At 49.2% G+C, this 267,201-nt stretch overlaps 87 protein-coding genes across 87 annotated transcripts; 45 read left to right on the top strand and 42 right to left on the bottom strand.

The window, feature by feature from the left end:
- Nucleotides 1-477: 477 nt before the first annotated feature.
- On the bottom strand, nucleotides 478-1,395 carry FIESC28_08283 (uncharacterized protein; the record flags this gene model as incomplete). The annotated part of the gene is made up of 2 exons (XM_031162421.1): nucleotides 478-1,165; nucleotides 1,217-1,395. The coding sequence occupies 2 exons, from the start codon at nucleotides 1,393-1,395 to the stop codon at nucleotides 478-480; spliced, it is 867 nt and encodes a 288-aa protein (XP_031013434.1).
- A 1,482-nt stretch (nucleotides 1,396-2,877) lies between these two features.
- Nucleotides 2,878-3,545, bottom strand: FIESC28_08284 (uncharacterized protein; the record flags this gene model as incomplete). The annotated part of the gene is made up of 3 exons (XM_031162422.1): nucleotides 2,878-2,923; nucleotides 2,982-3,394; nucleotides 3,507-3,545. The coding sequence occupies 3 exons, from the start codon at nucleotides 3,543-3,545 to the stop codon at nucleotides 2,878-2,880; spliced, it is 498 nt and encodes a 165-aa protein (XP_031013435.1).
- Nucleotides 3,546-3,893: 348 nt separating this feature from the next.
- Nucleotides 3,894-4,736, top strand: FIESC28_08285 (uncharacterized protein; the record flags this gene model as incomplete). Its single annotated transcript, XM_031162423.1, has 1 exon — nucleotides 3,894-4,736. One exon carries the CDS (start codon nucleotides 3,894-3,896, stop codon nucleotides 4,734-4,736), a length of 843 nt encoding a protein of 280 aa, XP_031013436.1.
- A 357-nt stretch (nucleotides 4,737-5,093) lies between these two features.
- FIESC28_08286 (uncharacterized protein) lies at nucleotides 5,094-5,698 on the bottom strand (the record flags this gene model as incomplete). Its single annotated transcript, XM_031162424.1, has 5 exons — nucleotides 5,094-5,128; nucleotides 5,187-5,250; nucleotides 5,312-5,424; nucleotides 5,553-5,555; nucleotides 5,647-5,698. The coding sequence occupies 5 exons, from the start codon at nucleotides 5,696-5,698 to the stop codon at nucleotides 5,094-5,096; spliced, it is 267 nt and encodes an 88-aa protein (XP_031013437.1).
- Nucleotides 5,699-6,055: 357 nt separating this feature from the next.
- On the top strand, nucleotides 6,056-6,582 carry FIESC28_08287 (uncharacterized protein; the record flags this gene model as incomplete). Its single annotated transcript, XM_031162425.1, has 4 exons — nucleotides 6,056-6,118; nucleotides 6,210-6,225; nucleotides 6,329-6,391; nucleotides 6,446-6,582. The coding sequence occupies 4 exons, from the start codon at nucleotides 6,056-6,058 to the stop codon at nucleotides 6,580-6,582; spliced, it is 279 nt and encodes a 92-aa protein (XP_031013438.1).
- A 237-nt stretch (nucleotides 6,583-6,819) lies between these two features.
- FIESC28_08288 (uncharacterized protein) lies at nucleotides 6,820-7,301 on the bottom strand (the record flags this gene model as incomplete). Its single annotated transcript, XM_031162426.1, has 2 exons — nucleotides 6,820-6,933; nucleotides 6,981-7,301. The coding sequence occupies 2 exons, from the start codon at nucleotides 7,299-7,301 to the stop codon at nucleotides 6,820-6,822; spliced, it is 435 nt and encodes a 144-aa protein (XP_031013439.1).
- Nucleotides 7,302-8,331: 1,030 nt separating this feature from the next.
- FIESC28_08289 (uncharacterized protein) lies at nucleotides 8,332-12,302 on the top strand (the record flags this gene model as incomplete). The annotated part of the gene is made up of 3 exons (XM_031162427.1): nucleotides 8,332-8,540; nucleotides 8,594-12,206; nucleotides 12,258-12,302. 3 exons carry the CDS (start codon nucleotides 8,332-8,334, stop codon nucleotides 12,300-12,302), a joined length of 3,867 nt encoding a protein of 1,288 aa, XP_031013440.1.
- Nucleotides 12,303-13,076: 774 nt separating this feature from the next.
- Nucleotides 13,077-14,139, top strand: FIESC28_08290 (uncharacterized protein; the record flags this gene model as incomplete). The annotated part of the gene is made up of 2 exons (XM_031162428.1): nucleotides 13,077-13,230; nucleotides 13,286-14,139. The coding sequence occupies 2 exons, from the start codon at nucleotides 13,077-13,079 to the stop codon at nucleotides 14,137-14,139; spliced, it is 1,008 nt and encodes a 335-aa protein (XP_031013441.1).
- A 203-nt stretch (nucleotides 14,140-14,342) lies between these two features.
- FIESC28_08291 (uncharacterized protein) lies at nucleotides 14,343-15,637 on the bottom strand (the record flags this gene model as incomplete). Its single annotated transcript, XM_031162429.1, has 3 exons — nucleotides 14,343-15,191; nucleotides 15,246-15,504; nucleotides 15,591-15,637. 3 exons carry the CDS (start codon nucleotides 15,635-15,637, stop codon nucleotides 14,343-14,345), a joined length of 1,155 nt encoding a protein of 384 aa, XP_031013442.1.
- A 4,030-nt stretch (nucleotides 15,638-19,667) lies between these two features.
- FIESC28_08292 (uncharacterized protein) lies at nucleotides 19,668-21,109 on the top strand (the record flags this gene model as incomplete). The annotated part of the gene is made up of 2 exons (XM_031162430.1): nucleotides 19,668-19,740; nucleotides 19,827-21,109. The coding sequence occupies 2 exons, from the start codon at nucleotides 19,668-19,670 to the stop codon at nucleotides 21,107-21,109; spliced, it is 1,356 nt and encodes a 451-aa protein (XP_031013443.1).
- Nucleotides 21,110-22,137: 1,028 nt separating this feature from the next.
- Nucleotides 22,138-23,035, top strand: FIESC28_08293 (uncharacterized protein; the record flags this gene model as incomplete). The annotated part of the gene is made up of 2 exons (XM_031162431.1): nucleotides 22,138-22,797; nucleotides 22,862-23,035. 2 exons carry the CDS (start codon nucleotides 22,138-22,140, stop codon nucleotides 23,033-23,035), a joined length of 834 nt encoding a protein of 277 aa, XP_031013444.1.
- A 395-nt stretch (nucleotides 23,036-23,430) lies between these two features.
- Nucleotides 23,431-24,970, bottom strand: FIESC28_08294 (uncharacterized protein; the record flags this gene model as incomplete). The annotated part of the gene is made up of 3 exons (XM_031162432.1): nucleotides 23,431-24,616; nucleotides 24,675-24,901; nucleotides 24,962-24,970. 3 exons carry the CDS (start codon nucleotides 24,968-24,970, stop codon nucleotides 23,431-23,433), a joined length of 1,422 nt encoding a protein of 473 aa, XP_031013445.1.
- Nucleotides 24,971-26,549: 1,579 nt separating this feature from the next.
- Nucleotides 26,550-29,074, top strand: FIESC28_08295 (uncharacterized protein; the record flags this gene model as incomplete). The annotated part of the gene is made up of 2 exons (XM_031162433.1): nucleotides 26,550-26,712; nucleotides 26,904-29,074. The coding sequence occupies 2 exons, from the start codon at nucleotides 26,550-26,552 to the stop codon at nucleotides 29,072-29,074; spliced, it is 2,334 nt and encodes a 777-aa protein (XP_031013446.1).
- Nucleotides 29,075-30,639: 1,565 nt separating this feature from the next.
- Nucleotides 30,640-33,035, top strand: FIESC28_08296 (uncharacterized protein; the record flags this gene model as incomplete). Its single annotated transcript, XM_031162434.1, has 2 exons — nucleotides 30,640-31,145; nucleotides 31,208-33,035. The coding sequence occupies 2 exons, from the start codon at nucleotides 30,640-30,642 to the stop codon at nucleotides 33,033-33,035; spliced, it is 2,334 nt and encodes a 777-aa protein (XP_031013447.1).
- A 1,084-nt stretch (nucleotides 33,036-34,119) lies between these two features.
- FIESC28_08297 (uncharacterized protein) lies at nucleotides 34,120-35,451 on the bottom strand (the record flags this gene model as incomplete). Its single annotated transcript, XM_031162435.1, has 2 exons — nucleotides 34,120-35,007; nucleotides 35,323-35,451. The coding sequence occupies 2 exons, from the start codon at nucleotides 35,449-35,451 to the stop codon at nucleotides 34,120-34,122; spliced, it is 1,017 nt and encodes a 338-aa protein (XP_031013448.1).
- A 3,978-nt stretch (nucleotides 35,452-39,429) lies between these two features.
- On the bottom strand, nucleotides 39,430-40,806 carry FIESC28_08298 (uncharacterized protein; the record flags this gene model as incomplete). Its single annotated transcript, XM_031162436.1, has 1 exon — nucleotides 39,430-40,806. The coding sequence occupies one exon, from the start codon at nucleotides 40,804-40,806 to the stop codon at nucleotides 39,430-39,432; it is 1,377 nt and encodes a 458-aa protein (XP_031013449.1).
- Nucleotides 40,807-41,805: 999 nt separating this feature from the next.
- FIESC28_08299 (uncharacterized protein) lies at nucleotides 41,806-43,048 on the top strand (the record flags this gene model as incomplete). The annotated part of the gene is made up of 3 exons (XM_031162437.1): nucleotides 41,806-41,808; nucleotides 41,864-42,187; nucleotides 42,233-43,048. The coding sequence occupies 3 exons, from the start codon at nucleotides 41,806-41,808 to the stop codon at nucleotides 43,046-43,048; spliced, it is 1,143 nt and encodes a 380-aa protein (XP_031013450.1).
- Nucleotides 43,049-43,943: 895 nt separating this feature from the next.
- FIESC28_08300 (uncharacterized protein) lies at nucleotides 43,944-44,754 on the bottom strand (the record flags this gene model as incomplete). Its single annotated transcript, XM_031162438.1, has 3 exons — nucleotides 43,944-44,010; nucleotides 44,061-44,339; nucleotides 44,594-44,754. 3 exons carry the CDS (start codon nucleotides 44,752-44,754, stop codon nucleotides 43,944-43,946), a joined length of 507 nt encoding a protein of 168 aa, XP_031013451.1.
- Nucleotides 44,755-45,472: 718 nt separating this feature from the next.
- FIESC28_08301 (uncharacterized protein) lies at nucleotides 45,473-46,046 on the bottom strand (the record flags this gene model as incomplete). The annotated part of the gene is made up of 3 exons (XM_031162439.1): nucleotides 45,473-45,518; nucleotides 45,567-45,827; nucleotides 45,892-46,046. 3 exons carry the CDS (start codon nucleotides 46,044-46,046, stop codon nucleotides 45,473-45,475), a joined length of 462 nt encoding a protein of 153 aa, XP_031013452.1.
- A 237-nt stretch (nucleotides 46,047-46,283) lies between these two features.
- On the bottom strand, nucleotides 46,284-46,493 carry FIESC28_08302 (uncharacterized protein; the record flags this gene model as incomplete). Its single annotated transcript, XM_031162440.1, has 1 exon — nucleotides 46,284-46,493. One exon carries the CDS (start codon nucleotides 46,491-46,493, stop codon nucleotides 46,284-46,286), a length of 210 nt encoding a protein of 69 aa, XP_031013453.1.
- A 208-nt stretch (nucleotides 46,494-46,701) lies between these two features.
- FIESC28_08303 (uncharacterized protein) lies at nucleotides 46,702-46,872 on the bottom strand (the record flags this gene model as incomplete). Its single annotated transcript, XM_031162441.1, has 1 exon — nucleotides 46,702-46,872. One exon carries the CDS (start codon nucleotides 46,870-46,872, stop codon nucleotides 46,702-46,704), a length of 171 nt encoding a protein of 56 aa, XP_031013454.1.
- A 636-nt stretch (nucleotides 46,873-47,508) lies between these two features.
- Nucleotides 47,509-48,958, bottom strand: FIESC28_08304 (uncharacterized protein; the record flags this gene model as incomplete). The annotated part of the gene is made up of 3 exons (XM_031162442.1): nucleotides 47,509-47,533; nucleotides 47,582-48,538; nucleotides 48,804-48,958. 3 exons carry the CDS (start codon nucleotides 48,956-48,958, stop codon nucleotides 47,509-47,511), a joined length of 1,137 nt encoding a protein of 378 aa, XP_031013455.1.
- Nucleotides 48,959-51,992: 3,034 nt separating this feature from the next.
- FIESC28_08305 (uncharacterized protein) lies at nucleotides 51,993-52,789 on the top strand (the record flags this gene model as incomplete). Its single annotated transcript, XM_031162443.1, has 2 exons — nucleotides 51,993-52,064; nucleotides 52,121-52,789. The coding sequence occupies 2 exons, from the start codon at nucleotides 51,993-51,995 to the stop codon at nucleotides 52,787-52,789; spliced, it is 741 nt and encodes a 246-aa protein (XP_031013456.1).
- Nucleotides 52,790-53,681: 892 nt separating this feature from the next.
- On the top strand, nucleotides 53,682-54,237 carry FIESC28_08306 (uncharacterized protein; the record flags this gene model as incomplete). Its single annotated transcript, XM_031162444.1, has 2 exons — nucleotides 53,682-53,819; nucleotides 53,923-54,237. 2 exons carry the CDS (start codon nucleotides 53,682-53,684, stop codon nucleotides 54,235-54,237), a joined length of 453 nt encoding a protein of 150 aa, XP_031013457.1.
- Nucleotides 54,238-55,079: 842 nt separating this feature from the next.
- Nucleotides 55,080-55,502, top strand: FIESC28_08307 (uncharacterized protein; the record flags this gene model as incomplete). Its single annotated transcript, XM_031162445.1, has 1 exon — nucleotides 55,080-55,502. The coding sequence occupies one exon, from the start codon at nucleotides 55,080-55,082 to the stop codon at nucleotides 55,500-55,502; it is 423 nt and encodes a 140-aa protein (XP_031013458.1).
- Nucleotides 55,503-56,551: 1,049 nt separating this feature from the next.
- FIESC28_08308 (uncharacterized protein) lies at nucleotides 56,552-57,167 on the top strand (the record flags this gene model as incomplete). Its single annotated transcript, XM_031162446.1, has 4 exons — nucleotides 56,552-56,623; nucleotides 56,673-56,725; nucleotides 56,780-57,087; nucleotides 57,142-57,167. 4 exons carry the CDS (start codon nucleotides 56,552-56,554, stop codon nucleotides 57,165-57,167), a joined length of 459 nt encoding a protein of 152 aa, XP_031013459.1.
- Nucleotides 57,168-58,160: 993 nt separating this feature from the next.
- Nucleotides 58,161-59,930, top strand: FIESC28_08309 (uncharacterized protein; the record flags this gene model as incomplete). The annotated part of the gene is made up of 1 exon (XM_031162447.1): nucleotides 58,161-59,930. The coding sequence occupies one exon, from the start codon at nucleotides 58,161-58,163 to the stop codon at nucleotides 59,928-59,930; it is 1,770 nt and encodes a 589-aa protein (XP_031013460.1).
- Nucleotides 59,931-60,949: 1,019 nt separating this feature from the next.
- FIESC28_08310 (uncharacterized protein) lies at nucleotides 60,950-63,784 on the top strand (the record flags this gene model as incomplete). The annotated part of the gene is made up of 4 exons (XM_031162448.1): nucleotides 60,950-61,054; nucleotides 61,111-61,252; nucleotides 61,305-62,817; nucleotides 63,484-63,784. The coding sequence occupies 4 exons, from the start codon at nucleotides 60,950-60,952 to the stop codon at nucleotides 63,782-63,784; spliced, it is 2,061 nt and encodes a 686-aa protein (XP_031013461.1).
- Nucleotides 63,785-63,953: 169 nt separating this feature from the next.
- FIESC28_08311 (uncharacterized protein) lies at nucleotides 63,954-64,863 on the top strand (the record flags this gene model as incomplete). The annotated part of the gene is made up of 6 exons (XM_031162449.1): nucleotides 63,954-63,956; nucleotides 64,011-64,021; nucleotides 64,227-64,410; nucleotides 64,482-64,555; nucleotides 64,612-64,660; nucleotides 64,723-64,863. The coding sequence occupies 6 exons, from the start codon at nucleotides 63,954-63,956 to the stop codon at nucleotides 64,861-64,863; spliced, it is 462 nt and encodes a 153-aa protein (XP_031013462.1).
- A 370-nt stretch (nucleotides 64,864-65,233) lies between these two features.
- On the bottom strand, nucleotides 65,234-65,896 carry FIESC28_08312 (uncharacterized protein; the record flags this gene model as incomplete). Its single annotated transcript, XM_031162450.1, has 2 exons — nucleotides 65,234-65,734; nucleotides 65,786-65,896. 2 exons carry the CDS (start codon nucleotides 65,894-65,896, stop codon nucleotides 65,234-65,236), a joined length of 612 nt encoding a protein of 203 aa, XP_031013463.1.
- A 473-nt stretch (nucleotides 65,897-66,369) lies between these two features.
- On the top strand, nucleotides 66,370-68,415 carry FIESC28_08313 (uncharacterized protein; the record flags this gene model as incomplete). Its single annotated transcript, XM_031162451.1, has 1 exon — nucleotides 66,370-68,415. The coding sequence occupies one exon, from the start codon at nucleotides 66,370-66,372 to the stop codon at nucleotides 68,413-68,415; it is 2,046 nt and encodes a 681-aa protein (XP_031013464.1).
- Nucleotides 68,416-69,250: 835 nt separating this feature from the next.
- On the bottom strand, nucleotides 69,251-72,346 carry FIESC28_08314 (uncharacterized protein; the record flags this gene model as incomplete). The annotated part of the gene is made up of 1 exon (XM_031162452.1): nucleotides 69,251-72,346. The coding sequence occupies one exon, from the start codon at nucleotides 72,344-72,346 to the stop codon at nucleotides 69,251-69,253; it is 3,096 nt and encodes a 1,031-aa protein (XP_031013465.1).
- Nucleotides 72,347-74,973: 2,627 nt separating this feature from the next.
- Nucleotides 74,974-76,229, top strand: FIESC28_08315 (uncharacterized protein; the record flags this gene model as incomplete). Its single annotated transcript, XM_031162453.1, has 3 exons — nucleotides 74,974-75,115; nucleotides 75,228-75,409; nucleotides 75,459-76,229. 3 exons carry the CDS (start codon nucleotides 74,974-74,976, stop codon nucleotides 76,227-76,229), a joined length of 1,095 nt encoding a protein of 364 aa, XP_031013466.1.
- A 155-nt stretch (nucleotides 76,230-76,384) lies between these two features.
- Nucleotides 76,385-77,419, bottom strand: FIESC28_08316 (uncharacterized protein; the record flags this gene model as incomplete). The annotated part of the gene is made up of 3 exons (XM_031162454.1): nucleotides 76,385-77,094; nucleotides 77,147-77,270; nucleotides 77,351-77,419. 3 exons carry the CDS (start codon nucleotides 77,417-77,419, stop codon nucleotides 76,385-76,387), a joined length of 903 nt encoding a protein of 300 aa, XP_031013467.1.
- A 1,411-nt stretch (nucleotides 77,420-78,830) lies between these two features.
- FIESC28_08317 (uncharacterized protein) lies at nucleotides 78,831-80,811 on the top strand (the record flags this gene model as incomplete). Its single annotated transcript, XM_031162455.1, has 2 exons — nucleotides 78,831-79,835; nucleotides 79,885-80,811. 2 exons carry the CDS (start codon nucleotides 78,831-78,833, stop codon nucleotides 80,809-80,811), a joined length of 1,932 nt encoding a protein of 643 aa, XP_031013468.1.
- A 523-nt stretch (nucleotides 80,812-81,334) lies between these two features.
- On the top strand, nucleotides 81,335-83,833 carry FIESC28_08318 (uncharacterized protein; the record flags this gene model as incomplete). The annotated part of the gene is made up of 6 exons (XM_031162456.1): nucleotides 81,335-81,449; nucleotides 81,509-81,532; nucleotides 81,585-81,636; nucleotides 81,689-81,703; nucleotides 81,757-83,661; nucleotides 83,716-83,833. 6 exons carry the CDS (start codon nucleotides 81,335-81,337, stop codon nucleotides 83,831-83,833), a joined length of 2,229 nt encoding a protein of 742 aa, XP_031013469.1.
- A 281-nt stretch (nucleotides 83,834-84,114) lies between these two features.
- Nucleotides 84,115-84,720, bottom strand: FIESC28_08319 (uncharacterized protein; the record flags this gene model as incomplete). Its single annotated transcript, XM_031162457.1, has 1 exon — nucleotides 84,115-84,720. One exon carries the CDS (start codon nucleotides 84,718-84,720, stop codon nucleotides 84,115-84,117), a length of 606 nt encoding a protein of 201 aa, XP_031013470.1.
- Nucleotides 84,721-85,628: 908 nt separating this feature from the next.
- On the bottom strand, nucleotides 85,629-86,639 carry FIESC28_08320 (uncharacterized protein; the record flags this gene model as incomplete). The annotated part of the gene is made up of 3 exons (XM_031162458.1): nucleotides 85,629-86,202; nucleotides 86,260-86,557; nucleotides 86,624-86,639. The coding sequence occupies 3 exons, from the start codon at nucleotides 86,637-86,639 to the stop codon at nucleotides 85,629-85,631; spliced, it is 888 nt and encodes a 295-aa protein (XP_031013471.1).
- A 1,212-nt stretch (nucleotides 86,640-87,851) lies between these two features.
- Nucleotides 87,852-88,889, bottom strand: FIESC28_08321 (uncharacterized protein; the record flags this gene model as incomplete). Its single annotated transcript, XM_031162459.1, has 1 exon — nucleotides 87,852-88,889. The coding sequence occupies one exon, from the start codon at nucleotides 88,887-88,889 to the stop codon at nucleotides 87,852-87,854; it is 1,038 nt and encodes a 345-aa protein (XP_031013472.1).
- A 498-nt stretch (nucleotides 88,890-89,387) lies between these two features.
- On the top strand, nucleotides 89,388-89,861 carry FIESC28_08322 (uncharacterized protein; the record flags this gene model as incomplete). Its single annotated transcript, XM_031162460.1, has 4 exons — nucleotides 89,388-89,426; nucleotides 89,476-89,681; nucleotides 89,739-89,788; nucleotides 89,839-89,861. 4 exons carry the CDS (start codon nucleotides 89,388-89,390, stop codon nucleotides 89,859-89,861), a joined length of 318 nt encoding a protein of 105 aa, XP_031013473.1.
- Nucleotides 89,862-91,051: 1,190 nt separating this feature from the next.
- Nucleotides 91,052-93,587, top strand: FIESC28_08323 (uncharacterized protein; the record flags this gene model as incomplete). The annotated part of the gene is made up of 4 exons (XM_031162461.1): nucleotides 91,052-91,159; nucleotides 91,264-91,347; nucleotides 91,398-93,005; nucleotides 93,057-93,587. The coding sequence occupies 4 exons, from the start codon at nucleotides 91,052-91,054 to the stop codon at nucleotides 93,585-93,587; spliced, it is 2,331 nt and encodes a 776-aa protein (XP_031013474.1).
- A 756-nt stretch (nucleotides 93,588-94,343) lies between these two features.
- FIESC28_08324 (uncharacterized protein) lies at nucleotides 94,344-95,160 on the bottom strand (the record flags this gene model as incomplete). Its single annotated transcript, XM_031162462.1, has 3 exons — nucleotides 94,344-94,505; nucleotides 94,571-94,987; nucleotides 95,038-95,160. 3 exons carry the CDS (start codon nucleotides 95,158-95,160, stop codon nucleotides 94,344-94,346), a joined length of 702 nt encoding a protein of 233 aa, XP_031013475.1.
- A 792-nt stretch (nucleotides 95,161-95,952) lies between these two features.
- On the top strand, nucleotides 95,953-97,833 carry FIESC28_08325 (uncharacterized protein; the record flags this gene model as incomplete). The annotated part of the gene is made up of 3 exons (XM_031162463.1): nucleotides 95,953-96,596; nucleotides 96,666-97,673; nucleotides 97,725-97,833. 3 exons carry the CDS (start codon nucleotides 95,953-95,955, stop codon nucleotides 97,831-97,833), a joined length of 1,761 nt encoding a protein of 586 aa, XP_031013476.1.
- A 511-nt stretch (nucleotides 97,834-98,344) lies between these two features.
- On the bottom strand, nucleotides 98,345-100,402 carry FIESC28_08326 (uncharacterized protein; the record flags this gene model as incomplete). Its single annotated transcript, XM_031162464.1, has 10 exons — nucleotides 98,345-98,509; nucleotides 98,565-98,794; nucleotides 98,853-98,895; nucleotides 98,944-99,202; nucleotides 99,263-99,412; nucleotides 99,464-99,471; nucleotides 99,523-99,554; nucleotides 99,603-99,692; nucleotides 99,742-99,781; nucleotides 100,217-100,402. The coding sequence occupies 10 exons, from the start codon at nucleotides 100,400-100,402 to the stop codon at nucleotides 98,345-98,347; spliced, it is 1,203 nt and encodes a 400-aa protein (XP_031013477.1).
- Nucleotides 100,403-101,625: 1,223 nt separating this feature from the next.
- On the top strand, nucleotides 101,626-102,498 carry FIESC28_08327 (uncharacterized protein; the record flags this gene model as incomplete). The annotated part of the gene is made up of 2 exons (XM_031162465.1): nucleotides 101,626-101,880; nucleotides 101,935-102,498. 2 exons carry the CDS (start codon nucleotides 101,626-101,628, stop codon nucleotides 102,496-102,498), a joined length of 819 nt encoding a protein of 272 aa, XP_031013478.1.
- Nucleotides 102,499-103,706: 1,208 nt separating this feature from the next.
- FIESC28_08328 (uncharacterized protein) lies at nucleotides 103,707-107,102 on the top strand (the record flags this gene model as incomplete). The annotated part of the gene is made up of 3 exons (XM_031162466.1): nucleotides 103,707-103,859; nucleotides 103,918-106,950; nucleotides 107,010-107,102. The coding sequence occupies 3 exons, from the start codon at nucleotides 103,707-103,709 to the stop codon at nucleotides 107,100-107,102; spliced, it is 3,279 nt and encodes a 1,092-aa protein (XP_031013479.1).
- A 2,277-nt stretch (nucleotides 107,103-109,379) lies between these two features.
- FIESC28_08329 (uncharacterized protein) lies at nucleotides 109,380-111,308 on the bottom strand (the record flags this gene model as incomplete). Its single annotated transcript, XM_031162467.1, has 1 exon — nucleotides 109,380-111,308. One exon carries the CDS (start codon nucleotides 111,306-111,308, stop codon nucleotides 109,380-109,382), a length of 1,929 nt encoding a protein of 642 aa, XP_031013480.1.
- Nucleotides 111,309-119,188: 7,880 nt separating this feature from the next.
- On the top strand, nucleotides 119,189-119,756 carry FIESC28_08330 (uncharacterized protein; the record flags this gene model as incomplete). The annotated part of the gene is made up of 2 exons (XM_031162468.1): nucleotides 119,189-119,249; nucleotides 119,302-119,756. 2 exons carry the CDS (start codon nucleotides 119,189-119,191, stop codon nucleotides 119,754-119,756), a joined length of 516 nt encoding a protein of 171 aa, XP_031013481.1.
- A 1,733-nt stretch (nucleotides 119,757-121,489) lies between these two features.
- Nucleotides 121,490-122,869, top strand: FIESC28_08331 (uncharacterized protein; the record flags this gene model as incomplete). The annotated part of the gene is made up of 1 exon (XM_031162469.1): nucleotides 121,490-122,869. One exon carries the CDS (start codon nucleotides 121,490-121,492, stop codon nucleotides 122,867-122,869), a length of 1,380 nt encoding a protein of 459 aa, XP_031013482.1.
- A 239-nt stretch (nucleotides 122,870-123,108) lies between these two features.
- On the bottom strand, nucleotides 123,109-125,922 carry FIESC28_08332 (uncharacterized protein; the record flags this gene model as incomplete). The annotated part of the gene is made up of 6 exons (XM_031162470.1): nucleotides 123,109-123,616; nucleotides 123,669-123,919; nucleotides 123,973-124,410; nucleotides 124,464-124,759; nucleotides 124,821-125,293; nucleotides 125,714-125,922. 6 exons carry the CDS (start codon nucleotides 125,920-125,922, stop codon nucleotides 123,109-123,111), a joined length of 2,175 nt encoding a protein of 724 aa, XP_031013483.1.
- A 1,090-nt stretch (nucleotides 125,923-127,012) lies between these two features.
- On the top strand, nucleotides 127,013-131,002 carry FIESC28_08333 (uncharacterized protein; the record flags this gene model as incomplete). Its single annotated transcript, XM_031162471.1, has 3 exons — nucleotides 127,013-127,168; nucleotides 127,218-127,405; nucleotides 127,459-131,002. The coding sequence occupies 3 exons, from the start codon at nucleotides 127,013-127,015 to the stop codon at nucleotides 131,000-131,002; spliced, it is 3,888 nt and encodes a 1,295-aa protein (XP_031013484.1).
- Nucleotides 131,003-132,112: 1,110 nt separating this feature from the next.
- On the top strand, nucleotides 132,113-137,949 carry FIESC28_08334 (uncharacterized protein; the record flags this gene model as incomplete). The annotated part of the gene is made up of 2 exons (XM_031162472.1): nucleotides 132,113-137,306; nucleotides 137,357-137,949. The coding sequence occupies 2 exons, from the start codon at nucleotides 132,113-132,115 to the stop codon at nucleotides 137,947-137,949; spliced, it is 5,787 nt and encodes a 1,928-aa protein (XP_031013485.1).
- Nucleotides 137,950-138,401: 452 nt separating this feature from the next.
- FIESC28_08335 (uncharacterized protein) lies at nucleotides 138,402-139,607 on the bottom strand (the record flags this gene model as incomplete). The annotated part of the gene is made up of 4 exons (XM_031162473.1): nucleotides 138,402-138,428; nucleotides 138,481-139,330; nucleotides 139,379-139,484; nucleotides 139,565-139,607. The coding sequence occupies 4 exons, from the start codon at nucleotides 139,605-139,607 to the stop codon at nucleotides 138,402-138,404; spliced, it is 1,026 nt and encodes a 341-aa protein (XP_031013486.1).
- Nucleotides 139,608-140,818: 1,211 nt separating this feature from the next.
- FIESC28_08336 (uncharacterized protein) lies at nucleotides 140,819-141,406 on the top strand (the record flags this gene model as incomplete). The annotated part of the gene is made up of 1 exon (XM_031162474.1): nucleotides 140,819-141,406. One exon carries the CDS (start codon nucleotides 140,819-140,821, stop codon nucleotides 141,404-141,406), a length of 588 nt encoding a protein of 195 aa, XP_031013487.1.
- An 803-nt stretch (nucleotides 141,407-142,209) lies between these two features.
- On the bottom strand, nucleotides 142,210-142,669 carry FIESC28_08337 (uncharacterized protein; the record flags this gene model as incomplete). Its single annotated transcript, XM_031162475.1, has 2 exons — nucleotides 142,210-142,548; nucleotides 142,643-142,669. 2 exons carry the CDS (start codon nucleotides 142,667-142,669, stop codon nucleotides 142,210-142,212), a joined length of 366 nt encoding a protein of 121 aa, XP_031013488.1.
- Nucleotides 142,670-145,512: 2,843 nt separating this feature from the next.
- Nucleotides 145,513-150,817, top strand: FIESC28_08338 (uncharacterized protein; the record flags this gene model as incomplete). Its single annotated transcript, XM_031162476.1, has 2 exons — nucleotides 145,513-149,107; nucleotides 149,157-150,817. 2 exons carry the CDS (start codon nucleotides 145,513-145,515, stop codon nucleotides 150,815-150,817), a joined length of 5,256 nt encoding a protein of 1,751 aa, XP_031013489.1.
- Nucleotides 150,818-151,321: 504 nt separating this feature from the next.
- FIESC28_08339 (uncharacterized protein) lies at nucleotides 151,322-152,120 on the bottom strand (the record flags this gene model as incomplete). Its single annotated transcript, XM_031162477.1, has 2 exons — nucleotides 151,322-151,737; nucleotides 151,787-152,120. 2 exons carry the CDS (start codon nucleotides 152,118-152,120, stop codon nucleotides 151,322-151,324), a joined length of 750 nt encoding a protein of 249 aa, XP_031013490.1.
- A 403-nt stretch (nucleotides 152,121-152,523) lies between these two features.
- On the top strand, nucleotides 152,524-155,080 carry FIESC28_08340 (uncharacterized protein; the record flags this gene model as incomplete). The annotated part of the gene is made up of 3 exons (XM_031162478.1): nucleotides 152,524-152,755; nucleotides 152,807-154,773; nucleotides 154,835-155,080. 3 exons carry the CDS (start codon nucleotides 152,524-152,526, stop codon nucleotides 155,078-155,080), a joined length of 2,445 nt encoding a protein of 814 aa, XP_031013491.1.
- Nucleotides 155,081-158,655: 3,575 nt separating this feature from the next.
- Nucleotides 158,656-158,895, top strand: FIESC28_08341 (uncharacterized protein; the record flags this gene model as incomplete). The annotated part of the gene is made up of 1 exon (XM_031162479.1): nucleotides 158,656-158,895. One exon carries the CDS (start codon nucleotides 158,656-158,658, stop codon nucleotides 158,893-158,895), a length of 240 nt encoding a protein of 79 aa, XP_031013492.1.
- A 523-nt stretch (nucleotides 158,896-159,418) lies between these two features.
- On the bottom strand, nucleotides 159,419-161,075 carry FIESC28_08342 (uncharacterized protein; the record flags this gene model as incomplete). Its single annotated transcript, XM_031162480.1, has 4 exons — nucleotides 159,419-160,755; nucleotides 160,808-160,861; nucleotides 160,945-160,967; nucleotides 161,071-161,075. The coding sequence occupies 4 exons, from the start codon at nucleotides 161,073-161,075 to the stop codon at nucleotides 159,419-159,421; spliced, it is 1,419 nt and encodes a 472-aa protein (XP_031013493.1).
- A 563-nt stretch (nucleotides 161,076-161,638) lies between these two features.
- Nucleotides 161,639-162,963, bottom strand: FIESC28_08343 (uncharacterized protein; the record flags this gene model as incomplete). The annotated part of the gene is made up of 2 exons (XM_031162481.1): nucleotides 161,639-162,005; nucleotides 162,053-162,963. 2 exons carry the CDS (start codon nucleotides 162,961-162,963, stop codon nucleotides 161,639-161,641), a joined length of 1,278 nt encoding a protein of 425 aa, XP_031013494.1.
- Nucleotides 162,964-164,341: 1,378 nt separating this feature from the next.
- FIESC28_08344 (uncharacterized protein) lies at nucleotides 164,342-165,287 on the top strand (the record flags this gene model as incomplete). The annotated part of the gene is made up of 3 exons (XM_031162482.1): nucleotides 164,342-164,379; nucleotides 164,443-164,554; nucleotides 164,646-165,287. The coding sequence occupies 3 exons, from the start codon at nucleotides 164,342-164,344 to the stop codon at nucleotides 165,285-165,287; spliced, it is 792 nt and encodes a 263-aa protein (XP_031013495.1).
- A 170-nt stretch (nucleotides 165,288-165,457) lies between these two features.
- Nucleotides 165,458-166,414, bottom strand: FIESC28_08345 (uncharacterized protein; the record flags this gene model as incomplete). The annotated part of the gene is made up of 3 exons (XM_031162483.1): nucleotides 165,458-165,531; nucleotides 165,577-166,110; nucleotides 166,234-166,414. The coding sequence occupies 3 exons, from the start codon at nucleotides 166,412-166,414 to the stop codon at nucleotides 165,458-165,460; spliced, it is 789 nt and encodes a 262-aa protein (XP_031013496.1).
- A 1,161-nt stretch (nucleotides 166,415-167,575) lies between these two features.
- FIESC28_08346 (uncharacterized protein) lies at nucleotides 167,576-169,662 on the top strand (the record flags this gene model as incomplete). The annotated part of the gene is made up of 3 exons (XM_031162484.1): nucleotides 167,576-167,635; nucleotides 167,710-168,484; nucleotides 168,533-169,662. The coding sequence occupies 3 exons, from the start codon at nucleotides 167,576-167,578 to the stop codon at nucleotides 169,660-169,662; spliced, it is 1,965 nt and encodes a 654-aa protein (XP_031013497.1).
- A 1,160-nt stretch (nucleotides 169,663-170,822) lies between these two features.
- Nucleotides 170,823-171,907, top strand: FIESC28_08347 (uncharacterized protein; the record flags this gene model as incomplete). The annotated part of the gene is made up of 2 exons (XM_031162485.1): nucleotides 170,823-171,042; nucleotides 171,123-171,907. The coding sequence occupies 2 exons, from the start codon at nucleotides 170,823-170,825 to the stop codon at nucleotides 171,905-171,907; spliced, it is 1,005 nt and encodes a 334-aa protein (XP_031013498.1).
- A 389-nt stretch (nucleotides 171,908-172,296) lies between these two features.
- On the bottom strand, nucleotides 172,297-173,058 carry FIESC28_08348 (uncharacterized protein; the record flags this gene model as incomplete). The annotated part of the gene is made up of 3 exons (XM_031162486.1): nucleotides 172,297-172,875; nucleotides 172,938-172,972; nucleotides 173,025-173,058. 3 exons carry the CDS (start codon nucleotides 173,056-173,058, stop codon nucleotides 172,297-172,299), a joined length of 648 nt encoding a protein of 215 aa, XP_031013499.1.
- Nucleotides 173,059-173,892: 834 nt separating this feature from the next.
- Nucleotides 173,893-175,030, bottom strand: FIESC28_08349 (uncharacterized protein; the record flags this gene model as incomplete). Its single annotated transcript, XM_031162487.1, has 3 exons — nucleotides 173,893-174,596; nucleotides 174,651-174,819; nucleotides 174,872-175,030. The coding sequence occupies 3 exons, from the start codon at nucleotides 175,028-175,030 to the stop codon at nucleotides 173,893-173,895; spliced, it is 1,032 nt and encodes a 343-aa protein (XP_031013500.1).
- A 595-nt stretch (nucleotides 175,031-175,625) lies between these two features.
- Nucleotides 175,626-176,697, bottom strand: FIESC28_08350 (uncharacterized protein; the record flags this gene model as incomplete). The annotated part of the gene is made up of 2 exons (XM_031162488.1): nucleotides 175,626-176,240; nucleotides 176,293-176,697. The coding sequence occupies 2 exons, from the start codon at nucleotides 176,695-176,697 to the stop codon at nucleotides 175,626-175,628; spliced, it is 1,020 nt and encodes a 339-aa protein (XP_031013501.1).
- A 633-nt stretch (nucleotides 176,698-177,330) lies between these two features.
- FIESC28_08351 (uncharacterized protein) lies at nucleotides 177,331-179,637 on the top strand (the record flags this gene model as incomplete). The annotated part of the gene is made up of 7 exons (XM_031162489.1): nucleotides 177,331-177,706; nucleotides 177,761-177,860; nucleotides 177,910-178,073; nucleotides 178,121-178,491; nucleotides 178,545-178,577; nucleotides 178,639-178,769; nucleotides 178,824-179,637. 7 exons carry the CDS (start codon nucleotides 177,331-177,333, stop codon nucleotides 179,635-179,637), a joined length of 1,989 nt encoding a protein of 662 aa, XP_031013502.1.
- Nucleotides 179,638-181,062: 1,425 nt separating this feature from the next.
- On the top strand, nucleotides 181,063-183,097 carry FIESC28_08352 (uncharacterized protein; the record flags this gene model as incomplete). The annotated part of the gene is made up of 8 exons (XM_031162490.1): nucleotides 181,063-181,558; nucleotides 181,608-181,653; nucleotides 181,705-181,785; nucleotides 181,835-181,870; nucleotides 181,926-181,991; nucleotides 182,047-182,231; nucleotides 182,354-182,826; nucleotides 182,885-183,097. 8 exons carry the CDS (start codon nucleotides 181,063-181,065, stop codon nucleotides 183,095-183,097), a joined length of 1,596 nt encoding a protein of 531 aa, XP_031013503.1.
- A 4,250-nt stretch (nucleotides 183,098-187,347) lies between these two features.
- Nucleotides 187,348-193,541, top strand: FIESC28_08353 (uncharacterized protein; the record flags this gene model as incomplete). The annotated part of the gene is made up of 4 exons (XM_031162491.1): nucleotides 187,348-187,702; nucleotides 187,762-188,493; nucleotides 189,319-189,360; nucleotides 189,424-193,541. The coding sequence occupies 4 exons, from the start codon at nucleotides 187,348-187,350 to the stop codon at nucleotides 193,539-193,541; spliced, it is 5,247 nt and encodes a 1,748-aa protein (XP_031013504.1).
- Nucleotides 193,542-194,148: 607 nt separating this feature from the next.
- On the top strand, nucleotides 194,149-196,647 carry FIESC28_08354 (uncharacterized protein; the record flags this gene model as incomplete). Its single annotated transcript, XM_031162492.1, has 1 exon — nucleotides 194,149-196,647. The coding sequence occupies one exon, from the start codon at nucleotides 194,149-194,151 to the stop codon at nucleotides 196,645-196,647; it is 2,499 nt and encodes an 832-aa protein (XP_031013505.1).
- A 445-nt stretch (nucleotides 196,648-197,092) lies between these two features.
- On the bottom strand, nucleotides 197,093-197,556 carry FIESC28_08355 (uncharacterized protein; the record flags this gene model as incomplete). The annotated part of the gene is made up of 2 exons (XM_031162493.1): nucleotides 197,093-197,226; nucleotides 197,304-197,556. 2 exons carry the CDS (start codon nucleotides 197,554-197,556, stop codon nucleotides 197,093-197,095), a joined length of 387 nt encoding a protein of 128 aa, XP_031013506.1.
- A 623-nt stretch (nucleotides 197,557-198,179) lies between these two features.
- On the top strand, nucleotides 198,180-199,273 carry FIESC28_08356 (uncharacterized protein; the record flags this gene model as incomplete). Its single annotated transcript, XM_031162494.1, has 2 exons — nucleotides 198,180-198,253; nucleotides 198,391-199,273. 2 exons carry the CDS (start codon nucleotides 198,180-198,182, stop codon nucleotides 199,271-199,273), a joined length of 957 nt encoding a protein of 318 aa, XP_031013507.1.
- An 803-nt stretch (nucleotides 199,274-200,076) lies between these two features.
- FIESC28_08357 (uncharacterized protein) lies at nucleotides 200,077-200,811 on the top strand (the record flags this gene model as incomplete). Its single annotated transcript, XM_031162495.1, has 1 exon — nucleotides 200,077-200,811. The coding sequence occupies one exon, from the start codon at nucleotides 200,077-200,079 to the stop codon at nucleotides 200,809-200,811; it is 735 nt and encodes a 244-aa protein (XP_031013508.1).
- Nucleotides 200,812-201,164: 353 nt separating this feature from the next.
- Nucleotides 201,165-203,836, bottom strand: FIESC28_08358 (uncharacterized protein; the record flags this gene model as incomplete). The annotated part of the gene is made up of 3 exons (XM_031162496.1): nucleotides 201,165-201,505; nucleotides 201,557-203,588; nucleotides 203,663-203,836. The coding sequence occupies 3 exons, from the start codon at nucleotides 203,834-203,836 to the stop codon at nucleotides 201,165-201,167; spliced, it is 2,547 nt and encodes an 848-aa protein (XP_031013509.1).
- A 908-nt stretch (nucleotides 203,837-204,744) lies between these two features.
- FIESC28_08359 (uncharacterized protein) lies at nucleotides 204,745-206,390 on the bottom strand (the record flags this gene model as incomplete). Its single annotated transcript, XM_031162497.1, has 3 exons — nucleotides 204,745-205,109; nucleotides 205,160-206,067; nucleotides 206,299-206,390. 3 exons carry the CDS (start codon nucleotides 206,388-206,390, stop codon nucleotides 204,745-204,747), a joined length of 1,365 nt encoding a protein of 454 aa, XP_031013510.1.
- Nucleotides 206,391-208,382: 1,992 nt separating this feature from the next.
- FIESC28_08360 (uncharacterized protein) lies at nucleotides 208,383-212,453 on the bottom strand (the record flags this gene model as incomplete). The annotated part of the gene is made up of 5 exons (XM_031162498.1): nucleotides 208,383-208,470; nucleotides 208,516-208,550; nucleotides 208,621-209,290; nucleotides 209,342-212,311; nucleotides 212,395-212,453. 5 exons carry the CDS (start codon nucleotides 212,451-212,453, stop codon nucleotides 208,383-208,385), a joined length of 3,822 nt encoding a protein of 1,273 aa, XP_031013511.1.
- Nucleotides 212,454-213,882: 1,429 nt separating this feature from the next.
- On the bottom strand, nucleotides 213,883-217,475 carry FIESC28_08361 (uncharacterized protein; the record flags this gene model as incomplete). Its single annotated transcript, XM_031162499.1, has 2 exons — nucleotides 213,883-217,290; nucleotides 217,380-217,475. 2 exons carry the CDS (start codon nucleotides 217,473-217,475, stop codon nucleotides 213,883-213,885), a joined length of 3,504 nt encoding a protein of 1,167 aa, XP_031013512.1.
- Nucleotides 217,476-218,711: 1,236 nt separating this feature from the next.
- FIESC28_08362 (uncharacterized protein) lies at nucleotides 218,712-220,835 on the top strand (the record flags this gene model as incomplete). Its single annotated transcript, XM_031162500.1, has 12 exons — nucleotides 218,712-218,745; nucleotides 218,870-218,880; nucleotides 218,972-219,041; nucleotides 219,095-219,110; nucleotides 219,173-219,193; nucleotides 219,246-219,284; nucleotides 219,335-219,370; nucleotides 219,436-219,578; nucleotides 219,807-219,838; nucleotides 219,892-220,653; nucleotides 220,701-220,727; nucleotides 220,782-220,835. 12 exons carry the CDS (start codon nucleotides 218,712-218,714, stop codon nucleotides 220,833-220,835), a joined length of 1,245 nt encoding a protein of 414 aa, XP_031013513.1.
- Nucleotides 220,836-236,516: 15,681 nt separating this feature from the next.
- FIESC28_08363 (uncharacterized protein) lies at nucleotides 236,517-236,978 on the top strand (the record flags this gene model as incomplete). The annotated part of the gene is made up of 1 exon (XM_031162501.1): nucleotides 236,517-236,978. The coding sequence occupies one exon, from the start codon at nucleotides 236,517-236,519 to the stop codon at nucleotides 236,976-236,978; it is 462 nt and encodes a 153-aa protein (XP_031013514.1).
- Nucleotides 236,979-247,932: 10,954 nt separating this feature from the next.
- FIESC28_08364 (uncharacterized protein) lies at nucleotides 247,933-249,213 on the bottom strand (the record flags this gene model as incomplete). The annotated part of the gene is made up of 1 exon (XM_031162502.1): nucleotides 247,933-249,213. The coding sequence occupies one exon, from the start codon at nucleotides 249,211-249,213 to the stop codon at nucleotides 247,933-247,935; it is 1,281 nt and encodes a 426-aa protein (XP_031013515.1).
- Nucleotides 249,214-250,144: 931 nt separating this feature from the next.
- On the bottom strand, nucleotides 250,145-251,606 carry FIESC28_08365 (uncharacterized protein; the record flags this gene model as incomplete). Its single annotated transcript, XM_031162503.1, has 2 exons — nucleotides 250,145-251,405; nucleotides 251,458-251,606. 2 exons carry the CDS (start codon nucleotides 251,604-251,606, stop codon nucleotides 250,145-250,147), a joined length of 1,410 nt encoding a protein of 469 aa, XP_031013516.1.
- Nucleotides 251,607-253,098: 1,492 nt separating this feature from the next.
- Nucleotides 253,099-257,332, top strand: FIESC28_08366 (uncharacterized protein; the record flags this gene model as incomplete). The annotated part of the gene is made up of 5 exons (XM_031162504.1): nucleotides 253,099-253,195; nucleotides 253,455-253,603; nucleotides 253,658-256,563; nucleotides 256,617-257,265; nucleotides 257,303-257,332. The coding sequence occupies 5 exons, from the start codon at nucleotides 253,099-253,101 to the stop codon at nucleotides 257,330-257,332; spliced, it is 3,831 nt and encodes a 1,276-aa protein (XP_031013517.1).
- A 489-nt stretch (nucleotides 257,333-257,821) lies between these two features.
- FIESC28_08367 (uncharacterized protein) lies at nucleotides 257,822-260,080 on the bottom strand (the record flags this gene model as incomplete). The annotated part of the gene is made up of 1 exon (XM_031162505.1): nucleotides 257,822-260,080. The coding sequence occupies one exon, from the start codon at nucleotides 260,078-260,080 to the stop codon at nucleotides 257,822-257,824; it is 2,259 nt and encodes a 752-aa protein (XP_031013518.1).
- Nucleotides 260,081-260,647: 567 nt separating this feature from the next.
- FIESC28_08368 (uncharacterized protein) lies at nucleotides 260,648-261,922 on the bottom strand (the record flags this gene model as incomplete). The annotated part of the gene is made up of 1 exon (XM_031162506.1): nucleotides 260,648-261,922. The coding sequence occupies one exon, from the start codon at nucleotides 261,920-261,922 to the stop codon at nucleotides 260,648-260,650; it is 1,275 nt and encodes a 424-aa protein (XP_031013519.1).
- Nucleotides 261,923-262,641: 719 nt separating this feature from the next.
- On the bottom strand, nucleotides 262,642-265,424 carry FIESC28_08369 (uncharacterized protein; the record flags this gene model as incomplete). Its single annotated transcript, XM_031162507.1, has 2 exons — nucleotides 262,642-264,975; nucleotides 265,032-265,424. The coding sequence occupies 2 exons, from the start codon at nucleotides 265,422-265,424 to the stop codon at nucleotides 262,642-262,644; spliced, it is 2,727 nt and encodes a 908-aa protein (XP_031013520.1).
- Nucleotides 265,425-267,201: the final 1,777 nt, after the last annotated feature.

Genomic DNA, 267,201 nt, shown 5'->3' on the forward strand with positions numbered 1-267,201 from the left:
AAAAAAAAAAAAAAAAAGTCGTGTAAATCTAAGAGACCGTTGACTCAAGTCGAAAGCAGTTGTGACTTCAAGTCCAACCCAGAGACAGGCAAGGATCAGTGCTTAGTTCCCGCGAACGGTCCCTGTCTTGAAGAGCAGATGTCAGCCGTCGCTTAAACGCTAGTTCAGTTGGACGGTAGCATGAATACAAGGCACATGAACTTAATTCGTATTGCTTGATGCGACTTGCCCTATGCACTACCTCATTCGTCGTCTCTACGAATAAGAAAGATGAACAAGAGCTTGGATAACCGGGCAACGTTACTTGTTAACCTTCAAGCCATCCTCGTAAATGATTGCCAATCAACAAGAACCCAAATGCTCGCTGACCTCGAAATTACAAACCGATAATCATTACTCCATGCTATGCAGCAGCAATGGATCGCTGAGATCTCCAGACACCATCGGCCTGGGCCTCATCGACGATCCAGCCAGATGTCAAAGCCACAATATCTCTGCGTGCTCAGGCTCCAGGTCTAATACAACATCGAAATCGCTGATGGTCTTGCTAAGCCATGACTCCTCGTCCTCCTCCACCGCAACTCCTATCACTCTGACTATCTGTGATGGTATCACCCCGTACTTTATTATGCCGTGCAGCACCAGTTCCTTTTGGCTTTTAGAGATGTTCAGCTCTCCCTTCAGCTCCGCCAATATCTCTCCAGGGCCGTTGCGAAGCACAAAGAGGCAGGAACCGTAATTCATCTCTACTTGGCCCGAGTAGCTCAAGCTGAGTACCATTCTAACATCCTTGCCCGAGCGACTCACTTTCTTTAGAGTTAGATATGGCCCGCTCAGAGCCTGTAGTGGCATATCGAGATGTATGCTACATGTCGGCGAAGCTCTTAGTGCTCGTATAGTACACTCTTTGCTCTCGAGTTGAAGACAAGTTTCTTCGTCAACAACGAGGCTGCGAACAAAAGCACAATATGTAGCGTGATTTGTGATATCGATACGCTGTTCCAGGATTGCGAAATTTGTGCCCCAATAACTCGTCTGAATCTGCGGCAATCTGACCTTTCCAAATCTGAAGCCGTTGAAAGATAGATTGGCCTCAGTGGCGTCGATGGTGCTAGAAATAGTTCCTGTTCCAACAAGGCGTCCCTGGATAGTAAGACAGAAAGAGCTACAGCATGATTAGCTATGTGGCATGTTGAGATGTCATTTGCTGTCTTACTCTTTAGTAGCATTGCTGATTTTGAATCGGGTGCTTTGAAGCTTCGCAGTATCCAGGAGATGTCTCACAAAGGTATCCACGAGACCAAAAGGTGAATAGAAAGCTCTCTCCTGGCTTGGTTCAGGGACAAGAATTGGCCGAGCGAATTCCTTGAACAAAGGCGAGTTGGAAATGCTCATGATGGTTGAATGAGAACTTGCCCACGATGGCTACTGCCCTGGTTGATTTAAGATACTGTCGCGAGTCGACCGAATATGATGCGTATGAGTAACAATTTGTTCCCCAAAGCAACCATTACAACCGCTTGAATATGTTTCGGCGAGTCAGTTGGAATATTCCTGTTATTATTTATACTGACACTTCTTTAAAAAGAGCTGGCGTTCATTGGTAAAGGCCCAATGCATAGCTGTTCCCGAGTGTCAGCTGCAGGCGCCAGATGTAAGCACTGCACCCCAATCAAGACCGATATTGTGAGCAAGATCGACCAAAACCCGTTATGGCCTTGATCAAAAGGCTGATCTAATTTTGTTTCTCGTGCTATGTGCCTGTCACATTCATGCTACTCACTCAGTACTGTCATGGCCGTTGTATGTAAGGGAAATGCCAGCAACGAGAAATCTACTACCATTAGGTCGGGGTACCACTTCACGATGTTGCGATGCTTACAGCTGACATAGAGCACTAAGAGGAACGTTTTATAATCCCTCTTCCCATATTACGCATATCATGGAGGCTTAGACTATGCTACATGCAAAACCAGTGGTTCGTGATGAGATCTGATTCTATATGTGATGGTCGCTGCTGACCACAACATTTAGCTTGATGACAGCGATGAGGCCCAACTTGCCAATCATTCGCAAACTTAAGCAGGACAGCAACTGATTATTCTTACTCAAAATAGACGTTAGAGCTGAAGATTACTCTCCTACTTCTTGTCTAGAGGTACGGCTACTCCGCCCAAGAGTTAGCATCCATCATACCAGACATGGGCTCCTACGTCTCAGGTTATCAAAGGCAGCTACCAGAGCCAACCAAAGCAATGATAGCCGTCGTTTTCGATGTACAGAGCTGCTTTGCACCAAACACCTATGTGCCTGTGCTCAATTGCAATGGCTTACCCCAGAGCACCCCGCCTCCTGAATCGAAACATTCAACTACGTCAGAACTGTTTTCCTAGATGGAACATAACCTAGAGACCCAATGTTACTGAAGGACCCAGAAGCCTAGTCCAGCTATGATTGCAGTATGCCGCATATAACCCAGATTTCCACTTAACCCCAGGCCTACGCACATCAATCCAATAGGCCACAATCACTCAGGCAGCATGACAGGTATGAGTTGGGGTAACGGCACGATTCATTCAGACATGCCTTGGTGGGCGTTTGGCATAAACATATGGTCTCGTCTCACATCACTTAAAAGATTGACGTCTTCACGTATCTCCCGAGTAATTATCTCGTTTTGACGGCGGCAAACATTGACCCTGATGCAAATGATTCCGAGGTTCTAAAGAAAACCCTCAAACTCCCACGGTATCCCCCACGCAACCCCTGTCACACGAGCGAAACCCATGGTAGAAATTGCCCTCCATTTTTTATGAGTACATGCCGATACCCTTCGCCATTGTTCTCATTTGTGACCACCCAAGGAAATGGGTTCGCTTAAGAGGGGGGAGCAGCGCCACGGCCACGGCCATATCCACCACGGCTAGTAATATGTTAGCAATCGATTCGTCCCAACAATCCAGAAAGTAAAGGCAACTCACAACTGAGGAGCGAACTCGCCGGGAGCACCACCCTCCTTGCCCTCGCCAGCATCCCTTCGTCGGTATCCACCCTCACGGTCACCTCGGTCACCACCACGGCCACGGCCGAAAGGTCGTCGCTCGCGCTCACCCTCACCGAGCATGCCACGGGGAGGAGCGTGCGATCGTTGTTGCTTAATGTGGGTAGCGGGAACGATCTCAGCGGGGAGGTGAAGCCATTCGCGGAGGTAGTCGAGACCCTCGGGGGTCAGGGTGTAGTAGTAGTATTGCCAAGAGAACTGGGTCTTAACATAGCCGCGAGAGTTGAGCGACTGCAGAGCCTTGATAACGAACAGGTTCTTGGTGTCGATATCGGGGTGCTTGGGAAGGTTGAAGTCCTTCTGGGCGACGAGGACACCCTCACGGAAGAGGTACTGGCGGCAAATTGTTAGTTATGTGCGCTCTTGATATGAATTGCAATTGTTTCTGTGCAGCTTGCAATTCGCCGTCATCGTCGCTGCATTGCTCGAAAGTATTGGTTATTACCTCGTGGATCTTCTTGCGGTCGGCCTTGGGAATCAACATCGTGGCGGTATTTGCTGCTCGTCGGAAGGGTCGATGTTGGAAGGTGCAGTTTTCGGTCGGAAGGCGATCGCAAAGTGTGATTAACTCTTTTGTGGGCGAAAATGAGGGCAGGAGCGAGGGGTGGGTACTTCCCGAACTTTTGGTGGTTGCACGTGATGAGGAGCGTGAGCATTTCGTGGCTGGTGCTGTGGCAGTTCCAAAGGTCCACTTCTCATTTGGAGACTTGCCTAGGCGCATGTGCATGACAACCAAACAAACCCGCCAGCGGCGAATCTTTGCGACAGGCTTTCCCCGTCCTCACTCATCCATCTCTCGCCTTGTGTCGATAGACTCCATAGGATTTATATCATGTCTCCACGAAACTTGAACGTGCTGGTCACCAGCTTTGCTGGTTTGGGTCTGCCGCCGACCCTCGTCCTTCCATTATCTCCATCAACAAGCGTTACAGAATTGCGCGAACGCCTTGATGATCGACTACCAACAACTCAGTCACGATTCATCCTTACCACTCTCTCAAATAAGCAACTCCCAAACTCATCAGACTCACCTATCTCCGACTATCTATCCACAATCAACGATGAATTCCTTTCCTTGCGACTCGCCGTTCCCCTATGCGGTGGTAAGGGTGGTTTCGGATCACAGCTTCGAGCTGCAGGTGGCCGCATGTCCTCGCGCAAGAAGAAGAGTCAAGAAGACCACGGTTCAAGCCGAAACTTGGATGGGCGAAGACTACGCACAGTAAATGAGGCCAAGGCTCTGGCCGAATATCTGGCTATTAAGCCTGAGATGGAAAAGAAGGAGAAGGAGAAGCGCCGTGAGCGATGGGAGCAGATTGTCCAGATCTCTGAACAGAAGGAGGCCGAGATCAAGACAGGCAGCAAAAGTCGACTGGACGGCCAGTGGGTTGAGGATAAGGAAGAGAGCAGTGAGAGGACTCGTGAGGCAGTCCTGGCAGCTATGAAGGCCGGCAATTACAGAGACAACTTACTGGGCACCTCTCACGACTCCGGTTCTACACAGCCGAGTAATGAGCAGTCTGGCTCTGACGAGGAGAAGGGCGCTTCATCGGGAGAATCAACGCCACCACCCGCTGAAGATTCTAAGAACGATAAGGGCAAAGCGAGGTCATTCTTTGGCTTTGATGAGGACGATGAATTCATGAGTTCAGATGAAGAAGATGAGGAAAAATGAGGGAATTGCACCGGATATAAGACTTCATCATGTCTTGGATTTGGACATTGCAATTGTATTGTCATGGCCAATCGCGACAAGCATTTATATGATTACGGAGTATGGACTTGGAATTTACTGGAAATTTGAATTAACAGCGCTGTCGCATGAAGCCTTCCATAGTCAGAATGATACCAATAATTTTCATTCGACGATCTATGACTCAAGAGACGTCATCACAAACTGGCCAGCCCAGTACTCAAAACAGAACAGTCAATATTTGGGATTAGCTTTTAAAGCAACTTCACAAATGATACAATTGCAGTGTGTCTGCTCTGAATCTTCTAACATCCACTAATCCGTATTTACAGGTAGAGCTTAAGCGTCGAGCTTGACGGGGAAGTTTCCGGCCTCTGCGCAATGCGTTAGTCTGGGTTCAAGATCAATTGCCACCATTGGAGTTCAACATACCGCGCTGCTCGTCCCAACGCTGGTACCAGCCGGAAGGGCAGAGGGATCGGTAAGACAGCCAGAACTAAATGCTGGTTAGTACGAGGCGCCGCGGGCAGTTTTGTTCTTCGCTCGATAAGTCGTACCTGACGGCAGGGCGCAAAGTCCTCGCCCTTGGCGATAATGCACTTGTGGTAATCGACGTAGTTTTGCCAGCAGTGCTTGGTCTGGTTCATGTTGGGGAAACGAGCATCAGTGCCTAAGAGATGTCAGATCGGTTCGTAGCGATTGAGATAAGTGCGATTGAGCATCATTGTTCGGCGTCGCGTTGCTCTTCGTCATCGTCGTCGTCGAGGTTTCGATGTTGTTCGTAGGGATCGTGCTTACCAGCTGCGTGGGATTGTTAGCCTCGGGATCAAATCAGGTCATTTTTTCGAGCCCGCAAGCGTGCAGCGGGATTATCAGGGACAATTGGACGTACCAGTGACAAACTTGAAGGGCTTGGTAACAAGCTCCTGACCGTCGTCCGACATTTTGAATAGTTTGAAGAGGAATTGACTTGAAGGAGGGGAGATTTCTCTGGGGTCAATGACGGCGAGTATGGAGCTCGGTGCGTTTTGGATGGAGAGGTTGAATGCGTCGACGTTGTCCGACAAGGCTCGAATCAGGTGGTTCGATTTGACGGGAGAGCTTGCTCAGTGTGTGCCTCAGGCCTGTACCACTCCCGGGCCAATGGCGTAAGGCACCCATCACTGCTGGTGGGGCCCGGTGTTCGCAATTGCACATCAGATGTTCGTTCGGCCATCTCCAAACATTGGACTCAATTTCCAATTGAATCATCACCTCTGGACCTCTCTTCCTTAGACCCTCCCCACTCACTCATACCAAAGATGCGTTCTACCGCTGCTCTCCGCATGTTCAGGCAGACGCCTCGCATGCTGCGACCCGTCCCCGTAAGTATCTCCATCTCAATGGCTGAGAGAACGAGCTCTTTAGCCCTCGGCTCAGTATGACATCAATCGCTGACCAAGTTTCGTGTTACAGAAGGAGGACCAGGCTGGTGCGTAATGACAAGAGGCTTCCGTCGAGCTTCATCGACCCTATCGATACTTCGAACGAGGATGCGCAAATGTTTCAATTGGACAATACTGACAGGATCCAAGGCCACACTATCTCTCAGCGACTCCGAAAGCTCAAGCAGATCCCTCCTGAGCTGTACCCTCTCGGTAAATCAACAAACTTCCAATTACGGCTATATCTCTTCTAATACATATGTCTAGCTGTCGTCGTTGGCTTCGCTCTCGGTGCTGCCGGTTACTCCATTTCCCGCAAGTTCATCGTCGACAAGAACCTTCGTCTCGCTCGACAGGGTCCTGCCGCGCGCCAGGAGAACAGTGGTCACGGCGAGGGTCACTAAACTGATGCCAAATAATAGAGTGACTTTTGGGGAATGGAATTGGTTGAATATCCTGGGAAGGGCAGTACTGTACGTTTCAGAACAGCACGGTAGCAGAGAAATCCGTCAGGCATAAAATATGAATTTCGGTGATTGATATTTATCTCACCCATGCCCACTAGTAACCGTGAATCTAATGCCTCAAACGCCTTCGCTATGACAGTAATAAACCCAATAATCAATCTCCAACTTCTCTCACTACTCGGGCTTTGGTCCTGCAACATCGAGCTGTTCCAACCCTTGCATAGGGTCGGGTCCAGCATCTGGCACTGCTCCCTCATCATCTGCTGCATGTTCAGCCAGCCAGCCTTCCTGTATCTAGTTAGCCATGTCATCGATAGATTTGGCATAAGACATACCTTTTCCCAGATAGCTGTTTTGCTGCCCAGTCCATCCTCTGCACTCTTGGGTGCCTTAGCCTGTGAAACTTTGAGAACCTTTCCGAAAAACTCCGACTGGTCCATGTTGTCTATAGCTTCCTTTGCATCTGCGGCATCCTCGTACTCGACGTATGCGAAGCCTCTGTGGGCTTCTGTAGAGTTTGGTGTGTCAGGTTTAGGCACCTTGACCTCGACAATCTCGCCAAATGGGATAAAAGCGTCCAGAACGTGACTCTGAGTTGCCATCTGAGAGAGACCACCAACATAGACTGTGGCCTTCCATCGAGCTGCGTCTGACATTTTAGATCTGTGGTGTGATTTTAAGAGATTGAAAAGATATATGGGTGGTGGTAAGTGAACTTGCAAGTCGTTCGCCTTGAACTCACATTATCCGATAGCATGGGCCTTGCTTGGCTGGGTGAAAGTGAGAGGTTCTAGACTGTCACGTGACGTTACAGCAAAAGCTTGACTTACACGGAACACCTCCAGAGCTAAGTGTTTGAAGTTGTAAAGTAGAACTGATATTATCACTTATATATCTTGTTTTCTATCCTTGGAAATCGATCAAGTCCTTCTATCGCATTTTCCTGTATGTCAACACCTCTCAGATTTCAGCTTCGTTGGGTACTATTTGGGTCAACCCTTGTTTGTCGTGTATGTAGACTGACAATCTGATAGTTGAAATCGTTACGTATTAATATCCATATCAGTGCCCGGTCGTATGAATACTTATCAGGTAATCACGTAGGTAGTTGACAAAACCGTGTCTAGAATGCATCAGTTTCCATTGAGGATTGTCAGTAAGTGTCATACATGAATGGGTAGTATCCATCGATTGTGCTACTGTCACTCTCCTGTTTACAACTATCACCAATTGATCGCATTCAAAACATTTTTTAATTCTTTCAGCCCTTATCGTTTGCTCAAAATGGAAGACGAAATGGCTGCTGTTCAATATAGATCCATACCTAGGTAGGCTTTAAGCTCTCTTTCCCTGCACGTGATATCTAGCTTGCCCCACCTCCTCGACAACTCAGGAGGCACGGACGTGGCCATAGGGAGCTCAGGAGCAAGTAACGGGGGGCAGCCTGCAATCTGGCATCATACCTCCCACTACAAGACACACCTCCACCGATCTGGCCTCGCCTTGCTTCGTTCTCTTTTGAAGCATTACTGCGGGCAGAGGTGACAAACTCATTGTGAATTGTATGGCTTTTCCTTGGTCATAATCGCCCATTTTCTGTCTTTATAAGCCTTTCTATTGTATCAAAACGTTATTCTGAGCTGGTCCCTTGGTCGCATAGTCCATTAACTCCCCACCATCACCATCATGGTGCGCCTTCGAGAGATCCCCCGAACGGCCGCCTTTGCCTGGTCTCCAGGTGCTGGCAAGCCCATTTTAGTTACTGGCACTCGTGCTGGAGCTGTTGACGTCGATTTCTCCGACGAGAGCAAGCTTGAACTCTGGGATCTTGCTCTAGATGACCAACAGCAGGGCCTTGAGCTACAGCCTGTCGCTAGCATCAGCACCGACGCCAGGTAGATACCCAAGCTTGCGCATGTAAAACACCACGTTCTGATAAACTTCCCAGATTCTACGATGTCGCATGGGGTCCCCCCAATGAGGACCATCCCCGAGGTATCATTGCCGGTGCCCTCGAGAATGGATCCCTGGACCTTTGGGATGCCGAGAAGCTCATCGCTGGAGAATCAGATGCACTTATCTCCCAGACATCAAAACACAGCGGTCCAATTAAGACATTAGAGTTCAATCCATTGAAGCCCCAGATTCTTGCTACAGCTGGCGCTAAAGGAGAGCTCTTCATCTACGATGTCAACGACATTGCCAACCCCTTCCGACTGGGAAACGCTGCTGCCCGATCCGACGATATCGAATGCCTCGCATGGAACCAAAAGGTTTCGCATATTCTTGCCACTGGTGGAAACGGTGGATTTGTCACAGTCTGGGACTTGAAGACTAAGAAGGCTTCTCTGACTCTCAACAATAATCGAAAGGCTGTTAGCTCAATTGCTTGGGATCCCAACAACTCGACAAAGCTCTTGACAGCGACTCCAGATGACAACACACCTGTCATTCTGCTATGGAACCTTCGAAACTCCAATGCCCCTGAGAAGACACTGCAAGGTCACGAGTCTGGCATCCTCTCCCTGTCTTGGTGCCAGCAAGATGCCGATCTCCTGCTTTCATCCGGCAAGGACAACCGAACTATTGTGTGGAACCCTAGCACTGGAGAGCGATACGGCGAATTACCCGAGGTGACCAACTGGACTTTCCTCACCCGATTCAACCCCCACAACCCCAACCTCTCAGCGACGGCCAGCTTCGACGGCAAGATCACTGTGCAGACTCTCCAGAACACCAACCCAGATACTTCCAAGGCCGCAGCTGAGAAGAATCTTGATGATGAGGACTTCTTCCGTGCTGCCCAGGACCAGCCCCAAGACGCTTCATGGTCATTGGCAAAGGCTCCCAACTGGTTCGAGAGGCCCGTTGGTGCTTCTTTCGGTTTTGGTGGAAAGATTGTCGTGTTCAAACCCAATACTACTCAGCCTGGGCAGAAGCGTTCTTCCAAGATTATGATCACTAACTTCTCCGTTGACTCTGATGTTTCCACTGCCACCCAGAAGTTCCAGGAAGATATTGCTTCTGGCAACATCAGCGAAATTTGTGCCAACCACGTTGAGAACGCCAAGACTGACGAGGAAAAGGCTGACTGGGAGGTGATGGAGACCCTGGTTGGTGAAAACCCTCGTGAGAAGATTGTCGAATATCTTGGTTTTAAGAAGGACGATCTCACAAATGGCAATGTGGAGGAGACCACTGAGGAGACCCAAGAGGATGAGGAAACCAAGGACTCGACCGAAGATGCCGAGGAAAAGAAGAACAAGCGTGTTTCGAGCTTCTTCGACGGTGCTGAGGGCGACGGCGATGACTTCCTATCCAACCTTGCCGCTACCAAGGGTGCTAAGACCGATAACCCTTTCCATCTTTTCAGCGATTCCGATAGTTCCGTTGAGAAGAACATCACCACTGCCTTGATGCTCGGTAACTTTGCCAAGGCAACTGAACTGTGTCTCAAGGAAGACCGATTTGCCGATGCATTCCTGATTGCCAACTGTGGTGGTCAAGAACTTGTTGACAAGGTCCAGGCTGCTTACCTGTCGCGCAAGAGTGATATGCCAAGCTACATGCGTCTGCTCGGCTCTGTCATTACCAAGAACCTTTGGGATGTCGTCTACAATGCTGATCTGGAGAACTGGAAGGAGACAATGGCTATTATCTGCACTTTCTCTGACCCCACCGAGTTCTCTGATCTCTGTGAGGCTCTAGGTGACCGGGTCAATGAGGAGGGTGACCGAAAGGATGCTTCGTTCTGCTACCTTGTCGGATCCAAGCTTGAGAAGGTTGTATCCATCTGGGCTGAAGAGCTTGACGAAGCTGAGCAGGCTGGTCTGAAAGAGGAGTCTGGTGATTCTACTTTCTCTGTCCATGCTAGATCACTGCAGAACTTCATCGAAAAGGTCACTGTCTTCCGCCACGCTACCAAGTTCCAGGACAGCGAGACGAACCTGGACTCTGACTGGAAGCTTTCCACTCTGTACGACAAGTACACCGAGTACGCTGATATCCTGGCCAGCCATGGCCAACTGGAGACGGCTCAGAAGTATCTCGACCTTCTTCCATCGAACTATCCCGCTGCTGAACTGGCGAGGAACCGTGTGCGCCTGGCTACTAAGAAGCCCGCCGCTCAGCCCGCTGCCCGAGTGCCTGCGTCGTCAAGCCGAACATCGTCCAGACCTCAGCCTACTGTCGGGTACCAGCCTCCTCAGCCGGCGCTTGTCCCTGGAACATTGACTGGCTCTGTCCCTGCCAACCCTTACAGCAATATCGCTCCAAGCCCGGCCGTTCCACAATCCACTGGGTCCCCTGCACAGCAATATCAGCCCCCGACAAACCCTTATCAACCACAAAATAGTTATGCACCTCCCGCGCAAACTGGCTATGGTGCCCCAAGTGGTTATCAACCTCCAGTTCAGCCCGGATACGGCGCTCCTCAGCCAGGTTACGGCGCTCCCCCACAGCCTGGGTATGGTGCTCCCGCTCCTCTTGCACCTCCACCAATGGGTGGCCCTCCTCGAAACACCACTCCTTCGTCGGTAACACCTGCGGCCAAGGTGAAGAACATGGACAACTGGAACGACGTGCCTCTTGTCACTAAGGCACCTCCAGCACGCAGAACCACCCCCAGCGTCCAGCCTATTACTTCCCCTTTCCCTGGTCAGCAAGGTACGAGTGCTCCTCCACCCCCTAGTGGTTCTCCTTATGGGCAGCGAACTGGGGCGACTCCTCCTCCCCCTCCCCCTAAGGGATCCGCGCCGCCTCGAGTTCAGTCTCCCCTAGCAGCTCCCCCTCAAAACTTCCAGGCCCCTCCACCTCCTGCTGCCAGTAGCCACAACCCTTACGCGCCCCCTCCTCCTGCTGCTGGCGCAATCCCATCGCCTATGCCCAACGTTGCTCCACGAACTGCGTCTCCGTATAATGTCCCTCCTGCTGCAGCACCTCCCTCCAACCGATATGCCCCTACTCCTTCAGCTCAGCCGCAGCAACAATTCAGCCAACCTCCTGGAGCTGCAAACCGTCCTCCAGCCGGTTCATTCGGAGCCCCGCCTCAGCAGTCAACTCCCAGCCAGTATGCTCCTTCTCCATACGGTGCTCCTCCTAGCCAACAATCTGCGCCACCAACGGGACCACCTCCCACAGGACCTCCTCCTATGAACCGACCTGGCCCTCCCACGGGGCCTCCTCCTGGGGGACCTGCAGCTACTTCTTCTCCCAGACCAACACCTCCTCCTCAAGCATCGGCACCTCCCAAGGCCAGGCACCCTGCCGGCGACCGATCGCATATCCCTGCCAACGCTCAGCGCTTGGTAGATGTTCTAGAGCAGGATATGCAGCGGGTTGCCTCCAAGGCTCCTGCGACATTTGCGCCCCAGGTCAAGGATACGCAAAAACGACTTGGCTTGCTCTTTGACCACCTTAACAATGAGGAACTGGTTAAGCCTGACACAATTGAGCAACTGTCCCAGCTCGCCAGTGCTCTTGAGGCCAAGAACTACGAAGGTGCACACAAGCTTCAGGTTGAGATTCAGCGGGACAAGACCGAGGAGTGTGGAAACTGGATGGTAAGTTACCCGATTTCCAATTACTCTAGTATATAACTAATTCAATTACAGGTCGGTGTCAAGCGACTGATTAGCATGAGCAAGGCTACACCATGAGCAGAGTTTTTATAATACAGCATGTTTTTGTACCTTGCCTATGGAATATGTACGACCAACTGAGGTTGTTGAATAGCTTAGCGGATGGTGCATGATTGGGAATGAAGATCACGATGACACCCATGCTGAACATTTAGTAGATTAGAAAAAGTAAATGCCAAAGTTATCGTGTGTTTGTTGAACAAATTTATCTCGGTGTGAAGTTGTAAAAATCGTACTCAGAAATGATGGCAAAATCTACGTCTATTCGGCATGAATTGGTTCATACATTACTCATCTTTTTCAGGCTACTTCCCGTAGGTGCTTTGACTCTTGATCATTGCAGACGATAACTTCTTATCACGGCTGGGATGGCTCTTTCTATGAATATTGAGAATCCATTGAATGTGAATTATACGCTTCTCCGATGGGTTGCTGGCACCAGATGATGCCACCATCTCTTCGTTATGAGCGATGCGGTTAGATTTAAAGGTGAACTGATATTGTTAGAAACGGTTGAAATCGAGCAATAATTAAAATAAAAGCCCATAAAGGTATGACTGGAGGGATATATTATGGTAATCATTTCAGCCATTTCCATCTAGACAGATGGTGATAGTACAGGGTAGGTTCCAAAGGCCTGCCTGCCCTATATCATGGCCAGTTGTCATATCCGTCCCGCCAACTCAAAGCTCCCACCACACTCCACTTTGGGTGAAAGCACCACATCATCGTCACTCGAAGCAACTCAACTTGCATCCTTTGATATATACCACCACAAAACAGTATCAAGTCATGACAGAGACAACACAAAGTCCAGAGGATGCTGCTGCTCAGCGAGCTGCCGAGCAGGCACGTCTTCGAAAGGAACGTCGCGAAGCAAAGCTCAAGGCTGGAGGTTCTGCAAGACTCAACAAGATTACCGGTCTAGGGGGCCGTGTTCCAGGAGGTAATATTCATGATGTTGTATTATTGGACTGCGAAATGTTAACCGGAATACACAGAGCCTGAACCTACCACAGCGACTACCACAGCGACGGATGCTCCCACACCAGCTCCCGCTGCCTCTGCACCAACAGTATCTTCCACCGCCGATCACGCCGACCCCGACGAAGTCGACATCTCAGAGCACTACTACGAAACCAAGCGCACGGCAACTTCACGTACAAATGCCCCCGAAGTCCCGGAACCGGCCATCTCGGAAGATCAGCTGCGACAGATGATGCTTGGCTTCGAGCGTGGCAATGGTAGCGGGAACGCCAGTCCTACACCCGGCGGTGTCGACGAAGATCCCATGATGAAAATGATGTCCCAGCTCATGGCCGGTGCAGGTCTTCCTGCAGGCTCCATGCCCCCTTTCCCTGGTATGCCCGGTGCAGCGCCCGGTCAAGGCCCCCCCGTACCGCAAACTGCTGTACGCAACAGTGCCTCTACGAACCTTTGGCGCCTTCTTCACGCTATCGTTGCCCTGGGTCTTGGCTTCTACATTGTTCTTCTTACACCTTTCAGCGGTAGCAAGATCGAGCGTGAGCGTGCCGCTCTCGCTGGCACAACACCTGCGGATCCCCTTATTGCAGCTTCTGAGCCTGAGATGGAGACGGAACTCGAGCATCGTAAAAAGCTATTCTTCTGGACGTTTGCGACTGCCGAGACCCTGCTTCTTACCACTCGTTTCTTCCTCGATAGGAGGGGCAGCCCACCTACTGGCATTGTGGGCACAGTGTTGCAATTCTTGCCACAACCTGCCAAGGGCTATATCGAAATCGTAATGCGTTATGGTCAAATCTTCACGACAGTGCGAAGTGATATGCTGGCGTGTATCTTTGTGTTGGGGGCGGTTGCTTGGTTCAAGGGATAGCAGACATGTGTATCAATGCATAGCAATTGAGTTGCAGTTTTACGTTAAACACAGTTTTGTGAAATCAATTATACATTATCAATTTGCACAATATTCTACTGAGCTCTGCATGGCCATACATTCAGTGTATGTAGCAGAAAGGGAAGAATGATCCAAACAATGGTCTAAACATCCTGTAGGGCTTCTGCTCGCTACCCATTCGTCTATTTGCTGAGGACCATCTTCAGCATTTTCCCAAAAACACCTCTTACTCGGTCAGGATTTTCTGAAACGCATGTAAATACGATCGCCGTACTGACGGCGAACACAAGCCTCTCTCGCCACTCCTTGTCAAGCGAATACCGTCGAGGTAGAACTGTAGCTAGGGCACGTGGGGCCACGAACAACGCAATATCTTTCCTTCGGCCTTCAGTCTCAATCAAGATACTCCAACCACATAGCAAACAGCCTGTGCCGACACAAACTCCACTGTCCATGTGTTGACGACGCTCGATTGTTGTGCCTCCCGGGAGCTGGGGTCCTATGCGTGTTCGGCTGAGACAGACCCCATAGTAGAAGAGGGTGATGAATGTTGCGAGAAAACTAGATGAGCGGCAGGATGAGACAATGGCTCGACGCAGGGCTTTACGAGACGGGTTACGGAGAGCGAGGGCAAGTGTCAGGGGCAAGTATGTAGCCATTGACCACTTAAATGCGCGAAAGAAACGACTGATGGCATGGTACTCGCATGAAGGTCCGCTTGACATGTGAACCATTTGACATGGAATGGGTACAACGACAGCAGGATCTCCCCAAGCAAGAGGCCATTCGTAGTCAACGCACATGCCTTGAAGAAGATGTGCCTGTCCAGTCTCCTTACCATACTGGAATTCACCGGAATGGCAACGGCGAAGAGCTTCGATGAGACGCAGATCCACAGAAGCAGCCGAAGTGATCCATTTGTTGTAGCTCCGGGGAAGACGTTTGGGATGGTAGAACCAAGCCCACATGACAAGGCCTGAGGAGGCAGCAAAAACCAGGGGGTCAACGAATTTGGAAACGAATCGCTCGGCCTGGTGAGAATGTTAGCAAACATGCCATGCAATCAGGAGAAGTGTGTGCACTACCTTTGTCCACTTGTTTTGAGCCAAGCGTCGTGCTTTGTGTCTTGCCCAAATGTCACCAACAACAACGTCGAGGGCTCGAGTGACAGCAAACAGGGTCAGATCCATTGTTCGACCAGCGAACTTGACTGTCTGTGGTTCGGCATCAGACGGCGAGCCCTCCTTCGGCGGCACCGTTTCTGTATATGCCCTGCCCTCGTATGAGTGAAGCAAACGCAGGCCAAACCAGGCAGCCAGGAATGTGGCCAACCATCTCGCCAACCTGAGAAGAGGGAGTTAGTAATGGATATCATGCTTTTGCCAGGGTGTGGAAGTAAGCTTGCCTTAGACGTCCTGCCTCACTGAGACCTTGAACAGTTTTCTCTAGGACACTCTTCAAAGGTTCCTTGTAGCATGTTAGCTTCAGTCTAATGACCATGGTGTAAGATCCACCAGCAAGCTTGGACAGGAGAATCGGAGGTTGTAAGCGTACTTACTTTCAAGAGAGTAGTACCACCAGCTAATATGGCACAAAAAGTTGGAAACCGCTGTGGCTTGAACCCAGTCTTTATTATGTATACCGCGGACTTGAAGAATGAACCATCATCAATGTCTGAAGGCAGTTGCTTGTCTGCTTTTCGTCTCCTCTTGGCAACATGCTGCAGCACTAAAGTCAAGAGCCGGGGCGCCACGGCAGATGCATAGCCTAACAGATAGGCCCGAATCAACGGGCGGAGGATCTCGGGGACAGAGTCGAGCCTCAGAGGCCCTTTACGGACAGGCCGCAGATCAAGAGCTGGCATAATAGTCCGGCATAAACGAAGATCCTACGCAGGGCTACGGCACCTGCTGCCGGCGAGACGAGGGCGGCTGGCACTCAGAGGTGGATATCCGAGAGGATTTTCGCGGGGATATTGTATGTACTCTGTATCTAACCGGTCAACAGCTGGTTTATCCCTGTCAAGTTCAATGAGAAAACAGTAAAGATGGTGTCAGGGAAATCGAAAAGGGGAGGTCAAAAGGTTAGAGCCGACAGCATCCGCCACCTGAGGCACCGACAGTTCGTCCCGTAGATTGTATGTCAAAAGGTAATGACAAGGACGATAAAGGACAGTTGAGGCTGTTCTAATAAGATGAACCATAAAGAGTTGATATGATAACTTCCTCTTTCAACTTGGGTGGAGACGTAGGATTGCATCGCCGAGCTCTCACTTGAGCCTCGGCTTGATATCCAAGATGTCGCGTGAAAGCGCACCTTTGTTAGTACTCCCGTAGGACAAAGGCCGAGAAGTACTCAACGGCTCTGCCTTGACAGGTGGTAGATCGCAAGACCCCTGGCAGGGCTGTAGGGAACGTAGCGTGTGCATTTACTTTATTTGGTGACAGAGCTGCAAATCATAACAGATGTGAGAGGGTGTAACTAGAGAACTACACTAACCCAGGGAGCAATGTTCTTTGAGTAACAACTCCGGGGTGGGCTGGAGTATGAAACAGTCTAGCAAGTGCAGGACGAGGAAATAAGCTCTGGTAGATTATGCGGATAACGTCCGAGTTTGAGGAGTTGGTGATGCTGATGCTGATGTTGATGATGTTAGTGCTGGTGTTGGCGATGACGATGACGGTAGTTCAGGGGCTCCGCTGAAGTCAAAGGAAGGAGTCGTTTAGCTTGTGCCTGTCTAGGCAGGTACGGGACTTGGACGTTTTAACATGCAACGTTCCAGACCGTTAGTGGCAGAAGATTTGTCAAAGAAGGATATTCGTGTGTAAAATTAAGTAACAGATTGAGTTAAGCTGTGTGAGTGAGGTTATCACTAATGTTTTCAGGTACGTGTACAGCAATTTGCATGTGGTCTGTCGGCAGGTCCCGCTACCTGAAGTCCAGGGGAGCTGTATGTAATTCTGGGGTACAGGGATATCCTGTGCGGCTTCCTCATTTGGAAGGAAACAGGTACGCGATTATGGGCCTGGTACGTAAATTTTATTGTTAAGCCGAACACCTGAAATCCTACATACGATAAAAAGTGACGAATCCATTGACAAATTTCATCTTCTTGCAGGACAGTAGGCATGAAGACAGAAAAATAGGACAGAGAATGGATATTATATCTTTAGTTTAACATTTCGAATGGCAAGAGACCATGATATTATTCGACTTAGGCACAGCTCGTTTTTCTTCTTGCGGATCTGTCTGTATCAGGCTAGAAAAAAGCCAAGATATTCGCACATGGAAATGAAATGTTCTCGAAAACAGCCAGCGACGACAGGGAAGACCCACGTCAAATTTCGGACCTCGAACAGGTTTCGGCTCTTCTTCCTGACCTGATCTCCCCTTGAAGCATGATTTCAGTCGACATCATTCCTTTCTCAGAAGGTCTTTCTCTTGGGCGGTCTTGACCCCTGGTTGATTTTGATCCTGGTTCTCATATTGTACTATACCTCCTGGTACGGGTCGGTCGTGGTCACGAGTCAAAGGAAAAAAGGCAGTGGAAGTAAGGTCAAGCAAACAAGGTCGCGTTTGTCACCCTTTCTGACGGAAAAGGCGGTTTGGGCGCATGTGCTTGACGCTATGCTGATTCAGATAACAGAATTCCGTTGGCTCAGCCTCATGATATCGCTGACTAGAAGTAAGTTAATGAGTCAAGTGACCAGCAACATATCTGCAGTCAGTCTGCTGGGTACTACGCCAAGATGACTAGAACCTCGACCCTCTCAGCAGGCGAAAAATGCACAAGGAGACCAATAAGGAATCGGGTAACTGTCTGTCCCTTGAGGCTTGGCCGGTCGAATGAATGACAGCTGGAGCTGAGGCGTCGTCAACAGGGTCGCAAAATTGAGATGTTGGGAGATGTGAAGTTGAAATCAAAGCATGTGATAGTCCCATAAATGCATATGCTGCAGTTGGGTGGCAGATTATGGATATAGGGATACGTCATGACATGGTGACCCCGTACCGGGAGGCTCGGGGCATGTAGCGACGAATGTGTTGAAGAGTCTTGGTTGATTGATTGTTGAACAAGACGAGGGAACCCGAATGTCTTTTATCCTTTCGTTCGGGCTCGACATCTCGCGACCTTGCTCTATATTATCCGAAATGCCCTATGAGCCAAGCTTTCCGAAAGCTAAAAACTCTGGTCGACGTCGATGAAAGTCGCAGGTGACACGGTGATCCAGGAGGGAAGCATGGGGACTCAGCGCACTTGGTTGAGGTATAAGATACTTGAAGAATAGGCGCGTGTAAAGTTCCGAGGCAACCCCACATGGCTGGGATGATTTGGAACTTGCTCAGACCAGGTCAACGGGTCCAATAGCCGTCCAAATCTAGTTCTCGAATGCGTTTCCCCAAAAACTTAGCTACCTTCTGCACAAGTAGTTGCTACACACATGCACCTTCTGCACCGTTACTCTCCATGCACGCAGGGCAGTTATAGTGGACTCCTGCCATCTCCAACTTGCTTGCACCTGCACCGCACGTATACATACGGGCAACTACCTAAACCACTTTACCTACCGTGCCGTGCCTACCTTACCTTACCTACCTGGGCAGGGTAGTTAAACACCACCACCACCTCCTCCACCCTCCTTCCCAACCATCCCATCCTTTTCTCGGCCGCTACTTAACCATTTGACCTTTTTACAAGGTATTCTCTATTTCTCTAACCTTTCCAGGCCAAAACCACAGCTCTTGTCCTATGAAGGTCCGAGCAGAACAACTCGGGCCCTAGTCGCTCCTTCTTTGTCTTCGCCTGGGACGCGGAGGTGATGTGACGCATCTATGCACGTCTTTAGCACATGCACTTCCGTCTCCATTCGAACTCCCTGACTGTCTCGGTCCCCTGTCGCTCTTATTCTCTTCCTTCTGAGTAAAAGCAGACAGCTCTGTCATTATACAGTCCGACGACTTCTACTCAGCTTCAACCTCGCCATGCCGTGAACGACAGCATTTTCTCCTACCTATCTGCCTTACCTATCTGATCAACGCAACCGACTATATAGTTGCCTGATGTTGATATAAAAACAGATGCAACGATAGAGTATATTTGATATACGCATTCAGCAAAACTTACAAAATCGTCGCGAAACATTGATTCATTAACGCCGACACTTCGAACTGCATATCACGAAGATCTAGTCTCCGATACTCCCGTTGTCCGCGTCGCGAGTGGCTCCATTGCACTTTACTTGCTCTGTATCGAAATACTAGCAATATTCCTGGATTCTCGTGCCATATACCAGACGGTCTATTGATCCGGCCTCTACTTCAACCTACACTTGGCGACGAAAGAAAGAAAGTGGACGGCTTTGTCACCCTTGGAAAACCCCAGAACCTAAACTACGCCAATCGCAACACGATTAGCTGGTTCGATATCCCAAACGCCATTGTTGACTGCGACTGTTCCGTGGCGCAGTGTATTCTCTCAACAGGAATCCCTTCATAAGGACGCACCCATGCTCGTCGTACAGCACGCTCCGAGGATGGGTTCGTCGCAGCCGCCCTCGGGCCATTTTCAACCTTTTGGTTGTACGTAAAATACTTGCCCAAACCTCCTCTCATGGCTGTTCAAACATGGATTTGGAGACCAAGATGCTGACTCGAATTCTTAATAGACCAAGTACCTTCTAATCAAGACCCTCCTATTACCGATCCGCCTGAGCCTGCGCCTGGTGCTCCCCTCTTATCAGACAACGATAGCAGACTTCTCTCATCGTTCTTCGACGACATAAACGCCGATCAATTCAATGTACCCTCTTTCGGCGAGGTCGGCCTACAATTCAGTGAGAGTTGGTTCGATCTTCCTCCACAGTTTATGGGATCCAGTACTTCGTTTGGCCAACAGCCAGGATCTTCGTTAGGCGAGCCTTCATCACAAGGACCGTCTCATGGCATTCATGAATTCCATGGTATAGCATCCATGGGGTCCAATATGATGCCTCCTCCACCCCCGCCCCCAGTGCATTCCCATCACCAGGGCGAGCATCGCCACGCCTCTGATGATGTGCTACATGCAGCTGCTACTCTTGTTCAGAATGGTTCAAACCAACGACAGTCTTCCAATGGAGTTGATAGCTCGGTGCAAAGGTCAATAGGCCCTCCAGTGGGTCATCTCCGTCACCAGCCATTGGAAGAGTTTCGCGAGGAACATCGACGCAGCGTGGCGGCTAGTGAACAAGAGCACTACCCAGATTGGATGGTAGGGACACATGAACTACGCCAACATCGAGCACCTCCTACCGAATATCAATGGGGTTCTGATGCCAACTTCAACCAAGTTACATATACCCCGAGTTCGGAAAAAGAAACAACGGAGTCTCTATCAAAAGACCAACTAGGGATGCTCGACTGTCTAGCCCAAAGTCAAAGTGCTGGCAATACGCGACCCAGCAGTCCACTTCAAACCAAGGCACAACTCCCACACAGCAAACTATCTGAATTCACGAAAGTGCAAGAGATTGACACGCCCCCAAGGAAAAGGAGAAAGAGCAGGAATAGCAAGGATGCCCCGAATGAGGAGATACAAGAAGAAACAGGTGCCTCAAAGCCTATACGAAGACGCAAGCCCAAGGCGGAGCGTGCAGGGTCGATCGCCTCAGCTGTTGCCAGCGAGGCTCCCGGTGGAAAACGTCGCAAATCAGCTGCCAATAATGCTAAGTTGTCGAGAGAAAATCTTTCGGAAGAACAGAAACGCGAAAATCATATAAAGAGCGAGCAGAAACGGCGCACCCTTATCAAAGAGGGCTTCGACGATCTATGCGAGCTCGTTCCCGGGCTTCGCGGCGGTGGTTTTAGTAAAAGCACAATGCTTGCGATGGCGGCGGAATGGCTGGATGATTTGATCAAGGGTAACAAAGCTTTGGAGGCTCAGGCTGCTGCTCTAGAGGAGCGCCCGTAGGCTTTTGTGGCCGATTGTGGTTGATTGTGTTGTATAAATCGATAGACATGGGTTGGGATGGTAACTTTCCAAAACAGGAACAAAAGAGATAGGCGGTCATCTCTCGGTGTGTACCGGCGTTGGTGGAAGGAAAGCTCTCCCTTTTGGCAATGAGTTGGCTTCAACAAGAAGCTAGGCGCTATATGTTGGCGTGGTAGGATACCCAAGATGAGTCGTAATAACGATGTACGAATTTAAGCTAGATATACTGGCTTTCGAAAGCCACAAGACGATGAGAGGATGTTTCGCTAATGCAATGAATGCAAGAATGGCAGGAGCAATCAAGTCTAGCAGTTGCCAACGAATTATATATAACAGATACCAATTTGAACTTTGACCATCTATACCTCAAAGTCTCCTGGAACGCAGATGCGAAAACACTGAAAATGGATATTGCTTATGCGTCCAATGGCTATTCCAGGGTTTAGGAGCCCAAAGTCAAATAGGAGCCTTACTCTGAGAGACAACACGTACATGGCTCGGAGCATATGATTTACTTCTTCCCATGGTCTATGCGCATCAAACGCCGCCAAAAAGATGTTGTAGAATGATATTGTCGTTGGAGACTGCGGTGGACATTGTTTGACCAACCCCACGAAGGATCTGTGGTTGTTTAAGCTCATAATGAAACCTTGGCGGTGATTGGGCGTAGAGCGAATTCATCCTATTGCCGACGGCGTCGGGGAACTGCAGGATGCCATACAGTATCACATAGGATACGGATTAAGAGCGCGTTTGAGAAGGTTATTGTCTTTGCAGGAAGGATTGAGGATTTGTCGGAAGTTGATTGAAGGATGAATTGCCGTGTCTGAAGGATTTGATGCATGGATCCCGTAGGCAAGTATATATAAGAGGACTAATTAATGCTCAAGAGTTGTTACGAAACAATTCACTCGTTCTTATTCTTTCCTCAAATTGTCGTTAGTGTCTTGTCCAAGCACTGTTTACTATCAAATTGATACTGTTTGCCAAGTGTACTCCCATTGATCATGAAATTCTCAACCTCTCTTCTTACCGGCGCCTTTGCCTTCTTCACTTCAGCCTCTGCATCAGCGATTGTTAGACACGACAACTACTATCCAAATTACATTCGCGAGTCCGAGCCATCATGTATCACTCCTGGTGTCATTCCCAACATTACCGGCTCCCAGATCCGCAATGTTGGAGTCGTCCTCTTCCAGGCATTCGACATGATCGATGTCTTTGGCCCTCTGGATCCTCTCCAGCTGCTCTCACTCAGCGCACAGCAGCTCAATCTTCACTTCATAGCTGAAACACTTGACCCAGTCACCACAGCTCCTGTGGCTATGAACAAGTTCAACTCGAGCTTTTTCCCAGCGGTCACACCAACTAACACTTTTGACGACGATCTTGACCTTGATCTTCTCATTGTCCCTGGCGGTGGTGGCGCCAGAAACCCAAATCTTCAGGCCGTCACTGGTTATATCGCAAAGATGTACCCCAAGGTCAAAGTCCTGATGACCATCTGCACTGGTGCTGGTGTTGCTGCCAGAGCGGGCGTTTTGGATGGACATATGGCAACGACTAACAAGAATGCCTGGGCGACCATGAAGGAAATGGGACCCAAAGTAAACTGGGTGTCCCCCGCGCGTTATGTCATTGACGGAAAAATCTGGTCCTCTTCAGGTGTAAGTTCTTCATCCTTCTCGAAAGCTGCTTGGGCTAGGTTGTCTAATCCGAACATTGTCTTAGGTCACTTCTGGCCTAGATCTCATCTTTGCTTTCATCAGCACATTCTGGGGAAACGAGCGGTCAGAACTCATTGCTAGTATCGTCGAGCATGTCCCGCGTAATTCGACTGATGACCCCTTCTCCAAGCACTTTGATATCGCGCCTACCAAGGCACAACCCTGCTCCCAGTCGTGAGCGATATCTCTGGAATATTAATCCATAAATCTGATATATAGGTCGCTATCCAAATCATGTATCTTGTTATGTGATCTAGTCAGCCACATACCATTCATCATTCTGTCCCAGTTGCTAGTTTCGTTAAATTCAGATCGTTAGAAAAAGTATACATATCTAGATCGTTTTTAGTCAGTCAAGCAACTCCCGAGGTAAACTCGAGAGTAAACTTAAACAAGTGGAACATATAAGTGCCAATGTGAAGTAGACATTTTGAAACTCTTTGCGAGTTTTGTTTTATCGATCCCATTCTACGCCAAATCAGTATGGTACAAATATTCCTTCTCTCTTCAGGTCTACCAGCCTTCGCATTCCAATACCCTTTAAACGCCAGGCTCTACTCGCCATGATAATTATTAACTAAGGTCCATCTTCTCGTCGCCGTTGCTTACAGTGGCGCCTGCTGCAAAATCCACTGCGCCAGAGTTGCCAATCAGGCGCTTCTCCGATTCGGTCACGAACTTGACGCTGCGTGCAGGATCATAAAAGAGCTGGAAGCTGCGTTGCACATCGCCAACTTCAACCTGCTTAGCCTTTCGCTTGGCGGAAACCAATTGCGAAGTGGTGATGAGGTTACTGGCGTACCTGAGACCTGCCTCCTGGCCGATCTTGGTAAGGAGGGCGAGGGCGTCAGGGTGTACGTCGATCTCTTCTTCTTGCGCTCGAATAGAAAGAATTTGCTTGATCTCCTCGGGGTTGTAGGAGTGTGTGTTGATGATGACAACTCTGTCCAAGAAGTCGAGGGGCAGTCCGTGAGGGCTGCGGTAGTCGGTGCCACGAATACGTGAGTTGCCTCTGTTGCTGGCCATGATAACCACGGGGGCCAGATCGTCCTCGAGAGCTCGATTAACATATGAGAAGCACTCAATGTCAAGCATGTGAACTTCATCGATGAACAACACACCGGGAACAATCTCTGCCTTGCCCTCTTCCTTCCACTCGCCGACCTTTGTGTTGATTTGGTCTCGGATCTCGCTGCGAATCTCTCCTGTGTCGCCTGAAAAGAGAGCCAGGAAACCCTGCGTCCTGGAGTTGATGACATCGATTTCGTGAAGAGTAACAGTGTGGACAACTTCCTTACGCTTCTGAAGCTCTCCGTCGGGGCATTGGAGGAACTTGGTGTCGACACCCATAGCATCGTAATCGCGGGATCGGGCGTAGGATCGGCCGAGTTTTGTAATCTTGCCAGATGACTTATCAATCGAGATAATGTCGCCCGCCATGACGCGCTCCTTGGTCATGGCATCGATCATCTTGCTACCCATATCGTAGACAGCCTCCATGTCTGTTGTCTTGATGGTTAGTTTTCCCTGCTTCGCGCTGCCAGTGACGCTGCGGTCAATCTGGATCTCAACAACCTCTCCCTCCATAATTTCGCTCTCTTCCTTTATTCGCACGCCGATGGATTTTCGGAAAGCTTGTGTGAGGGCTTCGGTCTTGGACATCTCGAGTGAGAAGATTTCTGAAGAGGCAAGGGTTGTGAAAGGAACGTCAGGGCCAAGAGACTGTGCCATACCCATGGCAATGGCCGTCTTTCCGGTGCTTAAGAAAGTTAGTTCAATACTCGCGGGCTCGTGTTTGCGAGATCCAATTAGCATACCTGGGCGGTCCTGCGATAAGAACAGCTCGACCTGCAATCTTTCCGTCCTTGATCATTTGTAGAATGACAGCAGCAGCTTTGCGCGCCTTCTCCTGTCCCACAAGGCCCTGGGAAGCAGCTCTTGGTTCCAAAGTTGTCGCATCAACGCCGAGGCCACGAATATGAGAATGAGCTGCGATGAGGTTGAGACCTCGAAGGTCCTTAGACTCTGACACGGTCATCACAGGCTATCGTTGCATTCCAATGTGAGCTACAAGTCGCGTAGACAAAAAGACGATTCAACTTACAGCAGCCATGTTTTCGCGTGTTATGCGCAAACGGCGTCGGGATATATGAAGAATTGAGGTGTACGGCGCCGGTGTGGTGATGGAAGAAAGCCTGGATGAACAAGGCTGGAAGCTACTAGGTAGGTAAGGTTGCGCGAGAGCTGCACGGAGTCCTTCGCATAAAATGCCCATCGAAAAAAATGTTAGTACGCGGTCAATGCATCGCGCCACAGATTCGATGTGCACCGCCACTAATGGCCAAGGGAAACGACCCGAACAGCTTCGAAAGTGTGGCTAGGTACTTCCCTACCTTACCGAGAAGATCCAAGAGAGTTGACCCCTGCCCGATATTGACCCAATAGGCACCTAAGTTAATTACAGAGTAGACCAAAACATTTTAGTGAGACAACAGAGATCCCGCAATAGCTTCTTTTGGATATCTACCTAAGTAGATGGAAAGAGTCGCTTTCTCTTCAGAATTACTTCCTCATAGTCTTTTAAGAGGTTCTACTTCCCTCATACAAGATACTTAAGTTGAGGGCAAGTCTAGGTTGCGTCTGAAGTTTCAAAATCCAGACCCGTTGACATCTGACCTGCCTACCCCCACTTGCCATGGATCGCTAGGTACCAGGTGCAGTAGCGGCAGTCAGGACCAGGACCCCGACCCGTCCTTTAATGTACAACCTAGCACGGGCTACCTAATAAACCTAGTATCTACCGTATCTATAGTGGCTCGTCGCGCTCTTGACGCGAACCTGGAGCTGCAATGGTGAAGAGCTGGGAAATTGACATGGATATCCGTACTTTGTTATACAACGTAGATCTTGCCTCTTGGTCTCATTTGCTGTCCTGGAGAAGCTCAAGTACATACCTACTAAGATACTGTGAAGTTTGGCATGTCCCGAATTATGCGAGCCTCTTTCTCTTCAGCATCAATGAGCTTGTGATTCACTGTCAAGATTTCATCTGATAGTTATGTGATTTAGACAAGCGAGCTTATGGGCTCTCTCGACTCCATAGTACCAAGGTAATTACCTACTGTACGCACATAATTCCGATTGCCAAACGGTCAGTGCAACGCAGTGCAATGATTGCTTCTTTCCTTCCATTCTTTTCTCCTCTCCTGACTCCTCTCACTCCTCTCCTGTAACCAACTACCTGACCAACCCAGACTTGATTCGTGGTTGCATCAGCTTTCCACTTTCCGTGTCACTTCTTTGTTGCTTTTTACCCTTTCTACAGCACTGTACTTTCCCAGTACACGCTTGACTCATTGCACTTCGTTTTCCCTCTTTCATCGTTCGTCGAAGCCTATGATACGGAGACTCCTTTCTGCTTAATTTCAAGTCGTTGCCCTCCACTTAGTCCGCCACACTCTTACTCGAATTGCCTTGCTCTACCTTCGGAGCTCTATTCTGTTATTGGGCACCTACGCCAAGTGCTTTCGCCAGCGCTGCCTCCTTCCATCCTTGATCGTTTAACTTTTCCGCGTTTCCCATCGAGCCAGTGCCCATATTAGGCAAACGGCACACGGCATTCGTCCTGTCTCAGGTCATTACAATATCACATCGCCGAATGCTTGCGACTTTAGGTTGCTACCAGAGCCGCGATGGCTGGTAGGGAGGACCATAATCAACCTCACAGTCACGATCCTCCATGTGGACCTCGCGACTCTATCTCCAGAGACCGAAGTGACGACAAGGAAGCACTCGCGCGCCGCGACTCGAACGGCAAACCTCACTGGAAGCCCGCCCCCGCCGCTGAAAGCCATGGTAAGCTAAGAAGCATTAATAAGATGGGAGCATGGCTGATTAGCGGCAAACAGAATCGAAAACGCCGCTTTCAACGTCAAGCGGGAGGCGTGTACCAAGATTGGAAAACCAGAAGTCAAGATGCGAAAATCAGGACTTCATGGAACTCCTGGGCGAAATGGCACATGTTCGCACGCAGCTAATCGGTATAGAGGACCGTTACAATAAAATCAAGCACGAGCTCCAGGTGTCAGGCACGAAACCAGTTGAGTTCTCTTCAGTAGAGAAACTCAAGAGAAATCAGCTGGTTATAAACGAAAAGAAGAAGATTCGTCTCGAAACAAAACTCGACCGGCTCTACGTCAAAGTGCAGGCGCAGCTTGATTCAGTATTAAAACAGCCACCGTCCACAGATCCGTCGTCCGCGCCAGCACAAAACACAGTATCCCAAACAGACCTCGAGCCACGATTGGCACAGCTGCAGGCGCGGTTCGAAAACACAGTATCGCAAACAAAGTTCGAGCCACGTTTGGCGAAGCTACACGAATCGATAACTAAGTGGACGGAGATTCATGTTCAACGCGAGATCGAGGCGCTCAGGCAATTTGTTCTCGAACGGAGGGAGCCCAACAATGCTGAGATACAGGCGCTACGGGATAGCCTTGGCAAAGAAAGGCAAAAGTCACAGGCTTTACAAAATAAAATAGAGGAAGGACAGCGCAAGAGTCAGTCCTTGGAAGAGAGACTCAGCCAGCTTGAGCGGATGTACCAAACCATTAAGCCAACAGAACTGCAAATATCTTCAGAGGTCAACAAGACAGTCACTGCTAAAGTGTCAGGCCTGGAGGAGAAACTCAACCAGTGCATGACGAGCACTGCCGAGACGACGGAGCAGCTGCAAAGTCTCGAGAAACAACAGTCAGCACGCCCTCAAACAGTGGTCCCGGTGGTCCCCAACCTCACAGCTGAAGTTCGTCACCTGCAAGAAACCATTGAGATGCACAAATCGACTGTTGAAATTTATGGACGTAATGTGAATTCTCTGAAACAACAGACAATTGGGGACCTTGAAAAGGCTACGGCACATTCATCAAACGATATCCAGGATTTGCGGGCACTTGTCGAGGAGCAATCTTCTACCATTGAGGATCAAGGCAAGAAACAGAAGGACTTGAAGAAAATTGTCTCGTATTTGCAAAAGACTGCTCGGGACCTGGCCGAGAAACACAATGTCTTAGATTCCACGGTCGATCGCTTGTGTTCCGACCAGGCTGACGAGCACCGTGTACTGGATACTGCCGTTGCCAGATTGCGTTCTAGCACAGAAAATTGCACGACAGAACAGCAGACACTAAGTTCAAACATGACTTCTCTGAATTCATCAGTGAAAGACAAACTGCAGGCCCTGGACATCCAGGCTTCGGAGTTGGCTTCCTTGCAAGTGTTGGTAAAACATCAGCAGGAAAAGACCGACGATTTGGGAAGAAAGCTTATTTCTATTTCTGCTTCTTCAGAAGAGGCGCCGAAATTGTCTTCCCTGCAGTTGTCCGTCAAGAAACAGCAGAAGAAGAGCCATGAGTTGGAAGAGACTGTTGCTTCTCTAGAAAGAAAGATTTCAGAGCAGCCTCTCCAGGATTTCAAGAAACTTGCTGGAAAGATTCAAGAGTACCCGCCTGCTACGGATCTCAATCGCCTTCTGGCAGACTATCCGTCTGGTAAAGAGTTGAAGATACTCATTACTGATATACCAAGATTAAAAGAATCTATATCGAGTTTGAGAGCACGGCAGACTCCGCCTCCACCCGCGCCGGCTCCGGATTCTTTAATGAACAGAGAGACAATGATGCAGACTCTACAACCTAGTTTCTCGCAGTTGGAAACTGGTATCAAGGGTGAGATGAACGGGAAGATGACAGACTTGTTCGAAAAGTTGTTGGTGTTCGTCAAGAATGAGGTCGCGGACCTTGAGTCAAAATTTGAAGATAAGTTGGGTAATAGCAATCGCCAAACGAAGATGGTCAAAGAGCTGTGCGACAACCTGACAACACGGAACACTGAACAAACCACCAAGTTCGATGAGGCGATCTCAGTACTGGGCGAAAACGTCGATAAAGTCCGCAACGAATCAAAGGCTTGTACTGATGATCTTCAGTACCAGATAACATGGCTTCATGATGGGTTAAAGAACCTCAGCTCTAAGCAGTGGTATGACAATGTGGCCAAACAAATCATGAGCTATATACCTGCTCATTTCAACGTGCAGTTGAATGGTCTCGTTACCCGGGTTAGTTACCTCGAAGACCGAGTTAATGACTCGGAAAACGGTAACAAGAGACGCAGGGCAGCTAATGGCAGTCCGTTGGTGACGAGTGGTGCTCGTTAGGTGCTGTACGGATATGTCACGATTCATAGAGCCGTCATACGGGCGTTGATATGGGCTCTGGGTTAGGTTTTGCTTTGGTATGGTTGAGCTAGGGCATAGGACAAGGGACGGTTGTGACAACTTGAGGCAGCAGCATTATACCCTTGTGGATACGGCGTTAGAATACAATCTGATTTTATGGGGAAACGGGAGTGCACCGTTGTTGTGTCGAGATGATATATATTTTCCAACCTCCATAAGACTCTTTACGTGAAACCTTGCCCCTATGCAGAACAAAGTGTACAGCAGCACAAGCTCACGATTTCAACTCAACCGCCATAAGAACCGCTTTTGGTTGACTATAGTAAACATGGAAATGGTTCTGTTTCTGATGGAAGACAAGCATCCAACAGGGATCGATAGTTATATCGTATAGGGTAGGTTCGTGGGTCAGTAAGGTAGTTTACAGATCGTGGTGCGGATGGGAGCAGCTAATGTTGGTAGCTGGTTGGTTTAGTGATGAAAAGGAACGGGCCACTGCAGGGGCCCATTCTAATTGAGGTAGCCACAAAGCCCCCCCAAAAAACTTAAAACGACAGCAGCCACAGGCAAACGAGACGATGGGACGGACATGCCCGATGACATTCCCATTTCCATTTCCATTCTCATTCCCATTCCCCAATAGCCCAGGTCCCTTCAAGAAAGAGAAATGGAAATCTAAGTCCACAGTCTACCTACAGCTACTATAGCATCTCCCTCCTATCAAATAAATCTACACATGATGGTCTCTAGCACTTCACGCTTGTTCTTTCCGATGTACTGGTACCTAGCTAAAAACATGCTCTGACCGTTGTCACTGTCGTTGTCACTGATAATCACTGTCATTGATAACCTTAGTAAACCTGTTCGCCTGAGGTCCATAGTACCTGGGTACCTACTAAGGCACAGGTGTGCCTGCCAACTTCTAGGTACTACCTTACATAGGGCTTTCTTTAACAACAAAGAAGGAAGGAAAGACATACAGAATCAAGAGAAGGCACCTTTTCTTCTCCTTTATTTTTTTTCCTGCAACAACCAAAGAAAAATAAACGAACAAACAAACAATTCTCCGTCTTTTTTGTTCAATCAATTGCTGAATCAATCAACTGAGCGGATCTCTGGGGCCTCGATCTCCCGCGCTCGTTTGCTGTTGTATTGTGCCCAAAGCGCGCTAATCATCTAACTTAACTTATCTGCTATCGTATGCCACTGGGTCACCTCCATGCCTTGTCACTCGGCATCAACCACTACCACTATCAGCCACCATCACCATCGCGACGACCCTGCGAGTCAGCAGTGAATAACATCGATCTCGAAACCCGCTACCCTCCACTGATTCGCATCTCCATTAGTGTCTGACCTCATCTAACTTTCGCTTAAACGCCTCTTTTGTCGCGTTCTCGGCCTCCCTGCGTACCCCTCGCGCGCGTCACCCTCGATCGCCAAACCTCGTACCGTACCGTACCGTACTGCACCGCACCGCAACCTGCACGGCATCGCACCACACCCCCGTCTTCGTCCTTCCGGCATGCCAACATCCATGAACAATGGAAGCCGCGGCGAAGACGGTACAGCAGCTAACCCAGCGCATCTTACCAGAGAAACCTCATCACCTATCTTACTCCGCAGACTGGCGATATAACATCCCTGCGAACGAGTCCCGGCACAAGCATTTTGAGGAATGGGACAATACCCGCCTCCAATACTCGACACTTGTGTCGGAAGCTGATCGCGGTGTACTCCTTACCAGATCATACTACGACATGCGTGTCGAGCCCCCCAAACCCGTCCCTCGCGACGTAGGTGTCCTCGCTAAGGGCGGCGAGAAGAAGAAGTTGTCGCTGAGCGACTACAAGAATAAAAAGACTTCTGGCGTTGCCTCAGACACATCCACGCCAGAACCACCCAGCGCCAGGAAGCGCGAACCTGAGCGCGCATCCGCAGAGCCAAAGTCGGTACCAGAAAGCAGGAAACATGATTCACAGCGCCAAAGAGATCACCACCTTGATACTAAACCACAAAAAGCCCGAGAACACCCTGTTGTTGATATGAGGTAGGCTGCGCCGTCCAACTCAAATCGTAATTGCCTGTGTGTTATCGTACTGATCCTACTAGACTCCCCCCAAAACCGCCCGCCTCTCTCCCACCTCGACCCGTATCGCCTGACAGTAGAAAACGTGCATCCAATGCCGACGACGACCATCGGTCTCAGAAACGACCCAGGCCGGACATCCCCCGCTCAGTCGACGATCGTTCGCGCCCAAGCCGAGACGAACCTGCGCGCCGAAAAGACAGAGAGTCTTTAGGGCCTTCTGACATTCCTTCTAGGGACAAACCGACTGCCTCGTCGCTTTCTAATGGACGTAGTATTCTCAAAGGCACCAATAGCTCTGCTGTTCGTAATCCCTCCCCAGCTGGACGCGCACGTGGTGATTCAGTCAACGGTGGTCGGCCAAACGCATCAGGGAGCACCAAGGGTACACCAGTCAAGCTCGACAATGCTTCGCGATCATCCGTGCCTCCACTGCTATCACCTCTTCACTTGAACTTGGACAGTCAGAACTCGACAGAGAAGGCCGATAGGAGAAAGATTCGCGAGGACGCTGCAGACTCGACGAGATCAACAAAGCCTAAGAAATCCGAACCGCCACCACCTAAAGCAAAGAATGAGCTGGCCAGAGACAAGTCACCTGTAAGATTGCCCACACTCTTGTCGCCGACATTGCCGAGCGCCCTGGAGGCAGAGCTGTCGCGAAGGAAGGTTCCCTCCAAGACAGCCGAATCCAAGCCACATGATGATAGGGACGAACCAAGCGAGAGACGGAGCGAAGAACGGCACAAATCAACCACGGCAAGAAAGGCGCCAATTGAACACGAAGACGAAGATGAGGTTGAAGATGAGGACCCCAGAGAAAAGAGGCGACTGGTTGTGACGTTGCGAATATCTAAGAGAATGCGACAAACGTTGAAGCGCATCTTAGCTTTGCCCCCCAAGCGCAGAGAGCGTTCAGAAAGCACGGAGGCCCCGCCAGTCAGCCAGGCAAAGAAGCGTCCTGCATCTACAGAGAATACCGGAGACACAATAGCTGTCAAGCGCCCTCGGCTGCCCTCTGTTTCTTCGACTCTACCGCCCCCTCCATCAACGCCATCAAAGAAAGGTGCTGCCATGTCCCGCGTTAGTTCCAGTAACTCACACGCCCATACGCCCGGCGAGGCCTCTACAGTGACCCCTGTGCCGCCAGGTTCCTCAGATCGTCCTGCCACTAACGGCACAGAGGTCGGCCGAAGCGACAAGGCTGATATCAAGGCCGTCATCGAAAAACACAGTCGCTTCTCTGGCCTAGGTCGGCGACTCAAGCATGAGGGCGACGTTGCGAACCAAAGATACAACAAGCTTGCAAGTGATGGTGATACCCGCGGAAGCGATATAAGTCGCAAGAAGTATTATGCGCTTGCGGTTGAGAGCACTGTCGCCTTTATGGCCAGCTTCCACCTTCTAAATGTGAGCCGCAACATGCAACACAAGTCATCCGATCCAGGTCCTTGGGCCAGCTTGATCAAGATGGTGGACTACTTGCAAAAGGAAACTCGACGCGACACCCGTGACATGCGCCGATATCAGCCCATGTACGCTCTTGTATTAATTCTACAGGCCATTACTGTGGAGGAGTTTCTCAAGTCCTTTTCCAATTACGAACACATTTCTAAAGAGGATCTCTTCGCGCACCAAGCAATTTGTTACCGCAATTGGGCCACAGTTCGTGACGTCTACGAAGGAATTAGCAACGCACGTCTCCGGGCCGACATTGCGCCCTGGTCAACCGTCGAGGATGTTTGCCAGGCGTCGATGCGTGTTATTCGACAATGGTGTCATGATGAGAATGTCGATTGGTCGGCTGAGTTCGACCCCAAAGAGGCCAGCATACGAGTTGCTCGGCCATGAGATGTGTCCACTATACACTTGCGAAAGCCTACTGAGCACAATTGAACAAAAACCCGCTCGGATCTATTCCATAACTGAATATTCGATTCCGGCATTTAACCAGGCGTTCCGGAGTCGCTTTCCACGTCGATATGTTTTTAAACCAAACTTTGCGAATATTGTCCATCAGCTTATTCTAGTCCACCGCGCCACTGAAGCGCCCAGTCAGGACAAAAGTATTCTACCGTCGTTTGCACTATGATATCCCCTTGATCACAACGGAAAGCGATCTGTTTCATCTATTGCGCCTCATACACAGGCCGCGATTGCATTATGTGTTTTTATTGTTGTTCTATCTTGCCGGACAAGGGTTGCTTTAACAGGAAGGGAAAAGGTTAATGAGAGGAGGGAGTAAAGGAGCTTTTTGGCGAAACTGGAGTGAGGAGAGCATGGTTACAGGAGAATACCACTGGTATATGCATTCATACAACTGCATGGAACGAAAATAGGGGCTTAAACTTGTTGTCACACTGGCCTAGTGAGGGCCAAGGAGTAGTAGTTGACTTCAAGGCTTTCGAGCCAATATCATGAATTATCAAGGTCCTGGTAAATTCCCGTATGACCCGCGTGAAGACTGCTAATCAACTGACTACATTGGTAGCAAGTAATAGTGAGATGACAAAGTCATGCGAGATATCGTGAGCCCTGAGCTAGGTCTTTGACACAGCTATCGTTGGATGTCATTTCAACGGACGGATGGAGGTATTAATACGTATGTTGGCGAGAGCATGAGTCAGATTGAAACCTTCCTCTCTATGTTTAGGCATATTACAATTCACGACTGAGATTTGAAACGTCTTTTTCAAGAGGGATGGATCTATTTTTGTTTTTCTGTCCACGGCTATACTAAGATCAATTGTCTAGTAGGGAACTCGAGCCGATGATAACAAACTCGTTGTCATCCCCTCCGACAATCTCCCCAGTTTTGGTATTTTTACTTGCTTTCATTTCTTTGCTTCATTAAAACACGCGACACCTTGAATTCGTCATCATATCGCGTCTGATTAGGTTTGGTTTTGCTTCCAGCCCCTTGAGCGCTCTACGCTTACTTGGAGGCATCGACCTTGGCAACGTGGGCCAGGAGGTCGAGGACACGGCGGGAGTAACCCCACTCGTTGTCGTACCAAGAGACCAGCTTGACGAAGTTGTCGTTGAGGGAGATACCGGCCTTGGCATCGAAGATGGAGGAGTTGGTGTTGCCGTTAAGATCGGAGGAGACGACGTCGTCCTCAGTGTAGGCCAGGACACCCTTGAGGTCACCCTCAGAGGCCTCCTTGATGACCCGCTTGATCTCGTCGTAAGAAGCACCCTTCTCGAGGCGGACAGTCAGATCGACAACGGAAACGTTGGCGGTAGGGACACGCATGGACATGCCAGTGAGCTTGCCGTTGAGCTCAGGGATGACCTTGCCGACAGCCTTGGCGGCACCAGTGCTGGAGGGGATGATGTTCTGGGCAGCGCCACGGCCACCTCGCCAGTCCTTGGCGGAGGGACCATCGACGGTCTTCTGGGTGGCAGTGTAGGAGTGGACGGTGGTCATGAGACCCTCAACGATACCGAACTTGTCGTTGATGACCTTGGCGAGGGGAGCAAGGCAGTTGGTAGTGCAAGAGGCGTTGGAGATGATGTCGGCAGAGCCGTCGTACTTGTTCTCGTTGACACCGACGACGTACATGGGAGCGTCGGCAGAAGGAGCAGAGATGATGACCTTCTTGGCACCGCCCTTAAGATGGGCATTGGCCTTGTCGATGGTGGTGAAGACACCGGTGGACTCAACGACGTAGTCGGCGCCGGTCTCGGACCACTTGATGTTGGCGGGGTCACGCTCAGAGTAGAACTTGACGGTCTTGCCGTTGACGACGAGGTCGTTGCCCTGGTTGGCGACCTCACCCTTGAAGAGACCGTGGGAAGAGTCGTACTTGAGCATGTAGACCTATAGAGGGATCGAGGTTAGCTTGCGGCTGATGATGACAGGAACGTGGGGCAATGAGGGGTAGCTTGGCGGGAATGCAAGAAGCTGCTACTGCTTGTTCGTGATATGCCACATTCATTAAGCTGTATAACCTGGAGATTGGGTTGCCATTCTTGATACCACTTTATTGTCGAAAATGGCACAATGGCGGACTAGTTCCAGCTTCATATGATGCAGTATCTCAGAGCCATAGCATGATCAAGCAAGCAGCTTCTTGGAGGATATGATATAGAATCGTACGAACGAACAAGCGGGATCGTCGGGAGATCAACTTACGGCGTAGTGAGGCTCAATGAAGGGGTCGTTGACAGCGACAACCTCGATGTCGGGGTGCTCGACGGCGTTGCGGAAGACGATACGGCCGATACGACCGAAACCGTTGATGCCAACCTTGATGGGAGCCATTTTGATTTAAGGAAGTAGTTTCTGTAGGAGAAAGATTGTTAGATGATGTTGTTGAGATATCCTTGAGGATGGATGTTTGATGAAGAGAAGAAGAAGAAAAAAAAGCAGAGGAAGAGCTGAGATAAAGGATGATGGGGTGGGGTATTTTATACGTCTTATCTGTATGACGGAGGTGGGACAGGACAGAAGAGAACAGAATAACGGAGAGAGGTAAGGTAGAGCTTTTTTTGCTGAGGCGGGTTGCGCGTTGCCACAGTAAGGAAAGGGTACCTATGAGAGAATGGAAGAGGAAAGTGGAGGGGGGGTCAAACATAGGTCGGCGCAAAGGAGGGGCAGGAAACTAAAAAAAGAATGAGCTCTGAAGCTCAACCTTTTTTCTCGAGTCTCCTTGTTGGTATCCCCTCAATGGATGCCAATGCTTGACGTGTCGTCGTATCGAGATGCAACAAGGTGAAGATCAAGAGTAGACATGATATGACATGATATAGTAGATAACACAAATATCATGTTATGGATGTTATGATGGTGATGTATGTATGTATGTCGTCGCAATGGAGGGGCAAAGCAGAGAATGGAGGGGTAGTTGGGGGATGGATCCATAGAGGTACATACCAAAGGGGTTTGTAGTAAATGTTGTTGTGTTGTTGAGGATGATGAGAGAGAAGAGAAGAAAAAAGGTCGAGGAGAATGAGCGGGAGTACAAATACTTAATACTCTTAGTCTCAGCCTCATGGATTATTCACTCAATGCTTGGGCAGGTACAGTAGGTTCCCATCAAGCTCATGGTTTAGTTAAGATTGTTAGTAACCCACCCACCACATCATTCATCATCCCACGACCACACACCCCAGACCTGGACCCAGACTTCCATGGATGTCTTAACAGGGGAGGTATCCATCCTTAGGAAATCGTAGTTCTGCAGGGGACCAATGGAACATTGAATATCGGATGAGAGGGTGGGAGACTTTTTTTTTACTGTCTCTATTTAGTAGACACTACTAACCTAGGCTCTGTATTTCTGTCAATATCATAGCCAATTCAGCCTTGTAATATTCCATTACAACAGACAAGTCTTACAAATCATTCTCATTAGACAGGTAGGTACAGTAGGTACCTCCCTCTGTGTTCATTGAGGCAAGGTCCCCACTACTGACAAGAAGCTACGTGGTGGGGTGATATTTGATGCCCTGAAAAAGATACTTTTCTCCATTATGCACGCCTCACTATATCCCCAAGTACCCTTTCTACCCCTCCATCACCCATGTATGCCATGCCACCTCAGTTGATTCCATTCCTCCTCGTCGAAAGGATGGATGGATATTCTTTGAAGGTGCCGCCGAACAAGACACCGCATTCTACCGTGCAACTCTCCGTGAATATCTTCAATTGTCCCAGGAAATGCGTCACAGATAAAATCAGATGTTTTCTTCTTCTATCCCGGAAGCTCCGGTAGGTGGACATACATCATCATCATAATCATCATGGTACCTTAGTTGGTTAGTCAGTCTATCGTATTGTGTAGGTTTGACGATGAGATCTGTCTACGCCGCAAGAGTTTCATGCTCTTTCTTCAGCCTATTGGCTCTTTTCATCTTAGAACTACCCATCATGTCTCTCCTGTTTCTATCCTCAACCCAACATCCATCCATATCATCAACATAATGGCATTATGCACGTCCCTAATCTCAAAGCTCGGTTCGCCCTGATCACCAACCACAGAGGTCATACGGTTCAAACAGCCTTCCTCGTTGATACTATCAAGTCTTTCGGTGTGCTTCTATTGCCTCAGAAAATCTCTTTATAATTCCCTGTTTACGTTGCTTTTATATCGGAGTCACCTTAATCGAGCACTAGAAGCTTCACCATCACGACGGTAACACTAAAAGAGGCTTAGTACCTGATCTTCGCTCGACGTTAGCTGCGGGCTTTTACAGCTGCTGTTGCGTCTTTTTACGCAATGAGGCGGGGCTGGCGGGGGGTATCATTTTCCCAATATTTGTTTGACTCGATTCCATAACATATCCTATTCTGAGATATCGTATAATACACATACTCTCTACTATGTAGATAGATGATCACAGAAATATCTCAGTACAACAGATACAAATCAAATCATCCTTGATTAGAACCATATAGTATTGCTAATGCTTTCAAGACATAACCAATAGCATGGTTAATTATCCTCAACCTCCAACCCTTCCTGTTTCATACTACCTTGCTGTCCAGTGTCCCTCCTCTTACGGTGAGAGAACATTAATTGTTGAGCCATCATCATGCTATCAACTCTGCTCAACTCACCGAAAGCAGGGCCTCTGTCGGCCCGTCGATAGACCACGGTGCTCTACGGTCCGACTGTATTCGTCTATTTGAATTGCTCTCAAACACCTCATTATATCAGATCAGATCAGTCCATCTGTCAATTCCATCGCCAAAAAAAACAACTCGACAGTCCGCTTATCTGACATCGGCCCTTTGTCTAGACCCCATCGGCGTGTACGTTGGAGAACCTATTAGTTGAACGCTGACTGTTCAAAGATGGGGGACCCTGAATCAGAAACCCATAGAGTTACTACTGTACCTACATACATACTTACATACATCCATTGTAAATGCAAACACGGACCCTTATGGTCTTATTTTCCATTTCAATTCTCCTATCTCACCGAGATTCCTCACCTGAGATCATGGTCTGAGCCCACCTCGGACTGGCTAACTGGGCTGACTGAACCCCTGCTTCCTGTAGCTAACCCAGCTCCTACTGTAGCAGCTCGATCCTCCTCCACCATGATCCCTGGGCGAATCCGACGTCAATCTGGGCCTTCAACATCAGTTCATGATATCGATCCTTCCAGCATCAACATTACTCGAAACACGAGAATCATTGGCGATAATTACTGCAATTCATGTTCCGGAACGCCTTGATCGACACTCAACCAAGGCAGCACGAGCCCACATGAACCTTCATCATGTTACGTACAGAGACTCGCCGTCGTCGAATCAATTCCGAACCGTTGCAACTCACTTACACAGAGTTGTTCCCGAATAATCCCTGCTCCCCCGATACAGCCCGTTTGTCGTCGCGAGGCTGTCTCTCCCTCGGTGCTTGACCGTTCGGCTACGCCTGCCGCCCCGGCTTCCGCTCCACGTACCGGAGCATCACGGGATCACGGGCTTGGATCGGCTCAAGCTTCGCCTGTCAAAGACAACCTCTTCCAGTCCACCCGTATAACCCCATACAACCCCAGACAGGATCCAAGGCCCCATCGTCTTGACTCCATACTGAACTCGCTGCCCCGGCTTCTCAGCCTCTTTTTCGAGATCCCACTTGCCCGGCCTCACCCGTCCCCGGCGCGCATCGGGATCCCCAGGAACCAGATGCCACACTAAGACCCATCATGTCCATCTAATCCCAGATTTTCCAACCTCTAGATGTCCTTTTTGGTCTCTAGTTTCCTTGTTCCGTCGTGTTCCCGCGGCACCATCATGCACTATCATGTTTTCTTGACCATTGCCGTCATGAAACCCCAGCTCAATCAGGCCCGCATGATCATCGCACCCCTTCAAAGGTGCCTGGCCATCTATACTGCGTCCTTAGCCTTCAACCTTGTTCTCCAGATCCGGAGTCGCAATGCCGAAGCTATCTGTGTCATGCATTCATTCTCATGCGGCCTTCCGAGTTCTCGACGTGAAACGGTATCCACTCACCATCATGTTTGCAAGCTTCAATCATCCACTTATACGCCTCGTCATGTTGTTGTCCCACGTACATACACATGCAAACTGGTTGACCGAGCATTCATACACAGCAAGACCGGACGGATTTCCATCTCCGTAACAAGGTAAAAGTCATGTAACCCTTTTAACTTGGGGTCCTTATGTCGCCAATTATTTTGCGATAGACCAGATACACGCTGAGCCACACCCACATTACCTTGAACCTTTGCCCCTCGGCTGATCTTTTATATTGTTGAAATCTCTTCACTCGAAGGCATCAACCTGTAAAGTCCAATCCTGACCATCCGTAGTCCGGAATTCTACCACACCGTCTGGAAAGTACCCAGCATCCTTCCACGCTTTCATCGTGGCTCCGTCATACGGCCCTTGTTTGGAATCCCCGTCACGTCCATCCGCCCATCTAAACTCCCACATCGTCCCTGGCTTCACCGCTGCCCTTTGTCCCTCGTCGTCTTCATCCTGCTTTGCTGGTTCCACCCAATCCTCCCCTGTCTCCTTGCGATATTCTCGGACTAGCAGCTCCCTCTCTTGTTCGTAGATCTCCTCATGATCCCGGCTCAAAAGCTTGTCTGCTGCCTCCGTGATGGCATCGATGGATGCCTTTATCCTCTTTTGCTCCGGATCCTCAGCTTCCTCTCCGCCGTCGACATCCATTCCCTCGGCGCCCTTGTTCATCTTCTTAAGCTTCCACTTGGGAATCTTCTTAGGTTTGGTTTGCTTTTTACCGAGCCGGGCCAGAGCCTCGAGCGGCGTCTCAGCACGTTCCAGGTTGAGTATTAGAGTCTTGAGCAGTTCGGATACGAGAATTTCGTCATCCTCCAGACGCTGCTTGCGCGCCTCAGCCTCACGCTTCTCATGCGCCGCTGCCGCCTTTCTCATCTCTTTCTTACTGAGACCCTCTAACCAGTTGTCGTGCACTGCATCGGGATCGCCGCCTTTGCGAACGTAGTTGCCATCTTGGTCAAATTGACCTTCCTCCATCTCTTGCTTTAGATTGAAAGCCTCGACTTTGGGGGCGTTTTTCTTGAGTCCTCCCATACCGACCTCATCGTCGACACCCTCTTCTTGTCTGGCAAGCTCAACATCGGCTTCGTCGTCGCTGCTGCCTGCATCATCGAGTCGAATGCCTTCCTTGTCTCTGCTGGTATTGTCTACACCATCAATTTGATCTGCATCAAGGAAGCGAACCTTGTTCTTCTTGCCAGTGCTGTCGGGATCGTCTTCCTCGGGGACCTCCCCTCCCTCTCCACCGGCTTCATCGCCATCATCCGCAGCAAACATGTCGTCGTCATCATCGTCGCCCGCTGTAGTAGCCGTGGCTTTAGCTCCAGTATTCGTAGCCTCGTCTCGTTTTCGTTTCTCGGCGCGTATGTTGGAGTTGTCGTTATCTGAATCACTATCATAACCGTCTAGGTTGACAGCTCCGCGTTTGGTTGTCGACCCTCCAATAACATCGGCATCAAGGATATCATCTTCTTCGCGAGCGTCAGGTGCAAGAGTAGAAGGGTTGCGCAAATCGAACTTGACTCTTTTTGAGTCGGGATCGGACTCGTCGTGATGATGGGTGCGCGCAAAGTTCTCGCCGTCACGTTTAGGACGAACTGACGATCGTGACGCCATTTTTAATTGGCAGATTGTCCTCTCAGGTTTGAAGCGCCAGGATTAGGTCAGTTAAGAGCTGGTCTTAGATCGTGTGAAGTGATGAAATGAATAAAATGTTTGGTCTTGTATGGGTGGTTAATCGCAAAGTTGAGGATGGAGGATGGAAGCTTGATGGAGCCTACCTTTAAGTGTAGTAGTGGGTATCCGTTATAGGCCCGTATTAACGTCAACTTGCAGCAGCAGCGCATGTAGGTATCTGCCGCTGTCGGAGCCGTGTCGAAAAGTTTATCCTCTGGCAGGTACCTAGAGAAAGGAATAGTATGGCCTGAATTGACTAAACTATTTATTCTTTTATGGTCTCGGCAGTCAAGTTGTCTGACACCTTGACAGAAGCTTACCTAGATGTTCTACATTTATTTCTAGGCATGATGGAAACGCTATTCCAGATTGGGAAATGATCATCGTCGCCCAAGCTGCAGCTAAGCTTGCCCATGTACGTGAACTTCGCTTGTACGAGGATATTATTTGAGATGTCTCTTCATAAACAAATGACTCGATCTCAAATATGGCTCACAATGACCGTAAAGGGAAATGATTGCCGAGTAATCATAGAGAAAATCATCTACATTACCAAATATCCAGTGCATTGAGATATTGAAGCTTGTGAATCACTTGCCAGCTGTAGGCTATAGGGTGGCTTACACTTCGTTAGTTCGCTTTGAGTGGCTGCCAGCTAAACTGCGTCATCAAGAGCTGCCTCTGTAGCCTCCACAGGCCCCCACGTTACCTGTGGCTTTGAACCTTCAAACGTGCATCGACACGCTCAATCTTTCAACTACCAGACCGCAACAGTGACCATATCTTCATTTTGCCGGACCCTTTAGAGTTTGGAAGCCAAAGCACCGCACTTTCGAGTCAAGACAATCTTGTTCAGCGCTGACCGCCTAAAACCTTGACATCTCCAACCTGCGACATCACCAAGCAGACCACATATTATACGAACAAACCACCGCTACCATGGTTTGTACTCCAGCCGTTCCTCAACACCTCATTTTTGACAACTAACCCATCTTAGTACTCAAGCTTTGGAGGCGGGTATGATCCCGCTAACCCGGAGCACCTCTACAACATGGCTCGCCATGGACGACGACCAATCGTGCAGCGCTTCGACGAATACTACCGATGCTATCCTCTTATCATGGCCCCCGGCGCCGAACGACCAGAGCTCAACTACGGTTCCAAAATAATTCTACCACCTTCGGCCCTTGACAAAGTCTCTAAGCTCCACGTGCAGTGGCCTCTGCTCATGGAGCTAATCAACGGGGAGAAAGGACGACACTCGCACGCTGGTGTACTAGAATTTATTGCCGAGGAGGGACGAGCATATATTCCTCAATGGGTATGATACAATGGTCTTTCCCAAGATGTTGCTAACCTTGAGTAGATGATGGAAACACTAGGAATGGATGTTGGAGATATGATCCAGATCCGAACTACATCCTTGGAGCTGGCCAAGATGGTCAAACTACAGCCTCAGTCCGTCAACTTCCTTGAGATTAGTGATCCCAAGGCTGTCTTGGAGAAGGCATTCCGAAACTTCGCCACCCTGACCAAGGGCGATGTTTTTAACTTTGCCTATAACGATGAAGTCTACGATGTAGCTGTGCTCGATGTCAAGCCCGAGACCGACAAGATGGGAGTCAGTATGATTGAAACCGATGTATCAGTAGAGTTTGCTCCACCAGTCGGATACGTTGAGCCCGAACGCAAGAGCGGAACAAGCACACCCAGAAGCACACGAGGCGGTGCTCCTGCTGGAGGTCTGCTGCACAACCAAGGAACCATGGCCCAGGCCATCAACTACAATGCTATTGCTCCGTCAGTAACAAGCAATGTGACAAACTTCCTTGGAGAGGGCCAGAAGCTTGCCAAGAAGGGTAGCAAGGCATCAACACCCAAGCCAGCAACTCCAGTTCCCACAGTGGAGATTCCAGGCATGCCTAAGCGGCGTGATGGTGCCCCTGCAGCTCTCCGTCTGCCCCCTAACAAGCTTTTCTTCGGTTACGAGATCAAGCCTGTCAAGACGGATGCTGACAAGGAGAAGGAGAAGGAGAGTGCCAACGGGCCTCATTTCGCCGGTCAAGGTCAAACACTCCGGGGCGCTGTTAAGAGAAAGGGCGAAGGAGATGACAAGACCAAGGCTCCCGAGAAGAAGGGCACCGGTGAAGGGAACAGATTGGACGGACGACGGCCGAGATAGGTGACGTTATTCTGATGATTTGAAGCGGCGTTTGGGCGGCAATGTATATATATATGTCCTAGAACTTGATTGAACTTTTGCTAGGTAGTCTGATATCCGATGCCTGCGGTAGTGCGGCTCTAAACAAGAGTTCAGTACTTGAATCCTATGTGCGGTTGCGGCTGAGCCCTGGAGACTGGTCGATGATTTATTTATATACGTCTCAATTCTCTGTTCGTGACACAGTAACCAACCACTACGGCTCTTGTACAAAAGACAGTTGGTTATTGCGGCAATGAGATTACGTGAATGTAATTATGTTCAATATCCAAGAGATCAACGGAAGACTGACAAGAGAGCAGCCCGTATCAGTCTGTAAGGCAGTGTCCAGGCACGATAGCATTAGAGACGGTGACACTGGGATGCCATAGAACCCTCCATTTGTTGCTACGCCGTTACCTCACTTGGACCTACCGGCTGATATGTCTGATAGACAACAGGAAGGACGGCAAGCGGGCTGGGTGAATGAAGCACAAATAATGCATCAAAGGAGGTTACTTAGACCAATGATAAACCAGATCATCTCTAGTATAACACCCATCAATCACTATTTGGGAACTCAGTATCAGCTTTGAATGGATCTTTAGACATGATGTGAAAAACACCTTGATCAAGGTAGTTCTGCGAGACCGCCAGAAAAAGCAGACGATTGAATGGATGGATTTTCCCTATCTCTGGTGTAAACTGCTATGACTTGAGATTATCTGAGGGCGATGCTAGAATGACTACCAATCCAGTTCATCATAGCCACGAGTCTTTCCTCTTCTTTTCTTTCATCTCTCACCAAAGGGCCACCAAGATTTGGTCCAGTAAATATCACCTTTCAACACCATGCATTGCGGCAGTGAAGACCAATTCACGCCTTTGCAGCAGCGTCACTCGCGAGCCACTTGCCGAACTTGTCATCTCCTTCAGGGGTGGCACTAAACAACAGTCAATAAGACATCCTTAAACCAAGACAGTAACGACGTACCTGCTATCGCGTCCGCCTTCGGTAGAATTGATGTTGCCCATCTTGACATCCTCATCTTCTTCCTCCTTCTTGCGCTTCATCTTCTTGGCAAGGGGGGACTCGACAGCGGCCTCTTCGTCCTCGTCATCAGACTCGACCTTCTTCTTGCGCCCCTTGGCAGGCGTGGCGCGCTTGCGGGGAGTCTTCTTGGGGGTGGGAGTAGGAGCTGGAGAGTTGTTGGCCGAGGGCTCTCCGTGGCGGTTCTTGAACTCGCGCATGATAGTCTTGCTGAAGTGCTGACTAGAAGGTAGTCAGTATCCAGTGAACGGTTTGAGGTGAGGAGGCGTGGGAAGGAAAAGCAGGCGGGTAACAGAAGAATTGTCCTCTAAGGCTTAGGCTACCATAATAAGGTAGCTAACTGCTGGTCTAAACTAGCATAAAGTAACTAGATTATTTCGTCTCTTATGCCTCCAGGGGGCCAATTCTTCTGATGCCCTGGGGCAAAGGTGACGTGAAGGATATGAAGGAGGGGGGGTAACGTTGGGGATACATACGAGATAGCGTCCTTGGTGAAGCCATACCCAAGAGCTTCCATGGAGCTGTGAACCTTGGGCCAGTTGTAGCGCATACGCTCACCATCCTGAGCGCCCATGATAATAGCAACACAAAGGTCGCGCTCGGCGTTGGCATCCCACTTCTTCTCAGCAGGAGGCATGATGATTGTTGATAGGATGTTTTGATGTTGAAAGGAAGATGTTGTGGAAGGGATGAGTAGTGTTAAATGGCAGATGGAAGAATAGAAGTAGAGATGTAATGAGAGAGTAAGAGAGAGCAGAAGAGAATACCCAAGGAGGGGTTGGTGTTCAGTGGAGGTAGTGATGTGATAAAAAGGGGAGGGAGTGTGGGCTGTTTTCTAGCATAGGTGTTTGATTGCACTGCCTAGCAAAGGTTACCGACAGGTGCACAAACCGACCTACACTGGAGATTGATTCAAGATTACCTAGGTAGGTACTTAGGTAGATTAAAATCCCTGAATGCTTGTCTACGTTACTGAACCGAAATATTATAGTGGCAGTTGACGGTCAGTGTCAAGTTTTGATCACACCTCACTCATTGATAACATAACGTCACAAAATTAAGGGTCAAAAGTACGGGTGGCATTGTTCAATTCATCGCAGAGACATGCTCATAATATCGTCCTCAGATGGGATCATTCGCCGTTACATCAAGGCATATGCAAATGATCATAGCCTAATTCCATCCCTTATTTCTCTGCGATGGTCCTCATAGCCAATATGTCCACCCTTCTTCATGATGCTTCATTTGCTGGAGAACTTGCCGAAACTGTAGTTCAATGTAGACAAACTGCCACAGAGTGTTAGCAAAAGAAAGGAATGAATTGAGTAGGAGTGTCGACTTACCGATGCCAAGATTTAGGCTTCGCCGCTGTTGAGCTCATCCTCATCGTCGTGCTCAACCCTGGAGAATCTTAGTATAGATACTATCGAAATCCTGCTTTAAACTTACTTGGCACGCTTGAGACTCTTGGGGGACAGGATGTCGTCGTCGGCAGTTTCCATCTTGAGCTGCAACTTCATATCCTCAAGATCGTCTTCATCATCGGCGATGTCAGCAGACTTGGGAGCCTTTCGCTTAGGGGTACGCTTGGCAGGAGTCTTGGTACCAGAAGCATCGGCGCCGCGGGGCTTTCGAGGGGTGGAAGGCTCAGCACCGGAGTTCTGGATAGCAGAGGTGTCGCGGTTCTTGCGAAGCTTCTGGACATGCTGGCTGAGAGAAGAGTTAGCTCCATCCTCGACAGGAGATATACAAGAAGCAAAAGAAACAAAAGTACTTGATGGCATCATAGGAATAAGAGTAACCCTTTTCGCGCATCTTGTCGGCGACACTGGTGAGAATGGCCTTGCTGGGCTTGATCTCCTCCAGAATAGCAAGAAGGAGGTCCTCGTGGGAAGCGGCATCCCAACCGCGAGTAGGCTTGGAAGACATAATGAAATAAAGGAAAACAGGCGAAGATGACTGCTGATGGATGTGTGTGGTATGTGGTGGCCAGTGTATGAAGGTGGATGGAAAGATATGCACAAGAATGAAAAGATATGAAAGCGGAGTGAGGAAGGATGAAGAATGTATGAGTGGGAGACACCGAGACAGGAGGAAGATGTGGGGAAGTGAAGAGAGAGGAGGTGAAGAGTTGGGAAACAATGCGAACAAAAGAGTAAAAAACCACTAGGTAGACAGGCAGAAAGCAAAAACAAGCCGACCACCGCACTGAGAATCATACCGAAGAGCACCCTCAGTGAACGTGTACCCCTTGCCTTGAAGATCTTGCATGACATTGGCCCAGTCATCAGAACTGGGCTTGATGTGCTGGAAAAGGCTGATGAGGATATCTTCGTGGACGTTGGCGTCCCAAACCATCACTTGACGCTTGGCCATGTTGTCGAATATGCAGATGAAAGAACAAGTTGTAGAAAGGGAGAGGATATAAGAGAGGTTGAAGATGAGAAGTTGTTGAGAGGAGAGAAGATGTCAGGGAAGGGAAATTTATACTCAACCCTCTCCTTAGGCTTAGACTTGCTTAGGATAAAAAGAGAAAAACATTGTAGAACAAAGAAAAACACTGCAGAACAGAAGAAAACATTGCCTACCGCACAGCATCAAAGGAAGTCGAGTATCCGCGAGACTTGAGGTACTCCTCGATCGAGTCCTTGATAGCAGGAGTCAAGCCCTTGTTGGTCTGGGCACCAGTGTAGAGACCGACCACGAGATCCAAAAGGAAGTCGGCGTTGTCCCAGTCGCTTGATTTTCCGGGCATGATGATGGTGATGTTGTTGTGTTATGGTGTTGAAAGGGGTGGATTGTCGATGTTGATGATGATGATGTTGGATTGAAGAAGAGGAAATATGAAGGATTGAAAGGCTACCACGAAAGAACCTTAGGAACAGTGAATCATGCCCTCACAGGCGAACAGGTAGGTAAGTACCTAGGCGGGGAGCTATCTAGTGCCGGTCACTGCAAGGCAGCGAGCCACGGAAAACTGTTTACAGTGCAAGGGACTTGTGCCTAGGAGCCTTGGGGTGAGAATGAGGACTGAGGGGAATTAGAAGAATTGTCGTCTGAGGCTTAGCCCAAGTTCTGATCTAACCTGGCTTACACGGTCTAGTATTTTTGTCTCTCAAGTTCTCGACGGGCAATTTGCTTTCAATTGCCCTCTGTCTACTTGCATGATCCAACAGTTGAAATGTATCTTTGACCAATTGTTTATCCTACAACGATATCTGAACCCCTTTTATACACACATGTCGCCATAGGACACTGTACGAAAGACAAAATTCCACGCTGATTCGTATCTATTCTGTGAAATGAAACATTTGAAACATTTGAGCAACTCCAGGTTTCCAACGCCCATGCCCGTGGTATCAAGTTTATCTATATATATTTGTTTGGATTCTTATGCTTCACCATAAGTAGCGAAACTGGGAAGGGTTAGCTGGAGTTCAGTATCAGTAACTGATGGCACTTACTCAGAAGCAAAATCTGCGGAACCGTTATGTGCAGCGAGGGCTAATACGGCTTCATCGTCCATATCATCACCCTTGGGAGGGTCCGGTGAGCCCAGACGTTGTCGTTTAGCGCTGGGCTCGTCGTTATCCATATCTGCTTCGCCGTCGGCATCACCATCGGCATCTATATCGTCGTTTACCCGTCCCATTTGCTCTTGAGACATTAGACTATCGGGCTCCTGGTGTTCTACTGGTCGAGGTTCAGGTTGAGGTTGGGACGTGGCGCTTGCGTCAGTAGCTTCGCGAACATCTCGTGAAGGCTCTTGTGGGAGCTCCTGAGGTTGGTAGTCAGGTTGAATTTCTTGACTAGGCTGAGACTGCGCGGCTGGCTGTAGTTGCTGGTTGGATTGAGATTGTTGCTCTAGTTGGACCTGAGTTGGCTGAGGCTGTTGTCCAAGTTGGGATTGCTGCTCAGGTTGAGGCTGCTGACTAGACTGACCAGGTTGTTCATGTTGAAGGGGATGCAGATGAGGAGTCTCCTGAAGAGGTTCAGACGCAAGGGGAGGGCTTGGGTAGGTAATTGAGCCCGTACTGGGGGGCGCGTCCCCAGGAGTCTGTGTCTCCGGCGCAGCTGGTGCAGAGGATATGCTTCCCGGTCTAATGGCAGTTTGAACTGGTTGAGGAGGTGCAGATTGATGGTTAGCATGAGCAGCGTCAAATGGTTGGACACCCTGTTGATAAGGAGGCGCTGAGCTGGGAGGCCCAGGAGCTGCACCAGGTGCCGGGAGTGGATGAGGAGCACCCTCTCCTGGAGCTCCAGGTACCGGAGCAGGAGGCTGTTTTCTTGGACGACCCCGTCCAGGCCCAGGACGACGTGTGATGGGATTCATAGTCGGATCATTCCGTCGTACTGCGTCCCCATTAGGTCCTGTGGGCTCTGTCTTGTTCTGAGCCCGACGTAGACCTTGGAAATGTTGACTGACATGATGTTAGTATTATGTTTGATGGAGCTTGAGACATTTCATGCAAGGTTAATTCAATGTTTGGGATGGTTTGTATATGTTTGGTGGATGAAAAGATACAAGTGATATAAAAGCCGGTATAAGTCAACTTTGACGCGTACAATGATAGGACGATACTGATTGTTAAGACGTGATAGGCAGCTTATAGTTTATTGGGGGAGGATCACATTGTAATTGAACGAAGGAGAAAGCTTTGGAGAACAAAAGTATAAAGGACTTACCGACAGCCTTCATTGGTGAAGCCATAGCCCAGACTTCTCATGTGGTTACCAATAGTGGTCCATTCCGAGCCGCTTATGATGCCAATGTTCTTAACAGAGAGAATAGTAAAGAACAAGTCTTTGTCTGCTCTGTCATTCCAGTTTTTATTATTCATTCTGAATGAGAGGAATTACAGATGAGGTCGGCTTGACTGAAATTGACAAGTGTTGAGGCGATAACGCGACGTTAGATAGTTGGAAGCTGTTAAGGCAACGGCTGGATCAATGGGAAAATTGATAGTGTAGTTGGGTGAGAAATTGCTAAGGCAAGGCAAGGCAAGGTTAGGTAGGGAGAGTCTAACGTTAAGAGAAAGACTGGGCTGAACAGAATTGGTCCAAGCTCCTTTGCACCTTCTTGGCATGGGGAAGGCAGCTTGTCGGATCCGGATGAATCATTGCTCCGATGTGATTGGAAGAGCTTATCATTCAGAGATCGAGATGCAATTGGGTAGGACATCATGTCGTGTTTGCTTTTCGAGTCTTTGCTTCTTCATTTCTCGTTTATAAGATTGCTTTGTTTGATGATGATACTTTGGGAAGGTAACTATGATCATGGAGAAGCTGTTGAATCTTTAGGCAACATTATAGCTTGGCGTTATTATCTTGTTCTAATCCATCGTGGATAAGAGTAAGAGGATTAACTAGGAGAAAGGCGTAGAGTTAGATATAGATCTTCAGCCGGTGATAGGCAGATTGATTGAATGTAGTAATCATCACAACACAGAAACAAAAGTTAACAGATCAACAATGCAAGCCGAGTTATGCAACTGGCAAATCAGATCTTGGAAACGGTGCAGCTACTCAGCGAAACGGTAGTTAAAACGGAACTAATTAAAGTGATCGTCTGGGCTAACGGAGTGGCGAACACTTTCAGTCGCGCCACACTTTGAAGCAAGGGGTTTCGCTTGGATGAGGAAAGAGAAAGAGGGGGGACAAGAAAAGAGGACTTGGAAAGTGGGTCTGCGTCTCACGTGCTTTCGTTCCCATTTCCTGATGAGCAAGGTCTGCAAGGTCCCACCAGCTGCGCGCCCGTCGCGTCTCCCACCCACTTCATCTCATGCCCTCCATAACGACCAACAATTGAATAGAGGGCCATGCGCGACCTTGGAAGCAATTAATTCTATCATAAATGGCTCATTTTCTTCAAAATAATATACACATGAACTTTCCAGACTTCTCCAGCTCTTCTGGCTGTTGAATTGCTGCTTTTCGTCTTCGTCGTCTCGGCTTGTATCCATCAACTTTTTCTAGGCTACACCCCTCAGCTGAGCGTCGACAGCCAAAAGGGCAAAGCAAACCTCGGAGGATCGGCTGCATGCTGCAATTTCTTTCATTCTTTGAGTGTCAGGGCGTAATGTGGCTATTTGTCTGGATCCTAACCCAGTCCATGCTGTCTCTTGTCTCTTGTCTCGTATCCTCAACATATCCATCACTGTGAACTTTTCTACGCACCAGAACCAAACTTGAGCCCAATTCAAAGGCTCAATCAATTGAAGATGCATCTATAAAATGCCACGAGGCAAATGTAAACAACTATAGCTATCTCCATGGATCGTCAAGTTGTCCAACCGGGTCAGCTTCAGGTTTTATCCCCCTGCGTTGGTTGCATGTCGTATGCCTCAAGTGCCGTTGATAATTCGTCGGTGACCCGCGGAATGAGTCACACTTTGTGGTTTCACTCCATTCCTGGGCTTGCCACCCCTGTGCAAAGCCTGCTTTAGCTTAATGTGTCCCCAATGGATCTATTTAGAAATCTTGTCTTTGGTTAATTGAATCGTCCTTGGCTGTTCCGAGCTTACGAGAGCTGTTTGCCTTCAATAGTTATTTAGGAACAAATTGAGCATGGTTGTCACCTGGAATGCGACAGAGATTCGAACAAGACTCAATTCAATTAACCCACCGTGAATCAACTGTCTCAATGGATCCATTTCGTGTCTTCTTCAGTCTGGAAACAATATCAATCCGTTAATTGATCAATCGTTTGGGACGTGCCAGACGGTAACCCACTGAAGCGTAGTGGCTGCAGCGCCCCCTAGCTCCGGCGACAGGGGGGTCTCGGGGGCCATGGGGCGCTGTCTTGGACTCAAAATTAGTGGGCTTAGCAACCACTTTACGCGGTGTTCGCGCCGACGGTAGCCCCTCGTCGCGCCCCATTTTCCATCAACGGGAGGGATCGTCTCTGATTCCGACAGGAGGAGATTTTAATTCAGGCAACTATGGAGCATCGTCGCCATCATTGACCAATATTCCTAGACATTTTTCTGTTCATGGCTTGCGGTACTGTGCATCGTAATGCGCTACAGGATCCATGCTGTGCCTGGACTGGGATAGAATCCCCCTGTATCTGCCTGGTGGTTCCCCCAGGATCTATTAGGTCGGGATGGGATGGGTGTATGTGTACTCAAAAAGGTGTGTGTGGCATCACTTTTAGGTTAGATCTTAGCAAACAGCCCAGCTGCAGCAGACTCGTAATGTACAGTACGCTGGTACATATAATACAGATCCCCTCTCCTCCTCTTTTCCCTCTTTCTTAGTGCTTCTTCCCTTTTCTCTTCCTGCCTCATCTCACCTCTGGTCTCATCAATCCTCTTCCTCAACCATCCATAACTGTTGATCCAAACGCTTCACATGCACATATAAATCGATTACGTTGGCTCAGCTGACCCTGATCCTCCCCCTCTTTAACGACGGGTTTCCTCCCGATACGCCTTCTCCCGGCCCGTTCCCCTTCCGCCTCGTCCATCTTGTTGGCCTGAGAGAACCGTCAACTCCTGCAAGATTCCTATACAGGACTCAGCTTTAGCCGTTTTCATCCACTCAATTTATCATCGGGTGTGATCAAGCCTCGCCGAATCATTCCTTTGAGTTCACGGAGTCAGTATTTGCCGTGACGGTGACTCAGAGTCAAATCAACGACAACCTCAACCACGGGCCGCCAATCTCTTCCGTTTCCATATCTTCACGCTTCCTAAGGCAACCATAAGCTATAGTTGCCTAGCCTCACATACTCTAATCTATATATCCATCTAACTTTCTTTCTATTCTGCCTGCATTTGCAGCCTCGTTCTCGCCGCAGCTCATTATCATTATCATTATCTACTTTTATTCTTCTCTCATTTCTTTTCTTATACACGACAACTACTGTTCATAATGACTCTTAACAGCGAGAACGCTATGGCTCGGTTCCTTCTGGCCATCCTAAAACAGAAGAACCTCAAAGACGTGAGTTGACTCAACCATGAAAGCCATGGCGAGACTTTGCCTAACACTCTTGCCAGATCGACTGGAATCTAGTCGCCTCAGACCCTGTCCTCCTCCAGCCCATTACGAATGGCCATGCTGCAAGGATGCGCTTCGCTCGGTTCAAGGCCACTGTCACTGGCCATGAACCACAGAAGAGAACTCGTCCTGCAGACAAGTGCCGGGTAACAAAGTCGAAAAAGACTCAACAGCCCAAGAGAGAAAGTGTGGGCAAGTCAGACTCGGCAGCGAGCCTGCAGTCCTATGCCCAAGTTCGTCAAAGTCCTATCATCAAGCAGGAACAAAACCAACATGGCTATCTGGCGCAGTTCTCTCCCGCCTCGACTTGTTCTCCTTACCTGACCGACAACCGAGACGACTTCAACAACCATCGCTTCCTCACTCCTTGCAGTGATGACATGGCTCAAGGGCTTATCAACCCAGCCTCACTCGAGGACGTGAGGTTGCGTAATGGGTTTGGTCCCTCGATGGACTCTGCTCCTGACTTCATGGCTCAGCCTATGCCTGATCCCATCATCGTGGAACAGTCGCCCTTCCATACGTTTGACGCCGCTTACGATTTGACATCCTACAAATCTGCCATCGGCGACGCCCAGAGCCCCAACGCTCTCGACATTAGTGGTGCTCCATCTCTTCCTGATTGCAACACTGAATGGATGAGCCACTTCAACGACACACCTTTTTAATACCCACACAGAAAAAGAAGAACGAAATGATACGGATAGAGGATTGTTGATGTACAAAACTGGTGCTTTGGTAGACTGCGTTTGCTTTGATGACTTAATGACAATGACTTTTTTATTTCATATGGCTACTTTCCTTATCTCCTTTGTCAACATATCTCTCAGCTCTGGCTTCTACTATTGTCTACCCACTGGTGACAACCATCGTGGTTGAATATGGGCGGACGATGAATTTCTCGATATAAAAAAGGACATTGGGTACGGGAGTTCGTCTTGTTGAAACTCCTACGTCGCTCTGAGAGCTGTACACTAGCGTTTCTACTTGCAATCTAATATGAGAAATATCTTCAAACCATGCCTACGTTCCTGTTGAAAGTGTATTCAAGTCCTGGTTTAACATATATGCCAGGGAGATGACTTTGTTATAATGGCTTATACATGTCTGTGTCTATGGAAATAGAAAGGTAATATTAATTCTGGCAGTTAGCAGTGCTATTGCACTTTAGAACTGCAGCTAAAGTGGGAAAGAACATTATCAACAGAGCCAAATATTGCAAACGGGCTCAGGTTATTTGCAGGGATGCCTAAAAGCTCACTCGCCCAGTGAATAACCTGCCCCCTTCAACCTCCCCCTCTGACGAAACACTGACTCTACAGTTTTCTTAGCTCTGGTAGTTCTTCTGCTATTGTGGTTTTCTTCTGGTCTAAGATCTAACACTAAATCTTCTACACTGCCTACTGCATCCATCCATCCCCTTCACCCAAACACAGCACTTCTCTTCTTCAAATAACCACATACCAGACAATCCCCAACTTGCAAGACAAACGTAACTAATTGATACTTCCCTTTATTATTCTTCTTCGTCAAGCTCACACTTTACAGAACATCGCTACTATGGCCGACAAGCGAGAACCGACCGCCGCTGAGGCTATGCTCTTCTTCAGCATCGTCAAGCACACTCGCAACAAGGCCGACGTTGACTGGAACGCTGTCGCCACTGAGGCTGGATTCAAGAATGCCGATGTCGCCAAGGTGAGTCTCATCCTTTCCGTCCCCTGCGCTACCGTGTCATCGCATCTCATCATCCACCCCCATCGTATCATCCCAGTCTTTGTGCTAACTCAAACATTTTTAGGTCCGCTTCGGCCAGGTCAAGCGAAAGCTGGGAATCACTACTGAGACCACGGCTCCCGCTCGTACCCCTGCCACGCCCAAGAAGCCCTCTCGCGTCTCAAAGACCACCACCCCTCGCAGTGTCAAGGCCAAGGGAAAGAACAACAAGGTCAAGAAGGAAGAAGAATCTTTCGATATCTTCGACGATGAGGATGAGGAGATGGCCAAGCCCACTATCAAGGATGAAGGCCATGACTCGGAGAAGACTCCCGAGAAAGAGGACAATGAGGGCGACAGTGATGATGCCGCCTTTGACTACCCCTTCTTCAAGCAGTAATCTGGCGACTCAATTCGATGGAGTACAGCTATGAAGCTGGAGACTACGATCTATAATGGTTGTGGAAAGTCTTGAGGAAAGTCTGGAATGATTGATGATATTGAATGGCATATCATCTGAGGATGTGACGGCTAGGTAGCGACATGATACCATGCAGAATACAGTCACGATACTGAATTAACAAGTCCATCACGTTTATAAGATCCCAGTAAGCCATTAAAACTCTGTAACTACTTCATTCCATGAAGAATGAAGAGAATGAGTTGTGAGTGAGGAGTGTCACTTGTCATAATACTGGGACCGAGTGATTGCTGGAAGCGACTGGGAGCAAACTGGAAGCCCATCACACTCATCATGCAACTGGATATTATTTCACACAATAGAGGCAAAGCAATGACCTAGGTTTATATGTGTTTGGGCCGGTTAATTTTGTTTTGTGTTCCTCTGCTTTGCTGTCACTGCCTGTGCAGCTGCTCGCAAGTGACTGACACTGCAAATTATTATTGCTGTGACTGCGCATAACAATGGTTACTCTGGCAGCCTGCTCGCTAATTTTCCATTCAAGCTAGCTGGTAATTCATCCTCCGGCTCTGGCACTTCTCCTGCCTGGAGCCAGCCATAAAACCCCTCTGCCCATCCTCCTCCCTCTCAATATTTCCATCCTCCCAACCACACTGCCACACTTCTCTGCCTCCACACAACCGCCGGTTCTGAATAACGAAAGAAACCATACTCTTTATCCCATTACCATCCTTCAAATATTCAAAAACACCAGTATGTGTCCTATCTGAAAGAGTGACACTCATTATCGAACACTGACACAAAAGCAGTCTACCATCATCATGCCTCCCAAGAAGAGCTCTGGCGAGGATGGTTCTCCCACTGGCCTCACCGATGGTGAGCTTCGATTCATCAAGGCCATCTTCGACAACATGACCCAGAAGCCTGACGCCGACTGGGATGCTGTTGCCCAGACCCTCAGTCTCAAGGACGCCAAATGCGCCAAGGAACGCTTCCGCCAGATGTCCGTCCGCCACGGCTGGCGTGGCGATGCCGCTGCTGCTTCCAGCCCTCGCAAGGCTGCTTCTACCGCCGCTGGAGACAAGGTCACCAAGAAGCCTCGCACTCCTCGCAAGCCCGCCGCCAAGAAGTCTGCCAAGAAGGCTGAAGTTGAGGATGATGAAGATGACGAGGATGTCAAGGATGAGGTCAAGACCGAGGGCAAGAAGGTTAAGAATGAGGATGAAGACTTGGACATGGAGTAAGCTATGTGCACATGGAGAAATTAAGGACATGGTACTGCTGGTTATGTATTGTGCCATAAGTTGCACTGCACCATGATATCACGAACAGAGCTGGGACCCAAGGGATCTGGCTAGGATATCCCAGAGCTATCACGATGATGAACTCGAGACTTTGAACGAGAACCTGAATCTCCAAATGTGACTATAATCATATCCAGTGATAATTGCAAGTGGTGGCTCGCATGCAGTAGTCTTGTTTCCGCATCCACCTCAAGTCAGAATTAGCCACACTCCATGCTTCACTAGGTGAGATTCAGGAATATTATGTCAAATGACTACGAGCAAGTACTGTTGAGATATTCATAATTAAACTACAAGACATAGTCACTTCAAACCGAGTCAATATTGCTCAGTTTCAACATGTCAAAATCAAAGGCCTTGCCCCTGAATCGTCGCCTTCGGTGCCACCAGGGAGTCAGCTGAAGACAACAACGAAGAGAAAGAAGCAGAGGATAAGAATGGGGTTTAATTTTAGCCCTAGAAGCCCGAAGAAGACGTTAGTTACGAAACAGACAATCATTCCGTGTCAAGACCTGACGATGCGCCGTAGATGAAGGGCCACAGAGATGAAATACTTTGGCCATCTTATGCTTCTAGACTAACATTTAGATAAATTTATGTTGACGTCCTTAGCCTTAGGAGACAGGTTTTCTAAACGCTCACGGTATCCAAGCTGACAGCTGTCTCCAGTTGGCAGCAGGCTAGGCAGATCAGATTCGTTTGCTGTAACTGTCTAGCACATTCCATGCTACGTTGTATGGCTGCTCCCTCTTCGTCCCGTCTTTTGAAGTCACTGGCAGTGAAGTGCTGCCTCCCCGCTTTCACTAGTACAGTTTGTTTACTCGTCCTCTGTTTCCTCCCGTCGCCCAGTCTCTGTTTGTTTACTCATCCTCTGTTTACCCAAAAACATCTGGACTTCTCGTCTCTTTTTTCAACCTTCCATCGCACTCATCATCTGTCTGTCTACATTTTTCCACTCAACAAAAAAACTCGATCTATCATCCGTCATCATGTCTAAGCAAGAACCCCTCGACCAGATCAAGTTCCTTGTGTCATGCATCGGACATTCTAGCAACGGAAGAGTAAGTCGCGAATATCCGTATCCTCGCCTGCCTGTTCTGACTGTTACAGCCCGACTTCCAGGCCGTCGCGGATGAGCTGGACATCGTCAGTAAGGCCGCTGCGTAAGAGCTTTGTGCCCTTCCCTAAGTTTAGGAAATGTTGACCCGTGACCCTAGCCAGAAGCGATACGAACGTATGCTCAAGGCCCACGGCATCTCTCGTCCTGGTGCCCTCGCCGTCAACAACGGCGATGCTAGTGCCGAGACTCCTCCTGCCACCCCTACCAAGCGCAAGGCCAAGGGCGAGGCCGCCGGCAGCGCCAAAAAGCGAACTCCTCGTGCCAAGGCCAAGGCCAAGAAGGAGTCTTCTGATGACGAAGAGCCTAAGCCTAAGGCCTCTGCCACTAAGCGCAAGGTCAAGAAGGAAGAGGAACACGAGGAAGAGAAGAAAGAAACTTCTGTCGAGGCCCCTGACTCTGTCTCTGGTATGTATTGTCAATATAGCATCTGTCTACCATGCACTGACTTTCAAACAATAGACGCTCCCGCCTCTGATGAGTCTTAAATCATCCAACTGGGACATGAATGAGTTTTGGAATGGATGGAATACTGCGGTACCGATCTCATGACAAGACAGATATCTGATTAAGATGTGACAGCGTATGCAAAGCTGGGTAGCAGTACAACAGATTGAGGATAGTCTGAAGACATCCCTAGGTAGTCACAACACGATGGACTATTAATGTGAAAGCATATGCTTGATGATAAATTCTGCCCTTCACCTATGTATACATGTTGTGATAATCTCTTGAGAACTCCAGATGACTTTTAACCCTGAATCCTTGATGATAAAACAAAAAAAGCCTAAGAGACGACCTAAGGCGTCTAAATTATTTCGTCTCTTATGCTCTCCGTGGTCACTTTCCGACACCGGGACGCTGCATTTACGCACAAAACCCCTTTTCGTTGGACGCAGAACTATAGATGTCAGAACTACTGAGATCAAATCAAACGAGCTAGAGAGCAGACTTTTGTCAGCTGCCTTGCACTGCCAGTGCCAGTGCCAGTGCCAGCGCCGTCACGACCAGCGCAGCTCCACAGTGCATATGCAACGTATTGTATTGTTGCACTTAAACATGAATAGAACAATACAGATTTCGTTAATTGATCCAAATGAGGGGGTTTAATGGTTTGCAAGCTATGTTTGAATCTGCTTCCACTAAGCTCTCCTCCCATTGAGCTTTGAGATTTTCTTTTCTCCCTCTTCCACACTCATAGTTGGCTCTCTATCAACATCATCGAGCTTCATCGCCATCGTCTCTTCTTTTACAAGTGCTGAACTTCGTTGCTAAAGTCTTCCTCTCTCGCTGATCGAAAGCTTCTTTGAACATCTTCGACTTGAACTTGCTTCTCGTGAGTGTTCATTGCATCCCCCGCAGCCTCCCTGACCTCGAGCTAATACTCTCAAGACACTCTCACATATCACTGCAACCGTGCTGAAGAGAGCAATCTTTCTTCTATATTCTTGAGCTTCATTTCTGCTCAACAATCTTTCAAGATGTGGACTTCTTCTCCTCCTCGTACTCCTTTGGAGGTCACCTTTGAGGACAACAACTCCGAGCCTGGCACTATCACGCCCGAATACGATGCCATGTCTCCTGTCGTCGCCCATCTTGAGAAGCTTGCTGTCACTCATAAGGATGAACAAATTGAGGACTCTGCCACCACTGAGTATGAGCCTTCCCTCGAGACCAACACCTTTGGTGGGAACAGCTCTCCTCCTGAGTCACCCATCGAAGCTTTCCTCCTCCGTCCTGAGACTCCTCAACAACCATACAGCCGTTGGAACACTGGCACTAATACCACTGTTCACAATGGACAAGTCTTCACAGACCCGGAGATCCATGCTATGTCTCTAGCACTTGCCGAAGCCCGCCACAACGGTGAATTTCCTGGCACCTCGGAGACCGCTCTCGATGCCCATGCTGTTGCTGAGGACTTTAGCTCTCTCGTATATCTACGACGTATTCGCGGTGACATTCTGAAGCCTGCTCCACCATCTTGGGTTCACCTTCGTGAGCAGATTGCACTTGGTATTCAACAGCGCTCTGCATCTCGTCGTCGGTGTGAAAGCCAGAATGAAGCCGCTCGTCGTGTCAACCACTACCTTCAAGCTGTTGAGGATGAGCAGCGCTACTATCATGCTACCAACGCAGTGGTCCGACGTCCCACTCAGCAAGGCTTCAGCAATTTCGATGATGATATGTGCTCTATGGTCGAGCACACTATTGAGCAGAGCATTGCCGATGCTACTGGGCCTCTGCGCATGAACCTCAAACAACAAGGTGAAATATTCCAGCATCAAAACGGTATTCTCCAACAGCATGATCATTTCATCAAGTGTCAGGATCATGTTCTCCAGCAACAGAACGGACTCACTCTGCAACAAGAGCGCGCTGTTCAGAAACACAAGGACCTCGTTACGCGGCAAACGGGAACTCTTCAGCACTATAGTGATCTTCTCCAGCAACATCACAACCTTGCTCAGCGACAAGACTGCGCCATTCAGCAACAGAACAGTCTAGCTCAACAGCATGCTGGCTTCCTCCAGCAGCAGAACGACCTCACCCAACAGCAAGCCGGAGTTGTTCAGACGCAGAGCAACCTTGTTGAGCGACAAGACCATGCTCTTCAACAGCAGAATAGTCTAGCTCAACAGCACGCTGGCTTCCTCCAACAGCAAGACTATGCTCTCCAGCGCCAGTACGATCTTCTACAAAACCAGTCATACTCTCTTCGCACGGAGAGCCGTTTCTTCAAGAAGCAGAACGATGCTCTCGAGAAACAGAACCAAGCCGTCCGAGAACAGCTTGACGTCCAGTCTGCTCACCTCGCTCGTATGCAAGGCCTTCTGGAGCCTCATGCCTACAATAATCATGCAACAGCCCAGAACCTCGCCAGCGCTAACCAGCTTGTCAACAACCTCTCAAACGAGCTCCCTCAAGTCATCAAGAAGGCTGTCGAGGTTACTATTGAGGAGACTGCCCGACTCCACGCTCGTCAGGCTCTCGAGTCTGCTGTTGAGATTTGGCAGCAAGGAGTTCGCAGAAACATGTCTGTGACCCAAAGCGAGTCTACAAGCGATGTGTCTATGGACACTCTGGACAAGCACGAACTTGACACCGAGGCCTCTACCACTGCGGCTAAGAAGCCCGGGAAGAAGCAGAAGAAGACAACTACTCATTCTGAAGTCATTGAGCGAAGTGAACGATCTTCTCTTTACCGCATGGTGAGCAAGTTCAAGCGCCGCCGTATTGCGCGGAATTAGATGGGGGACGGGATTGAATATTGGGGATTATCATGCAGATCGAGTGCAGACGGAGTGCAGACTTGATCAACGTGATGTACATAGCGAGAAGATCATGGCTCTCGAGTTTTCTGTACTTCTACATAGTTGGAATTGATTTGTGCTATTACTTGGACTAACTTACATTTGACGGCCGGTAACTATATCTTGCGTGACACTCGTCGATATAGCAACCGGATTCATCTCCTGCTTATGGAACCATCTTTACCTTGTCAGCCACGATGTTTCTCAGGTTTTAGACCATGAGGTTCTCATGTCCTTGACGTCTTGTCATGACATCTGAGCATATGAAAGATTTTTCAGTAGCAAACATGATCAAGAACAATCATAGCTATATGATGCTTTGAGTATGGCATTCGTGCTGTAAAACACCAAAGATGTGGCATCTTGAGGCCAAGATACATGTCCACCTGGATAGTCTGTCTACTGGCCAGACAACTTACACCGTTGAGCCCCATGGAAAATCGGCGAACCCCAGACGATTCATTTGTCATGCAACATCGGGCAGTGGAGACTCTTTCGCCGTGGAGAGAATTGGTCTGGACATTGAAAGCCGCGCGTGACCCGTCAAAACCCAGTCAGAGGCGACCTTTGCACTGTTGCCCTCGGCTATGGCTCCGGTATTATCAGTTCCAGGCCTTGGACTGCCCCATTTACTGGTCTTCCAGGGCGTTTAGCAGCGAGCTTCACGGATGTCGTTGGAAAGGTGTAGAAATCGATGGCGGGCGGGGCTAGTACTTCTTAGGCTTAGCGTCGCTTCTGGGTTTTACCGAATCCGACGCTCCGAGCGACGGGACGATTCCATTTTTTTGGGAGCTGCTCAGTCGTTCGCCATCATATGAACTCAACCTTTCGTCTCCCTCACCTCTCCCAACCTCTTTCTCCTCGTCCGTCCTCTCCCACAAGGTCGAATTCCTCACGAGCGTTTCTCTTTTCTCCTTTTCTTGTAGTTCTACCATATACCCCATAATTCCACAATCATGCAGCGCGCATTGAGCACCCGGGCCCGAGCCTCTGTCCTGTCCTCGGCCGCCACCAAGTACCGAGCTGGCAGCCTCAGCCAGCAGGTCCGATTTGCTCACAAGGTATGATGATACTCGGACGTCATGGGCATCGAATTGTTTACTAACAGACAATCTAGGAGCTCAAGTTCGGTGTTGAGGGTCGTGCCTCTCTCCTCGCTGGTGTCGACACCCTCGCTAAGGCGGTCGCTACCACACTCGGTCCCAAGGGCCGAAATGTCCTCATTGAGTCCAGCTTCGGCTCTCCCAAGATCACCAAGGGTTCGTACAAGCTACATAAACCGTAAGCAAACTTCAAACTAACTCATTGTAGATGGTGTTACCGTTGCCCGCGCTGTGAGCCTTAAGGACAAGTTCGAGAACCTCGGTGCCAAGCTCCTCCAGGATGTTGCCTCCAAGACCAACGAGGTCGCCGGTGACGGTACCACCACCGCTACCGTTCTCGCCCGTGCCATCTTCTCCGAGACCGTCAAGAACGTTGCCGCTGGCTGCAACCCCATGGACCTCCGCCGCGGTATCCAGGCTGCTGTTGAGGCCGTCGTCGAGTTCCTCCAGAAGAACAAGCGAGACATCACCACCAGCGCTGAGATTGCTCAGGTCGCTACCATCTCTGCCAACGGCGATGTCCACATTGGTCAGATGATTGCCAACGCAATGGAGAAGGTTGGCAAGGAGGGTGTCATCACCTGCAAGGAGGGCAAGACCGTTACCGATGAGCTCGAGGTCACCGAGGGTATGCGATTCGACCGTGGATTCGTCTCCCCCTACTTCATCACCGACACCAAGTCCCAGAAGGTTGAGTTTGAGAACCCCCTCATTCTCCTCTCCGAGAAGAAGATCTCTGCTGTCCAGGACATCATCCCCGCTCTTGAGGTCTCCACCCAGCAGCGCCGACCTCTCGTCATCATTGCTGAGGACATTGAGGGTGAGGCTCTCGCTGTCTGCATTCTCAACAAGCTCCGTGGCCAGCTCCAGGTCGCTGCTGTCAAGGCCCCTGGCTTCGGTGACAACCGCAAGTCTATCCTCGGCGATCTTGCCATCCTCACCGACGGTACCGTCTTCACCGATGAGCTTGACATCAAGCTTGACAAGGCCACCCCCGATATGCTCGGATCCACCGGTTCCATCACCATCACCAAGGAGGATACCATTGTCCTGAACGGTAACGGTAGCAAGGACGCCATTGCTCAGCGATGTGAGCAGATCCGTGGTGTCATCGCTGACCCCACCACCTCTGAGTACGAGAAGGAGAAGCTCCAGGAGCGTCTTGCTAAGCTCTCTGGCGGTGTTGCTGTCATCAAGGTTGGTGGCTCTTCCGAGGTTGAGGTCGGTGAGAAGAAGGATCGATTCGTTGACGCCTTGAACGCCACTCGTGCCGCCGTTGAGGAGGGTATCCTGCCCGGTGGTGGTACCGCCCTTATCAAGGCCTCCGCTCAAGCCCTTAACGAGGTCCCCACTGCCAACTTCGACCAGCAGCTCGGTGTCAGCATCGTTAAGAACGCCATCACTCGCCCTGCCCGAACCATCATCGAGAATGCCGGTCTTGAGAGCTCCGTCGTTGTCGGTAAGCTCACCGATGAGCACGCCGCTGACTTCAACAAGGGCTTCGACAGCTCCAAGGGCGAGTACGTTGACATGATCAACGCTGGTATCCTCGATCCCTTCAAGGTCGTCCGAACTGGTCTCATTGATGCCAGTGGTGTTGCCTCTCTTTTGGGTACCACTGAGGTCGCCATCGTCGACGCCCCTGAGGAGAAGGGCCCTGCCGGTCCTCCTATGGGCGGCATGGGAGGTATGGGCGGAATGGGTGGTATGGGAGGTATGATGTAAGAAACGGAATGATATGACTTTACGTTGTGTTGTATAACAAAAAAGCAAAAGTTGGACGGATGAACGGCGCACAATGGTTTGCGTGTTATGACGGGACGGGTGTAGTGGTCTTGCAAACTCATCTCCTCTCTATCGGTTGTCGGACCACGACATTTGTCTTCATACCCCTTACGGAATTTCTGGCTACCATTTGAGGGCCATGTATAATAGCATTGATTGTAGCACTAGCATGAAAAGATATGAGATACAAAAGAGAGGAAAATGTAAAACATTAAATCTACTTGCCCTGTTCAAAGTGAAGGTTCCTGTCTGCTCTACCCACTTTCTATCATCCGGAAGTGACTATCTATATGAGATTGGGCTTTCATCTCTAGTCTGTTCAAGAAGTAAATGTTTACTTTCGGTAGCTGATGTGGGTTGAAAACAGGTTCCGAGTCGCCGAAATACAGAGCAGGGGTTCGTTGCATGAACAGGATGACGAATTACGAGCAAGGGTTCAGTTTGTTTTAGTCGACAGTTTAGATAGAGAATTCTACATCAAACGTGAAGGAATAGACAGTGATCATTTGAATCGAGATGATATCTATTAAAGCTGCAGTATGTGATTATTTCTTAAAAGAAGGCCAGCTATGCATAAAGCAATGCCTTATTGATGCACACAGTTGGTCAGTCACGTGGAGGATTAATCTCACGGCAACCCCCACCAAGACAAGAGGTGAGGAGGAGGAGGAGGAGCAGGAAGAGAAGGAGAGGAGACGACCAGAGCCAGCCTCGACTCGACTCAAGTTTCTCCCGCAACGGCCCCGCCTTTCTATGGGACAGGACAATTCTCTCGCTCTACCGCCTAAACTAAGATACTACCCACTTCTCACTCTCTCGTCTCTTACTTACTCTCGAGCGCCCATTTCCAACGACTTTGTCCTTTCGCATCGTGAGACTGTCGATTTCTTTCCTCCTCCTTAACTCTACTTTCGGTACGTCAATACCCTCTTATTGTATCCATCACTATACATAATACCCAATATTCCTTCTTTTTCCTATTCCCTGTTGCGTTTGATAGCTAATTCTAAGCTCCCACCAGCCCGACCACCCCTCATCCTAAAGATCCCGTCTCCTGACGTAGACCGCAATCATGGTAAGCTTCTCTCCAAAGCCACCAAAAGACCCTGAATCTAACAATTACTTACAGTCTCAATCCGGGTTCGTACTCTCGCTCCTCTCCTTAATTATTTATCCGCGCGCGCCCGCAGAGATTCGTTTTCCCCGCGGCTTGACCTCGCTTCGCTTCTCATCTCCCCTCCCCCTCGATCATGATTATGACGCCCGCCGCGGGGCAGCACGCAGCAGCCTGACAGCCAATTCTGAGACAACCGCGCTAACCTCATAATTTGCTTTTTTGGAACAGAGCCACCGTTTCCCAGGACTGCATAACTGCTTTCAACGACTTGAAGCTTAACAAGAAGTACAAGTACATCGTCTACAAGCTCTCCGACGACTACAAGGAGATCGTTGTCGAGCACGCCTCCGACAACAGCGACTGGGAGGACTTCCGTGAGAAGCTCGTCAACGCTACCTCCAAGAGCCGAACTGTACGCATGCCAATTTAACGAATGAAGAGAAAGAAAAAGCCGAATTACCAATTCTGACACTTTTGCTGTAGGGTGCCGTTGGCAAGGGTCCCCGTTACGCCGTTTACGACTTCGAGTACAGCCTGGCCTCTGGCGATGGTATCCGGTATGCAGTCTGCACGAGGCCCGATTCTATAGCCCAACAAACTAACAATTGGGCAGAAACAAGATCACCTTCATTGCCTGGTCTCCCGATGATGCCGGTATCCAGGTACGTGGATCCATCTCATTTGGCCAACTCACAAGGACAAGACAACTGACTCCCCACTACAGCCCAAGATGATCTACGCTTCCTCCAAGGAGGCTCTCAAGCGATCGCTCACCGGCATTGCCACCGAGCTCCAGGCCAACGACACTGATGACATCGAATACGACTCCATCCTCAAGACCGTCAGCAAGGGTCTTGCTGGTTAAGCGCGCTGTCACGAAACCACCCAATCGCCGTCCCGCGCTCCCTTATAGAAGCGGGCGGTTATGAAATTTGAACATACCTATGGTCGTTTCAAGAGTTGAGACACCAAAATAAGCAAGCAAAGCAAATGAGTAGGAGTGCATAGTGAGTGGATGGAAACAGGCGCGGGGAGAACATGGGTTTTCGTTTCCTCCGACGTAAACCAACAAGTTTGCTTCTGGAGGCGTAACGTAAATTCGCATAATTGCCAGCCCTGACCATGTATCGTACGTACCCCCGGGAAATAAAACCGCATGCTGGTATATGGCAATCATTGGCATTTTATTATCTATTTAATCGTGCGTCCCTGTCATGCTGTGTCTGCTTCTAAATCTATGGGTTTGCCCGGTTCGATTGCCAACTTGACTTGAAGAGGCTTGAAAGATTCTCCGCCTCAGCTTCATCCTTTAAACGCTGCATCAAGAAGCCCTTGAGGTCGCTCCAGAATTCTTCCGTCTCCAACGCATGTGCGCCTGTAGGTTGGGCCTCAGGGGCGGCCTCAGGCTCCTTAGGTGGAATAGCAGCAGCTCCACCAATAACCATGACCGTAAACTCAATAGACGTATCTGTCTCTCCCAAAATTTCCTTGAGAATCTTGCTGTCGGGAATAGGCTTCTTGTTGTGTAGAAGCTTCGTCTTAGCGGCAGGTATCCTGGTCTGCTTCTGGATGTTGTTCTTGATATCCAGGATCGAGGTATCGAGGGGTTGAGAAGTAAGCTTGATGCTCAGAGGAGGGTTGCGAAGGGATTTGAGTGTGACAGTGATGCTTCGTTCAGAACCGGGGGCGACACCATTAGGCTTGCTCATGGCCTTGGACATGCGGGGGATAATGTACTGGAAGCAACATTAGAGGATGACTTTTGGAATTAGAGGGAAAGATCATACAGGTGGCCGAGGCGGGAAGGTCTTGGGGTCTTCGAAATGATCGGCTGAGAGGCGAACGGGCCGCGACTCAAGCGACGCGAGGAACGTCTGGGCGAAGGCGGTTTCAGACATGGTGATAGCTTCGTAGATGAAGTTGGCTATAAGCTCGATGAAGGCGGGGTTGAGCTTGTATAAGGAAAATGCGATCTAGGTGTATAGGAAACAACACCCAGGGCAATGCGAGTTCAGATACTCTCTGAAATATCTGATAGGGTAGTAAAAGCTGAAACTCGCAATGATAGGAGTGTAATCAGTAGTGAACAACTTCAAAGTATCGTCATTGAACACCACCTCTACGAGACGGCAAGCTCCACGCCGCAGCAACTGACCACCCAGTGGCTGACTAAGGTAGCTGATCTCGCATTGGCCGATACGAGGTTCTGCCGCTTATCGGACCCTTGCTATCAGCGCGCGCAGAAAAAAAGTTTCGGCGGGGCGCGATCTATTGTAACTTTTCCTAGGCCAAAGAACAAGACCAGATCTGTTTTGCATCTTGGTCGAATCAATTCTTCAACAACAATTTCAATTCGACACAATAATTCAAAATGGGTGTCGGTCGTCGCATGAAGAAGCAGGGTCCTCCCCAACCCCTATCTGAGGAACATTTCGCAAAGCTCAAGCGCAAGGCCGGTCTGCCTGCTGATCCTGTCGCTGAGGCCCCCGAGAAGAAGAAGCGCAAAACCGTCACAAGGGAGAAGGTCGTCGAGCCTAAGAAGAACGGTGTTGTCAAGAAGGATGTTAAGAATACAAAGGTTACCAAGCCTGTAAAGGCTGCCGAGGCGCCTGCTCCTGCGCCAAAGGCAAATGGCAGAGCGAAGAAGGGCAAGAAGGCCCCTGCGCCGGTACTAGAAGACCTTTCCGACGATGAGGAGATGGATGATGAGTTCGACCTCGATGATTTGGAGGATGGTTCATCAGACCTCGGCGGCGCTGGACTCAAGGACGATTTCCTCGACTCTGACAACGACGACTCTGTATTCGACTCTGACGAAGAGGGTGGAGGCAAGAACACAAGGGCTATGTTCTCTGAAGATGAGGACGAGTCAGATGCCGAGGAGAAGCTCACAGCCGCCAACATTGAGGGTCTTACAAGGAAATTGGATGCTCAAAGGGCAGAGGAAGCTGCCGAGGCGGAGGCTGAGATGGCCGAGGCGGCTCTCCAGACCAACATCGACGGTGACAAGCCTCATATCCTCTCCGACGAGGACACCGACGACGAGCTCGCTACCAAGACAAACGCTCTCCTAGCACCCGACCTACAGCTTCTGCGAACAAGAATCACTGAGAACATCCGCGTTCTCGACGACTTTGCCAAGCTTTCCGAGGAAGGTCGCTCGAGAGCCGAATACACGGCTCAATTGGTCAAAGACATTACTGCATACTATGGATACAGCGAATACCTCGCTGAGAAGCTTTTCAACCTCTTCACGCCTCGCGAGGCCTTCGCTTTCTTCGAGGCTAACGAGACACCGCGTCCCGTCGTTATTCGCACAAACACCCTGCGCACCCACCGTCGTGACCTTGCACAGGCTCTTATCAACCGTGGAGTCACCCTCGAGCCTATTGGAAAGTGGTCCAAGGTCGGTCTTCAAGTTTTCGAGAGCAGTGTTCCTCTTGGTGCCACTCCTGAGTACCTTGCTGGTCACTACATTCTCCAGGCTGCCTCATCTTTCCTGCCCTGTATGGCTCTCGACCCTCAGGAGAACGAGCGCGTACTCGATATGGCCTCTGCCCCCGGTGGAAAGACTACTTACATGGCTGCCATGATGAAGAACACCGGTATTGTTGTTGCCAACGATCCTAACAAGGCTCGTGCCAAGGGTCTTATTGGTAACATCCACCGTCTGGGTTGCCGTAACGTCATCGTCTCCAACTACGATGCCCGAGAGTTCCCCAAGCCTATGGGTGGTTTTGACCGTGTCCTTCTCGATGCTCCCTGCTCCGGAACCGGTGTCATTGGCAAGGATCCCAGCGTCAAGACCAACAAGACCGAGCTCGACTTTATGCAACTCCCTCACCTCCAAAAGCAGCTTCTTCTCGCTGCTATCGACTCGGTCAACCACGCTTCCAAGACAGGCGGTTACATCGTTTACTCCACTTGTTCCGTCACTGTTGAGGAGAACGAGCAGGTCGTCAACTATGCTCTCTCCCGCCGTCCCAACGTTCGTCTTGTTGAAACCGGCATCACATTCGGCAAGGAGGGTTTCACCAGCTACATGGGCAAGAAGTTCGATGCCTCTCTGAACCGCACACGACGATTCTACCCTCATTCTCTTAACGTCGACGGTTTCTACGTTGCAAAGTTCCAGAAGATCGGTCCCACACCCGCCAGCGCCTCTAATGCCCGCGATCGCACTACTGGCCCAGCTGACGAGGTCGAGGTTATCGACAAGACACCCATCACTACCGATGATGAGGATGAGGCCGGAAAGACAAAGAAGAACGACGACTTTGGTGATTGGGACGAAGAGGAGGATCAAGAATACATGGAGAAGGGACGAAGGAACGCCATGCGCCGAAGAGGTTTGGATCCTAATAGCAACAGCAAAAAGGCCAAGGCCAAGAAGGAGAAGAAGGAGAGCAAAAAGTAGATATCAGTTTTTCTACTGTTGTCAGGAGTTTGTTGTTCTAAAAATGGTTATGGGTTTGATGACTTTTTGTGTTGGTCATGTAGACGTTCTTCCATCTTATACGTTAGATAATAAACAAGAGGTGTTTTTTAAGTTACAATATCGGCAGCTATAATAACATTGCTGCAACTTTATGTGATATTGTTTGAGAAACAACCATAGAGTTACGGTGACAATGAGCATTGATAGCTAGTTCTGAAGAAAGGCGTATTCATGGATATGTACTGCGATGTTTGATATCTGAGCAATAACTTATAGCATCACGTCAGGCGGTATGGTATCACAAGACACACAACGTTCAAGGAAATTTCGTTTGCTATGCTATAAGAGCTGACTAAGTTAAGTTACAAAAGAAATCTAAAAGAGAATGTCGGTTAAAGTAGGTCGTTAAGTTCATCTCGTCATTAAATAGCCCAGTTCCCCTTCCGCAAGGCGGGGTGCTGCTGCTTTCCATCAGTTTTTTTCTATCATTCATCAATACCCAGGCCAGTCCAATCCATCGTTGCCATATAATACATGGTCATCATCATAATCCCTTTGGTGCTGGCGGAAAAAAAATACAATAACCCGTCAAAAATCCATTACCTTGTCATAACGCATAAAAACAACCCAAACCACCCGGGGGTATCCAGTCATAATACTTCGTGACAACCGATTACTCGTCCCTAGCATGATGCAATGTAGGTATTCTGCCGAGTTGGGTATCCACAAGTACTCGGTATGGTGAGTGTTCATTACAAATTGTTGCTTAAACAATGATGCCGAAGAATGGTAAGAGCCCTGAGGCTCGAAATTCTCACATTGCCAAATCGTCGAATTGTGAGACAAGCTCGCGGATCGTCCATCGCCAAGCTTCGCGATCTCTGGATCCTCGGCCGATCCATTTCTCGCATTTTCTTCTCCATCGGTCTTCTTCTTCCCGTTGTCGTCTGATGAACTCGGGGCCCACGTCGAACTCTTCGCCGACAAGCCATTCATCCTTAATGTCGCTAACACGACCTTGAGCGCCCTCATCGTCAGCGGTATTGTCTTCCAAATCAGGAATGTCCTTGAAGACATCCTCGTCGTCAAGCGCGTCGAATCCATCCATGGTATCACTAGTCTCGGAGGATGGTTTAGCTGGGTTATCGAGTTTGAGCCAGCACATGTTTTGAGGGTCAAAGACCATGCCGCCGACAACTTGGACGCCCTTGGTAGCGCTAATGTTTGTGATCAATGCCGGACGAGGTGTTGCGTTTTCCTTTTCGCGCGTAGTGGTCGACGCAACCACTTGAGTGGGTGTTTGTACAGGGGGGTCAAAAACATTGAGCGCGTTCTCATTGCCCTCCCACCGGTATGTGTCTGCGTTGTAAAACATTCCGTTGACCACTATGTCCTTGTTAGCGAGAGTACTGGCTTTATTCTTGATAGCCTTACTCTTTGACTCTTTGCCACTGTTCAGGTTCGAAATTAGATGCGGCTTTGTCTGTTGAGGTCGTTTGTGTTTCCTCGATCGGATATTCGAGTGGTGGGGAATGGTAGGGGTCAAATTGCTCCTCGACGAAAGCTGAGTGGTCCGCTGAGAGTTCAAGGGTGTCAACGGACCGTTACTAGGGACTCGTTGTGCCAGTGAAGTCTCCCGTGCAATTCTACTTGCAGCGGTATCACGAGCAAAGTGAGGAGTAAAAGAAGGTCGGGGAGTTGGGGGAATTGATGGAGAATTCGCCGAGTTTCTGTCTGGAAGAACATTTTGGTAGAGTTTGTTGCGCATGGCAACCTTGGGTCCTGAGCTGGTAGGCTGTTTCAGGTACCTTGTTTCAGTTTCTTTCGATGTAGGTAAATCATCGAAGCCATCCAACTCGTGACCATCGCCAAAGTTCTTCTTGTGCTTTGGCTTACTCAAACGCTCCCAAGTATCAGCAGTCGCGCGATGGCGATGGTTGGGGCTGGGCGACCGCATTGTGGATCGCGAAAGCGTGCGAGAACTGGGACGCAAATCAATGGATCCAATGGAAGTGTCGGAGTCATGACGACGGAATCCACGAGTATGCTTGGTAGCAACGTGCTGCGACTGTGATTGAGAGGCACCGGCTGGCAGAAATGGAAGGTGGGACTTGCGAACAGTTGCAGGGCTGTCGGTTGAATTTTGGCGCTGACGTTCAGTGGGCGTCTTTGGCCGTATTCCAGACAACGGTCGATTGTTTTCGGATCTTGATGGTGGCCTATCATGACGATACGCCGACTGTCTGCCCGGAGTATTCGATGCTCTGATGGCTGGCAGCGAGCGTTTCTGCTTAAGAAGCTGAGCGCTGGTCGTAGTTGGTTCAGTGCGAAGCGAGGTTGTCGAGGTTCGCGTGCCGATTTCCCTTCTGCGTGGGGGTGGTGGAGGGAGCCCGCGAGATGGTGAAGTTGTTGTGGGAGTTGGCATACTAGCGATGGATGACTGAGCTGAGTGGCCCATTCTAGAGTGTGAGCGACGGCTACGCTGGGGAATAGGGCCGCCACTCTCTGAGACTGGTTCCAGGGATGTTGAGTGGGTTCGCTCATGGTGGTTCAGACGAGGGATCCGGGTCGAAGTAGTGACTGGTTTGTTCGTAAATGTAAGAGACAGTGCCGCTTTAGGGCGAGCCGGGCTAGCCGGACGTGCCTCCTTGACCTTGACATTCTTATGGAGGGTGAGCTTGCTCGAGTCAAAAACATCTCCTTCACCAATATCGAGTCCGTCAAGAAAGTCGGGCTTGTCAGCTTCAGCTGGTACCTTCTTTGCAGGCACAATGGGTTCCTCGGAGATTCGATTGGGAGACTTGCTCTTTCGACGCTGCTGGAGTCTCTCTGTCCAGTTCACAGGACCGGCGGGCAGAATCAGTCCATCAAACGTCTCGTCCTCGCTCTCAGCAGTGATAGAGCTCGAAACACTAGGGCTAAGGGCAGAAGCAGCGGAGCTCCTAGCAGAGCGCACGTCTCGCCGAGTTCCACCCCATCTAGTCCCCAAGCTTCCCTCTCCCCAATCCAGATCATCGGATTGATTGGCGGGCGTCTTGGGGATCTCCTTTCTCGTAGTAAGCTTCAGTTTCCCATCTGATGGAAGTTCCAGATCCGCCTCAAAATCATCTTCGGTGTTGTTGGCATTAGCGGGCTTAGAATCTCTCTGAGGAGTGGGGGGTGTGATAAAAGAAACAGGTTTGGGAAGTGGAAGTGGACGGGTCTTGGAGGCTCTGATAGTGTCGCCTCCAAAGAAATCGTCATCTTCGTCATCGTCTTTGAATCTATCCAAGTTGATAGCGGCTGAAAGATTACTCGTCGCAGATTGAATAGACTGCATGCTCTGGAAAGACTGAATAGATTGAGTAGATTCTCGTCGGTTGTCCTTGTCAAAGGGAGAAGTAGGGGGTGAATTGCCCCAGTTGATAGGACTGGTGTGAGTAGAAGTCGATCCAAAACTGACATGTCGTGAAGTCTCGGGGGATTTAGGTTGTTCTGGTCTCTTCATCTTGAGGCCTTGGGACGAGTCGGGCATCTCTAGGTCATTCTCCCAGTCATCTTGAATGATCTTTCTGATCTTTCTTCCACCAAGACGCTTAATCGTACCCCCCATTAGGGCAGAAGATGGGACATTAGTTGGTAAGGGGATGCCAGCATTTTGTGCGGCAGCGATAGCATCCAGGGTTGATTTCTCGTCGTCGCCTGGAATGTGAACATGCTTCTCCTCTTCTCCCTCAACCTCAGATCGGAAGGAGAAGTGCGAAGAACCAGAATCCCGGCGTCTTGAAGATGATGGCCGGGATGGAATGTTAGTGGCCGTGGATGGACTGCGAAAGGACAGGTCGTCGCCCTCGACGACAAAATCATCGTCATCCCAGTTTTCAATGTCGGCCTCCACAGGTTGTCTGGGTTTAAGTCGTAAAGGTTCCATGATAGCGGTTGTGTTGTTAGAAGTGATTCGCAATTAAAGGTTGGGGCCAAAATTCGGCAAAAATAAAGCGTTTGGCCTGACTGTTAGAAACGCGATGTCAATTGCGTACAGTCATTCTTGTCAACGGCAATTGTTCCCCGCATACAAAAGCATATCCCCAAGCGTTGAACGGCGTGGATGACACGGTCTTAAAAAATAATAGTAACGTCAAAGAAGTTCAAAAATCAACAAAAGTCGTAATGATAGATATCGTGGATCCTGCAGGGGCTCTGACAGCTGGTTGGTGGCTTTGTGCGTATCGTTGATGTGCTGGCGGACAAGCGAAGCTGCAGAGAGGTCTGTGGTGGTAGTCGGAGGAACAAAGAAAAGACGTCGTAACGTCGGGGCGCCGTATGGAGACGGATTGAAAGTAACGTGGGCCGATAGACAAAAAGGAAAAAGCAAGATCGACAGAGAGAAATCGCAAGAGGAGGGTATTCGGTTTTTGATACTAGAGTTGTAGGAAAGGATTTTTCGATGATCGCGAGGGTGACGTGCGAAACAGGATGCGAAGGTCAGGAATGCGGTCGCTGGTGGACAAGATGGATTGATTTGTTTGGTTTTCTTTGGTGGGCTGTCCAGCAGCTGCAAGTAACGTATCCAGGGAAAAGAAAATGGCTGGGGGGTAACTGTAAGCGTGGCTGGAGGTGGTCCCCGCTAACTACTAAGGGACGTGCCCACTGGGACCATCTGTTGCTGGGCACTGCGATCGCTATGGGCAGATCCCCACAGGGCAAGTGGTCACTCTTGGTCACTGCGCTATTTAAACACTACAAAAGAAGGCTTGCTGAGACTACACCTGAAATGAGTTCCTACCAGGGGCTTTTGTTGGAACATTCGAGTGTTGGTTTGTGAGAATTGAGTTTCTCTAGGTACCTACCTACTGTACTGTAAAGTGTCCCGTCTACACGTGACTAGCCTGTTGTTGCACAACCTAAACAACGGTAGCTGCAAAAACAATGAGCAACTGAACCGTTTGCAGCTGGGGAGCAGTCCGATTGGTCCAAAACCTTCACGCGTCATGGTCGCGACGTGTAAGCAGGTTGGTACAGATAGAAAGTCAGTATCTAACTATACCTTATCAGTAAAAGGAGCTTCTCTTCATCCAACGTCACTTAAGTTTGTGGCTGGTTGCTGTGAGGATTCAGCTTCCACCTATGTTTCCAAGCTTTCTGCCTCCATATCTTGTGCCTGGCGTGCCTGGACGATCTTTGATGATCTCACGAAAGCTAAAAACCTGCCGGGCCAGGTACTATACACTGCTACCCTGACGATGATGATGTTATTGTTGTTGCTGGTTTGTGTTGATCTCTTCTACATTTCCTTCCAAGGTTGGGGCTGTATCACGTAGATGAACTCCCCTCCAACATGTCTCAGGGGGAAAAATATCTGTCCCTGCACGATGACTTTATTTCATGTACAGACCTGACAGGTTCATAACTCCACCAGCCAGGTTCAGGCACGATCTCACTCACAGCAAGATGGGTCTTCACATGCAGGCCACCTCACTAGTGAATGACTCCATTTCTACTGGGCGGGATATAAACTCCTTTGGGAACCGCCATCGTAGCTTTAAAGCGCTGAGCTGGAATGGCATTGTAGCAAGCATTGAGGGACAATTTCTTGTCAAACAACTGTAGCTAACCAGAACTTGCTCATGTCTCTAGCAGAGTTTTTCAATGGTATGCTGTCAATAAAATCAAAATTGAGAATCCTTGACATTCATTCATTGAGTGATGGCGTGGAAATAATACGGTACAATCTGACCGAACTCAAGTGCTAAGGTTGAGGTCCCTGACGGGCTCCTTTTAGCGGCAGGTGCCTGGAGCGGGTGGCCATGTGGCCTGGAGATGAGGTGCCCTTGCCCTGGCTCGAGGCCGGTTGCAGCCTGCAGCCTCCCGCTTCTTCATGCAGTCTCTTATGGCTGCCTACAGTCAGATCGAATTACTCCCGTCTTATTAAATAACGTCAAACAAAGACAAACACCAACAAAGGAATTCCCTCTTCCCTAGTCTTCTTCAAGTCCTTCAGCTTGTCCCTCCCTTCTCGTGGTCAGAGTCTCTACGCACGAGCTTCTCGCCAAACCCTGGACTGCCGCTCAGCTCCTGCGGATCATTCAACTTAATAAATGGTCCAAGCACCATCAACAACTGATCCTAAACGAGTCACGACGTAGCCAGAACCCAAACCTACTGAACTGAAGCTACTGCCAACGATCAACTTTCGTTACACTGACGCCAAAACGCCCACGCCCCTGTCGAGACTCTTTCGTTACTCTATTTACTTTACTCGGCTGCTTGGATCCAGGCACACTTGTTTAGCTCATACAGTTTCGAGCTTCACTTCATCAAAGCCTTCATTCCTCTAGCAAGCCAAATCTCGAGCGTTGATCTCTTCGGCCCGTTTGCCGTGTCTCACTTCCCATCTCGCTATTCCCACAAGGGAGTTGTATCTGTTCCAAATCACTCCCACAGCATCGGTATCTGCCACCATTCCACTGGTCTTGATCTAGATCCTTGGTGTTGGCGGATATCTACGAACAAACTCTCCCTGGACTCTTTGAGCCCCGGCTGTGTCTACTATTCCCAATGGCTCCGATGCATGTTCTCAGGTTCCCTCGTAACGATGACACGACTGCCTTTGTGCTTTTGCAGGTAACTCCAAAGGGCTCAAAGCCGCTGGACCTCAAATTGGTAGGGACTGAAGGGGAAGAACCATACGTTGCTTCATGTAAGTCATTTCATTCCCGACGCTATATCGCAATTTGTACCCCTAGTCCATAATTTCCAGCGTTGACGCAAATGGTTATTATTTCGATCCCTGAATCTGACTTGAAAGTTAGTGAAACATGATAGGGTCATGTCCTTACGTGTCGACAATTGTCCCGCATCAGAGAGCGAATGGCAACAGATTCTCGAGAACCTGTTTCACCAGGAACCCCTTCCGGATATCCAGGCTACAGCCACAGTGCAAAGTGAAAAGTCTATATCAATAACCCTTCGAAAAGAAATACGGGGTATTACTGTAAGACTGATGCCATTCTGAGATAGGGGTTTGTGACTAACTGCCGTAGCAACGACTTGGTGCAATTACTTTAAACCATGATTCAGATGAGGCCATCGAACTATTCGAGTGGTGCGGTGCGGCCGTTGAATCATCTGCTGCCAGTAAACAAGCTGCGGCCAACCTATCAGTCAAGTCGTCTGAAGCAGAGTCCGCTGCAACCCAGCTTCAGTCTCAGTTAGAGGAACTCATCAGGGCGAAGGATGAGGATGAGACCGCATTGCTGAGAAAGTTCAGGGACCTCTTGAACGAAAAGAAGTTGAAGATCCGGGAGCAACAGCAATCCTTAGCGGCGTTAGCAGCGAATCCCAGTTTGGCGGGTCAATCGCAATTTTCTCAGGCTGTGGAGGTTGAAATCGAACAACCGAAGCCAAAGAAGCCAGCCCGCCAAGCTGGCAAGTCCAGGACTGCGAAGAGAAAGGCGCCTGCGACAAAGCGAGTAGAAGAGTCTGATGACGATGCTGGCGCTGACGTTATGGATGTCGATATCAAACAAGAGGCCGAGGATACAGATCCTGGGAACACGACCGAAGTGACTGCATCGGTCGATAGCGATAACGGCGAAAGTGATGCTGATGCTGGTGTTGGTGTTCACTTGAGTCCCTCTCAACAAGTCTATGCCCCTGCATCAACAGCCGCTACTCAAGAAAAGGCTCCTGCGAAAACTGCCGAAGCGCCTCCACCGCCTCGAGCTCTTCCATTCGCAACAAAAAAGACTGCAAAAACTACTCCTGTCCCTGCCGCTGCTGGCAGCGAGACTGAGTCGGACGATGAGCTTTGAAGGACGATTTATGACATTGCATAGCATAGCATAGCGTTGAACATTGTGTTGATTTGATTGGGACTATATATCAGATGCTGACCATCCAATGTTGGCCGATTTTTTACTATTTGTTTACCATAATACATGAACCACGCCACAGCCTTACTTTGGGCTTACGATCTATCGTTCTCATCAAACTTGTTCTTCCAGAATCCTCGGAAGTGCTTCTTGGCACCAAGCTTAGAGATCTCGGCAATCTCATCCTGTGTCAGCTTAAACTTGGGAAGTTTCGACAAGTAGCCCTCAAGTCTCTCAACCTTGTTGCTTGTAGTGAGAGCAATGATGTCCTGGTCAATAACCCATCGAAGACCGACCTCGGACTCTGTCACGCCGTACTTCTCAGCCAATTTTGTGTAGAGAGGGTCAACAGGACCACCCTTGGCTGTGACAACGGGAGTAAGTGGGGAGTACGCAGACACGGCAATGTTGTGCTTCTTGTGAAAATCAAGAAGATCGCCATGCTGAAGGTACGGGTGGTACTCAATCTGGTTGATAGCAGGCTTGACCTTGGCTGTCTTGAGAATGGCCTCAAGGTGCACCTGCAAGAAGTTGGAAACTCCAATGGACTTGGCCTTTCCAGACTCCTTGATCTGTTCCAGCTCAGACCAGCGCTGCTGAAGGTCCTCGTCGGTCTCAGCAAACCAGGGGCCATGGATCAGGTAGAGATCGACGTAGTCAAGGCCAAGCTTCTCAAGGGAAACGTTGAAGGAATCAATAGCAGAACCCTGCTTCTCAGCAGGGATCTTGGTGGTGACATAAAGCTGTTCACGAGGAACACCACCGGCCTTGATGGCCTGTCCGAGCTCTTCTTCGTTGCCGTAGACTGTTGGGCAGTTAGTATTGATATCAAGTATAGTAAATATGTGCAATCCCACCCTCGGCACCATCGAGATGGCGGTATCCGGTCTTAATGGCCTTTGTAGTAATATCGACTACGTGTTGATCCAATCCACTTTGAGAGTCTTTCTTGTACTGAGCTGTACCCAAACCGAACGCAAGCTGCCGGATGTCAGCTTTGTTCATTGAGATTTTGACGATCTTTTGGTGGGGTTCTGTTGAGATGGTGAAGACAAACATACCACCGGGATTTGAGTGCCGTCATTGAGCTTGTAGCTGGGGATGTCGTGAGATGTAGCAACGCTGCCCATTTTGATGGTTTTTCAAGCAATGTTATTGGATATGATTTCTTGGTCAATACGATAGTGAGCTGATGAATCTCTCAAGTTTCCAGCTCTGCAAGTTGTTGTTGATGATTAAGAGTTGCCGAGGATGTGAAGTCGAAGTGTAAGGTAGTTTAAGTACTGCCCCCACTCACCCTTCCTATCGATCAGTGCTCGGTAATCAGATGGCGATTGAAGTGGGACTATTTCCGTGATTGATAACTCATGTCGTATTTGGCTCATTGCTCAACGGTAGGTTACAATATTTGCCATGGGTCAAAACACTTGTTGCCGTTTGCTTGCACATGTTTCTACACCAATTGGGGAATACAAGCTGGTATCGATGACGGCATGATGGACAATTGAGACACTCAATGGCTCAATTTGTCTATCGGTGATTTTGTATCGGGTATTCTCGATGAGATACGAGTACGCAGACATGGAGAGCATAAGATTCGGTATAGCCAACCCGTTTACTACAGTTTGACTTTCGCTGTTCTATCCGCTGTATGTTAACGTATTTGCTGGCAATCTATCTCCCTATCAGAGCAACGACAACCGTTTTAAACACAAGCTTAGCTTTTTTGTAATGATAACAAGCCAAGTTTGTCAACCGTTCAAAGTCTAAATTAGGTCGGACTGTTGCCCTCTACGGTATATCTTGATTTAAATCTGGTATAGAGGTTTTTGCTGTGTAACACAGATGTTGGCTGGCTAAAGTCCTCATATTCGTTGTTGGGATTGCAGTTACTACTATTGTTATGCTTCTCTATTTCGATGATAAAAGTATTGTTTATGGTCCAGACTTACACATTATCACCGAAGCACGTCATAACCGCCATAAATATGTAATTTATATGAAAATTACGCAACATCACCAACGGCTATAGGGTAAATCACAAACACAACTGGACAAGTGACCAGCTGGGCAGTATTCTTGTTGCTTTGATTTCGTTTCATATTTTATTCCGCATATTAATTTTACATGCTCCGTAATACTGGCAGTGAAGTTAAATCGCGGGCCGTTTCCGTCTTACATGCATCCGAACAACCGGGGGTTTCGACTTTAGTACCGAAGCTGTCAGATTTGGATCAAGAGCCGATCGTGGGGGCGGCGCCGAAGCTCCGGATGTGATGTCAAGATAAACGACGTTAATCGTCAATACTTGCCACTTTGTCAGCCAAACACCGTCATAACTAATCGCCCCGATGTACCATTGAGGCGATAGTAATCCCTCTGTTGATATATCGCAGCAGATGATTCCAAATGCTCACACGTTCCTTTTAATCTCAACCTCTCCCCGCACATAAATTCTCGCCGTTGATGCTCTGTCGCAACGCCCTCCGCAGAGCTGTACCGCGCTCACAACCAACTTCACATTTACCGCGAATTAAGCAAATGGCTGCTCACTTTTCCAACGGAAATGGCGCATTGTCGCCCGCCTCCGGCTATGAAGGAACAACGCTCCAGGATCTGCCCAAGTCATGGCATTTCACCGAGTCCCTTCCTGCAGATTCGATGTTCCCGACACCTGCCGACTCACACAAAACTCCCCGAGATCAGATAGGTCCCCGACAAGTCCGCAATGCCATATACACTTGGGTGCGCCCTGCCGAACAGAAGGACCCGGAGCTTCTAGCTGTCAGCCCGGCCGCGATGCGTGACCTGGGAATCAAGCTGGGAGAGGAAACTACGGACGACTTCAAACAGATGGTAGCTGGAAATAAGCTATATGGATGGGATGAAGAGAAGCTCGAGGGTGGGTATCCCTGGGCGCAATGCTACGGAGGATTTCAATTCGGTCAATGGGCTGGCCAGCTTGGCGACGGTAGAGCTATCTCCCTCTTCGAGTCAACCAATACTACATCTGGCGAGCGATATGAGCTTCAACTCAAGGGCGCCGGTCTGACACCTTACTCACGCTTTGCCGACGGAAAGGCTGTCCTGAGATCCAGTATCCGAGAGTTTGTCGTCTCAGAGGCACTGAATGCTCTCAAAATCCCCACCACTAGAGCTCTATCACTCACCCTACTGCCAGAATCCAAGGTTCGTCGAGAAAGGATTGAGCCGGGTGCGATAGTACTGCGGTTTGCACAGTCGTGGGTACGCCTCGGTAACTTTGATATTCTGCGAGCGAGAGGAGACCGCAAGTTGATTAGACAACTTGCCACATACATCGCTGAGGATGTCTTTGGCGGTTGGGATAAGCTGCCTGCTCGACTGGAAAACCCGGACAAGCCTGTCGACTCTCCAGAACTCAAGCGTGGAGTTGCTGCCGACAGCATTGAGGGTGCAGATGGTTCTGAGGAAAACCGATTTACGAGATTCTACCGTGAAGTCGTGCGTCGCAATGCTAAAGTGGTGGCTCACTGGCAAGCGTACGGATTCATGAACGGTGTCTTGGTAAGTGACTTGTTCTTCGCTGTGTCGACATCGTGCTGACCTACCACAGAACACAGACAATACCTCCATCTATGGATTGTCGATAGACTTTGGCCCCTTTGCTTTCATGGATAATTTTGATCCTGCATATACACCGAATCACGATGATTTCGCACTTCGCTATAGTTATAGAAACCAGCCCACCATTATTTGGTGGAATCTGGTTCGCTTTGGCGAGGCCATCGGCGAGCTCATGGGAGCAGGGGCCAACGTCGACGACGAGACCTTTGTGACAGAGGGTGTTAAAAAAGAGCAAGAAGAGGAAGTCGTGGCAAGGGCCGAGAAACTCATTACACAAGCTGGAGAAGAGTTTAAGGCTGTATTCCTTGCTGAGTACAAGCGACTCATGACTGCTCGCCTGGGACTCAAGACGCACAAGGATTCCGATTTCGATGTGCTTTTTAGTGAGGCCCTCGACACTTTGGAAGCCTTGGAGCTCGACTTCCATCACTTCTTCCGCCGACTTAGCAAGATCAAGTTGCAGGACTTGACCACCGAAGAAGCTCGCAAGGAGAAGGCGTCCGTCTTCTTCCACAAAGAAGGCCCCCCAACCACCGTCTCTGAAGAAGACGCCCGAGCACGCCTAGCTATTTGGCTCGAGAGCTGGCGGGAGCGCATCATCGAAGATTGGAAGGACGAGGGAGACAGCGTATCAGACGCAAAGGACATCGAGAGAATCGACGCGATGAAGCGTGTGAACCCTAACTTTGTGCCTCGCGGCTGGATCCTTGACGAACTCATCCAACGCGTAGAGAAGGATGGCGAGAGAGACGTATTGAATCGCGTCATGCAGATGTCTTTGAACCCATTCGAAGATCGCTGGGATGGCGAACCGTTTGATGGCAAGACATACAATGGCGACAAGGACGAGGAAATTCGATGGACGGATGACCCCCCAAAGACTGAGCGAGCTATGCAATGTAGCTGCAGTTCTTAGGTAGAGATAGATATCCCTAAATCAAGACACATACAGTTTCATCTGGCGCAGGTTTTACTAGCTATTCTAAGATTTGGTGTTGGTATGTTACGACCGGCGGTAAGAGGCAGCGGTCATGGAGGTTACTCTCCCATGCTTCCATAAACGGCGTAATAATATTTTATCTTGAGCACAAGATAGAGGAAGACTCGACTGAAGCAACAGTCCTGCCGAAGCAGTCCTGTTGCGCAAGCTCACCTACAATAAAGTGTGCCCGTGTACAATTAATTTGGTAGAAGAAAGAAAAATTTCCAAAAGCTCGCCGAAAATTGCGGAATAAGAGGTAGAGGGTCCAATGCTGCGGCCTGAGGCAGACAGAAAAAGACGCCGACCAATGAGCATTAACGTAAATTAATCGCGGACTAGCGCCACTAAATCCATCACCCGAACAGCAGGTTCCCTTTCAAGACGTCAACGACTGAGCATATATTCGCCGCCAGCGACCCTGCAACCCTTTTCATCTTCCCTCCGTCAAGGCGACACGATGCTCCGAAATACTATAGCACGTTCGGCTTGGCGGACGAGCCGGCGGGCGCTCAATGTCTCGCGAACCCTCGCGACGACAAGCCAGCGCCCGGCCGAGGTGGAGTTGACAATTGGTGAGCATCTTTGTGCATAGAGCCATTGACGATCCGAGAAAGGCTAATACTGTTACCAGATGGAAAGAAGGTCTCTATTGAAGGTATGCTTTGATGCTTGGGTGACTTGATCGAAGTCTTCTAACATAATTGTAGCTGGATCTGCTCTTATTCAAGCCTGCGAGAAGGCGGGTTCAACAGTCCCTCGGTAAGCAAGACAGTCGTAGCGAGTTTGGATGATGTGGCTAACTTTTTTATAGATACTGTTACCATGAGTACGATACCTCCGAGCCCTCCTACGAACGATCTATCGCTGACAATGCTTCAGAAAGCTTATGATTGCCGGTAACTGCCGAATGTGTCTGGTGGAGGTTGAGCGGGCACCGAAGCCCGTTGCCTCTTGTGCCTGGCCTGTACAGCCCGGTATGGTCGTCAAGACCAACTCTCCCCTTACTCACAAGGCCCGTGAAGGTGTTATGGAATTCCTGCTGGCCAACCATCCCCTCGACTGCCCTGTTTGTGATCAGGGTGGTGAGTGTGATCTTCAGGACCAGTCTATGCGTTACGGAGCGGACCGAGGCCGATTCCACGAGGTTGGCGGCAAGCGAGCTGTTGAGGACAAGAACATCGGTCCCTTGATCAAGACTTCCATGAACCGATGTATTCACTGTACCCGATGTATTCGATTCTCCAACGATATTGCCGGTGCCCCGGAGATGGGCTCCACAGGACGTGGTAACGATATCCAAATTGGCACCTACCTCGAGCAGAACCTGGACACCGAACTGTCCGGTAACGTTATCGACCTTTGCCCCGTTGGTGCCCTCACCTCCAAGCCTTACGCTTTCCGAGCTCGTCCTTGGGAGCTGAAGCACACCGAGTCTATCGATGTTCTCAACGGTCTCGGTTCCAACATCCGTGTGGACTCCCGTGGTCTCGAGGTTATGCGTATTCTCCCCCGACTTAACGACGACGTGAACGAGGAATGGATCGATGACAAGACGCGATTTGCCTGCGACGGTCTTAAGACTCAACGACTTACTATGCCCCTTGTCCGCCGTGAGGGTCGTTTCGAGCCTGCTGACTGGGAGGAGGCTCTCACCGAGATTGGCCGTGCTTACCAAATTAAGAACCCTCAGGGTAACGAGTTCAAGGTCATTGCTGGTGCTCTTACTGAGGTCGAGTCTCTGGTCGTTGCCAAGGATATGGCTAACAAGCTCGGCTCTGATAACCTGGCTCTTGATACCCCTACTGGCAGCCAGCCTCTCGCCCACGGTGTTGATGTCCGATCCAACTTCCTTTTCAACTCTCAGATCTGGGGAATTGAGGAGGCCGATGCTATCCTGATCGTTGGCAGCAACCCCCGACACGAGGCCGCCGTTCTTAACGCCCGTATCCGAAAGCAGTGGCTCCGATCCGATCTCGAGATCGGTCTCGTTGGTGAGACTTTCGATTCCACCTTCGAGTTCGAGCATTTCGGTGCCGACCACGCCGCTCTAAAGTCTGCTCTATCTGGACCTTTCGGAGAGACTCTCAAGAACGCCAAGCGACCCATGATTATCGTCGGCTCTGGTGTTACTGACCACGCTGATGCCAAGGCTTACTACGAGACCATCGGTGCTTTCGTTGATAAGCACGCCTCCAACTTCCGAACTGAGGAGTGGCAAGGTTACAATGTCCTCCAGCGTGAGGCTTCTCGCGCTGGTGCTTTCGAGGTTGGCTTCACTACTCCTTCTGCTGAGGTTGCCGAGACCAAGCCTAAGTTCGTTTGGCTCCTTGGTGCCGACGACGTTAAGGAGGCCGATATCCCCAAGGATGCTTTCGTTGTCTACCAGGGCCATCACGGTGATAAGGGTGCTCAGATTGCTGACATCGTTCTCCCTGGTGCTGCTTACACTGAGAAGGCTGGTACTTACATCAACACTGAGGGCCGTGTCCAGATGACCCGAGCCGCTACCTCTCTGCCTGGTGCCTCGCGAACTGACTGGAAGATCCTCCGAGCTGCCAGTGAGTTCCTTGGCGCCCCTCTTCCTTACGATGATGTCGCCATGGTCCGTGACCGCATGGTTGAGATCAGCCCTGCTCTGGCCGCCTACGATGTCGTTGAGCCCGTTGCCCTCCCAGCTCTTAGCAAGGTTCAACTCGTAGACCAGAACAAGGGTGCACAGGTTACTGGAGCTCCTCTCAAGAAGGTTATCGACAACTTTTACTTCACAGATGTTATCTCGCGAAGGTAAGCAATCGTCATTTATTATGTATGTGGAATCCCTGCTAACAAATTCTCCAGCTCTCCCACAATGGCTCGTTGCTCAGCAGCCAAGGCTACTGGCGATGCTAGGACAAACTTTATGGCTCCTGGTATGGAGGAGGATAAGCCTATGGGCCAGGTCGAGTATGGCGTATGATGTGGCGATGGTAAAAGAATAGAAAGATCAGCTTTGTTTTAATGCGTCTGGGAAGTTCGTAGTATGTACATATAGGACGTCGGACGGAGGGCTGAAGGTAGATAAGTTGAATACCTAATTCCTTCACTACGACGTGCAGTTGTCCCACTTCATACCTTCCTCTTCCGATTTGCGTTTGGAAGGAACATGACCATGTTCTTGTCGTTGGTGTTTCTCGATGTCCCGTTGACATACTTTTTTGGTGAAAACTTGAGTTGCTGTTCAGATGCACGAGTCCGTTCCTAATCGGCTCTGCGCTGATGTTCTCTGATGTTCCGCTCGACAGTGTCGCGATGTCTCCGCAAAGTCCTATCACGATTTCGAGCTTCCAAGGTAGAGTGCGAAACAAAGCCCATCATTTTAGAAGCCTGACACTCGCGCAGCGATCGATAATGCTTATTAAACAATGGGATAGGTAGATCTCGGGTGTTCGCGTGGCGAGCCGACCGCTGCGGCTTGGCCTCCATATTTGAGATCATGCTGTCCAGCGTATCAGACTCAACGCCGAGTGGAACATCTGGCGAGACAGTGTCTTCTTGCTTGTCGAGTACTTCACAGCGCCGCCCCTCTTGTAAGATGCGCTCGCGCTCGCGGATGCACAGCGCGACAAAGTTTTTTCTGGAGCTTTGAGCATGGTCATCGATACTCTTGAGCTGTGCTTTCAGATGGTCAAGTCTAGTGACCGATGTGATGTCGCTCAGAGGCTCGTCGTAAGATATAGGACGGAAGATGGCTGGTGCAAAGTTCCGTAATGGGGGGATAATAGGGTGGCCCTCTGGATCAGGAATTTGAGTAGGGTGCTCCAGACGATTCACGCCAGAGCCACGGCGCTCAGGTGGCTGCGCCATGGTTTATGTTTATTTGTCAAGCACAATGTGTTTTGAAGGTTGAGATGGTATCCGTAGATTGCAAGTGGACATTCGTGGCTGGCTGTAGTTAATGCTGTCGCACAGCGGCCATGAGTGGATAGAGAGAGGAAGAAAATGGTTCGACGTTACACAAGACGTGGATGGTTTGATGACTGCTCCTGTACCTGCATAAATGAAAGCGGATGAAGATGTCAACAGAAGTTAGAGAACTGATTTGTGATGTGGCCGAGCAATCATGAAATTGTTTGGGTTGAACAAAGCGTTGCTGTAGAGGAGAGGGCAACATGCACACCTCCAGCTGGGCACCTGGCAGTGCCTCCCGCTAAAGGCTGCCTTGAACAACAGCCCGCGCTGCCTTCATTAGGCTACCCGGAGATACTGTCATTTCAAAACTCTCGATATTGTTTATCACAAAATGATCATAATATTGATGGAGAAGAAAATTAACATTTTGAAAGGTATAGACAGGGTTGATTAAGGTAGTTTTGTAATAACACTTCTAAGCATGAAATATCTACTTAGTACAGGTCCTTAGTACACAGTGACCACCCCTTTCTTGCTATCCATATAAATACAATGCTAAACCCCATACTCCAAGAAGCGCCTTGTCTTTAGTTGGTGACCTCAATCCAAAGATGATCGTTGTTTGGGTGCTTGACTGGTGGAAGCACACCTCCCAACATACTCAATATGTACAATCAATTACCAACTGCACATCTGATCAATTAACAGAGCCGATATACTAGAATACCTTATGGCGAGGGAGCTCCGTACTCTGATATTGCCTGGGAGACTGCCCAGCAAGGCTGCACCCGCAACATCAATAGGGCTTCTTTCGATACGAACCTCCAAGATATAGACCATCTGACAACATAGTGTTCAAGCTGTTAACCTCGCGATGGCAGGACATTCCGAACGTATTCTCGCAAAAGCTGAACAGTAGATCTCACAAGATCTTCCAGTCGCCGGTCCTTGCGCTTCCTCAACCATAATAGCACAATAGAAAGAATAACGATATCGGCGAATATATGCTTGACCAACAACCAAGCAAACCACTTCGCCCATGCTGGAAAACTTCGTTCTTTCTTTGTTCGCCACTCTCGGCCTGTGGTGATTTGCTCTCGTAACGCAGCTACTTCAGCAGACATTGTCGTTAATGCTCGTTCCACCTTTCGCTGCCATCGGCCACCACTTCGGTCGCTATTTTGTATTTCAATTTCATCATCTTCGAGGTCTAATTGCCGCTGGGATCGTAGTTCTGCCTCGTCGTACTCGCTCATCGGCCTTAATTCTTTCAAGGGTCCTTCTTCATCGCTTGCTTGCTCGGGTTGTTGGTAAGGCTGGCTCGCGCCCGCACCAGTCGATCTGTTAGCTCTTGGTGACGATAATGATGAGCTCGGACTATTATTCTTGATCTGATCCCAAACGAATTCGAGCTCTGAAACAAGTTCCTCGGCATCCCTAAGCAAATGTGTTAGTACAATTCAAATACCCGCATGGTCAAAGGGAAGCGCTTACGGCGTGGTCGCATATCGATGCATCGTATCTATCAGCGCCTCGATATATCTCCTCTTCGACTCCGTTCGGCTTAATCCGTTTTGAAGATTCCATGCATCCCATTTGTCCTTTTCGCGCTGCAAGTCGTCGGATGCCATTCCCGAGGCTGCAGTTGGTCGTTCCATTACACCGTCAACATCCCCCTCCATTGCCTGCTTGTAGAGCCCATAGAGTCGAAGTCGATCGGTCGGCGGTGGTCTTGATGCGCCTGTTTTGGGTATCTTTTTGACGGTGTTGAGGGCGTGTACAAACACGCGATCTGTATCATCACGTCAGCCACCACCTTCAAGCAGAATACGAATTGTAATTGTAGCATGCAACATACCTACTGAATCCGCCATTTTGGCGGCTATGTCTCGTGTAAAAAAAGCGACTCGCGACACGCAAGTTGCGGCCGATGAGAGGGAGTGGCAATTGCGTCAAGGACCAAGTCGAGCTTCGATATGGGGTCCTTTATCGGACCTTGGGCCGTCCGGACCGCGGCTTGATGGCCGAGATAACGGGACCCCACAAGCCAAGAATGGAAAGGAGAACAACCAAGTCGAGTTCGAGCAAAGAAGCGATTAAACGATGGTATCTATCGAAAGAGAAGAATGAAACAAGAGAGAGACCAAGTGTCAAAGGTAGAAGGCAGTCTAAGAACGCCTAGTCGCCGTGTATTATGACTCCATTGGGAAAAGAAAGGAGGGTCCTTGAAGCTAAGATGATGGAATTAATGCTCTGAGCTCTACAGAAGCAACTGGATGATGGATGCTAGATCTGGGCTGGGTTGGGACCTGCGGAGGCCCGTTGATCGGTAAAGCCATAGATTGACCTCGGCGCCCACGGGTGACGGGCACCAATTCAATTCGGGGGATGCGCTTTCAGGGCCGTCTCCACTAGAAAAGGCACGTCCCCAGGGGGGAGGGGACGATATCTGGGGCGGGCGGGCATCCATTTAAATTTGACAGAACCTAAGGTGATGGATCTTGTAATTTATTTCCCGTACAATGACATGACATGTCTTATTTTGGTTAAATGTGTAAAGCTCATACGAGTGAGCACAGGAGTTATGATTTCTGAGATCGATCTCTGTGCATCTATCAGTGATCCCTCAAGCCCTACAAAGCCATGTTTTTCCTTGTACCGAGCTTATTCTTCTCCCCTCCTTTCATCGAACTAACGGTTCAAGATCTCGGGACCTGGAAACCCACCCCTGCCCGCATGTGTCCCTGACGAACCGAGACACGTGAAGATGGGTACATCTGATCGGCAAGTTCTACATCTGTTGAAGATACTACCTAGACTAATGAGTTGAATATTTTGAGGTACAGTAGTATCTCCTTGACGCTGGCTGTGCGAACCGGAATCTCCAATTGCCTTAAGCAGCTGCCTAAGCAGAAGCCTCGTAGACAACATTTTCTATCCTAAATAATCAAATGGATTCTTAAGGTAGTACTATAAAACATAAGACACGAAAAAGGCTGGGCAATCCACCACATTGAGCTAACTCTTAGGCCATTTTAGATCATTTGTTTTATACATTAGGTAGGTAGGGTATTTGATCGCGACCTCTAGGTACTTTCGACGGAAGATCCTGTTTTCTTGGCCTCCAGCTGTTTCGCCTTCTCAGCCACGTACTGCTTCTTCTTAGCTTCGTAGACTTTTATCATTTTTCTGTTCTCCAATGCTTGCACTGCTGCCTTTCCACCTGCATCAATCTTGCGCTTAGCAACACCATACGCTAGACATTTGTTTGTCTCGCCCCATCCATCGAGATAGATCCCAACCGCATACAACGGAAGGCCTGTATCCTTGTCCTTCTTGTTACATGGCATATCTTCGTACCGGATCTTGATTCCAGGGACTGCTATCGCAGTACTGAGGCGGCCCTTGGCATTTTGTTCTGTCAGGGGCTCCATCTTGATTTGGGGCTGTGCAGGTTGCCCTTCCGTAGTAGAAAATTGTTGGACGACGGGTTGCGCTCGGGCTATCATTTCTTGGTGTCTTTCTGCTCGCTTGATCTGATCTTTGATCGTACGGCCCCATAGCATCTTCAACCAAGCGACGGCGTTGGCGTTTCCCTGGGGGTACGATTTGACAACTGCCCCGACATAGGCCTCAAAAACGTCACCTTGCAGTTTTATAACGTCCCGGCTGTTCCTGTTTGTACGTAAAAGATCCGCCATTTTGCCCATATGTTCAGGCAATTGCGTTTTTTGTTCCATGCCATATTGTCGGTAGTACTCAGAGAGCGTGCTGTTGCGCACTAGCTGTTCGCGAATTTGACTGCAACTTCCTGCTGGAAGATGTGAAAACGTCTCGAAGATGAGTTCTGTTGAGATCATTTCAAGTGTCGCGTCGCCGTACCATTCTAGTTTTTCCCAGTTTGGACCTTCAAGTCCAGGATGCCTGAAGACCTGCTCTTCAAGATCAGGTCTAATTGGTGGGAGAGGTGGTAGGCTGTCGGGTATTTCTGAGTAAGACCATCGTGAAATCCCAGGCACGACTGAAGCGATGGAAGAGGCCGATGGAGGTGGGTCTGTTATTTGCACGCGCTTGCGTGGCTCGTCGTTTCCCCTTGGAGGCTCTTCTGCTGGTCTTTTAGACATGACTTGCTGTGTGATTGACGAAGATTGTTGTTTTTCTGCGTTGAAGTAGGCAACCTAGAATGCAGGGACCCGACCCACATTTGACCGGGCAGTGGCAGGAACATGGAATATGTTCTTTAGCCTCTCATCATTTTAGAACACTAAAATAAACTGACCTAAGTGCTACAGTAGGCTGGCTTATCATAAGATAACCAATTCCTTTCGTCTCCTAGTCTCTCATTATCCAATTCTTTTGAGACTCTGGCGCGAGTTTCTCGAGGTTTTGTGGTACCTAGGTTGTAAAACAATTGCAGGTGTTATATCAAAGATGAGATCCACTTTCTAGAGTTGCAGTTTAATTGGTCTGCGTAGGATGGCTCTGTGAGCTACAAGTTCCACATTCTCAGCCCATCGACCAATCGGGTCTTTTGCTCAACTTCTGCGTAGACTTCACATCAGACGTCAATCCAAGCATCAAAAAAGTTGACAGGAGCAACATTTGATGTCAACCACGGCAAAATGAGTGTCCCACGTGCGAGGATATTGGACCTGATGAAGGTAGATGTATTGAAACCGAACTGGAAATATCTTTACTAATTGGATGCAGGCGCAATGCCAGGTCTTTGCGACTTCCTATAACCCTGAAGGCGTCCGCATGGGCAACAAGATCCTGCGACAACGACTACGAGGACCAGCCATGGCGACATACTACCCTCGAAAGACTGCGACGATACAGGACCTCAAGCGCGAGTTTGGACCAACACTGGCGACCTGGGACGAGGGAGAGGAAGATCGATTCGAGTACATTGAGGAGTAAGCTAACGACTGCGGCCTTTGAAAGCGACACAAGTGTTGACAATATGATTTTAGACTCAAGCTCCGTGGAAAGAGTGCACCCAAGAAGAAGAAGGGCCCTCCAGGTATGTCCACGCGATTCAACAGCTATGATCAAGCGCTAATGGATCTCCAGCTCCCACCGGCAAGAAGCGATAAACCAGACAATGAATATAATGAAAAATTTGACATCAACCATGACAGCATAGGAACCTCTTGGAATGGGCTGCAAATGCTTTGCGATATTCTGATTAGGTGACTGCTTGTGGATGGTGCTGGGAGAGGGTTACGAGGAAAGCAAAGACATTCTCTAATGGCTTTCGTTCCAGTATGTACAGTTATTGTATTACCGCAAAGAATGCATTGTTCGGTTCCTAGATAGGGGAGGCTTGCGTGCTTTGATCCTTTATTCGATCTGATTGTTTGAGTGAAAGTTTCCTGCAACACCAGAAGTATCCATATCTGTTGATGCCTTGTTCGTTGGACAAACTAGTGGCTTCTTTCCTGATAAACAAAGTCTGTATGTTCATTTCAGAATCAGCGAATATTAAAGTCTCTATTACGATGGTCGGATCAAGACTTGTTCAATTCGAAGGAAAACCTCTGGTCCACGGGCCTTCCTTCACAATTTGGGTTGTTTGTACTCGATTCAACCTGGCAGCCTTATTCCCCTGAGCTGAGTTCCCGCCGTAGAAAGAACCTCCAGCTGATTTACATTCATATGGTTCATTAACCAGTTTAGGTATTCCAAACTTGGCATGAACGCTTCACATCCATGCTAAATGGCTTTCCAAAGAGACGTTCCCCTGAAGCATCTTATTAAACCAGATACCTAGTACTCGGGAGGTTCAATTCTAAAAGACCACTGGCGAAGAAAAAGTAAAAGAACTTGTGATGGACTCTCAACAGCCTCGGAGATGCAGTGCGCAACTGCAGTGCATTTAGAATCATCGCCTTTATCTTGCTTGACAGTGCCACCTATAGTTAGGTGGCAGCCCTATCAAAAGTGGAAGGAACAGCCCGTCCTGTCGGCTGTTGGCACCTGCCACTTCTACGCTCCTTCCATCTGCCCTTTCCTTCCTCTTGGCCTTTAAAAAAAGCTGCGTCAGTGATTAACTTCCACCCCCCTTGTCACCACCTTTTCCTTTCTCTACTTCTTCTTCCCTCGTCCCCCTTCACTCTCTTTCCATCACAATCAATCAACCTCTTCTTGGTTCGTCGGCACATTCACAATCTTTCTCTATCACATTGAGCGTTACTTTGCGTCCACTCTTTCTCTACAATTGTTATCCGATTCCGATCTTTTCAGATTCATTGCATCGAAACCTGAGCCTGAACGGTGTGATATCATGTCTTCACCTGGGCATCCCCAAGGATCTCCTGACAAGATCGCCCCCATCTTTACCGCTATCATGCAGGGCGAAACTCAAAGTGGTTCGCTACTTGCCTCCGCCTCGGTCAGTATACTTTTACTCTGTTAGCCATATGTATTTGCGTATGGCGGCTTGATATTAGTCCTTTCTTTTTACTTTAAGAACTCACGTACTAACCCAAAGCACAGAAGGAAACAAGCAAAACCAACCCATCAAAGAAGAGTATCTCGGCTCTCACTACTTCGAAGCTTGCGAACCAAGGCCTCCCAAAGGTGATACTACCGATATTGACTTGCAACATGCAATTTACTGAACATGATAGAAGATGAAATTCAGTCACGATATCTCTACTACAGGAGATTCTTACCCTATGGACAAACTCCTTGCCAAGCTCAACGAGCAGCAAGCTGTAGTCGACACCCTCAAGGCGAATGAAGAAGCGATTCAGTACGCAAGAAGTTTTGATCATGCGTCTTCGAGCAACTCCTTGCCCGTAACTCCCGCCACCGATGCCTTCCCCAGCACAGCTCCTACTACACGACCTGCCAGTGCCGCTCTTGATGATGCTCGTGGCGAAAGCGAAGAAGTGGTTCGGCTGAAGGCACAACTCGCTCAAGCGGAGAACAAAATCTCCAAACTTGGCCAGGAGTTGGCCGAGACTCGCGTCGTGAAGACCGGAAATGATACCTCTGGCCTCGGAATTAACAGTTCGGGTTATCCTGCTCGTGAAGGCCAATGGCCATCTCCAGACGATGCTCATTCTGATACAAGCGAAGCTCTGTCCGCCTCTACATTCAACCGCACCCGTGAAATTTGGGGAAATCACCCTGGCCCCTTCAACAATACACTTCAGGCACCCGTCGCCGAACCAGCTCCTGGAAAGTGGCTTGGCGGACGCGGCTTCAATCCACCGTGCCCGGAGCCCAATGGAGCCCCTTACCCTATCATGGACGGCTACCGTAGTGAACGCCTGACTCCTGACGCAGAGATGATGCGCCCCAACTACGGACGCCGTGGCACCCGAATGGAGAGTCGATTCAACTCCCCCCAGCCATTTGGATCTGGTTATGGCGGAGGCTACAACAGTCCCGCCAACCAGTCAGACTACATGGGTAGTCCTATTCCTGGAGCGCCTATGAATGCTCCTCAAGGCCTTGGTCCTATGGGTGTTTATCCGCCGTATCCACTCCCTGCCGGAACACCTCTCTCACCTCACGCTTCTGAGTTCACTTCCGGGTCTGGATGGAAGAACGAGATTGGATCGCCTTCCGTGTATCCTCACAAGGGACTGGATCCGAGAGATGTTTTGTCTCCTAATGATCAGACCTACCTCCCCCCAACTGAGCCACTGAACTATCGCCGTCTGTTGGATCGCAATGTCAATTGCAACTGGAAGTACATCGTTGACAAGATCGTCTGCAATAACGACCAGCAAGCCTCCATCTTTCTACAGCAGAAACTCAAGGTCGGAACTCCGGAGCAGAAGTTTGAGATCGTGGATGCGATCGTAGCACAGGCCTACCCATTGATGGTTAACCGGTTTGGTAATTTCTTGGTGCAGCGATGCTTTGAGCATGGCACACCTGACCAGGTTATCCACATAGCTGAAGCTATTCGAGGAAACACTTTGAATCTCTCCATGGATCCCTTTGGCTGTCATGTTGTTCAGAAGGCATTCGATTCTGTCCCTGAGAATTTCAAGGCGATCATGGTTTCCGAACTGTTGCGACGAATTCCAGAGACGGTTATTCATCGCTACGCCTGCCATGTTTGGCAAAAGCTTTTTGAACTTCGTTGGACTGAATCACCCCCACAGATCATGAAGTATGTCAACGAGGCTCTGAACGGAATGTGGCACGAAGTCGCTCTTGGAGAGACTGGCAGTCTTGTTGTGCAAAACATCTTCGAGAACTGCCTCGAAGAGGATAAGGTATGTCAAGTTTCTGTACGTTGGTATGATTTTTCTAACTTTTCTTAACAGCGTCCTTGCATTGAGGAGGTTCTTGCCAACATTGATATTGTGGCCCATGGCCAATTCGGTAACTGGTGCATCCAGCACATCTGCGAACACGGTGCGCCCCCAGACCGCAGCAGGGCTGTTGACCATGTCATCCGCTATGCTGCCGAATACAGCACCGACCAGTTCGCTTCCAAGGTCGTCGAAAAGTGTCTTAAGATCGGAGGTGCAGAGTTCCTCGGTCGTTACCTGGACCGAGTCTCAGAGGGTCGTCGCGACCGCACCCGCATCCCGTTAATTGATATCGCGAGTGATCAGTACGGCAATTATCTCATCCAGTGGATTCTAAACAACGCCTCCCCTCAGCATCGCGAGAATGTCGCTGCCCACATCCGGAAGCACATGGTCTCTTTGCGTGGAAGCAAGTTCGGTTCTCGCGTCGGCATGCTCTGCACCAACCATGCTGTCGCAACTCGTCCTGGCCCTGGTGCTGGCCCTGGAATGGGTGGGCGTATGGGACCCGGACCACGCTACAACAACAACGGTTACCGCTGAATTATTTCAATTATTACCTGATCTTTGTTGTTATCAAAGACTGCTTTCTGCTGAATGACGCAGAAATTTCCCCATTACACCTTTTGCTTTTCTGTTCTTTCATTGTCATCCGTGTCAGGGAGCCCCTATCTGAATCACCAATCGTTCCACTCGTCAAGATCACGCAACACACCAGAATTTGTCGACCTTTCTTAAACAACATCTTCCCACGCAAGTAATTTACAGATCACACGTCATCCTACGCCCAGATGGCTACTGCCTTCTCGGGTGCATTGGACACATTATGGTTATCGATTTTGCAATATGGAGGGGATGGCAGATACTAACTATCGGCCTTTGAATCCCAACGTCTATGGGCTGCCACCTTTACAGGCTGAGCGGGAGCGTGTCTCATGGGACACTGGGGCCATACTTCTTCAGTCAATCTACGGGTATGGATGATGGTGGTTTGGAGGACTCCTTTATAGGTCGGGATGAGTTTATGAACTTGTATGTCGTTTTTCTATGCGATGCTGGGCTCAGGCGTATTCCTATGACACACGGTTTGTTACGGCAGTTATTACAATCCTTTTAATAAACGATTGATGATTTTATCACTGTAAACGTTCTGGCTATGTGACGTGTTTGACGAGCGCAGTAGTTGATTTTGTGGTAATTTCTCTTGCTTGGATTCTCTACAAAGCACGCCCATGCTGATTGTGGCATGGTCCCTAACGCCGCCAATGCTATAGAAATGAAACAACAGTGGTGCAAATTTTACGAAACCTCAGCAGTAGAAGAAGTAGAGAGATCATCATTGAGAGGCGGAAACTCGGTATCAAGCGCCTTTGGGAGCTCTGTAAGAGCGGGAGTGTCGAGATTAACATCTTTCTCCCAAGGCTTCCTAGGAACAGCTCTGGCCCCAACAGGCTTCACAGCCTAAAGCAAGTTTAGTAAGGAATATCATGAACCAGAGGAGTCGCCACATCTGTAGTTAGACTTACAGGATCCCTAATAATGGTGTTTGGTATCTGTCGAATTCCAGGCACAGGCTTGCCCTCTTGAATGAGTTTAATCATCTCAGCGAACCCCATAGGATAATTCGGCTGATCTTGTGGGCCAGACTGCGCTGCAGCAGCCTTCTTGTCGATATAGAGATCAGTTTTTGGCGCAGCTTTTTGCCAGTCCAAGACAGGGGTTGGGGCGGTAGTGGTTCCGTCCTGTTGACGGTATTCCTCTGGCAGAACATCTGGAGGCTGATGATCAGGTTTGCTTGCTAGCCAGGTCTTGTAGGCCCCAAAGTCAATGTTGACACCAATACGTTGCGCATAGTAGAATATACGAGCGTGCGTGGTCATATCTTCGAGTGAGGTTTGAGGACTTTGTTGATTAGGTTCGCCGAGGATGGCGTGGAGGCCAGACTGATGAGATGTCAATACCTCTAGTAGCAGGCTTCGAATGAAATGCTTACCATAAAGTTGTTGTCCTTTTTCCATGGGTATGTATCGAAAGCAGTGAATATGGAATTATCATCCTTAAGAGCTCTGATGCGATCAGCTCCATTGAAGGACTGTGAAGACTGTTGTTGGTCCATTATGAGAGGTCCTGGTTCTGGTAAGGACGAATCAAGTATCTGGAAGATCTCAGTCAGCTCCCGAACAGACAAACAAAAATGGTCAAATGAGTGTCGCCAGCATGTGTATGCAAAGGGATTTCACTAACATGTGAGAAAAGAACCCCAGGTCTAGTAAAGTTCACAGGACTAGCCAAGCTCGGCCTGTTCAGGATGCGGGTAGCCTAGAGTCCCTGAACCAGCAATAAGAGGTGAGCCTCGGTAGAAGTCGGTTTACAGTTGGTGAGAGTTCCTCTGGTCGGGTGCTGTTCTGTTGTTTCACGTGGGCGGATGGTCTTGGATGTGACCATGGAAGTATGAAATATCTCGGAATAAGTCTCCGTAATGAGTTCAGAGATATTTGTGTGAGATTTTATAAGAAAGAATGAAAGAAGATCATGTAAAATAAAATCTCATTGACATCCATACCTCATTCCACTCCGGTGTTCGCAGTGACTTATCATTAGTTGATGTCCCAGAATGGAAAGGTCGAGATAAGATAGCGTAGTGCTTCTCCAGACCCACAAAAGGCAGCATATCATCCACCATCACGAACCTCCGCTATCCACCCACTCCCTCGTAGACGACACTAACTACAAGGTACATTACGGTCCTAGCTTCAGCACAGCACTTCGACCTTTCTTTCCCTCCATGTCATTGTGGTTATCATCACCTTTGTCATCGACCATTCCTTGACCCTATCGAATAATCAGCGACTTCTCCTGACCGTCATTCCCCACCAGACTGGCTCTAAGCTTTCCTGCTGCCGTCCCGATGAATCGAGCTGGTGTCAAAGCCCTCCGGACGACCTCTCTTTCGACCGTCCGCGTCCTTACTCGAACCCCACATCGCGGCTTCTCCTTCTCATCCTCAGTCCACGCTCAAACACGATCGAAGGCCGGCGCACACAGTCGAAGCGCTCCCCTGAGGTCCTCCATGTACTTTCGTCGCTTGCCTGCCGCGCTGATTTCCAGTATTATCGTTGGATACGGTGCTTGGTACTCCTACGATAATTCTGATTTAACGCCCACTTCCAGCTTCAGTTCCAAGACCAGCCTTACGTCCACACAAACGGCTGATGTGCTACCAACCCGAACCGTCCTCGTAGTGGGCGCCGACGAACTCAGACAGGGCACGATTGTTGGCGAGGGTCCAATTTCGAAGACTACCAGCGACGACGGGCGGCGCATTGTCGAGATGTTGACCCCCGATCAAGCGACGGAGAAGCTACGTCGCCTTGAGCAGTCCTTCTCTGTAGCCCGAGGTCAAGGTGTTACTCGTTATGACCTTGTCCAACTGCCCAGCAACGACCCAATTGAGGATGATCACGCCGAGAAGATTGTGCAGGTTCCTAGCAGGTCTTCTGCTGAGACTGACAATAGCGACTGGATGTTCTGGGGTGTTTTTGACGGTCACTCGTAAGTAGCAATTTTGAGATGCAGCTGCGTTACGAAGCAACAAAATGGGTCTTTACTGACATTTTCTAGGGGATGGACTACTTCTGCGACATTGAGGGAGAGCCTGATTAACTATGTTGCTCGCGAACTCAATGAGACTTACAAGCAGACTCCTGGCAAGCTTCCCTCTGAAGAGGCGGTAAACCTGGCCATCAAGACTGGGTTTAACAACTTGGATAACGAAATTGTCCACAAGAGCGTTGAGAAGGTATTCAAGGGCGGCTCCAAGACCGTCGCTGCTGAGTTGCTACAGCCTGCTCTTTCTGGCTCATGTGCTTTATTGTCGTTCTACGATAGCCGTAGCAAGCTATTGCGTGTAGCATGTACCGGTGATTCTCGTGCTGTTCTGGGTCGCCGAGCGGAGAATGGAAAGTGGACTGCCACTGCTCTGTCAGAGGACCAGACTGGTAGCAACCCTCAGGAAGTCGATCGCATGCGCAAGGAGCACCCCGGCGAGGAAAATGTTATTCGCAACGGTCGTGTTCTTGGTGGACTAGAACCCAGCCGTGCGTTCGGCGATGCTGTGTACAAGTGGAGCAGAGACGTCGCTTGGAAGCTCCGCGAGAACTTCTTCGGCCGCAGTCCCTCGCCTTTGCTGAAGACACCCCCTTATGTCACAGCTGAGCCCATTGTTACGACCACCAAGGTCAACCCCGAAAATGGAGATTTTCTTGTTTTGGCCACCGACGGTCTTTGGGAGATGCTTACCAATGAAGAGGTTGTCGGCCTCGTAGGTAAGTGGATTGAAACCGAAGGACAGTCTGGAACCAACTCTCAGTTCGATGCTGCCTGGAACAAGATATTTGGATCGTCCAAGACACCTCTACCCGTCGAGGAGAGTAAGACTGCTGGACCTGATGGTAACAAGACCCCTATTCGCGTTCAGCAGTGGGGCATCGATCCGGATGCCAAGGATCGCTTCACAGTGAAGGACAAGAACGTTGCTACACACCTTGTTCGAAATGCTCTCGGTGGCAACAATGACGAGCAGGTTTGCGCTCTGCTTACCCTGCCTTCTCCCTTCTCTCGGCGTTACCGGTAAGAACCCTTGTTCATCATGGCAAATTTCAACAGTTAATAACCATATAGTGATGATCTGACTGTGCAAGTCATCTTCTTTGGCCATGGTGAGAAGACAGGTGAGGTCACCGTCAACCTCGAGGCCACTGCCGATGATGGCCTCAAGGCAAAGCTGTAAGACAGTTCCGCCTGTGACAGTTGGTGTATCTTGAAACTGGGGTGTCAGGGTACGGTGGCCAGAATAATGCTACACTGGAGTTTGGGGGCGTTTTGGGGGTTCTCGTAAAGCGAGTCGTCAAATATTTTCTTGGTTCTATTTTTGTAAGATATGAAGCGCACAACCACTGAGTCTATCTATATCTACATGAGCGGTAGTCGAAATAATACCTCAAGAGTCCTGCTGGGGAACTAAAGTTACACGATCAAGGACGTAGTAAAGTAGCCATCCATAAAGCGGAACCATGGCCAGATATATATTTATATATTTATATATATACAATATGGTTACAGTGAGAGAACGGCATTATGCTGAGTCAAGTCAAGTCGGCCGCTCAACGCCCCCGATGCTAATAAATTGTATATCATCTATGGAAAAACTTCACAGAGCCGCTAAACCAAAGTCGCTGTGGATAAAAGGTGTAGGGAAGTGTTGAGAAGGAATCCAAGCCTGTGAGGCTGCGTGGTGGTGTTTATTTTTCGTCTCTGGGCCAAAGAAGCTTCTTTGTCTTAAGACTCCAACACATCCTTGTGAATATCATGATCCAGACTATGACGATAGCAACAGTCATGACAGATGCAAATATGTGTAGGCCATTGTTGTCAAAGATCTTACCCATGACACTAGTGGCCGTGACCTAAACACAGAATGTAAGATTTCTCTTGTGCGAAGCCAGGTCAAGGGGAGCTTACCAGAGCTGTATTGGGGAAAACAAAAGACCACCAGGTCATCTGGAAGGGCATATGGTGCCCTGCAAGAGAGTATTTCCATAGGGCGCCAACACAGACGAGGAAGAACCACATTGCAAGACCCCAGAGCCAGAGACTTACCAGAATGCTTATAACTTTGATTATGTCCGCGACATGTGGTGTCCCCAGGAAGTTTTCGGGTACAAGCAAGTCTGCTTGGCTGCCCAGTTGGGCTGGACTTTTTATTAGATTCCATCTTACTTATTAGGAGCAAGGGTTTTGAGATCGTACCTATACCAGCAGCGGTGAAACCGTAGGGACCTATTGACATGAACTAACAAAGATCAATGAAGTGTACATGAACACGAGCTATTAAACCTACGATAGCGGGTCTCTGATTATCCCGTGGTAGCTTTTGTGTCATAAGGCGATAAATGAAAGCAGAAGATATCATGAATGCAATCAAACAGCCGGTTCCTTGGATCGCAGTGGCCCCGAGCGCCATAGCCACGGTATTCACTGACAGATCGTGACCTGAAGAGTCCGCTGCGGCAATAAGATTCGCTGCAAATGGTGCGTTAAGAAGTAGAGGATACGCAGGAAAGACCCAAGTAGGGGTCATCGTGTGAACAGGAAATACCCTAGAAGCCAATGGTTAGCTTAAATAATTGGAAATAGAGTGAGCTTTCCAGTTATCTTACAATGTGGACCAAAGGACAAGATACAGAAATGCGCTGACAGAAACGCTGAGGGCGGCGTAGACCCAGAATACCCACTCCATGGTATTAAGAAGCCACGGACCTGCATAAGGAATACCATATTGACAGGTATTGATTAATATTACAGCGATGCTAAATCGTCAGAATTGGTTGGGAGCTCATATGAAGATATGTATTGCTTACGAGACCACCTAGTTATTATTAGTATACATAGTCCCGTTGATGAGCTGCGGCAAACTTACAGAAGCTGAGATGAAGAGCGATTCCATCTGATCTGTGAAAGAATTCACGAAGCTCCCAGGACGAAGATGGAATCTTGTACATATAAGAATGCAGTTCATGATGAATAGGATGATATTGAGAAAGAAGAAGAAGAGCCCGATGCCGCGCAGCCAGGGGGCGGTCCATTTTACTAGCAAAATCAGTCGTATTTCAAAGTAAGTTTTAGAGGGTGCATTTACATGAGTGAAGAATATTGGCAATACCGCCAGTTGACATTGTCTATGAGATGTCAGCGAAGCTATAAGTGAACCTCGGAAACACCTACCAAAGTGAAATAAGTCCATTGATAACAAGCAATCCGATCTCGTATCCCAACTTTTTGGCTTTGTGTCTTTTCCGACGTTGCCATAACATGATTTAAACTGTGAGAAGTAATTGTAGAACTATGGTTGACAAGCCGAGGCCGACCTTGGTCGTTACCGTTGACATCTTCAGGGGAGATAGCGGCGATATATGAAGGTCGTTGAGTTAGCGCAGGCCGCGGTACAGCAAGACGTCTTGTATCTCCATTCGCATTCCCATTAGGAGCAGCAGGTGCTGATGCCACATGTGAGAAGAAAGGAGGATGCTCTTCTGACGGAGACTCATAGCCCGTAGTCAGACCGGAGGCCGAAGCCGAAGGCGGAGACGGAAGCCCGGCTACCACTGGATAACCGGAGGGGGCCATTCCGGAGGCGGGCCACCGATGTCGTCGGCGCGGCGTGCAAGAAGCTTAGAGACGCAATAGAGAGCCACGAGAGCGCTCTGTTCCATGTGAGAGAAAGCAATGTGGAAGTAGACCAGGTGAGCGACAAAGACAATATGGTGGAGAACAAGGGTGCCGAAGTTGGCGAGCGGCATGATCGGAGTTGAAGGCGGAGGAGGCGAGATTTAGATCAAAAAGTGCCCTGTTCCCGGGCATAAGGCAGGGAGGGGAGGGGAAAGGAAAGGGGAAGGACTAGAGAGGAAGAGGGAGGGAGGAATTCTGGTTCTGTTTCTTGGTGGCAGATCAGTACCGAAGCGAGGTTGACGAGTGACTTTATTCGAAGCCGCGTGAGCCGCTTGTGGAGGGTTGATTTTGGTGAGAGGGTGAGGTTGGTTCAGTGTAGAAGAGAGGCGAGTGGGTGCAAGTTTTTGGAGGTTGATGATACAGTAGAGAAGGCGTTCTTTAGAGTTTAATTTCTATGCAATTATAGGGCAGCCACTCCAACGTCCAACTCAAAAGAAGATGTATTATATTAATAAATAATTGACGATCATTAGTGTTCGGAATTGAAGTGAATCTCCATCCCAATCTTTAGGAAATGATGGGCTTTGCATGCTTGGCGTTTACCTGCCCAACTGGAGTTCAGTCCTTGTCCACTAGAGATAGGCTAGGCTAGTCATGCTGGCTGGCAGCGTGACGTTGCAGGGGCACAACTTCAGAGGATCTCTCTATTCCCGTTAGACAGATCGAATGTCAATGCAGAACTGCAAGTTTAGTATGTATGTGCTATGATTGTTCTCGTCAATGCAAGTTTCCAGATCTGTCTAGTCCAAATAGTGAAATTCTATTCGGTATAATTGACGTGGTACCAGGCACCCACTTACTTCGATCGAATTGATCTGATCGTCGGTAATCTTTGTCTCACGCATTGCGCACTACGAATATATACTATCATGGATATCAACCGTTATATAGATGCGCCATATCAAGTGAACCCTAGCTGTAGCCATTAGCCTCATGTTATTGGCAACTCTTTACCCTGTATACACCTGTGAGTCCATTTTCTAACCGAAATAACTCGTCGGTAACGACATTTCAATTATACCGACGTCAGCGGGGCCCAAATTGGGGGATGCAGCAAGGCCCATAATTACCCGGGCATACACGTGATATTGAAATGCCACCTTTCGTGGATAGCTCTTGGAGCTGCATTTGTAGGTAGCTTGCACTCGTGTCAAACTTGACATCAATCGTTGACAACTCAGGAGCTTTCATACAACTTATAGCACCGATAAAACAGTATATATGCCGGTACAGCAATCGCCAACTCGAACTATGATACGATAATCATCGCAAGAGTCCCCCAGCCAAGAGCAATATGTCTTTCACCAACACACCCGTGTCCCGGCTTGGTGTGGTCGGTCTTGTGGCCGGCTCCATCCTAGCCAGTGTCCTCGACGTCAAGCACTACTTCTACATCCTAATTGATACTCACATATGGCGCTATCGGCAATTATGGAGGCTCTTGGCCTACCAGCTGTGTTATGTTAACTCAACCGAGGTCCTCTTTGCCGCCATGTCCTTGTATAACCTCAGAATCGTCGAGCGCATGTGGGGTTCTCGCAAGTTCGTTGTAAGTTGCCCAATTCCAAGTTCTCGTCGGCGTCGCTGACCTTGTGGTTCTTAGTCTTTCTTAACTGTCACTTATCTGATCACGTCCATCATCCCACCAATCGTCTCGGTCGTGTTGCGACCTCTTACCGCCGGATATCTAAACTATATTCCAGCCGGCCCTACTCCCATCATTTTCGCTATCCTAGCTCAGTATCATGCGATGGTTCCGCACATGTACAAATATCGAGTCGCGACGTCCGAGGCACCACCGACAGACCGGCCATTCGTGGGACTTACATTCTCTGACAAGTCCTACAAATACGCAATTGCTCTACACCTTGCACTATTACAATGGCCAGGTTCGGTTCTAGGTGCAATCATCGGCTGGGTCGTAGGATATTCGTGGCGGGAAGGCCTTCTTCCGGCTGTCCTCGTGCGCTGGCGCGTGCCAGGCTGGGTTGTGGGCCTTAGCTCGCAGAGGCGGAGCGCCGAGTTTGAAGGCCTTCGACGTCGTCTTGAAGATGAGAACTCAACATCAGCGGCAGCAACAGGCGCTCAGGGTTCAGCGGACGGCCAGGCAGAACGGCGGAGAACCATGGGTCAGCAGATCATGGATCAAGTTCGGGAAGTCCTTTAATTAGTTCAGTCGATACGATAGAGAAATCGACCGGTCTTTCGTTGTATCCGATTCAGCGATGTGGCTTCCGAACAACTACGGGACGTGAGTGTCTAGCAGCGCATTCCTCCTCGAATTTGTCTCAGCCCAGCGTACCTATGCTATGCCAATAGATGCTCTGATATTGTCCAGCGGAGGAATGGGCCTGATGTGGTAACCACATATGCACCTCTGATGTGTTAAGGCGGGCTGACGGAGTTCCGTGTATCAGAGGAGGACATTAACATCAGTGGGCTCGTCCATGGCGTTGTCAGCCACCATCCATCGTCAACTGTCAGCATTACTCCGCGGATCAGCGTGCACAGCCTTTCATATGACAGCAACGCCATGAGAAGCCACTATAAAGGGAGCATCAATGTCTATAAATACAAAATAGGAGTCGAAGGATGTCAACTCAGCCGTTAAAACGTGGAGTCAGTAATGCAACTATAGAAGATACAAGAAAAAGAAACTCTGCCTAGGTACTATTCTTTTTCTCCAACAAGACCATACTCGAAACAGAGGCTCATTCCTACTGGCGCAGCTTTAAAGAGCTACGAACTCAATAAAGACTAGCGGAAGGATCCATGCCCGAGCAGTGCGGGTGCGCCCCTCTTGTGCCTTGCTCCAGCCGCCGCAAAACCCCTACAGAACCGAATTGCATTACCCTGAGTGGTAGATCAACGCGGCGCCAGTACGTACCTGTCGCCCTGACTCGGTTAGACTCATCAACTCAACCGCTGTAATTCAACTTCCAGTGGAGGTCTTTACAAGGGTCCCACTCGATAACTTAAGGTAATGAACCGTACCTGACCTTTTTGGTTGTCGATGGGCCTCCTTTTCTTCTTAGTCGATCCCGACCTCTCCTTTTCTCTCCCCAGCATTTGGAATAACCTCACGGCTTTTGCGCTCAGTCTTTGGCGGTAGCAATTCAGCGCCTCTTGTAGGATTGCTCTCGACTTTTTGCGATACTCCAGCCTCAGCCGTTTTTGGACGCGACATACCTTTGTTCATTCAATCTCATCTTAGCTTCTCGGGTAGTCAACAGTCAACCACCAGTCAATCTTTCCGATACTGGCCAGCCATCGCTCTCTATGGCTCCTGTTGCATTATCTTAACCATTAATCCCCTTCGAAGCTCACCATATGTTTTGATAATCAAGACGACACGCTCGTAAACTCACCGAAACTATGAGTGCGTACGCGCGAGAGGGTAGCCCGTATGGGTTCGATTCCTCCAGAATGTCACCCACCGCCACAAGTCCTCGTGGAAAAACCTTTGTTGAAGGTTATCGCAGCGATATAATGAACGGTTTCGAGAAAGAACACAGACTTTACAACCCGGTACGTAGCCATGATAGTGGAGTCTTCGACTTACAGCTTCTAACTATAATCTTGATAGATGAATCCTGATCGACCACAAAGTTCTGCGCTCGTCGACCTCAAAGACCCTATCCAAGTACATCTTCTCACCGAAACCGCCCTTTCAGACAGCAAGGAATATGAAATCTTGTCGCAAGAAGAAGTCGATGATCTGAAGAAGCAGAGCCAGTCCTTGTCTCAGCGTGTCGAGTCAACTCGACAAAACCTGACTATCCAGTCCAAATACCGAGATGCAGCAATTTCAATGGCGAGATTATACAATCCTGGAAAGTTGGATGGCAAGCGAAGGAGCCTTCTGGGTCGCAACAGTGGTGACCACGCTCGCGCAAAAGAAGCCGAGGTTGAGAGGCAGGCGAGCGAGCGAAAATGCGAGGAATTAGCGGCAGAGCTCTTTAATCTCGAGAAACGGCTCATGGAGCCTCAACGACGTCTACTGGAACACACTGCCGGTATTCTTCAACTCACACACAAAGCATCGAATAAGAAGAAGGATACGACCCCTACACTTCAGCCAATCAATGGCATGCCTGGAAGTCCAGAGAGCCTATATACGTATACCCGCAACAGTATGGACCGCGCAGGCGATGAGAACTATTTTCACGATGATACCTTCTACGATCAAGCGAAAGGAATGTCGACCAGAGGACCCCCTCAACGCCAGCAACCTATCGAGATACCGCTCAAATCGCCAATTCGAGAACAGCACAGCCAGCTGAAAGATGAGATGGAGAAGATTAAGGATGAGAACCTGCATCTCAAGGGTCAGTCTGATTCTTTGGTTACGTCGATAACAGAGATGGAAGCTCGGCTGGAGAATCTGAACGGCTCATTACGGGATGCGATTGTTCGCTTCAACCCCTCCAAAAATGAGGATTACTATGACCCTCCGTTCGGCGTGCCAGGGATGAAGCCAGGAGAACTTCTCAACAACCAGATGGACTATCTTGAGATGGGTCTCAACGCCATTGAGGTCGAACAAGAGTCTTCTGGCGAACATGGCAAGGTTGACAGCTCTATCGATAAACGCATCGAATCACTAAACCATCAGGTTCGAGATCTATTGATGACAGTGGACCCCGATTACCCAGCTGCACCTCAGTCCTCACAAGACGGTATCGAGGCGAAACTCGACTATCTCGAGGATGCACTACGCGCCGCAGACTCGGAGCTAGAACGTGCTATCCAAACTGCTAGATCGGGCACGCCAGAGAAGCAGGACGATGAGCAAGTGGAGCGAATCCTTATGAACCTCTGGAATATGATGCAAACAGGCTTCAGCAAGATCAAGAAGGAGAAAGAGGAACGACGAAGAGCCCGCATGGATAGAGGCTACGAAGACGAAGAAGTCTCTGACGACGAGTTCGATATCGACGAGGCATTTAGTCTTCCTGGATTCTCCAACCGGGTCCAATGGCTATACTCACAAGCCACTACACTTAAGGATCAAAAGTCTGTACTCAAGCGACAGATTAAACAGCAGCGAGAACTCAACAACAAGTCAGACGCCGAAAAGGACGAGGAATTGGCGAGAAAGCAGGACGAGCTGGATGAGACACAAGTCTTGTTGGCTCGAGCCGAGAGAGATGCCATGACTGCACAAACCATGCTCTCTGAGGCGTTGGAAGAACTTGAAGGTTCCCGTAGCACTGCCAATGTCGGTTCTTCAAGGGCTGAATCCGAGGAAAGCACTAAGAAGGTCGCTGAGTTGGAGGCTGAGCTGAAGCGTCTGCAAAGTGATCTGGCTGGCGCAGCGGGTGCGGCAGGCGCGGCACATGCGCAAGTTGAAGACCGAGAAGGAAAGATCAGCAGCCTGGAGAAGGAGCTCGACCAGGTCCGATCTGATCTTGCTGATGCAACAACTGCCGCAGCCGCAGCGCGGTCTCAAATCGACGACCGAGAGAGCAAAATCACCGCTCTCGAGTCCGAGTTGGCCTACCTTGAGACAGCTCAGAGCGAGGTCGAAGAGCGCAACAAGAAGATTGCTGTCCTCCAGGCTGAGCTTGAACAAGCTAATGCTGCTCACGCTCAGATTGAGGAGCGCGATGCCAAGATTGCCGCCCTTCATACCGAGGCACAGGAAGCCAATACTTTCAGGGATCAGGTTGAGGTGCACACTGCTACCATCGCCACTCTCAAGGCTGAGCTGGAGAAGACCAATGATGTTGAAGCTCGCCTTGAGGAGCGAAATGCCAAGGTCGCTCGTCTCGAGGCTGATATGGAGTTGCTCCAAACAGACCTCGTGGGCGCTGCAGGTGCTGCAGGAGCCGCTCAAGCCCAGCTCGAGGAGCGAAACAACAAGATCACGGCTCTTGAGGCTGATGTCAAACAGCTTGAAGAGAGACTGGTCGCTGCCGAATCTTCCACCAATAATACTCGTAACCAGTTGACTGGTGTCGATTCAGTAATTGATGCTCTCAACGCGCAGCTCGATGAAGTCAACCGATCCAAGCAAATGGCCGAGGATAACGCCAGGTCCCTGCAACAACGAGTCGATGGTCAGAAAGAGGAGTTGGTAGCCAAGAAGAAACAGCTCAAAGAGAAGGAGGATGAGCTTGAACTTCTCAATATGAACTTTGTGGAGACAAAGACAGAGCTCACCATTGCTCAGGCTGAACTAGATGGTGCTTACGGGTCCCGTGCAGAGAGGGCTGCCGACGTGGCAGCGATCAAGACCAGCGGCGAGGTGATGAAGCTCCAGAACCAGCTCACAAGGCTCAAGAATGAACTGGCTGGAACTGTTCAAGAACTCGAGGATGTCACGAAGGAGACTCTTAGTGCTGAACGGGAGAAGATCGAGCTTGAGAACAAGCTTCAAGATGTTCAGGTTGTGAGAAGGCAGCTTGAAGGCGAAGTCACGTCGTTGCGCAAACAGCTTGAGGCAGACATGGAGAAGGCTCGCGAGCATATCACTAAGCTTCAGGAAGACCTCGACAGCGAGCGTCTTAAGGCAATCCCACCAAACGGCGGAGTCGGCAGAGGTGCTTCCATGCTGAGCGAGCAATTCAGAGCTACCATGCGTGAGGAGAGAAAGAAGTTCCAGGAGAATATCAAGGTAGGCCCATGCTCTAACCCTGCAAGATGTATGACAACAATGCTAACAAGTGTCAACAGGAGGAGCGTGCTCGAACCCGCCAGCTTGAAGAAGAGCTTGCCAAATTAAAGCGCATTCAAACGCCGACCAAAGTACCTTCAAGTCCTCAATGACTCAACTAGGGAGAGGAGAAGCCGTGAGTGTCAAACTTTGAGGCAAGATTGACACCAAGCCTAGCGCCATGTTTCACGATGTACAATATTTTCTTTCTTGAGGGCCATTGTCACTAATCTTCTACGTGGTCTGGCTTCAACACAAACGTTCTCAGTTTATTTTACTTTAGAAGCATCGGTCGGATGAATGGGGCTGAGAGTGGATGCTGTATTTGTTAGGCGCATATGCATTTGAGGAGTTTTATGTGAAGGATGAATCAATGATTCCAAAAATGAGAACCAAAAAGAAGGTTCTCGCCTATAGATGCTGGGGTGATATGCGGTTTTATTTTGCTAGCGATATATTGGGAGGATCTTGTGAATAGGGTCGTTGATGGGACTTTTAAATAAGCATGTCAGATGACAGAAAGCAATATTAACTTATTATCACAAGGCTACTATACCAATAATCTAGTATCATATCTTTCAATAGTGGTGATCACACAGAACTGCGAAGTGTTATAAGATACAGCCCAACCGATATGCTTCACATAGAGTTTGCGCCCATTATCTAAATCACAGACACAAAATCGCAAACTTTTAATCACAAAAAGTGCAAGAGAGGAAATTGGTTTCATGGTACGAAGAAGGATCATGTTTTGACGTAAAATAAGAAAAGAGACATAAAACTTAACTCTTTGATATACTTTGTTCCTTCAACACTTACACATCGGCGACTCCTCATTACCACGTCAACGTATTCAAGAATAGATGCCATGGCGTAATTCAAGGTCAAATTAAGTCACCACAGGTTTTACAGTAAGAATTTCTTCATGATACAAGCCCGAAAGGTTAATGATAGGTTCTTCGTAAAGGCAGGTAGAGTTTACATCAGCTCGTATGACAGTTATTACAATGTGAGTTCCGGCGAGTTACAAACTTTAGCCCTGATGATAATCGTTTAGTCATTACCTCCCCGCAAGCAGCTTCTGGTTTTGACTTTGAATGGGCAAGAGAAGAAGTTTGCCATGATCGATGACTCAGCCTCCATGAGTGGCCTTCACGCCGTCTATACACTCTCGAAGGAAATACTCGTCAATAACTCATACACATTGTGATATGTTCCTTTGTCTTTAAAGTTTTCCTCTCTTTTCCATTTCGGATTCTAGAATCTTGACTCCAACGGTTTTCGCCGACCAAACCGTTAAGCCTATACAAACCTTTTTCAGCAACACAAAACCCTACTGAGAAAACGCCCGTACAATCGAGGCGCAAACACTCAAGTTACTTTAGCACTTTTGTAACTTGTTCACTATAGAGGTTTGTTCGAGTTTACACCGAGTCTGGCTGCCGTATTAGTCAGCTCACCTGTGAGGTTGCCAGTTCGACGGTAAATTGGATTTAACAGAGGAGACACATGGCGACAGTCACGAGTTATGCACTGGGTGGTCAGCAGCCTAGTCTCAGGCTCAGCATGCCCAACTTCTCGGTCAGTGACAGATTGGACAGTGAAAGACATTGGCCGACTGGATCGAAAAAAGACAACTCTAGTCATTTCGAGGTACGACCACCACTGAGGACATCGATAATTCACATCTCAACTTACACCGCATTTCAGTGTAACATAATACCAAGCTTAACAAGGATACATAGATGCAGTCACCCGGGCAAGCAAATCACAGACATAGAGGGTGGAATGAGAATAAGTTAAATCTCTTCTAGTCTTTCTTTGTCTAATCTATGCCACTTATTGCGCCGTGTATGTACAGAAAGAATATCCGGTATATGAGTTCAAATCTGTGCGCCTGATCTAAATGCGAAGTGAGCCGCCCAAGTTTGTACACTGAAGCCAAAAACAAAACCATACGCTTCCCAGTACAACATGGCACCCTGAAAGAGGCACGAGTGTACTGGCGAATGGCTCAACACCAAATGCGCCGTTACGTGAAATCAAAGGGCTACATATGCCCGTCCTCGCAAAGACAAATAAACTCCTGTTAAAAGCATGACGCAGATGACGCAAGAAAATGATTGGGGATAGATCCGCCACCCCATGCAGAAGCTTAGTGCCAATGGCAAAGCCTCGATGTATGAATTTTGCGATGCCAAATCGACTGATTTGGGTTGGTTCCGGTCCAGCCAAGAATAGTTATCGAGTCCCGGCTGTATTATGTTATGTCCACAAGCCAAGCCGGATATTGTGCAAGTAACCATGCATGTATCGACATTAAAAAGGTGGTAAATGGGGTATAACGAAGTGGTACGAAGTGATACACGGGGTTGCTCTGCTCGGTTTGACTAGTCCAAAGACATGTCATCCTCGTCGACATATGCCATGCGAGCCCATATCCTCCAGTGAACAACGCCAACGTGAGCAATACGGGTTGCAATATCTTCAATGCCGCCTTCCTGCTGGCCCATGCGGATAGCTGCATCCAAATCTCGGTCTCGTCCTGCATCCAAGCTGCGGCTGCTGGCTGGCACACGGTTGCCGGTGGCAATCGAGAACAGGCAAACACCGGATAGTGACTTGAAGTAGCGGACACGAGTAGCAAGCTCAGTGACAAGTCGATGACGGTATGCCTCCTCCATCTCTTGGTAAATGGGAGATGAGATACGGCAAACGTTCTCGGTCAGCTTCTCCTCGAAACTTGCAAGCATATCCATGGGTGCATTGGTGAAACGGAAAATCTGCAGGGCCAGAGACGGGGCCATTGCTCGCCATCGGTCGTGGTGGTGAAGATCATGAGGCGCTTGTTGAAGAAGGGCTACTAGGGTATCGCGAAGGTTTCGAGCCTTGGATTTTGACTCGTTGGTATCTGAGGTCAGGTATGAAGGGAAAACTAGGGACGATCGTGGTGATGATGAGCTCGAGCCTGTAGAGCTAAGGGCAACACTTGAAGGTCGTGAGTTCGAAGAGGGTGGCGTGTTGAAGTTGAACTCATGATCGTCTGGGACAGCGCTGAGGCAAGCAGGAGGTGAATTCAACCGTGACACCCGCTCGAGATCTTCATACATGCGCATACAGACATCCAAGTTGATGGCATCGAGGATATCAGATCGGACACGGCCTAGTCGATCCTCGTCAAAGAAGAATGTGCCAGGCAGAGGCTTCTCGCCAGCAGAAGGCAGCATTGATCGCGAGAGTCCCTCGAAAAAGACGCCCATATCTCCAAAGTGAGATGACATCTTACCGGAGCCACTGGGATAGGTTCTGGCAGCCTCCTGGTACCATGGTTTAGCATCGCCAATATCCATCTTGCGGTTTCGCAGCTTCTTCATCAAGAATTTTTGTTCAAATGCGGTTGTCTCTTCAATGAGAGCCGGTCGAAGACAGCGGATCTGGTGGTTTGCGACATCCAACTTCATTGCCTCAAGAACGCTAAGCAAGCTTCGCATGCCATTGACAAGCTCCTCGACATCATTGTTGCTGTTGCCGTTGCTGAGCTGCTTGTACATAGAATCAACCCACTCATCTCGCATTGGTGCGCAGTGAGATTTAAGAACGCTCGAGAGCCACGAAGCAAGCTTCTCAAGATCGGCGATTCCGCGGTGAAACTGTTGCATTAGAAGTTCCACGTTGAGACCCTCGTCGAGGAATTGTCGATCACGCTGGGGAACCAGGGTTTGGATGATTTCCTTCACAGACTTGAGAAGCTTTGGTAAGCACCAGTCGTCGCCTGTGCCGTGCTTTGCGTAGAAACTGTCTCTGTCCACGATAAATTCGAGGAGCTCCTCCTTGAGGGTCATCCAGAAGATGCTGGCACGATCATGCTTTCTTCGTCCCTTGTCACCTTCAACGTTGGGTCTGAAGTGTAGTTCAGGATCGAAGTTGATGTCGTGCCTTAACTTGGGGTTGTTGATGATCTTGGAAACCTCAAGTTCACCAAGACTTGATTTTGTCACAGGAGGCTCAAGCGGTTGGCTTGGGGCAGGAGACCTCCTGCTGTCAGGTCCTGGACTTGATGTGGTTGAAGTTGTTGACATTTCGGAAGGGTTTCGTGAGAGTGGTGCTGCCACTGGGGCTGGTGCATTAGAGACATTGTCATACCCGCGTGGTAAGACTTGTGATGATTGCGTGGCCTCGTCCTTTTCGTCGGTTGATGGTTTTCTGGTTGTCTCCTTCTCTGGTCTCGTCTCGCCTTCACCGTTAGGCCCGGGACCTGATGTTGACAAACTCCGCCTTGACCGTTCAACTGGGCCTCCAAATCCTTGATCTGACGCCATCTTGTTGTTTGTGGCTGTTCCGAGTATCGAGTGATTGATTCAGTTGCTCGTATTAAAGTTCGAGATGGTGGTACCCAGGAATCAAAGAGATCTGGTTTATTTAGTTCACCAAACTGTTCGAGTAGCTGTTAGTCATTTCGTATCCCATCAACAAAAGGCATCTTGTGAACATGAGGGGCGCAGCCAGATCAGTCACGAGCGTACGGCCAGCTGCAGGACACTTGATGGGGAACTATTCCTCCACCGAATGCTGTGTACCAGCATCAAGTCCAGGCGGAACTTCGATTGTTTTCGTTCCAAGGCCGTATGCAATGCTGAGGTGTTGCGGTCGACTTACAAGGATCGTATGAGCTTGGAGCGGACAGTGACTGTTTGTGTGCACCAAGTATCGCGGCTGTGTGACAGTATATGCTGTAACCCTTTTCCCTTCACCGTCACTGTTCCTCCTGGTGGGTTGCTTCGCAGTTCGTCTCGGTTGTGTATACTGTCGTCTTTGTACGTGACCAATCGTCTTGCGGGTGCTTGCGTCGAGTAAATGAAGTAGGGGAACGTCCAACTGATGTTGACAGTATTCTAGCAAAACAAAAACCTTGAAAAGTAAAGATTAAGGGTGTATTCAACGCTCCTAGCCTCAGGCAGGTTGATAGGTTCTTGGTATGATAAGACAGAAATAGAAAACAGATCAAGAAGAAGGGAGGAAGGAAAGAAAAGGGGACGACAGTGATGGGAGACTGGGATATTTGATATGTGGATAGAGTCTGGGTTGGTGTGTGGCACTTAGACAGACGAGACCAGGCTAGTGGGAGTCTACTGTACTTCCTCCTCTGATGGCCTCTTTGAGACACGTTTTTTCCCACCAGACCAACTCAGAAAGTCTCCATACCGAGTCAGAGCAAAAGCTTTTCCTTTGCTTGGAAATTTTAGGGGCCAAGCGCGGCATCGCGTGGGATGGGCCTGGCTGGGTATGGCGGTGGGCGGAACGCCATGGATGCAGAGAGCCCGTGTAGGCCGTATGTACAGTAATGTGCCTAGAACGAGGCAAAAATCGGCTAACTCTACTCCGTAATGTCTTCACCCCAGTATCCCAGCTGCTCCAAGCCGGCGTGGAAGGGCCCTACATGGGGAGGGTGGCGTCCGAAGTAGGGTGTGCGAATAGTATAGATGCTGGAATGGACCACTGGTAAGTGAAGGACGCCAACCTGATGTACACTAATGTATCTCGGTACCAGGCTGTAATTAAGTGTCCTGCAAGCTGGGTGGTGGCCATGTAGACAGTATCCGTATCGTGAGTTCTATTCAATGAGTGCATATCGTAGTGTAGTTGAAAAAGGGTTTAACTGTCGATGCACTGAAGTTGATTCGAGAACGAAATCGACGTATGGATCAATAAAGATAGTTTTGACATATTCAATTGGGCGTTCGGCGATGAGCAGCGCCATTGGGCTTGATTGTGTAGGCCAGACAGTGAGTGGCATGCATTCATTCATTCAATCCAGCCTGTGCCCAAAGTCAGAACATGTTGGTGAGGACTGGAGCGTAATCTTAACACTGCAGCGACAGCGTGACCCTCTGCTGTTTTGAGTCTGACTGTCTGAGCCTGTTGTTGCCATCGTCTCGGTGCCTCGCCTGCTCGTCTCTGTTAGATGAGTAAGGAAGCAAAGGTCAGACGCTACCTGACTCAGTCTAAAGGGGGTATCACGAGCCACACACTCTCCGTGATCGATCTTCCTTTGTCTGATGAGATTTCTTTGCCTGCAAATGACTAACACTGCTATGTTTTCATACTGTACTCTATTACGATACTTGCCGCCTCGACAATTGATGGTCATGGCGAGAAGCGTTGTATCCGTACCATAACTGCTGCAATGTACTGATACTGTAGTAGCGACATATAAACGACTCCACAGACTGTGGACAGTGCGTGATCAAGACCAGTCGATGTAGGGAGTGGGTTTTGTCATGGATGTCATTTATGGGATCCGCGGGATGAAATGGAGATGAAGATGCCCTGTAAAGCCTGTACTGGGCCTGGAGATGGAGATGGGCATTGAAGGTTGGCAGTGACGCTGATTGTGGGTGGATGGCACTTTCCATTCTGTAGGGGCAGCAGAAAAAAAACGGCTCCTTCCCTTACAGGATGTGATCCTCAGGCTGCCCTGCTTGCCAAATTCTAATCCTAATCCATTTCACCCTTGAATTGTTCGGATGCAAGGCAATACACTTTCTAAAAACTTAATACTGCAAACCTCACAAAATTGAAACTAGCATGACACTGCAGTCTTCATCTTGCGACATCGACAAAAATAAACAAAATACGTACGTTATAAAACAGGGTCAGCTACGACTTGCCGAAGGCGGATCGAATTCCAGGAACATTTGACCCAAACAGGTCAGGGAACAACAAACTTGGCCTGCCGATTCGTCCACCGATCCAGGGGATCTCACTTACTCGGGACCAATGAAGGACATTTTGCACAGTACATGGCTGACATGCCACGCTCAGAGAGGGTACCATATTGTACAGAACCGAGTATCCGTACCGTACTGGCGCCAACAATAACCCCAACAAGGGACGGCCCAGGGCCAAGGGCATCCATTTCCCAGGGACCACCATCGTCATCTCATCGCACTAGCACACCTCGGGGGGTCGCAGAAAGATCCATCCGCCGCCGCTGCTGATCTAGAAACGGACCAGAAGCGTGCAGATTTCAGCGGAGTCCCTGCGCGACTAATGAGCCGCCCCAGCATCGGCCACTACGAGTCGTCCTGCAACTCTCGCTGGCCCAGAAGCCAACAAAGCAATGCAATCCAAATGCTGACTGACTCTCAATGGAAAATCATGTTTCTCGTGGCAGTGTTGTGACGACAGTTGCATACTGAGCCTCGGTCAAAGAGTAGTGTATTTTCCTCGATTGTACTGTACAGTACAGGACTGGCCTCGTCGATTACCGCCACCACAAAAGCTGCTTGTATTGCAGAATGCTCATCGAAAATTCTCGTCTGCGTCTCGCCACAGACATATAACGAAGAGCGTGGCATGTACTGGGTAAGGAGCGGTGACTTGTATCGATGCAGTCACTCAGTCGTGTCATTCTGCAATGCAGCAGGTGAGTCTCACACAAAACACAAGTTTGCCGAGGCGCTCGCGAGTGGATATGAGGTTGTATCCGTACTCCGTCCTGCCCGTACGTTGTTACAGCCTTCTCCAGGCCTTTCAATACACAATGACCGACCAGTTCAAGGCGAAGGACATTTCGCCAATTTCGTACTTGCTAATTGGTCAGTAACACTGATAGTGCATCCCAGCCTGGTGGTACTGGGATGCTTTTGCCTATCTAATCTCTCTTTGGTACTCCGTACAGTACAAGCATGCCCCTTGTCTGGCAGAGTACAATAGCCTCGGGACCCTTGAATGTTTTGTACAAAGAATTGGATTGGTGGATGTTCACAATATGATAATATCTTGGGAACCTTGAATATAGCAACCCAACTACCAAGACTAACAGATTCTATTCAGGGCGAGCGACCGGGGTTCGTTCACGCTTCGGCCATTTCGATAGAGGCTCAGCACCTGCACCTGCCAGAATGTCCATGCGTGCAGGCCCTGGAGGTGCAGCAGCGTCGAATGGTAGTGGTGTCGTAGTGGTGTGTTTGGCAGCACTACTACCTAAGTGTTATGTAGGATCTTGAGGGCGGACCTCTTCAATTCCTGGTCAGACAGGGTAGAACAGGGAGCATGCATCAGTTCAACAAAAGAGATGATGGGTTCATCTCTCTCGACAAGAATGTGCCAGCCCTGTCAATTGCCAAGTCTTGGGTAGTTTCTATTCTCACTCATACGCTTGGGCTGCTATTTGCCCACCCTGCAATAGCGTCCAACAAAGCTCAGTACATATGAGTCAGGATTGATAACAACCAGGAAAGAAAGGATATGTCACTCATAAAATACCAAGCATCAATTTGCAAAACACCATCGGTGTGGAACCACATCACCATCCGTCAGGACACGAAGTGGCCAACGCATCAATGCACCCGTGTTTGAATCACAGCCCAAAACTTGGCTCTAATGCTGTTCTGCCCAAGATTCTGCAAAGCTATTAATGCGGATGGGATTCTTTCACCGCCGTAACCGCAATCGCAGTCGCAGTCGCAGTCGCAACGCTGCCATGCTTGGTGTAACGAGTTGTGGCTGAACCGATGGCACCTCGACGTATTGCACGAACCGCAATTTGGTGTTTGTCGAGTGGTCGATGAGGTCGTTCAATCAGCAGACTAGACTGCCAAGCACAGCATGTTGCAACACCCTAATCGACGCAACGCAAAAGACGGTGTTCTGTTCAGTTCATTTCCACATGGCTAACGTCAAATCTTATTCATGGCAGGATTCCAACGCCAAACCCGAGTCGGAGATGCCGTCTCTTATTGGAATGCTTTTCGTAAAGACAACTCTATAATTATTCAGGAACGTACAGTCATCCATCAGCGGCAGCCGCTTCGCCCCAGATCCAGGTCCAGGTCCAGTTCAGCTCACCTTGCCCATGCGGCGGATTCCTTTCTTTGTGTCACGTACCGTCCGTCCGTTCAGGTCCGAAACCACCACATCGGACATCGGACATGGCGAGGCTGCAACCATCGCATACATGCCACAGTAAAGAAAGTAACTTTCCCCTCACTGACCCTCGGGTTTGCGAGTTACCGCTACAATCGATTTGTTTTATCTCGTGTAACCGCAAGCAGTCGAGGCGGCCTGACAAGCGCCCATGACAAATGATCACGCGGGTAAGAAAATTGCCCATACACTAACATAAAGGTTGTTTGTCCCTCACCTTTTAGTTAAACAAAACCCAAAAATGTTGGCTGACTTTTGGGGAGGAGACCAGCTGGGGCGGTATGGTCAATAGTGCCATGCAAGGCGAAGAACTCTCTAACCCTAAACCCAACGATTCATTGACTTTGTACGGTGTGTTTTGTGCCACTGGACCTTTTGTTGGTATGGATTTCTTTAGTACAGTAGGCAGGCAGGCATGTTGGTTTCCTAGTCATTGCCATGGACATGATGCTCGTTCGACGAGACGGGAAGCAGGGCAACAAGACGGAGACGATGGATTTGAATCAGGGACAGGTTGGTTGCCACTGGCTGTGTGCCTACCAAGACCTAGACCTAGTCCCTGACTTCCGACTTGGCTTCATGACAAGAATCCCTCCCTCTATAACTCTACTCTTGGGTGTCAAGATGTCTTATCATCGTCTCGAATCACCTAGATTCGCCTTGCATATGCAGTCCTTGGATCCATCGATCGTCCACGCCAACCACACCAGACATCCCACCTGTCAACTAATTACTGCGTAGCATGTATTATAGTTACTGTACAGTACTGTACTAGCTGATCCCCGCTACTTCGTTTCGTATATCGGAGCCTTGTCCCCTTTTTTTATTCTCCTTCGGGGGCCTCTCCCAAACTTATACTTGAAGGCGCCTAGCTTTAGAATGGAGTTTCATTTCGAATGCAGCTGTGGTGGTTTCGAATTGCAACTCATTTTACGGATCAAGCAGGTGGTGTCGCAACGAGTCAGACTGGGGGCCACCTCAAGCTTCAGGCCGAGTTCGGGGCTAGAAGCTCGGGGCCGGAGCAGATCCACGATAGTGGACGGCGATAATAGTGACTGGTATTAATTCTAATTCTAATTCTAGGGCCAAGATTTAGAAGCAAGGAACGGCGGAAGACGCATTTTGGGCATGGTACAGTGCAGTGCAATCCATACATTCAATTACGGGCACCTGTTCAGGTCAACACACCATCTGTCTGGGCTCTACTCAGCTCTACTTTGTTTTGTTTTGTTTTATTTTCTTATGCGCAGGTAGGAGGTTAACCGTGCTTATCGTATTCATGCGAGGATATTACGCCTTTGTCGCACACACATGACGACGCCAGGCTTATCAGACTCCTGCAAATGACTGATCAATGATAGGTGACCCGCCTTTCAACTGCGCGTGCGTGTGTTACTGTGACATCTGCTTGTTTTTGTGTCTTAAAACTGCGTGCTTGGACTCAGATCGTCGTTTCTAGCTAACGTTAATAAGTAAACATACCAGCCATACACTCTTTACATAGACGGGAATAATCATTTTCAACACGGCTCAATAGCTCCCAACAAATTGGCCAGTCTTAACCCCGGATTCTGGACCTGCCTACTGTCCCGTGTTCCCTTTCCCTGCGCCAATCACATATTCTTTTTGCTTTTTGTAAGATGGAAAGGGTTCAGAGCCAGCAGCCAGAGATGAGAAAGGTAAAGGTTGTTTACGGACTTGCCCCGTACCTATGCATGTTGCAATTTTATCACGGCGAATGTGGCATCCCTCAACAATGTGCAAAACTAGCTGAACTATGCACGGCTTCTCGCAGGATTGCGGCAGACAGTTCTGTATATGGTGTTGTGCATGGGCTGCATGTCCTTAATTTCGGTGTCTTTGTCTCTAGGTTAGGAGATAAACGCTTGTGATATCAGCACGGATACCTGTTTGGAAGGACTGAATACGGTGCTCTCCTGCTGAGCGACATTGTAGAGCTGATATCCGATTGTGGCATCCGACGACTGAGCCGTCGACTATCACATCCTGAAAGCTTATATTCCAGGTTGGGGCGTCCATCTCTACCGGGTTTCAGCATGCGGCTGTTCTCCTTTCAGATATCATCACATTCTGGTGTCACCTCGTGTCACTTCCTGCGATACTTCCCCGAGAGAAGGGGAATATCCCACTTCGGGTACTGGGACCATAGTTTCCTCCATGTTTCAAGGCTACCGGTTTGCGTGGTAAAATTCCTGGGGGGTGTAACGCAAGCACGCTTCCAGATGGTGCAGGAAGCCGCATCGCTCAAGGACAGGCAGAGTATATCTTGCGAAGAGCAAAGGCGAATTAATTCATGATCATAACCCGAAGGTTTGCACAGGTACGTGACAGACAGCGCCAACTCCGCTTGGTGGTTTCTTTCCCCTCTCCCAGTCCAACTCCTAACCTGTCGTGATATCTTTAATAAAAACAAAAACGTGTCGTTGTGAATATGTGGTTTAGTTGAGGAGGATGGAAACCTATATCCCACTGTTAGTCAGGTCGACGAACCAGGAAGAGAACTTGGACGTACGGCCATGAGGACACAGCATATACTTATGTATGGACTCAATCTTTCGCCTATCCTCGCGCATTTCCAGAAGATGCCCATGAATCTACCATCGTGTCAGCCTCGTCGCACATTCCGGGAGTTGTCGCATTCCGTACCCGTTCTTATTTCGGTCCATGATGCCTGGTGTAAAGTGGTGAACGTATGCGCTCGTGCATATGAGCAGCAGGAGGACAAGTAGAAGGGATTGGAAGTTGAAGAGGGCGGACTAGATTGGTTAGTATGTAGATTCAACAACGAACGAGCAATTTATGTACCATTTTGGCGGCCCGAGAAGCTGGTCGTGTGTGTAAATAAGTGTTTCCAGTCGGATATTTCGTTCGTAGGTCTCGACGTTGAGCTCGACGTTGCCTTATCGATTCGTCCTTGTGTCTTCTCACATGCGACAGGTGTGCTTAGGGGTAAAGATTCGCCGGAGCCGCGACGTGTTGAACTCCAGGGGTGACGTACCTGGATTGAACCCCCACAAAAATGCTAACCCCACTGAAGAGACCCCGGACTGAGCCTCTAACATTCAGTCGCAAGGCTGCGCTGAGCACCTGAATCTGCTCTCGGTATTTCAACTACATGCCTACCGCAAGGCTGTGCTTCTTTGGTTCTTCAAAACACTAATCATAAACATTCATCCTTTTAATTGAGCGACTACTCTTTCTTTCGTATCTATACTTTGGAAGCGCGCAAGCGCCAATAACCACATTCAACATGGAGCCCAGAGCGCGTGCCGGCAAGAATGTCGGAAAGATGAACTTCAGCCATGCAGAGCGTACATCTCCCTCCATCTTGAACCGTCACATTGATGCTGACTCTTAAACCAGTGGCACAGCTTCTCTACGCACACGGCGATGTTCAAAACCCACTCCCCGAAACTGTCCGCGTTCTCGACGAGATCCTTACAGACTTCATGCAGTCCATCGCTTTCGAAGCGACACGAGCAGCTAACTACTCTGGCCGCCAAAAGATAAAATACGAAGACTTCGAGTTCGCGTTCCGTAAGAATCCCGCGTTCCTCGGAAAGGTCCAAGAGGTATTTGAAAAGCAGAAGGAGATCAAGAAGGCCCGAGAAATTCTGCGCGACGGAGAGGACGAGATTATGAAGGACGCTGCAGACGAGGAGAAGAAGAAAGAAAAACCCGATACGAGAGCTGGAGGCTCTGGAAGTAATGCTGCTGCTGCTGCTGCTGCGTCTGCGGCATCGAGAGCGGAAGAGGAGCTGGGTGAGGCTGACGATGATGCTGAGGCTGAGCTTGATGCGTTGGGTAAGAAGCGCTGATAGACCTTTTGGACATGACAAGACTATCAGAAAACCTCGTTTTGATGCACTTATGGCGTTCTGAAGAAACACAGGACATGGTTGGGTTCAGGCGTTTATGGGACTTACTATGGCACATGCATAGGACTGGAGTTAGGATTTGGCACACAGAGTCAGAAGTTAGATTGCAATAATCCATCTTGTGGCGATTTACTATGGTAGCCTGCATGGAAGACTCTAAAGCGGCAAGCCAACTTGCTTGTTTGCTATTGGTGTTTTCGTTTGATTCTGCTGTTAACTGTTTTGTGTTCACTCTGCTGCAGGCTTACAGCGGTGTGTTTCAACACTGAACTGTCTAGGACGGACTTGAAGTGACTGGTTCGCTCTGATATTAACTCATCATTACCGCCTCTTAGGAGCATGAATGCTTGAGCATCGATTCTGAAGCAGCCCGCCACAGCTGATCCAAGGCAAGTTGTCTCTGTCTTTCGCAGCCACCTGAGGCTACCAATGGATGCTTTATGTGTGCCCTATCAGGATTTGATGCGAGTAAATAAGAATAATTGAAGTCAGCCTATGTATATTGTCGATGTGGCTTTGGAGGAGTTTGACAACTTTTCTCAGCTGTGCATGTTGTTCAATGGGACACCTTACTTAGGATAACGTGGAAACGAGATAAACATATGCACGATGAGGAGGTCATCTAACTTGCTGATTGAGAATCTATCGATTGAATAGATGCTAGTCAAACACAACAAAACCATCAAATTCAGAAACCGCAAAATGATTCGAAATCATGAGAAGTGTAAGTCTTCTCAAAACCTAGTGCATTTGTTCGTTGTATGTACCTAGTATCACCCTGTACCAATATAGATGTCAAGAGTTACTCTTTTTCGTTCTCGAACAATTGAATATCCATACAGAGCTAACTATGGAACATACCTAACCTACTTTATCTACATCTGTTACTCTACATATCTCCTCTAGTTATTGAGGCGTGATCAATCTTTCATCGATCCATTGTTTAAGATTCGCGGATGGAAACGTTCCGCTATTTCCGGCCCCACTCTCGACTGCAACGGGCATCTTCAACCTCGGCCAACTTATACCGACACCGACACCGAAGTCGGACTCTTCTAACGTTAGTTGCAGGGCCAAGAGCGAGAAGATGCAGGTCGTGACTTCTCGCTTCTTCATCGTCTTCTAAGCGCCGAACAATTTTTTCTGAGGCCCTCGCCACTGTAACCGTTGCTGGTCGTGTGACTATCAGCAATACAACACTGTTCTCGTAACCCCAGCAGTCTCCTGGTTTACCAAGAACGAGAAGTTCCTGAGTGAATGGACCTGTTTTTCAGACTCTAGCTAGTTCGCACTATCACACACACTTCACACATGTTGTCCTCGTCATCAAGGGTCTAAGAAACTCTTGCTGGGGGTTAGACTTGGGCTCCGCCCCCACTGCAAGAAACTCACTCCCGTTGGCTCAATGACTGGTAAACTTGAAAAGAGAAGACGAAAAGAGGATCCATGATCGTTTCGGTGGGTTTCGCCTGCATAATGGTTGGCTCTCAATGGTTATCGCCCTGGGGTTGTCGATCCCGGGGGACGTTTCCTATTTGTAAGATCCGATTATATCCTATTTCGCTTTGAACTGTGACTCTTTCTCTCTTCTTCTTTTGATGTGCAGTATTCTATTGTGAGTTTGTAACAGCTCCATGGAAGAGCAGTAGATCCTCGTTATTATCTAAGTCGCAATGGACAAGACTCCTCCACCATATGAGCATGTCTCTCAGACTCCCGGGGATAAATTGATGCCCGAAGGCTCTCATGAATCACATCAGCACTTATTGCCGCCGTCTGCGTCACCTAATTTGATGCCCTCAAAAGCTGACAGCACGAGCTTTGACGACTTCCGTCGTTTATCTCCAATTCCATCACCTTGCCCATCGCCAGTCCCCCTAAGACAATTCTCACATAATGCGACCGATTTACCAACCGAAGCTCCACCGTCGAAGTGGAAACAGTTTTGGATTAAGAACAAACCTGCTGCTTATGTCGCCCTGTCCCAATTCTTCGGAGCTCTGATGAACCTAAGCGCTCGCTTGGTCGAGCTCGAAGGCGATGGCATGCATCCTGTCCAGGCTTTACTCATGAGACATTCGATAACTGCGCTTTGCTGTACAACTTATATGTGGTGGAACAAGACGCCAGATTTCCCATTTGGCAAGAAGGAAATTCGATGGCTGCTGTGGTTGCGCGGAGCATGTGGTTTCTGGGGTATTTATGGCGTTTGGTATTCGATGATGTATATCCCTCTCGCTGATGCCACTGTTATTACCTTCCTTGCGCCAGGTGTTGCTGGCTTAATCTGCTGGTTCGCTCTTCGTGAGCCCTTCACTCGAATTGAACAGCTCGCGACGTTTGTTGCTCTTCTCGGTGTTGTGCTGATTGCTCGACCTACCACTTTGTTCTCCCACTCTGACAATGATGATACTTCGACGACTGAACCACCAGAGTCAGGAGGCATACCCGGCGCTGACCACGAAGCCACTCCCGAGGAACGTTTGATAGCCGTGGCCGTGGCTTTGTTAGGTGTTTTTGGCGCAGCGGGCGCCTTTACAACCCTCCGAACTATTGGGAAACGAGCCCATCCTCTAATATCGGTCAACTACTTTGGAGTCATTTCCACGTTTATTGCCCTGACCATGCTTATTCTCGGACCTGTTCTTGATATCCAGCAACCAGGTCTGCGATGGGTTACTCCGACCACTATCAAGCAATGGGCACTCCTCCTTCCACTGGGTATCCTGGGGTTCATAATGCAATACCTCTTAACATCAGGCCTTGGAGCAGACAAGTCAAACCGCGCCAACTCCATGGTTTACACGCACATGCTTTTCGCTGCAAGCTTCGACCGTTGGGTTTTTGGGCATCGAATGGGGCTTATGAGTGGCGCTGGATGTACTCTAATCCTTGGAAGTGCGATTGGAGTCGTTATGCTCAAAAAGTCTCCGCCTCAAAAAGTGCCCTCAGAGGACGTTGAGAGGCATGGGAATCTAGAGGGCGAGTTAGAAGGATCTCCTATGCTTGTGGCAGACTCGGGGGCGCCAGAAGAATTTAGGCTCTCAAGGTAGATTGGATAAAATTTTGGTGAAGTATTTATTTGTATATATCCGTATATTCTTACGGTAAATAAAAACAGTATACCCGTTGTCATACGCTGCCGTTAGAAGTGCTTGATCTTGTTTTGACAACAAATAACTGTCCATCTTCGTTGCACATACCCACGGGGAATATCTGAAATAACGCTGTAGTCGTGAATTCTAGCCGGAAATTGCGTGGTCAAAGGTATCCAACACCTTCTGGGTCGATTTTATTGAGGAAAAGTAAAGCTGGACTCCTCGAGCAATTCCATCATCTGCTGGTTACTATTGAACCATTCACCCAACTGTGCCGTATTTCCCATCCACATCATCGTGTTCGCTCCTCTCTGGCCTTCAGCACCATCCAGCATTCCCATATCTCCCAAAGGTTGCGAAAAAGAACCTGCCTGTGTAGCATCCATCTGCGAAGGTTGCTGCCCTCCATTGGTAAGGCCGGTTGGTGGGAAGCCAAGTGCTGCAAGATAGTTGTTGAGCTCAGCACTTGCTTGCGTCTGGTCTGCAGGGGGTGTAGTTGTCCGGAATTCAATATAGCGAAGTGCTACCGTATAGAGAACTTGGAACAGACGGTGCGTTTTGGCCGCTGCGTCTGATAGAGTTATAGTCGTTTCAACTGACGTGCAGAAGTTATGTAGACGAGCGAGATCAGTTTGGTCTTGAGTCTCAATGACTTGACAGAAGACTACAATGAAGGGGATGAAAGGAGCGAATAGGAGAGTCCTGGTCTCGTCAGTATTGTTTGATGAATTCTTTCGTTTGGAAGACTGCTTACCAGTGAACATAGGACGGGAAGTATAGCACATTATCATGTCCCAGGAGATCCATGCAGTCCTGATGACGCTGTAATGTTGCACGTGCAGCCTCGATGCACTCCGGAATAAAGGTTACTCGAGAACCCGAAGGAGCAGGCGTTGCTCGATAAACAAGGGTGAGAAGTGACAAGCGGAGGACGTCATCTGATATAAGAATGAAGTCTATAAAATACTCCCCAAGTTTAGTCTTGACTTCTTTTTCGCGGTTCTTCTATGGATGCTGTGTTAGAAAACGTTAGGTTGGCCAGAATTAGGGGTACTCACAGCAAGGTCTTTGCTCCTTCTCTCAATATATTGCAAGTCGCCTACTAGCTTCTGAGAGCGGAACCTCCTTACATCATCAGACTCCTTCATTGAACCAGGACTGTACAAAAGTTCATATATATGACCTTGGCATCGAGCTGTGGCGATCCAAAGTGAGATAAAAGGAGACAATGGCGTAGCATTGACGGGATTCTCGGAGGGAAGAGGCACAGTGACGTCCCAGTCTTGTATGGTAGATGCTCTTCCAAGACGGAGGGAGAGACTCTTGTCAATGAAGTACGTGTTCCAGAAGAGAAACTGTTTGCGCTGCGCCTCACGAGGCTTGTCGTTCTTCATGGTTGATGTACGATGGTATCCCAGAGTCTGACACAGCTCCGATGCTTTGCATGACAAAGTCCATGACAGTGAAGGCTTCGAGATTTCTATAGCATAGAAAGCCTATCAATATTGTCAGCAGTGTGAGCGATGAACTGTGCAACAGGATAACATACTCCAAGTAGCAGGGCAGAGATCATGTTTGAAGTAGCCGGCAGATGGAAAGGTAGATTGGCCAGCGCTGTTTCTGTGTTTTCTCGGAGTGCTTTTGTGTATTCTTCGTTCTGTTCATGTTCCTTCTTGTCGGTTACTCGTTGTTGACGATCTTGGAACATGTACATCAGACCGATATTCACAAGAATGAAATCAGCATCCGCGACATCTTCTGAGAAGTAGACATGTAGACACATTCCAGAAAAGCTCTCCATTGAAAAGAACTCCCTTATCCAGGCTGAGATTTCTGAGTTTTCAGCTACCATGGAGATTATTGATTAGTATGACACGCTGATGTGAGTAATAAGTTGTTCACTCACTTTCGCATTCCCGTATAAGTGCAACAGCTGTTTGAATCGGCGGCAGGTCATTCTTGAATGTAGGACGAGGCACTGATCTGGCATATGGATAAGACATCTCCGTAGCAGCGGTCTGTTGTTTTAGCGAATTGACAATATGATGCAGCGAATCCAGAGTCTCTCTTAACTCCAGGCTGGCGCCTTGCAGAGACTCTGTACCAACGGCGTTTTTCATGAACTCAGTTGCGAATTCTCCATGGGCAGCCAAGGAAGATTCTCCCTCCACAACCGGGCTGTCAGCAGTCAGTTGAGCAAGGTGCCCATAGTGTGCTGAACCTGAACTCTGAGCTGGTGATGGACGTGGAATATCAGAGTGCGAAATGGTAGTCTGGTTTGATTGGGGAGGATTTGCAGGTGACATGTTGGTCTTCATATCTCGCATGAGCTCCGTGAGTGCCTCAAGCCTACGGTCAATGATGTCGATCTTTCTTTCACTATAGGTTATGCACACACTGGTTAGCAAATCTGTTTTGGTATTGCAGCCAACTAGTGTACTGCACGAGGTACTGCACGAGGACCAGGGACAATTTGGCGTATGGAGCCCTGATCTGATTCGAGGTAACATAACATACTATTGGGCTGAGAGTAGGATCCTGGTGCGTTTCTCCTTTGGTCGAGTTTCGTGATGGGTGCAAGGAATCTTGGCGTGCAGACAATGAGAGCAGGGCGAGTTTCTATCGCATCGGATCTATACAGGCGATGTTACTATGCATTTGACTATAGAAGGACGAGGATGCGTTTCAGAGAGAGAGCATATGGGGCAAAGTCATAACTATAGCAGCCTCCACTTTGTGGCTGGTCCCTTGTTGCACCGAGACTGACTGATTGATAAGATTGATCTGATATGCACATACCTTGCGAGTTCGACATGCATCACACTAAGAATAGCCGTTAGTTTTAAGGAGCCGTGGGGATAGAGATGAGAAGGGACAGGGCTGTTTAGGGTGTAGATGGCACTAACTGCTCGTCGAATAGTCAAATTAGAGGTATTCTGGGGCCCATCAGATCCCTCTTCTGGGGCATCAACGTCAGGGTCCATCTGGTTCTGAAAGTCTTCAGTCATGCTGGGGGATGTGAGGTTCGGGAATCACGGACACCGCTGGGTACAAATGAAAGACGCAGTGTGGATGCAGGTGGTGAGAATAAAGTAACCGAAGATTCAGTGACTCAGTGACTCAGTGACTCAGTGACTCAGTGCCAATGTAAAGAGAGCGGTTTTGAGAATGGCCGTGTCTGTCAAGCTCAGCATTGGATGATGACTTACATGGAGAATGAGCGAAACGGAACGCGCGGGATCCGGAGAATTGGAACCGTTGAATGTAAACCGATAAAGTGGAGACAGGCATGTGCGGCTCCCGAGAAGACCGTAGGCCCGAAAGAGCCAATCAGATCGAATCAAGGTCCAAGTTCATCTAATCTCGGAGCAACTTTCCATCATGGCCTCATCTTTTGGGTGCAGTTTTAGTAGGCATGACACTTCTCAAGACAGCTTGCGTAATCACCAACAAGCTTTGAGACTTCGCATTCGTAAAATAAGCAATGACTCTATTTGCGAGTTGAGTAGGCTTAAAGTACAGCTTCTTTATCATAAGCCAAGACTTCAGCATCGATGAGGCGGCATGACATCTGAAAAGACCCCTGTTTACTCCCTAGGTAGATGATGGGCAAGGATTAACTTGAGGCAACCTCAGTCTCGGTACAGAGTACAGCTATTGGAACTACAGAAACACTACCAGTAGACAATCACTGAGCTCTTCACCAGAATGGATAGTAATTGCTAGATCAAACAACTCCGTCAAGCCCTAAACCTCCGCCATCGCAAAATCAGACCTGATATGACCCCGATCTAGATAATTCATTATCAATCAGAACCCCACTTAGACTAAGTTCTGAGGCGGATCTGATAAAAAATGTAAACTAAAATGCCAAGGATCACCACTTAAACTGGTCTGTTCTGCTAACCATGTACGGTACTTTCACTCCACCCCCCTGGTTCTTGTTCTCAAAAAGTTCTTTAGGTCTTGTTCAAAAAGACGCTCATCCCCTTGCTCGTAAAAATGGCCTTTTTCTTGTTTCTTGGACCTGTCATTCTCTTTGTTCCCTGACGCCAGGTAAGGCCTTGTACTTCGTTTTGAGGTCGCTAGAAAGCCACCATGGGTTCAAGTATCAACGAGAAGAGCAACGAAAAGGTTGCTGGTAGTACCGATGCTACTTCAGCTCCTGAAGATGTCGTCGTCGACGCTGAAGGTGGCGACGCCTCCACGCCAGGTCAAGAAGGAGAAATCGAGGGTTCGTGGAGTGACTATAAGGTAATTGAAGCCAGAATTTAATGTCGAAGATCTACTAACACCACTGAAGCGCATTCTCACATATGCCGGGCCTGCAGAATATCTTATGCAAGCTATCGCCCTTGTTGCTGCCATAGGTTCGGGTGCTGGTATTGCTCTCCAGAACCTCATCTTTGGAGAGTTCATCACCATAATCACCGACTACACCTCGGGAGTGTCCGAACCCAGCAAGTTCCGAAAAGATGTTGCGGATCTAGCGTAAGTTCCATTCATTCAGTATTTCTATGCTCGCCCACTAACATACCATCAAGACTATACTTTGTATACCTTGGTATTGGACGATTTGTTCTCTCATACGTCTGGAACGTCTTCCTTACCTACTCTTCTTACCGCATTGTACGCAACATCCGAAAAGAGTACCTCCGTGCTGCTCTTCGACAGGAAGTCGCCTACTATGACTTTGGCACGGGAGGTTCCGTTGCCACTCAAGCTACTTCCAACGGTCGTCTAATCCAGACTGGTATCGCCGAGAAGCTTGGTCTCTTCTTCCAGGGCATTGCTGCTTTCCTTACTGCCTTCATCGTTGCCTTTATCGTGCAGTGGAAGCTCACTCTCATTTGTTTGTGTATTGCCCCGGCCATGATTATTGTCATGACTGTTGTTGCCACTATGGAAGCTGTTCACGAGATGAAAATCCTGGAGATTCATGGCCAAGCCAACTCGCTCGCCGAGGGTATCCTGGCCAGTGTCCGAACTATTCACGCCTTTGAGATGCGAGCTAGACTTGTTGACAAGTTCGACAAGCACCTCGAGGAGGCTCATACTGTTGGAAAGAAGATCTCGATTCTGTTTGGTCTCTTGTTCTCTGCTGATTATACCATCATCTATCTTGGCTTTGGCCTCGCTTTCTGGCAGGGTATCCGTATGCTTGCAAGTGGCGAGATCCAAAGCTCTGGCGTTATTTTCACAGTTCTTCTTTCTGTTGTCATCGCCGCTGTTCAACTGACCCAGCTCACTCCTTATACTATCGACTTTAGCCGTGCCATGTCTGGAGCAGCTCAACTGTTCACTCTTATCGACCGTGCATCAGCCATTGATCCTCTTTCCAAGGATGGCGAGACTCCTTCCGAGACTATTGGACACGTTGAGTTGGAGAACGTCTCTTTTGCTTACCCGACCAGACCGGGCATCACTGTGCTCGAGAATTTCTCTCTCAATGTTCCTGCTGGTAAGGTCACCGCTCTGGTTGGCCAGTCTGGATCTGGAAAGAGTACTATTGTCGGTCTCCTTGAACGCTGGTACAATCCCAAATCAGGAACTATCAAACTCGATGGTCGCCCTATTGACCAATTGAACTTGAATTGGTTGCGCCGCAACGTTCGTCTCGTCCAACAAGAACCCGTTCTGTTCGAGGGATCGGTATTTGATAACATCAAGCACGGTTTAGTCGGTACTGAGTGGGAGAATGCACCCGCCGAGGATCAAATGGAGCGGATCCAGGACGCTGCCAAGATGGCTTTTGCTCATGACTTCGTTATGGAACTCCCTGACGGTTATAACACCCAGATCGGACAACGAGGTGGTCTTCTCTCTGGTGGTCAGAAGCAGCGTGTCGCAATCGCCCGCAGTGTCGTGTCGCAGCCCAAGGTTCTTCTTCTCGATGAAGCTACGAGTGCTCTTGATCCTCATGCAGAGAGCGTCGTCCAGCGAGCTCTCGACAAAGCATCTGAGGGTCGTACAACGATCGTCATCGCCCACAAGCTTGCAACTATTCGCAAGGCCGACAACATCGTTGTCATGTCCAAGGGTGCCATCATTGAACAAGGCTCACATGAATCTTTGATCGCCCAAGACGGTGATTATGCAAAACTTGTCAAGATTCAGAATCTTGCCGTGGATAACGACTCAACCCATACTGCAGCCGAGGAAGATGAAGCTGTCCCTGACACGGAAAAAGAGGACTTTGCCATGACCAAGACTGTCACTCAATACGAAACCCATGTCCAGGAACGCCTCGAGGCCGGAAAGGAGCATGGCAACTATGACAATCACAAGCAACTGGGTATCTTGCACGTCATCTACCGACTCATTCGAGAGAGCCCCGAGGTCGCATGGTCGTATTTCTTCGTTCTTGCGGGATGCTTGGGAGCTGTTGCGGCATTCCCTGGACAAGCGATTCTACTTGCTCATGTTGTGGACGTATTCACACTTACCGGTGACGAAATGAGAGACCGCGGAGACTTCTACGCCAGCATGTTCATCGTCCTCGCGGCCGGTCTCCTTGTATCATACTTTGTCCTCGGTTATGCCACCAATACCATCGCTCAATTCCTTAGCCACAAGCTTCGCAAGCAGAGTTTGCAGGACATGCTTCGACAGGATCTCCAGTTTTTCGATCGCGAAGAAAATAGCACTGGTGCCCTGGCTAGCCGCGTCGACTCCAATCCTCAGTCCATCTTGGAGCTGATGGGCTTTAACGTTGCGCTTATCCTTATTGCCATTCTCAACTTGCTTGCCTGTGGTCTTCTAGCTATCATCCACAGCTGGAAGCTGGGTCTGGTGGTTGTTTGTGCCGGCCTTCCTCCTCTAGTCAGCTCAGGTTACTTCAAGATTCGCCTTGATGCCAAGCTGGACCGAGATACCTCCAAGAGATATTCTACCAGCGCTTCCGTTGCCTCTGAGGCCATCACCGCCATCCGAACTGTTTCCTCCTTGGCTATTGAAGAGTCTGTTCTGTACAAGTACGTCAATGAGCTGAACGAGGCTGTCGCCGGTTCAAAGAACGATCTTTTCCGAATCATGATCTTCTTCGCCTTGACTCAATCCATCGAGTATTGGTTCCAAGCCCTTGGTTTCTGGTACGGCTGTCGTCTTCTGTCATATGGCGATATCTCTATGTACAACTTCTTCGTTGCTTTCCTCGGTGTCTTTTACTCAGGTCAGGCTTCTGCTCAACTTTTCCAGTTCTCAACCAGTATCACCAAGGGCGTCAACGCTGCCAATTACATCTTCTGGCTTAGCTCGCTCCAGCCCAATGTTCAAGAAACCCCTGAGAACCGCGACAACGGTCCCAAGTCCGGAGGTCCAATTGTTTTGGACAACGTACGCTTCTCGTATCCTCTTCGACCTCACGCTCCTGTCCTCCGTGGCATTGACCTTGACGTCAAGCCAGGCCAGTTTGTGGCCTTGGTGGGTGCTTCAGGTTGTGGAAAGTCAACTATGGTCGCCATGCTCGAACGATTCTATGACCCGTCCAGTGGCACCATCAGCATCGACAACTCTACTCTTCCCAGCCTCAACCCCCGACTCTACCGTCGCATCATCGGTCTCGTCCAGCAGGAACCGACTCTGTTTCAGGGCACAATACGAGAGAACATTGCTCTTGGCATCGATGACCCAGAGACTGAGAAGAATGATCCGGCCACGTCGGTTCCCAATGAGCGAATTGAAGCAGCTCTTCGCGCTGCAAACGCCTGGGACTTTGTCTCTTCTTTGCCCGAAGGTCTCGATACACAGGCTGGTTCAAACGGGGCCCAACTATCCGGGGGTCAAAGACAGCGAATTGCCATCGCGCGAGCACTTATTCGCAACCCCAAGGTTCTTCTCCTTGATGAAGCCACCAGCGCTCTCGACACTGAGAGTGAGAAGATCGTGCAAAATGCCCTTGCAGAAGCGGCAAAAGAAGGGGATCGTATCACAATTGCTGTTGCCCATCGTTTGAGCACAATCAAAGATGCCGATAAGATCTGCGTGTTCCTTGGTGGCAAGATCACGGAGGCGGGAACTCATCAGGAGCTGCTGGCTCAAGGTGGGCTGTACCGCAAGATGTGTGAAGCACAAGCTCTGGATGGTTAGTTCATGGTTTTGAGATGAGAATCAAGACAGAGAAAGAGTAGTAATTATTTAATGATAGCATAGATACCATAGTAATACCCTTGAACATTAAAATATTTGACCGGAACATGAAATGCTATAGGTTAGGTCCATTGGGTCTAAGAATGCCATGACATTCTGTTGGCCCGTTCGCGGAATCTTTATTCGACCAAGAATGTAAGTAAGAGCCGTTTCTTGGCCGCGTCCAAAGCATGATACGATTACTGAGGCAGAAATGATCCCTGCGGTCAGCAGATACTAATCAAAGCTCGGAGATGGCGAATAGTTGGGGTCTAGATTCCAGTCGTTGACGGGGAGAGCTTATTGAGACAGGGGACGGATAATCCGCGGATCACCACGTAGTGATTAACATCTAGGGGGGAGATAGCGGTACCTTTCAGTGCAGGGTATGCTTAGTTGAAATAATAGTTTACCAGATAAAAGATCCAAGATATGGCATCTTGATGTGAATGCAAGGCCAATATTGCTAATTGATATTCTGTCACTATAATTAGAGGTTGGACAAAGCTTTAGACGGCTCATGCCCGTTGCAGCCACCGGAACAGCTCTGTTGCTCCGCCTCTCGATCTAGTCATGATTCGGTATCCAATTCCTTCAACTCCGTGCCGGGACTAGGACTGTCAGTGTCAGTTGCCCATTTGGGTCTCCATATTTCTGACCCGGACATGCCAACTTGCACTTGCGATCTGTACTGTACTTCCAGAACGTTTCCCTTCCAACTACAGCAACGCCTCTTCCGTTCCTGAGATGAACATGGCGAACATCGACTTTTAATCGCAATCAACACCATTCGATTCTCCTTTCCTTCTTTGTATACTAAGTACGCGATTATTTCTTTCCCCTGCTACTTACAAGCTGAGCCCCTCTACCCCCTGAAAGTCGCGAAGCTGTCCAAGCTCCACGCAGATTAGCTCGGTAGTAGCCCCTTTGTGCTGAAACTGTTCCGCTGACACGATCGCACAAAGTAGTCGCTGCTGGCATTGAAATTTGATTTCTTTCTCATCACAAGCCAACGCCTCGATCGGCTTCGCGATGGCTTCCGAATCGCCAAAACCGAAAGACCTGGCCACGATGTCAAACGATTCCGATGATAGCAACAGCTCCACCGAGGTTCCCGCGCCTGCGACGTCATCAACAACAGACACGCTCGCGCAACACAGCCAACCCACAACCCAAGAAGACACTCCAGACGCCCCGTCGCAACCTGATCAGGAAACAACAGAGCAAAGCGGTGCTGCCAATGCCTGGCTCTCGCAGGAGGCCGAAGATGATGACGGCAATGACTGGTTAGCTTCCGATGATGCAGTCCACAAGCCGACACAGCAAGAGGAGACACAAAGCGAGGCCACCCCCGAGCAAGCAGAACCTGCGCAAGCAAGCACTCAGCCAACAGATACTGAACCAGTAGAGACTGAGCCAGTGGATACCGAGCAAGTAGACACTGAGCAGGTTGACCCTGCGCCAGAAGACACTGAAGCCGTTTCACAACCCAAGGGACCGGTATCTCAGCACTCGAGCTCCAGGTCATTTGCTCGTACAGTGTCCCACGAAATTAGCTTTGGCGACGATGACGAGGGCGAGTGGAATTTGAGCCGCACTGATACTGATCCTTTCAAGTTTATGCCTCCCAGCGATCGAACAAACTCTTTCCCTCCAGTTCCGCCTGCCCATTCGACTACCGATGCGGAAGATCAACAACCTCTTCCCACCAACCAGGCGATGGACGTCTTGGAAGAAACAGAGAAGGAAGCAGAAGCAGAAGAGGAGCTATATCAACACGAGGAAGCATCAGAAGGATTAGAGGCCCCCAAAAGGAGAGGTCACTCATCGTCTATATCTATAGGTGGAGATTTGAAGAGCCCGGAAGGTCAAGATTCTGATGAGAGATATGAAGAGGGCATTCCATTGATCCCGCAATCTGCTGAAGAAACCAACGAGGCGACCGCTGTCCAAGAAAACCATCCCACAGCTGACCCTTTTGACAAGGAAGAGGGCGAAGATGGTGCGGACTTTTTCAGCCAGATCCAGGGCTCTGAACCCGTGGGTGAGGAGCAACCTGTCCCTACCTTGGAACGAAAATCGACGATGCAAGTCCTGGATTCGATGAACGCAGGCTCTGTTCCAAAGAAGTCTACGCTCGAGGGTACCCCCGAAGAGGAAGAGGAGGACGACTCAGACTCGGATGATAGTGAGGACAAGAGTGAAGACGAAAAAGCAGCACAGGCTGAATCAACCCCTGCTGCGTCTGAGCCAGCCCCTGCGAAACAGGAAGACCTCGCTTCAAAGTGGGAGCAAGCATTTGCTGATGACGAGGACGACGATGACTTCCTTCTTGACGATAACGCTGGAGGAGACAAGCAAGTTGATCCTGCTGCCTTCTTTGGGAGTGATGATGAGGGTTTCTTAGAGGACGAAGAGCCGGCTGCAGATTCAACGCCCGCGCCAGCTCCTGCATCTTTCCCTGCATCACACCAGCCTCCGGCCCCTAATCCTTACATGCCACAAGCACCAGTGATCCAACAAGCACCATCGCCTTATGCTCCAGTCAGCCAGGTGCCTGGAGTAGCTGTTCCTCCAACACCCATGTACAACTCTCCAGCGCCCGGCACAGCTCCTTTCGGTTCGACTCCTCAATATGGTCAGCCTCCTCCAGTACGGCCGGATATGTCAAAGGCACAAAGCTTCGCCGATAAGTCAAAAGGAGGATATCACTCGCCATACGATCTCCCTACTGACCTTGTCACAAATGTGGTGAAACCTCGCAAGAGGGCAAGCATGCAACAGCTTTCACAGCCTAACCACCCCCATGCCCCTGTCCAGGCGCCGCCTAGAAGCGCGAGCGTTGGTATGCCGGCTCCTCCCACCAAGCTCACGCCTCCCTCTTCTAGTCATGGGCTACCTGCTCAACAAGCAGGACCCCCTAACCCTACAACTTCTGGTGCTCAGCACAAAGAGAACTTCTTCGAGGAGTTGCCCATGACTTCCAGGCCCCGACCAAGCTCGCGAACAAGCCAAAGGGCTGCTTCTCCTGCTAGGAACGCGCCCCCAATGGCCCGCACATCTCATGTCCCTTCGCCACTGGCGCCTTCGTTTCCGAACCAGATGCCTCCACCATCGATTCCCGTTATGGCTCCTCCCCCCAGCGAGCCTTATAGTGAGCCTCCAACTCAGGCGCCTGTTCCAGGAGCTGGTCTTGTTGCGCCTGAAAGGGTCAGTCCGTATGCTGCTCTGACTACTTCTGCCAACCATATGCCACCCCCAACCTCGACCAGTGCTTCTCGATACTCTCCCGCTCCGGGCACAAGCCATACTGCGCCGCCAGCTCCTGTAGCGAGCCGCTATTCACCCGCACCCCCAGCTACTAAAACTCATGGGTCGTATGGAGCCGTGGCAACGTCTGGTCCTGCACCAATGCTGCCACATCAACCAAGAACATCAAGCCCATTGACACATTCTGAAACGGCTCACTTTGAGCCCAGGTTGAGCCGCGTTTCGTCTCTTCCTCCAACCCGTGAGGTGGATGAAGAAGATGACCAGCAGACCCAGACAAGGTCTGTCAGCGCTACCTTATCTCCCCCTCCCCAGGAGTCGAGGTACAATCCAACATCGCCACCACCCCCAAGCTATGCTGGGCAGTTGACCTTGTCGCCGCCTAAACAATCGGGTCCGTATGCACCTCATGCTGCGCCAACAGCCCACCATGGCTTTGTGCCTCCTCCTCGAGCTCAAACCCAATCGCCAAGTGCCGCTCTCGGTCACAGGCAGGCTCAAGGATCCTCAGACTCAACGCGTCGCCCTTCGTCTGCCCACTCCCACTCGCATCCTTCTCCATTGGCTGCAAAGCCAGCGCCCTCACCTTATGCTCCAGCTGCCCCCGCAGCTCCGGCCGCTGGAGTCTCAACGGTTCGCACTCGTGGCCAGTCTATTACTATGAACATGATTGCCCCCACGGATGGCCGGGAACACGATGAACTCCAGCGATGGAAAGGTGTTCCTATCATCTCATGGGGTGTCGGAGGCACTATTGTTACCTCGTTCCCCAAGAGTGTTCCCCGATATGGCATGAACCAGGCTGTTCCCATGATTGTGCGCACGCCAGGAGAAGTCAAGGTTCAGAGTGTCAAGGACATCGAACCCCTTCACGAGCATGTGGCTAAATTCCCTGGTCCTTTAAGGGGTAAGTCGAAGAAGAAGGAGACAATTTCGTGGCTCAATGCCGGAATCGAGTTATTGGAAAAGGACTTGCCGGATGTTTCCTTCCATTCGCAGCTTTCTCTTGAAGCAAAGAGAGCCGTGGAACGTTTGCTGCTGTGGAAAATCATGCGTATCTTCGTTGAGAACGATGGTGCTCTGGAGGGTACACCTGCTGTGGAGGCAGCCGTTCGAGATGTCCTCTCTCCCGGAGAGAATCCATCAACCACTGGCGATGATGCGGTCTTCCCTGCTGCTGGAAACTTTGCGGCAGGAATCGCCTCTGTTACCTCAATGCAAGCTGACGGCGTCGATGTGTCCACTATGGATCAGGTTCGGCACCATCTCTTGAGAGGTGATCGAGACAAGGCTGTTTGGGCACTGGTTGACAAGCGACTTTGGGGACATGCCATGCTGATCTCGCATACTGTCGAGGGAGACCTTTACAAACGTGTGGCTCAAGAGTTTGTTCGCAAAGAAGTCAACTACCCCGGTCATGCTAATGAGTCTATGGCTGCCCTTTACAAGATTCTGTCTGGCAATTTCGAGGATTGTGTTGATGAACTTGTTCCTGTCCACGCCCGGGCTGGTCTTCAGCTCATGTCTACTGATGCAGGCCCAGGACCTACCAAAGATACGCTTGATGGATTAGACAAGTGGCGCGAGACTCTTTCGCTCGTGCTGAGCAATCGAAGCACTGATGATATTCAAGGACTAAACGCCCTTGGAAGTTTGCTGTCCAGCTATGGGCGAGCTGAAGCCGCTCACATCTGCTTCATCTTTGGTCGCCATTCTTCCATCTTTGGTGGATTGGATGATCCCAACGCAAATTTCGTGCTTATTGGGGCTGATCATCGACAGCAGTCTGATCAGTTTGCTAAAGAGACTGAGGCCCTTCAGCTCAGTGAAGTCTATGAATATGGCTTATCGCTTGCTGGCGGAGCTCTCGCAGCAGCAGGAACGCCTCACTTGGCTGCTTACAAGCTCGAGCATGCCATGACTCTCGCCGAATATGGCCACAGGGACAAGGCTATGCAATATTGTGATGCTATTCTGACCGCTATGTCCTCACAAACTAAGCGATCGCCTTATCATCACCATGTGCTTGAGACTGCGGTTGAAGACTTTATGTCAAGGCTGAAGTCAGCACCAAAGGAGGAGAGTGGCTCATGGATCTCGAAGCCAAGCATGAACAAGGTCTCGGATAGTATGTGGAACCGATTCAACAAGTTTGTTGCTGGAGATGATAACGAGGACAATGCCGGAGGTGCTGGAGAAGCAGGACCGTTTACCCGTCCTTCGGGAGAATTCAGTCGATCACCATCGGTGTCGAACTTCGACATCTACGGCCAGCAATCGCCTGGTTTCGGAATGACACCGGCTCAGCCACCAGCAAACGCTGCAGCATCCAAATACGCACCGGCGACCATGACACCGGCTGCCAACCTGAACCCCTATTCTCCTACATCTCAGTATACGCCTGGTCGAAGCTCGATGGAACAAACCCCTGCGGAGTTCGGAAGTAACCCATATGAGCCCGGTTATCCAGGTGCAACTTCAACAAGTCAAGGTGACAGTTTCACACCATCGATTCCTCAGCCTGAGTCGAATAACCCTGGCGTCGGTGGCTCCATTGGTCTAGCTCCCCCTGCTCAAATCACACAAAGCTACTCTCCTGCTGGATACCAACCATACGGAATGCCAGCTTCTACACCGATGGGTGGTGACGAAAATCCTGCCGACTCTTCGGCTCAAGGCTTTCAGCCCCTCAGCTACGGCTATGAGCCCCCTCAAATGCCTTCAAACCCTCCTGAACAGGAGAGCGAGAAGAACAACGGGGAGGCCCACAGCGGTGGATATGAACCTCCTTCTTTCCAGCCTCACGGATACGAGCCACCATCTTACGAGCCTCAGTCTATTGCAGACAACGACGATGAAGCCCCTAAACCCAAGAAGAAGAGTATTATGGACGACGACGACGATGACTTTCCCTCGATGAAATCCTCTGAGAAATCCAAGGCGGACAAGGACCGAGAGAACGAGGAAATGTTCCGCAAGGCCGCGGAAGAGGATGGTAAGTTCAGTACTTCTAGACCTGTATGATACATCACTAACAACCAGCAGCCAAGCGTGCAGCTGCCCAGCAGTCGTCCAAGAAGGGATGGGGCTTCGGTGGCTGGTTCGGAGGTAGCAAGAAGGCTGCTCTCGAACCATCTTCATCCGGGGAATCTTCACCTGGCAAGCCCATCCGTGCCAAACTGGGTGAGGCCAGCAGCTTTGTCTACGATCCTGACCTCAAGCGATGGGTCAATAAGAAGCCTGGCGCTGAAAACACACCAGCCAAGACTGCCACACCTCCTCCGCCCAAGGCTGGTCCTCGGTCTGTGTCTGGAACTCCTCCACCTCCCACAGGCACTCCACCTCCACCTTTGATCACGAGCAACAGTGCACCGCCGCCGCTCCTGCCTCCAAAGGTGCGCGCTGGCACACCTGAACTGATGAAGCAAGCGTCTACAGAAAGCCTGGGTCTGGCACCACCTGCTATGGCTCGATCGGTTTCCAACACCAGCAATGCTAGTGCGCCGCCCAGTAGACCGACCACGAGCATGAGCAATGCTAGCAGCATTGATGACTTACTCAGCGCGGCACCCCGCAAAGCCAGCGATAAAAAGAAGGCTCGAAAGGGAGGTCGCTATGTTGACGTTATGGCCAAATAAGACGAATATGAATATCTCTTCGTCTGAATTTGAATTGCCAAACCAACTCCGGGCGTTCTTATGGGGATTCGTGCTAGGAACGAATCGAAATGTATTAATAATAGAGTATTGTCCTTTTTTGTGATTTTGCGAGAAGTGGAACTGAAGAAGCGCTGGCCTGGGGCTATAATCAGCGACTGTACAAACTGTTGGGGCGGAGGTTAAGCTGTAATGTTTTGGATGAGAAGAAGCATAGAGAAGTTATACTAGTGGCAAGATACGATCATGACTCAGATGGAGTTCAATGCAGAACGATAATACGATGAAGAATGGTTTGCATGAATTGCTTGCCTAATGCACCATGTATATTGCAACCCATAACCGTCTATCATTACTTCCCCAACTCCACAATGAACTGTCTCTACCAAGTTGAACGCCAAGAAATCGTGATCAAGATTCCATCCGGTGTTATCTTATACGCTATAAGACTGTACGTAATACTGATACTCATTAGCATGGTTCTGGTCAGTTGAGAGAGCAACATGGACTCACTGTCACGACTGAGTCGTCGGCTGTGGCATCGTCGTATTGAGGTACATAGACGTAGAGGATCAAAGCATGATCATCCGCAAAACAAGCAATTACTCGGCCTTCTAGACGACCAACACTTAAGACACGGCTCCAGTCCTTGCCGTCCACGCGGACTGTGGCCCAACGTTCAGGGCCGTCTTCTCGAAACTTTGTGCTCGGATGCTCTTCAACGGGGCAATCCAGCTGTGCTGGATCTAACTCTGGGTTCTCGAGGTTGGACCAGACGCTACAGATATCAGTGGTTTCAGTAGCGATTCGCAATCGTAGACCGCCGTGCATGTTAGCACTAAGTTCAAGCTTAGGCGCTTTGGCGTTATTTGCGCCTGAGTTGGAGGCCATGGCAAGTTTGGTGAAGCGATCTGAAATGGCCTTGAGCTGGAGGAGTGGCGGTAGTTGGATGTGAACATCTGGTTCGCGTACTCGGGGCTGCATGATCGTCTCAACCGTCTCCGGGTGAAGGACTCGCACAGGTATATCCTGGGTGATGATCTTTTCATGCTCTCGCCTTAAATTAGTCTCCAGGTGTTCGTGCTGAAACATCTCGTCGTCATCAAAAGGGTCATCGCCAGTGGCAGTGCCTGAAGGTTTCGTAGCTCCAGAAGGGTTGGAAGCTGACGTAGTGGTCGTGATTGTCATGGAAAGAACTGGCAATCCATCTTTCTTTGTGAGACGTAGGGAAGCAGACATGCTGTTGAGTGCTGATTTGAGAGCGCGTTGAAGAGGCTGAAGAGGAAGCTCTAGGTTAATGGTATTGCCTGCCTCTGCGGATTGAATATGATAGCCATCAAAGATGAAGTCCATGCTTAATGAGCTGGACACTTGTCAGTAACAAATTCATGAAAAAGAAAATAATACATACGCCCATACTTGAGATCCCATATCTGGGATGACGGTGAATCGTGCTGTATCATCGCTAAGGCGCAACCAAGCGATCTTCTCAAGAGAGCCAAGTGCAGCTGTAAGCTCTAGAAATTCACGGTTAGCAAGAGTTGAGAAACAATAAAGATTGACGAAAAGACAAGCAATTCGAGGAAAGATGACTTACTGGCAAACGTGCGAATGTTCTTGAGCTCCGTTCGAAAGCGCATTATGATGGGAAGTTGCGATAGTCTACAACAGTGAATGCGGAAGGTAGGCGGTTGTATTGGTTGCCTGCCTAAGTTAGAAAGTGATGATGTCGAGGTTGGCAGTTGCGGATTTGTGGGGCAGGAAATATGCATTCGGGGTTCACTGGAAGGGGTGAAATGACAATTACCTTTGAACAGGTGATTATTTCTAACTCAAATATCAACCACATGTATATACAATATCGCAGATGATTTAAAGAAGCTGAGAACTACTACCTCTGCATATATCAACCTCCATTCCATACATGCCAATTTGGCAGCATCTAGTCTAGATGCGTGCCAATGTGTAAGTCAGAGTCTCCACTACTTGCCTAACCTACCAATAGAGAAGTGGAAGGTACTATGTTGTGAGGAATAAGAACCATAGGACCAAGTAATAACGGCAAGTAGGTAGTTTAGGTAGGTGAAACCGCCTGCAAAGAGTGTCATACATTGAACTCAAAGAGGTGCACCTTCCAGCTGAGCCTCTCTAGAATAAGTGCACTTTAGTATCTGGTATCCTCCTATGACCCTACAAGAAGAAGAAGAAGAAGGAGGAGGAGGAGGAGGAGGAGGAGGAGGAAAATAGAAAGAAATCCAATAAGAAGAAGACTAAATCAAGCAAGAAGAAGAGGAAGCCTAGTAAGAAGAAGAAGAAGCACAGGGCTGGGCATAGGCCAGCTTTGTCTTGCCTAGGATGATAGCTTGGACCCCAGATCAGGGTAAATAAACGATCACTTCACACGATGTGAACGATCAGCAGCAGCCAGCCATACCAGATTCCACGTAACGTCGTCCAGGTGGACATTGGAAGAATTGCCCTCCAAGTAGGCTGCAGAAATAAAATAGTCTAGTTGCGCGCCTAAGCTTGCATAAAATGACCAAAGTATTTCGTCTCTTATGCTCCTACTCGTAGTAGGGTTGTTGTAAGCTCTTATCAACCTGTACTTCCTTCCTTAACCTTCCTCTCATTAGGTACCTACCTAGATTACAACGAGGACTTGAGTGATGGCTCTTGCTTTTTTGATCACAGTCTCAGTATTACGTCGATTGAAGAGATGTCAGAACCCCCATCCTCGCCTTTTCATCTCCCCAACACACGTACAAGCTATCATCATCAAGATCACTACTCTCACTTTACACCATATCCATCGCTACTACTCTTCAGCCGCTATGAGCAGTACCAAGATACGATGGTCTCCAAGGATCCTCAATGCATCTGCGTCAGACTTTTCAAATGCTTGGGACTATGCAAAAATAAAGCCCAAGAGGATCATGAGCTCATTACAATCCGAGCTCGTAGCGTACCAATCATACCACCTACAAGAACTCAAACAATAGTGCCTGAGTCTTCCGCAGGAACAAAAACTCGGAAGTTGTCTATTGCACTACCTTCGAAGAGGACCAAACAAGAGCTTTCAAATGATACAGTCAGTAACTGGTTTGAAAACCTCATCAACACAGACCAGAGCAGTGGCAATTTAGGAGAACCTTCTACCAAGGACACCAGCAACCTGCCAGAAGAGGCTTTAACCAAAGACGCCAGTGACCAAGAAGAAGCTTCAACCAAGGATGTTCACAGCCATTCAGGAGAAGTTCCAAACAAGGACACCAGCAACCAGCCAGAAGAGGCTTCGATCAAGGACACCAGCAGCCAGCCAGAAGAGGCTTCGACCAAGGACGCCAGTGACAAAGAAGAAGCTTCAACCAAGGATGTTCACAGCCATTCAGGAGAAGCTTCAAACAAGAATACCAGCGATCAGTCACCACAGGCAATATAGAGTGCATGTGCAGAACCTGGCACCTAGAGCTGGAGGCCTGAAGCGAGTGCCACAGACCGTACTCTGCGACACAGTTGAATACCATCAGCTTTCGAGGTGGATGAAGTCGAAGTCCGAGTGTGCCTTCCTTGTGGCCATCACTTCAGGGAAAAGGAAAAGGCGATCAGAATCCGATCTTCGGGAGACTGTTGCTGAGTTTAGTGCCTCCAAATTCGCTTCAAGGGTTGGTTGAGCCACCCGACAGTTGCGTCATTATTGACTGGTGTGTATCGTTTGGGAATATCAACAGGATGGAGAATTTTATAGCGGCATGATTAGAGCGACATGATTTTTAGTATTCAGATCACTGGGTATGACTCGGTTAAGAAGAGGCGGAAGTGCTTGTGAGTAAACGAGCGATTGAATGAATTGACACTTTTTGTTTGATATCACCTGGATTGGCCGTGGTTAGTCGTCGCATTTCCAGTGTGAACTTGTCGTCACGGCGAGGAGAAATGACCGCCGAGAGCATAAGAGACGAAATAATCTGGTCACCTTATGCTGTCTTATTTATTTCTGTAGCCTAAGCCTTGGAAGATAATTCTGATACCCACCTGTGACAGCATTTCCAGTATGGATGGACGGATGTGTGTGTGTTCTTGATTGGAGATTAACTACCGGTAAAAACTGTGCTATTATGATCTGAAATTGTTTCTCGCTAACCGATCTGGTTCATCATCACTGTCGTCTCTGAATCCTTCTTCGAGACTTTATTGAAGTTAGAATTGGTGTTGACACACTGAACGGAAATATGCTATGGATGCTTACTCTCTGCTTAGTCGCCTTGCATTATCTGGTCGGGCCGCACGGGTATCTGCCTCCATTTGACGCCAGGTGGCCTCGTCGACATTTCCAAGTTCCTCTCCGTCATCTTCGTCCAGCCCATCGTCGAAGCCATCATCAGAAGCGAACGCGACACCGCGGTTGGAGCGCCATGCGGCTATGCGGGCTGTTATGCGCTCGCGCAAAGAAGACGTCTGGGACGATAAAGTATCGAGGGGAAGGTATTGACTATAGCGAGCATATCGACGCCATAGGGGAATGAGAACATATGTGAGGAGTATAAAGAGGAGCAACGAAATGACGGCGGGAACAACGAGAGTCTGATTGCGACCATATGTTAGTTACCATCGTGATGCGCTTTGCTGTGCCATGAATGCCAAGAATATTGGTCAAGTTGTCATGATGAATGCATACCTTGATGACCGACATTGTTGCGCCCATGTTCTTCCTTTCAAAAACCAGAGAGGACGATGCTGTAGTCTGTTTCAGCGGGGAATACAAGTTTCGAAGGCGCGGCGGATGCCACGAGGTGACTGGAGGTTTGAGATCCGACGTTGCGATCGCCCTGACGAGAATGGTAGAGGCTGCCCTGGAAACGTGGCTGAAGCCACAAGTACAAGGGCCCAGCGGGACCTGGAGCTGGGATGAATGGAGGTGACGACGCCGAAGATCCCGCTAAAAAGGGGTCGACCAACAAAAGGATTTAGACTTGCAAGGGGGGTGAAAGTGCCAATATCAACGACATTGAATCTTTCAAACGGGCGATTTATGTCTGTAAGTTTCTGATTCTGAACACAAGGTAGAAACGCATGTATATCAACTGGATCCGTGTCAATCAGACCATGGCTTCAAAGCTCGTCAGACACTCAATTAGATGCTTGTGGACGTATGTACTTAAACAGCTGCTCAACTAACCAAAGAAGATGATATGTCCATGGTTAGCAATCTCCAAGCACGCCATTTTCAGTTGAGCGGGTCGTATAACACTCGATGGGTTACCTCTTAATTACCCGTAGCTTTTACTCACGTTGGACACGTCACATGAAAAAGGTCAAGGTAGGGAATCTAAGTGGAATGATTGCTTTTGACAACCAGCTTCTATGTCATCAATTCGAATTAAGATGGACTTGTAACAGGATGAATTGATCTCTATTGTTTCTCTTTGTTAGAGTCCAAAGCAAGGTCTTGTCAACTCAAGCCCATGAGAGCTTGACGTTCAGGTACCTAGGTAATAAGAAATGTCCTCCAAGACTTTAGGCTACCAAAATAAAGTTATCTAAAAGCTCCTCCAAGCAAGCACATGATGACCAACTTATTTCGTCTCTCATGCTTTTGGGGGGCATTCTTCCGATACCCTGAGTGACGTTCAAGTTTATTAATTCTGCCTTTTCTTTTTCCATGCGGATTCTATAACAGGTGACAGTTCAGCTGTCAAAAGCGAAGGGCATGGGGCGAATAGAGGCCCTGAGACAACCGACCTCGCTTAAGAATCAAGGATGGAGATGGAGAAGAGAGATCTTTGTCTTGTCTCGAAATAGTGGACGGATACGGATGGAACCTGAGACAAAGGACAAAAGCTGCACGCGGCCCAAGGGATACTGGGAGTTGAGAAATTCCACGCGAGCTTATCCGTACATATGAAGGACTTTTAGACCAACATCGCTTTCATGCCGTACTTAGGTATGGGTGTAACAACAAAAATCAACTCATGACTTTGAAGGTGTAACATACAAAGCCCAGGTGGTAGTTGCATGAACTATTTTTAAGCACCATCAACTTGGTAAGCACTCCAAACGATATATTAATACAGGACGTGCCCCATGTTGGTACGAGGGTTTACTGTGCAAGTTTTGGAGTAACTATTTAAAAGGATACCTAACTCAAAGATCTTTGTAGGTATGGACGTTACTGGGTTGATCATATTGTGACAGTTTCAGTTTCGATTACTCTTCCGTGTCTGGATTGCTATGGTTCTTTCTAGGCAGTAACGACAATATATGTAGGTTGACAATGTCTACGCGTCCTCAATCTACAAAGCCCACTTCCCCTGATAAGTCCCTTGATGCTATCGAAAAGCTCCCCGCTTAGGAGACGGACCACTCCTAAAAAGTGTCCATCTTACTCGAGGTCGGGCCAGTGCTCAGTCTCAGCGCTTTTTTAGAGGTGTAAATCATGGAACCTTGGGTAGGTGAGCTCCATTTATCGATCATACCCAATGTTCAGGAACAGAAAGTCTTTATATCTAGTAATACTTTTGAAACATCAATAAAGAACGTAGATTCTGTTACAGGAATTGCTTAGGTTTCAATTAATTAATTCTCATTCTGAGTGCTTTTAGCAGTAAAGGCACTTTATTCCAGAAAGATTATATCCTGGACGATTCTCGATTCACTACCTAGACATCTACCCCCTTGGCGCTCGAAGCACTGAACTACCCCCCTAGACTACCTCTAAGCGGCGGCTAAGCAATATTGGGTCCATCATCCCCATAAACACTCGAGCCAATCCGCTTTCGTCCTACTTGCGACCCTCGGCTTGGCTTGAGCAACCTAGAAGATCCCTGGGCCCTGGTGATAGGGAAAAGGATCCAACCTACCAGATCATCCCCGTCTTTTGGACACCCAACTGACTTGACTTCTTGTCTGGTGTTCGCTGATGGTACAGATACTACCTCTCAGGTTCTAACTTACCTCGCTGTACTGCTACCACGCACGCTACGCTATTTACGCTCCTTTATGCACACCACCTTGAGTTAATTCGGTTTGCAGTTCGATTCGTTTCATTCTGGCACCACTCATTCAAGCAGCGGCATCATCCGGCCAAGCTTAGGCCTTTCTTCTTTGTCTTTTCTATTGCATTGCATTACCTTTGCCCCCCTTCTAGTTCCTTACAGTCTGTGCAGTGCAGTATCTATCTACTACAGTACATTTTCCTTCCTGTCAAAAGCAACTCGCGGCGATCCAGGTTTCAAGCCCGCCCACAACGCCCACGCCGCTTCGATTTGGAGATCCTCCGCACCCCGAATATCTAGATTCACAGCGTTTCATTCAACGTCGATACCGACCGTGCCCCAAATGCAGCGAGCGGCCCTGGGCCAGCACATCGCCAACTTCACGTGTTCCAACTGGTAGCCGTTGGTGAAAGACTATACGATATAGATATTCCGATACCTCCTTTTTTTTACCCTTACACCCCAGTACGACACCGACACTACTTTCGAAATACGATTCGCAATTTAAAAACTCCGCTTCGACAATTGTCGCGGCCACGACATCGCAGTCGCCATGTCTGACAAGACCAGGCAGTCCTCTGGCGGCCGGTCTCTCTTCTCGCGAAGTAAGCACAAAGACAAGCGCTTGGCTGAAGAGTCGAGATACCCCGCAGACGATGCAGCCAGCTTTCGCTCTTCGCGCCACAAGAGAGAGTCATCTGCTGTCTCGTTCGACGGCCGTCCAGAATCTTCCGATGGCGGTATCAACCAGATGGCAGGTGTCATAACTTCAATCCCATACGACGCTGTTGGAGGCGGGTCACGATCTCCAGTTCCCGTCGAATACCTGCCCAAAGGTGAACAGATGCCGGTGCGCCGAGAACCTCTCCCGCACCACCTCAATCAAAATGGCCTAGATTTTCACCAATATCCAAGCTGGGACGGGTCAAGCCAGTCTGGGGCCCGTTCTCCAGGGCGCCAGCCCGCGGGATATGGTTATGCTAATGCGAATGTCACCATGGCTTCGACAGGACGCCAGACCCAGTATCAGCAATGGGGCCCCGCCAGGGGCAGTTCGTCTCATTCAAATAACCCACCTAACCCTCGATACGACTCCTTCATGTCTTCTACCGCTCGAGGCTCAGCGGACAACCTGAGCATACAATCAGGTAATTCAAACTACTTTTATACAACGAAGTCTCGCTCACCAAATACAGCAATGCCTAGTGCATCTTCTCAAAGCTCCTATGCGGCCTCGCAGCACTCGAATCGCGATTCCCACCGATTCACCAAGTTCCCTTCAGGGCCTCCCCCAGGTCAAAGCGATCCTCAGGGTGGCTTCTATTTCCCGAAGCCTGACGACGATAATGTGGTCGAACAGATGTTCCTTCAGTTAATGCAGAAGCGAGGATGGCATAACCTTCCTGAGCAGGCAAGGAGGCAGATGATGGCTTACCCGGCGCAAAAGAAATGGACGTTGCTCTACCAAGACCGACTCACCGAATGGCAGGGCGAGCAAAAGCGCCGACAGACAGCACGACCAACCCAGTATACCGCGACTCCCGATATCACGACTTATTCCGACGAGGAAGGCACTCCAGAATGGTACGTTCGACGAGTTATGGAAGACCGACTCGACACGAAGGGCATGGGAAGTTTGGAAGTCAACCTGAGAACTCAGCAGATCGGTTGGGTAAAGAGATTTGTCGAGTGCCAGGGACAGGTTGCCTTGATGACCTTGCTGCTTAAGATCAACCGCAAGACAGCACAGGGACCTGCCCAGGATTCCGGTCGTACCGACAAGAATCTCGACCGCGAATACGATATCATCAAATGTGTGAAGGCACTGATGAACAACAAATTCGGTGCCGACGATGCCTTGATACATCAAAAGGTCATGGTGGCCCTTGCTAGCTCCCTCATTTCTCCTCGACTCACTACGCGAAAGCTTGTCAGTGAAATCATTACTTTCTTGTGTACGTGGGGTGAGAATTCCGAGGGTCACTTAAAGGTTATCCAGGCTCTCGATGAGGTCAAAACGGCACATGGAGAGAATGGCCGGTTCGACGCTTGGATGCGTCTGGTTGAGGTCACCATCGACGGTAGAGGCAAGATGGGAAGTTTGGTCGGTGCCAGCGAAGAGTTGAGGACCGGCGGTATTGGAATGGAGAACTTGCTTATGGAATACGCCGTCGCGACTCTCATGCTTGTCAACATGATCATCGATTCACCGGAGAGAGACTTGGAGTTGAGGATACACATTCGAGCTCAGTTTACAGCATGTGGCATAAAACGAATCTTGACGAAGATGGAGGAGTTCCAATACGAACTCCTGGACAAGCAGATCGAGCGATTCCGGACAAATGAGGCGATTGACTATGAGGACATGCTGGATCGGGAGAACAGCAGCATCAAGGACGACGTGGAGGGCGAAGTCAAGGATTTGACTGATCCCGTACAAATCGCAGATGCCATCCAGCAGCGTCTCCATGGCACCAAGACAAATGATTATTTCATTTCAGCTCTGCAGCATCTCATGCTGATCCGTGCCACCGATGGCGAAGAGCGGTTACGTATGTTCCAGCTGGTCGATTCCATGCTGAGCTACGTTGCTATGGATAGACGGTTGCCGAACATGGATCTTAAGCAGAGTCTCAACTTCACGGTTCAAAGTCTGCTAGATAAGCTACACACAGACTCGGAAGCCAGGCAAGCTCAGGATGAAGCGCTCGAATCGCGACAGATTGCTGAAGCCGCTATGGCGGAGCGTGACGAGATGAAGGCCCAGCTTGAGCTTGGTGCTGATGGATTGGTTGCCAAGCTGCAGAGACAATTAGAGGAGCAAGCTCGATTTATCGATGCCCAAAGGAGACAGGCAGATGGACTAAAGGCCGAGTTGGATAGCATGCAAACTATGAGAGCCAAGGAAGCCCAACGATATGAGCTGGAGACAAGAGAGTTGTACCTCATGCTTCGAGACGCTCAGGATGTTGCCGCTTCTAAGGCCGCCAAGACTGCGAATGCCAACAGCAAGACTGTCGCTCCCGAAGACCCTGCTCGTATGCAAGGTATTCTCGATCGTGACCGCCTCATGGAGCGGTTGCAGATGCAGATCGAGAGACAAAAGACCCAATACAAGCTCGAGGGACGTGTATGGGGAGATGCCGTTGGACCTTCAGATCGCCTTCGAGCTCTTCGTGAAGAGATGGACGACAGACCTGGAACACCCCCTGGTGGCGGAACCCCTCCTCGAGATTTCACTAATAGTGTACTGGGTAGCATCCATCGCAATACCAAGATCCCCCGCAAGCCCCTTAAGAGACGCTCTGATGGCGAGGTTATCGAGGAAGACGACGAGACTGAAGGCGAGGATGGCGTTATCTACGAGAAGCCCAGAATCGTTGAAATGAAGCGACCAACCATTGACCCTAAGCAACAAGCTGGTCTGCTCGGTGAGATCGGCTCCAAGGTTAAGAGATATGATGGCAGCGACTCCGAGGATGACACAACCGGTCCTTCACACCCAAGCATGGAAACTTCGTCGCCCATTACTCCCCCTGGCGATGGCGAAACCCCGAAGATCGAAGTTACTGCTGCCGGTGCTCCTCCTCCGCCTCCGCCGCCTCCACCACCACCTATGCCCGGTCAGATTCCTGGTGCTCCCCCTCCGCCGCCTCCTCCTCCGCCTCCCCCGATGCCTGGGCAACTTCCCGGAGCGCCCCCACCCCCTCCGCCGCCGCCTCCCCTGCCAGGCATGCTTGCTGGTGGACCTCCACCTCCTCCGCCTCCGCCTCCTCTACCTGGTGCTGGAGGTATGCCCCCTCCTCCACCTCCTCCTATGCCTGGTGCTATGTCCGGGCACTACTTGTCGCGACAACCCGCTTTCGCGGCTGCTCCTGGCATTGGCTTGCCCGTTGTCCGTCCCAAGAAGAAGCTTAAGGCTTTGCATTGGGAGAAGGTAGACGCTCCTGAGACCAGTCATTGGGCGGCACATACTCCTTCTGCTGAAGCTCGAGAGGAGAAGTATCAGGAACTCAGCAAGAAGGGTATTCTCGACGAGGTTGAGAAGCTGTTCATGGCAAAGGAGATCAAGAAACTTGGTATGGGAACCTCATCTAAGAAGGATGACAAGAAGCAAATCATTTCTTCTGATCTCCGTAAAGCTTATGGTAAGTTGGTCACGATTAATCATGGAGTCTCTGTGCTAACAAAATATAGAAATCGCTTTTGCCAAGTTTTCACAGCACTCTGTCGAGAAGATCGTTCAGATGATCATTCAATGTGACTCGGATATCTTGGACAACATTGTTGTGATGGATTTCTTACAAAAGGATGATTTGTGCAATATTCCTGACAACACAGTCAAGCAGATGGTCCCATATAGCAAGGACTGGACCGGTCCCGATGTCAAGTCCCAGAGCCGTGAACTCGACCCCTCTGAGCTCACCCGTCAAGATCAGCTTTACCTCTATACAGCCTTTGAGTTACACCACTACTGGAAGAGTCGAATGAGAGCACTTGCCCTTACTAGAAGCTTTGAGCAAGAGTACGAGGAGATCAACGAGAAGATCAGGCAAGTTGTCACAGTGTCTGAGTCGCTACGTGATTCCGTTTCATTGATGAATGTTCTTGGTCTTATTTTGGATATCGGTAACTACATGAACGATGCGAACAAACAAGCACGTGGTTTCAAGCTTAGTTCCTTGGCACGATTGGGTATGGTAAAGGACGACAAGAATCAGTCGACGTTGGCAGATCTCGTGGAGCGTATTGTTCGAAACCAATATCCCGAATGGGAGAGCTTTGCGGATGATATCAACGGCGTCATGACTGTGCAAAAAATCAATATCGAACAACTGCAGGCGGATGCAAAGAAGTACATCGACAATATTCGCAACATCCAGATGTCGCTAGATTCGGGTAACTTGAGCGACCCCAAGAAGTTCCATCCCCAGGACAGGGTCAGCCAAGTCGTCCAGCGCATCATGAAGGATGCCAGAAGAAAATCTGAACAGATGGAGTTGTACCTCGAGGAGATGATGAGGACATACAAAGATATCATGGTATTCTATGGTGAAGATCCCGCCGATGATAGTGCCCGCCGCGATTTCTTTGCCAAGCTAGCGCTCTTCGTGGGCGAGTGGAAGAAGTCTCGCGAGAAGAACGTACAAGTCGAGGAGACAAGGAGGCGCAACGAGGCGTCAATGAAGCGAAAGCACACGGCACAGCTCAAGCTCACCAGCAACAGTGCCGAGGCTGGGCCAACATCACCTTCCAATACTGGCGCCATGGATTCTCTACTGGAGAAACTACGTGCAGCTGCGCCCCAGGCTCGGGATCAGAGAGACCGAAGAAGGCGAGCGCGACTCAAGGACCGTCACCAAGTTCGTGTTGCTTCTGGACAAAAGATTCCGGATCTCGACGAGATTCCAGAAGCAGAGGTGACCCTCAAAACCGCGGAAGCACCAAGCGAAGAGGATACAAACGTGCTCAGCCCCGGTCTCTCATCGCCTCGCTCTGGTGGAGACGATGTCGCAGATCGGGCAGCTGCTCTATTGCAAGGTATGCGCGGTGGTGATGGCGCCGATGACGATGATCTAGAGAGGAGAGAAACTCTTCGCAAAGCCAGACGACAGACAGCAGAGGAAGAAAGAAGGTTAAGAAGGAGACGAAGGGATAGAACGGCAACGAACCAATCAGAAGAGAACGCAGAGGAAAATAGGGACGACTCCAGACCAGCTTCCAAGGCTGGAGAAGAAGAGGCAGTCAAAGAGCTGCCAAAGGAAGAGGAGGCCCCTATAGAAGATGACGTACCAACGCCAAAGGCAGATCCTGTAGCGGACGGTGCAGTAGAGGAAGAGCAAGGAGAAAAGGCATGAGGATGAGATGGACGTACGGTGTTTGTCATTCGATGCATACCAATGGTGTTGGGAATGGTTTGGGAGGGAGATGGAAGGAAGATACCGCGTTTGTATGTAGTGAACGCGCTATACGTAATGTTTACACCAGTATATACTGGAAGAGAGTATTTAACAAGCCATGATTATTGTTTAACGTGTTATGGAAAGTGGGCACAGCTACTGTGCTCGTAGGCTCGCCAAGTTTAGCCAGAAGATTCTGTTTTGGCACTCATCTTAAACGGATCACAATGTCTACATGCTTGACCATTGATTCAAGTTCACCGATGTTCTGACACGCTAATATTACCAAGCATTTATACTGTTATAGTTGGCGTGTTGAGAGTATATATTGGCTATCAAAATGTCATATTAATATTTCTCCTAAACGCCTGTCCGGACTATGTATAAAGCGTGACACTAGAGACGCCGAATCCCCCTCGGATATCATAAAGCAATCGATAGCAACCTCCGCAGCAAGTTCCTTTATCGAGACGGACTCAGAGGTCTGTTGAAACCGCCGTTTCGGTTCATGTATTGGCGGTACTCTGTCTTCTTTTCTTTCCGCACGCCGCCTGCATTGTTTCCCGAAACCTTCTTGTTCTTCGTCGTTCCAAACCCACCAAAGCCCATCATGGCTTGCATAGCAGCAAAGTCGTTGTCCTCTTCTTCCATTGGTTCGTCTTCTGGCTCAGATACCTGACCATCCTCCGAGCGGGCGGTCTCCTCTTCACGTTCAGGGCGTGAGGGCTGTGGTGGTGGTGAGCGACTGGCTCGAGATCCAACGTTGAAGGACATGTGAGGTGCTGGACGCTTCGCTTCAGGGCGAGTGCGTGTGGGAAGGGTCGTTTCGTTAGAGGAGGGACTGCGCGATCGCGGTGAGGCAGAGCGACGAGACTTGCCTGAACACATTGTTAGTCTTGAACCTTTGAAGCAATTGGAAGCGCATACCTCGTCTGTCCCTATCATCATCGCGACGATCATCCCGCTTTGGCCTCGGCGGCCCATCGTCTCTATCATCTCTTCGTCTATCCCTCTTGTCTCTTTCATCATGGTGTCGCGGACCTCGGTCCCTTGGGCGGTTTCTGTCTCCATCTCTATCCCTGTTTCGTCTATCGGGAGACCTAGATCGGTCTCTATAGCCACGGCGTTCGCGCGATCGTGACCTGTGACCTCTGCGATCACGGTCGTTGTCCCTATCACGACCTCCGCGCCTGTCGCGTCTATCAGATTCGTCCCACATTTGACGACTGTCCGGTCGTCTGCTTCGTCTTGAGTCGCTCATGTTTTCAATAAGCGATTTTAATATGCTTGTTATCTGTGTTCAAAGTTGGCGATCTTTTTGAATCGGGATGATTTGGAGGAAGCAAACATCCAAAGAGTTCTAGAAGCGGAAGGCTGATGGAAAACAACTTTAATGTGGAGATCGACAGAAAAGTGGCGGTGGCTAGTGAAGCTCTACGATTGGTCAAAGCTCTCCTCCTGGACCCCGGATCTGTGGTGTCTCAGCCTTGCGTCGTCATTGTCAAGTTGTGGTCCCAACGTGTTCTCTGAAGCTCCTTCTATCTGCAAGCTGCAACAAACCTAATGTGGCAGTGATTTTTTTTTTTTTTTAAACAAGTCGCCCGGAAATCATTCGCGAATTTTGCCTTCACAGACAAAACAAAGGGCAATTTCTTCTCGAAATCATGGTGAAGATAACCCATTGGGTGTCGACAGCGGCACTCATTCTGGGTGCATCAGCTGCAGATGAAGCTTCGTCTGTGCTGACTACAGAAATTGGACGTCAAAATAATCAGAGCCTCTTTTGGGGTCCATACAAGTCCAATCTGTATTTTGGCGTGCGGCCAAGAACCCCAGATGCTCTATGGACAGGACTCATGTGGGCAAAGGTTGACAATTACCAAGACATTCAAAGTGGTATGTGAAACATTCAGCTATCCCACATCAATTTACTGACGCTAGTCTTAGGCTTCAGATACACTTGTGAGCAAGGAGAAGATATCCATGGCTATGGATGGGACGAGTACGATGCCCGTATAGGCGGTGTGCAATCGATTCACGACAAGGCCAACAGCATTGATTTGACAACAACTTTCGTCAAGATACCAGGAGGCAGCCATGGTGGAAGCTGGGCTGCTCGTGTCAAGGGCGAGCCTCGAGAAGGCGCCGCAAAAGATACTAAAACCATGTTATTCTATTACATTGCTCAGGATGGCGAAGGCGAGCTCGACGTTGAGGGCGAAGGTACTGAGCATGGTTTTGAGGGAGATGTCACTCTCAACGGCAACTCGAAGACCCTAGGAGATTACAAGCTCCTTATCACGAAGGGTACTGGAAAACACCCCACATCAAACAACAAGTTTCTTGAAGATCGACATGGTGATAAGACCATTGTCTCGAGTCCTCAGGACGTTCCTGCGGACCATACTTGGCAGGGAAAGCCTGTTGTTTTCCAAAAGCTTCAGGAAGCTGTTTCGCCGGTCCAACAAAACGCCGACCAAAATGACCCTCCACCACCATGGCAAGTGTACCGCATTGCCCATGCACCCGCCAAAGCCAATGTCCAGATCGTGGAGAAGACATTCGAGGGGCCATTCGAGTTTGATGTCATCTTCTCATCGGCTTCTGGCGGAAAGGAGTTCACCTCGGAAGACGTTACAGAGCAGATCAAGAAGACCTCCGAAACCTTCAATGAGCGCTTCTCAAACACTTTCAAGTTCAAAGAGCCTTTCACTCTTGAGAAGTACAAGAAGTTTGGCAAGAGTATGTTTTCCAACCTTGTCGGTGGAATCGGTTACTTCCACGGCCATCAGATCATTGACCGAACCTATGCACCTGAATACGAAGAGGACGACGAGGAATTCTGGGTAGAAGCTGCGAAAGCTAGGAGCCGCAACAAGCCAGACCTCGAGGGCCCTTACGAGCTTTTCACCAGTGTACCATCTCGTCCCTTCTTCCCTCGCGGATTCTTGTGGGATGAGGGTTTCCACCTTATCCCTATCGCCGACTGGGATATTGATCTGACACTTGAGATTGTCAAGAGCTGGTACAACACCATGGATGACAACGGTTGGATCGCTCGCGAGCAGATTCTGGGCCACGAGGCTCGTAGCAAGGTGCCTCCTGAGTTTCAGGTTCAGTACCCTCATTACGCTAATCCTCCCACTCTTTTTCTTATCATTGAGGGCTTCATGGAGCGCCTTCGTGCAGCCAATGGTACCAAGGCCGGGGGAAAGGAGCGCATGATGGGAGCGGATCTTTTGCAAACTGCCCACCTCGACAATATCGAGCTCGGTGAGAGCTATTTGCGAAAGCTGTACCCTCTTCTGCGTCGTCAGTATGATTGGTTCCGCAAAACTCAGCGTGGTGACATCAAGAGCTATGATCGCGAGGCATACTCCACTAAGGAGGCTTACCGATGGAGGGGCCGTACCGAAACCCACATCCTGACCAGCGGCCTGGATGATTATCCTCGACCCCAACCCCCATCCCCTAGTGAGTTGCATGTCGATCTCATGTCTTGGGTGGGTCTCATGACAAAGTCCCTTATGAACATCGCAGACGCCCTCGGTATGGCCGAGGATGTAGATGAGTACAAGAAGAACTTGGACGGCATCGAGCACAACCTCAACGATCTCCACTGGTCCGAGAAGGAGGGCTGCTATTGCGATGCAATGATTGACGATTATGAGGAACACGCGCTCGTATGCCACAAGGGCTACGTTTCCCTGTTCCCCTTCCTCGTCGGTCTCATGAAGGCTGACGACCCCAAACTTGGCAAGATTCTTGATCTCATCGGTGACGAGGACCATCTTTGGAGCCCTCACGGTATCCGTAGTCTGAGCAAGCAGGATGAATTTTACAACACTGGCGAAAACTATTGGCGTAGTCCCGTGTGGATGCCCATGAACTACCTCGCCGTGTCTCAGCTTCGTGTAAGTACTCCATAAGTGACTTAACTGGGAAAATGGTATAATTGCTAACGTGTCTATCTAGAATGTTGCATCGCAGGAAGGTCCGTTCCAAGCCAAGGCGAAGGATCTATTTTCGCGTCTTCGCAAGAACCTTGTCGATACCGTGTACAAGAGCTGGGAAGAGACAGGCTTTGCATGGGAGCAGTACAATCCGGACACGGGTGCCGGGCAGCGAACACAGCATTTCACTGGATGGACTAGTCTGGTCGTTAAGATTATGGCTATGGATGGTCCTAGTGAGGAGGCTCATGCCAGGGACGAGTTGTGAACAGGCAATGGAACTAATCCTTGTAGGGCTATCCTAACGGATGGTGTGTTTATGTAGACATACCAATTTAAAATTGCAGGCCATTGGCTAGAGTGTTGCCTGTAGTCAAGACACCGGACCTACACTTTCCACGGCTCATACCGCACCCTTGAACCATGTGAAGGTTTGGGGGCATTGAAGCCATGACCGACGAACTAGGAACAGGGATCGAAACATGGTGCCATTCTGGGAAACCAGGCACAGAGCCCCCCATTTTGGTTCTGTGCCTGTGTAGGACAGATGGCTATGATCTGGCCCTCTGTGCCTTGTCAAGGTTCCTTGGCTGCATATCAACCCGCGTGCTACGTGAATCGACAGGCTGTCATTATTTGGTGGCTTCGGTGGGACTTATTCAATCGACCGAGGGCTGTCAAGCAATTGAAAAACAGCTGTATGATCATTGTCAGCGGGATTGACCCGAAGGGCTAGCCTGAGGGTGAGTAATATCACGATGTGAGTAATGGTTGCCGGTCAGTGCCTGGCTCTGCCTGATACTGTTTCCAGACGCAGAGTCACTGCCGAGGCTTGTAAGGCGCATGGTGTAGCCATTCTTAGTAATGAGCCAGAGATCACCACTGTTCCATTGCATGAAGTTGAAAACTGCTGCATGTCTTCAACCAAGGCATCTATTGAGCCTGCCGATTACCTGCAGTAGTGTAACTATGAGAGTCCAGGTCTAAAAGACCCCTGCAGCCCACCCCGGCAAGTGTTGGGATCCTTCCCGAGACATGGCTCGGGGACTAGCGGGAGGTCGAGAAACAGACCAAGACGAAACGAACCTCTTATGATGTGCACTAGGATCGGAATGGCTGTATCCGTAGAATAGCGCAGTGTCTCAGAGGTAGCCGGGATGACAGGAAGAGGGTCAATGGCCTTAGGGCTTAGGTGGAGATGGTAACAGTAGAGCTTGGATCAGGTTGCAAGGCTGATTTCATGGAGAACGCCTCGTGGTGGTGAGTGTAGTGAGTAAGCAAAATGATTGGGTAAACTGGAGCACGTCCGGGGCTATGCATCGAGCTAGTTAGCGAAAACAGTCAGATCGAGCGATAACGCGCCAATTGTCCAATGGTAATACCGCTTCTATTTATAAAGCGCCTGAGCGCTTAATTGCCGACAAGGGTATCAGAGTTGGTGGCATGGTGAGGATGGTGTCTCGTTGCGGCTATTTGGAGCGCTCAGACCACATGACATTATGATGCGAAAGGTATTGATGGCTGCGAAATGACTATTTTGATGGAACAGGCGTATCATGGGATATTCCAGGCCAAGGAGATATGGTCTGGCGTTTGACTTCAATCTTGCTTGTCATTGGAACGAGTCGTATCATGACCGTTTGGGGGTCTGGCCAATGACAAGCGGTACCATAGATCTTAATCGAGAATCGAAACCCCCAGCCCAAATTGAAGGGACCCGACAGGATGCTCAGAAATTAGGTCCCATGGCACTGGGAGAGCCCTAAAAGATGGCCGGCCCAACCGGCGGACGGGTAATACTGTAGGTGCCACGCCGCCGGAACCAGAGAATGCCGGGTACCCAATGATCAGATGCGGATAGGCTATTCAAGGGTGTTGACGACGATTACCTCATGTTCATGGTGTAAGTCCAAGGGTTGGGTTGTCTCAAGTGTGACGTTTCATTCCGCTGCTGCCCCCACGAGAAACATGACATGTGCAGGGCAGTACTTTGAACCAGGGTCTTTGGGTAGAACGGATGTTGGAATAATTCGGCATGAGTCACGATAAGAAAAATACAAGGGCAGTTTGGTCAAGCCAGCATCATGAAGCCTAAGCGTTATGCTTGTAAGAAAGGCGGAGATGAGATTAGATCAAATCTGCATTTGCCTTTGCATTCGGTGTACTGTAAATGATGACTCCCGCTGAGTTAGAGGTGCCCGAAGAAGGGTAAGGAAGGTGGGATGGAGTGGAATCTGGGGCAGTTTGTCGCTTCGGTAGGCGGAAGCCACGGGCTTGACCGATGCACGCCAATGGGGGAAGTCGCGTCATGGCTTTAGTGGCTGCAGCCGCCATTTGAAGGATGACAAAGATGCTGACAGAATAAGTGGTGCAATATGCCTACCAATCTGGCCATCATGATGCCTCATGTAAATGTCTTGTGTTTTAGGCAACCTTTTTAACTTATTCGAAACACCCATGTGACGGGATGAACCATCTACCAAATTTCCAATTGGGGTAGGGACGCGCACTCAATTGAGCACATGTCGAGTCTGCATTCATCGAGAAGGTATCAACCAGGATCGCATCCATTAATGGCAACTCCCATATCATCACAATCACAATCTCATACTCCGCTACTCTGTATGTATGCAGCATCTAATCTCCATCCCTGACTCCGACAGTCGTCGGAGTTTCTTGAAATTAATCATATCACAGGGCTCCCAATTTGTCAGCCTTTATGACGTTTCGCCTGCAGAATTGTATTGCCAATGATCAAGACTTTCGGATGTGATGGAGAAGGAGCAGCATCAAGATACGAATAACTATCGTACTTGACGTATCGTTGCGCGAATGCGTATTTACGTATCTAAGCTCCGTCACCAGCCTGAACCCTGACTAATAATGTGGTATCGAAACGCAATATTTGGGGGTCAAAGATTACCATCATGACAATACTGTCACCGTATCGTATCTGCGTTCTGATGTCCATGGGCAGAGCCGTGGAGAAGGATGACATGGGCCTGGGGCCAGGGGTGTTGTTTTATTTCGAGGCTGTGGCTTATTCTTATCCCCTGGCCAAGCCCCCCCGTAAGTATGTAAGCCAATCTATCACTAACTGGGTAGGGTTTTCACAGTATCCTTACTCGTACTGTAAGTGATACGCACCGCAACTTGTTCGACTGACTTGACTGGATACGGCCCGGGTCTTCCGCTCCCGGTAGGTTCTTTGTCAAACAAAAGACTCTCAAGGACCCCTGCAATGCAAGGTCCCCAGAGCATCCTCAGCCCTACGATGCTGTCCTCCACCACTCACGGCTCAGATACCGGCCCCTGTCAGCTCGCCGACATGGCGCAGGCATAGTGTGCACTCTGTCCTCCGGTTGATGACTGTTCCCACGACTATGGATGCGAAAGAAGGTTCCATGTGCGGAACAATGGCAATGCACAATCTACCTTACCTACCTAGGTAGCCTTGTACCCTACCCTAGCGTGTCTATACTGGTGTTTCTATTTTGTATCCCTGCTCTTCGAGAGTGTGCCTGGTCCATCGTCATGACACGACCCGAGTAGGCGTCAGCCTTTCACTGTCGTTTCCTGGCCGTCATTGCCTACCGAGATCCATATGCGTGCTTCCTATCCTGACGGATTCTGTATATAAGTGCCATGTCCTCCAGGTCAAAGGAAAAATATCATCACCATCAACATCTTCCATTCGATTCATCTAATAACATCCACGCTCTACAACTCTAATCACTTACACACAACAACTCAACTCTCTTAAACACAACTACCAAACTACAACTCACTTTGAAACTCGTTCAATATTTTCTAAACTTGAACAACTCAACAAATACATCTACAATGGCTGCTTTCACTCTCACCTTCGCTCCCACCACCCGCTCTTTCGGCCGCAGCGGTTACAACAAGGACGGCGACGACTCTGACTCCAAGCCTACAAACGGCCGTGGCCGATCTGGTTACAACGAGCCTGAGGAGGGTGACTCTGGCCGTTCTGGCTACAACGGCCCTGACGACGATGACAACGCTCAGGGCAACAAGGGCCGCTCTGGTTACAACGGTCCCAGTGACGATGACGAGTAGAATCTCATTCATCGTCTACTATCTTTCAAAAGCATACACAAAGCGGTAGCGCAAGCATGGATGGGGCGTTCTCTGTTTAAAAACTTGTTCTTCCTTTCAGCATTGTTACGGAGTTTGTTCTTTCAGCATTAGCATCGGTATTTGGGTAGAAACAGCATCGCTCATTGGGACTTGAAAAGACGGGCACAAGCATAGCGGGGATGGGTTTGCATCAGCATAGGCATGGCATAGAAGCGAGCGATAGGCATTGTATCTTTCCTTTTTTTCTACTTTATTCTCCTTTTCATTTCAAATCTCTCTTATGTTCTTTCTTTTGTCTAGATGTGGCCCTGGTGGTCAGCCCTAACATATATAGACCGGCAATATGGCTTATAGATCTCTCCTCGATGGAAATAGACATTCTACTCTTATATCGATCTCTTCTTCCATCTAGTACTCGCTGGGTCGCTTACTTTCCCACACAAAATCTAACACGTCTCAAGTCAGCATCTTGTCCAACATTCAACATTCACTCAGTCAGAACTTACTTCTCGAAGATTACACCCAAAACATCCTCCACGTCTCCAAACTCACCCCGTCCTGTGATCCGAGCAAGGCAGTCCGCAGCATATCGCAGATATTCAGCTGCGAGGACCGTGTCTGCGTCCATACCTTCCTCCGGGGTCGCTTCTACCATGAAATCTTCCAAATGTTGGCGGCACTTGATCAAAAGTTGGCGTTGGCGTTCTGTTACACCTAGCAAATCCTGGAGATCAACAGGCATGGATGTCATCTTTTCAAAGGAAGCCACGAGCCTGGTAATCACGGCCTGAATACCGCCCGGGTCCTTGTTCTCCCATGACCCTGTCTGAGCCTCCTTGCACGAGATCGACACTAGCTCCGCCGCCGCTAGCTTGGGGGCTCGAATTTGAGCACACTTTCGAAAGTCATGTATAAGCTTCTCAAATTCCGCCTCGTCAACTGCATCTTGCTTGTTGACAACAACTAGACAGTCTTCCGCCCCAGCAGCAAGATCAAGCGTTTCCTCGTCGTATTGTAGGAAGAAACCCCCCGGGCCCTCTTCTACTGACGCGAGGACAATGACAAGATCCGACTCCAAAGCTCGTTGTTTAGCTCGCCGTATTCCTTCTTCTTCCACGGCCCCAATTGCGCCACTGTCAGCCCCGTCGGTCATCCGTGAGCTCTTGGATCGAAATCCTGCCGTATCTGCAAAAGAACATAAATAGCCGCGAATGTCCAAGCTTGCTTCTACTATATCTCGCGTAGTCCCTGCTTCGCCTGACACGATGGAAGCCTCCCGTCCAACAATCAGATTCATTAAGGAGCTCTTGCCGACGTTGGGTGGACCCAACAGTGCAATACGAATTCCGTTTCTGAGGAGCTCACTTCGTTGACTCCCTTGCTCATGCAGCTCAATGCTGTGTAGCATCCTAGCAACTTGCGATGTTACATTCTGTAGCAGCTCTGCCTGAGACTCGTCGAAATGTTGGTCTTCCGAGAAGTCAATCAACGCTTCGATTTCTCCTCGAGCCAACAATAGCTGTTCCCTCCATGCCTCGTATTGGCGACCGAGGGAGCCAGAGTTACCACGCACAGCTGCACGACGTTGCTGTTCTGTTTCTGCTGCAAGGGTGTCACTCAGTGCTTCGATCTGGGCAAGATCCAACCGGTCATTAAAGAAGGCGCGCTTCGTAAACTCGCCCGGTTCTGCGTATCGAATACGATGTGCAGCGGAACATTTCGGAATGGTTGCCAGTACTGCCTTCACAGTTGCCGACCCTCCATGAACGTGCAACTCCAGGACATCGTCACCAGTTACAGTCTTCGGATTGGGAAAGTATAGAATCAGAGCTTCTGAGTCTAGAATAAGTGGCTGGCTTTTGGCAGAATTTGGATCATAAAGTGATCGTACAGTTGCATATCTTGGTTTTGGCAGTGGTTTGAATGGGCACAATGCCTTGTATATCTGAAGGAAATAGTCAGAAATGTACTGAGCATGACATAGAATATTCGTACTTCAAGACATGATGGGCCAGAGATACGAATTACCGCTATGCCGGCTCGGCCTTGTGCTGTTGACAAAGCATAGATTGTGTCATCCACAGTCGGTAGCCTGGACAAGGCTTCAGACTCCGAAATTCCCCATGACTGTTGCGAGAATGGCCTTGATCTCACATCATGATATTGCAGTCGTAGTAATGGGATTTGAGGGTCAGTGCGGTTTCTAAGAATGGATGAGACTCGAGACGGACTCGCAACGCATTTGAGTCTCCTCGGACAAAAGGTGCGCCTGAGCATCGGCAGATGAGTTATTATGTGAGAGACGAGCTTATTCGAATTTTTCAAAGACAAAATAGTATTGGCATGTTGAAAAAGCCAATTGATGAATTGATGATCGTTAGGATGAAAGAAGCTAAGATTTTACCTATGGAATCAATCGAGCTGGACGCCTGAGGTTTGGTTGTTTCAGCGCCCGGATCCACTGAATTCAAGATGGTAGCGCTCCAAACCACCCATCACTCACTACCTACAATAGCAAAGTCAGGATCTGTCGGGCACTTTTTACGATGAATATCCTCTTTTCATTCTTTTCCTTACTTTTATCCCTTAATAATATAGAGGAGCATGTTGAATTCAAACTCCATTCAAGTTGACTCTTTGTCCCTGGTCTCGTACGCGAATCTCATCCAATCCATAAACCCATCAAGCCCTACACCTGGTACCTTTTCCAGCTTGACTACTATTAAGAAGTAGCAAATGTCTCGATAAAATTGGCAAGCTTCTCGGCACCCTCCAGAGGAATTGAGTTGTAGCTGCTGGCACGGATGCCACCAACGCTACGGTGACCCTTCAATCCAGTAAGGCCTTGAGCAGTGGCTTCCTTCAGGAAGGTCTTCTCAGTGCCGTCAGTATCGCCGTTCTTGGTGACGCGGAAGCAAATGTTCATCCTTGAACGGGCAGACTTGTCAGGGACAATTCTGTACACATCAGGGTGAGCTTCGAGAGCACCGTAGATGATCTCAGCCTTCTTGGCAGAAACAGCCTCTTGTCCCTCGACCTTGTTGTAGGTCTTGATAGACTTCTTGAGGACTTGGCCAGCAATGTAGACACTATCTTGTCAGTAACGTTATCAGTTTTGTTTTGAGGCAATACTTACTCGAAGATGCTGAGGGTGTTGTAGAGACTGTTGTTCTTGGCGATGGTCTCATACGAGAAGATGATAGGGGGGATAGGAAGACCAAGCTTTCGGAGTAGAGGAGCGGGGGGTTGAGGAGTCTTAGGGGGGAGAAGGCTCTTCTTGATAATCACAACAGTGATACCGGTAGAGCCAAGGTTCTTCTGAGCGCCGAAGAAGATGACAGAGTAGTTTCGCACAGGAATTCTCCTTGAGAGAATGTTGGAAGACATGTCAGCCACGACAATGGGACCCTCGCCATCGGGGCCAGGGGCCAATGCCTGGGGGAAACCAGGGAATTCGACACCATCGACAGTCTCGTTATCGCAGTAGTAGACAAGAGCGGCATCCTTGGAGATGTTCCAGGTGCTCTCCTCGGGAATCTTGCCATACTTGCCATCGTTGATTTGACGAGCATCAGCAACGATGTTGACGTGCTCAGGACCAAGCAGACGCTTGGCCTCCTCAGAGGCCTTCTGCGACCAGCCACCTGTGACGATGTAATCGGTCTTGAGATCCTTCTCAACAGCGTTTCTGAGTTCCTGCTCAACGCGAGGGTCATCCTCGGGGACCTTGAGGTTGGCAACGATCTGAGCCTTCTTCTTGGTCACCCAGGCGCCGACAAGATTGTACATGGTAGCGGAGAACTCTCCAGTGCCACCACCCTGCATGAAAAGAACCTCATAGTCCTCAGGGATGTCGATGTAGGAAGCAAGATCAGCCTTGGCCTCGTTGATGATGTTGGTCGCCAACTCTGAGCGATGAGAGTGCTCGGCGATTCCTAATCCGGTATCCTGGAAATTGACGAGGGCCTGGGCGGACGTCTCAAGGACGTCAGTGGGCAGCAGAGCTGGGCCAGCACCGAAATATGTGATATCAGATCTGGAAGGCATTGTATTGTCGTGGTAAAAAGTGAAGAGTGTGAATATGCTAAAGAGTAAAAAATTGGAGTTGTCTAAAAGTTGCGAATATGTAAGTCTTAGTGAGTCATCCAATAGAAATGCCCACCAAGAGGGATCCGATATTCAACGTATGACTCTAGAGGGTTTACCTGGGTGTGACAAGAACAAGATAGAAGAATGAGGGATATTTGAGAGGCGGCAAAAATGTACAGCAAATCTGTACTCATCAATGGCATACAAAGGAGTGGTGAACCGTGATGGCTGTTAAATGCACTCTTTATTCGCTGATACTTCAGTAAAACACCTATCAAATACGAAAAGGCTGCATTACTAGCTCCGCAACAGAGAGTTACTAACAAAATAGTGCAGATCCCCCATTGTCATTTCACAAAAAAAGGAAGAGAGTTCGCTTTTCGAAAGTGTATCGACTTTTGCTATACTTACTATTACTGTGCTCTATGCTAGGTACCTACAAATACGTCTCATGCGTAAGGTAACAACTATTCGAGCTCACGCTAAAGCATGGAAGCTCAACACTTTTGAACACCTACGTCTTCTCTCGCGAAGGAGTGTAAGTAAATGTGAACAGGGAATTAGATGATATCCTTACAATCGGTTGTAAGTTGAATATTTTTACCTTGAGTTTCATTGCTCTTTTAATCCAATGCGCTCGAGACTAGGTAGTCTCCAGGTTATATTTGATATCAACGTTGAAGTCATTTTTCAAACCAGTATAGATAGAAATGACTTGTAAAATGCTGCGTTTTTTCAATTATCCTCATTCTGTCTCTTTCTCTCTTCTTTTTTGGTCCTCTCAGTACCATTATCGTCCAAATATTGTAGCCACTTTGGAGAAGATGAAAGACAATCACCTTGGATAACAGAAGAAGGAAACAACCGACTCAGTTATCTTCTCCCTATCCTGTGCTTAACCCGCGTCGCAGAACAGGGCAGCACAATGGTGCTCAAAATGAAGCCACGACATATGATGAGAGACGACAAGATTTCGCAGCTCTCTTCCAATTGATTAAGCACCCAAAGCTTTTAAAGATCAACGAAATCCATTCTTCATGATGAATGTCATCATGGAATCTAATCGTTTCGGCAGGCGGTGTGGCGGGATTTCCACGGCAGAATACAGGCACTGAGATGCGGCAGCAGTCCAGTACGACCAGGCTACGAAGCTTGAGCTGCCTGGCCTAACGCTGCGCAGGTACACCTCAACTCTACCGACGTACTATCTCCAACCTCAACTATTAATCCCAGCAAAGCTCACCACTACAACCCCCACCACGAACATCGAGCCTTGTTTGCACGCCTACTTCATTCGAACCCTACGCGACGTTGCTCGAGCCGTTGATATTACGCCATGTTTCGAAACAACTACGATAACGATTCCGTTACCTTGTACGCCACCTAAGCTGCTGGTAGCTCCAGCCCCAGCACATTCACTAAGCTAACTATCCCCAGCTCGCCCCAGGGCCGAATATTCCAGATCGAATATGCTGCAGAGGCAGTGAAGCAAGGTTCCGTTGTTGTCGGTATTGCCAGCAAGACTCATGCCGTTCTGTGCGCTGTTAAGGTACTACTGCCCGTCTTCCTTCCCCTCCACCACTACCGTCTTGCCCCATGCATAAGCTTCCAAGCCAACGGTTTTCTAACTACCATAACAGCGAAATGCCGAGGAACTTTCCTCCTACCAGAAGAAGCTCTTCACCGTCGACGAACATGCTGGTATCGCAATCGCCGGCCTTACTTCCGATGCCCGTGTACTCTCCAACTTCATGAAGCAGCAGTGCCTAGGCCACCGACTTACCTACGGCCGCGCCATTCCCCTTCGATCCCTCGTCGACATGATTGGCGAGAAGGCCCAGATGAACACTCAGATGTACGGCAAGCGACCTTACGGTGTCGGTCTTTTGGTTGCTGGTGTTGATGAGCGTGGTCCCCACCTGTTCGAGTTCCAGCCTTCAGGCATGACAGAGGAGATGCTTGCTTTTGCCATTGGCGCGCGAAGCCAAATGGCCCGAACATACCTCGAGCGCAACATTGATTCCTTTGCCGACTGTTCAAGGGAAGAGCTGATCCAGCACGGTCTCAAGGCCTTGAAGGAGAGTCTGGTCCAGGACAAGGAGCTGTCAGTGGAGAACACATCGGTCGGCGTGGTGGGCATCAACACAGTAGATGGCAAGAAGAAGGTCGAGCCATTCAAGCTGTACGATGGGTACTCGGTGCAGCCCTGGATCGAGAGCGTTGGTGAGGGCCAAGGTGGCGCAGAAGAAGGCGAGGGAGAAGGTATGGATGTAGACAGCTAAATCTGCTATGAATGACGACGCGGAATATGGCGCTGGTAGTGACTAAACAAATAGATCATGTAGTATTATGCGCTGCAGAGGCAGCTTTTCATGAATCTTAATCATTCGGAATACAAGCAAGTGTCAGGTTCAGGTCATCAGTTCGTCTATTAATGGAGCGCCAGTCTATCCTATCCTAGAAATGCAGGTTGAAGAATCATCCATTTAGCACCGTAAAACACCAGGCCATCTCCGATACCCAATTCTAAACCGGATCTAGGTAGCGCCTCAAATTCAATCGCTTACTGACTGCCCCATTGGAGCTGGTAGATGGCATCCGAAACCTTGTAGTCGCGGAGAGCCTGGATTGCACCCTCAGGGGTATCAGCGTTGACCAAGATGTCCTTGTTAGCGGGCTTGACAAAGCCCTGCTCAGCAGCGCGATCCATCCACTGAACGATACCGTCCCAATAACCTTCAATGTTGAGTAGAACGATACCGCGGTTGTGGATTCCAAGCTGGTTCCAAGTAGTTGTCTCAAAGATTTCCTCCATGGTACCGAAACCACCGCTTAATCCGATGAAGCCGCTGCCGGGACCACCAGCAAACACCTCCTCGGCCATGAGCTTCTTTCGGGTGTGCATGTCCTTAACAACCGTGGTGCGGCCGTAGACAGACTCTTCAGGCACAATGTGGTTGTTCTCGTTGACAGTTCCATAAGTGCCATCTCGTTCATACTTGACCAGCGCCTCAGGAATGATACCGTGAACAGACTCGGGGCCGTTGATTGCGCAAAGGCTCTTTGCTACCTCGCCCATGAGTCCGACAGTTCCACCTCCGTAGACTGTCACCGTTCGTTAGTTTTCTGAGTCATGTTGGGAACATATCCGGCAGACGGCGGTCGGCGGCCCGCGATCATTTCCGGGGGCCGGGGATCCATCTTCCGGAAAGCAAATAAGTGACTCACCTAGGTCAATGTTGTTCTCTGCCATGGCCTTTCCAAGGGCGCGAGCAGCTTCGATATGAGCAGGACTCGAGCCAGGAGCTGAACCGCAGTAGACACATATTTTGGTTCGAGGTTGGCCATTTGATGTGTTGGCGCGCGAGGCAACGGCGGCCTGCGATGGGATTGTGCTATCAGCAGTCATGATGGGCTTGTTCTTCGAATTTCCGTTGAATGTATTGATTGTATAAGTTTGAGTTTGAGAAAGGTTGTTAAGAACGAAGTTGAGAGGGAAGTCAGGTTTGTTGTTTAAAAGAGGAAGGTTTGGCTTGATGTAAGAATGAGAACAATGGCGGAGGCGGTTAACGACGCTTGTCTCGCAGAGTGAGACTTAAGTAAGTGGCAATGGGGAAAGAAACCTGTCTAAGAAGGTTCCAGATGAGTCAAAGGTTTAAGCATCAAATCAAGATCTGACTAGAGAGAAGTATGAGAAGAGAGTAGAGAACTGGCATGTTTATATAGGAGAATTGTCTGAATAGCCTAGCGGTTAGTGACAAACGTTAACAATCCTATGGATGTTTGTGCCGTGCCCGACTAAGTTGAGTGCCTGTAAGATAGCCTATCGGATTGTCTTCTACTGATCGTCCACGACGGGAGCCACGTCTTCGACGATGTTGCTTGCGGCCGTGCTCCCTGCATGGGGCATTTCATGTAAGTTGTGTCACTACAAACAAAGCAGCGGTGATTACCACGAGTTACATTACTGGACAATGGCATATGGATGATTCGAAGGGGTCAGCTGGTCAGATGAGGCGTGTTCTAACTTAGTACGATAGGGCGATCCCCAGCAAGGTTTAGCATGGATCTTCATGGCTTTGTAAACAATGTACAGTAATTACGTCTTGTTTCGAGCATCATTGATGCGTTGAGCCGCGGGCATTTACTGCCAGTAGACGTCCGTAGACATGCCCGGGCGCTGGGGCTGATCTCTCAAGCCATGATGCACTGGATCTAAACTCGCTTTAGTGGACGCAAGCTTCCAAAACGTGGTCAATCTCCGAGCCGATAACCAACGGCCAGAGGGTTTCTACAGGGGTGCCTACGTGTTCTGGTGGCCAATCGTTATCCATTTCGTGGGTGCCCGCAGCACGTCAACGTTAAGTGTTAAGGAGCCTGGCGAGGGGATTTATCTTTACTATGCTATGGACCTAAGCAATCTGACCTTTGGCCAACCAAACACATCTCGCATCGGTGCAACAGCCACGACCTTGACTTTGACATCAAGGAGCGTTTCGCAGGGTTTACTCAACCCATTGCACTACGTCTGTTACGCCCCGTTGCTTGTATAGAAACGGAAACAGACACAATGGCCGAAGCACAGGTCATGCCTCGTGGCCAAGGCGAGCAGCGAGAGGGAGGCGGAGGTGTAAGTCATCGCAATGCATTGCATCAAGAGGCTCGATCGATCCTTGCAGTATACTAACTTGGCTTCCCATACAGGGCTTCAGCTTCAACAAGCTGCTTCTCGGTGGCGCTATCTATTTCGGCCTTAATGCTGCCATGAACTATGCCACGAAGAAGGACCAGAAGGCAGTTACCATCAACAACCCCAAGACTGGCGAGCCTATCAAAGTCCCTGGAAACGTTGAAGGTATTCCTCCTTTCGAACTGCGGCCGGAGTTCGTAGACCCCGGCAAGATCTATCGTGAGATCCCCAAGAACGTCGCGCCTATCTGGCCTCAAGACAGCCATGTCGACATCACCGTTACCCTCTCGCAGTCTTTCAACCCGGCTCCCATCTCTTCCATCCCTGAAGAATATCTCGTGCTGCAGGAGAAGGAATTCCACCTGAGTAACAACAGCGATAAACGAACGATCGAGACCACATTTACTGTCCCTCCCGCTGTCCAGCGCAATGGTACTCTATGGGGACATTTCTACATTGGCCTGCCCGGAAGCAACCTCGATCCCAAGCAGCCAGGCTATGATACATCGAAGGCATACTACTTTACTTGGCCCTTGACCCAATACCTTCCCAAGAAAAAGGTTGCAAAGACGCGAAACCTGCTCGAGAACGTGCCTACGACTGAGGAACCAGAGGAAAAAGAGCCAACCGGACCCATCATTGCCAACTACTATCACCCCAATGCTAGCTTCTCTTTCGTCCCAGATATGGGTGTCAAGGACTTCGCCAGTATTGCCCCCCAGATGCGACAATACATGCGACTTGAGGCCACTGGTGCTCGAGATGGCTCTGGCCAGCATGCCTGGTACTGTAAGTAACAATAACTCACACCAAATGCACAGCAACTGACTTCTGTAGACCCTGTTCTCTTCGTCAACACTTTCTGGCAATTGACGAATCAAATGACCATTCTTAATGATACTGTCAAGGAGCTTCCTCTTCGCATTGATCTCAACAACATGGCTAGCTGGCAGTTCCAGCTCATGTCTACTCTCGAAACCAACAGCAAAGAGGCGGCCCGACAGGCTGCGTGGGGCGGCTCCCTCCCTGGTGGTGGCGACGGCACGGAGATTGAAATGATCAAGGAGGTTTTCCTCGATTCTAATCCCATTCTGCTCGGTATCACCATTGTGGTTAGTATTCTGCACATGATTCTTGAGACTCTTGCCTTTGGATCCGATATCGCGCACTACCGAAAGAAGAAGGACAACGTCGGTATCTCGGTTCGATCTATCTTGGCGAATGTCTTTATGCAGGCCATCATCTTCCTGTATCTCCTTGATAACTCGCAGAACACCAGCTGGATGATCTTGGGATCTCAGGTTGTCGGTATAGTTATCGAATTCTGGAAGATCACCACTGTTGTCAACGTTCGCGTCCGTCCCGGAGGCCCTGACTCTTTCCTCCCCTTTACCGTTATTTTTGAGGACAAGCAAAAGTTGAGCGAAACTGAGGAGAAGACCAAAGAGTACGACGAGATTGCTTTCAAGTACATGTACATGGCTGGAGTTCCTCTCCTGATCGCATATGGTATCTACTCGCTTTACTACGAGTCACACAAGTCGTGGTATTCTTATATCATTACAACTCTGGTAGGATCTGTCTACGCTTATGGTTTCCTGATGATGGTACCTTCTCTGTACATCAACTACCGTCTGAAGAGTGTTGCCCATATGCCTGGCAAGGCTATGTTCTACAAGTTCCTCAACACCTTCATTGATGACTTGTTCGCTTTTACCATCAAGATGCCATTCCTCCATCGCATGGCAACTTTCCGCGACGATGTTATTTTCTTCGTGTACTTGTACCAGCGATGGGCGTACCGTGTCGACTACAGTCGAGTCAACGAGTTTGGCCAGGGTGGTGAGGATGAGGCCATCGACGACAAGAAGGCCAAGGACGAAGCCAAAGACAAGTTGGTTGAGGATGTCAAGGCCGAGGCCAAGACTACTGGCTCAGATGCCGGCACGGCCAAGAAGCGGAAGTGAACCTGAGGGTGCAGCAAAAGCTGAAGAGGCTTGTTTCCTGAGTTCGATGGCCAATGCATATGATTAGTTACTCAAACTTGGCCTTGCAAGCTTTTGTCCTCTGTTTCTACAAGAGGCACAACTAATCCAGACAAGCATTCTTAGGTAGGCCCAGTATTCTCAATATTGTAGTCTGAATAGGGCACATGGTTAGAGACACCACTTGATCATTTGTTTCAAGTAAAAGTCATCATGAATTTCACGTTGAATTAGTGCCTTTGTATCCTCGATAGGAGCGGCCCTGTGAACGTCTCTTCCAAGTATACGGGTCTACGAATAACAGAGCCCGGGGTCAGTTCCGCTAGACGTCCCAGTCCACTAACCGGCGTCATAGCGGACGAATTGCAGGGTTTCTAGTGCACCGTAAAGGGTATTCCGTCATTTTGCGGAGGAGCTCAGCTTCCATTCGACCCAAACTGCGTATCAAACCGGCCGTTTCATACCATGGAAAAAGTGACCTAGATTGGCCACCTTGCGATTCGTTCGTTACGAGTGAAACACAAAGACCGAATCCAGTTCCCTCAAGTCTTTGCTTCCTTAACCCAGCCCTTGTTCTCAAACCATCCCTTAAATTCGACAACTAACGGTCTGAATAATCGGCCCCGGTAATTTTTTGGCTGCACAGCCTCATCTTCACAAAGGGCACCTTGACAATACGGGAGTAGGACCCTGAACCAATTGCTACATAGGTCATATTACGTACCTATCATATGCTCAGCCTCATATCCTCGGTTGCTTGGTGTATATAAACAAGTCAAAGTAAATAAATAGGCTAGCACAGCCCAGCACTCAGCTTATTCCGCCTTACCTCACCCTGCTTTAGCTTGGGTCCCTTGCTACCTACAGCTTCTGCTTCCTCAGATCAACTCTCTCGAGCCGGGGAGACCGGTTCGAGTCGACGAAACCTCATGCGCCGCCCCCAATCGTTTCTGTCCTTCGCCCCGCGACGACGACGGTGATTGAGGTTTTTCACAGTACTACCTCTCATCTTTTTTCTCAGATACAAACTATCTCCGACTACGACTCTACGAGCTTACGTTATCCGCCTTCAGCGCAACCCCGCGATCTCTCTGTCGGCCGACCCTCGAGGGCAATCGGAACCTTTATCCTCGCAACAAACCATGAGCAGTCTTGACACAGTCGGGTCATTGCTTGCGGCCATTGCTACCCTCCTCGCCCAAGGATTGCGCATACTCAGCTTAGCTGACAAGAGCCATTGGGGCCCTGACGAGCACGAGCAGGTTCAAGCCCTTGCTGCTGCGCTGGACGAGGCCAAGAAGGACTTTCAGGAGCTGGCACCTTTGGTCAACGGTCAGATATACTACGAAACCGACCGAAAACGTATGTTCAGCAACGCTTTACGGCATAACCATCGTCTAGAGGCATTTGCTGAGGAATCTCTGTGCTGACTTTCTCTATAGATGAATCCCTTGAAGAGCTGAGAGCTTTGAAGGCTCATTTCACCTCGCACATAGAACAGATAAAGGATTGGAGCCGTTCGGGCGGTCCGATCAACCCGATATGGGTGCGCGAGACGCATACTTTACAACGAAAGCTACATAGAGCGCAATGTCGGGCGGCAAGACGAATATACACGTCAGAAAAGGAAGGATCTTCGAGATGCTTGGGAGCATTCCTTATTTATCGACAACAACGCAAATGGGCATTGGATAAAACCGTACCAGACGAGCTCGAATATTCACAAAGATACCGGGAGGAATTGCGCCTGTGTAACGCTATAGGATCGTTCAAGAGGTTCGGCGATCGCGATATTGCCTTCGTGTGCGACTACTGCGACGGTCATATAATATGGGAGGATATTGAGAACATGCCCTCGATACGAACGTTTCAAGAAGCCGCGGCGTCTCCGATCTTGACGTTATCGCCAACCCCCGATAACCCCCACTGGCAAGCGACAGGTTTCACTCAATCTGGACATCAGGAGAAACAGGTTGTATTTGCGCCAGTCGCCATCGCAAACCATGTCACACCGCAACACCGCGACTGGCTGGCTGGTTTGTTGTGCCAATACTGCGAAACAGAATCAACAGTACCTCAGGAACAGTACGACGATGAGGATGCATATCGACCAGATCTAGGATACGAAGATATGGCTGCGCTTCAGGAGCACCTCGAATGGCAACATATAGTGACCGCACCAACATCGCAGGCACAAGCGACTTCGAACGATTGCATAGTCATGTAGTGAGCTCGCGCACATGATATCAAGATTAGGGTCCGGAAATTGGTGTTTTTTGCTTTCATGGATGGTTGGGTAGAACAGATGGCATTTGGAGTTTGGAGTAACATATAACTGTCTACCTATGATGGGACTGCATGATTTGGAGCGATTGAGGCTATGATTCACAAAAATTCGCCAAATTGGCAATGGATAGACGAATTGGCTTATCACAATTGATCACACAATGTTCAATGCCTCGGGGCTCCCTCTAAAGTGAGATCATAACTCAGGTTCCTTCGACATACATCAGGTGTCGCTGCGCAGACCTCCAGAAAGTAAGAGTCATGATGCAGAGCAACGTGAGCAGACATAGGTATTAAGTGTGTAAAGCATAACTAGCTCGCTTGCATTTCTCAGAAGAATCGCCAATAAATGAAGAAAATGATGATGAACCCAAGAGCACCAAAGGGGCCGTACTGCTTGAGAAGCAACTCCCAGTTGATACGCACAGCGGCTCGACGGTACTTTTTGCTGTCATCTCGTAGTCTCGAGCTGATCTCGCCCATGCGCTCCAGACTATCTCCACGGTACAGCAAATCCTCAATGTTCTTGGTCATGACCTTTGTAACATCGCGCAGCTCGTCGTTGAGTTTATCGAGGTTAGCCGTGGCACGTGAGTCGGCGTATGTGGTTTTCGTCTTGGAGATGAATGTGTCAAATTCCATGAACGCATAGGGTCGCAGGGCGGGAGAGTGCACTTGGGATGCTGGGTAGTTGGTGGTGAACTCGCGGGCAAGATCGGCGAGGTAGGTGAAGGCGAGCTTGCGAGGGTAAGAGGGGGCGCAGATGGCGAGGAAGACGATGTCTGAGTCGATCATGTAATGAAGCGTGTGGTTGGGTGTCTCGATAGAGGCTTGGGACTCGGAGTTGCGAGTGAGCTTGCGGAGGACTTGGCGCACGTTCTGCTTGGTCTCTGCGAGGGAGGACTCGGCCTGTGGAAAGAAATCTATGAGTATCGAATTGCGGTCGAGTCTGGAGGGTATGAGGGGTGTACCTGTTCATCGTCGACCGAGGCGCAGAGCATGAGGCCTTGTAGAATGTCAGTATATGTGCTTGCGCTTCGGTAGAGGGAGGTCATTACCATCGAGCCTTGATATTTGCGTAGAGTAAATCATTCTTTCGTTAGGTTGTGAGGGGCGAAAGAACAGGAGAAAGTTGTGCTGATTGTAGAAGTGGCTCTTTGACTGCCTTGAAGACCTTCAGCTATACCACTACGTGTCAAGAAGACAGGTGATTATAGGGATGACGTCGAAGGGGTACAGAACTGAACCACGCCAAGAGAAGCCCGTGATGAAGCGGGAGCCTGATTTCAAGAGTATAAAAGATCAATTCAATCGATACTTGAACTTATGAGTTTAGAACTTGACTCCCTGTTTCGTTTTGGTGCCTGTATGTACGATTGATGGTTGTAGTGGAGCTGGCGCATGTTAGAGGGACAGAAGCTTGGTGCTGATTAGATAACGAACCACCTCAGAGTTCCGACTAGGTACTATACTCAAGATGGTATTTTCAAGTGTCCTGACGCCTTCTATTACCGTTTTGTTAAATTCACAAAATAATTCCATTGGTTTATGTGTTGTGGGCGATCTGTACATGGTCTCGGGTGGAAACTATTCCTGTCGCATAAATGTAATGGCAGGCATGAGAATCATCATGCCGCAAACACTTGCCATTGGGCATGTAGTTCACAGGACATCAACAGCGCGAAATGGAGGAATATTTTGTAGGGCGGACACCGCATCACCAAACCCCCGGGAAAACTCTCAAAGTATAACCCTGTGATTACAGCAAGTATCGAGATCTTTCTCGCTTATAATCGATGGCCTTGAGCGGGGACTTACACTGGAAGATGTGAAGCTCACACTTCTTCTCGCATACACACTCACTGATTGAACATTTGAGGATGGTCGTGAAGCGTTGTATTCATTTTCGAAAAGATAATCTTCTCATCATATTTCATCTTCCTCATCATCAAAGTCATCCTCTCTGCCCATCTCGTAGAGAATTCTTCCTCCCTCGCCTGCGCCAATGTCTGTTTGTGCATCAAAGTATGGCAGCACAATGCCCTCTCGGTCCTTGCGTTGCTTCTCCGTAAGGCCAAGGTTAAAAGTACTCTCGGGCTCTTCCTCTCCTTCGCCTGCCTCGCCGCTATCCGTTGGCGTTGTGAACATGGGGTGATCTGTAAGTAAGCAAACCTTTCCAGGCAAAGGTGCTGCTGTTGAACCCTTGGGGCTGAGGATGAACTTTTCAGATACGGTTCTCCCACTGCGTCGACGCAATTCCATAAAGATAACGACACCGTTACTATCTTCGTTCCTGTCCTTGCCCTTCTCTCCAAGGCCGACGAGTAGTCCTTCGCGTTCTTCGTTTAGACCCCATTCTGGCTCCTGGACACTTCGATTACGTGCCTTTTGACGTTGGATCTCTTGGTACAGGCTCGATAGTCTGAGAATAGATGTGGCTAAATGGCACAGTACTGTCAAAGGATGAGGTTCGTATTCGCTGAAAGACCGTGGTAGTACAATGGGCACATCATCATGGTATGTGGCGACAATTGAGACAGCGGGTGTGATGATGCTTGATAGAAAGCTTGCCAACGACTGCGGAGCCGCGGAAGCGAGAGCGTTGAGTGAATCTATGATCACGACGGCCCCTTATAACAGTTAGTCGAGAGGCATTGTCTGGTTGATAGCTTTTCTTAACTTACTCTGGGTGGGCTTTCCCTTGTCTACCAACGGGTTAAACGCAGGGTAATGATTTAGCAAATCCTTTCGAACAGCCTGAAGATCCCTTCCCATGGCCTTTATGAAAACGTCTGCATCTTGTGGTTTCTTGAGCGTCACCATCGACAAGAAGATGACTTGTGTCTTTGCGATCTGAAATATTTTAGTTAGTCATACTGACTGTCTTGTTTCAAGACGAACGTACCTTTGCTCGAGCTACAAATTCACCAATGACTGGTCTCGCGGGTTGCTCAAGATTATCGATCATGAGAGTGAGAGGACTTGCGCCATCGCGTAAGTTGAGTAGCTTCTGTAAGAGAAGAAGACTGTGAGATCGGGCGTGGATATTCGATGTTGGTGCCATGATTGTGGAGGACTATCTCAGAGTTTCACTGAGCGCTGTAATCAAGACCGCGATTTTATGATGGCCAGAGTGAACGATACTGAGCTCTGTTACTAAGTATCAAGCGTGAAATATGAGGAAATGAATTATTCCAATCGGCGCCCAACTTGTTTGGTAGACGTTAGAATTCAGTGGGTCATCTATCTGAATGACTTCCGGCAAGGTCGACAGAAAAGATTGCTCACCTAATCTTTAGCTATGTGGAAACTACTCCATCAACCACAGAATATTGGGAAGCTAAAAAGTAGATGAGCAAATATTTTTGTCACCTATATATATCTAAAAACTCTGGACCAGCCAAGTTTTTCCCCCACTACAAAAGCCATCCCACAAAGGCATCCTCAATAATACAAATTCTGCATTGGATATTCGGCGAAGACTAATCCTATCCGTGTTTTCAGGTCTATCTGGAAGAACGGAATCAATACGATATCCTTGACCTAATGGCATTTCAGAACAAGATCCAAAAAGCAAGAAGAAAGATCAAGACAAGGGCAAAATAGAATAGACTTACAGGAATCGCGGCGTACTTTGACAAGACCCGAGTTCTTTATGTTCACTTTCCATCAACGAGCTTCAACTCATTCTTTGTGTCTTCGCCATCAACCTCCATTGCAGTGTCTTCCCGATGTCCATCAGCCACAACTGTCGGTTCCTCTTGCACAGCGTCACCTTGAGGTAGTGCATCTACCCCAGAGTCCATCTCAGGTTTTTTGTCCTTCTGCTCATTTGGTGTGCTGTTCGCCAAACTAGCATTCGCTTCAAACTCATTTCCGTTGGTCTTGGGCTCGGCATCTTCCATCTTGACGTCGCCTTCTTCATTCGACACAGCAGGGCCTCGCTTCTTCTTAAACTCTGGCGGGAGCTCAACATCCCAGTCGTCCTTGAATTTGTTGTCCAAATACTCGTCAAAGTCGCCCATTTTCCGTCTCTCGTGTGCTGACCAAGCCTCGGCCAGCCACTCGGGGTCATGCCGACCTTGTGCGATGTTCTCTGTATAAGCTGCGCAGTCGCGGCGGAAGCTGTCGTCGTTCATGAGCGACGCAAAGTCGGGACATGCATTTTCTGTGCCGGCTTCCAGAATATGCTCAGAGTCTGGGAAAAGTGCCAGGATCTCCGCCTTCTCTTCTTTGTCGAGAACGTCCCAGGCCATGGGATTTGACAATATGCTCTGTTTTCTCTCGTCAGTAACTTCATTGAATCAGGGGTGGGAGGAGACATACTCTGAGATCGGCGGAAGCTAGAGGCGATCTTTGGTCAGTCAAAATATTGCCTGCATTCCATTTCGATTTTTTCGCTGTCTTCTTCACAACGACTCTCTTCCTGGCTTTGGCCTTCTTGGCACTTTTTGGCGTGGTGGTCGGGCTTGTCTCCTGGTCGTTTGGAGAAGTTGCAGTGGTGTTTGGTAGTTGATGAGCCTTGGAGGTCGGTGTATCATCAAATCTTGAATCAGGCACTGCTGATAGAGGAGACGACTCTATTGCATTCTCTTTTGGTGTTTGTGTACTCTCGCCGCAGACTATTGTCGTATCCTTTTCTTCGTCAGCCATGTTTGTGATGTTGTCAGGTAAAGAGGAAGCTGGCGAAAGAATGCGGAATCCTGGTACAGTTTCTTTCGTGAGCATCATATTGGCAGATCTAATCGAGAAAGGGAACCATATGCCAGCTTTTCAAGTATAAAGAGTAAGAAAACAGATTCTTAACTGGGAATTGCATTAATATTTATTGAAATGCTGCTCCTTGTGCAGAATCAAGATTCTTTGTTTGTCTCCAGGGTAACTTCATCATCATTACTCCTGCAGGCAGGCGCGACCTGTCAGGTGTTCAAGGCTGACAAAGCGGCTGTTACACGACATGATCATTGCTTGTTAAATTGTTGTTTGAAGTTGTTTCAATGAACACGCCGGGTTTTATGATATGTCCAATTAACTCCACTGCCATTCGCAATCCGTGATGTTCATAACGCTGGTACCCCCACGACCTCTTGGGGTAAAACGCATCCCACTCTGGTCACCCCTCACTGATCAACACGGCAATGTATCCGAACATAGTCTGGCAAGGTCCCCGCTTACAGAACGGATATGCTGAGAGCCAGAGGATAAATGCATAGCATTGGAATCCGGTTACCAAGTTACAAGGGTAAGCTAGAAGTTCATGACTGACATTGGTCTATATATATATCCTACTTACCCTTTGTTGTGTTCCTGCTGTCCAGCGATCAACGTACTCTGTACTTTGTCCAAAGTTGTATACTACATATCATGACTTCCAACAAGACACTCTGCCTTGGCTATGATGGGATCCATCCCTTCTCCAAGGTTGAGATCAAGGACCGTTCTTCAGTCCAAGAGCTCCTTCGTACTGTCCTTGATCCTCTAGAGCCTTTCTTTTCACCTGGGAAGGCTCGTGTCAAGTGTCCAGGAGCAACAGCAGTCCGATTTGACCAAACTGCCTCCGAGGTGGAAGGAATATGTCGTCCAATGTGGGGATTGGCTGCTTTGCTGGCGGGTGGTGGTGATTATGATGGCAAAGAATGGTGGATTCAAGGTATTAAGTCAGGAACCGATCCGGAGAGTCCCGAATACTGGGGATACCCTCAAGACAACGATCAAAGAATGGTTGAAATGTGCCCTCTCGGTAAGGAACATACCGAATGTTGAATCGTGGTATACGTCTGACACGGTATTCTAGGATGGGCACTTGCTGTGGCTCCGGACTTTTGGGGTAGCTTGTCAGATAAGGAGAAGAGTAATGTTGAGACATGGCTTGGAAACTCAATCAACGAGAAGAAGTCTGTTCTCAATGCTCGGAGACTACTCGTTAGCTAACCGCAATTGTAGTATGCCAAACACCAACTGGCTTTGGTTCCGAGTCTTCGCAAACCTGGGCCTGAAGAAGAATGGCGGCAAATTCTCCCAAGAGAGGCTTGACAGCGACATTGAACACCTTGAAACCTTTTATCGTGGAGGAGGCTGGTCAAACGATGGCCCCGAAGGCATCCACCGTAAGAGTGATCCGAAATCATATGGCGACTTTGACTTACACAAACAGAAATGGACTACTACTCTTCGAGCTTTGCGATCCAGCTGCTGCAGCTCCTTTATGCCAAGTTGGCCGGGGAGGAGGACCCGAAGCGTGCTGAAGAGTTCAAGAAACGTGCACATCAAGTTGCCCTGGACCTGATTCACTATTTCGACGATGAAGGTAGGGCCATCCCTTACGGTCGAAGTGTGGGATACCGGTTTGCCATGGTGTCTTTCTGGGGAGCCTTGGCTCACGCTGGTGTCGAGTTGCCTGCACCTTTAACCTGGGGTATGGTCAAAGGAGTGGTTCTCCGACACCTGCGCTGGTGGCAGACGCAGAACGATATCTGGACGTCAAGCGGAACACTGTCGATTGGGTACTCGTATCCAAACATGTATGTAAGTAACAGCTACCCTTGTTCCTCGCGTTCGCACCTACTAACACAGATTAGATGGCAGAGAACTACAACAGCCCAGGAAGCCCAGTAAGATCCTCAACAACACCAAAAAAAAAAAAACTAGAAAAACCGTCTGACCTTGACATAGTATTGGGCCTGCCTCGCATTCATGTGTCTGGCTGCACCAGAAGATCACCCATTCTGGACATCCGAGGAAGAATCGGCGAGTGGTGTGATTCCAAAAATCAAAGCCCTGCACCAACCAGGCCATATTATGAGGTAAAGGGCTCATCATATACAATTTCACATGCGGTAATACTGACATAGTTCTAGTTATCTCGGTGGTCACTGCATGCTGCTCTCATCAGGACAGGCTTGCAGCTACCCAATGAAAGGAACGCATGCCAAGTACGGCGGATTCGCTTATAGCAGTGCCTATGGATATTCAGTCCCCCCTGGCCTTTTTTCATTGGAGCAATATGCACTTGCATCGCAACTCGGGCTGTCGGATGATGGGGGCGAGTATTGGAAAACCCGAAGACTCTGCGAGTATGCGGGGATCGAAGACCGTGAAGGCAACCCTGTCCTCGTCTCGATTTGGAAGCCGTTTCCGGATGTCACGATTCGCACCATTCTGGTCCCCCCAGAAGAGAAAACACCAAACTGGCACCTGCGAGTTCACCATATCAAGAGTGCTCGTGAGGTCATGACAGCAGATGGTTCCTTTGCCATCTGCAATGTCAACACAACCAATGGACGATATTTGGGCCCTTACGATGAAGGAAAGCATGAAGGAACATCGCCCAAAATCATTGGAAACTACGATTTGAATACTCCCGATGGCTGGACAAGCGGAAAGTTGGGGGCTTTTGCAGTATCCAAGGGTGCTGTAGGGATTAAAGCTTTGGACCCAACAGAAGGTCGTCAAGCCATGCTGGTTAACGCGGACCCAAACTCGAATCTCATCGAGAGCCGAAGTACAATCCCAACTTTACAACATACAATCAAAGCTGGTGAGTCGGTATGGTATGTCTCTGCCATATATGCCAAGCCATCGGGGGTTGGGGTGAGTAAAGAGAGCTATCTCGATGGATGGAACAAGACCCCAGCTTTGCCAGGCTGGCTAGAGAAAGAGATGAGTGCTTAACCCCAAATGCCAACAACAAGCTCGAATGGATGGAAATGAGATGGATGGCACGGAAACGAGAGATTCCATCAATCAAATCAATAAACGACCTTCTCCTCATTCAACGACGGCTCCCCGCCATCAGCACAACCTTTGCCTGCCTGACACTCACACTCATTTGCGGGGAGGCCTGCTGCATCTTGTTGTAAACCTTGGCAGAGCTCGATTTCGCTGTAGATCCAGCGGCCGTTAAAGGAGCCGGCTATTGAGGCTGAAGTGATCATGCTCCATTCTCATTTGGTACGATAACCTTAAAGAAGCTCCGCATTTGGCTGAAGATCCCAGACACTTGTGATCCCCGCCCGGAAGAAATGATTTCCACTTATCACACCACAGAGATATTCGCGGCTTCTTACCACTATTCACTGGCGCATTTCACCATAATCAATCGACTTGAGCCGGCACTGCGGATGGAGAACTCTTTGGTGGAGTACCTCTCCACAACCCCAGGTTCCACGCAGTAACCTCTCGTCTCCCCGCATGTTGGCAAAAATCATCACAAGGATGTTTGTTTCTAAGTCGTCAAGTACATCATGGAGGGATCTTGTGCCCCCAAAGTTCCATCACGAAAGCCGCCTGGGCATTCCACTAGGTGGCTTCTCCCCGCGCTTGATGGCGTAGCCAATTTCAACGACACGAGCAAAGCTATTCGTGGACAATTTCTTCCATCTTCTTGTGTTCATTCCGAACAAGATTTCCTGCGCTAGTTGATATACGATGGTTTCGAGCTCTTGGCGTTCAGTCTGGTATTTTGCTTGATAGATGACTACGATATCTGAACGTTGGTTGAAAGGCCGAGCTAGCTACTGTACTGTCGCGCATCATTGTTGGTGACACAGCTGCAAAAAAGATACGTCGACAAGGAATAATACCGTTTCAGTATGCATCGGCGTTTTCTGTGCCTCTATGTGGTGCGCATGCTGGCATGGTATCCAACCCTACTGGTAAGTCTATGCAATTGACATGGGAGTTCATAACACACCAATGAAGCCGGTGCGCCGAAGTTGGGGGTGAGAGTCGGTTGATACGACCCCATGCGTGGCTGCTACTGGTCCTTGGGCGATCAGTTTGGGGATGGTGGTCTGGGGGAGTTTGACAGTAGCACCTCGACCCGTTGATCATTTAATATCCTGCAGGATCCCCTCGAGATTGGGACTTTTTCATCAGAGATCACACCTCCTCCAATCTTCGGTGTCTTTGAATCTTTGAGCACCGCTTTGTTACCTCGATTGCTCTACATCTTGGTTCAATTCAGAATCTGGGGAAACAAGCTTAAATTTAGAGCATCCCCTATATTGTTCTTAGCTCCAAGGCCCATCTCGACTTCACTTCCTCGGCTGTTGCCACACATCCAATACCCACGAGTTGACTTCCAACACCGCAACCATGGGTTTTGCGGGCATCCTCAAGAAGGTCATTCGCAATGACGCGATGAAGACTGACCCCGAAGAGATCTACAACTGGCGCGTCTTTGCCGTCGTTGCAGGTTCATGCTTTGGAGGTATGCTGTTCGGTTGGGATACTGGAGCTATTGGTGGTGTTCTTGCCATGAAGGCCACGCAGGAGCGCTTCAACTATACTCCCGAGGCCAAGGCCACACTCGATCAAAACATTGTCTCAACTCTCCAGGCTGGTTGCTTCGCTGCTTGTTTCTACACCTCTTACTTCACTGAGAAGTATGGTCGCCGCTGGTGTCTCATCGCAACTGGTGTGATCACAACTATTGGTGTCGTTCTTCAGGCTGCCTCTACCGCCAATGGATCTCTCCCCGTCATGTACGTCGGACGCTTTATCGCCGGTCTTGGCGTCGGATCTGCCTCATCTTTGGTTCCACTGTATGTGTCTGAATGTGCGCCTCGAGCTATTCGTGGTGGTTTGACCTGTAAGTCCTGTCTTGTCATAAGTGGAAGCCAAGTGCTAATCCGAGGTAGCCTTCTACCAGCTGTTCATCGTCACTGGTGTCATGCTTTCTTTCTGGTATGATTACGCTTCGTCAATTCTTCAAGCCTTTAGCTAACATGACAACAGGATCAACTACGGTGCTCTTCTTCACCTCAGTGCTCCTACTGTCTACGCCCTGCCCCTTGCTCTCCAAGCTCTCCCTGCTGTGTTCGTAACACCTTTTCTGCACTGAGGATAAAAACTAATCAGATTCCAGACTCTTGATTGTCTGCATGTTGGCTGCTCCTGAGAGGTTCGTAGCCTTCGAAAGAATCAGGCAAGATTCCCTTGCTAATAAACAATAATAGTCCTCGATGGTGTGCTCGCAAGGATGATTGGGAACGTGCCAAGTCCATCTTGATCAGACTTCGACAGTAAGCTTCTTTATTTTCTTGCAAAGACTCATTTAATAACTTTACTGCGCTATAGGCTTCCTGAAACCCACGAATATGTCCAAACCGAGATCCAGGAGATGTCTGCCCAACTCGAAGCTGAGAAGCGGCTCACTGGCAACGCCTCTGCCTCCACCCTCTGGAAAGAACTTGTTACTATTCCTGGAAATAGAAAGCGAGCTATCATTTCCGTTTTGCTCATGGTCTGCCAGCAAATGACAGGTTTGTATTTACTCTTATCCTAGGACGTCCGATTCGAATAATGACCTCCTCTCCTCTGAGAGGTCAGGTGTTGATCGACTCAGACTTGCAGGTATCCTATGTTCTTAGCTAACCTATGGAAGGTGTTAACGCTGTTAACTACTACGCCCCTCAGATCTTCCTGTCTCTTGGTATGACCGGCACTTCTGTCTCACTCTTCGCTACTGGTGTCTACGGTATCATTAAGGTTCTTGGATGTCTCACTTTCCTCATCTTCTTTGCCGATTCTCTTGGCCGACGCCGCAGTCTTCTGTGGACCAGTGTTGCTCAGTTCCTCGCCATGTACATCATCGGTATCTACGGTCGTGTTGAGCCCCCCATTGAGGGTGCAGGTATCTCTGCCTTCGGATATGTGGCCATCGTCTGCATTTACCTCTGGGCTGCTTTCTTCCAGTTCGGCTGGGGACCTTGCTGCTGGATTCTTGTTTCCGAGATCCCCACTGCCCGTCTTCGAGCTCTCAATGTTGCCATTGCTGCGGCTACTCAGTGGCTTTTCAACTTTATCGTTGCCCGAACTGTGCTCACCATGCAAAAGACCATGGGACCTGCCGGTTATGTAAGTACTTATATGCAAAGCTACGATGACCACAAAACAGCTAACAATAACTCCACAGGGTATGTTCTTCATGTTCGGTACCTTTGATCTTCTCATGGGTATCTTTGTATGGTTCTTCGTCCCTGAGACCAAGGGTCTCAGTCTGGAGCAGATGGACGAGCTCTTTGGCGTCGTCGATCAACAGAGCAAGCTTGACGCCGAGGGCCCTGAGGGAGCCCGCACTCCTAGCATCCGCGAGGAGGTGGCCCATGTCAAGAGCAGCAAGAGCTAAGCATGTTGCCTTGGCATTGAAGACAAAGCGGACTTGCACGTGAGGGGCGTCTTTGCTGATGTGTAATGAGTGGGAAAGATTGCTTGCAAATGACCATGCACGAGGATGATATACCTATAGGATGATATGTGGACATCTGAGACTAGTTGAGATGGCCTGAAATATGATCTATTACGACCAGAAGTCTTTTGTTGATGTTTTCAGTTTAAAGTGAAAGTCAGCAGGTTGGATGGATTTACCTCCACTGCTTGTGGTAGTCGATATGGAAGTTGCCAAGCTTAACCCCGAATATACGAAAGAAACGACCCCTGACTCAACCTGGTCCGAAGAAGGATTCCAGTTCGCCTATCAATCTTATAACAAGCCCGATTCGCAGGCGAATTGAGTGGCTTTGAACCTGACATATCCGTTGTAGGGAATCGACTGCCTACATACATCATCTACCAGTGCATAACCAAGGCGAGCAGAAACGTCTGTGAGATTAGTGTGAGGTTGTGTTTCATGATCGAAATGCGCCTGGTAGATCACAGAGTCTGTGTAATGCTGTGCGGCATGCAGGTGTCACTGATCCTCATGCAATGGAATCATCCCGATAGGCCAATGGCAGTAGATTGTTAAGAATACTCAAGGAAGAAAGGACGTAACCGGATGCTACAATTAAAGACTAGATCGTTGTATCATGTAGGAGTCAGTCGCAGGGAGTTGCTGGTCTGAACATGACTGCGCTGGAATTTAGTGGTCTCTCTAGGATCATTAGCTGGCCCCTGTCTAAAGTTTATCCAACCTTTGATCCCAGGAGAAAGGAGCTTGTCTTCCGCACAGTCGATGCACGTCCTTTTTGAACCGGATCAAAACTCTGTTGCCCGTGAATACAAAAGTCCCCTGACGCTTCGAGGGAGAAGCCCCAGATCAGGAACATCAGAGTTTGTGTGGGGTTGTGTCTCCGTCATTTTGTGCTTGTGTGATTGATAACGAATTATCTACGAGTGTGATATCGGACCGAAGACAAGGTCTTGTGAGACGTGGATTTAGTTGACTGCGAAATTAATCCATGAAGAAAAGGATAATATGCTTGGCTTCTGGAGAAGTACGCAAAGGTAAGGCGAGAGTAAAAGAGAGAGGACGAGAAAGCAAAGGAAGACCCTGACCCTCAAGGAACCAACGGTCACTACCGAAGAACCAATCAGAAAGGACCCAAGCTGTTAAAAAGCCCCTCTCATAGAAGAAGACCCAGAGTTCTAGGCCCTCTTGGCGCTAACCTTCTGTCTTTGCTACCTTCAGCCCAGTGTCTCCTATTCGTGGAGAACGTGGGAAGAACAACAAGACAAAATTCCTGTCTCTTGGTGTTGGGCCACTGCCGACAGTAGCGTCATCCCTTGGTGCATTGTTGCGTTGCAGGATCGGCATATTTCATGTGCCCAACCCAAAATCTAGGGTGCTCATATCGTGTATCAAAACAAAAGTCTGACCGCAGCGCCCAAGATCGATTGGTTTGCGAGGGGATTAGTACGTGTCATGAAGATCTCGATAAGAGAGGGAGACAGGTAGAAAAGAGATCGTGACCGTTTCTTCAACGTCGTCATTTAAATTTAAACGATGTCAAGCTACTAAGCCCTGGTGGGCTAAGGCTCTAAGTTGACAAGGGACCCCCATGGAGGTTAATGGACTCGAAAGTTTGAGGATGGCGTTTCATCGTTTCACGTTTTTGAGGATCCATTCGGATAGAAGGACCAAGAATGAAGGAAGGAATTCCACGGATGCATCCTACGTGTAGTATTGCGTAAGCGTTGGTGTTGCCTGAGGATATTCTTTATCCATCCATTCATGCCCGTGTACATACTGTATTGCGTACGTTACTTGTGATAATGATAGTCTCCATGTTCCTGCAGTGCGAGGAGCAAAGATACCCCAGACCCAAGCTAAGGCCATACTGTACCAGGACTGAACAGACCAACTGACTTAACTAACAGGGTCTACATAGTATTTGGAATTAACGTAATTAGTCTTTGGTCCGCCCTATCCCGAGTCCCTGACTCGTCTGCCGCCTCAAAAAATACTCTTCCAATCTCGTCCATGATCAGCCGACAAGGGCCAGGTTCAGTAGCTATTTCTGATTATCATTTCTGCCCTATGACACTGAAACCTTTTGAAACTGGCCTGACTTTGGGTTTTTCTGTTACCAGTATCGTACTGCGTCCTATCAGAAATGAACCGCTTTGATTATGAGTCCGTATGGGAATAGTAGTTCGTGGCTATGTAGGTATGTACGATAGAGCACATACACACAGACGTGCACAGTCCCAGTGACAAGTGACAGTCACAACGTCTCTCTTGTCTCTGCGGATATCTCTCTAATCGGGTGTCTCGGTCACAGCCCTGTTGATCACCAACGGCCAAGAAAGTCAAAGACATCGAACATGCAGCGCAGGAAGGGACCAGACCCACAGCCAGATAGATAGATACCCAGGCAAACATGGATGGATAGACGTTGGAAACCTAAAGGTTGTTTCTATTTTATCTTTTCTAATGTACTATCCTCAGCAATACCTACATTGCACTACCTACTTTGTGGCCTGATGTTACTCTAACTCTACTTCTTCAAGAGTTGAACTAGGTAACTGTACATACGCTAGGTATTTGTATATCCATGCCCGACCAACTTAACTTACATGGATGTCAAAGGTTCTCTCTGCCCTTGTCAACAATATGGGGCATTGAGGCATTGAGGCATCAATCTTTCCTCTCTGCTTCTTGTTCTCTCTCGCTCTCTCCGAACCGAAAGAAAAAAAAAGGACTCAAGTACAGGCTGTAACCATCCGTTGTTTTCCGTTCCTTTTAGTTTCTATTTCAGCTTCTTGTATTTCCTTTCAAGTGAACAGATGTTTTCCACGGTTATTGTCTCTATTGAACTGGACCCCCATCCCATCACGACTAGGGTCAAGCTCACAAGGGCCCTGCCAACGACTTGACTTTGACTACTCGCTATACTACGCTGCAACTGTGTATGTGCGTGGTGTATCTATCTGTATTTGTATATGTATCCGTGGTCTTGTCTCAGACCCATCATTGCTTACACGGATCGATTTCTTCACGCATACGCTCAGCCCAACACACTCAACAACTGAAGCCTTATCCTTATTCTCGAAACTCCACAACGCTGCAGCTTGCATAGACACAAGTGCTGATGGACTACGGTCTATCCAATCGGCCATATTGAACATCCTAGGTGCATGATAGCTGTGCCTTAGCCTTCAGCTTGATCGAAATAGTGGTCCGCACTTTCACTTATACGGATAACTGGCAGCCGGACACCGACTCGCTCGAAACTTGGACAGCGCATTGACTGTACCAATTAGTTGTTGGTCTCTTCGTTTTGCTGTACCAATCTCTAGGAATTTCGCCAATCTTCGGCGTCAATTGCACTGCACTTAGGCTATTGGCCTTGCAGACGCACCACTCTGCTTCAGATCGATATCGGACCGAGTTCGTATTGACAACGACTTACACGATTGACTAGGTCAAAGTCACGGCAATCCTTCAGTCAATAGCTGCTGTGGCCAAAGCGGCCAACTCGCGGCAGTCAGGATGGCATTTACCGCTACCCCACGACATAATTCAGGTTCAATGCCGAACCCCTCCTTTCGTAAGTGACCCCAGATCTATTAGTTTTTTTTTGTTTTTATGGTTTGTTTGTTTTATTTTGCTTTTGCCGCTGGATGTCTGCTCTAGATGGATTCCCCAGACTGGACCCCAGCCCGCCCCTTCGGCCTCTTCCCTTTTAAGCCCTAAACGAGTTTTTATGGAAAACCTGTTTACTTGGGTAATTGTTTCCCGTGTCTCTCCATTATTTGTCATATTGTTTGTTGTTCATGTCAGGTATTTTAGCTGCCGAGTGGGCTTCAAATGCCGATTCTCACCATCATCCAATCCCGAATGATGTAATTTCTTCCAGGGAAGCTCAGCTCAGCTACGGTACCTGCCTACAGTTAAGCTCCAAGCTCTCCACACTTGCTTGGATCCCGCATCTCTTTATTTTCCATACCTTGGCACGAATTCAAACAATTGACGATCAATTCCTCTCGCCGAGACGGATAATATTCCTGGATATTCAACGCCTTTGAGTTACATAATCAAAGACATTGGGGAAACGAGCCGGGAAAAAGGAAAAAAAGGAATTGCCACTTGTCTGGAAGGAGCTTGGGAATTCATCAATTTCACAAACACTATAAAACCATGTACACGCCATTATAATGGCCGACGCTGACTCCAACCCTTCTACAGCCACGCACAATTCCCCGCGAACATGGCTTCTCACTTCAGCCCTGTCGCCTCTGGCCGTCCGACTCATCCGGTTGCTTCTGGCACACGGGGACTACGTTGTCGCATGTCTACCGCCTTACGAGATCGACCACGAGGACCGCAGCGCGGAGTTCCGCGAGCTTGTGAATGAGTGTAAGAGCTCAAGGAAAGACCGAGAGGGGTGGAAGGATCGAATTCGCGGCATTCGATGTGATGGAGCTGCCATGGGAAGCTGTGGTGCTGCTGTGGCAGAAGCTGTCCAGGTCTTTGGTAGGATCGATATTTTGCTATGCTGCAAATCTGATGGTAAGTTGAAGGTTACATAGGTCATGTGTATGCATGCAACTAACATAATTGCCTTGAAGCTGTCGTTGGAACGGTAGAGGAACTGTCAACAACACCGTTCACCCAGAATCTCGTTCGCGACCAATTCGAGTCTGTCTTCTTCTCTCAGGTCAACTTTATCAGAGCTGCCCTTCCTCAGCTCAGGACTCAGCACACAGGGCATATCATTGTTCTCACCAGCACTGGCGGCCACATTGGCACTCCAGGAATGTCAATATATACAGCCGCGACATGGGCCCTTGAGGGCTTTTGCGACTCACTTGCATACGAGATCGCACCCTTCAACATCAAAGTCACAGTTGTTCAACCAAACAAGGAGATTCTGTCCTTGACCAACCGCCTCACCTTCGCCCCTCAGTTACCTGCTTACGACCAATATCAAGAGTCCGCCCCAAGCATTCGCGACATTCTCGCCAATGTTCTCAACACTCACCCCGACACAGCTTTACCATACCCCACATCACCAGCTGACTATGGGCCTTCGCCAATGTCTCCGCCAAGCATATCCATTGAACCAGATGTAGCGCCAGGCGAGATCCTGCATCGGTACCCCAAGTTGCCGCCCGGCGCAGCAGATAAGCTGGTCATGGAGACGGTGCACGCTTTATCAGCAATTGGAGGACACGAAAATCCTCCAGCGCGCCACATCGTTGGCCACGAGGCTGCCGTCGCAGTTAAGGAGAAGCTCAAAACGGTTACAGAGGAGTTAGAGGACTTTGTAGAAGCCAGTTTATCTGTGGATACGTTTGAGAGTGAGTTACAGGCAGAAGCGAGAGAGAGAAAGACATCAGATCAAAGTCCACAAGGACCACCTTCATCAGTTGGATAAAGACGATGAACAATAATTTGAAGGAAAATATAGCTTTCATATAAGTGAGAGTTTGGTAATATCTTTGAGAAAGCTGGACGGCACATTGTTAGAGGCTGAAACCCTGATACCCTGGCGTGTAGTGTATTTCGCAGACTGGGCTTAAAGATACCACAAGTTTCACTGCTCATTCACAGAGTAATCGACCCAATATAAAATATCAGCGATATTAATTGAAAGATTGATTGGTAGGATGATATGATATGAGACAAGTGTTGACGTGGACTTGCTGTCGCTGGTATGCAATTATCGGCTCGCAAAAAGTCGCCTCCGGTTCCTGGCTTCTCCACTATATCCGGCCACCCATGTCAGGGTAGGCTACCGACATGCTATCCATTGCAGCTCCTAGCCGCATGCGACAGGTGTACGATACCAAGCTCAGGATCCGGCGATCAAAGACGACATTTCAGTTTCCAAGGCTCAGCTTTACAATTACACGAGACGACATCGATACGATAATGCGATTATAAGAAACGAAGTCAATTCACATCAATCGAATATAAGAGACGCTCCTAGAGTCGCTCTCTACCGAAACTCCAACCACGTTGCGCCGGCGGACATGTTGAGCAAACACCAGATGCTAGGATGAGCTTGGATCCTTTGGCCCCCGTCGCTCCCGCGAGGGTGAAGACGCTTCTTTTACCTCTGGGGCAGATAAAAGCAGACAGATTCGCTTCCTTTGTCGAGCGATTAAACCAACAACATGTAGTCCACCTCCGCGACATCAGCGCCGATGGCCGACCCAACAGGAGTAAGTGATGCCGTCACCCCGTCCAAGACGGCGCTTGCCCTGGCGCTGACACAGCTCGCGCAGACATGTTCTCGCCTCTGGCCTACCCAGATGGTGCCATAATATATAACCTCGTTACTCACGTTCCGCCGCCTTCTCATCTCGCCCTTACTCCCTTCGACTTATATCGAGAACCCCTTGCTATAATAGCTTTGGCGGATGGCACCGAGCTGCATCAGAAGAACCTAAACAAACGACAGTCTATGAACGGTGCGGGACCGACGACAACAGAGAAGAATATTAGGGCTTTATACCAGGAGCTTGAGGAGCTGCGCGATACATACCCCAAAGCTCTCGTCCACCACGTTTTGATCTTCGACTATGCCAACCCCCATTCCACTGAAATTCCAATGCCTGAGGGCCTCATCGATATCCCTCCTCCCGAGCAATGTACGGTGACTACGATCAGGACAGTCATGTGCGACATCTCCTCCCTTCTGCTCGCCGAGATGACGACTTTGGCCAAGTCCTTTGAGGCCATGACGAACATTGAGTCTCCTGTGCCTTATTCAACAACTTCAAGACATACGAATGGAACTGGCTCATGGGGCGGGGAAGGCGGTCTAAATAGTCTCCTGAAGCGGAACTCGAGCATCACCTCGTCGAAGCATTCCTCACGCTCTAACTCGGCAGGCGGGGTCATGGATAAGGCCCATGCTCGCATGTCTATGCCGGTCAATGTTCGCCCAGGACTCCATTCAAGTAACTCAACGCCGGGCTTGTCATCAACACCCCCGAAGAGCAATCTGTCAAATCCACCTATGACTACGGATGGTCCAAGTCCGCCGACTAGTGATCGGTCGACGCCGGAACCGTCTGCCCTGCCAGAAACCTCTGAAAATTCTCGATCAGCTAGTCGTGATCGGATATCAACTCAAGGTTTTGGTTCCGGGGGTGTGAATGATCGCTGGAGGCATAGAACCAAGGGACGAGCCGCTGTTGTCGTTGGTTCTATGTTTTTGCAAGCTGGTCGCTGGACCGATTCGATCAAGGAACTTAGTGATGGTGCCATGGCTGCCCGATCTGTCAACGACCATTTGTGGCACGGCAAGGCTCTTGAGCTTATCCTGGTAAACCTGTTTCTTCTTGGCTGGTCCAATATCGAATTTCATGTCCCTACCGTACTCATCCAGTTCCCGGACAAGCCAGCTCACAAACAGGCACCAGACCCTACGTCCGAGGACCCCAATCAGCCGAAACATCTTAGGAACCTCCAAGCGTTACTGCCTGAACTTCTCGAGCGCATTATCCTCCTCTACTCTAGAGTTTCTTCAGACAGCCTTCCTCCTTTACCACTATCCGAAACGTTCATCCGGTTTTCCAAGATCTATCAAGCTCTTCACCTGTCCAACGGTTACCTTGATAAAGATTCTCTGGCCATAATAGCAACAGGAATTGTACCTGAGCAGCCTCTTGCGGCGCCACCACGATTCGGTGTAACACCCACTCGACAACAAATCGGAGCAATGCTTTTCAAGGCATTCCCGGCAGGTGCTTCAGAGCTTCTTACGACCGTTGACCGAGCGTCCATTCTGAGCGGTATAGCGACTGTTCTGGGACCCTTGGGACTTCACCGGAAGAAGGCTATGGTGATAAGAGAACTAGTCTCAGTTCTTATTGGTGGTCTCGTCGAGGCACGAACCCGAGGAGCTGCTGATATGGGCATCCATCCTGCTGCAGGTCTGATGTCGTTGACCTCCGGCGGTGGTGGTTCAAGCAGCGGCGCATTGGCCTTGGAGATTGGAGAGTGTGATGTCGAACAGGGCATAGAGGCTCTGATGACTCTGCTCTGCAAATCTTATGGCATTGTCGGGTATGATCTAACTAGAAAAGCCGGTACAAAGAACAATGAAGACGCCGATGATTCGGACGAAGCCGTGATTGCTAGGATACGTGGCCAGTCTGCAGCTCGCTTTTTCGGGTTCCCAGACGTCAAGCTTAATATTCTGAGAGCCTGTATCAACTTCTCGGAAGCGTTGCCAGATTTTGATGGCGTTCTACGATTTTCGAGTGACCTTCTACGCACAGCTGGTTCAGGCGTCGCCCCAGGGCCCCGGCGAGAAGACGCATCGCCGATGATCATTCGGGATGAACAAGTGCGACTGGCAACCGGAATATCAAGAACTGCAGGCTTGGTACAGAGGCTAGGCTACAGTGACATAGCAGCCGAGTACTGGGATGAGTTCTTTGTTAGAGGCATCAAGCTTGAACCCTCGCTAACTAGCAAAACACCAGTCGCTCACTCAAAGAGCATCTTACCTGGTGCCACTGCTAGTCGCGCATCTCAGGATGTCGACCCTTTCATTTACAACCCATTCTTGAAGAAGCCCGATGAGACGGTAACCCAGACCCTTGTGGCTGATGAATACGCTACTTTCAAGATCACGTTACAAAATCCATACGATATTGAAGTTGATGTCGAATCCATTTACTTGGCCACCGACGGCGTCCAGTTTGACGCTGTTAAGGAGGCAACGGTGGTGGGCCCATATCGAACACAAGTTATACGGCTCAGAGGAAGAGCAAAGGAGGCCGGAACTGTCAAGGTGACTGGCGCCATTATCAAAGTTCGAGGATGTCGTGAGCGACGATTCCCTGTTTTCTCTATGCCTTGGGTGCCAAAGCAAGAGGTCAAGATCAAGGCCAAGGGTTTGGCCGCACTAGAGGAGGCCGTGACAGATGTCAAGCCTTTTGCTCCGAAGCTCGAAGCTGAATCCATGAGTCTTACAGCCATTCAAGCACAACCACTAGTGGTAGTTAAGTCTACAACACTTGCCCAGTCTTCAATCATGATCTTGGAGGGCGAGAGACAGGTGTTCTCCGTAACATTGCAGAATCTTGCATCGACACCAGTGGACTTTATGCTTTTCTCTTTCAAGGACTCTACACAAGAGCCCTTACAGACTGCGATCAGCAACCGAGATGCTACACCTTCTGAGCTCTACGAATACGAGCTTGCGCTGATGAAGAAGCAAGCACTGCGACTCCCTAACAGTCAGCAGACTCGTCACATTGCGGCTAATGGAGAGGCGACGTTTGAATTCGAGATTCTAGGCAAGCCCGGGCTTACAACTGCAACAATTCAGGTCGACTACACACATCTGGGATGCCCTCAAGAAGACATGCCTGATCAATTCTACACGAGACAAGTTTCCCTGGATCTTACTGTTACCGTAAATGCCAGCGTCGAGCTTGCCCGGATCGATGCACTACCTGTACATGGTGATATCCCCCAGCCTCTTTGGGATCGTCTGGGTAGTTCTTTTACAGCTAAACCCGACGAGTATTGTCTCTTGTCTGTGGATCTTCGCAACGCCTGGCCTAGTCAGATGTTGGTGCAGTTGGAGAGCAACGATGGAATCTTTGTACAAGAAGATATTCTTCCTGGTAACACGAGTCGAGTTATTCTGCCCGTCAAGAGAGTATACTTGGAGGATCCTCATGCCACAATACCAACGCTAAATCCATCTCGAAACCGACAGTTTGTGGTCAGCGCCAGCAAGATCTCACCTGAGATGGAGCGAGCCAACCGCGAAGGTTTCTGGTATAGGGAAAGGGTTCTCGATTGCCTCAGAGCGACATGGAAAACGACGTCGCTGCCTAAGAGAAGCGGCTCAATTGACCTGCGAAGTATCAGATTGACCACACGAATGATTCAGGCTATCAAGGTTGACGAAGTCGATATTGAATTGTCTGTCGAGGATGCCGATGGCAATGCAGCTGAGACGGGCGTGGCATACGTTGATGAGTTTATGCAACTTAAAGTGCGTGTCACTAACCGAACGGCTCAGAAGATCCATCCTCTGGTTAGAATTCTACCCGCTCTTTGCCATCGACCTGCGAATATTGGCCTGGAGTTTACACGAAAGCTTGCATGGAATGGTACTTTACAACAGCTCATTCCAGTACTGGAAGGACACGGCAGCGCAGAAGTTTCAGTGGGAATGACAGTGCTCTGCCGTGGAGAGTTTGAGATCTCAGCATCTGTGGAAGAGGTGCAGGTTTGGGATGAACCTAGAGTTGAGCCTACACGGGCGCGATCAGAGTCGCAGACTATGAAGGATGCTGCTCTGGGAGTTAAGGAGAGACGAATTTGGCATGCAAGACAACCTTGTATGCTGATGACGAGAGATCGCAACTAGAAGAATGAGGAGGGATTTTGATAGGGGCTGTGGACTTGAATTTTGGCCTATCTATATTAGATAATGGAGACCTGAACTATGATGCGATGTAGATATTAGCGAGTAACATGGATAGCGATCGATGTCCTACTATTTTCTTCTCATAACGAGCATTGCATTATCTTTTGAGATTTGTTTCTACAGGACCATGCTATCACCGCTGTCCAACAGCAGCGTCGAGATCTCAACGTTCTAGAAATCCCCTTCCATGCATCCGATTCGTTGTCGCCACTTTTTAGTCTTGTCGCGCGACATTTGCCAACAGGAAGATACCCCAAGATTAATATCAAACAATTAAGTTTCCAAGTACTCTTGACTTTCCTCTGGGCTGTCCGATCACCTGATAATCTTCTGCCGCAGCTGCGAATTTCCAGTGGTTTAACGTCTTCAATCCGCGGTAGCGGATGCCGAGTCAGCTCCGGCTTGTAGCGGCAAATATTTTGAATTTATAAACTTACCTATGCAACGCCGAGAGCTTATCGATTTTATCTCTGACCTCGCCCCAATTGCGAGTTTCTTTTTCAGCTTATCACCTCTCGTACAACGCTTTGCATAATTCTATTAAAACATGACCGTAGGCCCTGAGCCCTCGGCCAAGGTGCCGAAGCGGATTCTCTTCATTGACGCCTATGACTCGTTCACAAACAACATTGTCTCACTTTTGCGAACACTTCTCGGAGCAGATATATTCGTCATAAGAATCGATCTCTCAGTCGTCGACAGACTTGATGAGAACGATGCGCCCGCCAAGTGGACGGAGCAAGAGTTTCTCGACAATCTCTCTCAGTTCGATGCAGTAGTTTGCGGTCCTGGTCCCGGATCGCCACTTAACCCGGAGGATGTGGGAGCTTTCAACCTGCTCTGGGATCTTCCTGAGCACCGCCAATTGCCTGTTTTGGGCATTTGTCTTGGTTTCCAAAGTCTACTTGGAGCGCATGGTGGGGTCGTGAGAAGATTGAAGAGGGGCCTGCATGGTATGGTGAGAGAAATTGAGCACCAGGGAGATGACATCTTCCGTGGAGTACCATCTTTCAAGGCTACTCTATACCACAGTCTATGCGTGGATATCGGGCAGTACAGTGATGGCTGGAAGGAGGAGAACCGTTGGAAGCCGACTTCGGAGTTTGCACCTCTGGCATGGGCTACAGAGATAAGAGATGATGGGCGAAGAGAGCAGATTCTGCAGGGCGTGCGACATCTCAGGAAGCCCTTTTGGGGTCTTCAATATCACCCGGAGTCTGTTTGCACTGAGAAGAATGCACAAGGGGTTATCATCAACTGGTTTCAGGCTGCTCTGCAGTGGAACAGATATTACGGCCGACAAGTCCAGGGGCCTTTGCTGGAAATCCAGACTCTCTCACCACCGAACCACCTAGAGTCTGCAGCTGCGCACAAGGAACGCTTATCGGGAGAATGGTGGTCGGCATCACATTTTGAGACGGGGTCCCTGCGAGACTTTGCGAAAGCAGCAGAGTACACACATCGCGAAATATCTCTACCCCAGGGAGCTGGTGTACCGGAGATTGTCGAGGCGCTGGGACTGGCTGAAGGAGAATCAGTCATTCTTGATTCATCAAGCTCAAAGAATGGTGATGCGTTGGCCTTGAACAGCATTATTGCTCTAGACGTCGAGCAAGCCTTTCGAGTTGAGTACAACGTCTCGAACGATTATGTCACCGTCCGGCTTCCAGGTAAAGCTGGTAGCAGCGACAAGACCGAGACAATCAGTCTCGAAGACGGCACAGTGAAGGTCTGGGAAATAATTTCAGACTTCTGGGAGAAGCGAAGCTATCCTTCTGGGTTCGACCAGTCAAAATCAGCCTTCAAGGGTGGTTTCATGGGATTTATCACCTACGAGATGGGTCTTCACGGCCTCGAGAAGAAAATGGTGCCAGAGAATAGGGGTCATGAGAGACCTGATATCTGTTTGGCATGGGTTACCAAAAGCGTCGTCTTGGATCACCGAGCCGGTGTCGCATACATCCAAAATCTAAGACCTCGCGGATCGGACGACCAATGGCTCGAAAGGATGACAGCAAATATTCAACGATGCTTATCTCAGAGAGCCTCGAAGGGAACCAACGGCATCAACGGACATATCAACGGCAACTCTGTTCAGCACAAGAGAGTAAACATCACAACACCGCAACCTGATAGATACGAGGAGCAGGTTCGAGTGTGCCAAGACTTTATCGCAGCAGGAGAGTCGTATGAACTTTGCCTGACATCACAAACCACAATGGAGAGGCCTTGTTCTCGAAACAACGAGAACGCCCCTTGGCATATTTACCAAACGTTGCGAAACCGACAGCCCGCTCCTTTTGGATCTTTCATCCGACTTGGTGGCGCCACAATGCTCAGCTGCTCCCCTGAACGCTTCCTGCGCCATGATAGTAACGGGTTGTGCTCAATGAGACCAATGAAGGGTACCGTTCGCAAGTCAGAAGCTGTGTCGACAGTAGCGCAGGCCGAGAAGATCCTCCATGTGCCCAAAGAAGTAGCCGAGAACCTCATGATCGTCGATCTCGTACGACATGATCTGCATGGTGTCTGCGGTGTCGGCCATGTTACGGTCCCTGACTTGATGAAGGTGGAAGAATATGCTACTGTCTTCCAGATGATCACGGTTGTTAATGGACAGCTACCTGGACGCAACGGACATAAGCCTCACGGTGCTCGTCGAAGCAGCTTTGACTCTCACTGCCCATATACTGGCCTAGATGCTCTGGCTGCAGCTCTCCCTCCCGGAAGTATGACAGGAGCGCCAAAGAAACGCAGTTGCGAGCTCTTGCAGGTTATCGAGGGTCATCACGAGCGAAGTCTATACTCGGGCGTCGTAGGGTATATGGATGTCACTGGTGCAGGCGACTGGAGTGTTACCATTCGAACTATGTTCCGATGGGATGATGAGGAGGCTCCCGCTCAAGAAGATGAGACCGAGCCCAGAGAAGTATGGAGGATTGGAGCTGGAGGTGCGGTAACCATTCTCAGCACACCCGAAGGTGAAAGGGATGAGATGTTTACCAAGCTTGCCGGTCCCATGGGTGTATTCAGAGACGCAGCTTGAGTGCCAGTTCTCAAGGGAAAGGCTAGATTGGATTAGACGTTTGGGCAGGACTGGCGCAGCATTTGACTTTAGACATGATACCTCAACGTACACATCGTCGGAGTTTTTGGGTTTGAATTTCAACAGCATAGACAGGAAACGCAAGCATTACGAAAATAGTAGAAGATGATACGATTTATATGACGCCCATAAAAAGAATAGCATTGGCGACCGACTATAACCATCTCATTGCCGTAACCCCCCTTTGTGAGTAGCCGAGACCCATGTTTAAAACCCCGCTGAATGCCAAATGTGACTCCTTTGTCTTCTTGTGATCATACACGCGTTGTACAGGCTTTATGCTAGCAATTACCTTCCTCTTTCCTGCTGAAAGGCGAAATGCCTTCTCAGTCGCTATTTCATCTCATTTATCCTGACTTCATGCGCTTCTATCGCGCGCGCGCATTTAGAATTCTTGCTCCTCGTGGAAGAACATGCCGAAGCTGACAATTGTTCCGTAAATCAATAGACCGCCAATGATGGACATAACCATGGCTTGAACTGCGATGAGGCCGGCGTGCGCGAGGACAACGGGAAGAGCTGCACAAGAATTAGCCACGTGAACGGTATTGAACCCTGCGCTAAACCGCCAATCGACCAGGAACAGTGAGACTTACCAATTCCCATAACAACAAAGAATCCTGTAAAGAAGCGTCCAAGATCTAGAACCGCAGCACCGGAGCTCTCGACGAAATCATCGGGATTGGCGCAGTGTCCGCAGATCCAGTTGGGAATGGGCGCAATGACGAAGGTGGCAACGACGAGAAGAGGGTAGTACTCCTTCCATAGCGCGCAGGATAGAATAACGAGGAGGAATCCAACGGCGAGCACGAAGGAGAGTGCGATGATGGTTTTGAGACCGGCAGTCATGTTGGGCGATGATGTTTATATCGAACTGGTATGCGGCGATTTCAACGAGTGAGATTTCCCGTGGGGAGAGAAAGGAGAGATCCTATCGGTCGAAGAGATATGATCAAGCCGTATGGCGACAAGGCGGCGGGATTCGTGGAGCTCGGTGATCGTGAAATTTGTTGATGGTGAGTTACGCGGCGAAGCTGGCCAAGTTCCAACGTGATGCTATCGCAGCTGTCATGGTACGTACTGCAGGGTGACGCAGAGCCGCGGCGCAAGCGGTTCGGAGAAACCAGCATCCGCTACATTAGCCACCGAGGATGGGTTGCGGTATTCATGCCTATGATTGGCCCACTGCTGTTGGCTCATAGTGGGCTCACAACGCTGGAATTTCTATCTTATCTTATCGGTAGCTTGTCGTAGACAATTTTTTTGCAAACTCATCGTCTCTGCATCGCCAACCTTCACCAACTTCAAATTTGCGCTCCCCCTGATTGAACGAGTTTCGAATCTACCAAGCCTCTGGGCTGTCTGCTTCAGGTTTTCTTTCTTTCGCGCACTTACTGGCGCTACACCTGGCGATATCTGCCAACCGTCTCCGCATCTCATCACAAGTACCACCAACTTCAACATTCTTCACGATGGCGTCCGACGAAGTGGTCTGGAATATCATAAATGGCAATGGAGGAGCTAGTTTTTGCTCATTCCGCCTAAAGTAAGACCTTATTTTCTACGTTCTTTCGTACTCTTCCCTTCTCTTCTTCTTCTCGATGTCTGGCAAGACACGACACAGCACGACCAGCCGTCAACCTCAAGGACATGAGACACAAGCGAATGCTAACTTCTCAACAGGATGCCGCATACAAAGGACCACAAATCGGCTTTCTGTCGTAACGAGATGAATCATTCTGGACTGTGCAACCGCCAATCGTGTCCTCTCGCCAACTCTCGCTATGCTACGATTCGAGAAGAGCAAGGAAAGTTATATCTTTACCTTCGGACGGTTGAAAGAATGCATATGCCCAGCAAAATGTGGGAGAAGCGCCTGTTGTCCCGTTCGTACAACGAGGCGCTCTCGCAGATTGACAATCAATTGATCTACTGGCCCAAGTACATGGTTCACCGGTGCAAGCAGCGCTTGACCCGCTTAACTCAAGTTCAAATCCGCATGCGCCGCATTGCCGCTGAAGAGGAAAGACTGGGCGAGAAGCTTGTGCCCAAGATGGCACCCAAGATCAAGCATCGTGAGCAGGCCCGTGAACGCAAGGCCGAGGCCGCTGCAAAGCTCGAGCGAACCATTGAGCGAGAGCTTGTTGAGCGTCTACGACAGGGAGCCTACGGTGATCAGCCCCTCAACGTTAGCGAGCACATCTGGAAGAAGGTTCTTAACGCTATGGAGCGTGAGGGTCAGGGCGAGCGTGATGCGGATATGGACAAGGGTCTTGACGAGAATGGCGAAGAAGCTGAGTGGAGCGAGGAGGACGACAACCTTGAGAACCAGGTCGAGTACGTTTCCGACATTGGCGAGAGCGACGATGAACTTGGCGACCTCGAGGAGTGGCTCGGCAGCGATGAGGAAGACGAGGAGAACGAGGATGAGGACGACAGTGAAGAATCTGAGAGCGAGAAGTCTGGCAACAAGCGAAAGCGTGGACGGGCTATCAAGATGAAGAACAAGAAGCCCAGACAGCAGGAGAAGGAGAAGTTGATGTTGACCAACGACCTGTCGTGGTAATCGCTGTCTACAAAGTAAAGCCTCGGCGTTTGAGGAGTTTGCGTTTTCTGAAAGAAGATGAAAATGGGGAGAAGGAAAGGAAAAGCATCATGATGGCCCTTATCTTACACCATCTGGGCGCATTACAGTACAATACTTTATTTCTGCGAAGTTGTTTGCTCGAGTAAGGCAGTTGATGGACACCAAATAGACTGCTACTTAATGAGCTTGTTGGAACAATTGTGATACCTCTTTGAGCGAAACTGATCATCGTTTGAAGCCCTACTTGCTTCTGTTATCAAAGTAAACTTTTAATTAAAACATACTCTTTTTATAGCCAGGACCTGCCCCACTATCAAGTCCTACATATGTTCGCCCGTTTCCTTACCTTGAATTGCCCCGCCCAACCGCAGCGCATGATTAGCTCAGGCAGCTATGAAACTCTCCAGCCCACTTGCATTGCATATCCAAGAATCCCTGCGTCACTTTCACCTCCAACTCAACTCTCCCCTCTTTAAACTCGCCAGCGTTAACCTTTTCTCGACCCTTGCAACAACCTCTAATCCTGATTTTATATCAACCATAGCAGCTGGCTGCACACAGAATCAATTGCGAAGGCAATATACCACTGCGCTCATCGTCGCAAGCCCCAGTTACGACATAATCTTACACCCTGGACAACGATACCGCTCCTTGAACCGACTGCGAACAAACCCACATCACGAGACACGCGCGCAACTTGTAGCTCTTAAACACCCATCGATGCGAAAACGCACCATTGTATTGTCTACGGAATTATTATCGTAGGATAAACATATTACATCATGGCGTCTTGGTACTCCAACCTTGTCCAAAAGACGTCATCTCAAATCTCCTCTCTTCGCCAGAACCTGCTCTCAGGCGAACAAGATGGTGACACCGAAGACGATACTCATGTATGCCGTGTCCTCCGCGGCTACTACATCGAAAAAGGACGCCCCTTTCCCGCATGGCTGCCACCGGACCCTAAGGCCCCAGCTCAGCAACCCGTCCAACCTATGATGACGCCACAGGCCGGTCAGCGCTTCGGTGCCCAGGGGCAACAGCAGCACGGAGGTCTCAGCAGTCTGTGGGATAATGGCCCTCAGCAACAGCAGCAACAAGCGCCTCAAAGTCTTCGCGCTGGTGGTGGACGCACACCCGCTTCGCTACAACCAGGGGGCGGTGATGTTTCTCGACGACCACTGCCAGGCCAGCAGCGTGCAGGAAGCTACCAGAACGCAGGTGGTCAGTTCGGTAGGCCCGAAACTGCGAGCGTGCCGCCTGGTGGTGCTGGTACTGGAGGAGGATCTGCACAGGATAGGCTACGACAAAGGCTTTGGGGCGGCGGCGGATCACGCACGACAAGTCCGCAGGCTGGAAGTCAAGGACCTTTTCAGCCTCCGGCTGGTAACAATGGAGGGGGCGGTGGTAATTACGAGGACCGATTTGGGCCAGGCGGGATGTACGACCAGGCAGGTGGCGGCGGTAATGCTGGTCTGAGGAGAGGATTGCCTAGTGGACCGCGCGGATACAGGTAAGGGAGCCTTGTTTGTAGAAAGGAGCTGTACACATAGGAGCCTCGAAGAGCGAAGGTCGAGGCCTGTTGGATGTATGGCGTTCACGTTTCTTGAAAGGATAGAAAGGCGTTGCGTAAGATAATGGATTTTTACTTCTCAATGCCATGCTTCAAACAGTAAATATAAGATATATCATGTATTCCCTTCGGCGGCCGCACCTGACCGATCTAAATCAAATGTTGCTCAAGTTGCCGCAATACCAATAACTCCCTGCAAAAGTTAACTAAACGCCTAGTGAAGTAACCCCTTGAAGCGTAAAAGTACACTCAACCAATCTTTGTCCAACAGGATATAGCGAAACTGAAGACAGACTCTTACTTGCTCGGCATACCATCACCGTTCTGAGCCACAGTTGTCCTGGGAAGCACCTCCACCTCCTTACTCAGTAGCTTGCGCAACTCAGGGGTAATCGTCTTTGGCTGCGGCGGGGGTGCAGCAGGCTCATTAGCTTTACCCTTACTGGGTGTCTTGCCATCCTTTGAAGGTCCTGACTCCGCTGATTCTGAAGAACCAGAGGCGTTTTTGGGATTGAATCGAGGAGCAGGGAAGTTTTGTTTCTTGTCAACTGCCTCGACAAGTCTTTGGAATCTCTTAAAGAGGCTCTCTGCTCTGATGAGAGTTGCCTCCAGATCGATTGTACCAGAGAGCTCATTGACTAAAGATTGTCAGCATACGATCGAGTCGTGTTAAGAATGTAGATACGCACCATATTTGAGCACCTCATCAAAGTGTTGCAGATGCTCCATAATAACATCGCGGTGTCTCTCGAGAATTGCCAACGCAATAAAAAGGTGAAAGTTGGCACTCATGTAGTCTGTCCACAAACCTTCCCATAATCGCAGAATATCCAACCATTCAAACTCGCGTTTGTACCATACCAGGAGCATTCGGAAGAAAAAGAAGAAGTTGGTGCTGTCAGCCTTTTGAAGGTGGTTCCAGAGTACAGGATCCATGAACTGCACAAGCTGATCTAGTGTCAAGAGTTGGTTACGCATACCAGACTGATCTCGCAGGAAGTTGCGTTCCATACGTTCCATGAACTTCTGGAAGCCCCAAAAAGCCACAGCATCATCCTGGATTACAGCGTAGATCGGCGCTAAAAGATCAGACATTCCCTGAACATAACCGAGATCCTTATTGTACTCGTTATAAGTCAGGAGCATTTCCTTCATTTGCTCGAGATGCACATTGGTGCCAACTTCGGCAAAAGGTGAGCTCGGGTCAGGATGAGGAATATCCTCTCCCATGAAAATAGGCACGTTGCGGTCTGTTCTGTGGACATCCTTTTCTGTAGAAATCGTAAAGTTAGCAAATCGTTCCGGGGAGAAAGGCTGAGGGATGGTGAGCAACTTACCAATTCGACCCTTTTGCTCGCGCCACCACTCTCCTGTCTCGCCCTCGCCTCCGTCGCCCTCGAGTCTCTCCCACCAGGACAGCTTAAGCTTGTAGTATTGGTCGCGTAGAGAGGCCATCTGGGCCTTTCGATCATCAGCAGTACTGTACCACTCATAAACGCCGAGGAGGAAAAGCCAGGCCTCTTTTCGGACCCCATCATCAGGATCCAAACCTCCATGAAAGACTCGTTCCTTCACTTCATCAATAGTTACCGCTAAGCGGCCAGTTTGAGGATCGAAAAAAGTATTCCACTCTTTCATTGTCACTGCCTTGCGACGTTCTTCGAGTGAGAGGTTGCTGGCGCCTTCTAATAGCTCGAACTCGCCAACATCAGTATCCTCAAGCTCCATCACGTCGTGAGCGGACCATATCCTTTGTCTCCGATCGCGATCGCTCTGCTCCTGAATACCCATAGCCCAACGAGCTAGATATATTCTGGCGCTGTCGAACTCATCCTGGAGTGTCTGGACTTCGGGATTCCTTAGTAGTCGTCTTACTTGTGGTGGCAGATTCGGGTTCTCGACGATATCCTGGGCCGCTCTTCGTGTGAAAGTGGTGACTTTGCTGAACTTCTCCATAAGATTCCAGCCGGTCTCCTTGATCAGCTTTACGAAAGGGTCCATCTCCGCATCTCGGTTTGAAGGTCCCCCCGCACCGCGTTGCTGCGCTCCTACTGAGCTATCCTGGCGACCAATTTGCGATGGGCTGGATGTAAGCTTATGACCAAATGCTTCACTATCCTCCTTTGACGGTTCGAGCAAGTAGATGTTGGGCTCGGCACCTGATCGCTCAATCTTGATATAACGACGCAGCCACTTTACAACCTCGTCGCCACCCCAGAACATCTGACCAGATTCTCCAAAAGGGTCGAATGTGTCGCGGGCGATCTTCTTCTTTTGAAGGATCGTGCTTTGGCATTCGTTGTCGTGGAAGAAGAGAGCAGGGAAGCTGTCGCCTGCACGGGAGTTTATGATGACGGATCCATACCACCAGCCAAGACTGGGAGGACGAACGAGAAGCGAGTAGACAGCGCTCACTGGAATCGCAAAGGCATAGCCTCCAACAGATCCAACATGGCTCGTAACGGTCGGTGGAGGAGGTACCAGGTAAGACTGTTTCGGGGGCGAGTCTCCATCGCAAAGGTCGACCTTGACGTAGATGCTAGCAGAGTCGCCGAGCGACGATTCGGGGATCCAAGCAAGAAGTAGGTCTGAAGAAGCAATATGTTGGGAATCATGAGAAGAAGAGGAAGAAGGCCGCTCTTCATTATGACCTCTTTGTTGGAGAAGTGCTATATATCCTGGGATGTTGTCCTTTGAAGATGGTGTTGGGTGTACATAAACCTGCGACTGTCAGCTGCTGTCCAACGCTCTTCCAAATGCAACTCGCGCAATATGTGGATGCAGAGTTTACTCACCTTGCTCTTGGAGAAGAGAAGTTTGACGCCTCTTCCTGTATCGGCATTTCTGATTGTGTTGTATTCGCCCTCTTCATCATCGCTCAGCGCATAGAAGCTGTTTGATGGTGACGCAGATCGTCTCGAGGATTGCTGTGGCGGGGCATCAGCTGCCCCAGTATCCTGCTGCGACATAGCGAGAAGTTGAGCTCTTAGCTCGAAGTTGTTGCGGGTAAAAACTTGATCTATTCACTTGGTTTACTGCAGAGGTAACACAGATAGAGTTTGTATAAAGGAGAAAGGCGTTTAATAAATGGTCACGATGAGAAAAGAGATGCGTGGTCGTTGGGTGGCATGTGAGTAAAGGCAAGCACGAAGGCAGCTGCTGTCTCTTGCCCAAACGGATCACAGATGACGACGTGCCCCGCCACAGAGGTACCCCACTTCGTGTTATCAGAGGCACTTGTGCTTGTGGCTGAATTTGGTGTAAAATCGACGATATCTATTAGGGTCCTAAGTACCCATGATAATCAACGCTTAGCAGGTCGATCACGTCCCCGGTATCATGGCTGCATTTACTGGCAGGCAAAGGAAATAATCTCACCAACGAGCGTCGTCACGGGCATACGGAATGGTTTCAATGTTTTTCACACCACGCACTGAAAATACGTGGATGCCGACGTAAACAACAAGGGGCGAATTGATCTCATACTTAGGTTTGGACACTAGATTCTTTAGGGTAGCAGAAACCTGACTTGACAGCATGCATTTCAGCCCAAGACATTGTCAACAGATTATATTAACCATATCAAATTAAGGTTGTTCCCTCTTTGGGTTTATGAGCGTCAGGAGCCTGCTACATAATGCCGGCATCTGGCTGACCGCATGGTATGATATCCTATTGTCACCACTCCCGTCTGCGCACCATCGATTCATTTGAAAGGAGATGATCAATCATGCCTCTTTTGAAGAGTGAAATTCTATACTCTCAAGTTATCGGTCTCCACTGCCTCGAATTTCATGCTCAAGAACCCCTTACAAAAACATGATTAAAATTAAAAAGGTCATGGGGCTCGTTCTTGTTTCCGTCCATTTTGGACTTCTCAAACATCCTCAGTCATGAGACCACTCTGGAACTCAGGTTCGACAGCCGTCTCAGGATCGGTCCAGTTCACGGGTTTGTGAAGGCGTAGCAAAGCCAGGAAGTAGTCTTCCACAATGCAGAAATTGAGCAGGAAGTCGTTGCAGTTCCAGGCAATTGCGCAGACCATGGCACCAGCTACGGCATCGAGTATGAAGTGGTTGGCTGTAGCGACAATAGCAGTCAAGATCAGAGCTGGGTATGACAGTCCTAAAGCAACGATAATGAATCGCTTCAATGAGTAGGGTCGGAGGCCGGTGACGGGGATGGTAGCGACTGTAAGACCGACGAGGAGAGAGTAACCGAAGTGCAGCGAGGGCATGGCAGCTGTAAGTGAGTTAGCATTGTAGCTTTGAGTAGTTATGAGTTCCACTTACCATATTGGTTACAGAATTTGTTTGTGGTCCAGACGCTGCTCTCCCCAGTGCCACTGTGAACAGTGTCGACAAAGCCAAAACTCTTTGATTCCTCAGCATCAGGGCCCTTATACTCAGGGTCACTCAGAAGTCGAGGCGGCATACAAGGCCAACTTGTGAAGACGATAAACGCAATCAAATTACACATGGCCATAGTTCGCCGACGGGCTTCATAAAGAGCAGGACCAGCAGTTACATTGTCGGAGCGCACGCGACCAGTGGCATAACGGCGATGGCGGGTGGTTGTGAAGTAGTATAGCATCACGAGGAACATGATCGTGCCGGGAATATGGATGAAGGAATAGATGCGATTGATCCAGTGAAGAATAGTTGGTCGTGCGAGGAACCATTTCTGGAAGTCAACCTCCCAGAAGATATGAAGACGCTGTTCGAGGTGGATAATCTGTAGGGCATGTCGGCGGGCTACGTCGACGGTACCCTCATCGAGAGTCAACGCAGTGATTGCGCGACCAACCTGGTAGACGAAGTAGATGAGGAACCAGTACCAGCACTCAACTAGGAAAGGCAACTTCTTCAAAAGTCGACTTAATAGACGATCCTCAAATACATGAGTGTTTGGTGTAGAAACGATGCGCTTGTAGCCAAACACTTGCAACTTGCGACGGCGCAGACTCGATTGTGTATTCTTATGAGAGTCCAGTCTTGGTGAGCGCGAACCACTCCATCCGCTCATCAAGCTGTCTGTTGAGTCTCGATTCGGTAGGTCATCAGAGCGCTTGTAGCTCTTGAGGCTGGCGAAGCCTGACTTGTTGGTCCAGAAGTTGTAGTCCTTGCTGCGGTTGAAGTAGGCGCCTCCAAAAAGGAGGGTCACCACGACAAGTGGTTCGAGAAAGGAACCGACTCCCATACTGAAGAGAGCTGAAGAAACTCGAACGCGAAATTAAGCTTGTTCGTAGTGAAATGCCTGATCTGATGGTGTTGACGAAGCTCTATGTCAGTCAGGTACGAAGCGGTAGGCGCCGTCACCCCTGCCAAGCCAAGCCAAGGTTTGACAAACGAAAGTAAAGAGAACGCAAAAATGGTATCAGGCAAACAAGTTACTGTAGAACTTTCAAAATTATAGGAAGAAGAGTACACACAAGAAGTCGTTTGCAGGAGGGGCGGAGGCAGGTTTTGATGAACGAGAGAGACCAGCGGAACGCTCGGGCATAGACTTGATGTTGATATTCATGGCTAGTATCTAGGCACGTTACAGGAACAGCTCAGTGTCAGCCAAGAAAGAATGATCCAATGTGTAATTGGTAGTTCCTTTTTTTCTTCTGCGTGTACCCGGTAAGTTACTATAGACTAGGTCATGGACATTTGTGAGGGCACACGACATGTCTTGTCTAAGTGCCCCAAACAAGGAATACCCATGAGCCCAAGCTCCCAAGCACTTCCAACCCCCGCCCTGTTGCCGGATGCCGGCTTGTTTGTTGGATCCTGAAGCTGATCAGCCAATTGCAGGGCTTCATGTGCATCTAAAAGAGAAGCGCCCGGGCGGAACTAGGCAGGGATGCTTATGGCAATGGATCGCCCGCTACCATCTTTACACTGCTGACATGCGATGGAAAAGGTAAATGAACCAGTCATTGACAGGCGAGCTTGTAAGAGGTGGACAAAATACTGTAACACCACGAGTCTGTCTCAGCATGAGTTGGCTAGTGTCTGAGCTTATCTTGCAGAAGTGCAAATAGCATCATGCTCTTACTGCAGTGATGTTATCAAAGTGTATTTGATCTCTAATATTTCTCCACTGGCCGCGTCTCTTCGTCTCTGCTTAAACAGGGGCAATCTAGATGTCTCCAGGGTTGACAATTAACTGACGTACATAGACGTGACTATGGTGTTGTTTGCCCGTGCCCTTCAACCACCATCATTCGACAGCCGCTCATGCAAAACTTCTTTTTCATTACTTTCTAGAGCCCCTGATGTCCCGCGGATGCCGCTATTCATGGGGTTGAGAAAAGCCCGATACAAAGAAAATCGTCTCACTGACGGGGGGGGGTGACGGGTAAGATGACAAACCAACTGCTGTACATGAATCGTCCCGTTGCGCCCCCGGCCTCCGAGTCTTGGTACAGTAACCTTCCGGATATTCCGGACTCAATGCCACGGCAATATCTAAATCTGGTAGCGTATCAGAACATATCGACTGAATTAAAATTTTGGATTTGGTTCATCTAGGCAGACCTTTTCTTAGGATGGGTCTGTGCATAACTCCTATCTTATTACAAAACTGTACATTCCATAGAAATCGTGATCTTGGCTTCGCTTCGTTCTCCAGTTTGCCAAGTTCTCTCTAATGACCGAGACCCCAAAACACCGGACCTTTATCACCTTTTTACATAGTGTCGGCTTGGCTGGCTTGGCTACTTGGTAACAGAAGTCTTTGACTAGTACGCCATTGGTTTACCTAGCCTTCAAGGTGTTCTAATTCGATATACAGAGAGCTGCTATCTGCTTGGTATATTTATGCGTTTGGTCTCCTTATTGAATTCACTGCCTATCCGTCTTCTCGTCTCCGAAAATCATCTAGTCCCGTAATCAAGCTAGGTACATAAATTTATGCCTAAATTTTGAGCATTCTGTAGTAACGTCAACGTCATATTCGGTAAATGTATTACAGCTGCCACGAGGAAGACCTACGCTAAAAACTGGGCTTCACAACAATGGAGACTCTAGCATTGCCGGTTCCCGACTTGGACGCCTTCGGTTACTCAAATGATCACAGAATCAGAGGATGTTTTTCATTAGGACAATTAATTCCAGTCATGTCTCTTAAACGCCCTTACGAGATGGACCCAAGTATATGAATACTCCGCATTGAGCAGAGACACAAGCCCACGCATACCTCTCTTGTATGCCACGATAATTAAACATGCCACGCCATAAAGCAAAATGAACACGGACTCTAACACCCACAGATCCTAGCTATCGATGCAGTGTAACCACTAACGTTCACTAGTGCGAAGACCTGGTGACCTCTCGGCACTCAAGAGTCGACAATAAAATCCAAACATATGATCTCGGCCGATGCCAAAAACCCGAGTCCCATCTTACCATGACAATACATCAGCCCGCCGAGACATCCGGTCCAATACGTTTTGTGGCTTGGTGTGAAACTTATGCTTATCAATTTGAGGTTATACAGTCATCAATCAAACCTTGCAATCGGAAATCGCTACCATATGATAGCATCGGAATGTCGAAATATGGGAATGTTCTCAAGTATCATCAAGTTTTGGACCGCATCTGAAAAGATCTTCCATCTGAGTATATAGTAGGTAGTCTTTGGCATGCCTAACTCAACGTACATACCCCGAACGCCTAGCAAATCCTGTCCACCGATCTATGTATATTATATCCTCATCGAATCGTGTACCTGTTACGCCTGTCTTGTACTCATCTAACACTCATACCAGCTCCTTTTCCCTCAGTATAGTGCTCAACTCCTTGAGCTTAACCGGCTTGGACAAGAAAACATCCACTCCGCTTTCGTATGCATCTTGTTGGGCACTTGCCGAAGCCAACCCGGTCAGAGCGAGTATAACTACTGGTTCCCGCTCTTTGCTATGTTCAAAGGCTCGTATCTGTTTTGTAGCTTCAATGCCATCCATTCGCGGCATACTAATATCCATTAGAATGCAGCTAAACAGGTCAGGGTTTTCCTGAAATCTTTCCACAGCCTCAAGTCCATCTGCTGCTGTAGCATACTTGCTCTTCAGCTTCTTCATGTAAGCGCACAAAACTGAGAGGTTGATGGGATTATCATCAACCAATAGGAAGCTCTTAGCTCCGTCTGTAGAAGATGATTCCTTTGACACCTCTGTGTGTGCATTTGCTGGAGAAGCCCTTGTTGGTGGCCCAGGGCGTTTCATAGACTCCGTTCTCGGGCCTGACGGCGCAGGGCTATCATTTGGAGCATTGGCTCTCTTAGTTCCTCTATTCGAGGGCCTTGTCGAGTCGTCGGGCTGTTGGTCTAAGGGTTCCCCATCAACCTTTGTCGGCATCAGTGGTGACAGAGCTTGTAAGTCTCCCCATCGACGGAAAGCTATGTGAAGAATCCTGGCGAGCTTATGTGGGCCAATACTATGATGCCGTGTTAGTAGGTCGAGAACTTGAGGTTTGGATGTTACTTACGGTTGAGAAACAAACTCATAAACTCGCTGTTCCTCGGATGTCTTCCGCTCCGAAGATCGCTTGTGCGCTGTGATGGCATTGGCACATACGACAACCACCGGAGATCTGACGAGCTCCTCGCTGGTTAAAACAGGATCATCCATCGCCATCTCATTGCACAGCACAATATCCGGTGCTACGTCCCGGCATGAAGATTCATGAATAACGTCCATCTCCAACCATCGATGACACATGGTCCGCATAGCAGACATTGGAATACCACTTGCCGTGCGTGGCTTGATCTCTTCCTCTGAAGGGAAGCCGATTAACCGCACCCGCAACCCTTTCAACCGTTTTGCCTCCTCGTCAACCTCGTTCTTCTCCTCTCCCTGTTGTGAAGAGTCCGGGTCATTCGATCGAGACAGAGGTAGTGTAATAGTTGCAGTAGTTCCAACATTGACTTTACTCTCTATCGATATCTTGCCGCCCATGGACGCTACAATCTTCTTAACCAGACTCAATCCTAACCCAGTACCGTGCGAAAGGTGGTTTTCTTGAGAGAACGGCTTGAAGAGATCGTTCCGGAGAAAGTCTGGGGAAATACCTTGACCGGTATCTGTAACGGAAATCCGTACCACTCGTCTGTTACTGTCCGGGTTGTTGGAAAACAGTGGTTTTTGGGAAAGCGATACCGTGATTGTGCCGTGTCGCGTGTATTTCAACGCGTTTCCGAAGAGATTCATCACCACGCGACGTAATGCACCGGCGGCTACATGGAAGCGATACGGTACGTAGGGGTCGATGTCGAGGAAGATTGCCACCTGGCTCTCGTGTCCAAGCGGAACTTCGTACTTGATGGTATCATCAACCTGACCGCCTGTCAACTCATTCGAATCAGGAGATTGTGCATCGTCAATATCCAGGCGTCCGCTTCTATTACTAGTTTGCCAAACTTTGTCGGCTTCGTTACGTCGAAAAACATGGCCAGCAAAGACACTGTCCATGACTTCTTCAACCAAAGCGTCTAATCGGACTTCGGACATGGAAGTACTCGCTGCTAGTGTTGCGGAAGGGTCGCCAACGATGGATCTCTTTCGTGCCCGGCGTTCTCTCTTCCGGTGGACCGCAACTTGGTTGACTTTAGAAAAGTATAGAAGATGATCGATCGTCTCGGAAAGTGTTCGACCACATGTTTCCAGGGTGCGCAGCAAGTTCCCTTGAAAGACGTCCAGCTGTGTATCAGAAAGAAGCTCTGCCGCAAGCATGACTCCATGAAGGGGAGTCCGCAGCTCGTGAGACAAAGAACCAAGTACATCCGATTGTGCCTTATTTACCAGTAGAGCTTCGAGCCTCTGGGTTTCTGACATCGCTAGCATGCCAAAAGCTCTCAGATAGCTCAGCTCCCCCTCAATGGTAAAGGACCTTGTGGGTGTCATAGTGTAGGCAAAGCCTCCTGCCAGCCATCGGTCACGCTTGGGATCCCAAACAGGCAAGAAAGCCACACTTCTAGCACCGGGGAATACTCTTGATAGAGATGGCCCCTCTGAAGATCTTGACCAAGGGCGCTCCTTCTTACTGGAAAGGACCGTTGGCGAGCTCTCAACAAGGTCATCTTGTCTGAACACAGAAGTGGACAGATCTTCCTCAGATGATCCGCTAGATAGAAGCTCACCATCCTCATCGAAGTTAAAGATTTTGCCGGTAGGATATCGTCTCAGAAGAGCTGCAAGTAACTTCATTGGTAAGCCAGCGTGAAGATCGGACACAGCATCTGAATTAATGCTTGATGATGTAGAGGTGGCAAACCCGAGAATACCACAGCATCGCCGTTCCTCTTCATCCGGTGTTTGAGTAGAAGCCTCGTCGCTACTAGATGAAGATTCGGGAGTCGAATGGCTATCGTTATGGAGCATTCCTTCGAGTGCTGAGGCCTCGAGATTAGCATCGAGAAAAAGGACACCCTCAATCTCGATACCTTCGCGGATCAGATTGGCTGCGCGTGAGAAAATCCTGGCCATCGCTTTCTCCTTCACATCGGCATCGGATTCTCGAGCAGATGGGTCTTTCGACGAAACACTGGTCATGTTCGCTTGTCCGGTGTCCCCAGAGCTCACAGCAGTCGTCTCACTTCCAGTGTTAGCCTGTGTCGGCACATGCACTGGGAGCGTCTTCTGGAGACTAAGGCCTCTAAATCTTTGTAGAGCCTGCTGTTCAGAATTTAGAGCACCTTCTCTGGTCACGTCGTCGTGGAATGCTGGAGAACTAGCGCCGGCTCTCCAACCTGCCATTGTCGATTCCCTCTCCACGAAGGAGCCGATTCCTCTCGTCATTCTCACACTTCTTCTGTAAGCATCGCCTACGCTCTTGGATTGGAGATAGTCCATGATATTCGAAGAGACTTCTCGCAGAGCCTGAGTGTCGCTGTCGCTCCATGTCTCAGCTGCCCTAGGCTGTGGATTCACGACACAATATACACCAATATCGACACCTGAAGGTGATCGTATAGGAACAGCAGCATAGAATCGAGCGGGACATCCTGATAAGGGGTGCGGTAGTTTCGAAAGTCGAGCATCGGCTTCAAGGTCGGGTATCAGGGTGAGGGGCAGCTCGGTCTCCGGAGCAGAGGGGTCATTCTTCTGTGCCATAAGAGCCCGATCACACACTGAAAGCTGCCGGGGAAATGTCCCAGGATACAACCAAAACTCTCCATGGTCGTTTCTCGATCGAATCGGTCCAGGTGCAAGAGATGACTTTTGCGTCGTTTCCGCAACGATGTATTGATGATTGCGATCGAACAGAGAGATTAGGGCGCGATCGGTGCCTGTCCTCCATAAGCCCAGCTGTGCAAGTGATGCAAGTACAGTATCTCTTGAGGCCTTTTGCTGCTTAATAGCATCTTCGAACGGGTTATCTGAGGGAGTGTTTTGGCCTGGGGGAGAGGCGCCTTCACTTGGCGAGTCTGTGATGTCGTTGAGCAGCGACGCTCCATACCTAGCAACCTGTGAGTAATTGTGCAAAGGATATACTAGCCCCGCTATGCGACCATGGATAGGTAGAATATTGGGAGAACAAACTTGAAAGATTCCCTCTCACGAGCTGGTTCCGAAACCAGCTTGGGTGGGCATGAGGCCATTTTTAGGACTGGTAATTGACCGTTACCTGACCCCCATCTATGCTAATGCCTGTCTTCGAAATACAGTCCTAAGAGTGAAGAACAGAAGGAAAACTTGAGTATTCCGAAGAGAATTTGATCTCTGGTAAGCGACTATGTTCTCGATTGTAGTGGCGATCTGCAGGGACTGGTGCTCAATGTACACGATACGTATATACCAGCGAACCAAAAGGCGATATGGGTACTTTAGGCTCTCGGGAATCACCACGAGCAAATCGATTGTTTATAAGTATTGCGAGTGAATTGCTTCAAAGTTTGTGTGGTAACACACGAATCCTGCACCATCAAACAGATTCATTAGTCTATCTGCAAAACGAACCGCCAAGTGAACTTGTGAAATGACCTACCGCTACCAGGTACCGTTCTCGCAAATGGCCGGCCATGCTCCGGGTGTCGGCAGATCTACAAGGTCTCGAACGGTCGACAGTTGTGTTCTAGATTGTTTGTCGATTCTCCATCGATTGACTGATAGTGGCGATGAATGGAGGAGGCGGAAACAATTGCGGTTGTTTGGTAACTAGCAAACTAGGTATGGATGGAAGGAACCACCACGAGGCCGAGACATGGGAAATCTAAAGCGCTTAATTCTTGGCTTTCTAGATTGCCCTACTTGATTCAGGCGCAGCTGTTAATCCTGACTTCTCCAGACCCCTACATCGTAAAGGCCCAATGGATGTCTGGGACTTGCAGTAGTACCCTTGGAAACGATCGATCCCTGCATGATTAATATTGACGATTGAATGAGTGCATTGCACACTAGGTAACAACAGCACACGAAAGCAAACTTTGCTTTCTTTTCAAATGCTCGAGTGAAATGAGTAAAAACAGCTCAAGATGCGACCAATTTTATTTATCACAAATAAATAAGATCTATACTCAGTGGTCCGGGCTAGTTGGACGTCTATTGAATCTCGCCCTCATACTTACCTTACCGTGACTACCTTCCTACCTTGCGAAGGCACCTTCGAAACCACTCCATAATCTATGGATCACCAACACCTCGCCTAACAAGCTTTGATGCCCAAATTCCTTGATACTGTCGTAAGCTTGGGATTAGAGTGGGAACCAAAGGGTCACCCTAGAGATATCTGCCCCGTCTGTTAGAGGCTACCGGCCAGTGAATAACGACATGATGATGCAACCGTTCGTTTGCTCTGTTTTACCGCATATCACCCAGCAAGCAAAACAATATAATCAAAACAACTTCATATAAACGCCAGGGGCCATCTAGTTACGCCTGCCAGCCAGTACTAGGTATTTACCTCCCCTCAGATTCCGCTTTGCAACGCCATCCAATGCACCAACCTAGGTAAGTAGTTGCAGTATTAATCCTCCAAAATAATTATGGTCTCCCAACGCCTGTGTAAAAACAAAGAAACCCCGATAGGTGTTATGTATACATTTCATCTGCTTCCACCATGCGACCCAGAATCAAGCTCTGGATCACAAGCTCGTCATCCAAGACACGGATATTGTCAAGCTTGGCCTGAGCTGCTGTCGACTTCCGACGCTTTTTATTGCCTGTTATTTCCGCAGGCGCGAGAACCGCCTCCACTGTTCCGGTACCTTTATCAAGATATAGCCAGTCAAACGGGTTTCCTGCTTTCTGGTGTTCCAGCAACACTTCTCGTGCTTGCTGTGTGGAAAACACTCTCGAGATCGATGGACCCAAAACACTGGCAAGGAAGACATAGGGCTCCTTGGCCTCGTTGCGCGACTTCTTTGAATCTACAACAACAAGGACTCGTTGCCCATCCAGAAGTCGTGGTCGTTGCTCAATGACTTCGGCCAGTCTCGCTTCGTCTGCTGAATATGTTGGCAAGATTCGAGACCGAAGCGCGTTTCCGAGCACAGTAGATGCGCCTGCACAAAGCAAATAGGGTTCCCAGTCCACAATAGCCCCTTTGGTGAGGCAAGTCGTGATCCATTGAGGAGCCAAACATGGAAGGCCCAGTGCTAATGCCTGCATGTATTTGACCTTTCGCGAGTGATTATCAGCAATAAGTGCTGTAAATCCGCTATCGTAGCTTGATTTGGTAAGCCTCAAAGCGTCTTCCTCGTCCATTACTGGACTCATAGTGTTCATAATGGACGAGTGCTCAAACATGTCTTGAAATCCGTCTGCAAGAATCGTCCCCCCTGACTGCGTAATTTTCGTCTCTATCTTCTTACGCTCCTGGGCTTTGAACTGCGTTGAAAAGGAGAGGGCAAACACCATGCCATCAAAAAGCCGTCCTGTTTTCTGTACAGAAGCGAAGCTCTGTTTGAAGGACCTACTAGATTTGTGTACTATACTCCTTTCTAGCACGCTTGCGGCAGGTGAAGGGTGCAATTCATCGGTAGATTCAGAATCAAGACGCGGGTGTCTTTTGGATATCCTTCTCAACTTCCCTCCCTGCTGGGGCGATTCTGACTTTGTTCCTGATCGGACATGCTGCCTGCGCAAGCTGTGATTAACTCCTGGAGATGGAAGTGTTACCGATTCTGGTCGTTCAGAGCCAGGTGAGTCTTGCGTTCCGGGTGTGGTCTTGTAAGAGAGTGCTGGTGTGGTTGATAGAACACTCAAGCTCGATGATGTTGGTAGTGTCCGACCAGCCGAGCGACTGGCCAGTGGAGTCACTGGAGTAGCTTCAGGTATATCACTGCGTCGTGATCGAGTTGTCATCGGTGGGGGGAGGTCTGCGTAAGCATCGCGGGCCGTCTTCTTACGCCGTGCTGCTGGATTTTTCTCGGCCTTAACAGTCTCCTCCTGGGGTGGCTGTAATTCCCGCTCCGACTCTTCTTCTATCATGGAAACAGCAGCTACCTTATGCAAAGGCGATGACATGGTCACCGGTTTCGACTCGAAGTCACCCGTCAAACCATCCGAGTTAGAAGAACTAAGAAAAGGATTCTTGCGTTTTTGCCGGACTGCACGCCCATAAGTCCTGTTGGTTCGTCTACGTGGCGGAGGTAACGATGAAGGCTCTGAGTGATCGTTAGGGCCTTCCGGCAAGTCCCCTTCGTCCATGGGGAGCCGGGGTAGCTCAGGCTCTGATGGCTCTGGGTATTCGATAGGTGCTGTGGGTGGTATGGATGGCGCTGGACTGGTGGCAGGTATCATATCTTCATCTACCACAACCTTATCGGCGTCCATCAACACGACGTCACCATCGTGGTCAATCTGCTGATTCTCGGGAGCGCTATGCCCAGGGGTGGCCTTGGTAGATTCAACCGGAAGAGTTTCGTTGGAAGCCACCACTCCTTTTTGAGAATCATCCACGAGGGCAGGCAAATCCTGACCCTTGTTGAGGTCGTTGCCAGCCTTGGACTGTGCATGACTTGGTTTCGAATTTTCAGTTGGCGAAAGCTTTCTCTTCTTCCTTGATGGCTGCTCTGTCGGGTCTTGCCTGATCTTTGGCGTGAAACTAACACGACCAAGCTCCTCTGCCGCCTTTGCCTTTTTTCGTTCAATCCTCCTCCGCCTCTCCATCCGTCGGATTGCGTCGTCGGAGTCGTCATCAGAGTTCATGGGGGAAATCACGATTGATCCCATGATCTTCCTCTCTTGTGATTTCTTCATTGGTTCGTAATGCGACATAGGCTCCGTAGTACTTGATGACCTGGGTGCTTGGGCACGAGGTGTAGGGTCTGAGGAGGAAGGGGACTCTGGTATCATGTCGCCACCAGCAGATCTAGTACCCAGTGGCGTTTGCGCTCGTGTAGAGTCCCCATGCTCATCTCTCAACGATGTCTCAGGTATCTCGTGCAGGCGTTGAGGACTCGATGTACGGATATCGGTTGGCGATGAGACGTTGGCTCTATTCTTCAACGGGGATGTCTCTATAAGATTCGATGATTTCGAGTTGAAAAGCTTCGGAGAAGGTCGCGACGATGTTGGGCTAATGTGTTTAACGGCTGAGGAAAACTGCGTCGTGCCGAACAATTGACTTCCGTCTAGAGGGGCAGCAATATTCGGTTTCGCAGCAAACGGGTTCTTGGGGACAGCGGGCGTCTCGAATGTCGGCGCATTGGGGCGGTGCGGGGTTTGGCCATTGTTCAACTGCGATGTCCCATCAGGATGTCTCCAGTCACCTCTAGTGTTCTCGAAGCCTGCATCCTCTGAGACCTGGGATGAAGGTCGACCCAGCTCGCTTAAGTTGGCAAAGTTAACGGCCCCTGTGTCGTCATCTTGGAGAGTCCGGGGCTCGAGAGATCCAGATTGTGTATCACCATTGACAGGACTCGAGGGTATAATATCGCAGAATTCGCTATAATCACGGTCGAAATTGACCTGCGTCGGGGTTTGCTGAGAAAAGTCCATTTTGTGCAAGGCGCCGACCGCAGCGCTATTCGGCGGCTTCGTACTCCCGATCAGAGGCTTGGGTGCATCGTTTTGCACTTCTTGCAGCTTCGCGCTGTCATGGCCCGCCTGTAAGTCGCTCAAATCTCGAGGTTTAATGAAAGTGTCGTGGCCTCGAGTTTTGTCCCTGTCAGTACTCAAGTTCACGCGATTCTCGAGGCCCTGGGTATCTTCTTTTAGTATGCCGGCCTTCGAAGTACATTGCTTTTTTGGGTGTGTCAGTGCCAACCCTGCTTCGTCCCAGTGCGACGGATCGCCACTCATAGGAGCGGGTCTAACTGAGCGCGCCTCATCTGCTAACGCGTCGTGAGAAGTAACGGCCTCGGATACTACTGTTTCATTGGTTATCGGATCCGATGATAGCACGACGACTTCGCTTGTGGGTGAAGGTATTTGTCTCGGGGTTGACATGCCCATTTTTGAGGACGACACGACTTTGGAAGGCGAACTACTAAGCTGTACGAAGCGATACAAGTGTTAGCGCATCCTGGTTGAATGGGTGCAAACCCCAGTGTAAAGTGATTTCAGCTGCACTGTCGACGTACCGTGCCGACGCCAAACTCGGCCCTGTAGGCCTCAATGATGGCCTGGCTATCCTGCGACTCATTGCTGCCTGCTTGAAGCAACTGGGAGTCCATCATTTTGGTGAGTCACGCATCTTCCAGGTGAAGATTGAGACGAGGAGACAACTTGCTGCAAAATCGGAGGAGTAGAATGAAGAGAGTGAGTCTCCTTGCGGCTAAATTGAAGTGAATTGACCGGAAAGGAAACAAAGAGAGGAAGGCACTGCGAACGTTCGTGACGCGACAGCACGTGACGTGCACTTAAACCTCGAATTGATCAATTGCTGCCCCAACCACTTGACTAAGGATCGTGAATCTAGCAAGTGACGCTAAAGTACAACAGTAGCCTCATTAGATGGACCTATTTGTTAAAGTTATCCCATTCAGCATCGAAAAATGGCTTCGATAATGCTCAGACACTGCTGCTTTCAGCGTTGACCTAGACTTTGACTACAACTAACAACTCCAACCAATCAGCATCTCACATGGTATTTCCTGTGGTAGGTAGTAGATAAAGAACTTTTTGGATAAAGGAAGCAAATAAGCAGATAAACTCGTATTTCCCGTGACTGGTCACGATGGGTAGCAATGGCAATGCGATTGATGTCCATACCAATTAACGTATAGATCAAAACTTACTAGGTTGAGAAATATTTCACTCGCCTTCAACTCCATGACAACAGTAATCTATCTATGTGCAGAAGTCTCTGTCACCTGGTCACTTTAGTCAAAGCCGTCCAAGCCCCAAATCACATCATCCTCTGGGCTGTTCTTTGGTCAATTATAGCAAATGTTAGAAAAAAACTGCTGATCATTGGGACCCGCTTTCAACATCTGGCTTTGAGACTCGTCAGGTATATTTAATAGTCTTATCTAGGGCTAGGGCTCCTTATGCCATGAAGACTTGAAGCTTGGCATATGATATTCTTAAAGACGAACAAAAATAGTAGGTTTTCCTGGGTGACTGACCTCGCAACGATGGCGTTTGCAAACTCCCTCCCCATATCGAGGAAGTACGTCATAAGTGCTCTTTTAGTATAATAAATCATTGAGCATTGCTATCCATAGTGACTAAGAAGAATACTGGTATGGAGCGCAACCATAAATTTAGAGGGGCTGTTGTTTGGTTCCTTGGGGTATTAACAATTGTACCTTAAATTACTGGAATGATTCACAGCCCCGGTGCCGGTGCTACCGTAACTCATGCAAGCTTCTGCCCCGCTCCGATGATGCCCCGCGTCATGCCCCGCGCCTTTTTTTCTATCTTGCAACATCGACAAACATCGTGTTCAACAGATTTTACAGTCGCGCAATATGACGATAAAGGTTATTCTTGGTGCTCAATGGGGTGAGTTTCGTCTTATTCTCTGCATTGCCTCTTGCTGGTTTGCTCTGGCGTTCTCAAGTACCCAGCATGGGGTGATTTATTTACGATATTCATGAGGGCCAGATACTAACTTGTTGAATCATAGGCGATGAGGGCGTACGTACTCCCTTGCGATTCGAACTCAATAAATCCCTCTTTCTATCAATACTGCTACTGGCCTGATTTCTAACGATATGCTGTTATACAGAAGGGAAAGTTGACCGACATCCTTGCCCCTGAGGCACAACTTTGCGCTCGTGCTGCTGGAGGTCACAATGGTAAGACGACTAGGTCGCTTCAATATGCAACGAATACTAACGCATTATATTAGCTGGTCACTCCATTGTGTTAGTCGACTATCCCTTTGCCAGTTGTGCTTATTAACTAATATTCAACTTCTTCTCTACAGCGCCAATGGCGTCTCCTACAGGTGCGCAGAAGCAAACATGAGAGTCTCCTGATAGCTACTGACATGCATCTAGCTTCCACCTTCTGCCCAGTGGACTTATCAACCCCAACTGGTAATTTTCCAAGATGCGATACCTATAAGATCCGAAGCTAAGATATCAAGCCTCAACTTCATTGGCAGCGGCGTCGTTTTCCACGTGTAAGTCTTGATGTTATCATCTACTATGCTTCTTGTGGGCGTTCGATATGCTAACTTAATTTCAGTCCAAGCTTTTTCTCGGAGATGGCCGCATTGGTAGAGAAGGGTCTCCCCTCAGTCGAGGATCGCCTGCTCGTGTCGGACCGAGTACATATCATCTTGCAGCAGCACATCGCAGTCGATGGACTTGAAGAGAAGGAACTCGGAGGTTTGTCCCTGTAACAGTAATCGAGCGCGATGCACATCTAACAGTTCGACAGACAAGAAGATCGGCACCACCGGCAGAGGCACGTTATCGTCCTTCCTCGGGCTCTTGCCAGAGAAGCACGAGACTAAGGATAATCGGGATATCTACTATCATGATGAATCTTAGTCTTGTGTGCTTTAGCACCCTTGGAATCACTATGTGGTGGGATTTTACTAACATTGATAACAGGTATCGGCCCTACCTACTCCAAGGCCGCGGCAGTAAGATAAATTCGGTTTAAGTATCAACTGAATGTTCACTAAACCCTTCATAGCGAGAGGGCGTTCGTCTCGTTGACGTCTTCAACAAGGAGCTATTTGACTCCAAGCTTCGCCGCCTCGAAGCCGGTTACCGCAAGCGCTTCGGAGACCTTTTCGAATACGACCTCGAGGAGGAAATCGCTCGATTTGACGAATACCGACCGAAACTCGCAAAGTACGCTGTTGACGGTGTCTCCTTCATGAAGGCAGCCCAGGAGGACAACAAGAACATTATTGTTGAGGGAGCTAACGCCCTGATGCTCGACATCAAGTATGGCTCATACCCATTCGTCACCTCGTCCAACACAACGATCGGTGGCATCATTGGCGGTCTTACCTTGAACCCCAAGAACATCACTGAGACAATCGGTGTTGTGAAGGCTTACACGACACGAGTTGGTCAGGGAGCTTTCAAGACTGAGGATACTGGAGAGATTGGAACCCAGCTCCAGGAGATTGGACGAGAATGGGGAACCTCGACTGGCCGTCGCCGTAGATGTGGATGGCTCGACCTTGTGGTTGTCAAGTACAGCGCTTCGATCAACTACTACTCCGCTCTGAACCTTACGAAGCTCGACGTCCTCGACACTTTTGAGACAATCAAGATTGCCATTGCCTACAAGGTTGATGGTGAGGAACTCGACCACTACCCCGCTGACCTCGACCTCCTGGAACGCGCCGAGGTAGTTTACCACGAGATGCCCGGCTGGCAGAAGCCCACAACTGGCGCGAAGACTTTCTACGACCTCCCTAAGCAAGCCAGAGAATACATCGAGGTAGGATAAGCGACATTGTGAGATTGGGTTTTGCTAATAGATCTCAGTACATTGAGAAGTATGTTGGAGTTAAGGTAGGTTTATTCTCAAAGGTTTCCGCTTGACAGGCTTTTGCTGACATCTCCTAGGTCAAGTGGATTGGCACCGGCCCTGACCGTGAGGCCATGATCATGCGCGCTTAAGCGATTACTAGATGGCGCTTTTGCGGAACAAGATGGTGAGTTGGGTGTTATGGAAGGCCGCAGATCAACCAGGCCGGGAAACGATGTTTATTGTATACACGGATGGCGTCCTTTTCGACCATAGAGCCTTTCATACAAGCTGCTATAGCTCATTTAGCTGAAGTTATGGATTTGGGGACAATTTTCAGTTCGTTTTTGAGCTAACAAAATAGACTTGCGGATTCAGAGATCACGGAGAACAATGATCGGCAGTGAACCGGATCTCATGACACCAGTCAGAAAGTCACTTGTCAGTCAATGACCATCGGTCGTCTCTTGGGCTTTTACGGATGGCCCATATACTGTGGCCGAAGACGTTAATCAGGACACCAATGGGACGAACTAACCTGACATAGCTCACACAAAACTATAAACATATTGCTATACCAAATTCATTTACCTATTGTCATTGTGAGGCTTGGGGATTAGGGATCTTGGCCCCTGGATTGAACAAGCGGAATATTGGCGGTCGATCTAAAAACTTCGGGATCGAGATAGATCATGATATAGATTCATTAGACGTTTGGAATAGATGTTTACTTGCTACCTACAAGAGTTCTGCTTACCATGATCCTACTGTTTGTAAGAGGAGTTTGAAACCTCAATTTAGTGAAACAAAATTTGGGCTTGACAAGCATCAATGTTATTCCATTACCCTACTTCATGTTATGTTGGTATTTGGACTGGCAATATTCGTATACTGGAGACAAGCATGATTGTCTGGCTGATGAGCTACGTGAGTACTGGGTCCATCTGTCATCATTGAAGTACGGTTAGGAACTGCAGCTGTCGAACGTGGCGGTCCATTCAACTTTGTTGTCATCCATATTGCTGCAGAGACTTCTCAGGTCTCGAAGATATCCTTCATGTAAAGTCGAAGGGGTCCTGCATCGCCAGCTGGCATACTCCAAGAGCTTGCTATACCTTGTTCGTGGGTAGCAGAAATCAAGATGCCTACTAAGTACACACTGACTATTACACTGCTGCCCTGTCATTATCGATATCTTATCGAACCTCCACGTGTATCCTATGATAGCTGTCTCCAGTTGCTTTCGTCCCAAAGCTGCAACGGGCCTCATTCAATGCCTGCCCAGTAAGGACCGAACACCTTGTGAGAGCGAGTCCACGACTGGGCATACTTTTCGGTACTATTTGAATGCATGTCTCTACTTCCACTTATGGGACTTCAACCATGAAGCTGTTGTGAGCCTCTGGGGCTCCCGATACTCGAGATGCAGCGGTTTCCGGAAGAATTCCTAGCTCAAAGGGGCCACTGACTTCTGAAGCCAGGGCCTACGAACGTCGAGATCGTTGATAGTCAAACACCATGCTCCAGTGAGAGATGCATATGCTGTTCGTATTCCCAGTTGTCTCTTTTCTCGTGGAAACTTTGACTTACATGTCTAGACTTGGGCATCATGCATTTGCAGAGACGACTCCATTCAACTCAAGACCAACAACGATTACGTTGTTACGAGGCAGCAAATGCATATTCTACAACTATCCAGGGTTTCTGAATTGCATTGGCGCTTTGACTTTGTCTCTAGCCAACTCATCATCAAGGTTATTGCTGTCAAGCTCCATCTCGCTCAAGATCGCCGGCAGTTGCTCCGAGGCGTGAATTGAACAAACAACCCTATCGTCAATTCTGGTCTCTTTTGCATTGACCCAATCGCCCTTGCCTTGAGCCAACTCATCATTAAGGTTATTGTTGTCGCTAACAAACTCCATCAACTCTATACCGAGCCCCTCCTCGGTGAATCACGAAATCCACTTATAGATCCATCGTGATATCCCGCGCGGTAGTCATCCGGCTCGGTGTACTGCGGCCATCCGGACCGGTGCGGAAACATACAGTGGTTTTTGCATAATACGTGAACACGCCGGATCGGTAGCAAGCTGCATGGCAGGTCTCGGGTAAAAACAGCTTGTACAGTCGATTTGGTTTAGGCGCAGAAGCTCACCGGGTAAGTGCATGATAGGAGGGGAAAGGGCGCCGTTAGAAAAGTCGCATGGCATGGCATGGTATGGCATGACATAACCCACTTTCCGTGTTGTTTCTGGTGATGTATCAGAAGCGCAGGTGTGAGGTTGTTCAAGTGAAGTTAGTGAGATAATGCTGTCTGAGGTGAGGTTGAAGTCTGGACCCTCATAGGCCATGGCAACTTCGACAACCAATCCTGTACCTGGAAACACTGTGGTAAGTAAAACGCTCATTGTATTCCTAATGAAGTGTATACCAAGACTTCGATATACACCATCTTTTGTCATCAAACAGTTTGAATCCAGTGATTCAAGAACGAGCTTGACCCTCAGACTCAAACGTGGAGCATCATCTCCGTTATCACTACCCTAGACCAGTCCCCCTATCGCAGATCATCATTATCCCCCACGGAAGAGTAACCTCACCAAGATCATCACTGCGGTCCCGTGAGAGGTCAGCACACCCACCCCCTCACTGTCTGTTCTCTTACCCAAGCCAAGAAAGGGCCAGACGCGCCCTTTTTTGCCTGTCAAGCATGTCATCGACAATATTGACATAGTCCAGGGTCTGGAGTTCCTGCAGCGAAGAGCATACGAATCCTACGTCGTCACACGAAAGATCACATGGACACAGAACAAGACATCCCATTGCAGGTTTGATACTAAGACATCACAAAGTCAACTAACTCAGGCGCCACCTCCGCAATTTAGTCCCCCTCCTTTGATGGTAGAGTTGTTCTGTGCAGCGTTCCCTTTTGCGCACTAGGATACAACCAGGCAAGATGATCACTACATACTCTGGCTAATCACACAAGCACCAGAAGCCAAACCAACCTAACGGAGACGGTGGGATAAGTAGAGGAATAGCAATACCTTCAAGGTCGAGACGGTCACGAGAAAGGGGGTGTGACCTTGTGAAGCCCAGCCAACTTGACTCGAATTATAGATGCCCCTATCAATTAGACTCTCTCTAGAGACTAGGAGGCATAGTGGTCTGAATAGTTGCGTTTCGACTAAATGAAATGAGTTCAACAAGGAAGCAAACATACATACATGCATGGCGGAGGCTGTTTGATAATCTCCCTTTCATGCAAGACGATCCAATTGCCCATCAATTACCGCAATACATATTGTATACCTCTACTACATGCAGGAGGCTCAAGATAATGGATGGATGTCGTCAGAGCTTTGCCGCAGATTGCAGACTGGCCCAAGCGGTCGGATCTTCATGAGCGGCTATAGCCAATAACCGTATCACGGAAGGGTTGTGTTTGCTTTTCTCCTTTCAGTCAGCCACCAACTGAAAGTGTAGCATGTTGGTTCTTTTACGCTCATGGACTTTGTTGTCCGTCACAGCACAGCGCAGCATAGCAAGCACAGACGGCCCCAGGGCCATGGAACTGTAACAATCACACCATTCTCTGGTGTAAGCGCCTACTGGAACAAACAAAGAGAGAAGGACTATTCACGGATGTCTTGGACTCGTAACGCTTTACGGATACTAGTACAAACAATAATTTTCATGGTGTAGCCTAACCGCTGCGGACGGCAACTTCAGCCACCGACGATGCCGAGTCCGAAGCCTGGAGAAATCCGGGGTAAGTTGTATTGTAGCGTAATAATTAATTTACTGGGGCTCAAGCGTCAGTGGTCTGTTCTGCCAAGACCTAGACACTCGGTTGGTTCGGTGCAACACAAGACGCCGTGACAACCTCTTATGGGTTAGGAATCAGACTATTACAGTAGCGACAAACGCAATGTGACAGGTAAATTCAGTGATACCTCAGGAAATTGGAAAATGGGACGTTGGACAATGCCATTCATGACAATTACTTTGCTTTACTGTACTGTACAGTACTACTGCAAATGCATGTCCATAGCTACTACAGTAGACCTACAGGACGGCACGGAAGCATCCTCGGCTCCCCGCAAACTCGACAAGTCTCATTCTCATTCTCCTCCTCTTATCATTCTACCTCTATCTCTCTCCAACAATCATGGCAAGTTCCCCACGTCAAGGGGCGCAGCACAAGAAAAGTCTGGGGTTGGATCAGACATGATTGGCTCAGACTCTCAAACTGTTGCGTACAACGAAATGCAACCGCGTGGCGATCTCAGCTGCCAGAAGTGCTGCATCGTCCTATCCTGCAAATGAGGGTCATCGTGAAGAATTACTGTACTGTACAAGACTTACAGTACAACAAACAGCCTGAGACTGACAACCACATCTTTCATCAAACTGCTACGACGGAAGAAGCAGCTCGATGCAATGCAACGATATCCCGATTTCGATTCGCCTCGTTGCAATCACCAGTTCTGTCTGCCTCAGTCTCGCCACACACGCCTGTTTCTCTGTCTTGTCCTCTTCCTAGAGGTTTATGTTCGGTGCAACATGACAAGTCTCTTCTAGGACTCTCGACGTACAGAAACTCTTTGCCTCGTATCGTACAAATGAGGTATTCAAATATCTGTCTCTTTTGAGCCGCCAGCACCCGACACCTAGACCACAAAACCTCTTGGCTCTTTGCCTCTCCTCTGCGTCCAAGCGAGGCGGCCGAAATGGATCTTCGATGGTCCCGACGCAGGCCTGTCGATTGTGTAGAGTACGGGTTACGCTGGGGTGTTTCAAAGGCGACATTTGAACCCTTGGAGCGCCCATGATAACCCAGTCTGTGAACTTGTGTGTAACCCCCATGTCCCAATTGACCACTCAGCGCAGGCACGGGGATTGCACGGCAAGGTAGAATACCCCCTGATAAGCCACGACGGCAGGCTTACCTTCTGTCCAAAAGCATCCAGATGCAGAAGCCTGATAGGAATCATGCCCCCGGGCTGGCTTGGTCTTTTGGTTTTGGTGTTGGTGAACAGGACGGCAGGAGCAGGCATCGCACAGACGTTGAAGCTAGAGATATGCCCTTGGGTGGAAACATATTCTCGACTGTCAGATGTTGGCTGAGTGGCCAATATTACCTCCTTTTTCTTGGCTGATGTCTCTCGAAGACCTTTCACTTGAAGAGCGTAATCTCAGGAAGACGTAGAAGTGTTCTAGAGCATACCTATCTCGAAACCTCATCTCGAAATCTGACTGTGTCCCTACCTAAATGTACATACAGACAGTACTGTACAGTACAGATATAGCAGAGACAATAAGAGCACACATCCTTGCTGGTTGCAGCAGAACCTGCAGTAGAGGCATTGTGGCATGACGGGCCCTGACAAAAGTGACAAGCTCCTTCAATGCAAATTTGCGCCAGTGCAGCCGACTTTTTGGTTCAACAAATATTGACCCCGGCTCGAGAGAGAAAACGACATTGCAAGAATGCGGGGGAACGCACGTGGAATGTGATATGTCAGATCTGCCTAGTAAGCAAGACAAGGCACAATGCAACGCTCCAGGCTAAAGCCTAGACCACCCAAGCCACCTTCAGCCAAAGACATACGACACGGAGGCAAAAGCTGTAAGGGCAACAGAAGGAAAAAGAAAACTTTGCAGGAGAAACCGTTATTCAAGCCAGGTGGCCCCTGCTTCCGAATGTCTCTGAAAAAACGTGTCTGCGTCGAAAACACCATATGCAAGGGATGATGTTCATCCTGCAGGTGAGGAGCGGAAGCGAAGTTGGACGTTTTGATATGATAGGTCAAAATCGATGACAGACTGTTGAACCGACCTCATCTCGCTTGCCCAGAGGTTCGAGACTCATCCGAGTAACGACGTCAGGGAGCATGATGAGCATCAGCACCAGCATCAGCATCAGCATCAGCATCAGCATCAGCATGCGGCTCGCGACAGGCCCAGATGTCAACCCCAGACTGGTCGTGAGAATTGTACATCGCAATAGGAATAGGATTGCAATACTTGGCTGGATTTCAGTTCGGAGTCATTGCCTGCCGCTGAAGCGAAAGCACAGAACGCATAGGATGCAACGCTATCGCTATACCACGGCAAGCTTGAAGCCGCTATGTCAGGGGTTTGAATTGCAAATCTAACAGCATGCGAGCTTGGCAGCCGTTATCAGAATGTCACTGATAGAATGCCTACTGTAAGACGACCGTTGAGTTAAACATTGTGGATGATAGACTAACGAGTGTCTTTGGGCTTTTGCTCCGGTCTATATCGCCCTTATGATAAGTAACTAACCTAAACACTGAGACCTCTCTAGATGATTCTCATGACTCAACTCGAGTCAACTTGATCGACCCTTGCTTGAGAGCCTGAGGCTGTCAGCAGACACAGTCAGACAGACCCTGAGTTAACCACGCGGAGCGGTAAGGAGAGCATCGTATCCAAGAAACCGGGAATTAATTGACTAAAATGAAGAAAAGTTTTCATCTACGGATACAAGTAAGTAAAGAAAATCTTGCTTTCGGTCAGGTACCGTGAGGTCTGTCCGTAACCAATATGAAGCTCTTTCTGGCCCATGCGGCCAATCTTTGAATGACACGGCACTTGAGGGCGCCTGTGAACCAATCAAAAGAGCATGCACGCGCACTCCCCCCTGGACTTTAGAGGACTTTCCAGCGGGAAGAGCGGGCGGCTTCAGTCGGACCTGAGCGATTGCTAAATCAAGGTCAAGGTCAAGGATCGCAAGGTCAGGCCAAAGTCAATGTCAATCAAACCAAGGACAGGACAGGACAAGGTCACGTCTGAGAAAGAATGAAGGAAAAAGATCCACCTATAGACAGACACAGTCACAGAGTTAGTCACAGTCAGAATTAGAATCACGGCCTGAAAAACCTCAAACAAGTGCCAGGCACGCGCCGCTACTCGAAACGTGCTGATGATCAGATCAGATCAGATCAGACCAAGTTCACGCAAGTCATAGTCTATGTAGACACAGTCATCAGGGCCGTTAATCGGCGACTGACAAGTTAAAGAAACACCATGACTACCGTTATTTTACCCATAATTATTAAGCTGGAGTCGTTGTGTCAACGATCTCAGTACTGTAGTCATCATATAAATCGGGAAAAATTCAAACAAAACACGCCCTTCAATGAGGCCAGAGTGACGAAATCTTTCTAAGCAACCTCACGATGGTGTAACGAAAAGTAAAAAGAGAAAAACTTTCCAGAGTCTCCATTAAAATTCCTCCACTCCAGTGGAATCCGATCTCATTGCACAACCCAATCTCACGATGGCATCAGCTCACCAGGAGAGGCCCGGGCTGAGCTTCGAGCTTAGGTCTAAGGATAGGGAAAGCAAAAAAATTCTATGGATTTGAAAATTCATCGTCATGTCGTCATGCAAGCCATCGGCCGATCTGGTCATTCTAATCACCCAATCCTAGTTGAAATGAAGCTTGGCATTCTCTGTCAAAGCGCCTTCACCTTTTGGGACAAGTCTTGGGTTTGTCTCAGCAAAAACAAAACTGCACCAAGAGAATAAGGGACGCATGGACATTTCGCAGAAAAAAAGCAACTAACCATCGAGAATGGCATACGGGGAGACAGACAAAGTGGAATCTCTAGACTGTTAGTTAGTTACAGAACTCGAGACAGCAACAGAGCACACCAAAAAAGAAAAGGCCTTGATAGCCTTGCTTTACTGCACTGGACTCAACTAGTAAAGGTGTGCCGTTAGCTAGATCAATCTCTTTCCGCTCTAACCTTGGAAAGGAAAGGTAAGGTAAGGTAGCGAGCGATAGGCTGTTGTAGATCATGCCCAACTGGGCAGACTCTGTCCGGGCTATTCCTGTCATCCCAGTCCCTTATTCCCCTTCTGTCAGGGAACCCTGATACCTATTAAGGTGAGCAACTCTGGGGATATCTCTTGGCATGCCATCCCAAGGCTAACAGTACTCGTAGAAGGATCAGATATCCTGTCAGGCTTCAGTGGAGAGCAAGAGAGACACGGGATAGGGGGCAATCTTGGTCTCAGGAGACTGAAAATTTCGGAAACAAGAATTTTTTTATGGTCCAAGTTAATCAATCTAAGGTTCAATCTCAGTTACTGTCAGATCATGGTGGTTTCTTGACGAATGAGATGGCTCACCTGGCCTTTTACCCTTGTGTGCACGAGGCCACCATCAGTTACAGTCATCACACCACCACACCACACCACTATCATACCTTTTCGGGTCTTATCGCTGTAATTCCAGGATGCGGCTGGCTGTGTTGAGTCTGCAAACTCTTCTGTTGGTTGCCTCTTTAAAGCGCGCAATGTTGACATGCATGAGATTTCGGAGTTGCACCCGACCAGTCCCTTCGTAACTGATTCTGCAAGGCACATATTGTACGTACAATAAGTAGATACATTCCTTTTCGGCACAACAAAACCATCCAACCGACTCAAGCCGACCTGTGTCGGCAAGGAACGCAAGCTGCTTCAGGTTCATTCTCGGGATAACCTTACCCAGAGGACGAAGGAATATTAGTATAGTAGATTGTATAGTAATCTTCTGTTGGCTTTAAACAACCGACATTGCCCTAACCTCTAGCCTACCCCTCCGGACTGGACCCTTATACCCTTGACCCTGGGCCTGACCTTGAAAGATGCGATGCCGCCGTCTGCGGTGCGGTACGGTCGTTCTCGCGTCATCCTAGGCGAGCGATCTGTTATTTTAGTCGTTTCTTTTTCGCAGATCGAGTACTGTAGCGCTGGATCAGTTGTTGCCCGACAGCTCTAGCGCTGTAACCAATGTAAATTGTTCTTCCGCTTGTTGGATTTCATTGAATGGACATTTATCTGCGGCCTGGCTTGGCTAGACTCTAACTCTTCACCCAATCCTTTACAAAGACCGCCACCAGGCTGAGCACGGGCTCTGTCTTCGACTTCGACTTCGTCTTCAAAGATAGGGGCTGGTAGGCTAGACCAAACTAACAAAGGCCAAGTTCACAAGCACCTACCTGCTAGAGGCCTCTGTCTTGGGTCAGCCTGGTCAGAGGGTGAGGTGATCGGTGATCCCACCATCACGACCAGCAACAGCACCAGCACCAGACCTGAACCACGCCCAGTCTTGAATATCCTTTCTCAGATTGAAGCTCCTGATAATCCTTGTACCCGCTCGAACACCCTCAGCTGAGATGGTTCGTCTCCTGTTCCGGTGATGTGCTGCACTCTTTTTATTGCCGCCTGCGATGTATGTAAGCCGTCAAGTTGAACGATGTGACTCTGCAGGTCTCGCTTCCAGAGTGGTTGGACAAATAAATTTGTAGCTGAGGCGACTTCGCTTTTTGGGATGACAGACAACGCCACAAAGACTCAACTCGGAAGGACACTGCTGATAGATTCGCGCGTTAATCTCGTTTGGGAATTATTGAGATGCAGGCTGTACAAGAGGTGGACGAATCGATCATCAGCAATGCATCTTTCGGGATACTTCGCTTACACGAAGGCGAGATAGGTGAGATTTTGGTAGTACTACTATCTTACACAGACTGTCAGAAGACTCTGTATCCGTGTACGGTAGCAAAGATAATTCTACTATGGATACCAGGGGAGAGATAGAATCGGACTTGCCGTAAGCTTGTCCATACAAGCCAACTTCTTAACACGATCCAAGGATTCAAACCCTTCAGCACCAAAATCTTTTAAGTTAGCGGGCAAGAGGGAGCTCCCTGGTTCCCGCGTGGCCAGTGCATCGAGCCCTGTCCCCTGTAAATATCACAGCCCAGCACTCTCACATCACAGAACATTAGCGTACCTTAGTTCCTGATGCTGTCACGGATCTGTAAGCAGAGCCTACGTCAAGCCCCAACGGTAGACGACTCTAATAGACAGTTAACGAGTCTCGGCGTTGACGATGGATTATTGATTATCTCGAGAAAAGCCTCACCGGTTCTAGACCTAGAACTTGGCAATCGCTGCGAAATAGAGTTCAGGAACCTGGTAGCGGGCTGAGCGGCTGAGCGGCTAGGACCGCAATTGAAGAATGGACAGGATTTCCTTTCTTGTCAGTTTGTCCGACGAGCTAAACCAACATGTTGCAACGTTAGAGACTCCTGGACAAAGAGCTGATGGGAATTCGTGGGGGGAGGGACCCTCTTCGGCTGTCTATCTTATCAAAAAACAGGTACCGTACGACCAACGAGCTCCATTTTTGCGCCATATCTTTGACGGACGACGATATTGCGGGCGCTGAATCTATATCTAGAGAAAGGCCGTCATGACTGATGTAACCTGAGCTATCTCGACAATCAATGAATCTAATTGATCGCGTGGGGACTATCATTACGACTAAGTCACTCTCGGTCCAACGGTCGCTATACAAGTGGAAATAAAGTGATAGATGACTCTGAAACTGACTCTCCAGTTACTATCATCAAAAGTCATGCTTTTTTAATCATTCATGCCCGATCGTCCACCTTCTGGAGACGGACGCGTTGTAAGATCAGCGCCGCGCTGTTGTGGAAAACCATGATTCGGTGATGGGTCACCATTCAATTCCCCATAGAATGCAATGCATCTCATTAAACTTTCGGGAAAAGGACCCAAATTGTTGATTCTGTATGGTCATCAAACAGAAAAAAAAAACCTCATCATGGAACAGATGGCAGCAAAACCTTGGTAATAATTTTGAGGCCCTATCTGGAGTGTATAGCCATGGAAAAGCCGAGTGAAACCCCGTGTAAATGCCGCGATGTGCCGGCCCGAAGCTTGATGTGATGATTGGCGAATAATTTAATATTGCCCACAGAGTGTCTCATCATTGGATTGGATAACTTGGAAAGATTGCATTTGATTGCGTCTTCAGTATCAGCATTGTCCTCATCAGACTAGGGGCTGATGTTGCTCAGTGGAGATTTCCATTGTCCAAAGTTACCCCGAACCGCCGAACCAAGTCAACAACACAAGATAAGAAGACCTGAGGGTTGAATGTATGACCACGAGACTTGAAGCGCCAGCCATGGCAAGGATCGTTTCAGAGAGCACGGGAATACTATAAGCCATGTATCACCGAACAGAGTAGATTATGCATGGCTTGCTATCTTGACCAGGCCCCGGACGTCGATTCCACAAGAATCCGGGGAAGTAGTATCAGCGACTCGTCAAAAGTCCTAGTATGGGATGGTACAGGTAAAAAGTGACTATTGTCTTCAGCGACATGCACCCCAGAGAGAGAGAATTGGCCCGCTACAGTAGTCAGAACCACAGACCAGGGAGACTAGGACTACGGGACTGTGCTGTAACAAAGTGGTCATGAAAGGGCGTGCTAATCACCATACATACTATTGCCTATGCATATGGATACACTACGGAGGCAGGGCCCAAAAGTTCTTGCCAGAAGAAACTGTGGCTAAAGAGCTGCACTAGCCACAGCTACGCAGGGTACTTTCGCTTCTCTTATAAGCACTAATTATCATCTCGCTATAGGTGCAAGAAGAGATACTATAGAGGCTAGCTAGCTTTAAGTTCCCTGTAGCTATAGAGGATCTTCAGAGGAGACACTGCTATAGCTATTTTGACTGCTTGTACCCCTGAGTAGCTGACAAGGGTAGTTAATTGTGGCGTAAGTTCCTTTGGGCAAGAACTTTTGAACCCTGCCTCTGTACACGATGCGACCTTGTTGTTTCTCCCAAATCAAAAAAAGTGGTTGGAATAAGTGGTCAGGCGGCAGTATCAGGACGGGGATGCACTTGGATGGAGGTTGCAGATCAACAACTCCAAGTGATTCGCTCTAGAGAACCCTGGTCGAGTCTCCAGACTCCGCCCCCAGACGCAGGCCTGAACAGAAATGGAATGGTTTTGTTAAACTGCGCAGCGAAAGCGTCGAGAGGGATCAGCACTGCACTGCATGGACTCACTCGTTCTGCTCTTTGCTGTTACGTTAGTTTTGGTTAGGTTAGCACGTCGCAATATTCCGGTTGTTAGTTGATGATCACGATAGGCGGCCACTTTTTCAACCCAAATCAATCCTCCGACCTGACAGCGCAATTCCCGGTGATCCTGGGGAAGACATGTTCAATGCACAAACTAACGTAGTTTGACTCGTAGCGTTCAGGTCATCGACGCTTCAACTGACACAAGCGCTATTACACTTGATGAAGATGTGGATATTATAGATAATGCTCCCAATTAAAAGGGACGCCAATACAGTTCCAGCGGGGTTTGATAGAGGATAATGCAGTAAAAGAGAGAGCACCAGTTTCTGGTTGGTCTCCGTTCTCGCTTCGGTTGGTAGGATCCAACGTCAATGGCACTGCTGCTGTGCTATCTTCCGTATCTCGCTCCGAGTGACATTCACTCGAGTTTGAGGCAATTGGATCTTCGGTTGTACCTTGTGTTATGAGAGACAATGAGCTGTACGATAACCACTCGGACAATTTTTACGTTAAAGAGAAAAACAAAATAATGAAAAGCTTCAATGAGATCAGTTTGCATCAAAATGTGGCTTGTGGCAACGAGATGAAGATTTTTTTGGTTTTCTGTTGCAGGTTCTACAAGATGCCCAAGACCTACAGCAAATCAAGGGTCCAGTCAGGTTCCTGGAGGATGGTTGATCTCCCATAGTTGGTCAACTGTCTTAGGCGCGAACACCACCAACATTTGAGTTGATTATTGTCCGGTGGCGATATATCATGCACGCATTGTCATTGTGGTTGAGATGTTTTTTCTTATTCGTTTACTGTAACCCAACATTGAGACGGTGTTGGTTAGTTTTACTTAGTTTATTAGTTGAGACTGGTGGTTTCAGCAACGGTCGCCTCCTCAAGGTACTCGTCACTTTGTATGAAGGCGAAAAAAATGGGACTTTGACTTCCATTGTGAGAAGACAAGACCAAGACTGAAGATTGTGGTGAGGAGCTTGATGGTTATTGGTCTGTTGGCTATCAAGGTGCGAGCGAGTGCGAACCAGGAACCAATGGAGGCGATGGGTCTAGCGCAAGTCTCTCGATACAGTAGTGAGAGCGGCTGCGCTGCGGCAGTCGAAACTGTTCGTTGCTGCTGCTGCTGCAGATAATACTGTGCAGACTGGCAGCATCCATAAACCCGGTAGAGGGTGAAGAGTGAGTACATTATCTCGACATGGCTTGGGCTTGGCTAGGGTATGTTGCAGTTGCAGTTGCAGGCTCTTGCAGAACAAACATGCAATCCGGCAACACAGTCGCGGAATATGGCGTCACTTGCTGTCGCGATGAGCGTCTCGAGCGTCTCACAAACTACGATTGCGCGTCTACATGATTGAGGTCTAGACCGGTTATGGCGTCAATATGTAGGTTGTTCCTAGCATCCAGAGTCAGCTGGTTATTGTTGTGTCATGTAAGAGGTTGTGTCTACTTGATACTGAGTGGCAGAGATAGATCGAGTCCGATGTAGGGTACACAGTGATCTCCATTATTGCTACCGAAGAGATATTAACAGGTGGGCGACAGAAGAATTGTCGTAGTCTAAGTGATTGGCTAATCTTCCATAAAATGATCGAATCAGGTCGTCTCTTTTTGCGACCAATTCTTCTGACGCTTTGGAAATTGGGCACTTCATACTCCTCAGCCATTCGTAGCTATAAGATTATGATTCTACTAGATTCTTCATTTTGATATAAACACCATGAAGCGAGATTATCGTTTTACGAAAACAGAGATACAATGTTATCTAGGTACTGTATCAATGGATATCTTCTGCCGAGTCTCTTGGCTTGGAAGAACATGAACATCTATGCCGTGTTTGTGCAACTGGATACATACAGTTTTGATAACTCGTTAATTCTCCTATTTCCGGTGCCACATCGGAGAGTAGACTAGCAGCCATCGAAGAAGATCTTGACCCTGAACCCTTTCTCTACCTGACCCTGAATTGAACGGAGAGCATCAAGCTGAAGCACGTTGTCCAAGTCAGTGGTGAGTTTGCGTGCTCCCAGGTGGAGAATTGGTGAAGCAACTAAAGTTAAAGGTGGAGAGAGATGGAGATGGAGAGGGACGGCAGCAGGGATGTGGGGAAAGAGACACTATGACTCTAAGGGGCTAGAGTTCAAGCACTAAGCCCATTGCGTTGTTCTTGCGGGCGCAGAGCATTCTCTGCCTCAGGTTCGCAATTCCCATCAATCATCACCTCAGCGGCGGGAGCCTTTCTAGCCTGTCCCATTCCTGTGGGCCAGTCAGTCCTTTGAAGCAAACAGAAACAGACCAACCGCCAAGCAAATTGCGCTACGCCGCAGAACCAGTAACAGCAGCCTGCAGCTCAGCGCAAACGCAGCTTATTACAGTGGGCGGAAGCACAGAGCAATAACACAAGAATAGAGGTCAGTCTCAGGGTGTGCATCAGTATCAGCATCAGTATAGGGACTCGCCTGTTCTGTACTGTAACCCCTCCCTGGACTCGAAAGCAATCAATTGACCATTCATGAGCGGGGTGGTCACTGGGTCAAAAAGCTAAACAGAATACCAGCACCAAATCCCATCAACACGGACAGGATTCATGATGCCGAGCCTCGAAAACTGACCAGAGCTGGCCTCACCTCACACCACGGAGAGCCGATGAGATGCACAATCGACCTCTGATCTTGCGGGGAGGGGACACTGGCGGCACTCCGAAAGCTCCAGCAAACGGGCAGAACCGTGCAGAATTGCACGGTAGGTAACGGAAACCAGAGGCGACCTGGACGACCAACAGCCCACTGCCCACCTCCGGTGTCGCTATCCTCTGGTCTTCATCAGCTCAGGCCCCAGCGAAAAATCTCGGCTGATGCCTTCGCGGTGGGATCCGGGACCCTCAAGGTCCCATCTCAAGAACCCATCTGAGTCACCTCATCGAACTTCGATATGGGTGATTGTTCTCGTGGGCATGAACCGGCCGTAATTCAATCATCGAAAAATTTTCGGCTACCCGTTGCAATCTCGTACAATAATAGCTATGGCCAGGATGGGATAGGACAGAACAAAACACGGGCTGGGCTTGGTCAAGGCTCAGGCGCAGTTCAGTTCAGTCAGCCAAATGTGAAGTGCTGTGCAGTAAAATCACACGCCTGGTCTGGTGTCTGAATGTCTTGCCTGCCTCCTTTGTCCTGCTACAGACTCAGTTTGTACGGTCCCTGGAAGAGCAGTGAAGGCTCGCTGAAGGACAGGGCACCTCTTTCACCTTGAGACCGGTGCATCCCCACTCTCTATTGCCATTGCCAATGCCCATCCCGGCACTCCCTCCTCCTCCAGCACTCCCTGAGTCTGGGGGGCGTGAGACGCCCTGGCGTGGTGTGCATACCACACACCCAGTTGAAACGAGAGCAACCCACGCCCGGCGGGCGTCCCATCACAGAGCGAGGTGGATCAATTTTTCTCAGCATAAAGCAGTACGTACCGGACTAACAACTCTCTGCAGGGCATTGAGAGCGGCAAGGCGCCCCCACCAAAGTGCAAGACTCCACTAGTACGTACTCTTTCTGGTGGAGCAGAGGTGTGCCTTGGTACCCTCCTCCACGAATTCCTAGGAAGTGTACCTCTAGCGCAATCCTGGTCGTGCAACTGATCATCGACCAAGGCTGTGCCTGGGCCACTGACCAAGAATATACATAACCCTTCCCCTCGAACCTCTTTACTTCTGATCTCCTCCACCATCATCTTGACTCTCTTCACTTGGAATCCTTCAATTGCTTCCTTTACTATACCAAACTACTGTCATACTCTACTCGACACTTCGACATATAAGAGATCAAGTCACTGCCTCTTGGGTTTACCCCTTCAACACTACCTTCTACCTCACTCTCACAACCACACATCACCGCAGCCATGGACTTCGATTCTTGGGCTCACTCTTTCTGCCTTGCCTGCGACAAGCAAGTGCAATCATCCTCTGATGCTTACTGCTCCGAGTCATGCAGACTGGCCGACTTCGAGAAGACGTCAACGACAAGCTCTCAAGCCAGCTCTCCCGGCCTCGCATCTCCTTCCTGCCAATGGTCATCGAAATCCTCTAGCTCGGGCTTCTACCTCTCCCCCGCCTACGATTTCTCCAACGCAAAGCCATATGGATCGAGGCACATGAGCCAACCTACCTTCAAGCCCTACGGCACTGAGTCAACCACCCACCGATCCCTCACTCCCTCAAGCTCCCACAGCAGCCTGTGCTCCATGCAGAGCACCTCAACAACAGGAGAGCAAGGTCAACTGTCCGACAAGGCGAGGAAGGAACTCCGAGCGTACGCAGTGTCTTTCGATAACGTGAGGACTCAGCGACGACGATCATACTAAGGACCTCGCTACCACGACATGATACAACACACACACTCATACAACCTCATCTAAAAACATACCACTACGCAACTCATTCAACACCTTAAATCAACAATCGCATCAACACGACACCTCAACTCATACTACAACGCCTTTTTTCTTTTTCTCTTTGTTCAAGAATCTATTTGTACCAAAGAAGGGCATTATACCGGAGCACTGCATTAAAAAAAAGTTTGTTTTTACATCGATCCATGACGATTTCTTTATATCTCAACCAACCTTTTCTGGTGGGATCATCTGGGCGGTTCTTTTGTCCATCGGGGTTCACGGATATGGCCCCAAGCAAGAGGGTATCTTGTACCAAATACAGGGCGGATTGATATCACATGAAAGTTTCAGAGCATGGATTACGGGAGCACGGGAGGTTATCATGATACCGGGATACGACGGCTGGGGACATTTGGGTCAGGCGTACAGGACCGACCAGGCAAGAAGCCGGTCGATGGATTATTCTATTGGGAGGTATAGCGCTTGACTACGGGGCAACTGGGCATTGACAGGAACTGCGGAAGACTGCACTACACTGCACAGCATAGCACATCATTGGATACCATAGCATACTATAGCCAAAGAGATCTTTTTTCTCCCTCCATACAAAGCAAGCCAAGCTTCCAACAAAAATTGTGAAGTCTGCATAATTCTCTGTGCTTCGATCTACTACTGTCTTACTGACTTGTCTGTCTCTGAGGTGTCACCGTCCCTTGTCACCTTTTTGTCGATTGGCATAACTAACGATTGGCATAACTAACGATTGGGCATTGTTGAGTTTCTTACATACCAAGTGGGTTCTGATTGCTTTTTCTCGGGGGATTTTCAACCAAGCGGACAGTCACCGCCAGGCCGCTCGACTGGGATGCTGGACAGACCAAGCGTGCATCGACACTTTTTTTCTGCATTTTTTTTTCTTAGATCCACGCACGTATCTCAACGATCCAACAAGGAAGACCCCAATCAGGCACAAAAATCGAGGCTCTTCTTTTCTGCATGAATTTCAAGCTAAACTACGACTACAGTGATGTGCTTCAGGAGGACAAGGACAGGTGCTGCTGTCGACTTCAAGTTCCTGACCAGGTGGGATGGTTTAAAGGACTGGATTGAGGATAGGATGAATTGCGCAAGATGCCGTGCTATGCCCATCTTGCTCTTGCGAGAATCGGCATTCTTTCAGCTCCGTTCCCCAGACTCAATCCGAAAGCTTGTCCGAGGCTACGCTACTGTATGAGCCATAGTCAACTCCGATCTCCGGCGGCTTACCACCAGTACAGCAGATCCTCCCAAGGAGTAGGTAATGGATGGACCCCTTCTTTGTAACAAACCAGATGGGTACAATTGACTAAAGAATTGGAAACAAGCAAATTAACTTTTTGAAAGTGTCCTCGTGGTTTCAAAATATTACTTGTTTTTCTTTTGCCTCGCCGATGAACGGGGTGTCAGCCAAGGCTCTCAAACTTTTTTTTTGTGCTATTGTAACTTGGTTTTGTGCGTCTGGTCTGTGTCATACGGGCTTAAAGTCAGTCAGACGTTGCTAGAAAGAAGAAAAAAGCAAGTTGGTACCCGAAACGTCTGTCCAAGTTTGTGATTCCACCGCCTTTACAGAGGAACAAGTGTCTACGTAGTGTAGTACCCGAAGGTATCCATCTATTGCCATGGCATACCGAAGGCCCAGGAAGGCATTCAATGCTGTAAGCCAAGTCAATCGGCGTTAAACTCTATAGGAATTGGTTTGATTTGGTAGCACATGCTGCTGTTTATTAGTTGATCAGTTCTCCTTGACTTTCCCCTTGGGGAAGGCGGCTCTTGTAGCCCTCACTTATACAAACAAACCCCTTTGGTAGTAATAAGGGAGCAATATTGGATAACGGGTTACTCTACTGATAGTGATAGTGAGAGCTTCTTTCGTCTGGTGACATTCGAATGCAGGATCTGGACTGTCTTCTCATCTCAACTTTGGTCCCCTTACGCCCCCCTTTGTGGATGTAAATAATCGAAATTTCTGTCAATGCGTAGACGAGATGACAAGAATACTCGGACATCGCCTGTGTCAAGTGGAGGTAGAAGACCCAGTGGTCATTTTGTCACCCCTATCCGAATGCTCGAGTTTTTTCTTCCATCTTCTGAGCCCCCTTACTTGTAACCGACCAAGAAAACAAGATTTTCTTAGCCTCTGTACCGAAAACCTGGTACCTAAAAAAGGTACCAGGGGGACCCGCAAGCACCGAAGAGGCCTATTGGTCTCGTGGGCCATTGAACGTCATGCTTTCGCAGGGCGGGCCGTACAGTAGCTCAGAGACGATCCATCGTTTAGGGCGGGCTTTGAGCCTTGAGCCTTGAGTCTATGTGCCAGCGCATCTGTCTCGTCTCTTCCATGTCAATCGGCGATGCTCGACTGAATTAGATGATCTGAGCTAGCAACAGGGTTTTGCACGTGTGTAAGAGGAAAATTTTAAGAGTGGATTTTCAAGAGAGGAGACTCAGAAGCTTGGCTTTGGCGATTAGGTATGTGTCAGATAGATCAGGGGACCGGAGAGAAAATTCTGTTCCAGGGTCTTTGCATTGACAGCAACAGCAAATTTTCGTCTTTTCTTTGTTGTTGGGCAGGTTTGAGGCTCATTGATGTGGTGATGATCTGTTTAGCTGGGCGTGTAGAGACCCAACCAAAAGCCAACCAAGGGCATCTTGATCTAGTAAAATCTTCCAACCAAAAGAGACATGGCGCATAACTTTCAACCTCAGTGCTGGTGAAAGGTAGGCAGGGTACGTACCTTTACGGGATTGTCGACCGAGATCGACATCATTCTCATCGGCAGGGTCCGGTCATTCCCAACCCATCGTGAGTTTTAGGACGTGGAGTCTTTTCCTTGTAAACGTAAGCATTTCTCTTGCAGTCTCTGTCTCTTGTCTCTAACATGATTGATTTATTCGTCACTACTACTGCATGTCTCCAGCTTTTCCTTTGTCTGGGGGATCGATCGGACGCTAGACCAGAAAATACATACAATATGTACGAGTATCATAACAAAACCCACAATCTGCCCATTTCTACCCTCTGATATCCGAGGAATAGAATAATGGGATGATTCTGAGATGGCCTGTTTTTCCTTTTCTGTTCCGTTCCTGTTCGTCGGCATATGGATCCCCTCTCGCCTCGCCTCGTCTAGCATCGTCTCGTCCGGCAGTGAAACCCCAGTATTCCGGCTCTGCATTTACTTTTCTTTGTTTTGCATCAGAATGAGAGAATGAATTGACTTAAGTCGTAGCATAAAACTCAGAGCGGACCCGCGTACTGAGTGGGTTTGTGGCTGTTTCGGGACTATGGGGTTCTGTTATGCTTCACAAGTTACCAACTGTATAGAGGGATGTTCCTGGATAGGGCTGTTTCGTTTGGGGCTCTTGCTTACGCACTCACCTTGCGTTTTACCTATTTTCATCTCGATCGATCGAATTTTTAAGTTGATTAATTAATCAATTCTTAATAACAAAGGGAGTGTTTTACTAAATTGACCTTCTTTGGTCTTCTTTCTTCGTCCCTGCTTCAGATATCCACTATCAACCGACGTGGCACTCTCTCTCTCTTTGACTCTCAATAACAGACCCTGTACCTGTACCTGTACTGTCTGTACCTGGGCTCTGTGCTTTTCGTGCCTGCAAAGAAGAGACTTCTTCCATTGATCGGCGGGAACGGCCCGGAGGTTGGCGTTACGCTGTGAATGGGTTGCTGTGCTTCCGGAATTCACCTTGAAGTCTTCCATGAGAATGCATTGACCGCTGGGTGACGTTGGCACTTCCACGACCCTTGTTATTATTACTGCTGTTATTCTCTTCTGCCTTGGTTCAAGGGACAACGAACGAATATCCTCCTACCGCCCTGATCCTGGGTACAAACTGAATTGAGTTGATGGTTTCGAGCTGCTGCCCCGCTGGGTGTGTGTCGTTTCATCCATTGAGTTGAATTGAGCCGAAGCGAAGTGAATGCTATGCTATGCCATGCTCTTGTGTAAGCCTCCAGTGGCATTGAATACAAGGTTACAACTATCCATCGTGGCTTTGCTTTTGCATTGGTCTGCTCAAGTATGGCATTTGCACAACTCTTGATATTGGTCACTCATTGTAACATCATTCAATGCCTACCCATTTACTACGTACAGGCTCCTTTGTCTCAAACAATTTCATATTTGCTTCTGATCTCAACGCCCGTTGACCAATTGCGAACCATAAACCCCCAATGCCGGATGTCAATGCCGGGTTTCAGTTCGGTAATTTGATTCTGAGGGTTTGAACTCTGTCATTGCAGGGTAAAAGTGATGGAAACAAAACAATAGCAAAAACCTTGGTCTATTGTCTTACAGAATAGCTTCAACATTCCACCGAGCCATTTTTTTCATCAACGTCTCACCAGAAAAAGAATTTTTCTCACTTTGTTATGTTGATGACAAAGAAAATGTCTTCCGGTTCGTCGCCTGTGATCCGGTTCCTGTTGTGTCACTCGAGTGGGAAATGTAAGACAGAGACAGGGCGGCTGTGATACTCTGACATCCTTTCATTCATGCAAATGCCGTGAAACGTGATACGCATGCCTCTGGCCAAAAGAGGATATTACACTCATGTAGTTACATACAGACAGAAAGTAAGATTCATCAGCCAGCCTCTATTTGTTTGTGAAGGGCGTTGTCAACTCAACAACGAGTCGGATTGAATGTACATGCACCCTTCAATCTCCCTTTTCTGTATCTTATTGCGAGACAGGTACACAACAATGTACTCCGTAGAGGCTGTTACTGTTACCCATGTCAATTGACGGCTCGGGTCTTGTTCCTGTAGTGTGGTTACACCACGTGGAATCCTCCCCTCCATAACTAACTGCGGCTCAAAGGCCGAATGGACGTCTCTCAACGCCCTCTGCCACAGACACAACCGCAATTGATGCCTTATTCTTGTTCTTGAATCTGATTTGATGATCGCATCAACTTCGATAGGCTCTCGAGTTGACACATACAGCAGCCGTTTCAGAACGGCGGATTCAAGATCTGCCCGTTTATGCCGAGCCGGGGCACTTACACGTAAGTTTCCCTTCCCTCGACTAGTTTCTGACGACATCACCAATTTTGTCCTGCTTCTGCATCGCCCAGTAACGGGCGATCCGGCTATTATGGGTCAATCCGTCTGACACAGTTCCATTCGCAACAATAATGGTTCTTTAGTTTTACTAACAAGACCAATTGTCTCGAGAAAACAGGGTATTGTCTTGCCTCTTTACGCCATCGCAAATCTGAATGTGTTGTGTTGCATCCATAATGCAGCGCCGGTTAATACTGAAGTCGCAAATTCCAAAGAGACGTAGTGTTTCTGAGACCACCCACGGCTATCTCGCTACGGGGGGCAATACAAGGCTTTCTGAGACTCCTCCAAGGGGTGTAACTTGGCCATCATACATGGCGCCCTTTGGGAGTCATCATCAGCCATGTTTCTCAGGGCCAATGTTCTACGGCGTTCGCGACTCCAAGCCATGAATTCCAATTGATGTTGCTATAATTCGTTAGTGATGTTCAAGTCGAAATTATTGGTGCTAGTGTTAGTGTCTTGTCACCCACAGAGCTGGGACCCAGGACGTCAGCCCAGAAACACTTGTCTAATAGGACTATGATCGCCTCAACCATATGACATAGATTTTGGAGTTTATTGTCAAAGTCGTCAGTTTTTGAGTTTCAATTGATGTAAACTTGCAGCTTCTAGACGAGGCGATGGAAGGCGTCTGCATCATTGGTCTCTATCGTTGAGTAGGTAGGCTATGCAATGTTGAATATGAATGTATATGTTTCTTTCTTATGACATGTTTGCTTTTTTCTTGGACAATTGATATCTTTAGAAAGAAATCCGAAACATGCGCAAGCCTAGTCTAGCCGGTTCATCCGAAGTATTAGCCTACAACCAGACTCAATGGAGCGTAGATACAGATAACTACGTATTGCACGAGATTCAATGGCGAGACGCCTTGTGTTAGTAGATCACGTTGCACTTGTAAGGGTATCTGTGATTCAGGAACCCACTAACTTGGTGCATCCTGAGAGCTGCATGTTAGCATGAATGTCGCTACCTATGATCGCCTCATGTTCATCACAGGCTGAAATATCTTGTCACATATCTCTCCCTCTACCACAAATATTGAAGCGCTTGTGGCTGGCTCAAACGCACCTGGAATGGGCTGACTGACTGACCCCTTATCTTTTGTTCCCTCAGCCCATCGAGATTCTGGAAACCTGGTAGAACAAGAGGGAGGAGGCTGAAGGGATATTAGACAGACTAACTGCAAGCGTAAGGGGCTTGTTTTTCTTTTCTTTTTATCTCCGCCGCTTCCTGTTGGGTTGATTGTTAGAGACATATTTATTGTCTAAACGTCTTGTCTCTCGGCTCTGACATGACGCCTCGCTCCAAGTCCCCGCTCCTTTTGTCTTTGAGTTGTGATGCTGTGCAACGCAAATATCTCGAGACATACCAGCAACCGGGGAGGCAGCCGGTATCAAGAGGGACTCAAAGCGATTGGGTATGTTTCTGGCCCATGTTTTTCTTTTTTTCTGCTGAATAGAGAGAATACATAATGAACAAATCTATGCCGTACTCATGACGTTAAGAGAGAGTGTAATCCCGGGTGATGGATCACTGGATTTCGGAAGCATGTACTAAATTGGACTCTGTCTCTAGTCGGCCCAAACTGAGACAGGTTCATAGTCTCTTACTCATCGGTTATCCTCGTCAAGAGTCGGATTGAATCCAGTGGTAGTTATTGGGTAGTTCAGTGGATAGAGCCCATCACTATCACTATCACCGACTGAGACATGTAGACTAAGTGAGCTTTCCCCAGCTCCTGTTCCCCGCGCCGGACCGGATGACCCCGATTGTGCGGAGTCGGAGCGTATTCACGGCCGAAGACGGCTTCACATTAGAGAGTAATTATGACTGTTTGATTGCTGCTACTGTACTATTTGTGTTGCAAGAGGCAAATTGAGGCGTACGTTTCTGTAGACCTAGACCCAACGGCTTGAGTTGATCAATTCACATCCAGGGTGGTGGATAGCTTCATACGAAAACTCCCTCCCAGAATCGGGTATAGAGTAAGCCCTTGTTCCTGGGAGTGAAGACCAAGCCTCGATCGTGAGAGGCTCAGGGTGACATCTGCATTCAGCACAGCAGAATAGACTCTGAGCTTTCTCTCTATTCTGCTTAGACCCAGGGCCAAACTCCATCACTGCAACCCCAGGATGGAGAAGAAACCAACCGGTTATCGCGGGGAGGGCTTCGTAAGCTCCAAACCTTGAAACAATCGGCCATTCATCATCCTAGGACGTCCTCCAGTAGCGGGAGGCAAAAAAGCCAACAATTTGACTCCAAGAACCCAATCCTAAACCAGGCGGTTCCTCCGGCCTCACCTCCCTCCTCTAGGCTCCTCCCTCCCTCTCTTCCTGCCCCCCCTGGAACCAAAATTCTCTAGTGTTAGGAGACTTTTCAAGACGTTGGCAGCGATCCTCAAAAGCTTGGCTTCTTATTGTATGATGAGGAGGAAGAGTGGACGCTTGCAGGATCTGGCTAGGATGTTAAGGTTTGCACTATTCGATATCCCGAGAGATCTTGTGCTATTCCCCTCCCTCCATGGCTATTGCCTATCATATGTTTGCTTTTTACCCTGCCGTCTTGAAAAATTTCTCTCCAGGGATGTCCGAAATTACTCCTAGTGAGGTGTGATGGGAAAGACAGTCTCGAACTGAAACTATCGAGTGTTGAATGATATTGTAATGGATGACAGAGAAGATAGTGGTGTAGTAGTGACCCATCAGCTAAACTTGGGAACGCCCGTTACAGTTAGTTATCATTTTCAATTAACCCATGTAATTAAGTACGAAAATTCTCTCTCAATAAGATAATAAAAACTCTTCCAGTGAGATCTAAACTAAAAACATGCAGCCGACAATCTGATCTGGATTAGCCTCGAGTTTGACAGCACCAGATTTAGCGAGAGATAGCGAGTTTAAATTCCGTCCCTTGTAATTTTCGCTATCATAAAGTCCGCTAATCTTTACTTTTAACGAGTGAATTGAGTGACTGTTTCCGTCCCGTCAGTTTGGTACGTATCCGTATTAATTTACGGGCAGCAACTGTACTCACTCAGTAAAGATTGGCATGGTGTAAGCAGCTGGGCAAAAGCAAAGATGCCTGAGTGATTATCACTCACTGTATGTAGCCTGTGGTATCGCACTTCTCCCGTCATCAAAATGCATGCTTAGCTGCCCTCATCCAGTAAATTCGATGTTTCCCTCTTGTGCAGGATCTCTATGATACCTTGATCATGACAGGGGGGATAAGCTGCAGCAAGGCAGATTCTTTTCGGGTATCGGTTTTGCATTCCAGGGTTCAGGTACAGGCACAGGAACAGACACACACACCATCTTTATGGTTGATTAAATCCAATTGGCTCAAGCACCAGGAATGCAGTTTTCGATTCGCTTTTCAGGCCAGAAGTGCAGGTAATTCTCGCCATTCACAGGTCGACATGCAGTGACAGGGCTGCCTGACTGACGTGGACTTGAATTAACCACAGTGACTAACAGTTTGCTGACGCCTTTTGCTGTTAGTAACCCTATCTCCTCCTCAGTGCTACAGTACGATACAGTATCTTTGGGGGCTAATTTAGTGAACCGATCAATTGTCTTGCAGTTTCTGCAGCTGAGCGGCGTGGACACTGACACCCATGACTATCAAATTCTGATTTTCTCCATTCTCTTTTCCAGCTGACATCTCAGCTTACAGCTCAAATTCAGTCCGATGGCGGCAGCTAACGTCTTTTCAGACCCTCTCTCATTTCAAGGGTCTCATCCCTATGACCCTTGCTCTCACCTACGGTAAAGAGATCCATCAAACGACAGTAGCCTGTAGTCTAGACTTGGGGATGCCCTCAACGGTTCCCCGACATGCTTATCCATTAAAAAGTCGGACCGTCTGCATTGTTTTGCTGGGGTTTCAAGGACCGTTGGATGGCATCTGCACCTTAAGTAGAAAGAATTGGATACCGGGCTTGAGGTCTCTCTTCCGGTTGGTTCGCCGGCCTCCGGGCGGGATCTACCCGTCTTGACGGGTGTCCGGATTGGTCGCCGAAGTCTCTTTTCTTTGCTGTACTAGACTATACCTTGTTGCCTGTAACAATTTTTTCACTCTTCAAACTAATGCCAAATGCGCTGTAAGACCGGTCTGCTACCCGAATGTCGTACAACTCACCTCTTTTGCCTCACTTTCGCTTCGATTCCGCTCTTCTCTGCCGAGAAGGGACGTGCTGAGGTTCCCTCAATTGGGTATGATGCATGGATGTAATTCTCACACCTCAGCCGAGACCCTGAGATGGGATGTTAGTTGAAACTGGCCCGTCCTGATCCGGTTGGAGCAGTTCTTTGTACGTGGATATGTGCAGTTAGGCACAAGACTGTACCCTCTCTAGCCTCTATATGCCGACTTTGACCTCGTACGAGACAAGAGAGGACCCTGAATAGTGGACCATAAGACAGCGGCGGCTTCAACGTTTTCTTCTAAAGATAGCTTCGCAAAGAAGCTCTGTTTAGGTATCGTTGCCGGATGCCGTAGGCAGTATCTTGGTCAGTCGAGACCCAAGAGGCCGGGAGTCAAGGATAACCTTTTCCATGATTTGAATGTCAGGAAAACTTACAATCTCATCATAGGGTGGAGTACACAATTGAAACACAGCCAGTGAATGACCTTCTATAGGTTATCTCACGTCTTATACCGTGGTATAACTGCCATTCGTAGACTATGATAATGAGATAGCTGAACTGTTGATCGAGAAGTTAGAAGGACTTAGGCGTACGCTGAAGGTGCTACCTGATCTTTGTCAAAACAGTCTTGAGGCTCTTTGAGCTTGTCCTATTTTGTTCCTTCGACCTTAAGTTACAGTGCCCTTTTGTCAGTCTCCCAGTACTTTTTTATCAAGAGGAGCCCTGGTCCGTACCATCAATGATTACTTCAAGTTCATTGCACTTCAGCAGTCACCATAGCACTTCCATCGCATGCAGTAGACCATCAGAACAGTTGAGAACATGTTTAATAGCATAAGAGGTGAACTGACCTACTCACTCATGATTGGGAGGCCAGTTCAGCGCAGGAGGAAGCTCATGAACCTGGAGGATGGGCTGAGATTGTGTTTGATACTGGATAACTCGATCGACAATCACCTGAACCTTCTCAGTTCTTGATTTCCACGCCTGAATCGCTTCGTATGACGTTCTCCTATAATGTGTTTCTTACCTTTGCTCACGGAGACGTGGAGACCTAACTACCTAGAGATGCATTATACGAAAAGCAATCAGATGTTGTTATAACTGAGATCCAGTCCATCAGTATACATTTATAATATCAAAAGCCAAAACCAATGTCATTGACAAAGCTGCACTCTCTTCTACACAAACCAAGGATAACATGAGGCTTGTGTGCTTCAGGGGGGAAGATGCAGATGTTGATTGTAAAAGAATCGGCCGCTACTCGAGACCTCTTAAGCATCAAATACAATGCTTAGCTACTTAACAAGTTAGGTAGATAATAATCTTACTAACTGGGAATTTTGGTTATACCATCTACATCTATGCTTAACACACGCAATACCATTCATGAGCATGAGGGGACGCCTTTACACATATAAGCAACATAGTCTCGGTGGTTTTGGACAAGAGTGATATCACAGTCTAGCCATTTGATCAATAGGTAGGCTCCCCATTCATGCTGAGCGATGCCGAGTTCGTCAAGAAGGGATGCAAAGTGGTCAAGAAAAGGAACCGAACAGTAACAGAAGTCAATCGATGTCCCTAACAAGCCAAACATATCGATATAAGGTGGTATCTTCTAATCTTCTTATATACCGGCGCTATGCCAGTGCATCTATCACCCGTTCAAGGCCCAAGTCAAGATATTCATCGGCATGTGAGAACACGATTCTGAACCAACCAGGCTTCTCTGAACCAAATGCCTTGCCAGATGCCAAAAAGACCTTCTTTGCCATCATCTTACTCATAACAAGATCCGTTATGTCGTCAGTTTCCAGCCCAGGGTGTCGTGCCATATAAGCCTTGCCCAGATTAACCCATAGGAAGAAGGCAGCATTCACTCCTGGAGCGTAGTCAATCTCGTTCTTCTTGGCCCACGAGACGACACGAGTGTATTGCTCTGATAGCTTCCTTTGGTTCTCAGTTATGTATGACTCGACAAAAGCGTCATCATCCAAGATGTTGACTGTGACGTGATCGGAGATTGACGACACTGAACTGTATAGTCCAACAGCTACAATAGCAGCGTGCAGAGACATGTTGGCTTGAGACACAATTGTACCAACTCGGATACCGTTGGCACCAAAGTCTTTGGACATACCCCAAAGAACATGCACCAACTCAGGGTCGATAATACCCGCGATATCGATTGATAGAGCAGATTCGAAGGGGACAGCTGGAGGGTGTTGGTCGACAGTGTTTTCCCAGACAGACAGAGCATAGATCTCATCACTGATGAAGTGCACTTTGTACTTCTGGCACAGCTTCATCAAGGCGATGAGAACACTTCGAGAGTAGCAGCGTCCCAGGGGATTGTGCGGGTGACTGATGACCAGACCTGCAACTCTAATCCCCTTGGCTTGAGCATCGAGAAGAACTCTTTCGTACTCAGCTACCGCGTGCTCGCCAACAGGGTCGACATCGCCAAAAGCAACTGGGAGAAGCTTGGCCCCAAAACGAGCAGTAAGGTCAGGAATAAACGTCCCATAATAGGGTTGTCCTAGAAGGATTCCATCTCCGGTATTCGCAACAGCCCACGATAAATGCTCAATAGCAGCACTGCATCCGTTGGTCATGGTAATATGCGCTGGCTCGATAGCCTTGAACGGCTTCAGGTGCTTATTCAAGAACCGTGACACAGACTTCTTAACCGCCTTGGTACCCGTAGTACCATCACCATAAGTAAAAGCCGGATTTTTCAAAGCCAAGTTATCGTGAATGTGCTTCCGAAGAACATCGTGCATGAGGGTATTCTCCGCAACACCCAGACTCACGATACCGTCAGGATTGGTCTCTATATCGAAGAGGTTAGGAATAACCTCCCAGAGATCCATTCCCTTGATGGCTTCTTCTGCTTCATGGGCGCGGGTTGAAAGAGACATTATGATCAAATTATTGTCGTTGACGTAGGTTGGATGGTAGTGGTGTAAGTGAGGAATATAACTGACTTGCGTATAAATCGGGTGCCGAGATAAAGTGGCTACCGGCCGCCGATAGCCGGTTGGTGCTTTTATATAAGAAGTCCGAATTCTAGAGTTATGTAAAGGCGCCGTCTAGAATATAATGCTAAGAACTATGTTGTATGAGACAATTGATTCTAGATAGCGTCTTATTGTTCTGTGATGATGCTAGCGAGAGTCAGATTTGAGTTGGGCTTTGTTAACACAGCCATATGACGACACAAGAGCGGTAGGGGAGATGATAGCTATTGTTAAGAGGATATAGGATATCCAAGTCAATGATATCCAATCAACAGCCCAAGAATCCTATCTCAAATTTGTAACAGTTAATTGTCCTGGTCCAGTGCCAAAGGCGTGGCACTGCATGTACGAGGCGTTTAGCTAGATCAAGAAAGAATGAGAGGCATTGACGAAGGAGCTCGGGGAAACTCTAAGGTAAAACCACCCGAGTTCTTCCAAATTGGGAGAATAAGAAGTCCCATAGATTGTCTTTCTGGGGACCAGAAGTAATGCCATTCGATGTTCGACAAGTGTTGGCCTAGGAGATGCTGTTCTGTACAAAGTCGAATAGGAAGCATTGGCTTCTCTGAGCCATGACTCCTTACTTACAGGAAAGCGTTCAGCCAATTCGGACTCAGAATAACACTCAGGTAATCTCATTATTTGTCTGTCTTGGGTGCTTAATCACTAACCAAATCCCTTTCGTGACGTTCAATCTCAAACGCAATGGAGTCGAAACAAGGAAGAGACAGATCAAATTCTTGTACACAACATCATGGACCAGAACAAATATTTCCTTCTATTTAACAGTTTCTTACATTAACGCCTGAAGTCGTAAATCTCTATATTCTTTCTATTTCAATGTCACAAGCTCCTCAGCGCTGGTGGGGTGGATAGCAACACAGCTGTCAAAGTCAGCCTTTGTGGCGCCCATCTTGATAGCGACACCGAAGCCCTGCAGCATCTCACCGCTGCCAATTCCCATAATGTGAAGACCAACAACCTTCTCCTCAGGCCCGGTAACAACAAGCTTGTAGCTAGTAGGTCCCTTCTGCTCAGGCTCCATCATGGCGTAGTACATTGCTGTGAAGCTTGTCTTGTAGACCTTGATGTTGTCCTTGCCATACTTCTCAATGGCTTCGGGTTCTGTCAGACCGATGCTGCCAACCTCGGGGTGGGAGAAGACGACCGAGGGGACATTGTTGTAGTCGAGCTTGAGGGTGGAGTACTCGGGACCACCGAACAGACGGTGCGCAAGACGGCGACCAGCAGCGATGGCAACGGGTGTCAGCTCAACCTCTCCAGTAACGTCGCCAAGAGCGTAGATGTTGTCAACGGCGGTGTTTTGGTACTCGTCGACAACGATGTGTCCCTTCTCGCTAAGCTTCACTCCAGCCTCCTCCAGACCAATGCCCTTGGTCTCGGGAGTTCGACCAATAGCCCAGATCAGGTTGTCGACATCGCTAACAACGCTTTCGTTTCCTTGGTCGTCCTTGTAGGTGACGGTGAGCTTTCCGTTGGAGTCCTTCTCGACCTTACTGGCTTGCGAACGCTTGTGCAGCTTAACACCGAGTCTCTCGTACTCCTTGGTGACGGACTCCTGGATCATGGGGTCGAAGTTGCGAAGGAAGGTATCGTGACGGATGAAGAGGTGAGTCTCCGTGCCGAGGGCATTGAACATGCCGGCGAACTCGACAGCAATGTAGCCAGCACCGACAATGGCGACCTTCTTGGGCTGTGTAGAGATATCGAAGAAACCATCACTGTTGGTACCGTACTCGGCGCCGGGAATCTCGGGAGGGATGGTGGGCTTGCCTCCAACAGCGACAAGAATCTTCTTAGCGTTGATCAGAACCTTGGATTGGTCGTCGAGCGTGACCTCGGCCTGGTTCTTGGAGGTGAGTCGGGCCCAACCGTGTACGTAGTCGACCTTATCGTTGTTGAGGTTTCGCTCGTAGATACCGTTCAGGCGCTGGATGTAAGCGTCACGCTTGGTCTTGAAAGTAGACCAGTCGAAGGGAGCTGTCTCCTCAACGGAGAAGCCATAGGCCTTGGAGTCGTGGATAGCTTCGGCAAGGGCGGCAGCGTTGTATGTAACCTTCTTTGGCACACAGCTATACATAATGTTAGTGTCATGATCCAGCACGAGCTTCAATGGGTACGCACCCAACGTTAACACACGTTCCACCAAGTCGCTTGTTCTCAACAATAGTAGCCTTGACGCCGAACTTGCTGCTGGCCATGCGCGCAGAAGCAAGTCCTCCACTACCACCGCCAATGACGAGGTAATCGGTCTCCTTGGTAACGGGAGCCATATTGCGCGCAGACGTAGAAAGATGGCGGGTAATTGAAGCTATTCGCAGCGGGGTCGTTCTCGAAGACGAAGACAGAGTTGATGAGCGTAGAGAATGGGCGAGAGCTTGCATGGACAAAAGATGCTTGCTCTAAGGCTTGGCCTTTAGAATTTGAAGGGAAATAAGAAAAGAAGGTGGGAGGGGGATGACGTCTTTTAAATGGACGGCAAGAGGATACGAGATGCGATGGAACAGCAGAAGCACGAAAGGTTGTGGCGGGGTTACAAAGGTAGAGGATAGAAGCGGATTGGACGGAATTGACTTGATATGGAAGAATTGGTTATTAAACAATTATCGGAAACCTGAGTAAGCCAACCGATTCGAGATTGAGGCTTGGATTGGTCGATTTCAATGACGAGCTGCAGGAAGAGAGGAACGATTTGAAATCCACCCGCAGGTTGATGATGATTTTTTGATTTGATCTACGGGGTCTAGGAAGTTCCACCTCCCACCTCCATCTCCGTTAGCGGCGAATAATTATAGCCCCGGAGGTTATGGTTGGACACAGGGACCTTGTTGAAGAGTCCCTTGAGGTGTGTGTCAAGTTTCAAATCAGATAAACAAATGTGGAATCATGTTTCTGATATTCCAACTCTCACAGCTCTGTGTGTATGTCCGTGGCGTCTTACCAAAGATTCTGACATAAGCCAACAACAAAATTGTGAGGTTACATTGAGTTCAACCGAGTCTGATGACAAAGGAAAGATATTCTAGTAGGACAAGAGTCGTGCCACCCTGTAAACAGTAACAATGCTGTGTAAGCACAAGATCTTCGGTTAATGCTCAGATTTCTGAGCATGCACACCTGGGAGAGCTTCAGCGTGGCAGAGGCTATTCGCATCAACACGACTGCTGATGATGTATTTCTCAGACATCATGCAGCTCTCGCATATGCATGCAGACGGAGCTATAACGACACACTGCAGGTCTCACCAACACTCGGGCCAACGCGATTCACACGAAAGCTCATGAAGGATTCTCAAGATATAACGACCAAAAGTCTATGTCAGTCGAAGGTTTCATTCACTGATAGTTGAGTTGAAACGTCAATACGTTGATGGGTTCCCACATAGCCTGAGATTAAGATGTTCAGTAGGCGGGTCAACGTACATAAACCGTCAACACCAGAACCACAACTCAGGTCTTCGACATTCATGATATAAAACTCATGATGTTTCTTCTGAGTTTCTCAAACTATGACGTTCAGTGGGTGGAGCTTCGCTTCGTAGCTGGATATTGACAGCTCCCATCCATTTGAGCTCTGTGGCTTAAACCCTTACGTAGTCTGTGATACTCGCTTCAGTGCGTCTTTAGCGGATAATTGCTTCTGTCAAGGTTCCCTTATCCCCTGTTAGTCGCGGCGTATTCTGATTGGTTTTGATGTCCCCTGTCGTCATCTCTCATTTGCTCCAGCTCCCTCTTTGAGGTGGCAGCACCGACCAACCCCCCCATAATGGCCCAAACGCCAGACCCAGACCCAGACCAGGCTGACGATCCAATCCAATCTCATCTCCATCTTGAAGCACCAGAATTCAACCTCCTCAACAACGGTATTTGCTTTCCGTGCCCGTTATATCGGCTTTATCATCGATCGCTTTTATCGACCTAATAATCGATAACCGCGGTCCATATCTATCGCTAACTCGACAAGCATCGACTCGAACCTCTCCTGGCGCCATTGCGACCCGTCGTCCGTCTCCCCCGTCTTGAGCTCGTTGTAGCTTGTAAACGTGATAATGGCGGCTGATGAAGGTATATGGCACTCACATGGCATCTCTACTTGTGCCACCTAAGCTAACTCGACATCAGCGCCAAACCTGAACCTTTCTCCCGAGGAGAAGCGTACTTATGGTCAACTCTTCCGACAAGCCGACTCCGAGAGTGTTGGTGTTGTGGTTGGTGAAATTGCTGTTAGGTTCTTCCACAAAACAGGCCTCGACTCCCGTGTTCTTGGCGAAGTACGTCCAAAATATTGCCTAACCATCCAACTTCGGCTCGCTTACACTTGATAGATATGGCAAATCGCCGATAAGGAGAATCGTGGTTTCTTGACACCAGCTGGCTTCGGTATCGCCCTACGACTCATCGGACACGCACAAGCCGGTCGCGAGCCTACCCCTGAGATTGCTCTCCAACAAGCTCCTCTTCCTCGATTCGATGGTATTGCACCTCAGCCTACAGGCGGCATTCCTCCACCTCCGCCTGTTCCTGTCAGCTCGCCGCCTCCCCCAGCTGCTCTTCAAGCCCAAAGCACTGGTGGACCGATCCGTATCCCACCCCTGACTCCCGAGAAGGTCGCACAATATACCGGCCTGTTCGAACGACAGCCTCTTCAAAATGGCCAACTCCCTGGTGACCAGGCCAGAGGTATCTTTGAGAAGTCCGGTTTGCCCAACGAGGCGTTGGGCAGAATATGGCAACTTGCCGATACAGAGCAGCGTGGGGCCCTCATCTTGACAGAGTTCATTATCGCCATGCATCTGCTCACCTCGATGAAGACTGGGGCTCTGCGATCTCTCCCTAATGCTCTCCCTGCTGGTCTTTACGAGGCTGCTTCGCGCCGTGCCCCCGCCTCTCGCCAACCTTCCACTGGTCCCGGTATCTCTTCTATTCCTCGACAGCTCAGCGGAACAGCCCAAGTACGCACAAACAGCCCTCTCGGCCGACCTCCCATGTCCCCTCAACAAAGCGGTGCTAGTGACTGGGCTGTGACCCCCGCCGACAAGGCTCGATTCGACCAGATCTATGCCGACCTCGATAAGGGTAACAAGGGCTACATTACAGGAGAGGAAGCGGTCGCCTTTTTCAGCCAGTCCAACCTACCTGAAGACTCCTTGGCTCAGATTTGGGACCTTGCGGACACCAACTCTCAAGGCCAACTTTCACGCGAACAGTTCGCCGTTGCTATGTACCTGATCAGACAACAGAGGACCGGTCGTTCAGTTCCTCTACCTACGACCCTCCCCGCCAACCTAATCCCTCCTAGTCTCCGTGGCCAGGTTCGCCCACAAACTGCCAATTCAGCATTTGATCCACCTCCTGCGCCCGTGATGCAAGCTCCCCCGCCTCAGCCCAAGTCTGCTCTTGATGATCTGTTCGGCCTCGATTCGGGTAGCTCCACCCCTGCCCCTCCACCTCCTGCTCAAGCTCCTATGTCAACAGGAGGTTCTAATGCTAATGATCCCTTTGCTGGTGGTTCTTCTATGACACCCACTTCTCCAATGAAACCATCCCTGACAGGAACTGGTGGTTCAAGCTTCAAGCCATTTATTCCGTCATCTTCCTTCGGTCGGGGATTGACACAGCAGCCTACTGGTGGTTCAGCCGGTTCTGGTCAAAAACTTTCTGCACCATCTGCTTCCGAGGATTTATTGTCAGACAATGATGAGGCCAGCAAGAATATCTCTGAAGAAACCACGGAGCTCGCAAACCTTTCGAACCAGATTTCTTCTTTGGCCAAGCAAACTCAGGATGTCCAAGCCAAGAGGACTACAACTCAGAATGAGCTAAACCAGGCCACATCTCAGAAGCAGAACTTCGAGCAGCGACTCAGTCAGTTGCGTACTCTCTACGAGAAGGAGGCGCAGGACACTCGTGCCCTCGAGGAACAGCTTAGCAACGCTCGAAAGGAGACCTCTAAGCTTCAAGCTGAATGCATGACACTTGAAGGCACTTACCGAGATACTCAAACTCAACATCAGCAAACATTGGCAGCTCTCCAGGCGGACCAACAGGAGAACGCTAACCTCAGGGAGCGAATCCGTGTAGTTAACGGAGAGATTGCGCAGCTCAAGCCTCAGATTGAGAAGCTCAAGTCAGATGCTCGTCAGCAGAAGGGACTGGTTGCTATCAACAAGAAGCAGCTGTCTACCACAGAGGGTGAACGTGACAAGTTGAAGTCTGAGGCAGAGGAGCTTAACAAGAGCATCGATGACTTGCGTCAAGCAAACACCAGCTCGCCAGCTTCACCTTCGGCCCAGATTGCAAGCCCTGCTGCTTCCACTTCCAGCGCTAACAACCCCTTCTTCCGCCGAACTGCAAGCACTGATATCATGGGTGCATTTGCTTCTCCTCCTCCCACTAAGAATGTCTCTGACAAGTCTTTCGACGATCTCTTCGGACCTTCGTTCCCACCCAGTTCTTCCGCCACTCCTCCTGCTCAAGCTGCATTCAAGCCCCAGCATACCGGTGCCTCGAATGCCAGTGCAGGTTCATACAACACTCCTCCAGTTCAGGGTTCTCCCGTCATGAGCCGCCAAGCGACTCTTTCTGCTGATCCTCCCCCGCCCCCTGAGTCGAGACAAATCAGCTCTAGCTTCTTGCCATTCCCCGACCACACTGAGTCTCTTTCGTCTTCTCGCCAGGTATCCCCTCCCGCTTCGCGTGCTGATGATCCTCTTCACGGTTCGGTTACTCCTGTTCCTGGTGACTTCAAGTCTTCAGACAGCGTTGGCAGCGTCCCTGGAGCTTTCCCTGGCGATGATCTCGCCAAGTCTGAGAGCAAAGACACACTGTCTGCTCCCAACGACGCGCCTGCTGCCAAGGATGATGAATCAAAGCCTACTGAGTCTGCTGATCCTTTCGGTGGTGCTGATGAAGCTAAGGCCAAGGCTGACTTCGAGAATGCATTCGCTGCATTTACAACTGCCAAGACTCAAAGCAAGCCTTCCCCCGAGGCGAATAAGTCGTCTGCTTTCGACTCTGAGTTCCCTCCCATCTCAGAGCTTGAGCGTGACGATGATGAGGAGTCGGACTCTAGCAGTGACAACGGAGGCTTTGATGATAACTTCACCCCAGCCTCCCCTCCTGCTAAGCCTACCACAGGAGATGCTTCCGAATCCACACACGCAGCTCCTGCCAGCACTTCGCCACAACCCGCTCAGCAGGCCAACTCTCCCCAAGAACCCAAGGCCACCAGGTAAGTGCTAACCGATCCGATTTGAAGCTCAGAGATGGCTAATACGAGAACAGCGCCGAGCAACCCTCATCGCCCGCCACCATTACCGAGTCCAACGCCCAAAAGTCATCTGTTGATGACATCTTTGGTGCGGCTGCCACTGGAACTGCTCCCGCGTCACAGCAAGCAGCTCCTTCCAACCCTCCCCAGGCCAAGGGAGGGTTTGATGATTTGGACAGTGATTTCGAAGGCCTAGAGGATGCTAAGGAGGGCTCCGCTGACGAGGACTTTGCGAATATCTCTCGCTCTGGGTTGGATGACTTTAACCCTGTTTTCGACAGCAGCCCTCCTGGAAGCCAGACCAAGACTGAGTCTACCGCTTTCGGTAATGAGAGTTTTGACTTTATCTCTGCCAGCTCAACTGGACCAACTCAGCCTGCTGCTGGAGCTCAGCAGCAAAAGGCCCCTGAGGCTCATGACTGGGACGCTATCTTCTCCGGTCTGGACTCACCCAGCGCAGCTGCTGCTCAACCCGCTGCTCCCGAGAAGCCAGAGGGCACCGAGCCTCATCCTGGTCAGCAGGCTATGAACCGCACCTTTTCAACTGAGTCTGAACATGATGACCCAATCCTGAAGAGCCTTACCAGTATGGGATATAAGCGCTCTGAAGCTCTCGAGGCCCTTGAGAAATATGATTACGATCTCGACAAGGCAAATCTTAATGTTAATTTCTGTCACGAACGTCACTAACATATCTCAGGCTGCGAACCACCTTGCTAGCCGCTCATAATTAACATGCAACCATAACGTTGTATCATATATCCTCGCATAATGGGAGGGCTTAATGCTACCGCTGCATACTCCGGTTTCCTTATTACTGTTTTCCCTGCATCCTCCCTCATGGTTCTTTTGTTGAATAGCTTCTCTGGCAGCGACTTTTCCTTATGCGTCTTACCCCATTCTATATGGGATTGTTTCTCATCATCTGCCCACACATTGTAGTATCATGAAGATTGCTTGTTTGTTTTAGTCATTGGAGCATTTTTTGGGTTGCATTCTTCGAGTCTGCAGCTGTAGAGATATACCGTTTCGTGTTGTGTTGTCGGCTTAATGTTCAGGACGGAGCGAACACAAACAAGTCACAGCAGTGAGGCTATATAAACAAGCTTAAATATCATTGTCGCTAAGTGGGCACGAAATAATGCCTATCATACAGATTTCCCGCAGTGCCTTTCTCTTTTCTCATGCATACCCAAATCGTGACTCGTCCTCTAGTTACTTACTTCACTCTATTCATGATGGTCTCTGGCCCACGCGCACTATCGATATTGGCAGCCTCTTTCTTAACCGCCGCTACCATAGACCTCTCGAAATCATCTCTCGTCCTCAGTACAACCTCGACCCATTGAAGATTCAGATCCCAATAGGCCATCTTGAAAGCTACATAAGCGTCAACGATGCCATCACGGTCTGCTGTCAATAGGCGTAGGAAGTGCTCTGTGACACGCCAGGTATCCTTGATAGAAGCGCCGACTTCGGGCGATGGTAGGGTGCTGAAGCACTCGAACGCAGTTGAAATGTCGTTGAACAACTTATCCTGGAAAGGATCGGTACGACGGAACTTTGCGCCCTTGTTGCGCACGGCGGATAGGTACCGGACGAGCAACTCCTCGGCAAAGATTTCGATAAATATGTCCACGAGAGAGTGGTGTAGTACCTGGCGGTAGTCGTTGACGTACTCTTCGAATGTTACCACCATCTGTTTCATAGCATTACTTGTGTACCAGCGAGGCGTGAAGAAGTCAGGCATGACCGTGCCAAAGTCCACTGTGAAGACGAGTTGAGCGAAGCGGGTGATGCACCATGTGCTGAAGTCGACGTAGCCATCACGCAACGTGTTGACCTCAGTATCGATACGTTCAAGGTATGCAGGCGACACATGCTGCTCGACCAAGCGACGGAAGCTGGAGAGATAAGCCAGGCGACCCTCATCTTCGTTGTCGTCGATAGAGGCGATTTGGTCATTGGCTGTAGCCACAAGCCAGTCCTGAAGCGCTTGGAAACCCTCCAGCTCAGGGATTTTACCCTCTTCGTAGGGGATAGCCTCTTCCTCAAGCATATTTTGCCACGATTGTTGTCGAGTGCGCAGACGAGCAAACATTGCGTCGATGACACCTTCAACGACGTCGGCGCGCTGTGAATTGGCGGCGGCGTCTACTTGTTCGCGCAGCATACGCCACAGAGCGACAAAGTTCTTGGTTCGGAAATAGCCATACTCATCCTGATCCAAGTTGGAGCCCTCTACGTTGCGCTCTGCCAGGTCGCGCTTCTCCTGTGCGAAGATTCGGTCGATCCATTCGTCGAGGAACTTAATGATAAGCTCACGGAAGTCGCGGACAAGCTCTGCTTCACGGTTGTCAATGACCTGTGGCACAAGCTCTTCTTGCTTGAGACCAATCTTTGCCATCTTTCGGTAGTACTTCTCTGGGAAACCAACGATTTCTAGAGTGTGTGCCGATGATGCCTCGTTGCCATCTACCATGCCCACTAGGAAGTCATGCATAAGCTGATGGTAGACCCCTGCGTAAGTCTTTACAATATTCCACTTCTTAGGCATGAGATGCGACATTCCGACCTTAACGACATTTAGATCATTGAAGTACCACTTCATAATCTTGTCGAGCTTGCTCGGGTCGTCGAGAAATTCCTCCTTTGCACCATCAAATTGTTGCTCGGCGCTGAGTCGAATGGCCTGTATGAACTTGTCTTTGTAGCCTCGGACCTTCTTCGCACCGTCTGTGATACTTTGGAATCGTGTAGCCATCTCCTTGTGGTCCTTCAGAGCTTCCTGCAGTGCCAGCACCCGCTGGTCGCTCGACTCCTCAGCTTCCATCACAACCGCAAATCGCACCACAAGACCGTTGTTATCCTGCACAACAAGGTTGATAAGGTTCAGAGCAATAATACCAACATGCTCATCGAACCAATCGATCGTATCGTCCAGTCGCGCAAAGTAGTCGACCAGTGTCGCCTCAAGGCCATCTTCGTCTGCCCTTTGTATCTGCTCCATAGCATCGTCGCGAATATTTCTTAGTTGAGTGAGCTCGTAGTGGCACGGCAGTAAGTTTGGCATGTTGTCGTTATCTTCGTCGTCCTCCGCTAGCATAGCCTCCACGCGCGTTATGCGCTCGTTGAACGTTTCCAAGTTGCGGCGCATCGTTTCGACAGCCCCAAAGTTACGGTGTGCTTGTGATACCAGATTGATACTTGCAAAGTCCTTTATCATATTTTGTGACTCAGAGCACAGCTTATCGATCTTGATCATTTCCTCCTTGATCATCTGTACTGTCTTTTGGCCATCGCTTAGCCCAGTCATACCCGATTGAGTTGTCTCGAGCTGCTCTCGCAGACCGCTGCGGAGCTGTCCATCTACGGCGCCCTTCTTGCGTGAGAATTCTTGTTTAAGCGCAGGAATTTTGTCTAAATCGTCGGGATGTCGCAGCAGCTCTGAGAGCTTGGGCGCAGGTGTATCGTCCATTATTGCGGCGTCGGCGTCGAGGGAGGTGATGGCGCCCAATCAAACCATGATGCGGGGGGTTATTTCCAAAGGGTCGGTAGCTAGACTTGGAAATAGTATAGTCGTTAAGCGACAGCGAAGGTTGAAATTGAAGCGAGCGTCGAGTATAGTCAAGGAAGTGGGATGCTAGGTCGCGGGGAGCTGTCACTATCCTACCCCTAGATTAGTAGGTGTTCAGCGTTCCATTGTGTGGCTGACAGCTAAGCACAGCCACTTTGAAGCTCAACGCAGTACAACATAGAAAACCAGATATTCATAGCTTCAAATATCTCCAATGACAATTATATAATGATCAAAATACTAGAAAGACAATAGTAAGATCCTTACAAGCCTTGGTTTAAAGTAGAGCAGTTGTTAAAGGTATATACTTGTCCGTCCAAGCGTAAGCAGAACTTGGGTAGGAATAATACTCTATTACCAGACTCACGGCCAAAGATCCAGCTGCATATATATACTCATTAATTTAGGAACAGGACTCTATATTTTATTATGTCTTAATACCTCAATTACACCCGCCTTTTTCACTGATCAGTCACTATCGCTCCCAGAGCTACTTGTATCATCGTCGTCATCCTCCTCCCCGAAACTCTGCTCAGCAATAACATCGCCAGCCTCAAACGCAACACCAGCATTATCATCCGACTGATCCCCCTCGTCGTCGCTGTTAACCTCCCCTTCTTCTATATCCTTATCCTTGCCCTTGTTCCTCCTCTTGTTCGGCTTCGTAGGACCCTTCTTGCCAGGTGGGTTCTTTCTTTTGTTACTGCCTCCTGAGACAGTATTTTTAGGTCCCAGCGTAAAGCTTGCGGGAAGGCTCTGATCATGTTTGAGAACCCATATTGTGGGAAATTCGAGTACGCATGTGTTTTTAAGGACCTCTCGTAAACAATCCTCTGGGTCAAGTTTTGTGACGACAGGTTCGTGTGATGGCGAGTTCTGGTTCGCCAGAAAGTACTGAAATTGCTGTTTTTGAGCCTTGTCCTTTTGCGAAGGCCACATGCTGGGCTCTGTATCGTGATAGTTCTTCCAAGTATGTGAAAATGGGTCCTGAAGGGCGAATGATCCAGATGACCATGTCGAGTGCGTCGAATCCTGCACTTGTCCGTCAAACCCCGGTCTCGGGACCTTTTTGGACTGTTTTCCTTTCGCCTTTTCATCTTGATCCTCCAAAAACGCATGATAGGCCTGGTATAGAGGCATATCGTCCATGACCTTGGACAAAGCCCTGGTGTTCTTCAACACGCCATCTGTGGTGTCTTCGATCGTCATCCATTCCACCAGCCAATTGATCCTCATTGTTCGCCTGTTGAGCGTCGTGACGTTCTCCTGCTGTCTAGCCATACCCAATGGCGCGCATTTGATGTTGATGTTGAGCTTCTTCAATCGCGCAGCCAAGTGCCTCTCAAATTCTCGGCCCTTTGCTTCGCGCAAAACTCTAGTGACGAGAACTTTGCGTTTGCGTCCATCTCGGCCAGGTTTCCATTTAACCTCTTGGATCGTCAACGGGCGCAACTCTTCCTGCTGCACGATCTTGCGCTCTTCTACGAGCAGCTTCTCGGCGCGTTCGACAGATAGTTCGATCCCATGGAGGAAGTTGTAGTCGTGGTCGACGCCGGCGGCTGTGCGAAGTTTGGAGGGGGCGACGTAGGCTGTCGCATCGCGTTCACCGGAGCACTCAGACCAGTTTTTGTGTTTTTTTACACACCCAAGTGAGCATGTGCGAGCACCGCATCGTGGACATGTGTATTTCGGCGCTGAGATATGGCAAATGCCACATAGGGATGTAAGTAGTGGATCGGACATTATGAAAAAGAAGGTATGTAAGGAAGGAATTGGTTGAATGAAAGATCTATGCGCCGCGACCGCATACGCAGTTGCAGCTAAGGGAAACTTTTTTATGGGCCCGTCTTATCTTATCATGGGCACCTTGACTCAAACGTGTACCTGTCCCGACGCCTCGTAAACTTGATGCAGATAACTTCGAAATCGCCTCAAGGCTACAATGGGTTCGAAGTCGAGAGTCGGGTTGTGAGACCCGTAGGTAAGTGAGCCGATATGGATAGGCTTCACTTTTGTGTGAACACCTAAAGACCTGAGTGTGAGAATTGAAGGGCGAGTTGATATGCGTCACTAGAATCTCATTTACAATACACATCACTGGGATAGAAAAGAATAAGTATTTTATCACTTGTAATTTGTATAGGTCATCATTAACGTTAAAAATGTGTTTCATTCTTGTGCCGTCCAGTAGACTAAGCTACGGAGCGACGCAGTAAATAAACACCGCTTCTTAGAAGAATACTCTAACAAAATGGAAAATGGCCGTCAAGCCCAGGTATATGAGCGAAAGCTGCTCATCAGATGAGACAGTAAATGGTTGTGATGGATAGAAGGTTGAAAGGGAGACATTAAACGCCGTGGCCCGCAGGTTTTGATCCAAGCATATCGCCAAATACAACGCAATTAAATAAATTATGAGAAACAGATGTATCCAAGCAATGCTCAGTTATCATCTAACACATTCAGCGTGTACCGCCAAGAGCGCTGATCCTGGCGCCTGATGGCCTATGCATCAAGGACTGTTGGTGCTGGAGCTGATGCTTAGATACGACGTGTGTCTCGTGTGAAACCGCCCCGTGGTCGGATCGATTCTCCTCGAAGTCCTCTTCGTCATCCTCGACAATCTTGGTGGGGATGTCGTCTCGGAGGTGATACTGCTGCGACGATCGCTCGGGAGTAGTAGCTGTAGAGGCAAAGGACATTGCTGTGCTGCTCCGGTTGGGAATGAGATCCGGGGTGGGAGGGATACTGGACGCCCTCCCTGAGCGCGGCGCCAGGAGAGACTCGTCTCCTGTTTCGGACGTGGCGGCGGAGTGGCCGTCATCGCTCGGGGTGGTAGAGATTCTCGAGTTCCGTCGGCTAGAACTCCCTAGTTCGGCATCATGTGCCAACTGAAGGCCCTCAACGGCAGCCTGGCATTGCTCAGCAATGTTGCGCACAATGTGAGCAATGGCATCAGTCTTGTCCTTGAGGTGGCGGTCGGCCACATCGTTGAAGCTCGATGAAGAGTATCGCTTGCTTCGGTGAGTTGAAGAGCTGGGGCTGGGGCTGGGGCTGGGGCTGGGAGTGAGACGGCTGGAATCACTGGTCTGGTTGTCCTCCTCAGTAGTCTCCTCGTAGCCCTCCTCAATCTCATGGGCCAGATCGTCAGGCTTGGTAAGAGACTGGATAAGGTGCTCCATGTGGTGGCTTTGGCCGCCAATGAGACTGCGGAGGTGAAGAACGACTCTTCGGGCCTCATCGCGTTGTCGCATGATAGTGACGTTGGTGTGTTGAAGCTGAGAAAGCTCCTTCTTGTTCCTCTTGCGCTCACGCTCAAGCTCCTCAGCAATCTCCTGCTGGAGGACAAGGGCCTCAAGAGCATCATCACGCTGCTTCTCAGTGCCAGTAAGGCGCACAGAGAGGCGCGCGTTGTCATCCTTCTGCTGGTCAATGAGGCCAGCAAGGCGACGGTTCTCCCTCTTGTGCGTATCAATCTTAACCTTGAGGTCTTGTGTCTCCTTGGTGAGAGTCTCAGCAAAGGCCTGAAACTTGAGGAACTGCTGCTTCCAGCTCTCAAGCTCCTCCACGAGGTAGTTGTTGCGCTTGTTAACCTTGCTAAGCTCAGTTTCCATGCGACCCTTAAGGTTGATGAAGTCCTGCCAGGCCTCAAGGGCATCTCGCGAGTATTGGTTTCTCTCGCGGACAATCTCGTTAAGGTGGCGCATTGACACCTTGGTCATGAGGGGCTTCTTGACAGATCCACCAAAGACGGCCTTGATACCAGTGTTGCGTCCAAGCTTTTCACAGACATGATCCATGACAGCCATGACGGCATCTTGGTTCCACCACTCGGGATCTTGAATAGACTCAACCTCTCCGCGCATCACGATAATTTGACCAGCGGGAACGAGCTTGCCGCCACCGTAAGCGGATCGAAGATGTTGAGGAACTCCGGAGGGTGTGACGTCGCCGTTCAGGGCTTGTGTAAGACGGGTAACGAACTTGTTGCGTTGGCCGGTAGAAAGAGCGGTAGGGGGGCTAGAGGTGAGGACGAAATTGCGATCGAGGTCGACGACAAGAGCGTCGGTGGGAGCAGTGAAGAGAGAGCGGCACTCCACGGTGATACCAAGAATGTAAGGGCCAGGCTCCTGGACCAACTCCTTGGCGTGGCGAGCGTGAACAACCGGGACGTAAAGACCGCTCCATTCGTAAACTCGGACGCAGTATCGCACAGTCTCGGCAGCCATGGTGAGCATAGCAGGGTAGTGGCTGACAAAGATAATTCGACGTGTAGGAGAGATGGCCGCCTCGATGACGCCGACAATGTTGGGAATTGACAAACAGTTGAAGAGCGGCCACATAGCGAAGTTCTGGAATCCAGTGGGCGAGGAAGGGAACTGGTAGCAGAGAGCATAGTCCTTCATGTCGATACGGACCAGATCGTTCAGGCGGGGAGCAGGGAAGCTGAGAATTCGAGAAACCTCCTCGGCATGGAACAGGTTGGTAGCCTTGTTCCAGTGAATCCACATACCTCGAAGATAATCTCCCAAAAGGTTATACAAAGGGTAGCGAGAGAGGAATGACAAGCAGTAGGGAATCCAGTAAGTCTCATCAGGGTTGTCATAGTAGTCGCTCTCCGTCCTCTTGCGAAGCTCACGGATTGTCTCGGCCCTCTTCTCATCGGCTCGCGACCAAACGCGCAGGCAGATACCATACAAGGTGTGAGAAGAATCCTGCTGAAGAACAAAGGAATGGTGAACGCAGTGAGGCTGGCTTCGGCCTGTGCATATCTCAACATCATGGGGGAAACAAGCCTAGTCGCCACCAGTTAGCTATAGGAAATCAATTAGTCCAATCGAAAAGTACGCACCCTCATGGCTGAGTGAAGAGCGCGAGCAATCTCATTATCCTGCTCAAGGCGAGGGCTGCTACCCAGAATCTCGGGCAACCAGAACTGTCCAACAGCACCCTTCATGTGGCCAATCTTTCCTTGGGTTGGTGCAGGAGCCTTGACCCATTGCGAAGGTTCGCGGCCAACACCGCAAACCATATACGCATGTGTCAAGGTCTTTGGTGTTCGCTGTTGAGGCTTCATGTTGAGGGTTGAAGGAATAGGTTGCGTAATGCGCGAATGCAGCGAAGAAGTTCGACTAGGGATCAGCAGGTTTTGGTCTGGGCCCTGGTCGCGAGTGCTGGGCCTGCCATCGCGGTCGCTAGTCCGAGGACGGGTGAAGGAGGAATGGGTGTTCAGCGAAGGAGGCATAATGGCGATAATGAAGCGAATCGGTCCTTCGTCTCTTTCGTCAAATTGGGTATCGAATAATAACAATAGATAGTCGTCGTCGAATTGATTGATAACTTGGAGACTGCTATATCCGCAACTACAGCTCGTCTCGTTTGTCGAATTGGCGTTAACTGACTAGCAGGCAGTCCTTGGATCTTCGCGTCGTGCCCGTTTTGGTTGAGGGCTCCGCTCCGCGCTCAAGGCTTCATTCAAGGCTCGAGTCAACCGGGCTTTGAATGGAAAAGCAAGGAAGAAGGAGAAGGAAAAAGAATGAAACTCGAAAGAACGAGGGGGGAGATGGGTAAAATGTATATGTAAAGGGAGAGAGGCAAGACCAACGGGGTGTACAAAAAGGTCCTGGTTCTGTCTGTAGTGGGCGTGTGGAGAGCTACCTACCATGCAATAACACAGGAGCGACACCCAGCAAGCGAAACAAGATGCGACGCCAGTTGAGGAAGGAATGGGCATGTAAGTACCTGTACTTTTAGGACGTTCACGGCTTTTCAGTTGGGAGGGAGCTCCCGTCGTCCGTTGAACCTAATGTACCGGTACCTAGTCTAGACCCATTAGTGGAAAGAACGTGCGTAACAGCAACGGTAGAGGATGGCCCTGAAAAGAGGTCAAGAACAAGGCCTTCTTGAGCTCACAGTGGGCGAAATTATGAGACAGAAGGCTGTCCGGACCTGAACATGTAGGCTTTGATCCTTGTCAGAGTTCTCAGGTAGGCGCTGGAAATGCTTGACTCTCAACTGCTCACTGCTACGAAAGTGGTAGGCGACCTGTTTATGGAAGCGTAGACGGCGTTATGCGGTGCAAGCAATATGTGATGTGATTCAATGTGTAACCTAGGTACATTGAGCGCCTTTGTTTGTGAGTGGGTGACTGAAAGCATCAGATGACTTGGGCTTCTACTTACAAGCAAAAGAACCTCTTTGCGAACGATACTCGTCGATTGCGACAATTTCTATCCATTAGACTCTCAATAGACAAACCGCCACAAAAGTCAGATTTGGTGAGGTGAAGGGGAAGCTTTCGGCTCTAATCAAGGATGTACTGTACCTACATTAGGGGCAAGATGAGGAGCAACAGAGACCAATCCCAATCCCCGTCCACCCCAGTGAGGGGCCGAGATGGCACCTATTGCTGGGGCTGTCAGGGGCAGAACCACGATGGAGCTGCAAACTGCGAGCTGGACCTGACCTGCGCCTGCGCCAGAGCCTGAGCCTGCACGCATCCTGCAGGGGTCATGGGGCCCTGGTCCCCTACCTAAGCGTGCATGGAGGCTTCAGACTTTCCAAATGGTTCGGTACGGATACATGGCGGGCAAGTTCTCTGCACTCTACTCTCACTCTCAGCTCTAAGCGATGGAAGGAGTGGACGTTATGACGAACGGGCCAGAAGGTAGCCTAGACCCCTAATAGCCAAGTCTTTTCTACAGCAACCACATAGAACGGGAGGCATGAAGGTTGATCTTGGCTTGGAGTTCGCTCGGAGTTGGACTCAAGTAGTCATAGTCCGGCTCTTCTTACCCCGACGCTACCTCAAGGATATTCATTTGGATGGATCTGACGACATGTCTTTATTTCTTTCCTTTCTTTTGTTTGCTTATGCTCCATGACAAGTCACAGCTAACGCCTTGACAACCTAGTCTCATATGCTCTCAACCAAAAGTGCAGAACTGACTCAGAACAACAACAGAAACAGCAAGAGAGGCGACCCGCCCCTTTTTTCTTGTCTCTCTTTTTTTTTTTTTTTT

This window comes from Fusarium coffeatum, assembly GCF_003316985.1.
Source record: "Fusarium coffeatum strain FIESC_28 chromosome Unknown BRIP53273_contig_194, whole genome shotgun sequence".
Classification (NCBI taxonomy): domain Eukaryota; kingdom Fungi; phylum Ascomycota; class Sordariomycetes; order Hypocreales; family Nectriaceae; genus Fusarium; species Fusarium coffeatum.